At 50.6% G+C, this 285,944-nt stretch overlaps 4 protein-coding genes across 7 annotated transcripts; 1 reads left to right on the forward strand and 3 right to left on the reverse strand.

Moving 5' to 3' along the window:
* Positions 1 to 1,691: 1,691 nt before the first annotated feature.
* On the reverse strand, positions 1,692 to 2,477 carry LOC133080133 (large ribosomal subunit protein uL11m). The gene has a single exon (XM_061175996.1). It carries the CDS (start codon positions 2,426 to 2,428, stop codon positions 1,850 to 1,852), a length of 579 nt encoding a protein of 192 aa, XP_061031979.1. The 5' UTR covers positions 2,429 to 2,477; the 3' UTR covers positions 1,692 to 1,849.
* Positions 2,478 to 24,283: 21,806 nt separating this feature from the next.
* On the forward strand, positions 24,284 to 56,154 carry NOS2 (nitric oxide synthase 2). 2 transcript variants are annotated; one of them, XM_061175121.1, is made up of 26 exons: positions 24,284 to 24,410; positions 27,205 to 27,289; positions 28,077 to 28,199; positions 29,255 to 29,403; positions 32,784 to 32,946; positions 33,706 to 33,797; positions 34,747 to 34,888; positions 34,980 to 35,119; positions 36,442 to 36,616; positions 36,710 to 36,811; positions 39,928 to 40,122; positions 41,191 to 41,273; positions 41,789 to 41,933; positions 42,811 to 42,915; positions 43,865 to 43,914; positions 44,240 to 44,414; positions 45,173 to 45,305; positions 46,188 to 46,266; positions 47,054 to 47,235; positions 49,391 to 49,554; positions 50,520 to 50,727; positions 52,358 to 52,445; positions 52,897 to 53,018; positions 53,335 to 53,483; positions 54,458 to 54,652; positions 55,580 to 56,154. In XM_061175121.1, the coding sequence occupies exons 1-26, from the start codon at positions 24,304 to 24,306 to the stop codon at positions 55,697 to 55,699; spliced, it is 3,471 nt and encodes a 1,156-aa protein (XP_061031104.1). In that variant the 5' UTR covers positions 24,284 to 24,303; the 3' UTR covers positions 55,700 to 56,154. The 2 variants fall into 2 exon arrangements, with proteins under 2 accessions (XP_061031104.1, XP_061031105.1); XM_061175122.1 differs by having other exon boundaries at positions 28,080 to 28,199.
* Positions 56,155 to 57,495: 1,341 nt separating this feature from the next.
* LGALS9 (galectin 9) lies at positions 57,496 to 75,175 on the reverse strand. 3 transcript variants are annotated; one of them, XM_061175123.1, is made up of 11 exons: positions 75,066 to 75,175; positions 68,757 to 68,848; positions 65,900 to 66,101; positions 64,950 to 65,060; positions 63,518 to 63,613; positions 61,858 to 61,893; positions 61,258 to 61,308; positions 60,572 to 60,613; positions 60,017 to 60,105; positions 59,757 to 59,919; positions 57,496 to 57,965 (listed from the first exon to the last, which is right to left on the reverse strand). In XM_061175123.1, the coding sequence occupies exons 1-11, from the start codon at positions 75,102 to 75,104 to the stop codon at positions 57,819 to 57,821; spliced, it is 1,068 nt and encodes a 355-aa protein (XP_061031106.1). In that variant the 5' UTR covers positions 75,105 to 75,175; the 3' UTR covers positions 57,496 to 57,818. The 3 variants fall into 3 exon arrangements, with proteins under 3 accessions (XP_061031106.1, XP_061031107.1, XP_061031108.1); XM_061175124.1 differs by lacking the exon at positions 63,518 to 63,613; XM_061175125.1 differs by lacking the exons at positions 59,757 to 59,919; positions 63,518 to 63,613 and having other exon boundaries at positions 57,887 to 57,965.
* Positions 75,176 to 92,265: 17,090 nt separating this feature from the next.
* Positions 92,266 to 240,362, reverse strand: KSR1 (kinase suppressor of ras 1). Its single transcript, XM_061176849.1, has 19 exons — positions 239,993 to 240,362; positions 157,274 to 157,414; positions 133,574 to 133,721; positions 128,985 to 129,444; positions 126,756 to 126,760; positions 124,146 to 124,206; positions 120,634 to 120,717; positions 118,970 to 119,031; positions 118,769 to 118,875; positions 116,901 to 117,069; positions 111,998 to 112,049; positions 111,120 to 111,168; positions 109,944 to 110,323; positions 107,550 to 107,646; positions 104,197 to 104,330; positions 103,314 to 103,445; positions 101,927 to 102,062; positions 100,411 to 100,544; positions 92,266 to 95,608 (listed from the first exon to the last, which is right to left on the reverse strand). Exons 1-19 carry the CDS (start codon positions 240,221 to 240,223, stop codon positions 95,530 to 95,532), a joined length of 2,661 nt encoding a protein of 886 aa, XP_061032832.1. The 5' UTR covers positions 240,224 to 240,362; the 3' UTR covers positions 92,266 to 95,529.
* Between the last annotated feature and the right edge of the window lie 45,582 nt (positions 240,363 to 285,944).

Consider the following 285,944-nt stretch of genomic DNA (forward strand, 5'->3'; position numbering starts at 1 on the left):
CTGAGCCTTAAAGTACAGAACCTTAAACTCCTTCTTGCTGTGAGGCTCTGAGTAATCATTACTTATCTCTTAACTTTGGCACAACAGATAAAACCCATTTGCCATCCTTGGTCTCGGGATCTGGATTGCCCTTCCGTGAGGTTTGCCTGTAGACGTGCAGTTGGGCTTGAATCAGCACTGCTCAGATGCTTCCCGCCACAAGCACCCCTCCCGCCCTCCCGCGCCACTGCCCTTCAAGGGCCGAAATAGAAAGCTCAGGGATCCTCCCATTACGTGCTGTGCCCTGTGCAGACAATTTATGTGCATCCCGTCATCCTGCAGTCATCCCACAAGCTGGGCTTTATTATTTCCATTTCACAGAAGAGGAAACTGAGGCCCAGAGGGGTTACAGAGCTAGCCCCATCCAGAAACATGGGCCTAGGGAAGTCCAGGCCACTTGCATGCTTTAAGCCACCCAGGACTGAGGCAGATTTGGTGTCTGGAACCACAGTTGGGGGCAGGCTGCAGATTGCTGGGTCTCCACTCAGTGCAGGCCCCCAGCGAGTGGAGAAAAGGCTCTCCCACCAAATTCAGATCTCGGAGCTCAGGGACTGACATCTACTTCTACATGTCCATCCATCCATCCATTGGCTAGTCACTCATTCATTCTTTGAAAGTCCGTTGACTGGGAAACCTTCAAGATGGTGGAGGAGTAAGACGTGGAGATCACCTTCCTCCCCACAAATACATCAAAAATACATCTACATGTGGAACAACTCCTACAGAACACCTACTGAACGCTGGCAGAAGACCTCAGACCTCCCAAAAGGCAAGTAACTCCCCACGTACCCGGGTAGGGTAAAAGAAAAAAGAAAAAACAGACAAAAGAATAGGAATGGGCCCTGCACCTCTGGGAGGGAGCTGTGAAGGAGGAAAAGTTTCCACACACTAGGAAGCCCCTTCACTGGCGGAGACAGGGGGTGGGTGGGGGGAATGCTTCGGAGCCACGGAGGAGAGCCCAGCAACAGGGGTGCAGAGGGCAAAGCGGTGAGATTCCCACACAGAGGATTGGTGCCAACCAGCACTCACCAGCCTGAGAGGCTTGTCTGCTCACCCGCCAGGGCGGGTGGGGGCTGGGAGTTGAGGCGGGGGCTGGGAGCTGAGGCTCGGGCTTCAGAGGTTGGATCTCAGGGAGAGGACTGGGGTTGACTGCGTGAACACAGCCTGAAGGGACTACTGCGCCACGGCTAGCTGGGATGGAGTCCGGGAAAAGGTCTGGACCTGCCCTAGAGGCAAGAGACCATTGTTTCGGGGTGCATGAGGAGACGGGATTCCTTCCCTGTCTGCCCACAGAAGGCAGAGCACTGCCTAAACGAGCTCCAGAGACAGGCGCGAGCCGCGGCTATCAGCGCGGACAACAGAGACAGGCATGAAATTCTAACATTGCTGCTGCAGCCACCGAGAATCCCGTGTGCAAGCATGGGTCACTATCCACACCCCCCGGGAGCCTGTGCAGCCCACCACTGCCAGGGTCCTGTGATCCAGGGACAACTTCCCGAGGGGGAACACACAGCGTGCCTCAGGCTGTTGCAATGTCACACCAACCTCTCCCGCCACAGGTTCGCCCTGCATTACCCCTCCCTCCCCCTGGCCGGAGTGAGCCAGAGCCCCCTAATCAGCCACTGCTTTTTTTTTTTTTTTGACAAAAGATGTTTATTCACGTTTGATCCTTTGATATAACCACATGTGCAAAAATACATAATTTAAAGTCAGAAAAATATAATCGGGTTGATGTGACCTCCCTTCCTCCCCTCTGGCCCAGCCTTCCCAACTGGCCCCCTTCAAAATCCTGGAGGGTGGGGGACAGGGGTCACTTCTTGGCAGCTTCTGCCTGGGCTGCCAAATCTGCCTCTTTCTGAGCAGCCAGGAACAGGGCTCGCTCCTTCTGGAAAGCTGCCAGCTCTTCTGAACTGAGGTCCTTCACCACACGAATGCCCAGGGAACGGGCAGAGCCAATGATAGAGCGGACAACAGAGGACAGGGGCACATCCTGCAGGGCGAAGGCGTCATCCTGAGCTTTGACACGGGCGATCTCATACACGTGCTTCAGTGTCACTAGGCCTGCCACCTCTTTCCCTGTGTGCCGGGCCCCCTTCTCAATCCCAGCAGCTGCCTTCAGGAAGTAGGAAACAGTGGGTTGGCCAATTTTGATTTCAAATGTCCTGTCAGGCTTCACAAAAATCTTGGTAGGCAGAGGAATGCCTTCTTTGATGTCCTTGGTCTTCTCGTTGAACTCCTTACAGAACTGGTTGATGGAAACGCCTCGCTGACCCAGGACGGGGCCTAGTGGGGGCCCGGGCATGGCCTGGCCTGCCCGCACGATGGTCCGGATCACGCCGCCGGCCTCGGGCTTCCTGAGGGCCCGAGTGGCCCGGCTTAGCTTCGACATGAGGCGGAGTTCCCAGCCTTAGTTCATCTCAAGTCCACAGCAAGAGCTAAGGCTCCGCGCGCCGCCACCTTGGGTTAAAGGTCCCAGCCACTGCTTTAACCCCGTCCTGTCTGGGTGGGAACAGAAGCCTGAGGGCGACCTACATGCACAGGCGGGGCCAAATCCAAAGCTGAACCCTGGGAGCTGTGTGAACAAAGAAGAGAAAGGGAAATCTCTCCCAGCAGCCTCAGGAGCAGCGGATTAAATCTCCACAATCACCTTGATGTACCCTGCATCTGTGGAATACCTGAATAGACAACGAATCATCCCAAAATTGAGGCGGTGGACTTTGGGAGCGACCGTAGACTTGGGGTTTGCTGTCTGTGACTGATTTGTTTCTGATTTTTATGTTTATCTTAGTATAGTTTTCAGCGCTTGTTATCATTGGTGGATTTGTTTATTGGTTTGGTTGCTCTCTTCTTTTTAAAAAAATTATTATTTTTTTATTTTTTATTTTAATAATTTTTAAATTTATTATTTTTAAATTTATTTTTCTTTCTTTCTTTCTCCCTTTTCTTCTGAACCATGTGGCTGACAGGGTCTTGGTGCTCCGGCCTGGTGTCAGGCCTGAGCCTCTGAGGTAGGAGAGCTGAGTTCAGGACATTGGACCACCAGAGACCTTCCAGCTCCATGTAATATCAATTGGCGAGACCTCTCCCAGAGATCTCCATCTCAATGCTAAGACCCATTTCCACCCAACGGCCAGCAAACTCCAGTGCTGGACACCCCATGCCAAACAACTAGCAAGACAGGAACACAACCCCACCCATTAGCAGAGAGGCTGCCTAAAATCATACTAAGTTCACAGACACCCCAAAACACACCACGGGATGCAGTCCTGCCCACAAGAAAGACAAGATCCAGCCCCACACCAGAACACAGGCACCAGTCCCCTCCACCAGGAAGCCTACACAACCCACTGAACCAACCTCACCCACTGGGGGCAGACACAAAAAACAATGGGACCTATGAACCTGCAGCCTGTGAAAAAGAGACCCCAAACACAGTAAGTTAAACAAAATGAGAAGACAGAGAAATATGCAGCAGATGAAGGAGCAATGTAAAAACCCACCAGACCTAACAAATGAAGAGGAAATAGGCAGTCTACCTGAAAAAGAATTCAGAGTAATGATAGTAAAGATGATCCAAAATCTTGGAAATAGAATGGAGAAAATACAAGAAACGTTTAACAAGGACCTAGAAGAACTAAAGAGCAAACAAACAATGATGAACAACACAATAAATGAAATTTAAAATTCCTAGAAGAAATCAATAGCAGAATAACTGAGGCAGAAGAACGGATAAGTGACCTGGAAGATAAAATAGTGGAAATAACTACCGCAGAGCAGAATAAAGAAAAAAGAATGAAAAAAATTGAGGACAGTCTCAGAGACCTCTGGGACAACATTAAACACACCAACATTCGAATTATAGGGGTCCCAGAATAAGAAGAGAAAAAGAAAGGGTCTGAGAAAATATTTGAAGAGATTATAGTTGAAAACTTCCCTAACATGGGAAAGGAAATAGTCAATCAAGTCCAGGACGCACAGAGAGTCCCATACAGGATAAATCCAAGGAGAAACACACCAAGACACATATTAATCAAACTATCAAAAATTAAATACAAAGAAAAAATATTAAAAGCAGCAAGGGAAAAGCAACAAATAACATACAAGGGAATCCCCATAAGATTAACAGCTGACCTTTTTTTGTCTTAAGGATTTTTTTAAAATTAAATAACTTGTTTATTTATTTTTGGCTGCATTGGATCTTCGTTGCTGTGTGTGGGCTTTCTCTAGCTGCGACAAGCGGGAGCTACTCTTTGTTGTGGTGTGCGGGCTTCTCATTGCAGTGGTTTCTCTTGTTGTGGAGCACAGGCTCCAGGCATGCAGGTTTCAGTAGTTGTGGCACATAGGCTCAGTGGTTGTGGCTCGCAGACTCTAGAGTACAGGCTCAGTAGTTGTGGCACACAGGCTTCGTTACTCCGCAGCACGTGGGATCTTCCCAGACCAGGGCTCAAACCCATGTCCCCTGCAATGGCAGGCAGATTCCTAACCACTGCACCACCAGGGAAGTCCCTAACAGCTGATCTTTCAGCAGAAACTCTGCAAGCCAGAAGGGAATGGCAGGACATATTTAAAGTGATGAAAGGGAAAAACCTACAACCAAGATTACTGTACCCAGCAAGGAGCTCATTCAGGTTTGACGGAGAAATTAAAACCTTTACAGACAAGCAAAAGCTAAGAGAATTCAGCACCACCAAACCAGCTCTACAACAAATGCTAAAGGAACTTCTCTAGGCAGGAAACACAAGATAAGGAAAAGACCTACCTTAACAAACCCAAAACAATTAAGAAAATGGTAATAGGAACATACATATCGATAATTACCTTAAATGTAAATGGATTAAATGCTCCAACCAAAAGACATAGACTGGCTGAATGGATACAAAAACAAGACCCGTATATATGGTGTCTACAAGAGACCCACTTCAGATCTAGGGACACAGACAGACTGAAAGTGAGGGGATGGAAAAAGATATTCCATGCAAATGGAAATCAAAAGAAACCTGGAGTAGCAATTCTCATATCAGAAAAAATAGACTTTAAAATAAAGACTATTACAAGAGACAAAGAAGGACACTACATAATGATCAAGGGATCAAACCAAGAAGAAGATATAACAATTGTAAATATTTATGCACCCAACATAGGAGCACCTCAATACATAAGGCAAATGCTAACAGCCATAAAAGGGGAAATCAACAGTAACACAATAATAGTAGAGGACTTTAACACCCCACTTTCACCAATGGACAGATCATCCAAAATGAAAATAAATAAGGAAACACAAGCTTTAAATGACACATTAAACAAGATGGACTTAGTTGATATTTATAGGACATTCCATCCAAAAACAACAGAATACACTTTCTTCTCAAGTGCTCATGGAACATTCTCCAGGATAGACCATATCTTGGGTCACAAATCAAGCCTTGGTAAATTTAAGAAAATTGAAATCATATCAAGTATCTTTTCTGACCACAATGCTATGAGACTAGATATCAATTACAGGAAAAAAACTGTAAAAAATACAAACACATGGAGGCTAAACAATACGCTACTAAATAACCAAGAGATCACTGAAGAAATCAAAGAGGAAATCAAAAAATACCTAGAAACAAATGACAATGAAAACACGATGACCCAAAACCTATGAGATGCAGCAAACACAGTTCTAAGAGGGAAGTTTATAACAGTACAGTCCTACCTCAAGAAACAAGAAACATCTCAAATAAACAACCTAACCTTACACCTAAAACAATTAGAGAAAGAAGAACAAAAAACCCCCAAAGTTAGCAGAAGGAAGGAAATCATAAAGATCAGATCAGAAATAAATGAAAAAGAAATGAAGGAAACAATAGCAAAGATCAATAAAACTAAAAGCTGGTTCTTTGAGAAGATAAACAAAATTGATAAACCATTAGCCAGACTCATCAAGAAAAAATGGGAGAAGACTCAAATCAACAGAATTAGAAATGAAAAAGGAGAAGTAACCACTGACACTGCAGAAATACAAAGGATCATGAGAGACTACTACAAGCAACTATATGCCAATAAAATGGACAACCTGGAAGAAATGGACCGATTCTTAGAGAAGCACAACCTTCTGAGACTGAACCAGGAAGAAATAGAAGATATAAACAGACCAATCACAAGCACTGAAATTGAGACTGTGATTAAAAATCTTCCAACACACAAAAGCCCAGGACCAGATGGCTTCACAGGTGAATTCTATTAAACATTTAGAGAAGAGATAACTCCTATCCTTCTCAAACTCTTCCAAAATATAGCAGAGGGAGGAACGCTCCCAAACTCATTCTACGAGGCCACCATCACCCTGATACCAAAACCAGACAAAGATGTTACAAGAAAAGAAAACTACAGGCCTATATCACTGATGAACATAGATGCAAAAATCCTCAACAAAATACTAGCAGACGGAATCCAACAGCACATTAAAAGGATCATACACCGTGATCAAGTGGGGTTTATCCCAGGAATGCAAGGATTCTTCAATATATGCAAATCAACAATATGATACACCATATTAACAAACTGAAGGATAAAAGCCATATGATAATCTCAATAGATGCAGAAAAATCTTTTGACAATATTCAACACCGATTTATGATAAAAACTCTCCAGAAAGTAGGCATAGAGGGAACCTACCTCAACATAATGAAAGCCATATATGACAAACCCACAGCCAACATTGTCCTCAATGGTAAAAAACTGAAACCATTTCCTTTAAGATCAGGAACAAGACAAGGTTGCCCACTCTCACTGCTATTATTCAACATAGTTTTGGAAGTTTTAGCCACAGCAATCAGAAAAGAAAAAGAGATAAAAGGAATCCAAATCAGAAAAGAAGGAGTAAAACTGTCACTGTTTGCAGATGACATGATACTATACCTAGGGAATCCTAAAGATGCTACCAGAAAACTACTAGAGCTAATCAATGAATTTTGTAAAGTAGCAGAATACAAAATTAATGCACAGAAATCTCTTGCATTCCTATACTAATGATGAAAAATCTGAAAGAGAAATTAAGGAAACACTTGCATTTAACATTGCAACAAAAAGAATAAAATACCTAGGAATAAACCTACCTAAGAAGACAAAAGACCTTTTCTATGCAGAAAACTATAAGACACTGATGAAAGATATTAAAGACGATACAAACAGATGGAGAGATATACCATGTTCTTGGATTGGAAGAATCAACATTGTGAAAACAACTATACTACCCAAAGCAATCTATAGATTCAATGCAATCCCTATCAAACTACCAATGGCATTTTTCATAGAACTAGAACTAAAAATTTCACAATTTGTGTGGAAACACAAAAGACCCCGAATAGCCAAAGCAATCTTGAGAAAGAAAAACAGAGCTGGAGGAATCAGGCTCCCTGACTTCAGACTATACTACAAAGCGACAGTAATCAAGACAGTATGGTACTGGCACAAAAATAGAAATATAGATCAATGGAACAGGATAGAAAGCCCAGAAATAAACCCACGCACATGGTCACCTTATCGTTGATAAAGGAGGCAAGAATATACAATGGAGAAAAGACAGCCTCTTCAATAAGTGGTGCTGGGAAAACTGGACAGCTACATGTAAAAGAATGAAATAAAACACTCCCTAACACCATATACAAAAATAAACTCAAAATGGATTAAAGACCTAAACGTAAGGCCAGACACTATAAAACTCTTAGAGGAAAACATAGGCAGAACACACTATGACATAAATCACAGCGAGATCCTTTTTGACCCACCTCCTAGAGGAATGGAAATAAAAACAAAAATAAAGAAATGGGACCTAATGAAACTTAAAAGCTTTTGCACAGCAAAGGAAACCATAAACAATATGAAAAGACAACCCTCAGAATGGGAGAAAATATTTGCAAATGAAGTAACTGACAAAGGATTAATCTCCAAAATATACAAGCAGCTCATGCAGCTCAATATCAAAAAAACAAACAACCCAATCCAAAAATGGGCAGAAGACCTAAACAGACATTTCTCCAAAGAACATATACAGATTGCCAACAAACACATGAAAGGATGCTCAGTATCACTAATCATTAGAGAAATACAAATCAAAACTACAATGAGGTATCACCTCACACCAGTCAGAATGGCCATCATCAAAAAATCTACAAACAATAAATGCTGGAGAGGGTGTGGAGAAAAGGGTACCCTCTTGCACTGTTGGTGGGAATGTAAATTGATACAGCCACTATGGAAAACAGTATGGAGGTTCCTTAAACTAAAAATAGAACTACCATATGACCCAGCAATCCCACTACTGGGCATATACCCTGAGAAAACCATAATTCAAAAAGAGTCATGTACCACAATGTTCATTGCAGCTCTATTTACAATAGCCAGGACATGGAAGCAACCTAAGTGTCCATCAACAGATGAATGGATAAAGAAGATGTGGCACATCTATACAATGGAATATTATTCAGCCATAAAGAGAAACAAAATTGAGTTATTTGTAGTGAGGTGGATGGACCTAGAGTCTGTCATACAGAGTGAAATAAGTCAGAAAGAGAAAAACAAATACCGTATGCTAACACATATATATGGAATCTAAAAAAAAAAAAAAAGTGGTTCTGAAGAACCTAGGGGCAGGACAGGAATAAAGACGCAAACGTAGAGAATGAAGTTGAGGACGTGGGGAGGGGGAAGGGTATGCTGGGACGAAGTGAGAGAGTAGCATTGACATATATACACTACCAAGCGTAAAATAGATATCTAGTGGGTAGCAGCTGCATCGCACAGGGAGATCAGCTCGTTGCTTTGTGACCACCTAGAGGGGTGGGATAGGGAGGGTGGGAGGGAGATGCAAAAGGGAGGGGATATGGGGATATATGTATACTTATAGCTGATTCACTTTGTTATACAGCAGAAACTAATACAACTTTGTAAAGCAATTATACTCTAATAAAGATGTTAAAAACAAAAAAAAGTCCATTGACTACTGCATACCCATTAGGAAGCTACTGTATAATGAAAAAGACAGGCAATAGCAAGGGTTGACAAGGATGTAGAGAAATCGGAACCCTCATGCACTGCTGGGTGGAATGTAAAATGGAACAGCCACTTTGGAAAATATTAGGGCAGTTCCTCAAAAAGTTAAACATAAAGTTATCCTATGACCCAGCAATTCACTCCTGTTTATAAGAATTGAAAGAATTGAAAATATCTTTCCATACAAAACCTGTACTCAGATGTTCATAGCAGCATTATTCATAATATCCAAATGGTGAAGGCAAGTCAGATGCCCAGCAACTGATGAATGGATAAGCAAAATGTGCTATGTCCATACAATAGAATATTATTCGGTCATAAAAAGGAATGAAGTACTAATACATGCTACCACATGAAAAAACCTTGAAAACATGCTAAGTGAAAGAAGCCAGACACAAAGGCCACATATTTCATGATTCCATGTATATAAAATATTTGTATAAAATATATAGAATAGGCAAGTCCATAGGGACAAAGGGCAGATTAGCAGTTTCCTAGGGCTAGGGGGAGGAGGAAATGGGGAGTGACTGCTAATGGGTGTGGGGTTTCTTTTGGGAGGAATGGAAATGTTCTGGAATTAGATTCTGGTGATGGTTGCACAGCCTTGTGAATATAAAACCCACTGAATTGTACACTTTTCAAGGGTGGATTTTATGGTATGTGAATTTTATCTCAATTAAAAATTTTATTGAGCATCTACTATTTGCCAGACAGTGCTGGTGCTACAGAGATGTGTGAGGTGTGGCCTTGGCCTTGGGGAGCTTGCATCTAGTAAAGGAGACAGAAGAGTGAGCCCACAATGAAAAGAGTAGGATCAGTGTTGAGCTGGAGGGGAACCCAGGGAAGCCTGGGGATAAAGGGTCAGGGGAACATTTTAGAGATGACAGTATCATGAAGTGGAACAGAGTCTGAGAGGGATTAGAGGGTTGGGGACGGGGAGCTGCTGGGAAGGATATTCCAAGCAGAGAGAACAATGTGTGCAAAAGATGTGGCTTGCTGGGGAGCTCCCAGAGAAGGGGAGAACCTTGAGGTTGGGACCAGGATGAGGCAGGAGAGGCAGAGGTGTCAGATGCCAAAGGCCAGGTTTCCCTCCTACAGTAGCGTGGGAGGAATGTTCCCCAGGCAAGAGGAAATAAAGCATCAACCTCCTCTGAGGGCACTCCTCCAGGTCTGATTTACATACACAGCAAACAAACTGCCTGTGCCCCTGCCGCGCCTGTAATTAATTCCCACAAGGAAAATACAAAGAAGGGTAAACAAGAAAGCAACTATCACCCTTATTTCCACCACTGTTAATATTTTAATATTTTTTCTCACAGTTTTTTATGACTTTATTTTACATGATGGGGATTATTCTGCACTATAATGTGATGTTTTTACTGATACATAAACATTATTCCTTGTCTTTAAAAAAATTCTTAAAATACTTCATTTCTTTGACTGTGTAACGGTCCACCATAACCCTGGAGCCTAAAGCTGGACCAGCATGCCTTTCTCGAATGATGATCATTAGGGTTGTTTCTGAGTCTTATACACAATGATGCCCCGAACATCTTTGTGGCCAGAGCCTGGAGTCACACGTGATGGTTATTGCTGCATGCTTTTTTGGCGGGCACTCTGGTCGACAAGGTGACTCTCCCAAGAGCACCAGAGACAAGACATGCATGAGCTGGAGAGACTCAGAAAGTCCAGATATCAGAGCTGAAAAGGCTCCAGAGAAACTTAATTGAGAAAACAGAGGTCCAAAGGGCTCACATGGCCCAACCAAAGATGCACAGCTATTTAAGGAAGGATCCAAGAAGGTGTGCTTAGCTTGTGGGAAGGCACTTAGAACTTCTCTTTGGATCAGCATCCAACATCCTCAGAGGCTGAAGTTGAGGAGAAGTGACCAGACACTTCTCTTCCTCCTCCATTTGGCCTAACCCTAACCCACTTGTAGCAGTGTAGCCGGTGCTCTGCCCACATCCTACGTTGCAGTGCACCCTGGGAACTCCAACTGCCAGCATCTGCATCTCTGGGCCTGAGAGCTTTTCCAGAGCGAAGGATGGCTACCCTGCCCACAGTAGGCCTTGGGGAGTTAACTCACTACCCTGCTCCCAGGAGCAGCCTCAAACAGTGATACTCTAGAACTGCTGGGCAAACAGCCAGCAGCCCCGCCCCTCAGGTGAGGTCTGGGTTCTACACTGTTTCCTAGGTTTCTCTGTGGGGTTGAATTCCAGTTGCCTGTTGTGGTAACTGGCTTAATAGCGCACATGTCATGGCTTCCTGCCCTTCCTCACTGCCCTACTGATGTCTCCTGCACGGTCCCAAGACACTACTTGCCCCAGAATCCTTGACCTTTGAAGTGCCACACCTCAGGACTTACCCCGATGCCATGCCAAGTATTAATCCTCAACCAAGGAAGTAGTGTGGAAGGGCGGAAAAGGGAGGATTTCTGGGAAGCATTGACAAGAAATTAGGCCCTTAAAGAAAATTCCTGGCTGGCCTGACCCCGAGAGCTGGTCAGGTCCTCACACACTGTGCCCGCCCTGCCAGTGAAGTGCCAGGCCTGCGCCAGCCAGTGTGAATCATGTTCCAGGGACTCAGCCATCAAAGCCATCTATATCCTGGTCCACCGTAGGTCTGTGCACCTCAGGTGACAACTGGGGCATTTCCAGCAAAAGTCCCCCTGCTCTGTCACCTCCAAGTCATTCAAGGTGGGACAAACCCAACTGACCTCAGCTACTGAGTTGCTGGAAGTTGTGTGACTCATGCCCTCCAGTGGTTAGTCAACAAATGACATGGGGCTAAGGGACAGGGGTCCTGTGTGAGATGTAGGGTATCAGAACTGGAGGATCCTTAGAAATCCCCTTCCCAATGCCTTCCTGTGACAGGTGAGGGGCATGAAGCCTAGATAGGGCAAGTGACATCACAGGTCACACACAGGCACAAGTGTAGAGAAAGAGCCAAACTCGCGTGTCTTCTAGTGTACACTCCTTGTAGTTATTTGCATCCTACTTTCATAATTTTTGTCACACCTGCATACCACCTACATTATTATTTGCTTATTTTCCCCTTAAATTGACTCTTCTTTAACTTAAATAAATGTAATTCTAAAATCAATTTTTATCATTTCCCACAAGTGGAACATCAGTAAATGGCCACAGACAGTAACCACATTAATAAGTACTTCAATTATTAAAATTAAAAAATGTTATTCCCGGTACCGCCCCCAAATCCCCTCTGGATTGACCACACTTTGGGAACCCTGTCATTTGACTGAAAAGAGACCCCAGGTCACGCATATATGGACCTTTAGCATCGTCAGCAAGGGCATCGACTGAGCGCCTACAGTGTGCAGAGCACTGAGGTTATACGCGGGGGGAGAGCAACCACGTCACCATTTCAAAGGCAGGGGGTGGTACCAGGGAACCTGGAGAAGGAGGAGGAGAAGGGCCTGCTGGGTATAAGGGAGGTCAGGGGCCTGCTGGCCTAGAAGAAGCAGTCCAGCACGAAGTGCTGTGAGACCTGGAAGTGAGCTACTCTTGGCCTCGGTTTCCCCGTCTGCCAGGACAGGAACTCCTAGTATCCACTGAGTGCCTGGCACTTTGAAGACAGGATCTCATTTTATCCTCAGGAAAATCCTACAGAGAAGCTCTTACTGGTCTCTTTTTGCAGCTAAAGGAACTGAGGTTGCGGGTGGGGTTAAGGGATCTGGCCAAGGTCATCTGGCTGAGCTGGGACTGGGACACAGCCCACAGCCCCATTGTGACCTCACAGACCCATGTGTACAGGGGGTGAAGATAAGCCTGATTGTCGCAAGCCTTGCAAATCAACCGTTGCAGTGCTTGCCCGAGCCTGCCCGGCCCAGCTGAAGGTGGGGCGCTGCTCCTAAATCCTCCAGGCCACCCTGAGGGCAGGCAGCACACGCCAGGTGCCAAGGATGCTGAGCTGGAGCTTCCTGGACGAGAAAGGGAGTTCCCTGGATCCAGAGGGATCCAGAGGGCATCTCCACTGTGGAGAACGGACATTTAGCATCAATGGAAGTTTAGGCTTTTCCCCTGGCCTAAGATGCCCTCCTCTGTCCCTTCACCCCACCTAGTCCTTCTGTCCTTCAAGTGACCCCCTCGCCTGAAGAATTTTAGCCTCCTTGAGCCCCTATCCCTGAAGGCCTGGTGCCCTCGGCATCTAAGCAGCACAGCCGAGCACTTTGTAGAGTACTGGAGTCAGCACAAAGCCCCTCAGGGTAGAGCTCCCTGGCTTCGGAGCTGGGAGGAGGCAAGTCTGCATTTCTGGCTGTCCAGTTTTGATCCATGGGTCCTTGGGCCGGTGGGCCACCTCTCTGAGCCTCAGTGCCCTGCTGCAAAATGGGAACAATGACACTTTCATTGCAGGGTTGTCAAGAGGTTGGGTACAGTGCCGTGCACAAATCCTCCATGCAATTGATGTTTGAGCACCTACTGTGTACCAAGGTAATACAGCAATAAATGTGACAGAGCTCTCCTGTCCTTATGGAATTCAGGGTACGCTGTAGGGTGGCCCTCCTTCCTTTATCCTGGGAGTGAGGAGAATGAGGGCTGTGTCTTGAGGATCACCCCTTTGCCCACCAGCATGCTGAATCCTGCCTAACAGGCACCCCATAAACACATGGCACAGGGAGAACCCACTTTTGGGGTCTGACAGTTCTGGGTGCAAATTACAGATTACAGTAACTCCCTCAAAGAGCTGGTGAGAGGATTCTAGGGGGGCTTCTGTGAAGCAGAGGCACATGGCAGGGACTCCTCCTTCCTGGGGGCTCTGTGCCAGCCTTGTATTGCTGGCGGGGTTGGGGGGAAGAACATTCAACCCCAGGTGATCCTCAGCTCTTACCTTGGCCTGTTTCCCACCTCCTTCCTGCTACTTTTTCGCCTTGCTCCCGGGGTGTGCTCGCCTACAGCAAAACGGGCACGCGCACAGGGGCACACAAGGTGGGGGGTCATCTGGAACCCAGTGCTGACCCCGGGCCAAGCCTCAGCCCTGCCCCTTATGAGCTGAGTGACAAGGAGCTGGTTTCTCAACCTTTCTGTGTCTCGTTTCCTTACTCGTGAAATCGACATAAGAATAGTACCATCGCAGAGGGCTGCTGGAGGATGGGCTGAGATGAGGACTGGAAAAGCTCGGGCCAGCTATAGTTATGAGCAAGTGCTCCATCCACAGTAGTTGCAATTATTCTTATCACGGAGAATTATTATTACAGGAGGGTGGGGAAAAAACATTTCAAGAAAGGCAGTGGGATATGGTGCAGGACCCTTGCTCCCCCAGGGCTGTGTCCTGGCTCTGTCCCTCACAGGGGGTGGCAGGATGGAGGGGGTAGAAAGGGGGACTCCAGGGTTTTAGCCTCACCACCACCTGCCTGTGTGATCTTGGACAAGTCATTTAACTTCGCGCTGAACCTCAATTTCCCACCTATAAAATGGGGCTAGTAATAATATTCACCTCACAGCCTGTTGTGTGGATTAAACAGTCGAGGTATACAAGCACCTTGCTTAGTAGGCGTTCTCCCTGATCATTGTTTCTGTAGAAAGAGCTTCAAAGTTGCTAATTCCCACTGGCCAACTGGACTGAACCATCTCTACAACATGGTGTAGAGACAGATCAACTTTATTTGATGGAAAATCAGTCCCAGGATGATGAGGCTGAGAAATTCCAGGGCTGGTTGCTATCGGCGTGGTGCCCATGATGCGCTGGAAAGGTAGGGGGGAGGATATTTCTCCACAGCAGCCTTGGAACCTCCATCTGCACCCTCCTGGGGGCCCACGTGTCCTCTGACTGCCCTTCAAGGTGCTCTTTGATTTCTCCTTTGCAGTATTCACCTGCCACATCCATCATCAACAGAGGCCCAGGAATGTGGCCTGTTGGGTAAGCTGGGCCAAAGGTGAGGCAGACCCAGAAAGCACAGGACAAGCAGAGGTGGAAATCCCTGACAACCTCCAGGATGGGGACCAGCCCTAGATCCTGCAGACTAGAGCTCTGGGGTGAGCATCACTGTTTGTGCCAGATCAGAGACTGCCTGCTGTGTGACTGTGGGTAATCTCTTAACCTCTCTGTGTGTCACCATCCTTACTGCTATTTTTACTCCCCTCTTTGCTATTTGCTAATTAAGAGAGTATTGGGATAGTGGTGATGGTTACACACAACATTGTGAATATAATAAAAACCACTGCAGTGTACACTTTAAAATAGTTAAAATGGTGAATTTTATGTTATATCCATTTTATCCTAATAAGAAAATAAATAAATGAGTGTAATGTTACAGAGAGAAAGAGAATTGGGAATTTAAAAGCAAATGTTTGTAGTAGAGTGCTGACCTGTGTGAAGAAGGGAACTTTGGAAGTCAGGTCATGTCACCTGCTTGCTCTTTGTCAAAAAGTAAATTTTTCCTCTCTGACCCATAGCAGGGACCAAAATTCTTGCGTGGCTGCCTTTTTGCTCCATAGCTCAAAGCATGTTCTTGTATCGCATTTACTCACTTTATCTTGGCCACTGTTTCTTCTTTTTTTTTTTGAATTTTATTTTATTTTATTTTTATACAGCAGGTTCTTATTAGTTATCTATTTTATACATATTAGTGTATATATGTCAATCTCAATCTCCCAATTCATCCCACCACCACCGCCCCCGACCCCGCTCTCCCCCCTTGGTGTCCATTATGTGAAAAGTCAGGCCCAGAGATGAGAGGTGACTTTTCTGAGGTCACACAGCAGCTCAGTATTAGAGCTGTCACTGGAACCCAGGACCTCTCAGGCTAAATTGCAGCCACATCGTCCAAGCCTGTTACTCAGGTTGGACAGTCACTGCTGACCCAAACCCTGCCATGAGCCAAGAACATCATGCTTGGTAGATGCTGGATTAGAGGTGAGATGGCAGCCTTGAAGCTCAGGCTAGTAACCTGAGCAGAATGAAGAGGAACAGGAAAAGGAAACAAATGGTTTCGGAGCCCTAACTCTGGGCCAGCTACTCTGAGGGCCCTTGACTGGCACCACTCATGATTCATTCATGATTCATTCAGCTTATGCTTCTCCAGTGCCCACTCTGTGCCGGTCAGTAGGTGTTGGGGATATTGGGTGATGGGGACAGCACGGTCCCTTACTCCCAAGGGCTTGTGATTTAGTAGGGAGACAGTCAGGAGATCTGGGTTCCTGCCTGGCTCTGCCACAGATTCACCTGAGACTCCAGATGCCTTGGTTTCCATACCTGTCCAGAGAGGGAGGAATCAAAGAAGACAGTGGACACACAGGCAGCTGGCTGGTTATAAGCATGACACACTTCAGGGGGTCATGTAAAGGGAGGCCCCTTGCAGAGGTAAGCTGACAACAAGATAATGAGTACATAGGGACACTCTCCGGGGACTGCATTTGGAAGCGGTCCTCTTCATCAGGGTGGGAGCATCTAAGAGAGTGAGCCAGGGCACCATCCTCAAATGAAGGGCAAGACACGTCCTGGGATTCCACTGCCCATGCATCCAAAGCCCAACTGTCATATGTCTGACTGATTAAATAACTGAATAACTGCATTTTCTGAAGCAAAACCAACCAGGTGTTCTGAGGCCAAGCAGATGGGATTCTAGAGGAGTCCATGAATGCCAAGTAGTAGTACCCATCTCACAGGATTGGTGGAGGAGTTAAAGGAGTTAATACATGTATTTGCTGCAGGTATAGTCAGAATATGTGGAAGCAGTTACAGGGAATAGGGTTAGGGTGAGGCAAACTCCTAGTCATCCCTCAAAACCCTGCCCTGGTATCCTCTCCCCTGTGAACCTTCCCTGAGCAATGCAGTTTCAGCTTCTTCAGGATGCCACCCCTCCAACACTGCATGTACCACTCGATACAATAATTATCCATTCTTTTCTCTAAGCTTTGTACTTCCTGAACCCAGGGACTCTGCATCTCTCCTCAAGCAGTATTAGTTTCCCTGAACTGAACTGGCTAAAACCTAAATGAAGAATGGCTTTGATATATTGCAACTCATCGCAGTCTACTCCTATTTTTCATTCATTCATTCACTCACTCAACAGAGATCTTTGAGCTCCTCTTTATGTCTTTATTCAGTTTTTTCTATCTTAGGCAAATTCAATTGATTATAATTCTGCATTTAATTTGGAAAATGAGGGAAGGAAATGAATGGATTGTGACAGCGATATGTTAGGATGGTGAGATCAAGGGTGGGTTTTTTCCCCTGCATTTTCGACTCTTACCTAACATAGTTGTTATTTTACTTTTATAATGGAACAATTCATCCCATATAGGAATACTGTATTCGAGGCGCTATAATAAATGGAATTATAAGAAAGGATAAAGAAGTTAAAATGCAATTTCTGTTATAAGAAAGGATTTTTATTCCCCTGTAGAAAATAACTCTACCTGCCATGCTCCCCTAGTTTACTCAGAGCCGAAGTGTGAGACATTAGTGACACCAACATCTGAGAGGTCTCTCTGTGCCAAGGGCTCTCCTTCCCTTCCACAAACCTCAAGCTGAATGATTCAGGGACCTGTTGGGAACACTACATGACCCAGCATCACTGGCCTTCTGTAACCTGGGCATTTTCCAGTGTGTTCCATATTGTCAATATTTCTCAGCTTCCTGGACTTCTGCCATGAACTGGAAAATTGAGAGTCTGCACAGAAATCAACCAGAGCACTCCCTACTGAGGAAAAAAAAAAATCCCCCAGAATCTGAAAGTGAGGCAACATGGTTTAGCTAAATAAAACCTGACTCCACGATGACTCCTTTATTGGACCCACCATCCTGCTGGTGAGCCACTGCCTTGGACCCTGGACCAGGAAGTGGTGCATTTACTGAGGATGCACCACACGGAGTGATGTAACAGCAGAATCAAGTCACTCATAGGTCAGGATTCCCAGTCATAAATTAGCTAATTGTACACCCAGCTGGGAACACTCCCTTTGGAAACAAAAAAAAAGAGACTTTTATGCAAAAACGGCTCCCTGGATGCCATGGGTTGGGTATAAATACTTCCTAGCTGCGGTATAATCATAACTTGGCAGCGAGTTGAAGACTGAGGCTCTCTGGCCCCAGGGAATTCAGCATTGCTGGTTTAAAACCTCTCAGCCACCGTTAGTGAGGGAACTGGGCAGTTATAGACGGTTCCGAAGTTCTCAAGGTGACGGTCCCCCCAAGTTTGCTTGTCAGTACCCTGCAGAGGCAGCACAGCCAGCTGCAAGGTGAGTTGTCTTCATTTCTGGGGAAGCTGCTGTTTTGAGAGGGTTTTGCTTCTTCCTGTTTGGGAAGGCTCAGAAAACTGTGGGACTTTTCTGCCTACAGAGATAAATTGGTAGAAAATCTAAGAAACGCCAATATGAGGTTTGGCCATTTGAACAGGGCATCTTGTTCAGATTTTTTTTTTCTGCAAAATTTGCTGTAGTTGCTACATTTCAAGGCAAAACTTTTTGGAGAGTGGGGAGTAATCTACTGAGAATTCTATTTTTATATCGATGATACTGTCCAGTCCTTATAACATGCACCTTTTCCCTCCCAAATAAATTTTGTTAAGATAACTGTTATTAAGCCCCTTTTATGGAAGAAGAAATGCGTCTTTTAAATAACTTGACCCAGGTCATGTAACTAGTAAAGCTAGGATTTGAACCCAGATTTGGGAGGCCCTAAGATTCTTACATGGGCCACATCATCACCACACTGCCTCCCAACACAAAGCCTTTTTCCATGGAGGAGGCATGCTGGGGACAAGCCCAGACCAGTCCTGGGCCTCCACTTACATCTTCTTTTTTGGTCTTTTTTTTTTTTAAAAGGAGATGATCTCAAATATTGAGAATTAAGGGCATTTTTCCCCACAAATAATTATGCCTCCCCCATAATAAAAAAGGAGCAGATGACAGCATTGACAACAACTGCAAAATCTGAAAAGATTTAAGGCAGCTATGACTTGAATGCTTTCCCCAGTGACAGGTGCTGATTAGATCCTGCAGGGATAGGCAGAGGTGCCCATACGTCAATGATATCTGCAGGCTCCTCCCCGCCTTGCCTCGGGTCAGCAATGAAGTTTTCCCAGTCAGGTCCCATTCAGGAGGCTCACAGGGTTTGTACTTTGTCCTCATTAAGGTACGTGTTTTTCCTTTAGGTAGTTATGTGGCTCTGTAGAATTAAAGTCCATAGGATCCCCACATGCCACACCAAAATAGGAGCAGAGGTTTCAAAGCCCTGATGAAGTGGCTGCTCAAGACTTACATTAGCCTCTGTACTGATTCTGCAGTAAACTAACCACATTGAAAAGGCCCAGTTCTGTAAACTCTTCCTCAACCTCCCATCTCGGTCTCCTTCTCCTTCCTCAGCCCACAGAGAAGAACCTCTGAGTTTAAATCCAGAGAAGAGACGTGCTTTGCAAAACCGCAGAGATGGCCTGTCCCTGGCAGTTTCTATTCAAGGCCAAATCCTATAAGTTTGACTTGACTGAGGAAATAGACATCAACAACAATGTGGAGAAAGCCCGCCAGCCTCTCTCCAGGTAAGCCTTTCCCTGCTGCCACCTCCTGCTGGTCTCCTCTGGGTTTCCATTCCCTGCTCTGCCAACTCAGAATTCCTCTCTGCTCCTGGCTTCTCACCGGAGGTCTGTTCTCGCCGGATGCTTCTTGGATGTCCCTATTGGAATTGGATGCAGCCACTGTTTATTGGGCACCTCATTGCACCTGACACTATGTGAAGAAGGAAGGGCCATGGCACAGTCCTGTGGGGAGAATATAGGAAGGGGATATGGAATACCTGACTTGAGAATGGAAGGCAGTAGAGCCCAGTGGTTAGGACTGGGGTGGCATCCTGGCCAATGTCCCTTTTTTTTTTTTTTTAAAGATTTTTTTTTTTGATGTGGACCATTTTTTTTTTTAAGTCTTTATTGAATTTGTTTATTGCTTCTGTTTTACGTTTTGGTTTTTTTGGCCGTGAGGCATGTGGGATCTTAACTCCCCAACCAGGGATCAAACCTGCACACTGGACCATCAGGAGAGTCCCTCAACGTCCCCTCTGATTCACCAGTGCACATGCCTCACTGGTGGTTAGATATTCTGAATATCAACCTGGTGAAGGGTGCCAGGAAGTTAGAAAAACTGTACCCAAGCCCTGTGCTGGGCCTCACTCGTTGGCTCTGAGCTGTCTCTCACTGGCTCTGTGACCTAGGGCAGGTGAACCTCTCTGAGCCTCAGATGTTCTCATCTGCGGTCTGGGGAACCAATGCGACCCATCTTGTAGCATTTTGAGGATGAAATGAGTGGGCATGTAGAGCAATTAGCAGTGTGCCCATACAGAGCAGGTGCTCAATAAACGCAAGGTTTATTGTAACCAAACACTCACTTTGGGCCAGGGCCATCTAGGGCACTTCACAGGTTTTGCTGCTCAGCTGACCTTCACTGGGGCTCTGTGAAGTACAAGTTATTGTCTCATTTTACAGTTAAGGAAACAGAAGCTTTAAGTAAGAGTGGTGTGACTTCCCCCAAAGTCACCTGACTGGTAATTACAGAGTTGGAATATCTTCCACCCCCTTGCACTTTGTAGGAGAACCAAGCCTTCGGTAGAACCGAGAGAATTACTTGGCCAGCCTGCCAATCAGTGGACAGGCTTCCAGAGCTAGGAGAGCTCATGGCCTCGGTCTCGAGGTTGAGGCTTACTCCAGCGGAAAGACAAGTCCACCTGTGATAACACCACAAGAAGAATCAAACCAAAGTCCCAGGCCACACAGGGCAGCCACACAGCCTCCCAGCCCCACGGCCCCAGAGGAGCCTTTCCCCTGGACTACAGTGGGCAGGGCACCCCTTGCAGGCGGGCAGCTGGGCAACCCAGAAAAGCAGCGCACGTAAGCGCGTGGGCTTGGGGATAAGCAGGAGGCTTTACTACATAATAGCCCTGTGACCTTTGGCAAGTCCCCTGGCCTCGAGACTCAATTTCCTCATCTGTAAGAAGGGGATAGGAATACCTATTTCCTGGGGTTGTGGTAGGAGATTATATGAGTTTTCAGATGTAAACAACTGAGCCGCGTGCCTGGCAGGGAGTCAGTGCTCCGTAAATGGCATTTGTTGCAGTCATCAGTGTTGTTACTGCTATTGGCAACATCAAACAGAGCGGCCTCTAGGAGCTTCACAGGAGTGAGCGGCTCGGTGTGGACTTGGAAGTGTGGGTAGAATGTGGGGAGGTGAAGAGAAGTAGCGAAGACGTTCCAGGAAGGGGGCAGGGTGGGCAAAGTCTCAGAGACAGAAGCAAGCATGACTGTGCTGGGGCCTGGGGTGGGGCTTGGGTGCTGGGATAGGAGAGGCCAGGCCGGAGCACGGGGGCTTGAATGCAGAGCAGGGGATTTGGATTTTCTCTGCTTGGCCACGGGGAGCCATTGTAGATTCTTGAGCAAGATTGTCCAGGTATAGCGTGTGGGTTGAACTAGAGGAGAGAACGTTTGAAACCAGGCAGTCTGGGCTGTGGTGGCCATGGTGGCCAAGAGACCAAGAGATGAGAACGCAGGGTTGGATGGCCTCTAGATGCCCTCCCGGCACTGCAGACTCAAATGCTGCAGACTGACAGCAGTTTCATCACTCCTCCTGGGGTCTCTGGAGGGCCTGAACCCCAGGAATCTGCTTTGACTCTTCTTGGTCATCCCTTCCTTCTCTTCACCTCATGACTGCAGCCCCGGCCGACTGGCCTCCCCCAGCTGCGGCCCCCATGCTGGTTCTGACCTCTCTCACCCCAACTTGACTTCTAGCAGGTCATGCTCCTGCTCTAGAGTCTGCAGTGGCTCCCCATTGCCTGTCACCACACTGAGGCTTGACTGCAGGGTTCTGTATGATCACCCTTCTCAGACAGAAGGTCCATCCCACCTGCCCAGCCCAGCCTTCCTCTGTTTCCCAGTGCCTGTACATGGCCCATTCCTCCTTTGATTCATCCAGACCCAATCCATCCCCTATCTTTCAAGATCATCCTGAATCCCTCTCCTCCCTTAACCCTTACAGGGTGGCCTACAGCCTTCAGCCTTGAATTCTAGACCCTCTACTAGCACTGTCTTGTGTTTTGGGACCATTCAGGACACCTGAGCTGTAGGTTCACCTGAGGCAAACTAGCTGACTTACCCCAAATTTTTAAGCTGGGCTGGGCTGGCAGAAGTGCTCAAATCAGATATTCGAGGTGACTGAGAGAAAATATCACACATCAATTTATTTAACAGTCCTCCCAACAATCAGTGAGGAAGGAACTTTTGTTATCCTCCTACTGTAGCAATGAGGATGTTGAAGGCTAGAAAGTTTAAGTAATTTTTGAGATCTCACAGTTAGCAAATGACAGAGCCAGGAGTCAAACCCAGGCAGCCTGACTGATGACCACTACACTGGCTGCCCTGCTTTTAGTCCTAGGCATGTTCCAGCCCATTAACAATGATTTGCTGAGGGCCACTCCTCTGGCACTGTGCTGGGGGTCATGGGGCTGTCGGTGAAGCCCTTCTGTTTATCAATTAAGTAAATAATACATTGATTCACTTATTCATTGCATAAACAGCAGCTAAAAAGAACAGATAATGTTTATAAAGTTCTTATTACTGTGTCAGTAATGAGGCAGGAACTGTTATTAGCCTTATTTTACAAGGTTGAGTGACTTACTCGAGGTCGACATCTGGAAAGTGGTAGAGCTGAGGTTTGAACCAAGTCTAAACTCATAACCTCTCCACTCTGTGGACTCTCTCTGAGGGCCTGCTGTGTGCTGGGCTGAGAAAGGCACAGAGAAAAGAGACCCAGGTCCCGCTGTCAGGGAGGGAATGGGGAAACGATACCTTCCTCACTAGTTTGGGGAGGAATACACAGAAATCGGGATGTTAAAGAGCCTTATAAATTGGGGTGAGGGTGGGGTGGGACAGAGAGGTAGACAGGAGGTTACAGGAGAATTCGGGGGCACTGGGATCTATTCTGGGGATACTGGAGGGGGCCTGGCCTGGCTGTAGTGTGTGTAGGGGGGGGAGCGGGGGGGGAGAGGGCTTTAGCAAGGAGGTAGGCCCAGCTGGACTGCACCCACAGTGGGATGGGGGGGGAGGATGTTACTGGAAGAGGAAGCAGCAGCAAAAAGGGGATTTTATCCTGAAAGCAGAGGGAGCCAATTAATATGTTTTGATCTTGAAAAGTAGTTTTAAAATCCGTTCAGGTGTAATAAGACCAAGAACTTTATATGGGAGTAATGGTTCCATATTTTGTGTAAACAAATGATTAGGAAGTGAACATGGGGCATGTGTCTGTGTTTTAGAGACAAAGGCAAATGTTGGGAACAGCTAGGTGAAGGTAAATGGAATTTGGGACAAAGTCAAGCTGGGTTGCAGTTGGCTCAGAATAAATATGTACCCTCTTTCATTCCACGTTAATTTGGGTTTAGGATTAAATATGCTGGAGGATGTGCAGGAGGGCTCCTTGTACTCTGGGGTCAGGGCTGCTGCCCTGTCCCCGTCTGGACCCTGGGAGTTATCCTGCTTCCAGTGTAAGAAGCAATGTACAGATGGAGCAAGGTCAGTGGCCCTGTGCCTTCCAAGTAATAAGGACCAGGAGCCTGAAGGGACCTGAGGGGGCTCCTGGTCCAACTGCCCAGCCACCCGGTCTCCCACTGAAAGTCACCCCCCCCCCCCCAGCTGCGATCTTCTCTGGGGCTTCTTTCCTGGAATTGCACTGAACATGCAGGAAAGAAATAGCACTTCCTAGGGCATCCCTGTAAGGTGAGAGAGCTTGGGCTGTGGCCCTGGGGCTGCTGTGTGGTCTTAAGCAAGATCCTTGACTTCTCTGGACCTCTGTCTGGCTTCCTTCTCGGTCAAGTGGGGATAACAATATCGAAGTGCCTTCTTGACTGGATTTAGTAAGGGATAGATGAAACGACAGGAAAGCTTGCTTCGTAAACTATAAAGCACTGTACAGTGGGAGTTATTATTATGATCATTATTGTTTTTTCATGGGGAATAACAAACCCAAGGCCGGCCATACCTGCCCCTGGGTCTCAGCCCAGAGAAAGTCCAGTGGCATCCAGAAGGCAGACTTCCCTGCGGACGCCAGCTGGAGCGGAGGCGCGGGACGCGGCGGCCGCCTGCGGAGCGGACGCTCTGGCCCGGGTCCAGGCTCGGGGTGAAGCCGCTTCTCCGGCTCGCTCCGCCCCGGGGAGGGGGCTGCTTGGTCCGGCGGCGATAAAGGGGCCGCGCGGCAAGGCGCAGGGCGCCCTCCGAGCTGCGCCCACGCCGGGGCCATGCGCGAGGGGCTGGGCGCGGCGTGCGAGGCTGCCCGGCCCCGACTCTGCCGGCTCCTTCGCAGGATCCTCCGGCCGCAGCCAGCCTGCGGCCCCCGCCGAGCCAGGTACTGCGCCCGGCCGGGATCCGCCCTGGGAGGGAGGCGGGCGGCACCGCGCGGGGCCCCGGCTCGAACCCCGGCGCGCACTGCCCCTCTCTGAGCCTCGGGTTTCCGGGGAAAATATGAGGATTGGAATGTTCGCTCTGTAGGATTCCGATGAGGATTTATTTAAAGGGTTTTCCTGGTTTAGAACGCTTAAGGGGTTGCAACTCAGTAGCCACAAAGACCCAGAGAAGCCCCACAGGCACCCCTAAGAGGCGTCTGTACGGGCTGGAGTAGGAACTGTGGATGTTTCAGCACTTGGGAGCTTTCTGGATTTTTCAGCCCTGGGGCTGCAACACCCTTTAGGATAGGTAGGGTTAAGAGAGCAAAGAGGTTCTTGTTTTACAAATAAGATCCATTTTCCAGAGCGCCTCCCTGCCCCCGACCCTTGGTGTATGGAGAGGTGGGAGCATGTGCAGGAGCGGGAACAGCGGGGAATCAGTCCCCAGACGAGCCGCGGACTGCAGCGCTGACCTCAGCGTCCTCTCCCTCAAGCGCTTGTGGACAGTGCTGGGTCTGAGCAAGAGCCACGCTCCAGCTCTCCTTTTGATGGCAGGTCCTTAAGGGTCCCTGTTGCCGTGAAGGACCAAGCAGGACCAAGCACAACTGTGGGTTTAGCCAAATTGCACGTGTCTGGATGGATGATGCAATAATTTGGCAATAAGTATCCAGAACCTTAATATGCTCACCGGGCTTCTGGGCACCCTATCTTCCAGCAGCTAACCCAAAGAAATCACTAGGGAAGCGAGGACCGTGTGCATAGCTTTCTATTCATTTTTTTCAAATTTAAAAATATTTCCCAATTATGAAAGGAATTCACGGTCACTGAAAAAAAGTTGGAAAATGCAGACAAGGATAAAGAAAATTCAAATCATCTGTGATCTTATCAATTAATGCTAGTCACTGTTAATATCTGCTAGCATTTCCCCCAGGTGTTTTTCTATGCTTTTGTACACACACACACACACACACACACACACACACACACACGCACGGAGCCGGCATCAGACCACGTATACGGTTTGAGGCATTATTTATAATAGTGGAGAAACTGGACACAATCTAAATATCCAGCCCTAAGCGGTGGGGCCAGGCTCACTATGGTCCGTCTGTAGAGTGGATTTTTAGGTAGCTTTTTAATATCTGGGAGCAGTAGTTATGCTAAGTGAACAAAGACATTGTTTCTCAATCTAAAAGTTACTGTGGACTGGTAAACTTCTCAAATTCTCCAGTTCTATGGCCGGAAGTCAATGAGAGGAAACATGAATAGGAATGGTGGGGCTTGGGGGTGAGGGGTGATGGTAAAAGCTTGAGAAGGGCAGTAGAGCATTGCCTCCCTGAGGACCCCAGCCTCAAAGCATCTTCCCCTTTAGGCAGCCCCATGATGACTGCTCAGCCATGGCTTACCTGTTCTGAATGTCCAGATGACCCTATATTGGCTTTTTTCTGGTGGGGCACACCAGAGCAGACCAGTTGGGTGATGATGGCCAGTCCCATGGAGGGTGCTTTACAGGGCCACTGGATCACTTGATTCAGATAGAAGTTGCTTTCTGATACATAGTTACTTTCTCTTAAAGGGACACTATCTCTTTATAGTTATAAATCATATAATGCAACTATATAATGTATGTAGTTAATTATATAATGCGAATATAAATGGTCATTACTTTTTCCAATAACAAAAGCAACACACACTCATTTGTTATTTTCCGACATCACAGGTGTGTGTAAGGTGGAAAATGAGCGACCTTTGTAGTACTCTCTAACCGCCTTTCCCTTTGGATGTGTATACACCCCAGAAAATACTGCAAAGAACATGGGACACAAGAAGCTTTCTTACTGAGATGCCCCAGGAGGAGGCACGTGTGGGGTGTGACTCTTGGATGGATGCTCACGTGTCTTCCGTTCTCCGTAGCATTTACTGGGAGAGCGAACCTGAAATCCCAAACCAGAACCAATGGTTTCTGAATGACTTCAGACTCTTAGGGCTTCTTCTTCTTCAAAGGATAGGCTGGATTCGTTTAAATCTGTTGTTGTGAAGCAAATAGACCAATATATTTTTAAAAAGCGTTCTTCTCTTCCAGAAATACTGAGATATTTAGGCATGACGTGAAGTCTCAGACTTGCTTTAAAATGAGAGTGCGGGCTGGGAGAGTAACGTTGAAATAAAATTGACGGTGGGATGATAATTGTTCAATTGGGTTGAATCTGGGTGAAAGGCTCATGGGGGTTTATTACACTCTTCTCTCTAATTGTGTATGTTTAACATTTTCCATAATAAAAATTTAGAATAAATAGATAAACCAAGATAAATCAAGTGCTTTAAATAAAAAAGCGTTAAGTCCCAAAGAGGGAGTGGCTGGTGGACAGTACTGCTGGCCTGCGAGGACAGGGTTGAAGGAGCCATCCTCTGCCAGCTCAGCCCTATACCATGTTTGTACTCGGCTTTGGAAGGGGGCATCTTCGCAGAGCTTCTGTGGGTCACCCTTTGGGCCGTTCACTTTGGTTCGGCTCCCCTCGTGACTTTTTGGCTTTGTAGGGGGCAGGCAAGGGAAGAAGAGGAGGAGGGAGGGTGGTGATGGTGCAGAGACTGGATGGGCCAGCTGCCTCCCTCACCACGTTGACTGGAAACGCTGACGTTCACTCCCACCCTCTAGACCTCACCCCCCCTCCCTCAATGAGGGGCTGGCAGAGGGAACTCTGAGATCCCTCTCTGCCTTCAGATACTCTGTCTCATGATAGCTGTTTCCTTTTGCAGTCCAGTGACACAGGATGACCCCAAATGTCACAGCCTCGGCAAGCACCGGAATGAGTCTTCCCAGCCCCTCACGGGGACAGCAAAGGTCAGTGAGTCACTCGGGTGTGGGAAGCCCCTTCCCCGCTCTCCCAGGCACAGCAGCCTGGTGGAAGCTGGGGTCTGGGGCAGGGAGTAGAGATCCGGGGACACAGGTGGGGACGAGGAAGAGCTTTGGGAGAGCGGGATGAACCATGGTGATTGGGAGCGGTGGCCCCCCAGGTGCGCTGGCACCTGGGTGACTTGCCTGTGTGGGCTGGCAGGCCTGGGGGAGGGCAGACCACTCATGGAGCCAGAGTAAGATGCTCAGAAATAATCCCGAACTCAGCAGCTGAGCCTCGAGCCCCAGCCCCAGCCCCAGCCCCAGGCCCTAGCCCACTGGTTCCACCTTCCCTAAGTGCTTTGGCCCTTAGTGTTCCAGAGAGGTGGGCAGAGAACTGGCTTTCATATTCTTAAATGCCTTCATGGAAGGCAGTGATACGTTCTCCCTGTCCTGATTTCTGTTCTCAGGAGTAGTGGCTGTGACAGTAATCTCTGTCACTTCTAACCTTAGTCCCTCCTGTTGCGGTTCCCCCGAGGGAGCATTTGGCAGGCTCTTGGATGAGGAGAGAAGCCTGGCCAGTGGCCCAGGCACCTGGAGCTCTTAGCAGGCGCTGGCCCAGGTGGCCAGGCTGCCGGAAAGGGAGGAGGGACGTGGCCCGACACCGGGACCTGTGTACCCACCCACAGCTCCTCACCCACCCAGAGCCCAAGCAGGGCCTAGGGCCTGGGAGAGACCCATGGAGTCCTGGGGTTGGAGGCATTTGGAAATCCCTGTTTTTTTTGCTCCCTCTTAGCAGTCTCCAGAATCCCTGGTCAAGCCGGCTGCACCCCCATCAGCCTGCCCACGGCATGTGAGGATCAAAAACTGGGGCAGCGGGATGACTTTCCAAGACACACTTCACTACAAGGCCAAAAGGGTGAGAAGTCTGGGGCTTCTGGGAGAACCACTTTTGTCCCAAGTCAGCGAAGCCATCAAGGCCCTTAATGGATCAAACAGATGTCCCCTTGGGCAAACCAGACAGGCATCAGCTTGGGCAAAGGGTACTGGGAACAGAGACGCTTGTTTCTCACAAATTACAGTAGGAAGTATATGATGCTAACTCCCTGTTAACTCCCCAATGGATGATGGATAATCCAGAAGGTGAGATAAACAATTACAGGAACAAATTAATTCTTTCTCAGAGAGACAGATTTCAGCATTGTATCCGGGAGAATTTTCTAACAGAACTGTCCAAAGCTGGACTGAACTATCCAGTCCAGTCCCGTAGTGAGCTCCCTATCACTAGAAGGATTCAAGTGCTATTTGATAGGGAGGTTGGAAAGGGGTTCAAGCATCCAGTGAGTAGTTGGACTAAGTGTCCTTTAAAGCTCCTTATTATCTTCTAAGTTTCTTATTCTAACTTTAGAATGTATTCTGTGATTGTAAAGTGGGAAAGAATTGAAAATTTCAAGGCCATGAAAGCAGGGTCATTTCCCACACCTTCCAGAAATGACCACTGTTAACCTTTGGGTGTATTTTCTTTCAGTATTTTTTCTGTGCCATCCCCTGACTTTGGGATTTGCACCTTCTCAATTCATTTTGGCTGAACAGCAATAGTTTGTCCCCAGGAGTCATATCAGCCTCTTTAAATGAGAAGGTAGTTGAGATCTTCCCAGGGATCAAGCTGCTGACTTTGCTCTGGGTCTGGGGCTGGCTGGGGGGCAGGGCCAGAGACTGAGCCCAGGGTGGTGGGAGCAGCCCCAGCCCATAGCCACTGGGGTTCAGCCAGTAGAGGAGAGGAGATATGAGTCGGGGGAAGGCCTGGTAGACCCCAAGGAGGAGATGCCACAGAGGTGGAGAGGGGTGGCAGGGAGCTGGAGCAGCCAGAGTGGAAGGAGGTGGCCAGGGCAGCTGGCCCTGGAGGAGGATGGCCATCAACGCCTGCGCTGAGGGGCCAGGCAGCCAGCCTCACCGCCACCTCTCTCTTTCCAGGATCTCGCTTGCAAGTCCAGGTCTTGCCTGGGAGCCATCATGAACCCCAAAAGTTTGACCATAGGACCCAGGGACAAGCCTACCCTCCCAGACGAGCTTCTACCTCAAGCTATTGAATTTGTCAACCAGTATTACGGCTCCTTCAAAGAGTAAGTCTTGCTTCCTGCAGCATCGCTGCCTCCCCATCCCCTGAGCTCTCCTGTCTCCTGCCCTTTCCCTCGGACCCAAGACCCCTTTCCTTCCCAGGTTTGCAATGGACCGAGGGCTAAAACATAGTTTTTCAGGGAAAAGACCCTGGATAGGTTCTCAAAACCATAAGACAAAGAGGCATGGCAGTAATGGTTGAAAGTGCGGGTCGGGTAACTAAACGTTTGAGTTTGAATCCTGTTCCACCAGTAACTGGTCCTGTATCCTTGGGAAATCTATTTACCCTCTGTGTGCCTCAACTTCCTCACAGGTCAAAGCAGGGTCATGATAAAACCTGGCTCATAAGATTGTTGCGAGGATTAAATAAGTTTGGAACAGCGTCCTGGCCCAAAGTAATGAGTTGATATACAAAACCTTTTACTATGAAATGTTTGAGATAGAAAGAACCTCAGAGACCACCTAGCCAAGCCCTCTACCTCCAAGTGTGAGCCGGGAAGCCCAGCGACAGCTAGAGTTCAGTCCCAGCTAGAATTCAGGCCACCTGACTTGGAGAGATCTCTTTGCACTGTACTCTGTGGGGATCTATATTGCTGAGTTTCATAAAATACATGGCTATTAATTTAGGTCCTTTTATATCTTTAAAATAAAAATGCACAAAGGGATTGTAAGACAGAATGGCCAAGGGAATGGATTTGCTGTTTTATGGGCTGGGAGGGGAGTCTGGCTTTTATGGTGCAGCCCCACGTGGCACTGCACGAAGTGAGCCACAGAAGTAACCTGGGACACCCCCTCCCCATGGCAGAAAGAGTGGCTCCTGGTGATGCCACGTCCCCTCTGCTCTGACCTGCAGTGTCTGAGCTGGAAGGGGCCTTGAGTCTATGAAGGAGACCCTTAACTTCTGGGGCTGTGATCCTCTACCCTGGCTGCACAGTGGTCGCTGTTAAGGACTTTGCAAAATACTGGTGCCAGGGTCCCCTGGGTTGGGGGCATCAGCTTCTCGGGAAGTGTGGAGGGAGCGGATACCCATGTTCTTTAAAAGCTCCCAAGACAATTCTAATGTACGACGGGACTGAGAACCCTGTCAGGGGTTTGCTGCTCTGTGTGCTGTATAAATAGAACCTCTGCAGAAGTGCTTTGTCACTAGGAGGTCCAAGGTCCTTAGGCTTTCAACTCGGTTGTTGACTTACGAGCTTTTCAGGGTCCAGGAATTTTCTTGATGGGCTTCACTGGACCACTATATTGAAGCTGACATTTACTGAGCGCTAGGTATGTTCTGGGCTCTGCCTTATGTAAGGCTCACCATGACTCTATGGGACTGGTACCATTATTATCTTCCCCACACTGTACAGACAAGGAAACCAAAGCCTGTGGAGGAGATGTAACTTGCTCAAAGTCACACGTTCTGAAGTCCCAGAGCTGGGATTTGAGCCCAAGCAGTTTGGGGCAGAGCCCCTGCTTTAAACCTCAATGTTCTAGCATCCAGCTCTTTGACTTTGAAGGTTCTGACTCCCTGCTGGACCTGGGGGTTCCTGCTGCTGTTTGGAAGGCAACTGGGTGGGTGTTAGCCCCAGGAAGCTACGGGGCTGCTCTTGCTGGCTGTTCAAAACCCATTTACTTTTCACAGAGGGAAAAAGTTCCACTTTTCGCAGTCACAAATCCATGGCTTGGACCCCCCCAAGAGGTCCTGGGGGTGTGAGTGACAGATGGCAGCCCATCCCCACAATGACACTAGCAGCCAAAGGCACGGACAGCTGGGCCGGTTCCGTCTTTCGTGAGTGAAGGATTGTATAGTTAGAAATTGTAACTTGCTGAATGCTCTATCCAAAGCCAGTTCACCGATGCCAAAAGCCACTCCCTCTTTTCAGAACTAATAGGCATCATAACATTTTAGTGCCTCAGAAATGTGACTATTTGAAAACAGTGGTAAAATGTAAAACGCTAAAGGAATTGGGTGAGAACGTAAAATAATCTTTTCTTACATAGTCCCATGTTAACACTACCAAGTATGTTGGAAGCATCTGTGTTCTGGTGGTCGCTACTGTTTTCATGCTCAGATGCAGAGCAGGGAATGCTGCTAGAAGCTTTGTTTGGGGAAGGAGGGCTGCCGATGGTGGGGCAGCCTCAACCTCACCCAGCAGGTCTTTATGCCAGGAGTGTCCTTGAAGATAAATAGCACCGAGTGTTTTGTCTTTGAGCTTTCTTTCTTTAATCAGGGAAGAGTTGTCAAGACACTCTTCATCCACAGAAAGGCCATTTTGTCTTGAGTTGTCCACTCTCCTTAATCAGGAGTTCATTCCTTAAATAGTTTTGTTTGTTGCAAATTGAAATGTCTTTGGTGCTGATTGGAAATCTCAAGGTTGCTCTGTGTGTGTGTGTGTGTGTGTGTGTGTGTGTGTGTTTCAAAACCTTCCTGGCTGTGGGACATTTTTGAAGCCTGGGAGGGGAGAGGAGAAGCCAGTTTGGAAATCTCACATGGGACAGCTGGCCGAGCGGCGCGGGGGTTGAGAAAGCTCGCTGTAGAGAGCCTGTGACGTTGGACCACACCATGGAGGGCTCCTCCTTGAGCGGCCCTGGGGCCCCGCAGGCTGAGTCCTGAGAGCAGGTCCCCGTCTGGGCCTGACCAGGGAAGCGTGGGCAGGCCCTGCATATCTCTGGGCTTGCAATCCCTCCCACCCAGGGTGGAAGGTAGAAGGTTAAAAGCCTGAGCTTGGCATCAGGGAACCTGAGTCTGAGTCCTGAGTTTGTCCTTTACCACACTTCTGTTCCCGGGCCAGTACTTAACCTTCTGGATACACCGACTATAAAAAAAGACACAAAAATGCCTCCCTCACAGACTCAGAGGGACCCTGACTGTGGGTGGCTTCGCCCAGTACCTGGCTCACAATGACTATTCAGTACACAGGATCTGCTGTTGGGGGGACTGATTCATCTCTTAACCAAGGGAAGGTGGACGGGTGCTCCCCTGGCTGAGGGGCAAGATGGGGCTGCGGCTTGCTGGACGCTCCTCCAAGTGTCTGAGAAGCACTGCACTCCGTGCTGAGATGAATATGATTCGAGAAAAAGCTCCTGGAAACGACAAGGGTGCTGGTGGGACCAGGACCCGCTAGGTAACGTGCAGGAGCCAGTGTGAAAATAAAAACGTGGCTTCCTGTTCACAGATGATTAAGAATTCAAGACAGCAGAGCATTAAACCCAGCATGAAGGCCTTCTGAGCTCAGGGCCCCGGTCACATGCCCACGAAGCTGGCTCTGGAGGGGACGGTCTCCCTGAGCGACATCTTGCCCTCCTGGTGTCCTAGTTCAGTTCCTGCTTCTGTGGATTGAATCATCTCCATTTAAGGCCATCTCATTGTTGATCTTCCTGATGTCTTCCCGTCCCCCAGGGCAAAAATAGAGGAACATCTGGCCAGGGTGGAAGCGGTAACAAAGGAGATAGAAACAACAGGAACCTACCAGCTGACGGGAGATGAGCTCATCTTCGCCACCAAGCAGGCCTGGCGCAACGCCCCCCGCTGCATCGGGAGGATCCAGTGGTCCAGCCTGCAGGTGGACTCCCTTAGACAGAGCAAGAGAGGAAGCTGGGAGCCCAGCGGGCCCTGAGCAGTGGCTGCCAGCAGCCCGCCGAGCTGTGCCCGGGGCTCCCTGCGTCCTCTCTCCCTGGCCCTGAGCTTGAGATGGGGGCTCACGGCCACCCACCCCCACCGCCCCAGAGTCTAGAATCCGATCTCAGCACCAGGATTTCTAGCCGATCTCTCTCTCTTGCGTTGAATTTTGGAGACTAAACGCCAACGTGAAACCAAACGACCTTGCTCTCATTATTGCTGAGGCCCTGGTTGTTTGCCTCGACTGAATTCTTGGCTTTTAGAAAACATTTCCTTTATCCTAGCCTCCTAAGCTGTCTTTACGTTTTATTGCTGGATAATAGTGAAAGTACTTGGACAGATAAAGAGATAAGAAATGCCAACGGAACCAGCTCTGGCTGTAATAAAATGTTCTGGAGGCCGTGTGTAACATGTATAAAGCAACTAGGCTGTGGGAATCCTGACTCACGGTGCTTGAGAATCAGGTTTTCTTGGGGGTTGGGTTTTGATAGGGTCTTCCAAGTGAGGGTGCCTGGGCTCCCCTAGGAGGGCAGAGGAAGGATGAAGGGGCAGAGAGGAGGATGCCCTCCTCGGCGAGGCATTCGGGTCATGGGGTTTGGGGCCACTCCCTCAGTCCCCGTGACTTAGCTTTTAAGATCAGCTCCAAGGCCTCTGTCCTCACGGTCCTTGACAGGCATGGTGTGGGTGGGCTGTGTGCGTGCAGGTCTTCGACGCGCGGAGCTGTTCCACGGCCCAGGAGATGTTCGAGCACATCTGCAGACACCTGCGTTATGCCACCAACAGCGGCAACATCAGGTGGGTGTGCTTTTCCCCAGGCTACGAGGCTACGCTGGGGCCCGCCCTGCCCCCAAGTCTTAGCCAAGAGATGCAGATGAGTTTAGGGGAGGCATCTGGGCTCCAGGAGAGACCAGGGAGAAAGAAAGGAGAAAGATTCGGCTTCTTCAGGGAGCCCTCGCAGTGAGCCGGCCTCCGTGAGCTTAGTGCCTCGTCAGTGGCCCATTTCCTTGGTTTCTTTCTGACTTGTAGCCATTTGGAGGTGATGGGGGGATCCTTAAGAAGCAACTTCTCCACTCTTCGAGGTTAAGGCTCCCCACTTTGTAGAGGAGATGAGAAGTTGGTTTTGCAGCCAATGTGGTGATTTTCTTAGAGGTGGGGGAGCGGCTGCCCATCAGTGCCACCCCTGCCTTACCTTCCCCTTCCCCTAGCCAAGGAGGTCAAGGTCAACTCATTCGGTCATTCATTCATTTTTCTGTTCAGCAAACACTCAGTGCCCACCTGATGAGGACCCAACACAGGGCTAGGCATGGGGGTGGAAAGTGACTAGGACCCTAAGACGAGGCTCCAGCCCACTATGAACCTATGCCTTGCACTAGACAAGTGTCCAGCTAACTCAATGGCAAAGAGAACTATGGCGCAGCTAGGGAAAGGGTTGGAGCAGCTAACCGCGCCCGAGGGGTGGGGAGGGTTCCCTGGAGGGGGTGGTCCCTGGGCCGGTCTGGAAGGAAGGGTAGGAGCTGGAGGGAGAAGAAGGAAGGAGAGGGTATGTCAGGAAGTGGACGGGTTACACAGAGGCCAGCGAGAGCTTGGCATGTCTCAGAGCTGCAGGGGTTTGGTTCAGTTAGCTCGGGTGCAGAGGGCTGGGGAGTGGGAAGATAGGAGGGGGCAGGGGACCTGTTGGGGATGGCTGGGAGCGCCCACCGAAGCTGGGTGGTAAACAGCACTGTCTGTCTTCACCTTGGGGAAGGATGGCCATCACCGTGTTCCCCCAGCGGAGCGACGGGAAACATGACTTCCGGGTCTGGAACGCCCAGCTCATCCAGTACGCCGGCTACCAGATGCCTGATGGCACCATCAGAGGGGACCCTGCCAGCGTGGAGTTCACCCAGGTACTAGATCCGGCTTTGGTGGGTGAGAGTGGAGCCCAGAGGGTTCAAGGGACTTGGATCTCCAGACTCACTTGGCCTGTCTTGTTTTCAGCTGTGCATCGACCTGGGCTGGAAGCCCAAGTACGGCCGCTTCGATGTGGTGCCTCTGGTCCTGCAGGCTGATGGCCACGACCCTGAGCTCTTCGAAATCCCTCCCGACCTTGTGTTTGAGGTGCCCATGGAACATCCCAAGTAAGCAGGCTGTGGGGGATGGGGGTGTGAGTTCACATGCATGCCCCCTCCTTTCCTAAGTGAGACCTCAGTCCTCAGGACCCTCCCTGCACCTCCCCCAAAGCCCGGCCAGCAGCAGGTGATACCCGGAAGGGCCGACTTTCAAGGCCTGCCTTGTCGCCCTTGTGCAGCAACTCTGCACTTGCATGTCGGGCCTCAGACTTATAATGAGATGCTGATGGTGACAGGAAAGCAATGGCTTAGACAGACCAGGCTCTAGCAGCTTGGGAAGAAGTGACCTCAGGAAAGGAATCCTTGAAAGGCTCTGAGATTCTCACACTGTGCAGCCCAGGCCTCTTTGACCTTCCTGCCAACTCTCTTAGCCGTCCCTCTCAGCCGTCCCTCTCCTGACTGATGACAGTACTTCAAGAGCTCATCTGGTTCAGCCCCTCCTCCAGGCAGCTCTAATAATTACAAAAATACCTGCATACATTGACACTCACTATGTAGCAGGCATTAGGCTGGGCTCTTCTTTTTGTCCCTTGAATATACTGAACTTACTCCTACCTCAGGGCCTTTGCACTTGCTCTTCCCTCTGCCTGACGTGCCCTTTCTTCAGAATTTTGCAGACTTCATTTCTTCTTGTCAATGAGGTATTTCCTGAATGTTACCTGTTCTGAGAAGCCTCTTCTGAGCACCCAGTCTAGAGTAAGCACCCTCACCCTCCAACTGACGCATCACCTTGTCTTTATTTTCCTATTTATTTATTTGTTTACCTATTTATAGTCTGTAAGGTCCTTGAGAATTAGGGATTTGTCTTTCTTGTTCGGCAATATATCCCCAACACGTAGCGGGGTGCCTGGCTCATAGTAAGTGCTCAATTATAAATATTTCTGGAATGAATGAATATACTAATAAAGGATACTATTATTTTCACAATAATCCCATGAGTTTGATGCTCTTATCTCTATTTTGTTGGTGGGGATGCTAGGGCTCAAAGAGGCTAAATAATATCCCAAGTTACGCAGCTAGTAATCAGTAAGGCAGAACTTGAACCCAGGCTTTCTGACACTGGAATCCTTAAGTGCCTTGTTATGTTGGGTCCTCAGCATTTAGCACAGGGCTTGTCATATACTTGATGCTTAATATGTTTGCGTGAATGAATGTATAATTAGCGAATGACACGTGGTGCGTCAATTCACCTCTCCAGGTGGGATGAACTTAGAGATCAGCACTTGGAAAGGAGTTTTCTTGGTGCACTCTTTCTCTGAAGCTTTTTTTGGGGGGGGTGAGTGTGGGCCAAAGTGAAGGCCCCATTGCCACCAGCTCTGCCTCCCTACCAGGTATGAGTGGTTCCGGGAGCTGGAGCTGAAGTGGTATGCCCTGCCGGCCGTAGCCAACATGCTGCTCGAGGTGGGTGGCCTTGAGTTCCCCGGGTGCCCCTTCAACGGTTGGTATATGGGCACGGAGATCGGAGTCCGGGACTTCTGTGACATCCAGCGCTACAACATCCTGGAGGTAACGAAGACCGTCTAGCTGGGCTGGCTGGAGGTGCGGGCCTGCAGCTGGGATCCAAGAGACTGACTCACCCCCATTTCTCTGCCTTTGCAGGAAGTGGGCAGGAGGATGGGCCTGGAAACACACAAGTTGGCCTCCCTCTGGAAAGACCGGGCTGTCATTGAGATCAATGTCGCTGTGCTCCACAGTTTCCAGGCACGTCTGGTGTTTGCGGGTCTGAAGGCTTTCTGGTTAGAAGGTCATCTGGTCCAGCCGCCCATGTCATGCTTGAATTTCCCCTTACGGCATTGCTCATTTATTCACGCATCAAACAATGTTGAACACCCTGTTTGTGCCAGGCACAGTGCTAGGTGCTGGGGATAGAGAGACAAGCCCTCTCAAGTCTGCTAGTGTAAACTTGAATGCTTCTAGCAACAGGCAACTCCTTACCTCCCAAGGCTGGTCAGTTCCTGCGCTTGACCACTGAATCCTGTCCTCTCTCAATTTTCAAGGACTTTACTCCTGAAAATCCTCCCCGCCCTCTGCCCTGGAACATTGATACCTCCTTATCCACTGGATCATTCCCATCAATGATCAGTAAGCTGTAATGATTCCCATCTCAAAGAGATAAATGGCTAGCTAACCAAATACTCCCCCTACCCAGCTACTACCTTGTTTCTCTGCTTCCCTTTTATGGCAAAACCATTGAAAGACCTCATTACACGTCCTCATCCCCCAGCCACTCCAGTCAGGCTTTTATCCTCCGCAGCTCTGCCAGTCACACTGGAATTCTGGCTGTTGTTCAAACTCACCAAGATGGTTCCCACCTAAGGGCCTTTGCACTTGCTTTTTCCTCTGCCCAGAACACTCTTGCCACAAATCATCCCGTGACCGGCTCCTTCCCTTCATCCAGGTCTCAACTGTCACCTCTTCAGAGTAGCCCTCCCTGATGACACCATAAACAATGGCATCCTTACCCACCTCCATCCTGTCTTTCTTATTCCTTTAACCTTTTCTTTCTTTTCCTCCATAATCCTTATTAGCTCCTGACATTATGGAGTCCATCTACTTCTTTCTTTGTTTCCCCCATTAGAATGTAAGCTCCATGGGGCAGAGACCTTGTCTCTCTTGTTCACTGCTCTACCCCTGGAGCCTAGAAGAGTGTCTGGCACGTGGCAGATGCTAAAAAAATATATGTATTGGATGAATGAACGAGAGGCCACGTCCACCTGAGCGGTTGTTGCCCTTGCTTCCCTATCTGGGCAGCAGCAGCCACCAAACACAGCAGGTTGGCTCCTGTGTGGGACTGAGCCCTCGGGTCCACCTGCTGCTCTCACTCATATAAACACTCCCCTTCCTTTGGGGAAGGAGCCATGGACGTGTGAAGCTATTACTTTAGAAGCTGGGACCATGTCCACAAAGTTGGCAGATGCCCTGGAGGCCAGACCGCAGGGCGGAGAGCCATGCATTCATTCAGCAAAGTTTTATTGTGCATTTTCCATGTGTCAGGCCCTAGGCCAGGCCAAGAGTATGAGTGGTGAACAAAATAGACAGAAACCCTGGTCTTGTGGAATGTAGTGGGAGCTGACATTAAACACCCAATAAATACATATTATCACACACTGTTCCCCAGAGCTCATCACGCTATAGGCATGTCAAGCTTGTGCCTGATTTGGGGGAGTGGGGAGGGGCACGGGTCAGCTCCGAGACAGGACAGGAAGAGCCCCCTGGGGCTGACCCAACTCGGGAAGACCCCACTGGCTGTGGATCACACATCCTGACTCCTGCAGGCTCCCAGCATCAGCTCTGATATTGGCAGGATGCGGATATGTCCCAGGAAACTGCTGATCTCAACTGTCTCCTGACCATTGCTGACCACGTCCCTCCACTGTTTGAGAGTCTCCAGGACTTCCTCATGACCCTCCTTCAGGGTCAGCTTCAAAGACTTGGCCTCATTTCCTCATCTGTAAAACGGAGATAATAATGGTACCTCCCTCACTAGGTTACTGTAAGAATTAAATGAAAATGAATGCAAAATATTTAGCTGCACTGCCTGACCCATAGTCATCACTCAAAAAACATTAGTTTTGTTGTTTTTATTATTTATTACTGTTACAACCATTCTCACAGCTCTCATCATCAGCTCCTGAGCCTAAAACTGGTCTGGCACCCAGTAGTTGCGGTGTGTGTATGTATAAAATTTTAGAAGGCATGGCTGGTCCTACTGGAGCCTACTGGCTCCTCTCCTGCCTACCGGCCTTGACTCATGCAGTGTCCTCCTCCAGGACTGCCCGTCTGCTGCCTAACTGGTACCCATCTCTCAAAACTCACTTCCTCTTAGAAACTGTCTCTAAAATCCCCCATCTCTCCTCTGGGCCCCTGTATGAGCTAAGCCCTCCCTCGGCCCTCCGTCAGCACCTGCACTCACCTCCATCGTAGCTTCTATCAGACCATGTGAAATGGCTGATGTCTTTCTGCCTCCCCCAGTTAGAGTATGATCCAATACAGAGAAGGGGCCACGTCTTTCACCTCTGTATGCAATACCTGGTAGATAGAAATAATAATAGCAGCTAACATTCATTGAGCACGTTTTATGCTTTACTTGTATTATTTTATTGCATTCTTTCAACAACGTCATGATGTAGGAACTATTACCATCCCCATTTTACAGATGAGGAAACTGAGGTTAAGGAACTAATAGCTCAAAGTAACATGGCTAATAAGAGGCCAAGGTTTGAACCACTCCATGAAACCAATGTCTCTTGGCTACATGAGTTGCTGCAGACGATGTGGCTGCCCTTGTTGGATCATTCCAGGAAGGCTCAGACCCCTTGGCTTCTAATTTTAGGATGTGGGACATTGTGGTGATTTGTCTTCCATGCACTGTGGTTCCCCCCATTGCTTCAGTCCTCTTCCAAAGAACCTAGTTCCTCCTTGGCTGAGACAGCCACATCCTTGGGGAGGTGACTCCTGGAACTCTCTACCAACAAGTGACAAAAAGCCACTGTGGTTTGATTCATCAGCATCCAGAGAGCCATTTGTGGGAGTTCAGGGAGACTTGTGGGCCTGAGAAGCTGGACACCACCCCCAGAGGGCCGAGCGGGGGCAGCATGTGGCCTGTGGGCTGACCATGGCTATGGTGACTGCTTGGGTTCCTCAGAGGCTCTGGAAGTACTTTGCATTTGGGTATTTATTTTCAGCAGCGAGAAGGGGGCCAGAGGGGATTGCGCTCCCATTTTACAGATTGCCAGGCCCTTCCGTAGTCCATCTGGGAGCCCTGCAGCCAACCGACCACTCTCCTCAGCTCCCCTTCTTGCCTCCTTCTGATTTAGAAGCATAATGTGACCATCACGGACCACCACTCAGCTGCAGAGTCCTTCATGAAGTACATGCAGCAGGAGTACCGGTCCCGAGGGGGCTGCCCAGCTGACTGGATTTGGCTGGTCCCCCCAATTTCTGGAAGCATCACCCCCGTGTTCCACCAGGAGATGTTAAATTATGTCCTGTCCCCTTTCTACTACTACCAGGTAAGAGAGGGGCCTTCCTCTCCTTTCTGTCTTGGGAGCTCAGGGGTGGAGAGAGTGTGTGTGTCTGCACGTGTGTGCATGCGTGTACACATGCGTGCGTGTGTGTGTTTGCATGTGCCTGTGCACATGTGTGCTTACTAGTGCAGGACATACAAGGAAGGATCGGGGACACAGAGGCATATTTTTAATGCTTTTCAGGCTTCACTCAAGGATGCTTTTGTCCATTTCTACAGAAGTGAGACTGAAGGAAACACCTTTTATGGTACCTTTAGTAGCCCGTTGCTCTGATGGAGTTTAAGCTCCTGAGGGTGACCACCACTGTGCCCGCCTGCACGGGAGGGCTATAGACAGTCACATGGCATAATGGTGAAGAGCTTGGCTCCCAGGTCAGATACATCTGGGGGCGATTCTCCCACTTCCTAGCTGTATGATCTTGGGTGGGTCATTTCACCCATCTAAGCCCTGACTTTCTCATCTCTAAAAGGAGGGTCATCAACTCCGCGATGGAGGAGGTTGTGTGGATCACGTGAGCTGGTGCACGTAACAGCTCAGCCCAGTGTCCAGCCCAGAGTGCACTCAGGAACCGTTACCCAGTGAAATGATTTCATTTTTTGTCAAAAGCTCTTTGGTTAGATTTGGGGAAGAGCTTCCTTACTCTAAAAGTGATAAGTAGTGTGACTGACTGCCTGGGATAGTTTGTGCCTGTGGTCATAGCACCTTCGTCTACTCTCAGAGATATCCCAGGGCAGACTATGCATTATATACAATCTGTGTAGCCTTCCTAGTGATCAGACACCAAAAGAAAAGAGATGTGCAGCCTCTTCCTTCCAGGGGGACACTAATGAGTGACAATCAACTGATCGTGTGCAGGTTCTGCGCTGGACATGAGCTACAGCTTGGAGGGAGACAGACAGATGCAGCCCTTCCCTGTGGGGCTTTCAGTGAAAGGGTGGGGACAGGGCCTGCTCATCCCCCCAACTCACGAAGGGCATGAAGGGCCTTCTGTCTCTCCAAGCCTAAGCCAAGCCAGGGCCCACCTTGCCCACATACCTGCCCTCTTCTCTGAAGGTGGAGGCCTGGAAAACCCACGTCTGGCAGGACGAGAGGCGGAGACCCCGGAGAAGAGAGATTCGATTCAAAGTCTTGGTCAAGTAAGTGGAAGCAGCCAGTGTGGACATCTGAACCTCAGCCCTTCCTTCTAGGCCTTGAAGGGCAGGGAACAATGAGAAAGGGTTTGGAGGGACTTCCCTGGCGGTCCAGTGGTTAGGACTCTGCGCTTCCACTGCAGGGGGCACGGGTTCGATCCCCCGTTGGGGAACTAAGATCCCGCATGCTGCACAGTGTGGCCAAATAAATTAATTAATTAATTAAAAGGTATATTAAAACTATAAAAAAGAGAGAGAGAAAGGGTTTGGCTCCCAGAAATCCAGACACCAATTCCCAGGGTCACCTGCCACCTCTGTCCCAGCTTTCTCTCTCCTCCATTTTCCCAAAGGGGCTGAGTGGTGGGTTGAGTGGGGGAGGGGAGGAGAAGGGCGGTGAATCAGGGTTGATAGCTGGTGAGAAACCTGGGTTCTTGTTCCTCGATCTGCTGCACTTTAAATGCTGGGCCCCCATCTTCCTCTGGAAGGCTGACTCAGCACACAGAGTATGTCTGTCCCCACAGAGCCGTGCTCTTTGCCTCAGTGCTGATGCGTGAGAGAATGGCATCCCGGGTCAGAGCCACGATCCTCTTTGCAACAGAGACGGGAAGATCAGAAACGCTGGCCCAGGACCTAGGGGCCTTGTTCAGCTGCGCCTTCAACCCTAAGGTAGCCGACTCAGCCTATGCATGGAGAAGTCTGGGGCAAGTTAAAATGATTGCTCTGCTCCTGGATGTCCCCGAGCCTTGGGCATGCTGATGTACATTGAAAATCTGTGATAGGAGGAGAGAGGTGTGTCCAGGGATTCCCAAACTTACCTAGTAAATAAGCTTTTCATAGTGTTCCAGGGAACACAGTTTGAGAAACACATTCTTAATGATGCTAAGTCTCAATATACATGAGCTGTTCTAGATGGATTTTATTCACCTTTACAGAACACCTCCTATACAGGGTGCAGTGCTAAATGTGAAGGGGGCAGAGGATGAATAAGACGCAGAGAAATAAAACAAAACTCCCAAGGGTGACTAATTCCTTCCACCAGTGTTGGATTTGATCCTCCATCACTGAAGGCCTCCTGGGTCAGGTAGGCCTGGGTAGAACCACGAGGCCGTGACACATTTCACCTGAGATTAGCTTCAGGCAAAGCATTTGAGTCCCCGAGGTGCCAGAGGAGTTGTCATTTTTGTAACCTGCCCATCCCGTTTTTGTGGAAAATATGTCCACACGCTCAGAATTCAAGGTAGTGATGGAAGCGGTGAGACGTGCTCTGATTTGGGACACGCGGTATTTTGGAGGCAAACCCTCCAGGGCTTGCTGATGTGTTAGCATGGGAAAATCAAAGAATCGAGGATGCAGTGTTCAAATAGGTTCAGTAGACAGGGATTTGTTAAGTACTCATCTCCTCTGTGCCAGGCACCAGGGGACCGAGATGACGAAGGGGACTCCTGGCCTGAGTAGGGTGAGGGAAGCGCTGGGTGTCTGGGGAGGGCGTGGAGGGCGCCAGCCTGGGAAACAAGGGCTGATGTCCACCCTGGGTGCCGTGCAGGTTCTCTGCATGGACGAATACAAGCTGAGCCATCTGGAGGAGGAAGAGCTGCTGCTGGTGGTGACCAGCACGTTTGGGAACGGAGACTCCCCCAGCAACGGAGAGGTGGGTGGCCCGAGTCCCAGGGGTCTGGGGTCTGGTAGAGCCTAAGAGGACCAAGGAAAGGATCTGGGGACTCAGCATGTCCTAAGGAGGGCATTTGGAGTGAGAGCTCAGATCACTCTGGGTCGCCCTAACGTCAGCCATTGGCCTGCCTCCTTCTGGATTTCCTCTGTATGCGTGAACTGCCTTTCCTGTGACGTGCTTAGTATATTTCAGTAAATTGACCTGCCTTTTTAAATTCAAAAATTCATGTCTAAAGGAAACTTTATATCGCTCTCACAAATGGAAAGCCAGCAAAAATTGGTCCCAGGTAAATCCAATGAAAGCCAAGCAGTTATTGAATTTTAGCTGGATACTGTTGCCTAACCATGGCTTGCTTTGTTTTTTAAAAAGAGTAATAAGCAAGTATGAGAGAAGTGTTAAGTCTCCATTAGCAGCAGTCTGAGATTTTCTCCCTAGTGTTCAGGACAAAAGAATGAAATAATTGAAACAGGAATAACTATAAAAAATTACAGAAAAAAAGAATACTTTCTTATCATGTGATTTGACACTATTTTCCACCTAAAGTTATCTTGAGTTCCTGGGAAATCAGGGTTATTTCAGAGAATACGGGACCAGTTGTCACTCTGACAAGAAGAGAGGCTCATGTCCCATCAGGAGTCCCTCTGGAGATGCCCTGCTACAAGGCAGGCCCCCCTCAGCCAGGGCTGGATGGGCTGGGGGTTGGGCTGTCCTCGCCCCCCACCAAAGGTCAGGCCCACATGAGTTGCTAAGGCTGAACTTGTCCCTGAGTCCCAGCCAGGCGGCCCCACCTAAACCAACTTCCCTGCAAGGATCTTGAATTTTCTCCTGCCAGATATGTCCAATTTTTAAATGAGCCACCAGAAGAAAGGGAAAAGCGGTGCTTTTATTAATCCTGTCCTGAGAACTCTGTGGTTCTCTCTCTTTCTAGAAACTGAAGAAGTCCCTCTTCATGCTGAAAGAACTCACCAACAAATTCAGGTAAATCTCTTCCCCACTCCCAGAATCTGAGTTCCAGGGATGGAGCTGGGTGTGTATAAGTGGGAACTTCCTGGGATGTCCAGGCCAAGAGACAGCCTGTCCTCAGAGGTGTTGTGGGTCAAAGCAGGGACACCGAGTCCCGCTCGCACTTCTGCAGGCCAGGCATGGGGTTGGTCGTGGGAGTTGGAGACGAGGCTCGGGAGCCAGGGAGGGCAGGAAGGGGGTGTGCACTGGCGGTCCTTGCCCAGCTGGTGCGGGAGGGTCGGAGGCTGGCCTGTGGGCGGGCTCAGCTCACCCAGGCTCCGTGCGTGTCCTCCTCGGGCAGGTATGCCGTGTTTGGCCTCGGCTCCAGCATGTACCCTCAGTTCTGCGCCTTTGCTCATGACATCGACCAGAGGTTGTCCCAGCTGGGGGCTTCTCAGCTCGCCCCAACAGGGGAAGGGGACGAGCTCAGCGGGCAGGAGGAGGCCTTCCGTGGCTGGGCCGTGCAAACCTTCAAGGTCAGTTCACAGCCGGAGCTGCCCCACAGCACCGGGAGGGAGGCTGCGGTGCACTCGTGCCCAGGACACCTGTGCTGGGCATCCTGGGTGGCATGACCTCTGCTGGGTCCTATAGGCGTGGTCCCGGGTGTGGGCCGGGGTCGCAGGCCTGAGGGCTCAAGTCATTGCTGCTTTCCCACAGTCCCCAGAAGAGCTCCACTTGACACCTCCCTGCCCTCGGGAAGCTGTGGTTTAAGATCTTTCCCCCTCTGATTATCCAGGTCACCTCCTGACATCCTTGTCTTGTTTCAGTGTCCCAGCCACAGAGAACTTGGGGACAGGGATATCTCAGTAGGTCTTTATCACCTGTGGCTTGACCCCACTGACTGAGAGAACTCATTGAAGCAAAGCATTTCACCCAGCAGTGGGGCTTATGAGCACCACCTTGAGTGGGTCTGACATGGTTCCCAAGCCCACGTCTCCTCCACACGATTCCCCATCAGGAAAATGAGAGTAATCACACCTGTGTCATAGTGTGGGCATGCGGATAAAACGAGATGCTGTCATTATTAATATTCATAATAATAGCAATAGCTACTATGTGCTAGGACCAGCCATTTTTTGGGTTCTCATAACAGCCCAACCAGATAAGTGTGCTTAGTAATTACACAAAGCTCTCAGCTCAGTTGCAAGGACTTAAAAAATGGTAGCCCCAGCAGTGGTGATGCCGCTGATGACAGGGATGATTATTGACACCAGTCGGCTCCATCTTTGTCCAGGCAGCCTGTGAGACGTTCGATGTCCGAGGCAAACACCACATTCAGATCCCCAAGCTCTACACTGCCAGTGTGACCTGGGACATGCACCACTACAGGCTCGTGCAAGACTCACAGCCTTTGGACCTCAACAAAGGTACCTGCTTCCCTGCACCACACGGAGCTTGTTTGCCCTTCCTGCCGGGGTGGGTGTCTCTGAGTCCTGAGCCTAGGGTCAAGGAGACCACTAAGACCCTCTGAACAGAGGCAGCTAGTCTAGGGCTACCAGGCATCTCTCTCTTGTTGGGTCCAAGAGCCTGCTGGGATGCAAGACTTGAGGGCGTGCTTCGTCTCTGAGAGAGGCGGTTTAGGAGGAAACCCTGGGAGGGCAGTGAAGAGAGAAGGACGCTCCTATGTGCCAGGCACTGTGCTGGACTCTTTGCCCACCTGCTCTAAGTGATCCCTTACACTCATCCTGCGAGAAAGGCACAGACAGAGAAACTGAAGTTCAGGGAGGTGCAGCAAGTTGCTAGCAGATGGCCAAGTTGGGATCTGGGCCCCAGCCTTCCCGCTCTAATGGCAGCCAGGTATTATGAAGAACATTTTTCAGAGGCAATTCCAGGCTACAGTCTGGGAACTCTGAACGGCCCCTCTGGATGCTGTGCTTCTGTGCTTCCTCTTTTCCTATACCAGGACTACAGAGGTCCTACACGTTTCCTCATGTTTAGGATATCCCCAGCTTCAACTATGCTCTCCTGTGGATCCCAAGCCATGGGATGTCCTAGAAATTCCCGTATTGGGGCATTTACATTGCATTTCCCACTACCTAGCAGCGGCACAAGCATCCTCTGTCAGACCAAGGGTCTTTATTTGTGATTCAGAAACACAGTGGGGAAAAAAGGAAGGGAAGGAAAACCCCAGCACCACCACAGGGAGACACCCCAGGGTAACGTCTGGGTGTAATTGACTCAGCACGTGGAGGCTGCCCCACCGACACTTAAGAGCCACGTTGCCACTTCACTGTCTCTCTGTCCCGCAGCCCTCAGCAGTATGCACGCCAAGCACGTGTTCGCCATGAGGCTGAAATCGCGGCAGAATCTACAGAGTCCAAAATCCAGGTAGGGCAAAGGCGATGGCTTCTTGGGTGATGTTCCACAGATTTTATTTTAATCCAGGAAAGACCAGAGCAAGTCAGTCTTAGAAAGGAGAGGAGGGAAGTGTCCACTGGCATTAGCTACGATGCCATTGGTAGGAGCAGCTTGATTGTTAACCCCTGTGGCCACCAGCACCTTTACATTGGGTCTCCATTAACCATGGGCCAGTTTTCCAGCTTGGGAACAAGACACCTGCTTCACTTTCTGTCCTTTGTGACTTAACTATTTCACCAAAAGGGGAGGGCAAGAAAAACTCAAACTATTTGGCTTTCTTAAGAACTTTCAGGAAAAGTTTTGGCAGGGAAGGACCTTTCCCCGCCGGGTCAGCCAGCAGTGTGGATTCTCTGTAGGTTTTGTTTTTCTGTGCTGTCCTTACGTTCATTAGCAAAAGTGGGCTGTGTTCTAATAAGAACCAGATTTGCGGTAGACACTAGGAAAGGTTTGTCTCAATGCCCACATACCTCCCAGTGCGATGCTTTCTTTAGGCGGAGTCTGTGGTCACGCTCTCGAGGGCTTGGGAGGGCTGCATGGGAGAATTGCTGTCCACCCTCTCCCCACGGAGAAGCCACAGGCCGGGTCAGCCCCGGGCCCTCTTGAGCACCCCAGCCTCGGGATGCCGGCAACCCGTGTTCATGGAACCGGGCAGGAAAATGAAAGGAGGGCACGTTTCCTGGGGAAACTGCCCCACCCATCAGGGAGTGCTGGAGGAAATCCTGGTGGCGTAACCAGAGGCTTCTTTTTCCTTCTGCAGCCGTACCACCCTCCTGGTGGAACTGTCCTGTGAGGGCAGCCAAGGTCCAAGCTACCTGCCGGGAGAGCACCTCGGAGTTTTCCCAGGCAACCAGCCAGCTCTGGTCCAAGGCATCCTGGAGCGAGTGGTGGATGGCCCTGCCCCCCACCAACCCATGCGCCTGGAGACCCTCTGCGAGAACGGTGAGCCCTCTGCACAAAAGCCTCAGCTGAGGCCGCCCCAGCATCCTCCCACCAAGCCCCAGCCCCACTGATGGGCTGGGCCCGGACCTGCGCTGCAAACGGGCAGCTAACTCTGTCCATCCTGCTGAGTGGTGGGCCCCTGAAGCCCACGCCAGAGCAGCCTTGTAAATAGTCCTCGACCGGCCGCCGGGCCAACAAGAAGGGCTGCTTCTTTGGGACTATCTGCCCAACACCAGAGGCTGGGCTATCTTTCCCCTTCATTCTTTGCTTACCCGGCCACTTTTGTTGGTTGACTGATTCATTTTTCCATCAAAATTTTAACTACTCACATCTATATACCAGGCAGGCCCTGGGTTACAAAAATGAATGAGACTCCGTGTCTGCCCTCAGAAAGCTCACTACCTAGTACAGGATGCAGATATGCAAAAATAGTCATAATTATTATTATTATAATAATAACAGTAGCAGCCACCATTTTGGGGGTAGTTACTTGATGCCAGCATTTTATCAATACATGCATTGTCTCTTTAGTCCCACAACAGACACACATGTGCAGCTTGCTTGGTGACATGATAGAGAAATGTGGAAACTATAAAAATGGTGCGCTTTGAAGATTCAGGTCCCTGATCCATCACTTACTAGCAATGTGACCTTGGGCATAGGAGTTAACCTCCCGAGGCTTTGTTTCTTTGTCTCTAAAATAGAGATAATAGAGCCTTCCTCGCAGGGCTGTGGTGAAGAACAGATGAGTAGATAACGTGTACAACCTTCACCACAATTCCTGGCACCAAACAAATGCAGGAATGGAGGAATATCCATTTCCCATGGGCTAATCGACATTTGTCCAGAAGGTCAGAGGAAGGTAGTTTAATACACCCTGAAAGTCTCTTCGGATCCCAAATTTTATGTTTTGGAATTTATACTGCATTTTCATGGCATTCTAATTTCATACTGCTTCCCCACCGAGGGTCTCATTTATCCCCACCTTCTGTGGGCAGTGGGCAGGGCCAGGCCATGGGTGACCAGGAGAGCATGGCTCTTCCTGGCCATCCTCACTGGAGAGACGAGGCTATCCTGGGGAGGGTTCAGAGTCCCCGTTGTGTGCTAAGGTGAGACTCTCAGCCTATGTGGTGAGCACAGCGCTGGGTGGCAGGCACTAGGAGAGGAAAACTAATGCAATCAGTAATCACGGGCCTTCCAGCCCTTTGGACAAGCTCCCTGGCCTTAGCTTCCTCAGCAATCATGATATCTCCAAAAAATGTGTCCCCCTAAAGAGAGTGGCCAAAATAGGACAGCAGGAGTCTGAGAAGCAAAGTCTGGCGTTGTTCCCCACTGTCCAGGAGAACGTGAGAGACCCTGAAACTCGGGGATAAGGGGACAGAGACATCCTTGTGACTGTAGGAAGACAGACGTGGTTCCTCAGGCCTTGGGTCTAGATGAAATAATGTAATACTAATATTTTAACCTAATACGTGTACTGTTTCATTCAGTCCTCATGCAAACTCAGCAGGACGGGTTTTATTATCACGTCCATTTCACAGAGACAGAACCCAAGTTCAGAGGGTTCAGTCAGCCTACTAGTAAGTGGGGAGCCAGAGTTTGAACCCATGTCTACTGGCTCCAGTGTCCATGCTGTGGCCGCCCTGCATACTGCCTCTTGGCACTCCTTGAGACTCGCCACCTCGCTCTGGGCTGAGTGCTGCTCACCCAGCACCTCTTGGTCTAACACCCCTGGAGACTGAAGTTATGGGCTTTTCTCTAAATGAAGAACTGGCCTCTGGGGTGTACATCAGTCTTTGGTGAATTTAGTCATGGTGAGTCTGTAGTTCACCTGTGTGTGTCCTGCTAAAGTTCAGGTCTGGGCCAGAGAGGGACTGGACTCTGGTACATAGTTAGTTTTGCAGGATTGTGTCAACTTGGGTGCCCTTTGGAGGGCTGCTGACCAGCCTTTCCTGGCAGCCCTATCTCTGGGCACCATCTTCCTGCACTTGAGTTGGGCACGTGAACCCTTTTGCTGTTCCTGGAACCAGAACTTCAGTGTCTTCTCTCCCCTGCAGCTGGAAGGTGGAGGGTGTCTGTCCCAGATGCCTCATCACTCTTTGGGAAACCTAAATGGGGCCTTTTTTCCATCCTGACTCCTTTCTTCCCTATCCAGGCAGCTACTGGGTCAGGGACAAGCGGCTGCCCACCTGCTCACTCAGCCAGGCTCTCACCTATTTCCTGGACATCACCACCCCGCCAACCCAGCTGCTGCTCCAAAAGCTGGCCCAGCTGGCCACGGACGAGGCTGAGAGGCAGAGGCTGGAGACCCTGTGCCAGGTGAAGGTCGGGGCTGGTGGGTGAGGCAGGAGCAGGGTCCCAGAGTCGGGGGCATCCTGAGCCTAGAGCTGGTCTTTAACCTCCAAGGGGAATCCACCGCAGCTTCCCAAAGTGCGATTTGTCAAAGGCTGGGAGGAAGTCAGGCACCCTCTCCTGTCCCATCTCTAGGACATAGTTGTGTCAAGTGAACTGAATTTTTTTGAATGTCTGCAGCATGCAACCAAAGTGCACTTCCTCAGAAATGAGCTAGAAAAGGAGAGCCACTCTGTCTTTTATTCCCCACACCTGGAACAAGCCTGGAATTTAGGAAGTGTTGGAGGATGGATGGTGTGGATGAATGGATAATGGACATAGTAACAGATGGGTAGTTGAGTTAATAAATGAATGAGAGAATGCATTAACTCACCTGCAACTTTCTAGACCCAAGTCTTTGCAAAAGGCACTGAATTTCATTATTACCGTCACCATTATCGCTAATTATCTTGATTCCAGCCACCTCCACTGCCATTATCCTGTGGCTGCACTGCACTAACCTGGCACACATTTTCTCACTTAATTCTCACAACATCCCCATGAGGTAGGTTGTGAGAATTAAGTGAGAAAATAAGTAATGAGGACAAGATCCCACAGATAGTAAGGGCATTCGGTCAAGATTTGAACCCAGGTCTGTATGATTCTGAAGCCCTTCCCCAAATTAGATTAGAATAAAGATTTGACACCTGCCCACAAGTTGCTGACAGTAAAGTTCTAAGCAGACAAGTTAGAGAAATGCTACTCATTGGCCTGAGCTCCTCCAGGACAGGAACTTTTTCCTCTCTAGCTCGGTATTCTCAGCACCGTGGACAGCACCTGGTTCTTTGAAGTGTTTGCTGTGGGAGTGAATGAATGAATACTGGATTGTGACAGCCTCTTCCCTCTGTGTGGGGCAAACGCCCTGAGACACTCATATTGCCCTTGGCTTTCAGCCGTCTGATTACAACATGTGGAAGTTCACCAATAGCCCCACCTTCCTGGAGGTGCTGGAGGAGTTCCCGTCCCTGCGGGTGCCCGCCAGCTTCCTGCTCTCCCAGCTGCCTGTCCTGAAGCCCCGGTACTACTCCATCAGCTCCTCCAGGGACCACACACCCACGGAGATCCACCTCACTGTGGCCGTGCTCACATACCGCACCCGAGGTAAGGCTGGGGCAGAGGCTGTGGAGCGGCCCAAGTCTGCTACTTACGGGGCAGCTGTTCAACATCTCTGAGCTTTGGTCTCCTCATCATTAAACACCCACCTTCCAGAGTTGTTAACAGCGATAGGAGGAGTGTGGGAGAGACTACCATGAACCAGGCACTGAGCTAACGTCTTTGTGTATGTGTGATCGGTAACCATGTGAGACGGGAGCTGTGTGCATTTCACTGGCGAGGAAACTGAGGCACAAAGAGGTTAAGCCACAGGTTCAAAGTCACCCTGGTAGCAGGTAGAGAACTGAGATGCAAACCCAGGTAGTCTGACTGCTGAGTCCAAGTTCTTAACCACCATACTCCTCTCTACTGTCCAACTCCTGTTGGGACAATTTAATGAGATCAGATGTGGGAAGTACCCAGTACTTAGTGGGAGCCCAGCGATTCTTAGTCTTCCTGATAGTCCAGCCTGAATACAGGGGTGATTCTGCCTTGATTGTTCAGTCATTCACTCACTCATTCAGCGATGATTTATTTCATACCTCTTTATGCCTGGCACCACGGTGGGTGTGGAAATACAGCACACATAGACCCTGCCCTCATGGAGCTTCCCATCTAGAGGGAACAATGAAGAGAGACTCATAGAAATAGACAGTTGTCATTGTGTAGGTGCTAAGAAGGAAAGTGCAGGGTGCTGTGAGGGCAGAGGATGGGGGATGGACTAACATACACGGGGAAGTCCCAAACCTTGTCCAGCTGGGCTTGGCTCCTCCACTGGATGAAACATGCCCCTGCCCTCTCTCCGTAACTGAGCATTGCCTGGGTTGGCAAAGCTGGGGAGCTGGCTCACACCTCAGAGCCCTTCGTGCTCTGAGAAGCACAATCACACAGTTCCTGAAAACTGGGCAGAGACTCTCTTTGCTAGAGGACATCTGCAGAGGCCACGTCTCAATCCTCAGACCAGGAGAGGAGAAGTGGGCACATCCTCTGAGAGCAAGGTTCCATCCAGAGGAGAACCAGCGGGACTTCTCGAGTTGGTTGAAGGTCCCCTTAAATGCTGGGCCATTGGGAAGGGAACCTGGGGTTTCCACAAGCCCAGGAGGGGCCACTGGGGGAGACAGAGATGGAAGAGCAGACCGGAAGGCTCAGCAGCTTGTCCGTCACCCAGGGTTCCTACCAGCAAGGGCTGTACTCCTGAAGACACTGCGAGGAAGTGACTGTGGTCACCCTGAGGGGCCACTTTGTGCTACTGTCATCGGAGCTAAGTGATGGGCTGGGAGGGTCCCTGGAGAAACGCTTGGAAGGAGCATCAGAGTAGGAGTTAGGGAAGCTGAGCTGTGACCTGATTCTACTGCTACCCGAGTGACCTTGTACAAGTCACCGTCCCTCTCTGAGACTCAGTTTCTGCAGTGGCACAAGGAGAGCCTTGCACACTCTCTGAGTCCCTTTCAGCTTTTGCCAACTCTGGGCGAATAGAGGGTGGAACTCAGAACCAGGAGAAAAACATTCCCTTGAGTAAAGCCTGCAGAGTGCCTGAGCGGGCAGTTCAGGGAGGTGCGTCAGTGTGGGAGGAGCCACTGAGAAGGTTCACGCAGGGGTGGGAGGGACGATGCTATTCAAGTGTGCGCTGTCCTTGCAGACGGCCAAGGTCCCCTGCACCACGGCGTCTGCAGCACATGGCTCAGCAACCTGAAGCCCCAAGACCTGGTGCCCTGCTTTGTGCGAAGGTAAGCACCCCTTCCACTGTGTCCATCACGGGACCGCTGGCCCCGGGGAGTACTGGGTTGAAAGGGAGGAATCTGGGGTTTAGATGCCACCCTGGGCCCCTTGGCCCTTAAAGAAGGCACTAGGGTCACACTGGGCCTCTCCGTTCTAACCCCCTGTGGTAGAGCATGGCCAAGTCTCTAGCAGGGACAGAGGTGGCAGCGGTGTTGGGGCCCAGAGGACAATGAGGCTCAGCCTTTTTCAGAGGGACCCCAGGGCAAGGTGATGGTGCGCCTGGACCGGGGACATGAAACAGCCCGCAGGATGTGGGAAATCAACTTTGAGCTCGCTGTCTTCTCCACCCTGCAACACTACCGCCCCCGGCCACATCCCCAGCTCCCCAGCCCCTGTCCTGCGTGTGCATCCGACCCAGGGTGTCTGAGGACGGGGCCTCTTTCCTTCTGTCCCCTTCAGTGCCAGCGGCTTCCAGCTCCCCGAGGACCCCTCCCACCCTTGCATCCTCATCGGGCCTGGCACGGGCATCGCCCCCTTCCGCAGTTTCTGGCAGCAGCGGCTGCATGATGCCGAGCACAAAGGTACAGCTGGAGGATTTTTGAGGGTGCAGAGGGGGTACCAGGTGGTGCCCAGCACCTGCCTGGGAGTAGAACTGAAGCTGTAGCCACCCCGCAGATGTTTCCTGGCCCCTCTCCCAAGTTTGCCTCAGCCTGTATGGACAAAGGATGTGAATGCCCTGGGCCTCAGTTTCCTCATCTGTAAAGTGGGGACAGTACTAGATAGCACGTGGGTATGAAATGGGATTCTAGTTGGGTGCACAGCTCGGCAGGCCTTGAAGCAGGTCCCGCCCGCCCTCTGGTGGCCACCCTGGTAACTGCAGCCTGCTGGGTCTTGCAGGTCTCCAGAGTGGCCGCATGACCCTGCTGTTTGGGTGCCGCCGCCCAGATGAGGACCACCTCTACCGGGAGGAGATGTTGGAGATGACCCGGAAGGGGGTGCTGCATGAGGTGCACACAGCCTATTCTCGCCTGCCTGACCAGCCCAAGGTAAATGCTGCAGCTGCCCGTGCAGTGGGTGGAGCCTTAAAAGCACAGACTATGGTGGGTGCCTGGCTCCCCACAAGCCCCTCACTTCTCTGAGCCTTCACCTCCTCAGCTCTAAAATGGAGGCGATTATACAGTCACCAGAGTGGCGCTGTGAAGCGATTATGTTCACTCTTCCAGGAGAAGAGACGGGCCCTGAGACGTTCAGTGCTAAGTCAGAGTCACATGTGGGTCAACCCCCAGTGCCCAGCCTGCTGAAGGTCCTCCCCCGGCATGTACAGCTGTCGGGGGGAGAGGTGGTCCAGGTCGGCTTCACGCTCAAGCACAGCAAGGCTGGGGGGCAGCCGCTGCTCCCGGCACGGCCCGCTGACTGGCTCTGCTGTGCCGGGGAGTACTTTGCCCCATGAGCCTGGGGAGTCGGAAAAGACTGTTGGCTCAGCCTTTGTGAACTGATCCCATTGGGCTCCTCCCAGACCTGGTACTCCGTGCCCAGTGCCAGGGTCACTGGGCATCTTGTGTGGAGCAAGAGCAGAGAGTCCCCACTTGACTCCAGGACTTCTGTGTAGCTGGGGAGCCCTGCTCTGAATTACAGGGGGATCTCAAGGACAGAGATTCCATTTTCTGGGGTGTAGGCAGGTGGGCCTCAGAGCTCCGGGCAGGGTAAGTGGCTTGATTGATGCCTCTTTGAAGCACGGTGAATTCAGAGCAAATCAGGGAGCCCCACTAGAGAGTCAGCTCCTCCAGGGCATGGCTGTGGCCAGTGTTCGCCTCTCCAGCCCCAGCCCAGGCCTGGGCCGGGCAGGGCACCAGTGCACCTCCTCATCCCGAGCCTGGTCCCCGTGCAGGGCCCTGGCCAGGAGGGTGCTCACCCCGCCGCCCCTCGTACCTCCTCCTCACCTCCCCGTGGCCAGCAGGCCTGACCGCAGCCTTCGCCCCCATCAGTGGGGGCCTGGACCCACCACCTCCTCTGGTTTCAGGTCTACGTTCAAGACATTCTGCGGCAGCAGCTGGCGGACGAGGTGCTCCGCGTGCTCCACGAGGATCAAGGCCACCTCTATGTCTGCGGGGACGTGCGCATGGCCCGGGATGTGGCCCGCACCCTGAAGCAGCTGGTGGCCACCGCGCTGAGCCTAACTGAGGAGCAGGTGGAGGACTACTTCTTCCAGCTTAAGGTAGGGCCGCTGGTGTGTGGGCTCGGGCCGCAGGTCAAGGACACGGGCCAGGGAGCCAGGGCCAGGGGAGTCAGGCTCAGAACGGTCTGGGCTCAGAGGAATCCTAGAGGTGGCGGGAGGTCAGGGCTGGTCGGGCTGTTAGAAGGCCTAACTGTACATCCTGGTCTGGTTGCTCAGTTAAACAAAGGCAAACATGTTGATTTTTTTTTTTTAAAGCAGATATTCATTTTTAATTTTTATTTATTTATTTATTTATTTTTGGCTGTGTTGGGTCTTCGTTTCTGTGCGAGGGCTTTCTCCAGTTGCGGCAAGCGAGGGCCACTCTTCATCGCGGTGCGCGGGCCTCTCACTATCGCGGCCTCTCTTGTTGCGGAGCACAGGCTCCAGACCCGCAAGCTTAGTAGTTGTGGCTCACGGGCTTAGTTGCTCTGCGGCCTGTGGGATCTTCCCAGACCAGGGCTCGAACCCGTGTCCCCTGCATTGGCAGGCAGATTCTCAACCACTGCGCCACCAGGGAAGCCCCCATGTTGATTTTTCTACAAGACTCTCAGGGCCCCTGACAGGCTGCTGTGCATCGTGGCACTTCAAGACTGGGAGAAAGTACACGGCATTTCCCAACCATATTTATCTCAGAGCCCACATTTCCTGGAGCACCTTGTAGGACAAGCACTGGACAGGCTTTAGCGTCCATCATAAAGCTTGGGGAGATGCTTTGGTGGTCCACGCCAGAGCAGGTGTTCATGAGAGTTACATAGTCTGAGATTCAAGAATAATCTAAGCGTGACAGTTGAGAAGGAAAATGGCTCATGAGTGTAGCTGTGATGGGGAAGCAGGGGGACCCCTGGGGCTTGTCCCAGCTTGGACCTGATGAGTGAGAGGTGGCTACGCCAACAGACCTGACACCTTGGTCTCTGTTTTCCCTTAAAGAGCCAGAAGCGCTATCATGAAGATATCTTTGGTGCTGTATTTCCCTATGAGGTGAAAAAGGATGGGGCAGCGGGGCTGCCCAGCAATACCAGAGCTCCAAGCGCCCACAGGAGAAGTTAAAGCTGCCACCGTAGAATTTAAGGATGGCGCCAACTCTCGATTTTCTGAGGTCACAGAACTGGGCATATTGGAGGGAGATTATATCCCCAAGCCTCACATCTTATTTCCCCATATCCTTCCCTCTCAAACCCTTTACTTGACCTGCTACCCAGTAGCAGCCTGGACTGAGTGAGCCCCTTCCCGGGGTGATGGAGAGATGGGCCTCCCCGGTCCCTTGGAGACTAAATCTGCAGTGCCAGGCCTGGCCAGTGGGTGAGAAGGATGGAACTTCCTTGATTGCATCACTTGGGTGACCACCAGGAGGCGCTGTCACGTCACTCTGTATTTAGCTGCCCGTGTACAGTTATTTATGCCTCTGTATGTAAAAAAAACAAACCGCAGTCTGCCTCTTGAGCCTTCCTTGTATGACTCCTTGATGGAGATATTTATACGAAATGCATTTTATTTTAACCACATTGTATGTGTGTGTGGGTGTTTTGTAGGGAAAGCAGCCTTAAGCTCTACAGAGTTGGGGTCTGGGGGGTGCCAGAGCCTGGACAAAAATCCCCCACAAAGGGACATATCAGCGTGGCCCCATTGCTCCTCTGAAATGCCCACCGGGTATGGGGACAGCACACGGAGTTCTGTGCACATCTGAAGACCCGTGATGGGGGTGAGGAAGCACAGGCCGGCCTGCGGGCATGAGCTGCATCTCACACAGGAGGCGTCTCACATGGGGCGTGGCAGGGGTGCAAGGCTGCCAAGTCTTTAGCGAAGGCCTAGACCACAGCCCGGTCTTTGGCAGTCGCCGCCTTTTGCTCTGGGGCTGCCTGTTTCGTGAAAGTGTGGCCAGTAATGATTTGGGCCCTGGGTGACAGCACAGGTGAGGCTGGGCTGCACGTCAATGACTTGGCAGTGAGGGAAGGACACACATCTTTCACGGGGAAGGCTTCTCAAGGGACTGAGCCCGGTGAGAACAAGGAAAGAACTCAGCCAGGGGCTAAGTGAGGGTTTGGCAAAATCTGGCTCCCAGCTTGGGTTGGGCCTCTGTTTCACTGGCTCCCCGGCCCATTCCTCCCCTCCACCACTCCTGCTCGGGTGGGGTAGTGGGGAGAAAGGGGCATGCGACCTCAGTGTCCCAGCGACGCATCTGCACAACAGTCCCCTAGACCAGTGCCTCTCACACTCCGGCACGCAGCAGACCACCTGGGATCTTGTTACGTCGCAGACGCTGAGGAGGTCCGAGGCAGGGCCCGGGATTCACGCTCCCAGGTGCTGCCGGCACTGCTGGTCTGAGGATGCCCTGAGCCCCACCCTGGTTCCCGAGGACAGGATTCTTGGAGCTAGCAGGATGCGCTGGCATCATGGGGACACAGAGGCGGTCCCCATGCCCTGGCTCAGTGACTGGCAGAACCTCGCACACTGAATCTCTTTCTCCCACGCACACCCTGACCCCCGACACCAGGGGACCCACAGCAGAAGCACACAAACAGGCCTCTCTTCCGAGTCGGCTTCTCGGGAGCCCAGCCCAGCCCTTGGCCCATCTCAGAAGCATGGGGACATTTCCTGGGTTCACCTCCGTCACCAAGCTTCCTGCGTCAGCGATGCCTGTCCAAGAGGCCTGAGCTTTCTCCCACACCCTTGTGGGGTTTGTGGAGGACCCACAGAGAGCAGGCCCGGATGTCAGGAACCACCCCCTGATCAAAGTGAGCCCGTGCTCTCTCCTCCCTCTTCCCTCAGCCTGGACCTCCCCGATTCCAGAGACTCCAGAAGGTCTCCAAACTCAGTTAATAAACCACGATCATCCCAGGCACACGTGCCGACAAGCATTGTTCTTTCTTTATTCGAAGGACACTGGGAAAGGGGAGAACCCCCTGCTGAGAAGGCTCCTGCCCGTTGGTGGGGACCAGTGGGGCGTCATCAGCGTAGCTTTCTGGGAGGAGGAGAAGTTAAAGACTGGAGGAAGGGGAGGGGCCGAGGATACCACCTCCCGCGTGGAGTGACAGCTGGCGGCTTGGGACGAGGTGGACGTGGCCAGAAGCAGAGCCAGCCAAGGACGTGGTCTCTCCAGCAAAGCCCCAGATGCGGTGCAGGTGGGGGTGATGAGCAGAGCCAGACGGCAGCCCAAGGCAGGGCTGGCCTATGTCTGCACGTAGGTCAGCTGGATGTCGCCCCCCACCTCCAGGCTGTTGATGGCGGGCAGGTTCTTCAGGCGGTGGTAGTATTCACACAGGTGCTGGCCATCCACAGCCAACTTGAGGCAGGAGCCTTCACACATGATCCACACCTGGATGAGAGGCCTCAGCATCTGTACCCCGCCTAGACTGTCCTCAAAGCCGAAGGCAGCCTCACGTCTCCCTCCCTCCTTCCCACCTTCCCCAAACGTTAGTTAAGCAAGACCCACAGCTGCATTCGAGCCACACCGAAGTATTCACTCTTCCCCGAACATGCCTCATGCTCTCCTTCCCTGTGAGTTTACATATTCTGTTGCTCCCCCCAGAATGCCCTTCCCCCTGTGCTCCCCGCTCTGCACACCTTGTCTGCGTGGATCACTGCTACTCCCCCTTCAGGACTCACCCTCCTGCAGCCAGCCTTCCTGGCCTTTCCCCACCTCCTGAGCCCCTCCTAGCCAAGTCAGGCGCCCCCTCAGGCTGTGTCCCCCACCCCTATCCTCACCCTCTAGCTGGACCCTGAGCCTCTAGGGACACAAATGCTGGCCTGTGTCATCCATGCCCCTAGGACCCGGCACACAGGAGTGCTCGGCGCCTGCACTCCTGCTGCGGCAGCCTCCTAACTTGTCTCTTCCACCCCGACATTCTCCCAGAGGCAGTGGCAGCACAGCTGTTAAAATACCGTCGTCCCCATCACATAGCTAACACCAGCAGCAGAGCCACTGCGCACCGGGCACTGTCCTAAGCGTGTCACAAACTCGATTTCATTTCCTTCTTCCATCTCTGTGAGATCAATATTACTAGCAGTCCCATATTTTAGATAAGGGAACTGAGGCACAGAGCTGTTAAGTCACTTGCTCAAGGTCACACAGCTATCAAAGTATATTGCTCTCTGGCTTGAAACACACCAACACCCTGGACTAAGAGCCACAATCCATGACCCACAAGGCCCTACGTCGGTCATTTTCAACCCTGGGTGAGGAGTATTAGGGCATATTTAAAAATACGGGTGTCCAGGCTCATCCTCTCCTGGGCCTGGGGTGGAGCCAGGCATTGCTTTTTCTTTTTCAAGCTCTCAGGTGATTTGAGTATGTAGTCAGGGTCGAGAACCCAGCTCTGTGTCATCCAGGCCTCCAGCAGTGCCACCCGCCACCTCCCCATCCTCACTCTCCCAGAAGCCCCGGCCCTCCTGCTTCCTAGACAGGCCACGACCATGACCCTCTGCCTCGGCAATGATATCAGCTCCCTCTGCTGCCCCTTAGATTTTTTGCAAGGTGGGCTCCTCCTACCACTGAGGTCCCGCCTGTGCTGGGGCCTCTTTCAAGGTCTGCCCCCGCCTAAGGAAGCATGGCCCCTGCCCGGGGCTCACTTATTTCTTATTCTACTTTGCCCTCTGCATAGTACCCGTTGCTATTCTGCAGCGATCTGTCCATACATTTGTTTCCTTGTTCCTCCCCCACCTTGATTGTAAACTCCATGGGGGCAGGACCTGGACCGTCTGTTTCCTAATTGTCCCCCCAGTACCTGGGGTACTTGCTGCTCAAAGTGGGCCTGGATGAAATAGCTGATAAATGACTGTTGAATGAATGAGTGAGTGAGTGAATGAATGACACCTCATTCTTGAGTTCGATTGGGCACTGATGGGCTGTGTGACCTTAGCAAGTAGCCTGCACGTGGGAGTGAGTCTCCTCATCTGTAACAGCAGGTAGTACCTGCCACCTGCCTTATGTGGGACAAAACAGTAAAATGATAATAGCAGTAATTTGGTGAACACTTTTCTTCTGGGCCCAGTCCTCACCCCAGAGGCATCAGCTCCTGCCTCGATCAAGGTGCCCCCAGATGACCTCCACCCGCTGCCCCACCTGCCCCTTGAGAGCCCCTCCCAGCTCGGGGCTGCAGCATCTCACCGAGAAGCTCTGGCCTCGGCAGAAGGGCATCTGTCGGGACAGGCTTCGCTCCTCAGACCCCCAGCGGCTGTTGATTTGCGTGTTGCGGACCACGGCATCCTCGTCAAAGCGGGGGTTCAGGTGGAAGGCGATGTCTCTCCCGGAGCACAGGTTGATGTAGAACCTGGGGATGGGCCGCTCCCATGGACTCTCTGCCCCGAGCCGGGGGAATGGCCAGAATGACCTTGGGGTGTCTCTTCTCCCCAGGAACCCTGGCTTACCTCTGAGCATTGGACAGGACGGTACCCGACACCGTGATTCTCTTGGAGGGGTACAGCCCACCGGGGATAGAGGTGAAGAAAGGTATTGGCTGTGGGGAGGAGGGGGCAGGTCAGACAGCAGCAGCCAGAGCAGCCGCCGCTGCAAGAGAAACTTCATGTCAACTTCTGTGCATTTGGACTGTCAGTCGACAATTTAACTGTGCCTGTATCTTCAAGAAAGAACTCCATGGTATCTTTACTTGGCTCAGTAAATGGCAAAGGAAAACTTTCCCGCATTCCTCAAATTAATGGGCATTTACTATCATGAAAAGAGCTTTGGTTGGACGCAAAGGATGTTTGGGCTGAGAAGGGAAGACCGTATAATATGCTCATGGAGAAGGGACGATTTTCAAGGTGAAAGCCCCTTTCCTAAGTCTTCTAAGTTACCTGGAAGTTTCCAGAACTTCAGTTTACTAAAGGACTGCTTTTCATTTTGTAAGCTGCCCTCCCCCTCCCCCTACCCCAACCCTGCACAACACAAAGCAGACCTCCACCCCTCCCAGGGAAACCACTTACGTAGGTTGGGTTGGGATATGCCATGGGTGGGATCATGGGATTCTGTTGGAAAGAGATCGGGAAATTCAGTACGGGAGTGCACGCATGCGCGCACGCACACACACGCACGCCCGCGCACGTTCTAGAGGGGATGCTCCAGTGGGAGACTGAGGTCGTGGGGCTTCAGGCCTTGGATTCTCCCCGTCACCTTCCTTCCCATGTCAGCCTTGGCAGGACTCCTGCCGCGTTCCTGGATCCCATCATGGTCACCTGCCCCTCAACCCCTCCAGGGGCAGCCCCACTGACTCCAGGCCCCCCGTGTGCTTTGCACTGGCAGGAGGAAGAGGAGAAGCAGCCTAAGCCTGTGATCAGCAGTGACATCCTGGGGGCTTGTCCTCAGGATGGAGGGTCTCATATCCAGATACTGGGACCACTGCACTCCCCTCTCAGGGACAGAAGGACCAGTTTTCCTGTTGGTCCCTAGGGGACCTATTTCTTGGGTCATTGGGTAAATCCAGCCTGATCCAGAATCTCTACTGTCCCACGGAGAGGTTTACGTGCGTTTCTCCTAAGCAGAGGGCCCAGCCCCAAATGTCCCCACCTTCCTTGCTAAACTGCTTTCTTCCTGACTCTGGGCCTAGAGAATTCACTCCTTGGGAAAGGGGCACGTGGTGGGGCTGTGAGCTGACCAGAGCGTTCAGACTTACAGGGAACGTCTGTCCAGGGGTGCTCTGCACGGTGTGGATGATGGTCTGAGTCTGGAAGAAAGAAACCCCATTTTTACCGGCTCTCACCGGTGTGAAGATGGCCACCTGCCACCAGAGGGCACCACTTAACACCCTCCTCTTAGGTGAGGTCATCTTGAGCTTGTAACCAGCCCAATCATCCTGACCAGACGCCCCAAAACTGGCAGGTAGAGGTGTTTCTTCTCTGGAGAAGAAACATGGTTGCATTTGTGGCCTGCATCTTTCTTCTCAGGGGAATGTCTCTAGCACAGCCTCGCTTTGCAGAAGGAAGAAGTGAACGTGGGGCCTTGGTGTCCTGTGGCTGCCCACAGAGTGGCAGGGCCTTAAGCAAACCAGCGGCCACTGGGGCTCCTTCCCGATTCATCAGGGCCAGCCACCCCTCCCCCCCACCCCGAACTCCCTCGCACCATCACCACCCCAGCCAGGCAGATGGCCCAAGGGTCTGGCCTTGGCGGCCCTACCCTCCAATGGGAGAGGCTCCATGCTTGGCTCCGCCTCCTCCTTTTAACCCACAGGAAAAGCCGAAGTGAAGAGATTCCGAAGAGAGAGCAAGACACTTACAATGGGAGCCGAGCTGGCCGGCCAGATCCCTGGAGGCTGAAGGGGATGAGAAACCAAAATGGTGGTTAACACTGGTGCCACACGAGAGTAACATGGCGGCAGAAGCTGTGGTAAGAAAGGCCTCCTCACACGCGGCCTCCCTCCTGAGCCTTCTGGGCGCCCAGCTTCTCACCCACCATCCCGTGTACACTATGCTTATGCAATGGGGTTGGGGTGGAGGAGGGGGAACATTCCCATTGGCTCCTTCAGAAGGAGAGGTGGATATGTCTGATACAGACCGTTTAGCTTCCCTTAGCTCCCAGAGGCAAAGCCATTACTCCCGGTGCCATATTTCACCCATAAGGTGAAAACTTACATTGGCTGAAGGCCTGCTGTGTGCCAGGCTCTGGCTTCAAGACTTTACAGTGAGGGAGGCATCCTTGCCTCCTATTTCGCTGGTGAGGCAACTAGTCTCAGAAAGATTAGGCAACTTGCCCAAGCTCACCCAGGTAACAAGAGATAAAATCCAAATGGTACCCAGTTCTGCTGATTGTATCCGCCACACCCTGTCCTCCCCAGGCCAGGGCCAAAGGCGGGCTGCCCTACAAAGGCTCCCTGCAGCTCCATCAGTCCTGTGTCCGCATGGCAGAAGGCAGGTGCCCCAGCTGCACCGTGCCGGGCCCAGGAAGGCTGGGCAGAGAGACAGCCCTCCTCCCAGTCCCCACTGCTCAGGTGGCCAAAGAAAGGGCCAGGCCCTGCTCCCCTTCCTGTCCGGGACCCTGCCCTCACCCGGCAGACTGTTCCTCTTGCAAACCTATTCCACATTCATTAACTGAGTCCCTACCGCACGCCAGGCACTGTGCAAAATGCTAGGGATACACAAATAAACCACCTACAATCCCAACCCACAAAGGGCCTGGTGGATGTAGGGAAGGAGGGAGGAGAGTGATGAGGAGACACACATAAACACAGTTATAGCAGGACGTGGTGACTGGTGTAGCACAGACATGTCCAAAGTCTGTGGTGACTCAGGAGGGCATCCAGTGATCTACTCCAGGGACGATGCTCCAGAGGAGTGACACTTAAGCAGAACTGTGAAGGGCCATTTGGGATTGGCTGGGGGTGGGTGGCAAAGGGTGCTTTCAGCACTGGGATAGCATGTGCAGAGAGCACGGTGGCCTGAGAGAGCCCCAAGTGAGCAGCGGAGGCTGCGTGAGCTTCCTGGGTGAGGGATGAGGCCGGGAGGGAGGCTGGGGCAAGACTGGGGAGGATTCTGCAGGTCCTGCTATCTGGACTTTATCTAGAGGGACTTGGGGCCTTTAGGACTTTAAAGCAGGGGGAGGACGTGATCAGATTTGTGCATAGGAAGGTCACTGTGGTGGGTGAGTGGGGCGTGGGGAACTAGGCCGTGGTCGGGGTGTTGAGGGGGCAGATGGCCTGGACCACGGCAATGGCTTTGGGAAGAGAGGCACTGGTGCCCTGGAGAGATAATGAGAGGAAGGCAGAGCCAAGGACACCCCCAGGTCCCCAGCTCTGGGCCCGGGGTTGTGGATGGCGGCAGGGAATCTTTGGGCATGACAGGGCCTGGAGACCCTGGCTGGCCTGCTGGCTGGACCAGCGTCTCGGATGCTCTGTCCTTCCTGCTGACAGCTCAGCCGCCCCAGGCCTCCACTGAACTCACTTTCGGTTTGCGCCCCTTGGGCTTGGGTGGGAAACAGGCAGCCTGGGAGCACTGCACCGTGGAGAAGGCGGGCTGGATGAGAGCTGCGCCAGTGTTCTGTTAAAACAAAAGGTGCCATGGGGTGAAGAGAAGCATTAACGGAGCCAAGGAAGAGGGGAAAAGCAGGGGCCAGGCAAGAGGGAGACAGACAGGCAAGCAGGGGGAGCCGGGTGTCCAGGACGGGCAGAGGGAAGCTTAGGCTCCAGGGAGTGATGGCAGGCTGGCCGTCTCTCTCTCCACCTCCATCTCTCTCTCCTCTCTCCCCAACCCCACAGGGGGAGGTCGGGAGGGAAGGAGTATGAGAGATGAGGACCAAAGAGAAAGGGCCTCATATTTGTCAAGGGCCTGCTGTGTGCCTTCCCATCTCAGGGTACACACTCAAATACCAAAGTGGTGCCGACAGCTCCCAGCCAGCGGCCTGGGGCCCTGCAGAATGTGGGCCCAGCATACCCCAATCTTTCCAGTTTTCACAAAAAGCCAGAAATCCAGATTACCATGTGCTATCACCCGACCTTTTTTTTTTTCCTGAACTGTGGTGAAATGCACATAAAATTGACCATCTTAACTATTTTTAAGTGGAAGATCCCACATGCCGTGGAGCAACTAAGCCCATGCGCCACAACTACTGAGCCTGTGCTCTAGAGCCTGCATGCCACAACTACTGAAGCCCACGTGCCACAACTACTGAAGCCCACATGCCACAACTACTGAAGCCCGCGTGCCTAGAACCCATGCTCTAGAGCCCCGCTCAATGCAATTAGAGAAGGCCCACGCGCAGCAACAAAGACCCAACGCAGCCATTAATTAATTAATTAATTAATTAATTAATTAAAACAAAACAAAAAACTTCTGCTGACCTTTTAGATGCTGGTAACACATTCAAAAATTTTAAAACACAGAGAGAGTCAAATAGACCCAAGTGTGGCCCATGCAGGCTATTCTGTGACCTCTGATGTGTATCGCCTCATTGAACTCACACAAGGACCCATGGGGTGTCAGAGACCCTGCTCCTCCCACAGGTGAGGAAACTGAGGCTGGGAGAGGCGAAGTCACTTGTCTAAGATCCCCCAGCCGATGAGAATGGCAGAGCTGGAGATTTGAGCTGCATTCAGTTTGATTCCCAAGCCTCGGGTCTTTCTAGAACCACACGGCCTCCTAACCAGGGTGGGAATGACAGAGATGAGTGGCCTAGGAGCCCGGGAGACTGAAGCAGGTGTCCTAGACAGAGACAGCGACACAAGAAGGACAGGACGGGGGAGCCAGAGGTGTGTCCCCAGAGCCACCTGGAAAGGAGACTGGCTGGCACTTTTGGGCCCACGCAGCAGGGCCTGGGCACAATGGACCGGGCCCTGCACCCAGCCCCTGGGGGCGGGTGCCGGGTGGACAGTCTGACCTGAAAGCTGATGTAGGACAGCTGCACGGCGCCCGTGACGCAGATGGCGTTGACGCGTTGGAAGGGCACGCGGTGTGCGTACTGCGTGAAGAGGTTCTTATTCACCATCACCTGCCGAGATGAGTGCATGTTGCAGGAGGGGGTCCCTGGCCAGGTGGGAACTCACCCAAGCTTCTGGGACCCCTGCTTCTAGAAGTTTAGACCTGTGTCTAGTTTTCACATCCATCCCCTGTAGGTCGGGGGCATCAGCCTTCAGAGCTGTGCCAGTTACAGGAACATGCTTGTGATCCAAAGTGCATCCGGACACAATCCCTACGTGGCTCTGGTTGTTGGCTTTTTAGTACTTACGGTTGTTTGCTTATTGCAGTAGGTTTGTCTTTCTAATCTTAGGTCACCTGGGGTGTTACTGAAATATGCATACAAAGGTTCGTGGAGAGCAGAGGAGAGGTGATGTCAGGTTGCATGGTGAGGGGTTGGGAACATCCATGTTCACACAGAGGGGCACAGACACAGATGAACTCACCCCCCCCCTCCTGTCTCCCCAAGCCCAGAGACACTGCTCTGCTTGCAAAAGCAGTTTGCAATGCCCTGCAAAACTAAGCCATTAATAACACCTGGATAAAGGCTGCAACAATGTAACAAAAACAAATGTTACCAGGGACCTGGAGTGGAAGAAGGGCAGAGGAACGGAAATAATTTGGACTTTAAAGACCCAGGAGGCCAAAAAGCACCATGGTGACTTATCTAGTGCTTATTTCCGGAGTAAAAGAAGCAACAGGTGCACTTGTAGATGCAGGTGAAGGTGTGTAAGGAGACTGCATCCTTACAAGGAAATGGTCCTCTTCTCTGTACAAAGGTGTTGCTCACATGACTATTTAAATGCTATTCACTGCGCCTGATCAGGCTGGGGGACAGACAGCTGAAGGGAAGAGAGGAGAGTTCCTGCTCACCTTGAACTCCGAGCTCTGTACCAGGAAGCAGAGCTCAAAGGGACACCCCCTCTGGAAGGGCATTTGCATCTTCCTTTCCTCAGGCCCCCAGCTTCCTTTCTGCTTCGTGTTGCAGACCACATACCCGCCTTCTTCAAACCGAGGGTTGAAGTGGAAGGCAATGTCATTGTCATTGTAGCCGCTCTGAAAGTTCACAGCAAACCTAGGCCAAGGGAAATCAGACAGGGCTCTCGGTATCCTGGTTTACTGCCAAGGGTGGGAACAGGAGGGTCTCATGCCTTTGACTGACATCCATCTGGGATCCTGCCTACAACCTGCGTGGCTGGTTTGTACCCATCCTTAGTTGTTGCCATCTTTTTTGCTCACCTAATTTGCACTTAGTATGTTTTTGTGCAGTTACCACATTTTGCCCTTACAGTGTGATTTTCTAAAAATAAGTAGAAAATGGGTAAAGAAATTTGTATCCAAGATGGAAGTTGAGAAATGTGCCTAGGAGTGAGAACCTTTTGTGCCAAGTGGTCGCTCGTTGGAGGCCGGCCCACGTCTGCTCAGTTGAGAGAGAAGAGGACAAACGGAAAGAACACGTGACATTGATGGGACGCCTACAGAGATGGTGTCTAAAGGGGAGGCATAGAATAAACACTAGCCCTCCGGGCGTGGGGACCTCAGTGTGCGCGTCTGTCCCCCTGTAGAGGTTGGCGTGTGTCCACCTGACCTGAGTGAGGTCAGCAGGCCTGGACCCAGACCCCAGCTCTGCACTGTTTGTCATTTGCAATGACCCCGCACCTCGCTACCCTCAAGCTGCCGCATCCGGGAAAGGGGGTGACTGCCTTCCTTCGAGGATGATTAACAAGGCGGCCAGGGGAAGCCCCCAAGCAAGCAACTCTTTGTTCCCATCTCTCCTCGGAGGAAGCCCCTCGCCATCCCAACTTCCTTTGGGTACAGCCTTGACTGTAAGGTGAGGACAGAAACGAAAGAATCTTCCGAGGGACCTGGCTCACAAAGTGGGCGCAATAAACGTTTGTTCTGCCTCTTGCCAGATGGAGCTCGCTCGTGTCCCCAAACCAAGTTCCAGTCTGAGGTTCTGAGGGTCCGCCTTCCCTGAATTCAGCACCAGTGTGGTTTGCAGCCTGCCTCTCGGGGTCACTTTGGTCTCCCCAACAAACACACAGCAGTCAGAGAGCACGCCTCGCTCCCATGTCATGCTCCACAGAGCCAGGCACTGCCCTGCACCCAAGGGTGGCCCTCGATGGACAGCCCCTACCTGCAGAGCCCCGCCACTTTTTTTTTTTTTTTTTGGCCGCACAGCAGCTTGCAGGATCTTAGTTCCCCAACCAGGGATCAAGCCTGTGCCCCCTGCAGTGGAAGTGTGGAGTTCTGACCACTGGACCGCCAGGGCAGCCCCCAGAGCCCGTTCTCTTTCTCGGTTAAGGGGGGTGTGTTCTGGACGCCGTCCTCAACATCGGAGCTCTCTGTGAACCCTCAGCCAGCGGGGCCTGCGGGAAACTGGCATGGCCCTGAGCCCAGCCGCCCTCCCTCTGGGAATACCGAAGGGAAAGGAAGCTCCAAGTGACTCTGGAATGAGAAAATCTAAGTCTCTATTCCTCTTAAAGTGGAGAATAGTGTTTCTGAAATACCTCTGGGTGTAGTTTTCCCTTTGCGGTCCTCCAGCTTCATTCCTGTGTTCCTTTGAAAATTCCTGCCCCAGGGAAGGGAGAGAGCAAAAGCTCCCATCGGAAGGGGGACCCTCGGAGGTAGGGAGAGATTCTATTAGACAGGGTGGGAGTAGAAAGCCCTCCTGCGCTGGGAGAAAGGGTAGGCAGAGGAAGGGGGAGAGAGAAAGCAATGGAAGTTCAGAGCCGAGGTCTGGGACTCCCATGCTGGCAGAGTTTTGGGGGATCTGGGTGCCTCACTTCCCTCCGAGTCCCCTGGGGGCACTCAGGGCTCTCAAAGTCCCATGGTCAGTGTGTCCGTGTCCACCTGGAGGGGAAGCAATGGCAGAGGAAGTCATCTAGAATCTAGATGCAGGGGTAGGGCTGGGCCTGGGAGGGGCCTGAAGGAATCCAGAAGGTCCCCGGGCCCCATGCAAAGTGATGAGAGGAAACGTAGGGGCAGAAGCCAGCTGGGATTGGGACAGAGAGGCTTCTGAGAGAGGACCACGTGTCCAGAGGGGCCTCCGTGGGCACTGTGGACCTCAGGGTGCAGCCCACGTGGACCCCACCGAAACTGGGCACGGGTCCCAGGCCTCCGAGCCACCCGGACCTCAGCAGAGGTCCGCCAGGGCTGCGTGAGCATCCGAGGACCCTCCTGCCTCTGAGAATATGTGCAGGCTCTTCTCCTGGGAAGGCCCCTTGGGATCTAGGAGGAGCGCTGGAAACAGCGCTGAGATATTTATTTTTTGAATTGACTTAGCATTTTCCGGGAAAGAGCTTGAAACTGAAAGAGACCAAATTACAACTCTGATGGCAAGTTTAACTATTTCCACGTCAGACCAAGGGAGGGCTCCGAAGTAGATGAGGGCAGCTACAGGAAATGAAGGAAGGTGATGTTTCTGCAACTCTGGGTCACAGCATACAGTGTTCAGTCCTGGAACTTCTGCCTCTAGGCTGGCCTGCTTCCCTCCTTAGACTGGGAGCTCCCATTATCCCCTCCCCCGTCTTTGGGGAGTCTGGTTAATGGTGCCCTGGGTGCTACTGGCAGATGGCAGGAGTGCCGTGCATTGTTGGCAGGGGCCGGGCCCTTCTCATCCCCTGAGCCAGGTGCGGGCAGCTCGGAGGATGCTGGGTGGACCAACCTGAGCTGAGAGCGCCCTGGCTTGCTCAGGGGCGAGGCTGAGAGAAACAACGATTCCAGGTACCTGTTTCCGTTGGAATATATAACGGTCCCATTGATGGTGATCTGAAGTCCGTCCTGGAGACCCCCTTGGATTATCCCAGTGAACGGAATGGCCTGCGGGGAGGAGACGGTGGTCAGTGGGCCGGCCTGCTTCTCTCCATCCCCTTCAGCACTTGCTGGGGGCTGGCCTGGGTGTCAGGCACTGGGCTAGGGGCCAGGTGCAGCTGTGAACAGGACAGAGAGAGGCTCTGCCCCACGGGCCTTCCAGGCCTGCAGCGAGGAAGTTACACAGACATTCTGAGGTTGTGAGAAGGAGATCCCCCCGGCTCTGAGAGGATGTGTCAGGGACAGTGTGACAGCTGCCAAGAGGAAGAAGTGGCATGTCCACAGCCCTGAGATGGGAAGGAACCAGGGGAGTGAGGAGGGGGCTGCTGGACCCCAGGCCAGGTTCCTAGCAAAGTCCCCTGGCTGGGGACTCAGGGGGCCCAAGGGACCAAAGAGACCCACCAACCTGTTCTCGAGGATAAACCCTCTGCTCACCTGAGCAGGCCAAGAAGAAGGCATCCTCCCCTCTCCTGCCCATCCCACCCCGAGAACAACGGTGACCATGACCTTTGCCCTCCACCGCCTCAGAAAGTGCCTCTTCCCAGGTGTTCTCTGCAACCGCGGGGCAGCCCCCTCTTCTACTCCTGCTCCTGGGCTCCCATTCCTTCCCCTAGGCCCTTGGCATCCTCCAAAGTCCTAATGTGACATCTCCACCCCTCCTGGGCCCCATCACTTTGTCACGTTCTCTTTCCTGAGCCTCTTTAAAGGATCCATGGTTACGGTGAGGGATGCCTCATTTTAGAGCCAGGCATACTCCAGATTTAAATCCTAATTTGGTTGCTTGTTACCTTAGCAGCCTTGGGAAGTTTATTTAACTTCTCTTTGCCTCAATTTCCTCATCTGTGAAACAGGGATAAATCCCACCTTCTGAGTGAGATTGATGATTGAGTGACAAAAAGTCTGTGGAAGAGACTGGTACATGGTAGGTTATCTCTCTACTGCCCCTCTGCTTTCTTCCACCTTGGTCTCTCTAATCAAAATTCCTAAATTGCTTATGTCTCAACTTTCAAAGCTTCGTTCCTGAATGCCTTTTATCTAATGTGGTTCTACAAACTGCCTTAAACACAATTCTATCTCCTAGTCAATTTTCACATTTTTCAAGTTGTTCAAGTCTTTTCTACCTTCTCCTTTAAGTCATTTCCTTACAAAAATTAAATGTGTGGGAAGAGATATGGGGACATATGTATAAGTATAACGGATTCACTTTGTTATAAAGCAGAAACTAACACACCATTGTAAAGCAATTATACTCCAATAAAGATGTTAAAAAAAAAAAATTAAATGAGTACAGGAGCCAGGCAGGTGATGTGTATAGGTGAGCTGGCCAGGTGGGTACAATAGGGATTGGTAGGGACTGAGGCAAAGTAGACATCATCTTCCTTATCTAAAGAGGCAGTGTCCACTCAGCTGTAACCAGTGATTACCATCCAGGTCCAGTGTTGGCAGAGCTTCCAAGTCTTTAGGAGAAGACCAAAATCTGGAATTTTTTTCTGTAAAACTTTGTAATTTCTGGGGGAAAAATCCTTTTAAAAGGATTGTAGAAGAGTTCCTTTGTTATAGAGACATATAATGAAATATTTGCAATGAAATGATATATCTAGATTTGCTTCAAAATCATCCAGGAGTGGAAAGGGAAGTAGGGTTGGGTAGAGATGAAGCAAGACAGGTCGTGAGTTGAAACTGAATGACGGGTATGTGTTGTTTATGATACTATTCTCTCTAAATTTTAAAATTTTCTTTAGCAACGAGTTAAAATAAACACTCTGCAGGCAAACAAAAAACACCCACCAGCCCAGTTCAGTCCTAGCCTATGTCCTTGAGCTGTACAGCCACTCAGAATCCAGAGAAACCCCTCCTAACTCATGTGCACAGCTCGCCCTGGGAGATAACCTGTAATGCCAGGATCCCATTCAGACAGACTCTTCTCTCCATGGACCTTTGGGAAAGGTGTCTTTTGTGGCACCTCAGGTTAGGTCTGAACTCTGTCATTAAATACTTTGGTGACCTTAAGCACATCATGGCTTCTCTACATCTCTGAGATCTTTCTGTTGTTTCTGTCCGTGCCGGTGATTTTGAAGAAGTAGAATCAGCCTGACACAGTTATAGACCAGCAGGCCGTACTTCCTGGAAAAAGAATCCCCTCATTTGTTTGTTGAAACCTGAAATTCTCTTAAGAGCCTTTCACACCATCACGACAGACAGGGCTTAAAATGCATACTCCTGGCAAGTATGGGCCCTTCCCTTAAGCATATTCACACTAAGGTATAAAGAACTGAAAGCAGAGTGTATTGGGATGGGGTCATCAGGGCACAGAAGGAAGGCAGGATGGAGGAAGCCATGTGTAGATAATGGGGGCAGGCAGTACAGGTTAATCTTAAGGAAGGATTTCCCCAAAAAAAGTTTTGTGAGATTTTGTTGTCTTAAATGGTGCCCTCAAATTCTGAAACACAAGATTATTTCAAATTGAGTATAATCCTAAAGGCAAGATTATCCACTGCCGCACTATAATTGCAAAAAATTGGAAAGAGTCCAAAAGTCCACCAAGAAGAAAATGGTGAAATTAATTATGTTATTTCCATACAATGGATTCTATGGAGGCTTAACAAGAAGAGAAGAGGAAGAAGGGGACTCTTTGAGAACTGATACACAATGATGCCACATGTATTATTTTTAAAATGGGTTGGGGAGGCTATATACATATATTTACTTACCATGAATAAAACATTTCTGGAAGGATTCAAAGCAACTGCTAACACTGGTTGACTCCAAGGAGGGTATGGTAGACTGAATGATTACCACCCTCCCCTCTGCCCCACCAAAAATGTCTACATTCTAATCCCTGGAAGTTGTGAATATGTTGCTTTACACGGCAAAAGGGATTTTGCATATGTGATTAGGTTGAGGATCTTGAGATGTAGAGGCTATCCTGGATTATCCAGGTGGGCCCAGTGTAGTCACAGGGTCCTCAAAGAGGGAGGCAGAAGAGGAGAATTGGTAGTAGGAGATGTGACAACAGAAGCAAGAAGCTGCTGGCTTTAAAGGAGGAGGAAGGGACCACAAGCCAACGCAAGCAGGCAGCCTCTGGAAGCTGGAAAAGGCAAGGAAACGTTCTCGGACATCCCTGGTGGCGCAGTGGTTAAGAATCCGCCTGCCAATTCAGGGGACACGGGTTCCATCCCTGGTCTGGGAAGATCCCACATGCTGCGGAGCAACTAAGCCCGTGCGCCGCAATTACTGAGCCCACGTGCCACAACTACTGAAGCCTGCGTGCTCTAGGGCCTGTGCTCCACAACAAGAGAAGCCACCGCAATGAGAAGCCCGTGCACCGAGAAGCCCATGCACTGCAACGAAGAGTAGCCCCCGGCTCGCAGCAACAAAGACCCAATGCAGCCAAAAAAATAAAAAATAAAAAATAAAATGGAACAACCACTAAAAGAAAAAAAAAAGAAAATATTTGAGATTCAACAGTTGCAGAAAAAAAAATAAAAAGGAAACATTCTCCCCTGAAGCCTCCAGAAGGAAATAGCCTTGCTGACACTTTGATTTTAGAGTTCTGACCTCCAGAACTGTAAGAGAATAAATTTGTATTGTTTTAAGCCTGGCTGGCCAAGGACCCCTCCGTGCATGTATGTGTGTATGTGTGTGTGTGTGACCTTAGCAGGAAATAGCAGCACCTGCTTTTGCTTTGTATGACTTAGGAGGATGGATTTTTATGCTGGATTTATGGTCCCACAGCTTGGGTTCGCCTCCCAGCTCCTTGTGCTGGCAGCTCTGATGTTGAACAAGTCATTTGACCTGCCTGCACCCCAATTCCCTCCTTGGAACAGTGAGACAATAGCATTGCCAGCCTGGCAGTGTGCTTAAGACGATTAGGTGAAAGGCTAAGTGGAAAGCCCTTGGCTGGAAGGCCTTGACAATGGCAGCTGTCTGCATAAGGATGACTTAAACTTTCTGCTGGGTCAGAACTTGCTCTCAGCTCTGGGCTGTGCCTGGAGGCTGAGGATTTTTTCCTCCTCTTCCTATCCAGTCTGGAAAGCAGAGTCAGGCCCTACAGGCCAGAGGGTGGGCAGCCCCCTTCTGCAGGCCCAGTGTCACAGAGGCCACCCAGCCACAGCTGGCACAGGGGGCTCACCCAGAGGGGGCAGTTTTTAGCCAAAGGGCACTGCTGCCCTTCTGGTGGCCAACCTTCCCCGTCTGTGTTATCTTGTTATCCTCACAACAACCCTGGTCATTATTAGTGCCACATTTACAGATGAGGAAACAGGCACAGGAAGGCTGCATAACTTGCCCAAAGCCACACAGCCAGGCAGAGATAGAGCCGGGTTTGAACCCCAGCACCCATGCTTTTAACAACCACACGGTCTGCTTCTCACGATGAAGCCCAGAACACCCTCGCTCCTGGCTTACCGAGTGCTCCCCTGGTCCAAACAGCGAGTCCTGTCCTGACTGTGACACCAGCTGCCCTCCTGGCCCTCTGGGGGCTGGGCCAGATGAGGCCGGCGGGGCGTGGGCGAGGAATTGGGGGGGGGCTCCAGAGGCAGGTCCTGGAGGCGTGGCCTCCTCAGCAGACAGGCCAGGCAGATGGCCTTCCCACTGCACTTTGGAGGAAGTGAGGTCCCAGGTACTCAGGTCAATGGGTGGCCTGGGAGAGGGTGGCTACGTGGGCTGGACGGTGCTGCGGGTGCCTGTGAGGGCTGCACGCAGCCTCTTTCTGGTCTGGACTTCCAAGCCCCTGTTTTGACTCTCTGCTGCCATAGAAGGAGTTTCCTTCTGATTTGAAATCTTTGCCTTTTGAATCCAAGGATTAAAAAGTAAAAACACGTCACCAGAATAATAAAACGTCAGGGCCTGGAGGGGGCTCTGGGTCGCCCATCTGATGGAGCAAGAGACCCAGGTGACACGTTCTGACCCCGAGGCCGCAGTGGAGGCACCCACCGGGCGGCCCAGCTTCCTCCAGCCCCACCCTGGGAGCCCTCACGAGGTGGACGGAGGGGCACTGGACACTGCCCAGAGCAAACAGGCCACGCCGGGGCCCCTGCAGAGGTGGGTTTGGCCTGTTTGCCCCCCAGCAGCTCCCCAGCACCTATTTCCGCCCACCCCCGCTCCCACGTAGGGCTCCGTCAGCCCACCTGCAGGCCTCTTGGGAAGCGGAGGCCGGGAGAGGCTCCTACTGCAGGGCCCGGCCCAGGACACAGTGACCACAGAAACCTCCTGGGCCTGGGCTGCCGCCTGCCGGCCCACGTCCTCCCCCGGTGCTCTCTCTGGGGCACCTCCTTCCTCTGGGGCGGGGGGGAAATCAAGACACCTCCCTCCTCGGCCACTTACCATCTGGGGACATTTGACAAATGGCCTCCACCTCTCTGAGCCTCAGTTTTCCATGTATGGCATGGGGATGATAAGGGTTTAAAAAGGCCGCCTGCTACAGGGGCTCCCCAGAGAAGGCAAAAAGGCACAGAAGGCAGCCCTTTGCACCCCACCATGCAGGGGCAGCCCCGCTCCCCCGCTAACTCCTGAGATGGTCCCTCTCAGACACCCTTGACCCGCGCTGCCTTGTTCACTCACCCCTCAGGGAGCAGACACCTCCTTGGGAGCCCTTCCCTGCTGCCCCCAGACTCGTAACAATTCTAAACACTTCCAGAGCGCCCACAGTGGGCCAGACACCATTCAAGCTCTCCTGACGTGCTGCCTCACTTAATCCTTACCCCCCCCTCGGCAGTGACTTAAGGATTATCCCCATTATACAGATGCAGAAACGGAGGCCCAGAGAGGTAAAGTAACTTGCTTGAGGTCACCCAGCTAGTAAATGGCTGATCCCAGAGAGGCCATCTTCAAAGTAAATGCCCTTCACTGCCGTGCTGGGTTGTTAATCTCCCCAGAAGCCCTGTTTACTTCTCCCTTCAAGCAAAAAAAAGCCATCACTTTTCTAGTTGTTACTTAGGCCCTTCTTTCCCCCACTGAGCACCTAGAACAGGAGAGGCACCCGGAAGAGCTCAGTAAACGATTGTCAGATGCACAAATCCTGGTGATGCTCACCCCCTCCAGCCCTGAATGGCACCAGGGAGACGGGCGCAGAGCAGAAGTTGTGTCAGGGCTGCCCCAGCTGGCCTTTCTGCCCTTGTGGTGTTCTCTTTGGGATGCCTCCCCCCCTCCACCTGCAAGAGCTGCTTCCTCAGAGCCCCACAGCTGTTTCCCCCTGGCTGAGGCTACCCACAGCCCCGGAACTCACTGGGCTCAGGTAGGGAGGCTGGGCGCCGCCGAAGGCCATCTCTCCACCGCCTCCGTGGCCGCTGCCACTTTGCACACTGACAGGGCAGTCCTCTGCACTGGGGAGGACTTAACAAAGAAATAGAAACCAAAGCAATTTGGCAGTTATTCAATGGGGGAGGAGCCAGGAGCAAGAGGAAATGGGTTTAGAGAAAGGGAGAGAGGTAGGTTGCCGAGGGAGGATGGTGGAGGATGATACTTGGGAGAGGGAAGTGGGTGCTCCTCACCCAGTGCCTTTTCCCTCCACTCTCCTCCTGCGCTCCACCCGTGACCAAATAGTTCACAGACGTTCATGTAGGCTCAGAGATCCTGACCACATTCACACTGCAGCAAGCTACTAGACGACACTGCCTGTGAGCATGTGGCTGTGTCATGAGTGTCCAGACAACAACGGCGCTGCCTGTGCACGGGTTGGCGGTGGAGCTGGGAAGGCCTGGTTATACCCATTTTCCAGACAGGGAAACTGAGGCTCAGAGAGTCTTAAGGGTCATGCCCAAGGTCACACAGCTCACTAGTGGCATCCTGAGCCATATGAGGTTACTTAGGTTCTCAAAAAGGTATTCTTCCCCTTTAAAATTCTATTCCTCATATAAAAATATAATCATGTAGGGACTTCCCTGATGGTCCAGTGGGTAAGACTCCACGCTCCCAATGCAGGGGACCTGGGTTCAATCCCTGGTCAGGCAACTAGATCCTGCATGCATGCCACAGCTAAGAGTTCGCATGCTGCAACTAAAAGATCCTGTGTACCGCAACTAAGAAACGGTGCAGCCAATAAATAAATAAATAAATCTTTAAAAAATAATCATAATCACGTAGAAAGAAATGTTTTGCAAATAGAAAACCTCATAATGGAGTTACCTTATTCTTGTGTATAATGATGCCCTGGGAGCTTCTGATCCCTCCTCTCTATGAATTTCACTCTTCTCTTCTCTCCCTTGATTCTGGGCTTTAGAATGGGGAGTGGAGAAGTCTTGGACATAACAGAACATTCCAAGTGACATGGAGGTGGGGGCAACATATTGAATAAACTGTCTTTAATTGGCTCCAGCACCTTATTAAAGGAAATGATTGACTGAAACAGAGACTCAGGATCAGCTGGGTCAGGGAGGGGGGCAGGGAGGAAAGACATAGTGACAATAGACTTACCTGAAGTCAAGCAGGTCCTCACCATGTGCTAGAGACAGGGCCCCGCGGTCAAGCCTGGATGAGCAGCTAAGGGTCCTACAGGCACCACGTGGGTAGCAGGTGCCCCGGGGCCGTGCATGTGTCTGCACCTCTCTCCCTTCTTGTGCTTGCCTGAGTGCCCCAGAATTTGCAAAGACTGACTTCTTTGAGATGTTCTCATAGACTGAGGCCACATGCCTCCTCTGTCTACCCTCCATCCCCACTAGATGCCTGGATCAACCAGAATTCGACCGGATTTAAGGGACAGATGGCACAGTTGGAGCAGAAAGGAGGAAAAGAAGGGGAAATTCTTTGCAATTCTCTTTGACACCAGGGACATGGGGACCGTTTCCTCATTGACTGGGATACGGAGCAACTGGAACTCTCATTCATTGCAGGTGGGAGTGTAAAATACTACAGCGTTGGAAACTTGGCAGATCATACATAGTAAAGTCAAACATCTATCCCTCCTGTGTCCCAGCTTTTCTGCTCCTAGATATTTACCCAAGAGATGTGAGAATATATGCAAGTGTGCACAACAGCTTTACTCATCATAACCCCGCACTGGAAAAAACACAAATGTTCACCAGCAGGAGAAAGGAAAAATGAATGGTGATATGCCTACAATGGACCAGACCTTGGCGATAAAAAGGGACCACAGATACAGGCAAGGTCATCAATGAACCTCACATTTGAGCAGAGGAGCCAGACACAAGTGAGCACAGGCTGGGAGCATTCTGATTACATAAAATCCAACAACAGGTCAGAATAGTGATGACCCGTGGGGGGCACCAACTGGGAGGGTCCTGAAGGAGTCTTCTGGGTGCTGGAAACGTCCTGGATCTTGATCTGGATGGTGGTCAAACAGCTGTTTACAATGTAAAAACTCATCCAGCAGACTAGGATCTGTGTGTTTATGTGAATAAAGTACTGTTTTTTTTAAAAAAAAAACCCAAGGGACTTCCCTGATGGTCCAGTGGTTAACACTCTCTGCTCCCAATGCAGGGTACCTGGGTTCGATCCCTGGTCAGGGAACTAGATCCTACATACTGCAACTAAGAGCCCGCATGCCGCAACTAGAGGTCCCGAGTGCCACAGTGAAGATCCCACATGCCGCAACTAAGACCTGCTCGGCCAATTAATTAATTAATTAATTAATTAATTAATCAGAAAATAAAAATAACCCCTCCCAAACTCCCAGAGCCCAGGGAGACACAGGGACAGCTAGAGTTCCAGCAAACACACACTTTGGCATCGCCACGCGCCTTGGAAGTAAGCCACAGTGAATCCAGCCCAAAGAGGAGAGCCCAGGGCCCTCTGCTCCTGCCCTGCAGGGAGAGGCAACAGCCAAACCCTAAGGCCAATGCGTTTTCAGATGAATGGAGACAGTAGGGAGGTGTCTTCAAGACCCAGTGCCTGGCACTGTTGACCTCAGCAGCCTGGCATCACTGTGCCGTCACCGCAACCCGTTCCCAGCGCCTGGCTCTGGTGTTAAGGTCTTAAGTGTCAAAGTCCCAGACACTTGTCTGAGACTCTCTATTCTCTGAACTGTAGACCATAGGATCTGTTCAAAATGAGTGGGCTACCTCACACTATCAAAAAACCAGAAAACGACAAGTGTTGATGAGGATGTGGAGAAAGGAGCCCTTTTGCGCTGTTGGTGGGAAAGTAAAATGGTGAGGCTGCGATGGGAAACGTAGTGTACATGCCTGATCCTAAGTGCCTGGCGTTAAGCTTCTGATTGCCAAAGCATCCATTTCAAACACCCATCTTTTTTAAAAATTAATTAACTAATTTATTTATTTATTTATTTATTTTTGGCTGCCCTGGGTCTTCGTTGCTGCGCGCAGGCTTTCTCTAGTTGTGGCGAGCGGGGGCTACTCTTCATTGCAGTGCGCGGGCTTCTCATTGCGGTGACTTCTCTTGTGGAGCACGGGCTCTAGGTGTGCGGGCTTCAGTAGTTGTGGCACGCGGGCTTCAGTAGTTGTGGCTCACGGGCTCTAGAGCGCAGGCTCAGTAGTTGTGGCACACGGGCTTAGTTGCTCCGCGGCATGTAGGATCTTCCCAGACCAGGGATCGAACCCGTGTCCCCTGCATTGGCAGGCGGATTCTTAACCACTACGCTGCCAGGGAAGCCCTCAAACACCCATCTTGAATAAACACATCGCCAGCTGTATGACAGCTTCTAGGTAAGCACCCAGGCCGGCCGCACCCATGAAGTTCTCCTTCGTAGAAAGCCTTGGGGAACCTAGATAACTGTGTGAGTGACCCCACATTTCTCTTCCTGCCCCCTAGTTCCTGCCTAACCACCCCACCCTTGGACCACAATAAAGGTGGACCCCCAGGTCTCCACTATCACCCACTCCTCCCCATTGGCTGATCTCGCTGTGTGGCCCTCAGGACCTGAGAGTAATAATCCTTGTTTTTTCAAAGCTCCCTGATAGTTGTTGCTGAGCTGGGTCTTGCAGTCGCAACAAGAAGCAGAAGGGCATGTGCAGCCACAGCATTGGCTCCAGCTGGGGAAAGGCCTGTGGGGCTCCCATGAGAGGTAAAGGCCCACGTGTGTGCCCCCAGGTGTTCCCAAACAGCATCACTACGTCAGCTGAGACCGACACCGCAAAACAGTATGGAGGTTCCTTCAAAAACTAAACATAGAATTACCGTATGATCCAGCAATTCCACTTCTGGGTATATATCCTAAAGAATTGAAAGCAGGGACTTGAAGAGATATTTGTACACCCGTGGTCGTGGTATTATTTACAATAGCCAAGAGATAGAAGCAACCCAAGTGTCCATCGATGCACGACTAGGTAAACAATATGTGGTCTCTACATACAATGCAATATTATTCAGCCTTAAAGTGGAAGGAAATTCTGACACAGGTTACAGCATGGATGTTGAGGAAGGAAGAAATTTTCCTCTACCCTTCTAGGTTCTTCTGGCTGGTCTAAGAATTAAATTGAGATGAGACAGACTAACAGGAGAAAAATCTAACAAAAGTTTAACAACACGTATACATGGGGAGACCCAGGAGAACTAACTCACCATAATGGTCAAAGCCCTCACCTTAAATACCACCTTCAGCTAAAGACAGAAGAGGATGTTGAGGGTGACTGTTTGGTAAATAAATGCTTGCTGGGCGCAGAGTGGACTCTGTTCTCCAGGCCCTGCCGGGTTTCCCTCACCCCACCTAGTCCGCGTTCTTCTGCAGATATCACTGGTCACGGCTCTTTTCCGGGAACAGGCCCTTTTTCTACAAACTTTGCGGCAGCTGAGGGGCGGTAACAAAAACTTCGCGTCTTATGTTTCTTAAAAAGAATCAGCCTAAATGAATCCTCATGCCAAAGTGACACATTTGGGGGGGCAAATATTGCTCCTCAGCACTCTCTAAGCTTCAGTGTTTCCTCATCTGTGAGATGTAGCTGATAAGAGAACTTATTTTACATGGTTGTTGTGAGCACTGAATGAGCTAAGGCTTGTAAGGCACTTAGTCAATGCCTGGCGCACAATGAACGCTCCATAGATTCCATCTGTGTCCTCGCGTATCTGACCTGCGTGTGGTGAGGCCCTGAGAGAATTCAGAGAGGAGGTGGCCCTTGTGCTGGGTTGTGAAGGGTCGGTGGTATCCCTTCCATGGGTGGCAGGGGTAAGGAATAGAAGAACTTGCAGCCCCACGGAATGCAGCACACTCAAAGTCACTGTTTGGTTACACTCCCTCCTTGGGGAAGCCATGTGAGCAAACATTTAGCACCAGATGTGCAAAGGATCAGTGTTGTATCAGCTGATTAACCAAACACACAGCTGCTTTTGCTTTCAGTCTTTGTGTGACTAGCCTGGGACCAGCCTTACTTCCCAATTTCCTTTAAACAAACTTATAAACATTTATTTAAAAAGCAAACTTTATGTTATGATCATAAATGAAAACCATTACCACTTCCATAAATAAAAACTACTGGTGGCCGAAATGGGTGACGGTGGTCATGTGAATTTTGTGGGGGGCACCATATTCGAAACGTAGCAGTTGACAAATACCCCAAACATCACAAAATCCAGGAAAATAATATTTTTATTAATTAATATCCTGGCACTATAATACTTTCTGACTTTTGGGCCGCATACTCTCATACTCTGCTTCTTCATGCGATGAAGATTTGACATGTTTTCTACAGAGAATGTAGAAAGATCATTCTGTCTTTCCAATGACCTGCTCTTCTCCACTTTGGGTCCCAGGCAACGTGGGACAAATTCCTTTGTGACACACCTCAGACCCTGCATCTTTGTACTGGACCCAGGTGAGTTGGCACAATGGGCAAGAGTGTTCCAGAAGCCACTTCTAAGCTGGGACAGCTGGGAGAAACTGGATTATTCATGGAATAATTTTATTTGCACCTTTGTAGACATTAGATTCTAGTGCTGTTAACTGTCTTTGAGGTTTTGTCATATACCTGTAAACTGGACTGGGTCCTGAATTCTTCTAGTTTCTTCAAACATCTGGCTATGACTCAACAAATTAACATTCCCAGTGGTCTTCCACCATCTGATTTGGAATCACTAAGAGCAAAGACTGCCCTTAAATCTCCTAGGAAGGGACTGTACCAGGTCCTCCCAACTATGCCGATGGCAGTCAAGCCCCAGGGACTTGAACCTTGGATATACCTCTCACAGCTGAAGAAGACCCACCTAACACCCAGTCCTGTACAAGGGCTGGAGACCTCCAAATCAAACTGATGAGGAAGAGAAGTCGCTGACATTCAGGAAGACTGCTTCTGCCCGAGATGATGGATCAAGACTTCATACTTTAACTAAACATGAAACCCTTTCTCCTTCTTTTCCTTTCCTTTCTTCTGGCATTGACCTGGAAAGATAATGCCCTCATCTGTATCCCCCAAGCCACTGCTAAGGAAGGTAATCTTTCAATTGAATTTATCACCAAAGTTTCCAATCTATCTATAACTATCTAGATCAGATTTGCCTTCACTAAGAGCTTGTCTATGTGCAGTAAAGCCAATCTACTGACACCGGGGTTGTGGTGAAAGAAAGTGTTTACTGCAGGGCACCAAGCAAGGAGACCAGGCAGCTGGTGCTTAAAAAACCCAAACTCCCCAATGGCTTTCAGGGAAAGGTTTTTAAAGACAGGATAAGGGAGAGGGTTGCAGGGTGTGTGATCAGCTCATGGACATCTTCTGATAGGCTGGTGGTGAGGTAATTGGGAGTCAACATCATCAACCTTCTGGTTCCAACCAGTCTGGGGTCTACGTGCTTGTGGGCAGCATACAGTTAACTTCTTCCACCTCGTGCAGGTTTCAATATCTGCAAAACAGCTCAAAGGCTATGGCTCAGAATATTATCTATAGCCCTTGAGGAGGAATTAAAAGTCCTTGACTGTGTTTAATGGCTAAACTATTATTATTTTGTCTTGCTTGACTGTTTTCCTTTGTTTCTGCCTTTTCTCATTTCTCTGATTAAATTTATTCCTTGGAACTTGGGGAAGGCCCAGGAGGCTAAAGTTTTACTACAGACATGGGGTGGTTGCAGCTGTCCCCGGAAGCCCCCCTAGGGTTCTGTTCAGTTACAAATGTCATTAGGATTAAGCAAAGACGTCATGCCCTCTGGATACCACACCAAGGGTCAACAAAGCCGTGGGGACTATAGATCAGTAGCTGAGAGTGATGATAATGTCTTAAATTCTGATTTCATCTCTTGGTTAGGCTGAGAGTTTGCTCAAAAGTGGTGAATAGTTAAAGAGAAAACCACAGGCTCAAAATGGCATCACTTTTGCTAAAGCCCATGATACCAAACCTAGATGTAATACCTGACCTACCTGTAGTTTTGACCTTCCCCAGGAATGTAGTCTTAATCAGCCAGTCTGGAATTTTCTGGTCAGTACCCAGGACATAATCTGTCTCCTGGGCCCTCTCCATCCTGGGAGGAGGAAGCAGTCCGCATGAGTGACCCTTGCCCTGCTCCCAAAAGAAGGTGACTGGGTGTGAAACAGTCTTTTCTTAGCTTTTGTTAATAGCTCCCTTGCCCCACACTCCTTCTGCCTATAAAAACCTTCCTTTTATTTATTTATTTATTTATTTATTTTAACAACCCATCGGTTTCTTTCTATTTACAACAGAGGATGCTGCCTGATTCATGAATCATTGAATAAAGCCAATTAGATCTTCAATTTTACTCAGTGGAATTTCGGTTTTCTAACAGCTGTCATTTTCATCTTGGCAGCTTGCAGTTCCCTGTCTCCCTTCTTCTCCACAAACCAGCCTATAGCACCTGCCAGCACTTGCCAGGATACCCCAGGGAAGTCCTCTCTCTGGTGCCCAACTCTGGAACCATCCACTCCTGCAGAGGCCATGCACCTGCTTGAATGGAGTAGCATTTAAAGACGCAGTTTCAGGGCACAGAGATAATTAGGAGATTTCAGATATGAAACAGTGGGCTGAAGACACAGCCATTGTTTGCCAAATCCTCCTTCCCCCTACTGCTTTCGAGTCAGCGTGGAAGCTTCGATGAGCGATGAACAGGAGGACAGAGGGACTCCCACCAGGATCTCAAGTTGCCCTGGTTAATCTTCGACTTCCCCCACCTTCACTCAGGCCCTGGGTAAACAGATTTCCATTGCCTCTGGTTAGCACTTCCTCAAAAGATAAAAATGGCCTATCAAGAAAGGAAAAAAGTCCCGCAGCCAGATGTCATATCAAAAATCATTAGGGAAAATATCCTGAATGTCACAGTTATAAACAAGCCACCCCCCACCCCAAGTCCCCATAACTGGGGAACCTGGAGGTCACAAAACCACGGACACAGAAGCAGAAAGCACAGACTACAGTGAGAAGGTAATGATTCACCTTAGTTCATCCCACTGCAGCTTAAGGGAAAACGTACAAATCTTTGCAAACGCTACATCTGTCCACAGTAACCCCTAAACATTTTAAGTCCCACAAAATGGTTAGATTCAGCAATACATTTTCTTCTCATCTGAGTTAAATTTACCAAATCCAGCCTTCATCCGCGTGGAGGAACGTGTCCTGTGAGAATGGAATCAAAGCGCGATTTGCATGTCCAGTGTTGATGATTCAATTTCCTAGTTCCCACCCTTGCTCATTCATTTCTAGAGCAAACACGTCTTGAAGGTGTGCAGCCAGGCAATGCTTACAAACTCACTAGCCTCTGCCATGCAAATAATCCTGGCACTGGGGCACAGACCGCCACTGACCTTCGCAGCTGAACAATCCAGCTCTGTTTGGGGCGGGGACATGCCCCTCTTCCTCACGTTTGCTCCTCGTGGTCAGTTTCTTCTCCACCTGCCTGGGTGGTGATGACAGCTTCCCTGGCCTGAGTTTCACCTCCTACCTGGCAAGTGAGCAATGCAGCAGACACACCCAGATAAACCACTCCTTCCCTGTGAGATATTCTAAATCTTGCAGGTGGAAACCTTTAACAAATTCGAAAGATAAATTGATAACAAGCCTTTTGCGTCTTTGTTGCTGGTGAAAACTTTGGAAACCTGCGTTCTGGCTCTACCTGGGGGCAGCTTCTCATGGCAGTGTCACCTGAGCTGGCTGCACCTCCCGCTGAAACTGTTCAGGACTCTGTGGGGCCCTCCTGGGTACAAAAGCCCCTCTGTGACCCCTGTTTCTTTCTTTCTTTCTTTTTTTTAAATTTTTTTATTTTCTAAACAACCACTTGATTTTATTTACATCATAAAAACTGATCCCGTTTCTTGTTTGTAAAAAAAGACTTTAGTCTCCTAGGCTTTCCCTTGGTTCCAAAGAGCCGACTCAACAGTTACTAAGTAGGGAAGTGAGGGAATGCAGAAACAAAGGAAAAGCAATCAAAAAACAATAGTTCATGGAATTCCCTGGCAATCCAATGGTTAGGACTCCGCACTTCCATTGCAGGGGGCATGGGTTTGATCCCTAGTCTGGGAAATAAGATCCTGCAAGCTGCGTGGCACGGCCAAAAGAAACAATAGTTCTGTTAGGGGAGCCACTGACTGAAACTACCCACCCTGGCCAGGCACCACAGTAACCATTTGCGTGAGTTATCTTGAGACAGGAAGTCCTGATAAGGAGCTCGAAACTAAAAAGCCACCACCAACAGGAAGAATTTGGTCAATGTCAAAAGGAGAGACCAGACGCCAGTCCATATAGCCTACCAACCTCCCAGAATCCTCCTGCCTGGAATCCATCTTGGCTGAGCAATGCACTTGCCACCAGGAAGGACCCTGAGTCAGAAGGATTGGCCAGAGACGACCCGGAAACTAATCTCATCACCATAAAACCCGAAACTGCGAACCACGTGGCAGAGCAATCCTCCCGGCTTCCCTTACCCTGCTGCTCTCCGCCAGGGCTCCCCTTCCCAATAAAGTCTCTTGCTTTGTCAGCGCGTGTATCTCCTCGGAAAATTCATTTCCAAGTGTTAGACAAGAGCCCACTCTTAGGCCCTGGAAGGGGTCCCCCTTCCTGCAACAGTTCAGCAATAATACAGCATCCTAGTTCCTCCTCAAGGGATATACATAACAATCTGATACCATCTTTGAGTTGTTCTGCAGGAATTAAGACCCCTACCCAGGAGGGGGATGGTAACATGCTCAGACCCCAGACTGGTTGGAACCGGAAGGTTGATGAATGAGATTCCTGGAACACTACCATTACCTCACCACCAACCAATCAGGAGAAAGTCATGCCCCCTGCAGCCCTCACCCCCAATGTTGCCTTTAAAAACTCTTCCTTAAAAGCCACCCGGGAGGTTGGGGGTTTTGAGCACAAGCCACCTGTTCTCCTTGCTTGGTCCTGCAATAAACCTTTTTCTGTTCCAAACTCTGATGTTTCTGTTTGTTCGGCCTCACTGAGCATCGTCGGGCACACGGAGGCTGACCACGGCATCCTGTCTCTGCTTAAGGTGGGCAGTCCTCACTGGGCTGGGGGTGGGGGTGGGGAAGCAGGGGACCAGGCCTTAGACCCTGTCCTTTGCCTTTGCCCTTTACCCTGTAGCCTCTTTCTCCCCACCCAACCCAGCCTCACTCATCCTCTCTCCTCTGTCCTTCCTCCCAGCCCCTCTGCCTCTCACAAGTCTCTCCCTGTTCCCCCACACAGCCCTCCACTACTGCCAGGAGAACAAGTGTGTCTCTCCTCTCCCACCCTGGCTGTGCTCTTGGTAATCATGGTAACCATGGTAACCACTGGATTACCTTCCCCTTCCCCCTTTGTGCTCATGGCTCGGCATAAGAGAGTCAGGGTCTTAACACCTCCCAGCTCTACCCCAAAACAGGCCTTAGGTAGCATTTTGGATAAAATAACCCAGAAATTTACTTGAAAAGAAGACAGTATCCAGGAATTCCCTGGCGGTCCAGTGGTTGGGACTCCGTGCTTTCACTACTGAGGGTGTGGGTTCAATCCCTGGTTGGGGAACTAGGATCCCATAAGCAGCACGGTGTGGCCAAAAAAAAAAAAAAAGAAGAAGAAGACAGTATCCAAGGACCCAGGCTGAGCATGACCCAGCAGGTTCAAGGCTGTCATGGGGGCCATGGCGTCTGGCTGGCCCTCCTGCCCCAGTCCTGGCCTGGCCTGGCTTATTTGTGTCCAACTCTGCGTTTTCCCCCCGAGATGCTAGAGGTACTGACGGGGTTCAGGGCAGGCAGCCACTTTGGCATATGGATTATTTTGAGCTGAAGATAATCAAGGCCTAAAAAGACTCAGGAAGACCTTTTCACCTCCTGCTCAACTGCCTAAAAGAATTTAGACAGAAAGCCTGGTCCAGGAAGAGAGCTCTCAGCAGAGAGAACTGCAGAGGATGGGCTGGGTGTGGGAAGCTGGGGAGCTGGGTGGGGTCCCATTGTCTCTGCGGGGCATGGTAAACGTTCTTCCCATCTTCCAGTGAATTCCCTTTGATGCCCCAGACCCCTACCCGCTTCTCCCACCTCAGGATGCATATAAGCCCCAACTGACCAACTGTCTTTGAGCCTCTTGTGTCTAAGTGAGGCTCCCATACATACGAGATTAAACTTTTCTCCTGTTAATTTGTCTTACATTGATTTAATTATTAGACCAGCCAAAAGAACCTAGAAGGGTAAAGATATTCCTCCCCTACACTACCAAAGTCTGTCCCCTGCCCTCCTGCCATTTTAGCATCTGTGTCCCTGGGAGTATAAAAGAACAAAGAGAAGGTGGAGGTGTATCTCCAGCCTGACTTAACAGAAGTTTATATTAAAATGAACAAAGCAAAACAAAATCAACCAAAATCCCTCTCTTGCACTCAGACCAGGATCAGGGTCACAAACACTTAAAACGCATTGCTGGGCTCCACCCCCGAAGTTCCTGACGCTGTATAGTTGGTTGAGGGCAGAGAATTTCTCTTTCAAACAAGTTCCCAAGGGATGCTATGCTGCTGGTCCTGAGACCCCACTTGGAGGACCACTGGCCTTCAGAAAAGGGCTGATATTCTGCCAGTTCGCACCTCTGGACTTCCCGGTCATTTTCGACCAGCGTCGCCTCTGATTGGTGGGTGTCTACATATTTTGAATATCTCATTTGCCTACAGGGACCAGGGAAGTAATGGGTATACCTGGGCTGGATGAAATGCCTGGGCCCCTCAGTCTAGCATGTCACCTTCTCACTTTTGATAGGTATAGGAAATGTGTCCCTGTCCTCTTTGCTCTAGGCAATAAAACACCGGCCCCAGCAATCGGCAGGAGCAGGAACTAAGCAGGACAGAGGCTGTCCAGCCCCGTGGGGGGCAGCTGTGCTCAGCCGCAGCTGATGGCTGCCTCTGGGAAGACCAGCCCAGTATTGCCCAAAGAAGCCAGAACTTCAGATTTTTCTGTGAATGTTTCCTGCTTTTAAATGCTAGCCGCAGCTGATGGCTGCCTCTGGGAAGACCAGCCCAGTATTGCCCAAAGAAGCCAGAACTTCAGATTTTTCTGTGAATGTTTCCTGCTTTTAAATGCTAGCCGCAGCTGATGGCTGCCTCTGGGAAGACCAGCCCAGTATTGCCCAAAGAAGCCAGAACTTCAGATTTTTCTGTGAATGTTTCCTGCTTTTAAATGCTAGCCGCAGCTGATGGCTGCCTCTGGGAAGACCAGCCCAGTATTGCCCAAAGAAGCCAGAACTTCAGATTTTTCTGTGAATGTTTCCTGCTTTTAAATGCTAGCCGCAGCTGATGGCTGCCTCTGGGAAGACCAGCCCAGTATTGCCCAAAGAAGCCAGAACTTCAGATTTTTCTGTGAATGTTTCCTGCTTTTAAATGCTAGCCGCAGCTGATGGCTGCCTCTGGGAAGACCAGCCCAGTATTGCCCAAAGAAGCCAGAACTTCAGATTTTTCTGTGAATGTTTCCTGTTTTTAAATGCTAGCAACTGATTTAGAAACATATTTCTTAAACTCTGCAGGTCAAGCAAAATACACCTGCAGGTGGAGTCCTCTGAGTTGTGAGAAGTGAAGGCTGAATGTCCTAACACCTTCCAAGTTCAGTCCCCTCATCTGGAAACAGAGAGGACAATTCTCAAGTTATGGGGCTCTTGAATGGATAGGATGAGATAGTGTGCATCAAAGTGCCACGTAAATTGAAAAGCGCCATGTAAATGCTGGTTGACACTGTCCCCTTTGCCATGTTTCCCAGAGACTTTGGGCAGGTTGCAGAGCAGGGGAGGGAGAGGGCATGGGGGGAGGGAGCTTTACTAGGTAGGGGGGAAGGGAAGGCCTCCGGGAGCACCCCCGCGCCCCCATATCCTCTGTGCCTCAGGGCTTCTGCCCCCCATGGGTCTCCTGTCCCTCACCCCTCCTACCTCCTGGGATGACTCCTTGGAACCCAGGCAAGGTTTGGGTCTCTTGAGAATGTCCATGAATAGTTAAAATTGGTGAAGCCACTGTACCTAGAGTATGCTCGGGCTCCAGAAACTTTATGAAGAAAACTCATGAAGCCCGAGGGCAGAGTCCAACCATGTGGAGCAGCCGGGATGGAAACACCAGCTGCCCGGCCTCAGCCTTCCTGGGCCTGGGTATAGTGGGTATATGTGCACCGAAGAGAGAGAAGGCGGCCTAGAGGCACGGGGAGGAAACCAGGTTAATGGGAACAGCAGTTAAGTAGATGATCTCAATGAAAAGTGGTTCTCAGAGGGGACTAGTTACATAAACCATGGGCTATGTGTGCTGTGGGCTATCATGCAGCTATTAAAAGACTAAGTTAGATCTACATGCGTGAACTGGGAGGGCTGCCCCTGATCTATTCACAGATAAGTTTCAGGGAAAAATATATTTATGTGACACTGTGTATCACATGAGATTTATGTATTGGGTTGGCCAAAGAGTTCGTTCAGTTTTTTCCGTAAGATGGCTCTAGTAGCGCTTAGTTGTCTTTAACTTCATTCAAAACAATTTTGTTAGATTGTGTGTGACAGCTGGTGAATTTTTGTGCAGCCATTTTAATATTGAAGATGGAAGAAAAAAAGCAACATTTTTGGCATATACGCTTTATTATTTCAAGAAAGGTAAAAACGCAACTGAAACACACAGAAAAGATTTGTGCCGTGTATGGAGAAGGGGCTGTGACTGATCGAACGTGTCAAAAGTGGTTTGCGAAGTTTCGTGCTGGAGATTTCTCGCTGGATGATGCTCCACAGTCGGGTAGATCAGTTGAAGTTGATAGCGATCAAATTGAGACATTAATTGAGAACAATCAATGTTATACCACTCGGGAGATAGCCGACATACTCAGAATATCCAAATCAAGCGTTGAAAATCATTTGCACCAGCTTGGTTATGTTCATCGCTTTGATGTTTGGGTTCCAAGTAAGTTAAGCGAAAAAAACCTTCTTGACCGCATTTCCGCATGCGAGTCTCTACTTAAACGTAATGAAAACGTTGTTTTTAAAACAAGTTGTGATGGGCAGTGAAAAGTGGATACTGTACAATAATGTGGAATGGAAGAGATCGTGGGGCGAGCGAAATGAACTACCACCAACCACACCAAAGCCCGGACTTTATCCAAAGAAGGTCATGTTGTGTATATGGTGGAATTGGAAGGGAGTCCTGTATTACGAGCTCCTTCTGGAAAACCAAACGATTAATTCCAACAAGTACTGCTCCCAGTTAGACCAGCTGAAAGCGGCACTCGACGAAAAGTGTCCGGAATTAGTCAACAGAAAACACAAAATCTTCCATCAGGATAACGCGAGACCAAATGTTTCTTTAATGACCAGGCAAAAACTGTTACAGCTTGGCTGGGAAGTTCTGATTCATTCATCGTATTCACCAGACGTGGCACCTTCGGATTTCCATTTATTTAGGTCTTTACAAAATTCCCTTAATGGAAAAAATTTCAATTCCCTGGAAGACTGTAAAAGGCACATGGAATAGTTCTTTGCTCAAAAAGATAAAAAGTTTTGGGAAGATGGAATCATGAGGTGGCCTGAAAAATGGCAGAAGGTAGTGGAACAAAAGGGTGAATATGTTGTTCAATAAAGTTCTTGGTGAAAATGAAAAATGTGTCTTTTATTTTTACTTAAAAACCAAAGGAACTTTTTGGCCAACCCAATATATATATACGTCATATATATCATGTATGTGATGTCATTGTTTAATAAAACCACCACAAGCCCCAAACCATGTTTATATGCAGCAGAGAGGAAGAAAAGACTCCAAGTTTAACACTGCTCATCTCAGGACAGGGATTAGAACGAGGTGTTGGGGGGTGGGGGGAGGCAGTAGGGAATGAAGGTTTAATATTTTTCCTGTCATTTCAGTAATGTTTGACATTGCAATGGGTCTGAGTGACTTTTCTAATATAAAGACATCTAACAAATACACATTTTTTTTAAGATTCCAGGTATTAATCAGGTAAGTCTGGGTTTGAATCCTGCCCCTGCCACTTACTAACTTGCGCATGTGATATAACCTCTATGGGCCTGTCCCTTCAACTATAAAATGGGTTAATAAGAGTACCTACCTCCTAGAGTTATTATGAGGATTAAATCAGATACGTGTCTTATAAGCACAATGTCCAGTACTTGCTTGCAATGTCTCAGTACTTGCTTGCAATTACTTTTACCAAAGAATATAATTTTAGTGTAACCCAACTACAACAGACCCCAAAATGTACTGTGGCTCAACCCCAGTCGTTTTCTTCTTGCTTACATTCCAGCCCCGGGCAGGTATGGCAGGTGGCAGGTGGCCTCTTCCATAGTCATGCAAACACCCAGACTGCTGGGATGCTGCCATCCACTAACACGTGGCTTCCCAAGTTGCCCCGGGAGGTCTCCGCTCTGCCAACCAAGAGGGAAAGAGGATGAGAGGTGCTTGTGGGGGGTTTTATGGGCCAGGCACTCACTTTCCATTGGGTAGGATTCAGTCCCACGTTCCCACCCAACTGCAAGGGACGCTGGGAAGTGGGTCCACCTGTTTCCAAGAACAGAAGCTGGAAGAAAAGACACATAGGCTTCAGTGAGAGCCAGCAGCCCCAGGCTCTATCTCCTGGCTTCCCTCTGCCCGTTCAGATCTCACCTGGATGCCCTCTAGGCACAACCCGGCTGCCCGTCCACAGGCTCACCTTCTCTGTGAATGACTCCATCACCCGCAAAGGCAGACATCTGGGATATTACCCTAAAAGCTCACCTCTCCCACTCATCTGATCAACGTTCTGTTCGTTCTCTCTCCTGCCTCTATCCATCCTATAGACCTAAAACATAAATCTGATTACGGCCCTCCCCTGCTCAAGAATTTTCAATAGCTCCCTAGGGCTGCCATGTTAAAGCCTAAACTCCTTGGCTCGGCATTTACAGGATCCTCTCCAGATTCCTTCTACTCCCCAGGTTCCATTTCACAACGAACAGCCAAAATACTGCTCATTTCCCAAGCACACCCTGTATTCCCAGACCTCTAAGCCTTTGCTCGAAGTAAAATGGTCTCCTCTTGCTTATATGCACCAGGCATGTTACCCTTCACGTCAGCTCCAAGGTCACCTCCTCCATGAAGCCTGCCAGGCAGACTGAGGGACCCCTTCCTTGAGCCCCTCACTGGCTGGAGGCAAGGTCTCTACGTTTTATCTGCGTCCCAGCACTTTGCACCATCTTTTGAACACAGTAGGTGCTCAATAAATGTCTGGCCAGTAAGTTCCCCAACTTCTTATGAGAAGGAAGTTCTGGAGTCAAGCCATGGCCCAAGTCCTGGACTAGCCCCCCACCAGCTGTGTCAACTTGGGGAAATATCTTAACTTCTCTGCGCCTCACCCTCCTCAGCTGAAACATCGCAACAGTTCCTACCCCATGGTGCTGCTGTGAGGACAGGATTAAGGTCAGATGATGTGTAGAAAGCGCCTCGCTGGCTCAGGGGATGTTGGTCCCCCTTCGTCTCCGTCTGTTTTGCTTACCCTGACCTCCTGCTTACCTGTCTCTCTTTATAACTGGCAAGGAGAGGCTCCTAGAAATAAGATTTAGATAAATGACCACTCCCCACCCCCCAAGGCTTCCATAATGCAAAGGCCCTTCGAGCAGAGGAGACAGCGACTGGTCTGAGTGTGCTCATGGGCTGTCACTGTTGGGGGCTGGATGACCTTCCTCCGTGCGACATGGGCTTTGATGCTCTTCTGTCTCCATTCCTCCGTTTAGAGATATCTGCCTTTGAGGTGCAGGCACAACTTCTCTCCTTGGAAGGCGCTCCCAGAGGGGGTCTGAACACCCTGCCCTCTCCCCTCCTGCTCTCTCAGGCCATCCATCTGAGCGGTTCCCTGCACACACACACCCCACCCCACACAGTCATCTGGAACCGACCCAAGCAGACACAAGCCCCAGATACCTCGGTACAAGTATTTTTTTTTAATTAATTAATTTATTTATTTTTGGCCGTGTTGGGTCTTTGTTGCTGCGCGCGGGCTTTCTCTAGTTGCGGCGAGCGGGGGCTACTCTTCGTTGCGGTGCGCGGCCTTCTCATCGCAGTGGCTTCTCTTGTTGCGGACACGGGCTCTAGGCGCGTGGGCTTCAGTAGTTGTGGCTCGTGGGCTCTAGGCGTGCAGGCTCAGTAGTTGTGGCGCATGGGCTTAACTGCTCCGCAGCACGTGGGATCTTCCTGGACCAGGGCTCGAACCCGTATCTCCTAGATGGGCAGGCGGATTCTTAACTACTGCGCCACCAGGGAAGCCCCACCTTGGTACAGTTTTATTCGTAGACTCCAGACACCCAGGCTGGGCCTGGCACAGTGTTCTTGCCAGTGGCAAAAAAACTGATAGCGCACGTCCGTTAATACTAACCGTTTTAATTTAAATTAATAGCATTTCTGGAAGGCAAATGCAGTTGATAGAAAATATAAAAACTTTTACTGTACAAATTTTACATCACATTCAAAAAAGCAAGTATGTGCCTCGTGGCCACAGAAGATGCTGGGTTTGCACACACGGATGAAATCCTGGCTGACCAGGCAGCATCGCACAAGCTCTCAAACCAGCTTCACATTTGTCTCCACCTGGCACCCAGATCAACACAGGCCACCACCACCAGGAGCTTACAGGGCATGCCACGCCCCTCGGCGATCACAGAAAGAAATGCCATGAGAAGGCAGAGGGATTCCAGGCCCTGCACACATCTTCAATTTGGTGACATGGAGCGGTCAGCTACACGCCACTCACAACTGGTGGGGAACTCAGGGTTCAGGACCTCGAGTTGCATGGAGACGCAGGGGTTGTGGCTCTCGTGTTTAAAGGCAGCAGGGACAGATCCCAGGGTTTTGGAGGTGAGGTTGGGAAGTGGCGGGGGGGGGGAGCTGAAGGGTTGAAGCTTGGGCTCCACTCTCAGACCCCGTGGGGACCTCCACAGCCCCCGAGCTCTCGCCCAGGAGGCCTCCCAGCTTTCTCCATCCCTTTCACAGTTGGCTGTGAGGGCTGAATTCACAGTATCTGCTGTCCTTCATGTGTTTCCAAGGCAGACAGGCATGGGGGGGAGCACACGGAAGGGCGGCATGTCTTCCTAACCTCAATTCACAGTCACTTAAGTAGAGACAGGGAGAGGGGGGGCCACCTGGGGGGGTCCTCAGGTGCTTCTCTTAACTGACAGGCAGCGCAGAGGCTCAGGCCGAGCGTGGGAAGGCATCCCGGGGCCCGGGAGAAGAAGGGGGTGGCCCCAGTCCCACCCTCAGGGGTCCTGGCAGATCATGAATCCCCTAAGGGCAGGCACTGTGACTGCTCCCATCCCGGCCCCCCGCACTTGCACACAGTAGGTGCTCCATGAAAGCTTTCTAAACTGACCCAAGGGTGTGAGAGCCCCGAGGAAAAAAACAAAACCCAGACTGACTTTCTGTGGGCCGTGAGGTGAGCCTGACTTGCTTAGCTGCCATCCCACCCCTCGGTCCACCTGCACGTCCAAGGGTTCAGAGGGGAAAGGTGAGAGGCATGAACTGTGACCTCCGGGAAGGCGCCAATGTCGGGGTGGGGGGAGGAGCCTGACAACCAGAGGCGGAGTCACACCCCACATGGCTTTGGGTGGGGAGATCACAGGAGCGGCTGACCCAGAGGCCAGAGGAATGATGGGGAGACGCGAAGAGTCCCACAGAGGAGAAAAGACCCACAGAGCTGAGCCCAGTTGGTTTACAGCCCCTTTGTCTTCCCCCCCACACCCTGAGCGGGAAGGGCTGAGGTGCTGATGGCCGTGGAGGCCCGGGTACCCTGTACGGCTGCCGGGCTGTGCCCTCTCGGCAGGGCTGCCGAGGGGTGCCTGGCCCAGAGCCAGGAAGGCAGCCCCGCAGCCTCCAGGCAAAGCGGCCCATCTCGTATGATGTTTCACCAGACTCCAGGCTGGGAGCCTGGCTCAACGGGTCTACATAAACGGGGTAGGAGGGTCACGTGCCTCCCCATCTCGGCGGCTCTGAGCGTGGACGCAGGTTCTGGGTCTGAAGACAACCTCCTCTCCACTTGCGTCGCCCTTGATCATTTCTGGCTTTGGAGCTGGATACGATGACGTAACCTTCACTGAAGGGCTTCTTTGCCATTTGGAACTTTTCTCTTTAGGTGTCAGCTTCTAATGAGGACAGGCAGGACACTGTCATATCCTGGACTTTCCCAAACCCGGCCCCTCCTCTGGTTCAAAGGGACACAAGTAGGAGGCCTGACTTGGCGCTGGGGAAGACTCTGAAGGTCGGGAGCTTGCTAGCTGGGTCTCAGTGAAAGCGGGGAGGGGCACGTGGCTCCCACCTTGGCTAAGGTGGGCAGTGAACACGGGCAGTGGAGGAGTCAGCAGTGGGCTCAGGGGTTTCAGCAGGACTGAGGGCTGGACAAGGTGGGCAGTTCCGGAAGCTTGGCAAGACTGATGATGGGCCAGGGCACCCTGTGGCTAGGAGGGTGGGCTCAGGGACCTGCTGAGGACCTTGCCACTTCTCCCTCCCCCTACTTTCCCTGTTCTCATGGATCAAGCCTTCATGGTGTACGCAGCTGCTGGGCTAGGCCTTAGCTCTGGGGTCAAATGTCAGTCAGGGACTGGGATGTATCTAAACAGCCGAAGCCCTTAGTCCCTTCTTCTGGTGCCTCCCCTGCGGGCTTCACGAAAGAAACATCTTCACTGGAAGATGGAACACTGGAAACCCTGGCTGGGAACCACTGGATCAGTCCAGATGTTATTTGGATTTTATGTCTCTGCTTTTTCCAGCAGGTATGGACTGGATTACAAGGGTCAAAGGTGAACTCAAGCTCTCTGTGAACTCCCGACTCATAATCCAGCTCAGCTCCTGGTCAGGGTGTCCTCTGCAAGAGGAGGAAGGGACAGCAGCCCTTCGGTAGGACGAGGGGAGATGGGATTTAGGGCCAACGCAGAGGCCGGGTCAAACCTTGTGGTCCCCCCACCGTCCTGCCTGGGGAACAGCCACAAACACGATGCTTTTCTTCCTCTGAACCAGTGTGGGTGCCTCACTCCTACAGGGTCCTCCAGAGGGGACGGCCACTTCTGCCCTCGGTGCCAGTGACCTCTGCACAGACGGTTTTTATTATCACCTATTGTACGACGAGTCCAACTCTGCAGAAACATACATGTAAACATTTGCCGTCTGTCGGGACAGGTCTGGTTGTTGGTGACGTCATTTTAAGAAACAGCAGGCGCGGCTCCATCTCTGGGACCCAAGTGTTTTTATGGAAGAACAGTCTAAACCGAGGACTCGTGCTCCTGGTTCGCAGCACTTAGGAGGATGGCTGGCGTTTTGAAGAGTGTTGTTTTTTTGTTGTGGTGGTTGTTTGGATGTTTTAGAAACCCATTTAAGAAAGAAATACAATGTCAGAAAAACGGCAGAGCTGGCTACATCTTTGGATTACTGGACTCCAGGACGCCCAAGCCAAACCTTTCAAACCGGGGTACAACTTTGTTGCTGTTAATACTGCAAAGAGGAACAAAAACAAGAGTTATAGCCCCACTGGTCTTGACCAGAATTTGGGCAGCATTAGTTAATGAGTGGGCCAGTTCCAGAAGCTCAGCAGAGGACCCAGCCCCACCAAGAAGTGGGAATGATGATACAGGCCAACGGCCTTGGCAGAGCTGCTCCTGGTCCCACCTGGCCGGGGGCTAAGCCTCGGCTGCACTCCCTCCTGGAGGGCAGGGGCCTGTTCGTCTTGGAACCCCCAGCACCCCGCACGCCCAGTAACCGCTGTGGGCTCATTCTCACTGGCAGCCGGGAAAGCTCTTACTCCGAGTGAAACTGGGAGGGAAGAGAAACCCAGCCGCCAGTACTAAGAGTGGCATTGCAGTCTCCTTCCAGAAACAGTCCCCAAATGCTGGGGTGCGTCAGAGCCATCTGGGAAGCAGGCTGAGATGCGGGTTCTCAGCATCTGCCTCCAGACACCCGGATTCAGGTCTTGGGGAGACCCAGGAATCTGCGTTTGGTAAGCAGTGGAGGACCTGTGGGTGACCTGTCAGCCACACTCTTGCCGAACGCTGGCTCGGGGTCTGGTACTTTCCGTCTGCACTGGGCAGATGGAAGGGGAGTAATGCTGCAGGGGGGAGAGGGCAGAAATGTTTTCACTAGTGAAACTGTTTGGAGACAGGTCCCACCCCCTTGCTTCAGGACAGCTTTCCCCGGTGTGTGGCCGAGGACACAGCCCTTCCGAGCTGGTGTCTTTCACGGCAACAGAGCCTGTGATGTCACAACCCTAGCCCTCCAGAGGGGACCACCCAGCAGCTCTGAAATCATTCCACTCCGTGTTGGACAAGATCCCCGCGGGTTAAAAGCCAAGCAAAACCCCGACCCCTGTCCTGCGGACACACCCAACAGGGGGCCGGTGTGCTGGGGGACCAGGGAGAGGGGGCATCTCTCTCACTGAGCTGTTAGTAGGGAGACAGGGCCACCCCACAGAAGAAGTGCTAGAGAGAGATGAAGTTGTGTCCAGGAAGGCGGTTCTGGGGGTGCTGTTAGGGGGACCCTCCATAGAGAGCAGTTACTCAGGCACACGCAGGCCATGGAGCGGGGCGAGGACCAGTTTTAACAAACAAAGCAAAAGAAGAAGTCTCAGCAGAGAAGGCCAGAGTGGCAGCGACCGCATCCCCTGGGTTAGTGCCCGCATTGCTGTTTGAGCTCGAGTAGAAGTCACGGTGCCGAGCGTGGATTAGGAGGAAGAAAGCCCCGGTACATGCAAGGCAGCCAGGCCTACAACCTACAGAAGGAAAGAGAAGAGGGGAGAGCAGTGTCAGAACCCTCCCCGAGCCCTCGGGGAGGGGGCAGGGGAGCGGCCGAGGCCTGGCCAGGGCACAGGGCAGGGACCCCTCTTTCCCTGCAGACAGAGAAAGGGACATCCCCACTCCATTCCAGGCTTTGGCAGCAGAGCAAGCTTGGAAGGGAGCCTGGCACAAAGACCCCCCCCCCCAAGCTCGCCCCTGGGACATGGTCACAGAATTCTGTACAGAGATCGACCAGCAGGCCCACTGTCCCTCAGCCCCTGACCATCAAAATCGACGTCTTGGAGTTTACAATTTCTGCTCCCTGCATTCTCTTCTTTAAAGTCTGGCCAGAGGGGATCCTGGGGACTCAGACCAGTGATCTGAGTTCTCTCCCCACCATGGATAAGCCATCGTCTGCCAGTGTGTGGACAGAGGCCCTGCCACATGCTGTGGGTCTGCTCTTAGCCCAGTGAGAGAAACATGAGCTTGCAGGGCCCTTGCCGGTGGCCATGTGAGCTGCCAGAGTTTCACTTTCGTTTATGGGAATACAACATGCCAAGAAGGGGAAGCTGGATGCAGAGACAGAACAGGAGGCAGGATGTGCAAAGGGTTAACCGCAAACAGGCAGAGAATCAGGGAAACAGCAGAAGACACACTATTCCTCCAGGACTGGACAGTTGTTCTTAAAGTCAGGGTGACCGTAACGTCCTTTCCCGTAGTAGCGGCTCCGCCAGCGCCTGGGAGCACCCGCAACCATTTTGTCAGGTGTGGGAGGAGCACGGTCCGGCAGGTGATGGAGGTGGGCACCCAGTGTGGATGGGTGGAGGAAGGGCCACAGGAATCAGGGTGGCGGGAGAGGGGGAGACGACAGGACAGGCCAGCAGATCCGCCACCACCCCCCCCCCGAAAATAAAAAAAAAAAAGCAACAAGACCGATGGAAAAGAAAAGAGAAAATGAGAATTAGAGGCTTGAGTGTGTAGAAGTAAAAATCATGAACAGGAAGCTTTGATACAGACTCACTGAGGTATGCTGGCATTCCTTCCTAGAAGGGGCTAAAACTGATCACTTTGGGCAGGAAACAACCCCCATTTCTGACTCAGTGTCCCACATGTGGAATGGGAAGGTGGGGCTCTGGGGCCTTTCGGGAATCCGGAATCATCTTCTCCTGAATACCCGCACCACTCCTCAGCCCCTACTCCACGCCCCGTCCCCAGTGCAGCCTTCGCTTTTGTGGAGGAGAAAACCAGGGCCTGGTGTGCTAAACGAGTTGCCCAAGGTCTGACAAACCAGATCCTTGAACTTCTTGAGAGTCCAGGAGATGCCCGGGCTCCCACCCAAAACCCAGCTCCCATGACCCCTCTCTTCTGGAGACCCTTCCTCAAGCTCCCCGGTGGGCAGTGTGCCCACAGAAGCTGAGTTTCTGCCTGGCACTCAGCATATTGTCATCATCCCCTCCTTCATCCCCATCACCCATCAAATATTCATTGAGCAATTACTACATCCTGGGAGTGTGCTTAGAGCTGAGAATACAGAGGTGATAAGGCAGCGTCCTGCTCCGAGGGCTTACAGTGTACGTCTGCTTGTCTTTATCCTAATTAAACTATCAACTCCGTGCTGGTGGAGGCCCGGCCCCGGCCTGTCGCCTCAGGTGTGGCACAGCTGTCAGCAACGGTTGGGTAAAACCCACACCTCTGATGGCAACACCTGTTACCCCCTATTTGTATTAGACTCTGACCCATCTTAAGTGCAAAATACTGAATCTAATCTCACATTATAAGGTACAGCATTCCCTCACCCCAAATCGTCATTCCTCGGACTGTCCCTCCAACTGGCCTAAGTTGCCAACTTTGCTGTATTTCTTCAAGTTCTCCTCCTTGCACCCTCTGCTGGGCTGACCCAGCCTGGGCCTCTCCTCACCTGCAGCTCGAAGCCTGGTCTGGTTTACTTTCCAAACGACCTGGCAAACTAGGTGTAAGTCAAATCTGGCTACAAAAAAGGTGTGACCATTTTAGAGCTGTCAAAAAAAATAAAAAACCAAAACAAAGAACGTGTGACAGAGACCATATGACCTACAAGCCTAAAATCTGGCTCTTTCTAGAACAAGAGGAGTGCCACTGCCACCACACACTTGGGCAGGTGTGAGATCCGGGTGTAGCTTCTCCGGGGGCTACGTTGGGTGTAGGGGTTAGACAGGCTCTCGCCCCCTGCCACTGCCCGACTCCCACCAAGAGAAGCCCCACTTTATCTGTTCTATGTCCTGGGCCTGTGGGAGACGACACTTCTAGAAAGTGCCTTACACCTTAAAGTTCAAAGCCATGCATCTTGTCCAGGAGGCCAGCCACGTGTGACCTGCCTCTTGTTTCTGTAGGATCCACAAACTAAGAATGTTTTTTACCTTTCTAAATGATCGGGGGGGGGGAAAGAAATCAAAAGAAGACTATTTCATGACCTGTGAAAATTACATGAAATTCAAGTTTCAGCATCCATAAGTAATGTTTTACTAGAACCAGCCAGCCCGCAAGTTTGTGGGTCTGTGGCTGCTCCTGAACCAAAGAGCAGAGCTGGGTCGTTGTGACAGAGACTGTATGTGGTGGTGTCACCACCACACCGCTGGGCACCCTGCAAATCCCAGTGACAAGGAGCTGTCACTCGAGGTTCCCTCTCGGCCTGCAAAGCTAAACTATTTCCCACGTGGCCCTTGACAAGTTTGCCCACCCTTCCACTCTATAAAGCTGTGGAAGCTGAGGCTGGGAGCAAGGAAGGACTTGCCCAGATTCCCGCAGAGGCAGGGCAGAGGTCTGTTTTTGAGTGTTCTGGAAGAGAGAGCCAGAGGGACAAAGAAAAAAGGGAATGAGGCAGAACTCAGAAGAGAGGAGTGGAGACCACCCCAGCACGGAGGGCTGCAAAGGATTATGTGATTACACAGAAAGGAGACGGGCTCCCAGTGTCAAAGCAGCACATAAACCTGGGCGGTGCCGTCCCTGTGACAGGTGGCTAATCTGGGGGCTAGAAAGCTCTGTGCCATTTTAAGCAACAGCTGCTCGGCTGGTTTTGGTGAAGCTCTGTCTGGCCCCTTCCCAGGCAGAACCTTCTTTTTTTTTTAACCTTTTAACCCAGAAATTTTATTTATTTTTTCAAATTAATTTTTATTGGAGTATAGTTGCTTTACAATGTGGTGTTAGTTTCTACTGTACAGCAAAATGAATCAGCTGTCATGAACCCAGGCTAACGCGGGGCTGTATAGCAGGCAGAACCTTCTTGTCAGGGCCTAGCCTGGGCCCAGCGTCAGCACTGCGCTGATAACAGTGATGTGGAGGTTTCCACAGAGGAGAACGGGAGACACTGGCCTATGAAAGAGTCTCCTAAATAAACGTGATGAGCGGAATGCCGACATCCCTTGGGCGAGGGGACTAGTCACCTCTGGCTAACCAGCTCTGGGGGTTCCCTGGATCAAAGGCTCGGGCAGACAGAGCAGACAGTGCCCTCCAAGACGCCTGGCTGCAGGTTTGGCTCCGAGGGGTACTTACTCGGCGGACTTCCAGAAGTGCCCGGGGTGCGAGAGCCTCCGGTTCAGCTTGGGCAGCTTCTCCAGCATGTCCATCAGCAGCGGGAAGCTGGGCCTCTCCTGCAGGTCGAAGGCCCAGCAGGTGGACAGGATCTCCTGCAAAGCGAGCCGGCATTGGAGGACGTGAGAGCTGGTGGGGAGCGAGCGGGGCGCGGCCGGGGCACTCTGCCCAGGGTCCCTTCCGTGTTCCCGAGCGGCCCCCCGGCTGGTGGTCGCCTCACTCTCCTGCCGACACTGAGGTGACTGGCCATGGCTGGAGCGGGGCCGCGAAATAACTGAATTTGAGAAGAGCTCTCACACTTCCAGTTAAAATGAAGGGCATGGGCCTCCCTCCCCTCCTTCCTTCCTCGACCTCCCTGGAATAACAGTTACAAAGACGAATGAAAGGTCATAGGAAAGAGATCAGAAACGGGGTCACGGATGTTTGGAATGGAAAGCGGAGGCAGCGTGTTGACAGGTGAAATGCAAGATGCTCGGAAGGTGTGCAGGGCTGGCCAGGCTGCAATGGAGGAGGAGCCTGGGGGAGTTACAGGAATGGAGGCTGGGAGGGTCAAGAAGGACTGAGTACAGGGCAGCAGTGAGAGTCGACAGAACAGCTGTCCTGACAGCCCCGAGTCGGGGCAAAGCCCTTCTCGCTTTGGCCTTCTGCCGCCTGCTCTCCGGATCCACGTGTGCACACAGCACACCCCTCGGCCTTTCGATTCAGAAGACGGGCCTGCACGCACGACCAGGCAGAAGGTGCTCATGCAACAGGGCAGATGGTGACCCTGCCGGGAAGCTCACAGCCTACTTAGTGCTTCACCTGGATGAGTGCCGGGTGGTCCCCCCAGACGTTTCCAATGCTATGCTGCCCAGGTACCTACTGGGGCTGCTTATCAACATCCTGGCTGGCATCTGTCTGCTCCAGGCCTATCTGACTCATGAGCACGTGGTAAACACTGACGGCGCTGAGAACACCGCCCCCTGGGCTCGTTCATGTATCACTGTGCCAGGCGGGGGAACTTACAGACTGCAATGCAGAGACACCATTAATGATATTCAGTCATGTGAGGGCAGCGACCGTATTATGATTTGGCATCTTGAAAACAGATTTGCTGTGGAAACCTTGATTTGTTCTCGAACGGTCGAGAACAACATTAAGGAGAAAGATCTGACACGACGAGAACCCTACTGTTTGTACTTTATGCAGTGAAATTTGTTATTATCTTCTTTCTAGTAAGTAACATACAGGCTTTATTAGCTTATCTCATAGTTCAATCAAAACCATTATCTTTATTTCCTTCCTGTCCTTTTTTTTTAAAGATAATTTTTCTTTTTAAAGGTTAGCAGTGGGGTGGTGAAAGAGGCAGCAAAGAGGCCTGCCTGCCACCCATCCGCCTCTGGGTCCCACGTCTCAGGTGAGTGAAGGAAGGGCAGCCAGCCGCCTGCCCTCTACCCCATCTTCCTCCCCCAGTGCAGGGGCTTGGGGGACTACTTACGGTGACTTCCTTCCCCAGGCTGACGGAGGCCAGGACTCGCTTCATTCCCTCTCCGCTTCCAATCTGCCAGATCAGGGCCTCCGCAGCTTGGTTCTTCAAGGGCCAGTCTCTGGCTTGCAGCTCATACCAAACAGTCCTGTGGAGACCACCCACCCACGTGGCCTGAGCTCCCTGGCGGCACGGCTCAGCTCAGCTCAGCTCACACCCCGGAGGTGCCTGCTGCCCTGATGCCGGGAGCCCGGCAGGGGGACCCAGCAGCCCCCTCCTGCCTTCCTCACCCGCCAGGCTTCCGGGAACGCCTCGACTCCTCCCGGGGCCCTGCGCTCCCATTGTGGCAGGAGGTCTCAGACAGCACGGGCTCTGGACAGAGATCCCGGTACAACCGTTCAACCTCCGTCGGGTAGCTGCCCATGGCCAAGGTTGTCTGAGGAGTGACAGGAATGCCCAGCCCTGGGCCTGGCACACGCAGGTGCTCAGGAAATGATAGTTAAAGGTCAGGCCAGGAAGAGACCACCCGCGAGGGAAGGATCCCCCGAGAGATTACGGGATGAGGCCGTCACTCAGACCCTCCAAGTCCCCTCGCGCTTCTCGACTTACCTGGATGGGACCTTCTCCGTTAGACACACCCTGTCCAACCTGGCGGCCACATGGGGCTACTGAGTAACCGAAATGTGGGGAGGGGAACTGAGGTGTAAAACACACACCAGCTTTTGAAAGCTTTGTGGGGTAAAATTTTAATTTCTTATTTTGATTACACGTTGAAATGATAATATTTTGGCTATATTGAGTTAAATATCTATTGAAACTGATTTCACCGGTTTCTTTTTTTTTGGCCGTGCCACACTGCATGCAGGATCTTAGTTCCCTGACCAGGGATCGAACCAGGCCCCCTGCAGTGGAAGCGTGGAGTCCTAACCATTGGACCGCCAGGGAATTCCCTCTTTTTCTTTTTTAATGTGGCTAAGAGAAGACGTTACACATCTGGCTCATATTATGTTTCTATATTTCTATGTTTCTATCGGTCAGCACCCCAGCTCTTTGTGGGGCACAGCTGGCAGGACTCCCTGTTCTCTCAGAGGGACAGTCCTTGATTAGCTCTGGTGAGTGTCCTCATGGGGCAACAGGTGGGAATGACACCCAGAGTTAAGCATTCTATACAATTAGCTAATTTAGTCCTCATTTAACAGCTCTACCAGGGAGGTACTTTATTCTTCCCATTTTACAGGTGGGGAAACAGAAGGTCAAGGACGTGGTCACTGGCCCAAACAAGTGGCTGATCCAGACTCAAAGCACACCTCCCCTTGCCCCCCGTGGCCAGTAGGACCCTCTCTTTGAGCCACACTTGGCCTCAGAGCCCCAGGCGGAGGGATGCCAGGGGCCTCCTCACCCAAATGCATAGACGTCAGCCGCTTTGGAGAAGGGCAGCTGGTCCTCGTCCTTCCCGGGGGTCATCTCCCTCACAATCTCGGGGGCCAGGTAGCACAGCCAGTCATGTGACAGCTTCAGCTGGTTCTCACGCCTGGAGGCCAAGAAGCCAGGGCAAGGACATGGCCTTCAGTCAGCAGCAAAGAGGCCCGCAGGGCAAACATCTGCCCCAGGGCTGGCACACCACCCACCGTGGCCCAGAAAAGCAGCACGCCCATCACACACTTGCCAAGGCACCTGCGCTTTGGGGGAATGTTACAGAGGAGTGATAACCAGGCTTTTCTAGAAAAGCAGGCCAAGAACAGGCATCGGCAGGGAGTTGCACTTAAGGGTGCTGATTCTCTACCCTGGGAGTGTGGAGGGCATCTCCAAGCAGGAGATCAGATCTGCCTGTGGGCCTTACAACCTGGCCTGGGGCTGGCTCTCCAGCCCGGCTTCCGCTCTCCCTCCTGGGGGTCCAGATGCTTGGGAAGGAGCCTTTCTCCCCATCCCCACCCCCACTTCAAGATTTGTGGAACTAGAACCTGACGCTCTTCCTCATAATGGGGACGTGAACCCTGGTCCCCTGCCCGAGTCAGTGAGCATACAGGGAAAATGTGAGTGAGGGGACCCAACCACCACGGGGGCCAGCCTGAGAATTCAGCACTACGAGTGACCTAAGTGTCACCCAAACCTGATTCTGGACCAGAAACACAAGAGCAGGACCAGAGCAGACCTGGCCTTTCCTGCAGGGAGGGCTGCCCCTCCGTAACAGATAGCGAGTGCCCAGACCTCGGCTGGACCTCAGGCCCACCAGCACCGCCCAGTTCCTCCCTAGTCTGTCCAGATGCCCAAGGCCAACTGACCGTCCCTCTCGGACCACGCCCGAGATCCCGAACAGCCCGAAGTCTGTGATGACCACTTTGCCATTGTCGTAGAAGACATTCTTGGATTTGAGATCTTTGTGCACGATGCCCTTGGCGTGGAGATATCCCATTCCCTGGAAGACAGCGAGCCTCACGTCAGGGGCAGAGGGAAGATGAATGACGAATGACTTAGCTCCTACTCTGGGCCGGGCCCTGAGCGGGACGCCTTACCCCACTCCCCTCATTTAATCTTCACAACCCCGTGCAGTGTAACTGTCTTTCTTTCTTTTTTTTTTTTTTTTTTGCGAGGGCTTTCTCTAGCTGTGGCAAGCGGGGGCCACTCTTCATCACGGTTGTCTCCTTTTTACAGAGGAGGAAAGCCAGCCTCAGAGATGGGAAGTCACCTGCCCCAGGCCACACTGTAGTTAAGCAGCATTGCTGAGATCTGGTGCCAGGCCAGTTTGCGCTCCTGCTGTGTCAGCGCGCTGCCCAACATCCACCTTATACTCAGATGAGGTGTGGAAAGGGTGATGGGTGAGGGGCTGGGGGTCAGGAAGTATACAAAGGTTCACTGTGATGCTACTCTCCGTGTTAAGTCATAAAAGACCCGAGTGATCTGGGGTCTCTCTCAGGCTTTGCTGGCCTCTCCCCTCAGGCTGGGCAAGGGCTAGGGTTGGGGAACAGAGAGGAATTCCCATAGAGGGAGCCCCTGAGCTCAGGTGGTCCCACTGCCTGTGCTGTGGTAGAAGTCCTGGACTAAGACTGAAATCCAGCCCAGATTCTAATTCACTGTGGGGCCTTGGACTCGACTTCTAAGCCTCAGTTTCCTCAACCTGCCAAGTGACAGGTCAGGGCTGGGTGATTTCTAACCAACGCTCTATTTGGACTGAACACTGCCAGGTGCATGGGATGTGGGTGACCTGACGCAGGCATGATCTCATCCAAGGCCAAACTCAGGACTCCCAGGTACCCTGATGCTCTGATGCTCTTGGGAATGGGGAGCGGGGAGGGAGAAGGGGGGCGCTGTACAAGATGCATGACTGAAATGGGCATCCCTGCCGGGTCAGAAAGAGGCACATGTAAACCCATCTCCCAATCTCCCACATCAAGGGTGCTTCATACGTGAGAACTCCGCCTGACTTTAAAGGTGTCTTGGGGTGAGGAGGGGAGAGGTAAACAGCAAGCCACATTTAGGAAATAGAGGAATGAGCTGTAAGGCAGAAGCAGACAGAACTCAGCCAAGCCCAGAGCTCAGACCAAGTGGGGCTGCAGCGTGTCAGAGAAGAATGTACACAAGGCAGATGCTCTTCTGCAAGAGATGGGAGGGCTCGGGGTCCACCGTGGCCACTTCCCTCAGGCCTGCTGAGAGCCGTCATCCTGCAACGGAAGCAGGGAGTTCCAGGAAAGAGTGACTTGCTCTTTCCCAAAACGCCATCCTGAATGTAAAACGATCCTTCTTAAAATGTCTGCCCATTTCCCAAACCAAACCAAGGCACAGCCTTCCCCAGTGACCAAAGAGAGCCAAGACCCCATCTTGGGTTGAACAGGGACCAGCTGTGTGACTGAGGATAAGTGCCTGTACCTCTCTGAGTCTTGTTTATAAAATAGGTGTCACAGCCTCAAATGGCCAGAGACAAGATAGAAAGTGCCCGGGTCTGGAACACAAACCCTCCTTCCTTCCCATAATTTCACAATGCCTCTAGAGTGGCCCCCAAGCCCTCTAACCAAAGGTCAAGCCCCTGTTATTATATTTTAAGCCTCAAAATATCAGAGATGAGTACAAAAGGAAGTGGCTTAGAAGTTCCCAGAAGAAGGGGGATGGGGAAAATAAATAAGCCAGCAGAGAAGAAGCTTCCGGCTCTGCAGCTCCAAAACCTTTGAACTTTTCTCTTCTGCCCTGGAATCTTCCAGATGGCTCATTCAACCTAACTCAGCAACCAGACTCCCACAGTGTCCTGACGATAAGGAGAGAGAACAGTTTGGGGGAGGATGGCAGAGTCCGGCAGAGTGTGGAGCAGGGCCCAGCAGGTTTGGGGCCATCAGAGAGTAGGTGTGACGCTCTGCAGCTCCCTCCAACTTCTCTGCAATGAGACAGACTACAAATGAAGGCGTAAGTGTGATATTTGGGTTTTGTGGGCTGCAAAAGTTTAATGCATTAGTTTAGCCACGTGGAAATGTCACGTGGAAATCTTGGTGTTCATAAATGTCACTGAGATTTTTATCTTTTCCTTTCCAACGACACACACACACACACACAATGGATGTAAGGAGGGAGGGAGAAAAAAGAAAAGAAGGCAAGACTAACAACAGGAAAGGGACAAAAACTTGGTGGGAGCTGGTAAGAGAAAGCTTTTCCGCAAAAACAACAACCAGGAAAAAGGAAGCCCTATCCAGCACTAATCTAGTTTTTCTCTGGGCCTGTCTGTTGCTAAATAAAGCAACAAATAAGCTTTTCTTTCATTTTTGTTTAATTACTTTAAAAAGATGAAAGGAGGGGCTTCCCTGGTGGCGCAGTGGTTGAGAGTCCGCCTGCCAATGCAGGGGACACGGGTTCGAGCCCTGGTCCTGGAAGATCCCACATGCCGCGGAGCAACTAAGCTTGTGCGCCACAACTACTGAGCCTGCGCTCTAGAGCCCGTGAGCCACAACTACTGAGCCCACGTGCCACAACTACCGAAGCCCACACTCCTAGAGCCCGTGCTCCGCAACAAGAGAAGCCACCGCAATGAGAAGCCCGTGCACTGCAACGAAGAGTAGCCCCCGCTCGCCGCAACTAGAGAAAGCCCGTGTGCAGCAATGAAGCCCCAACGCAGCCAAAAATTAATTAAGTAAAAAAAAAAAAAAAAAAAAAAAAAAAAAAAGGCTGCCTGAGTTGAGCCTGAAGGCCTGTCCTCATGAAACTTGGATTTGGAAACTTTAAGGCAGAACCCCTGTCCCAAACCTTAATCAATTCTAACAGACTCTCACCAAGCGCTGGCCCTGGACCCAACGTTCTCTCCATGGATTATCCCAGTTCACCTTTGCACCAATCCAATGAGGGAGGCGACACTGGCATCTCCATTTCACAGGGGAGGAAGCCAAGGCTCAGAGAGGCTAATCGACCTGCCCGAAGTCACACAGCTGCTGTGACCAAGATTCAAACTCAAGCCATCTGTCTTTAAAACCCACCGAGTTTCTCCAGGGTGTCCAGCTCCCAGCAGACAAGACAGGGACAGAGGGAAGGAGATGGGGGTCCCACCCTTGAGGTGCCCCACTTAAAGGGAAAGACAGAGCAGCCACCACCACTACCCTGACATGGTCAGACAGACTGGGGGACAGCCAGGAACTCTGGAACCAGCTGGATGCCCCTTCACCTTAATGATCTCCTGGGCGATCTGCCTGGTCTTGTTGATGTCCACAGATGTCTTGGGGTCCCTCACAAACGAGTGCAACGTCCGTCCCTTGCAGAAGCTGTGAGGAGTGGTGGGTCAGGCAGAGATCTGGGGCCTGTGCAGCCCAACCCAAGCCCCTCTGGAGCCGGGGAGAAGCAGGGGCAGGGCTGTGCCCACCGGCCTCGAGAGGGCTCTCTCCGTCCCCTAGACCCTGGGTGCCCGAATCATTGTTCTTAACCAGCCTGATGCCCATTCCTGCTGGGGCCTGGCCTGAGTGGGCAAGAACACCGGTTCCCCGAGGCCTAGGGCCTGCCCACCATAGAACAGGAAACTCAGTTCACCAAGCCTCCTGGCACTTCAGAGCAGTCCACCTTTGTGGAAGTTCGAGGCAGGAACATGCCCACGCAAACTCAGCAGCCAGGGAAGAATCTGGCCTTTTCAGGCTATTACCAGGTAGCATCAGGGCTCCGGGCTCACCGTAATGATTTTCATGATCGTGTTATTTTCTGATCACAGGGATTTTATTACAATGCAGAGTGTGCAGGAGAGGAGGGCTGGCTGTCAGGCATGTCAGAGTGATTATTAGATAAGGGGCTTGTATGTCGTGGTCCCCACCCGTACCGACTCCTAAAACCCGGAGTGAGGAAGGACCCAGACAGAATGTATAGCTTCATTCCCCTGCTCCAGGGAGAAGCTGACTTAAGCTATCTGAGGAAGGGGCTAGTTTTTAGGAATCATCTCCAAGGAGATAAGATTCTTGGACCCTCAAGGTCTGGAATATCGGCTGATGGTTGCTTTTCTGTGTTCCAGTCCCCTCAGCAGATTCTAAAACACGTTAACTTTTTTGTTAATGTTCTTTTATTCTTTTGCTATATGTATTCCCTTTAAGGAGACTCAGATCTCTCATGGGACCGGGTGGATGACAGAGAGATGGGAGGATGAATGATGGACGGCACTGAGGCTGGGATCCCGGGGATGCTGAGCTGGTGTAACCACAGCAAGGCTCCCTGAAGCATCATGGTGTCATGCTTGGGCTGGAATTTTGTCCCCACCCCACCAGGTCCACGTGGTGACCTGATGATCTCACACTGCTCGGGAGTTCTAGTGGGTAGTTACTTGTATCTCTGATATGCAAGCAAGATGGAAATCATTTTTTACTTAGTAAATAAATACAGTTTGTTTGAGGAGAAGGTGTTTTTTCAAAGCACAGGGTCCAACTATAGAGAATGTCATCAGACTATTAATGAGGATTCTTTTGGCTGATGGGATTAAAGTGGTTTTTAGTTTTTTTCTTGACACCACATAGAGTCCAAAGATTCGTCACTAACCTCATATTGCTTTTCCTGATTTTAGAAGTAAAGACCCAACAACAACTTTTTCAATGCCATGGGCAAGAATGTTTCAGTTTCACACCCCTCTGGTGCTCGGGGGGGGAATGGTCACTCATCCACTGATGGTGGGAGGGGAAACTGGTGGACACTTTCTGGAGTAGAAATGGACAACGTACATCAAAACGTGACATACGTGCACTCTGACCCAGCCCCGCACACATACTGCCAGAAGTTCACCAAGATATGGAAACAGAGATGTTCATGATGACAAAGTGTCCAGCAAAAGAGGGCTGGTTAAATAAATTAGGGGAGGACCAGCGATCGGGTTCCAGAGAGAACCCAGAGCCCAGTTGTGGGACTCGACCCAATTCCACTCCACTTTCAGTGACACCATATTGGTAACTTGAAATCAACTGTGGTGAGTGTTTACACCACAGGAATTGACAGATACCAGGTATCAATACTAGAGCTTCCCTCGCCACCACCCAAGAGCTGGTTGTTAAACATCTACCAGCACCCCACTGGAGGTTCTGCTACGTGACGTGGCGGGAACACTATGCAGGTATTAAGAAGATTAGAGCAGACCTCAGACCTGCACTCCAGCGAAGAAGGCAAGGTAACCAGTAGGTTCTTTGGTGTGTATTTTTACAAACACATAAATAGTTACAAATCAAATAGATAAATAGTTTAAAAACATGAGTGTATACAAATTTTTTTATTTTAATGGAAGGCGTGATAAGGAACTGTTTACAGTACCCACCTTTGGGGAGAAGCACCCGGGTGGGGTGGGAAGAGGCTGGTTTTCACTTTATACTTTTCTGGAACATTTGAATTTTCTCTATCCTTAGGTATTGTTTTACTGATTTATTTATTTAATGTCATTGGGGTTATACGATGGAGAAATTACACCTCATTTTTGGTTTTCTTCTCTGTACCTCTCTGAATGAAAACTTCCATGCCCTCCGGGGTGTCCACACAAATAACAGGGCCCCCAGGGAAAGGGGAAGAGGAGGCGGCCACCCCAGGGGGAGTGGGACCGGGTTACCTGGTGATGATGGCCAGGTGCGGCGGGTTCATGCAGGCCCCCATGAAGAGCACCACGTTCTCGTGCCGCGTCTGCCGGTAGTTCATCACCTCCTTTTTGAACAGCTTCAGGTGGTCCTGGTTGTGGCCATCCATCTCCAGCAGGCGGATGGCCACCTCGCCGTGCCAGCGGCCGCGGTGCACCCGGCCCCAGCGGCCCTGCCCGATGGGCTCGCCCAGCTCCACCTGCTCGAAGGGGATGTCCCACTCCTGCAGGTACACGCTGGTCTGGCTGGCCTTGCGAGAGATGGGGCCTCGCCAGGGCCGGCGGGAGCTCGGCAAGTCATCCACCTCGTCCTCGTCGTCTTCGACCTCTGACTTGCCGGCCTCGGGCTCCTCAGCCTGGAAGGAGAGGAGGAGGGGATAGAGGGGGCAGGAGACCGGGGGGCAGGCGGGGAGCAGAGGGGCCTGGGGTCAGGAAGCCTGGGCTCTAGCCGCAGCTCTGCGGGGCTTGCTGTGGATAGTGGGCAGGTCACTTCGCACCACACGGCCTCAATGTCCTAATCCACAGACTACGGCACTTGGCCCTTTTTCCCGCTAATGTTCCAAGACCCACCTATGAGTGACATCTAACCGCTGGGGAAGAGCATCAACATCCCCTGGCATGAAGAACTGGACCGCGTTCACCCTTTCTGGCTATGCTTTTGTTTAAACACACAGTTTCTGACTCTCCTCTGTACAGGAATAAATCAGTCTGCTGTCTGCTCCGGATCTTTAAGCCACTGCACTGTACGGTTGACACTGGTTCAAGGGTCAAGGTAGCAATTCTTGGCCCCAGCTAGAGTCAGAATCACCTGGGGATCTTTGATAAGTCCACACACCCGGCCCCACCCCGGACAGACCAAAGGAGAGTCTCCCGGGCTGGGGCCCAGGCCTCCTGGCTGGGGGTGAAAACCATGGGAATGAAGAGTTTACTTGAGCCTCAAAAAACGGAAAAGCAGAAGGAAGCTTGCTTCGTGGCATCCCTCATTGCTCTCCCTGCCATGTGCACTGCTCGAGTCTGCTGCGGCGGGTGGGCACCTGAGATGGCCCTCCACAGGGCCCGGTGCCCACACGCTCCCCAGACCCCTCCACGTGCTGAGCCGGGGAGAGAGGAGAGAGATGCACCGTCGACGGCTTGCGTGTCGCCATCACTCACCTCCACTTCGTGATCCTCCGACACATCTGCTTTTGGCTGGTTCTCAAGCCTAAGAGTGAAATACCGTTTGTCAAATAGACCCCGAGGCCGGGCCATTCTGCTCCCAGCTGGGCAGGAGACTCCCCATATGAGGTCTGAGAAAGGGGCACCAGGCCTGGATCCTTACTTTGACCCACTTGGCCATGGGAAAGGCAGTCAGGATGCTGTGGAAACGCACAGGAGGCCGAGGACCAGACCCCGTTTCCCTTCTCTGGCCTTGGCCTTCTCCAGACTTAATCTGAGGGTGGTAGGGGCCAACGGGTGGGCAGTGACCATCAAGGCCCTTTCGAATCTGACAACCAGTATGGGGTTCTGAGCACACGCACAGGACTTGGAATTCTACTTGAGAACTGGTTCTGTTGCTCCCTAAGCTGTGTGACTGGATGCAATTTCTTAACCTCTCTGAGCTGGCTTCCTCATCTGTATGTTGAGGATGACACCTACTTTACACCTGGCTGAGAACTATACAAAAATATGTGAGACAAGTACTCAGCATGGCCTGACAGAGAAAGGGCTCCACAAACAGGAGCCATATAATTAGGTTTCTCTAACGCTGAGTGCCCTTTGCCCGGCCTTCCTGGGTCACAAGACCGCTCCTGCCTCACAGACTGCCCCACCCAATGCTGACTGCACCAACAGGAGGCAACTAAAACCCTGTGGCTGAGTTCACTGGATCACAGGGTGAATTAGCCCAAGCAGTGTCCCATCTGGCTGCCCAGGTACATGGCAGGGTCTCGAATGGGAGGGTCAGAGATTTAAAGGTGGAGGTGGGAGGCGGTCAGGGATGTGCGTCCAGCTTTAACAAGTCCGCAGGGAGGAGAACGCGCAGGGCTGCCTACCGGGAACTGTCCGCCTCGGCGAATGGGACTGCCGGAGGAAATGCCGAAATGTCTGGAGGAAACAGAAAACAAATATGAGGCATGAGACCTCCTTCCACTCCCCCGGAAGACACAGTGTTTGCAAAGCCAGCACCCGCAGGGCCGAGCGTGCTCCGCCAGCAGCCCCTCGCTGGGCTGCACACGTGCTCTGGGGCCACTTCCCCGGGGCTTTCCCTAAAACAGAACACGGACACAGTCTCCACGGCCCTCGGTTTTGCCCACGCAGCTCTGCCCTGGGAAGAGACTCCAGTGGGGGAGGAGGCTGAGACTTCTCAGTCACCACCATCGCCCCGTGGCCAAACCGCCCCAGACAAGCAAGTGGTAAAAGCAACAGGGCTGCTCTTTCCCGGATGTGTGGGCCAGACCCTCCTCCTCGGCTCCGAGGCAGGGGCTGGTTTCAACACTCCTTGAGAGTGGGGAGACTCTCGGGCCAGCCGAGGCCAAAGGCCGGACTCGCAGGTGGCTCATTAGTGTCACCTGGTGCCTGGCACAGCCGCCGGGGACTGCTGGTGGGAACCAGGGGCCCCATGCCCTCAGCTTCAGGGTTTGGGTGGCTGGTGGAGCAGCCTCTGGGCAGAGAGAAATGCACGGTCCACACGCCGGGGGCCCCAGGATTGGGCAGCTGGCACTGACCCCGGAGCCTGGGGCTTTCCCAGTTTCAGCACGGAAAGCCCCACGTCCAGGGAACACAGGACAGATGGTCACCCCAGTGTGGAGCCAACATGTTACAGGCCAAATGCCCTACGGCTGCTTCTGCCGCTGGCTTCTTTCTGTTCTCTCTGGTCCCTTCTAATCGCACTCGGGGAGGCTGGCAGCCCCAGGGCTGGGTGGGCCCCTTGTTCCCCTTTTTAGCAAAAGAAGAGACTGGAGGTGGCAGTGGCTTGAACTAATCAGGGCCTCTGCCTGTCCTCTAGGACGAAGAGCCTCCCCATCAGCCAGCAAACCTCCCTCACCTCCCTCTGGGCTTTCTCCAAGGCTACGCCTGTAGCTTTCTCAACATCTCGATCATACTTGGAGAGTCTGATAGAGGTCGTGGGCCTTCCTATCAGGGAAATGCACACATGTACCCAACATCCTGTGTACAATTTCTGGGGAATCCTAGACCCGGAAGCCTCTTCTAAGGCTCTTCCAGACACCACTACACTGTGTCTGCAGACTGTCAAGGGCGATCTGATGTTTCCACCCACCCAACGCTGCTCAAATGTTTCCACCAGAAGATAAACACATGCATGGGGACGGGGGGACATGGGGAGGTGGGGGTCTGAGGAGAAACCGCACCCCAAGTTGGGGGGAGGCAAAATGTCTCTGAAGCTTCATACTTTTCCTTAAACATTAAGAGTGCATTTTGCATTCTGCTCCAAATATGTCCACATTTGTTTTAATAGAACTATATTTCCCTTCTCTCCCCCCTGACGTATCTTCAGAGCAAGATGGACCCTTCTGGAAGAAGAGCCACACGTTTTCCCCATGCTTTCAAGGGTGCTCCCCTGTACATCACCCTAGAGCAGTAGCCAGGGAGGCTCCTGGAGGGGAACCACAGAAAAAATGGGTGTGAAGCCACAGAGCAGCTCAGGGAGCCTGGCCCTGACCCCGGCCAGCCTGCACAGCCTGCAAAACCACTGGGGTGGGCCTGTAAGAACTAACAGATGCTCCCAGTGACTCCCCTAATGGAGCTGGGCTGGGGAACAGGAACGCCTGGAATAACCAAAATACCAAGACTTCAAGACAGACGTGTTTAATCCAGGAAAAAAAAATTAGCTACAGTCTTTGTCTAAAACACACAGAACCTTCATACGGCTGAATTCAGAATTAAAGTTGCAGATTATGTGTACTATTGCTTGTCACCTCCAGCTAGAGAAATAAGTACTAATTGTGTAAACTCCTTAGGGGCAGGAATATGGTCAAATGCAAAGGTTGGCACACAGAAGGTGTACAAAACAATTTCTGTGGAAGGGAATCAATGAGAATGTCTTACTGAAAGTTTTCTTCTTTAACCTTTCTGCACTGGAGGCATTTCCAACAATTGCCAGCAGATAGCGCTGTGTGACAAGGCTCTGGAAGGTGAGGCCCACCGAGTAAGTGAAGGCTGCAGACCTTCCCAAACTGGCGTCCCCTTCTTTAAGATAGGGTAGTAGTTTCCCTGCCATTATATAGAGGAAGATATCTTGTCAGATGCTCATAAGACATCAGCAAAAGATCCTCTCCCCTTATTCTGCAGACTGGGTTTCTGCCACCTCCTAGCTGTGTGACCCTGGACAAGTTGCCTGAAGTGTCTGTGCAAGACGAAGGATTGGATGGGTGCCAAGGGTCCTCCCAGTAAGGCACTGCTCCTGTGAAGGGCCAGCCTCAAGGCCACTCCCTCTGTCCCCTTGCCCAGTCTCAACAGACAGGCAGCTCTCAAAATAGGTGGGTGTGAGACTCAGGTACCTCCAAGGCACCCAGGGAGAGGGCTGGACAGAGGGGGTCACGTCAAGGGGCAGTTAGTGGAACCATGCAAAGGACTCACCTGGGAAGATAAACTGCTGTCTATGATGAATATAGTAGGCAGCTTTAAACAGAAGAGCAGGTAAGTCACACACAGAACAGCAAATGCAGCAGCAGGAGAGGGGACGGAGGCACGGGCTTAGGGGAGAGGGGCTGGTTATAGGGCTGGGGCAGCCCTTCCCCACCTGCCCTGCCCCAGCTTTCATGCAGGAAGGAGGAAAAGAGCTGGGAGAAAGCGGTTATTAGCAGGAGCCCCCAGGAGTAAAGGAACTTGCACCGGAGGGCTGGTGTTTGGAGACCCAGTCCCAGGAAACACCTTGCTGCAGAGCCCTGGCCAATTCCATTCACCTCCCAGGCCCCCTTCTCCTCTGTGAACTGCGCATGAGCCCAGGAGGGCAAAATACAACAGGGAGAAAAACTGAGATTCTGAAAACATTGAACAGTGCTGTGTGCAGAAGGGAAAAATCCCCCAGCCCGCATTCACACCTGGAGGTACCAAGGCTTCAGTCACTCTAAGTCACCATCCAAAACAATAACCTTGCCCCAGGGTTAGCCTCGGAGATACACAGAAATGCTCCCCACAACACAGAGTGGGTGGACGGTAGGAGGAGGTCCCATCCCACCTTAACAGCCGGACCAGCCCAGCCCATGACCAGAGAGAGAGCAGATCCTGGAGAGAGAGGGCTCTGTGCAGGGGACAATGTGAGGCCAGCCTGGGGACATCAGGGAAAGCTGAGAAGCTCTGGCTGACATCACACAAAGGACTTTTTCACTGGCTGTTGTTTTTCAAACAGGCCCTTCCTTTCAGAAAAACCCAAACTAGGACGTTCAGCAAAAGGCCCGGTTTCAGAGCATAACAATGACAGAGCAGAACAGGAGAGGAGGCTAATCACGCGGGGCCATCGCTGGGTCTCCGGGGAGGGAGAGGTGGGCTCGGGACGGCACACTAATGTCGGGAGATGTCCAGCCACATGCGTGTTAAGGTGAAGGGACAGGGAAGAAAGAAGAAAGATTCTTAAAAATCTCACCATCCCCCAAAAGAAGTCCCTGGGACCCTAGGGAGATGGGCCCAGAGAGGCTGCCTGGCCTCCTGCCAGCTGCAAGCAGCCCCAGCCAGGGCTCCCCTGGCACAGGGAGAGCTGTGCCTCTGTCCTCCTCAGCCTGGAGCCCCAGGGGCCAGTGACAGGTGGGGCCTGGCCTGGCACTCCACGGCCTGAAGCTGGCAGTGGGCCTGGCTGGGTCCGGAGCAAACTAGAATATCCCAGCCGCCCTCCTCCCCCGAGCTGCCACCTGAAACACACTGAGGGCCAAGACCAACTGCAAGGAGGCTCCTGGGAGGCCAGGGCCGGAGTTCAGTCCTGAATGGGTGAGTGGGCTTTGCTCTGCTCCTTGGGGAGGTGGGACACCCCAGGCCTGGCTGAGCGGCGGGGTCCCTGTCCCTATAGACCCGGGGCAGCCGGGGCCACGGTCAGAGGTCAGCTCTGCTCTGGCACGCACTCCCTGGTGGACTCCGTGGTCTCATCCATACAAGGGGGATAACCTAACTCCAGCCTCACACGGTCTCTTGTTTTATGGAAAAGGGAACAAAAGCGCCCCTCTAAGCAGCTTGTCCAGATCACAGAGCAGGTAAGCCACAGAGCCCCGGATTCCCTCGCCCCAGCCTTCTGGGCCTGCCCCAGCTTCCCGTGCCGCCTGTCCTGCTTCCTGGGAGCTCAGAAGCCCCGAGTGAGTGAACAACGTCCAGGAGAAGCCACCCCATGCATGGGAGCGCAGCGTTGGGATCAGGTCAAGAACCCAGGCTTGGGACTTCCCTGGTGGTGCAGTGGTTAAGAATCCGCCTGCCAAGGCAGGGGTCACGGGTTCGAGCCCTGGTCCGGGAAGAGCCCACGTGCCGTGGAGCAACTAAGCCCATGCACCACAACTACTGAGCCTGCGCGTCTGGAGCCCATGCTCCACACCAAGAGAAGCCACCACAATGAGAAGCCGGCGCACCGCAACAAAGAGTAGCGCCGCAACTAGAGAAAGCCTGCGCACCGCAACAAAGACCCAACGCAGCCAAAAATAAATAAATTAAATAAATTAAAAAAAGAAAAAAACCCAGGCTTTACATCAGCCTTGGCTTTGATCCCACCTCTGCAGCTTACATGCTGTACAGCTCAGGGCAAGCCACTTGCTCCCTCTGAACCTGTGTCCCCATCTGTAAAATGGGTGCAATCACAGCAAGTTTAAATACGGTGATGCTCTTGAGCTCAGCACAGAGCCTGGCTCCCAGCAAGTGCTCTTAGTGGCGGCAGTGTTTGACCTTGAGCCTGCTGGGATGTGCAGAGAAGGGACATGCAACCCCACCCCTGAGGCCCGAGAAAGCCCCACAGTGTGGTACCTGGGAAGTTGAACCTGCTGTCCCTCTGGCCGGGCGAGGGGTTGGGGGGCGTGGTGGCACTGGGTGGGTTGGACGACGTCGGGAAGGGCGCTGGTGAGGAGGGCGTGGAGGACGTGGTGGAGGACGGGTTGCTGCTGGAGTCCAGGTGGTTCATGGCCAGAGGATGCTCCTGCAGGACCAGAGACACAGGCAGTGGCAGGGACCGCCCAGCCCTGCCTGCTCCCCACCCCTCCCCACCTAAAAAGGAGGAGGTCAGCCAGGGCGTCCTGGCGTTTTATGGGTCTAATATTTGAGGGAAGAACAGGACAGGGAGAGGTGCACCTCAACGTCCATCCCCTGGAGGGCTCCTCTCATCTTTCTTATTTCAGCTCAAACGTCCCTTCCTCCCTGAAGTCCTTCCCCAGTCCTGGCTGGGGCGTGTCCCAGTCCTTTCCTCCCCTTTATCCTCCCATGGCTCCCAGCACTTTTCATCAGGGCACTTGAACTACAGTTTGTCAGCTGCAGGCGTCTTGGGCGGTTTTCTGAAGACTCTCTCTCCACCACGCTGTGTGTGTCCCAGGAGAGCAAGGACCACACCTGCTCGTCATACACCCAGGGCCTGGCTCTGGGCTGGCTACAGAGTAGGGTCTTTTAACGAATTAAATTCAGCCTCCGACAAGCCTCTATTTAGTGGGTGGTAACAGTGGGTGCCTAATAAGTGTTCCCTCCACTCAGCAGGGGGACCTGCCGGCTAGGACATTCAGTGGCGTGGGCCCTAGCAAGGCCAGAGGACCACCTGAGGGAGGGCTACTGGGGGGGGCTGAGTTTACATCACAGGGGGACCCTGGGCCTGACCAGTGTTTCCCAGACCACACACCAATTCCTCAGGGGGTTGGGGAGGGATTCCTGGTCAAAAAAGTTGGGGCCAAGTTGGGTTAAATGCTAAGCTCAACCGGTTTCTCCTGTACAGGCCCTCAAGGCTCTGGGATGCACGGTGGACTCTGGAATCCACCAAAGCCACGCAGTGGGCCTCACCGTCCAGCGACCACCCACACTGCCTATTGCCAAGCTAAAGGGGGGAGGGGGCTGCATCCACTGGCCCTCAGTCTGTCCGCTCACACGTCAAGGCCAGACCCTCCATCCCGGTCAGGCCAGGCCAGCCAGGGCAGGGGGCTAGCTCGAGGCAGGTTGAATCCCAGCCGCGACTCAGCAGCTGTGTGACCTTGGACGAATCACCCCACCCTTCTGAGCCACGCGGTGCACTGTCTATACAGCAGGGGCATCAGCTGCTGCCTCACGGGGTTGTTTATTCGCTCAGCATTCAATACAAACATTTCCTCGCTGCCTGTTGTGTGCCAGCCGCCAAGGCAGGCGCCAGGGGCCCGACGGGGGCACAACCCCACGGGCCTGCCTCTCATTCACGGGGGACCCCGTGCTCAGTCTCCTCATCTGTAAAATGGAGGTGATATCAAATTCCCTGGCGGTCCGGTGGTTAGGACTCTGCGCTTTCACTGTCGAGGGCGCAGGTTCGATCCCTGATCGGGGAACTAAGATCCCGTAAGCCGTAGAAAGGAAAAAAATGGAGGTGATAGCAGCATGTGACTTTTAGAACTATTGTGGGGATCCAATGAGATATCAATGGAAAAAGCTCCCGACTCAGTGTAAGTACTCAGGAAATGGTAGCTCAAAATAGGGGGGGTGGGGTAGGGGCACATAACTAAGATTTGGACACAAATGTGAAATCTACGAAATGGCTAAATATGGGATCCCTAAAGGCCACCCTCTGGCCACACACCCCGGATAGCAGTATCATGCTCCCCTGCTGGACCTCCATATCGAGGGTGCGTCACAGAAAGGAACCCTGGGTGAGGGTTCGCCTAACATCATACCTTTTTCGTCAGTGCTTTGGGGAGGGTTCCGAAATGGGGTTCAGCTGCCCTGTCCACCGGATTGTTGATGTCCGAGGGGACAGATTCTGTCCTCCGAAGCCTGGGTACTGTTTAAAAAGAGGGGCGTTGTAACCATCAGCAGGAAACAGGTTCAAGAAAGATGCACCCCAAATCCAGAAGGGGGAAGGGGAGAACACTCACGTGGAAGGAAGGATATTCTACAGGCGGGGGCTTCTTTTGTACACTTGTTATGACACTTCAACCTGGTAAAGAAGGCAGGGTCAGTGCACGAAAAGCCACACGGGACCCCGGGACACACACAGGGGCTCAGAAGCACCGCCTGGAAGTTTTGTGCAACACTCAACCGTGACTGCCTCAATTCCCACAAATGTCTCAACAAACATTAGCTTAAGCGTGTAGAACATCTGATGTTAACAGTGCTAGCAGCTACTACCTGTTGGGTACGACCATGTTCCTGCTATCACCTGCCCAATCTTCACGTCAAAGCAGGTTTGATTACACCCATTTTAACTTGCTGTGGGTCACACAGTGATTTCTCTTTTCTAAACAAAAGGAGACCCTCTACCTGTGTTCAGAAAGCTTGAGACAAGTCTGAACTTAAAAGAGATGAATTAGAAGGAAAATGTTTCCATTACCAAAGGGTCCCAGGGAAGCCAGGGGCAGCCCCTCCTGCTACATTCCTACACAGGCCACGTGGTCTGAGGACCAGAGTGGCAGGAGTGGAAAGAGCTGGATTCTTGGTTTGGTTCTGCCTGCTGAACCCCCTCTTGGGGTTCTTGTTGATCAAACGGGCTGATGGCTGGGGCTCTACCAACTTCACTGCAATTGCAGGACAGCCTGGGGCTCAGAGGTTATCCTGTGCTCTCCGCATGAAAGGTATTACTTGAAAGGGAGCTGGAGGTCCCCAATTTAAAGCCAAATGGCCAGGAGCCACAAAAGACCTAGACTGGTGAGAAAGGTCTGGCATCTCCTTTGCGTTTTCCTGATGACTCTCCTAACCACAATTTATCCAACTGACACACATGAGACCCATCACCTACAGTCTAGCAGGAGCCCAAATGCTTTAACTATACACACTAGCTCAGATTCTTGGAGCAATCCTGATGGACAGAGAGACCTGGAATCATCTTCCCAGATGTATACATGACAAAAATGAGGCCCAGAAAGGGCAAGCACCTTGCCCCAGGTCACACAGCAACACAGGGGCGAAGTAGACTGGGAGCAGACTCCAGGTCCATCCTCTATAAGGTGAGGGCAGCCAGACAGCAGGGGACAGACTCTGCTCACCCTACTTGTTCACTATCCTTGCCTTTCTTTCCTACCAGAAACCACAATAGTAGGAAAAGAGGTTGAATTTGTATAGAATATACATTCTCCCCTCACTCTCTTCTGTTAAGTATCATGAGCCACTTCTCTGTTTCTACCATTCCCCTGTCCCCATTTCCCCATTCCTTGTGTGCTAACACGTAAGGCTAAACTTCAGAACTCCTTACAGTTTCCAGAACAGTCCTGCCATTCCTCTCTGCCTTTGTACAAGATGCTCTCTTGGCCTGGAATTCTCTTTCCTCCTTAGTCTACCTGGTAAACTTCTATTCATCCTTCAGAGCCCACCTCAAATATTCCCTTCTTCTAAGAGTGCTGTGCCTGATGCTCCCTTAATCTTCCTAGAGAGGGCTGATCACTCCCTGGTGTGCTGAGATTATGAATAGGTTTAGGAACTCTCAAAGGAGTTCCTTTGAACTCCGACTTGACCTAAGGCCAAGAATCAAGTAGCAAGACTATTACTAAACTAAAAGTATGGAGTCTGCTACCCTCTGCCACCCCTGCCACGCCCCACCCATCACCTGCAATGCTTGCACTTCACTCCGAACATCATGCTCTTCTGGCACACGTGGCAGACCTGCGACAGCCAGGACTTGGTGGAGAACCTGCAGGGGGTGGACCCACAGAACTGCTCAGAGGGGCCAGGATGGAGAAGGGTCCACAAAGCCGCAGAGAGACCAGGAGACTTGGTTCCATCCCAGAACCCCGGGCACCCTCTCACGTGCAGGGCAGGGACACCCAGGGGCCACTGCTTCCCCCAGGCATTCAGATTTCTTAATCACAAAGTCTTCACTGCCAAAGCCCCAAAGCTGGTGTGGTCACCGATGCCAGCTCTCTGGCAGGCAATTTGGCAAAAGCAATCAAAATCATAAGTGCGCACACAGAGTGATTCCAGTCCCAGGAATTCATCCAACAGATACTCCCACGGGTGTCAAACGATGTACTGAAAAGGTTACTCACTGCAGCATGTTTGCGGCAGAAAAGATGAGAAACAAGCTGTGTCGTTTAGGTGTACAGGTGACTGACTGCATAAAGTATGATCCATGCACACAACCGAATACCACGCAGCCAGAAAATAAAATAAGAAAGCTCTTTTTGCACAAATAGGGAATGATCATTAAATTATGTTGTCAGTGAAAAAAGTAAGGTACAATGCAACACAACTCCACTTATATGAAGTTCAAGTACAGGAAAAACTAACCTATGATGACAGAAGTGAAAAGTACCTCTGGGTGGTAGCACTACAGACTGGGAAGAGCCAAAGAAAACTTTCTGGGATGTGGATTCTCTGAATCTTCCTCTGGGTGGTATGCGTGGGTGTATACATATGTAAGAATTTATTTGTGTACTTAGCTCTATATAAATTATGCCTCGATTTTAAAAAGAGAAAAAGCAAGGGATAGAACAGTGTGTATAATATATGCAATATTTGTGTGAAAACAAAAAAGGAGGCGGAAGAATATACATATGTCTTTGCTTATATAAAAATATCTCCAGAAGGACACACAAGAAACTGCCAAGATCTGCCTATAGGAGGAACTGGGGACTGGTGACAGCAACTGGGGGGCTTTTGTCACATATGTACCCTTCTAGACCTCTTGAGGTTTGAATTATAAATGTACTTGAATCCAAACTAAATAAATTTTTTAAAAACCACAAAAGATATATTGGAAAGGAGGATGGGGATAGAGTGGGTGGTATCCTCCAGAGAAAAAGTCCAAGGTCCATTCATAGGGTGGGGAGGTCTAAGGGCAGAAAGAACTCACATTTTTGCAGGACTAGATTTTTAAAAGCATTGTATATCATAGTAACAACAGAACAAAAAGCAACAGTATTTGGGGACCAGTTTGTAATGCGTCCATGAACATTAGCTTACTCCTGGGAGTGACCACCCCTGGGAGTTAGGCAGGTCTGGGATTCTTAGTACACAGGCAAGGAAACCAGCTCAGAGAGGTTAGGTGACTTTCCCAAGGTCACACAGTCCCTGTGTGACCCGGGACCCCAGGTCTCTGAACCAGAGCATGGCTCTATAAGAGACCCCTGGGCCAGAAAATGAGGGGAAAAGCGTGGGCTCTGGGGTCCGACCACACTGGCTTTGAATCCTGCCAACTACTGGCTGTGGGATGGGTCAAAGCCTTTGCAGATGAGGCCAACACTCTCCCCTCACAGGGATCTGGGGAGGATCGCTCGCGTGCTGTATAAACGTGCAGAGCCTGGACTGTGGGCGTCAATGTCACTGTTTCTACTCAGCCAAGATGGGAGCTTGTGGGGCAAGGACAAAGACGCCCACCCCCTTGGAACGCTTTTTAAGGAGCCCCGATCCGGCCACCCTGGGATCCACAATCTCCTTCTCTCTGCTCTTTAATCTCCTCTCATGTCAACATGGGGGGAAGGGGAGCAGCTCAGTGGTACGTGAGATGATCTCCACTAGGAAATCCTGCAAGCAGGTTGAAATGAGAGTTGGGGCTCAGCCGGAGAAGGGGCAGGTGCCAGGGAGGTGGATGGGGTGGGGTGAGTGTCATGGAACAGTTTTCTCCCCTCACGATTAGACCAAAAACCTTCAGAGCTTCTTGTCGAGAGAGGCCCGGATCATGAATTTAGAAAAACCAAGAGGGTATGACCGTGATGTCCCATACCCATGCCCGGAACCCAGGCAGGCAGGGCAGCCTGGCCATGCCAGACAAGAGGGGTACTGCTGCCCGGGTGGAAGGCAGCAGCAGCCTGGGAAACACTCGGGGTCCAGCTGGCAAATCCTCTGTGCAACCAGGTGCAGCCAAGGCAAAAATGAAACAAAACTGATCCTGGGGTCCCTCGGAGAAGTCGGCCTCTCTCCGGCTAGAGCCAGAGGTTAAATACCCAGCGCTCCCCAAGGCTGGACGCGTGAGGTTCACATGCACCTCACCCCACTTTATCCTCACGACAGGACTGAGAGCAAGTCCCAACCGCAGAGGGGGAAACTGAGGCTGGGAGGGATTCCTGCCGACGGGCGACCGGGGGGGTGTCCCAACCAGAGAGGGAACAGGAGAGGTCCTGCTCTCTCACGGCTGCGAAGATCGCACTGGACGCCGGGTGTGACAGAGGGAGGCTCTCAGACCTTCACTCAGACAGCTTCCCCTGGTGCCGGAGACTCTCCTCCCTGAGCCTCTGGGCTACAGGCATCCCGGCCCTGCCAAGGCTCTCAACAGAGGTGCCTGGGCACCAGCCACGGGGCTCAAGCAGCGTCTCGGTGGCCGCGTGACCTCGGGCAAACTACTCAAGCCCTACAAGCCGAGTCTGCACCGCTGGGTGAGGATCCGAGGCCGGCCTCCCACACAGGCTGGAGTGCAGCTCACGCTCCGGGGGGAAATGAGTGGGCCCTGTTGTATTCACAGCAACCTTTAATGGGGCGGCCAGAGCACCAGGCATCCCAAGGGACCATCCTGCTGGCCATCGGCAGGGGGGGACAGCGGGGGGCGGAATGGGACGCTGCCCGGAGCTGCTGTTGGCAGCACACGCCAGCCTCACGAGCGCTGAGGCCGAGGCCTCTGGGCTGTCCACGTTATGGGTCCACATCAGCCACGCCAGCTGCGTGAGTGCCAGAGTCACCGGAAGTTGCTGGAATCCAGACTGGCAACCCGAGAACCTTAGGGATGGGGTCTGGGGTTTCAGCAAGTCCCACGGGGCTCTGATGTGTGGCCAGTTATGTCCACGTAACTGAGGTCGTGCTGGACCCAGAGGACGCTCTCGGCTCCTCCTCCCGGGGCCTTTGACCCTGTGTCTCCTGGGACCTGTGTTTTCCCTCCGCAGACAGAGGGGCAGGAAAGGGCCCAGCAAGTCGCAAAGGCTGCTGGTGACAGGCAGGGGCTCCAGGTGGGTGCCGGGCCGTGTCCACAGAGGCATGGACAGACAGACCAGAGGCAAAGAGCCCTGAGAGACGGGGGTCAGGACAGCCCCTCCCCATGCAATGAAGAGCGACCCCCTGGTGGAGGCTCGGCTTATATGGGTCCCAGCCCAGCTCTGTGCCCCCTCCCCACCCCAGCCCAGCTGGGCCTACCTGTGTGTCACCGAGAGCCCGATGTCCCTTCGTACCATCTGTGGGGATCCGTGCGGGAGATCTGCGGGGAAAGGGGCCAGGTCAGGCAGGCTGAGGGGGCCCTGCTGGGGACGGCGTGTGCCTGTGACCTTCTGTCTCAGACATCACAGGCTAGGGCGGTATGGAGACCCACCATGTGGCAGAGGGACAGTTCCCTGAACCTGCATCTAATCAAGACAGAGACGGCCAGGCGAGACCAAGGGGGGCCAGTGTGGTCACCCTCACGCTTGGGCCCCCCCGCAAACAAATGGTACCACTTAGCCTCTGCAGACGGTTCGGAAATGGTCTCTGTGAGGTTTCTAGCATTGGCGGAAGGCAAAGCCAAGGTGAGGACAGCAGCTCCACTCTCCCCCGTCTCTTGCACTTCCTTGTGGATGCACCCACAGGCCACCAATTCTGGTTGCTTCTTGGTAAGCGAGTAGAAGCTGCTTGACCCTTGGCAGAGGGTTTGAGGCTGGTCGGCCATGTGGCATACCTAGCTTTCCAGTCACAAGCACCTTGGGAATTTTGCTCTGAGAGCCACCACTGCCAGAGCCCGGCAGGTAGAGGGAAGACGAGGTGAAGCTTTACCTGCTCCCAGGTGGTCCAGCCCCAGCCGGGCACTCAGTCTGAGCCTCTGGGGAAGTCTCAGGCCACGAGCTTTGCCTGCCTTCCTAGAGGGCACCCTGGCCTCTCTCTCCAATCCTGGCTTCCTCATAAGAACAGGCATCCCTGGTGTTCGTGGTATAATAGGTCAGGCAGTAGAGGAGCAGCTGGAAGCAATCTGTCCATCCACCAGCTTCCCACATGTCTAACCCCATCTCCCCTCCTCCACCAGTGCACCCCCCCCCTCCTCCCGACCCTCCCTTCTGCCCATACTCAACACTGCCTATCTCCTCCTAGAGCAGGGGTTCTTAACTGAGCCCATGGATGGGAACCCTCAGGGGGTCTGGGAACCCTCTGGACTGGTAAGTGGAATGATGTGGGCTTTCCCCTAGAAAGAGAGTCTACACTTTTATCCAATTATCAAATAGATCTGTGATCCAGAAAGGTCAGGAACACAGTGCTCCAGTGATCTGTGGTCATCTCATACCCTCTGAGTCAGCCTTCCACCCCATGCTGGCCTGGCACACAGCTGGTGCTCAATAAGTGATGGTTCACTCAAGGCCAAGTACCACACACCCAGCCACAGGAGAAGGGCGTGATGGAGGTACTGACTTTTCCTCCTACACCAAGGGGAGTCTGATCGGAACCAAAAGGCCTCTGCCACCCCCTGATAGTTGAACCCACAATCTCGCCAGCACATCTGCCATGGGGCTGCCTCTTCCCAACTCCATCCTGGGGGTGGGGGCCACCCTACCCCAGTCAGTAGCCAAGGCCATCAAAGCACATGGGTCTAAAAGGGGTTAGGTTGCCAGTTTAGGAGAAACAGACTATGGGAAAATGAGATTTTAACCATCGATCTCTGAATGCAACCTACGATTGATTTGTAATGTCTGCCACAGGCCTGGGATAGGAAGGAGGTGAGAGGAAGCTGTCCCTGATGGAGATGAAATACTGGTCCTGAAGGCCTCGTCCTGCCTTCCTGGAAAACTGGGGAAGCAGCCTCACTGCTATGGTCCCTGAATTACTATAGCAACTGGGAAGATGGCAGGGCCAGGCTGTCCTAGGGATGCAAGTGCTGGATTCTCCTCCAAGCCTCTGTGAAGGGCCCTGGGAGTTTCTGCCTGTGCCCTGGGGACAGGGAAGTGCCCCCTCCCTCCTTCCTCACCCTGGTGGTCCTGCAGTCAGATCCATTGTGGCAAAGTCACTGCCCCTCCGCATGTCTAAGACCCTGCTGGCAGCCTCATCACTCTGCTTAGCCAGCTCAGGACAGTATAAAAATAAGCTGCTATTTTGCTCAGGCAAAAGCCAGACGTCTCTGCATTTCCACTGAGACCATCAAAAGCAGACCCCAGAGGTCGCTTCCCTCTGCTTTGACTCTGGAGAGGGATGCCCCACAGCACAGCCACGTGCAAGAACCAGCTCTCAACCCAGAGGTAGAAAAGGGACTCAGAGTTTGCCTAGGCATCCTCATCCCCTCCCAAGGGGATATGCGCACCCTCCGATCTCTCAGGGCCTCATTCAGAGCCGACCACGTTCCTGCCTCCAGGGAAGTTCCTCTCCTGAACAGAGGGGTCCCAAGACGTCAGCTAGGCTCTGTGGATGGCTACCGTCCACCTACACTGGACAGACAGTGCCTCTCTCCCGGGAGCGAGGCATCACCATGGCAGCCCAGCCGGTAAACACTCCCTGCCAGAGGTCACCTGGAGGGGGGCAGCAAGGTGCAAGTGGGGCCCCCCCATAGGGCTGTCCACGGACTGTGACGCTCTCAAGGTCTCAGCTTCTCAGGGCAGCTGCTGGCTGGGCTGAGCCGCCTCGTCATCTGAAGGTTCCCTGTCCTAGAGCTATTTTCCTGCCCAGCATCTCTGCTTCTGGACCATGGAAAGGCCAGCAGACCAAGAGAGGGTCGAAGAAATCCACCCTTGATGGGGACAGCGACACAAACAGGACTCCTGGGTGGCAGAGGGGATGAAAATGAATCACTCTTACCAAACCTGCAGGAGACAAAAAAGACAGAAAGTAGGATTATGTCACCGCACTGGCCTGGTGTTCCCCAGAACATCAGCCCTTGGGCGGGGGCAGGCAAGGTACTCGGATGAGGACTTTGAGCCCCTGGGGCATGGGGCCAGGCTGGCTGAGTGACCGGGGAACGTTTCCTCAATGAGAAGGGCTAGAGGTAGCTCCCCCGGCCCCCCACCAGTGGACAATGGAGCTACACCCTGCACTTTAATACATTAGCTTTTCTAAGCCTCGCCAGCCACCTGCATGGTAATTAGAGTTCACTCCATTTCACAGCTGAGGAAACAGGCTCACAGTCTCCCAAGGTCACGTGCCTGTAGGTGTGGGAGCCCTGCCCAGAGCCCTGGGAGGAGTGGTGCTCGGCCCAGGCAGGAGGGGGGCTCAGGCAGCCAGAGAGGAAGTGGCTGGGGCAGGAGGTGAGGAGGACAGTTGTAAGAGCAGAGAGGCAGCCCCCAAGCAGGGCCAGGCCAGGACGTGCCCAGAGCGATGCCTCCCGGGGTCGCTGCTGTCCCAGGGACGAAGAGAGCTGGGAACCCGGCCACTCAGTCCACACTCAGGGCTCATCGAGGGCAGCAGGGGGGCCTGAGCACCCATGTCAGTGCCAGTTTTGGTGGCTTTGTGGGGACCTGACTCAGAATCTCAGGGCCCAAGGCCCAGCTCACCAACGGTAGGCTCTGAGGAAGTGGTGTCATCTGCCCGAGGCTCTGTTCTCCACCCAGAGCTGGGGATGAGACCAGAGCCCTCCTAATGCTCTTTTAAGGAAAAAAAATGAGGAAAGAGATGCACTGGGTTTTGCCCACTGAGATGCCCTCTGATGGACCCACGTCCATGTGCCCACATGGTCATTATCACTGTGCTTCCTGAGAGAAGAAGATCCAGAGGGGGAGGAAGGCTCAGCCCTTTTGGTGGGGGTGGGGGGAGGAGGGAGGATCCAGGCCCCAGCCGGACAGCCTGATCGAGAGTGGCAGGTAGGTCACAGGTAGATTTCTCTCCTTGGGTGACATACACTCAAAACCATCAGAGATGTCCAGGGTCCATCCCATAAGGGACCCAAGATAGCCTGCACTGGGATGGCGGAACAAGCCCACGCAAGACCAAAAAAGACCATGTCAGGAGAGGGGCCAGGTCTCCAACCCTCAGAAGTACAAGAAGGTAAGAGGCACCCAAAGAAAACTCCCTCCTTCCCTTCTGCCCTGTCCACAAGGGTATATTGACAAGGGCGATTTTTGTAATAGCAAAAGGACAAAGACCTAAATGTCCATCAAGAGGGGAGGAATTAGTTAAACTATACACTGGAAAGAGGTAAAAAAAAAGTTAAAAAGATGAGGTAGTTTGAATAATTATAGATATATACAAAACTGATAACCTGGTTGGCTCCTGAAAGGAAAAGGAAAAATGGTAGGGGGTGACTTTATACTCTACAAAGCTCTACGCAAGCTACAAAACTTTTGGATACTGGACTATGTGACTGTTACTACCTATAAAATAAACAGATTAAAAATTTTTTATAAATAAATAAGAGAGTAAGGTATTTCAAGATGTACTGACATGAAGTTCTCAGAAATAAAGGTAAGTTGAAAAAAATAGGGTATAGAACAGAGTACATAGTATTTGATAATCATTAGTGGTTTCAGCATGATATTCTAATTCCCCCTCTGCACACGTGGGAGGATGACATTTCTTGGTGCCATTGTTTGGGTAGGGCCGTAAATGGTGAGTGGAACTTTCAGGAAAGAGCATTTAATTACTCAGTTGTAACATCTAAAGTTCTTTTTTCCTCTGCCACAGTGGGATGTTCTAGACAATGTTCCAGCCTGGAATCTGAAATGAGGCTGACCGTGATAGACAGGCAGCATGACCAAGAAATAAATCTTTGTTATTTTAAGACCCAAAGATCTGGGGGTATTTGTTATTGCAGCGTAACCCAATCTAACCTGGCTGACACATGGTATCATTTTGCGCGTGTGTGTGTGTGTGTGTGTTCAAAAAGAAATCTAGTAGGATTCGGCCCAAACTGATAAGGTAGTCTGGGGAACGGACTGAGAGATGGGAGCATCTTCCACTTTTCATGTTGCAGCTTCTATGTGGGCTGATTTTGTCCGTTTTAAATCGAACCTGTGTTACCTTTACAATGAGATGACCGTAGTCAGAACTTTCAGTAGACGGCAAACTCAGCACCTGCCTGGCAGGAACTCTTACCTCATCGGGGAGACCTCGTCGATGCGGTTCCCCAGCTGAGACTCGTGGGACTTGCTCCGGGTGAGCGTGGGGAAGCTGGGCAGCAGCTGGAAGACCTTGCGGCTGGGCGGGGGCGGCGTCCTGGGCGGCTTCAGCTTGGTGTGCCGTCGGAGCTGGGGCGTGGTCGGCGGAGTGACGAAGCTGGGCAGCGCGCGGGGCGTCAGCCGGCCACTGGTGTGCAGGGAGATACAGGGGTCTGCGAGGCCCTCGCCAGGGCCGGGGTTTGGGGAGTCCGAGGTGGGCAGAGCGGACACGGAGACGGAGCGTGGGCCCTGGGCACCGATGCCCACTCTGCCCAGCAGGGAGCTCCCTGGGGGCCAGGGCAGGCTAGCTGACGAGAGGGTGTCCGCGGGAGGCCCGGAGCCACTTTCCCGTCGGGCGTCCGACGGACTCCAGCCCGAGTCTTCTTTGTGCTCCCCGCCTGCGGGCCAAGAAGTCGAGTCACAGATGGTTGGGGCTGGAGGGATTCACAGGTGAGGTGGCCAGGGCCCAGGAGCACAGTTCCTTAGCGGAGGCTCCAACTGCCAGCCTTCACCTGTTTAAGGCCACTGGTGCACACACACTCTCCTCCACACTATCTGGCTGACTGCAGGGGCACCAGCGTAGATATCACTGTCCCCAGTTTACAGAGAGGAAAATGAGGACCAGAGGGGGAATGCGCAGGGCTCCTGCTGGCAGGTCTGTGGGGAGCGGGCGAGGAAACCCACCCCCAAAGTGGGTGACCTCAGAGAGGGAAGCGGTGACTGACCTCTAAGAGTTAGGGAAGGGAAGCTGGGCTGTGTGAAGGGATAACTCCCCTCCAAGAAAATTCAATCATCGGGAAAAGAGGCTGCACCGACCTTCCGACAGCAAATTGCCCTGGGAATTTGTTAGAAAAGAGATCCAGCTAGAAAGAGATCAACAGCCACTTCCTTTTGAGAGGAGCCTGTGAGTGACTTTTGGCTGTCCTCGTGGTGACTCTCTGCCTGAGGCCCCTGAGGCCTTGAGGCTCTAGGGGTTCCAACTCAATGACACGGCCTGTCCATTCATTCGAGTATATGCCGGGTGTCAAGGCATTAAAAAAAGACACATCCGTGGTGCCTGAGGAGTCCAGTAAGAGTGATGGACACTTAACACGGCGTGCTGTGTGCTGACGCAGAGACGCATGGGGACTGAGAGGGTACAGAGGAGGAGGACCCTAAATAGCTTGGGGGTCAGGGAGCTTCCCAGCGGAGGTAGCAACTGGGCTGGGCCAGCAAGGGAAGAAGTGGAGAAGGTGTACCAGGCAGAGGGAACAGTGCATGCAAAGGCAGGGAGCACACAGCACTTTCCGGCAACGACTCTGAGTCCCACATGATTTGAGAGGTCAGGACAAGCCAGGGAGAGGCAAGAGATGAAGTTAGAGGGTCAGCCCACCTGGGGCCAGCTCCGGAGGGGCCTTGTATGTCTTGCCAAGGGCTTGAGGTTTGACCTTACAGGAAATGGGGAGATAGTAAAGGGGTAGGGGCAGGAAGAAAGGACCCCCGTCTACAGACACTCTGTTGTGGGGAAGAAGACACCTCCCTCCTCATATTTATCAATGACTGAAAAGTACAGGAGGGCAGATTTTGACTCAAGGCAAAATGAACTTTCACCCTGTAATCCTTCTACTTTGCGAGTTGTACGCTGTCTTCCTAAATCTGCCCAGCATGGTGAGGTTGCTGAGATTCAGAGAGGCTGTGTACACTGCCAAGGTCACACAGTTAAATAAGCAGTGGATGGGAACCGAGCTCTCGATCTCAACCACAGCACTGGGCCTCCTCCCCCAAGGCTACCGATGCTGAACAACCTGTAACGGCACAGCCTTCGGAGGGGTAATGAGCTCTCTATCATCAGAGGTGGTCAAGCCTAGCCCACAGAGCCATCTATTAGAGATGGTGGAGAGGGATTATCCTTTGCAATTCTTAGGGTTTGTCCATTCCATCCCCTCCTCAAACGCCCTTCCTCCTACCTCACTGCATGGTGACTTTCTATTCATGGATCAACTTGGAGAATGAGTTAGTCTGTGTATTCCTTTATGCTTGCTCCTTTAGAACTGTGGCCAAGACCTACACTTTAATTTATAAACTGGCCTATAGGAGGCACTGAACACACTCTTGTTGAGGGGATGAAAGAATGAGTTCCATGGATCCATGGGCAAGTCTGCCACCAAAGGAAACAAGCCCTCAATTCTTCAAATTGTCTATTTAATCACCATTGCTTTGAGCCAGCTCAGGGATGGCAAATGGCTCTTGTTGTGCATGCCAACACCAGTCAACTGGCAGTGGCTGCTTGAGAATGACTCTGGAGTCACTAAGTAGGAAGAGCTCAGGGATTGATTAGTGATGGCTGCCATGGATGAAGGACGGAGAGTATCAGCAAGCACGATCTTCTCCTGTTCACCAGCCACTGGCATAAAGAAACATCCTTCATCACCTTTCTTAAGACCAGAGACATCCCCATTTTCCATGACCCCACAGGCCTAATACTGAAAAGAGCATCTAATATGCACCAGGCTCTAGACTAAGTACTTATCCTTAACTCATTTAATCCTCACAACAATTCTATGAGAGGAAGTGTTGTTGTTATGTCCATTTTACTCATAAGGAGAATGAGGCACAGCGAGGTTAAGTAACTGGCCAGGGTCCCGTGGGTTCTAAGTGGCTGAGCAGAGTGCTAGGCCCAGGCAGTCGAATTCCACAGTCTATCTTTACTGCAGCCAGACTGCTCTCACCTGGCCCTGCCGGGTGCCATGAAGACTCTGACTGCATGACCTGAGAGACAGGGTGATCACAGGTACCCACCCAGCCCCCAGCAGGTACACTCGAAGTGCAGCCACTGCTGGGCAGACCCATCTGCCTGCCTGTGTCCTGGACTGGGGGGTGGCAGGTCCCTCTTGGGGATGTAGGGGTATCACAAGCCAAGATGGAATGAGAAAGAAGCACCTGGAATAGACTCTCTGCCCAGGACCTCCTCGGGGACATAGTGGAAAAAGCACCCTCTGAGGAAGAAAACTGGGTGCAAAGCCCAGCTCTGCCACGTGTCAGGTGCGGGACCCCAGACAACTCATCCAGGGCCTCCAGTGCTCAGATGCTTTAGCTACAAAAGGAGCTCACCACCACCTCTTAAAAGGATGTTGCCACATGTGTGTCAAGTGCCCGGCACATAAGAAGTGCTTCGTAAATTAATGATCTTCCTATCTTGGCACCCAGGATGGACAGACAGCAGCCTTAACACACGGGGGTCACCACCACCCAATGGCTGGCTCCTCTACAACTGTTTACAATGCAGTCATAGAGCGGGAGGGCTGACAAGATCCCCCAGATTCCCAGCTTGGGTGGCAAGTACTTTTTTTTCTTTTTTTTTTCTGACTGTTGTCTGAAGGTGACTGACAGCAATGGCTAAATTAATCCATCAGAAATATCTTTTCTCTTGACATAAAGAAAAAAGACAGTGAAATGTGCACAGGTGGCAAAGGCTGAGGCTCAAATCACAGTTCTGCCACCCACCGCTGTGTGTCCTTGGTTAAGCCCCTTACCCTCTCTGGGCTCAGTCTCCTTCTCTGTAAAATGTGGGGACAAGACTGCTAACCATGTCCCTGTCCTGTTTATTCCATGGCACTTGCCAGAGGCCAGATGTGTTGAGGTTTTCCAAACTGAGTGAAGCTCTGGGCTCTGTGTTCAGAGGAAGACTTGGTACAATGGGGCCAGGGAAGAAATTAAGCACAGTCCTCTCTGGGAAAAAAAAATCAAGTAGAATATAAACCTCAGCGCCTTCCTTAAGCTTCAGGCAGCCAGAGATAAGACAAGTGGCTCAGCGCATTAAAAAATGGAGCAAATTCCATTCATTAGGCTCATTTTAAAGGCTTATCTGGGTGGTATTGGGAGCGTTAAGTAAGGGCATTTGAAGCTGTTTCCAGGGCAAGATTTAGAAAGCCTGCAAATAATTCCCGAGGAACATTATTCATAATGCCAGGATTATACACTTCGCCTGAGGCAGCCATGTCCACACTCACAGCTGAAACGAGGTACAGTTTCTCTCCTCAGGCTTGGTTCAGGCTGAGCCCACACCAGCGTGTGCCTTCTGAGCACACAGCCCAGCCGGCTGGCCGGCGGGGATGGAGAGGGGAGGGGGAGGGGAGGGAGAGGGCAGGGAGAGGGTAGGGAGGGGGCTGGACTGCAGGAAACTGCATTAGAGTCACAGAGCCCGACAGAGGTGCTCCACAGGGAGCAAATCACGCAGCCCTGCCCAGCAGACCAGCCCAGGGTTCCTAACAATGGCTAAAGCTTCATACTGGCCAGCCCAGTTGGGATCTGGGAGCCTTCTGTCTCAGGGAGAGCCCTCTGCCTCAGGTCAGGTCCATCACACGCTTTCTGAGCATGGACCCTGGCCGTTCCAAGCTGGCCCAGAAACCCTGATCACATTGGCCCCACCCCGTCATCCATCCCAGCAAAAGCCCTGGCACCCAGGGAACCAGGCCAAGCCTGGGAGAGAAGTCCAGTGTCCAGGCCAAGGGAGAGGGAGAGGGAGACAATGGGGCTGGTCCTACCTACCCAGGCCTGTCACCTTCCGCAGGCAGGTGAGGGCGTACTGCAGGCGGCCACACTCCTCGGCACTGGCCCCGCAGCGCCGCAGCGTCTCCTTCACCTTAGCCTCGTTCATGTCCAGCAGGGCATCCAGCGTGAGCTCGCAGAGGATCTCCTGAGGAAGCACAGGACAGGTGGAGAGCCGGGTGAGCAGGCATCCTCCTCCCAGCCGGGGCCAGCCTCCCGCTGAGTGGCAGGGGCCAGCTGCTGGCGGGCTGGCCTCTGACCCGGAGCCACCACTTGTCTGAGGACACCAGCAGTCAACCCTGGCCCCCGCCCCCAGCGCTCTGAGACAGCAGCTGAAGCAGAGATGCCAAAACTTGGGGTTGGGGGGAAAGGAAGAAAAATACCAGAAAAGTTCCGATGAGAGCGCGTTCCCTTCTCGTCTCTTTTATTTATTCTTCTACACAGGAGAATGATGAATCACCACGACTTTTTAGAATGACAAGTACTTCAGATAAAGATAGCCCTTTACAATTTTGCTGTCTCTGAATCAGACAAAATAGGTTTCAAATAAAACTGGCTTATGGAGAGAAGGATTACAAAGAATTAACCCTCGCCAAGCACTGTGTAGGTCCTTACTACCCGGCTTTATCTGATTCTCAGTCGGACCCTTCCAAGGTTTCAAGGTAGCGGACATTAAGTGAGATGCCCGAAGCATGGAAAGGACTGGTGCAGACTCTGAGGATGGAGGCGCCACACAGAAGGAACGAGGTGGCCTCAAGGAGACAGAGTGGCCCCTGGCTGACCAGCAAGAAGGGAACCTCAGGCCTGAGGCCACAAGGAAGTGGATTCTGTCAAAGACCTGAACGCACTTGGATGTGACTTCTTCCCAAAGCTTCCAGGTAAGAGGCCAGCCTGGCTGACACCCCGACTTTGGCCGGGCAGGATGCTAAGCAGGGAAGCTGGCCGAGCCCGTGGGGACCTCTCCATCCAGTCTTCCTCCTGCAGGATTGTGAGCTAACATATGATGGATGGTTTAAGCAGCTAAGTTCGTGGTAATTTGTTACACAGCAAAGAAAATGAATACAGAGAGCGAATCTGAGTCAAGGCCTAACTCCAAAGCGTATGCTCTTTCCACACATCAAGGAGTGGGGAAACCCCTCCGGCTCTGATTACTCTGAGCCTCATGTGATACGGAGCCTGGAGCTCAGAACAATGGGACACGTCCCTGGCCTCAAGTGGCTTGTGGAGTGACTGACATGAAAATAAGTTATTGCAATGCAATAAGATATGGCCCAGCAGAGGGAAAGCTCAAAGAGCTACGGGACCAGTGGTGAGCTTGTGGGGGCGGGGTGGGGGGGGCGGGTGTTGTCCCCTTTCTAGAGTTTCCAGATTTTCTGTAACAGGGAAGGCCAAACATCCCACATCAAATGATTCATATAAGCTTGAAGTTTTTGATCTAAGCTGATTTTCACTGATTTTATTAGCAAGCTGTGCCTAATTTTACGAGAGCAATGTTACGGTCAGTCAATCCATGGTGCTATAAATCTTAAACTCAAGTGTCAAAACTGAACCTGATGAAGGTACCGGCTATGAGTCATTAGGGCAATGGTTTGGGGGCTTTGTGACGCCTGGGGGGTGGGGCCACATCTGAGGCCTGGCATGTGGCCCCTGGTGTCTGGCCGTGTCCCCTCTCCCCACCTTTGTGTCTTGTATGTATATTCTTCAATCTCCAGGGTTGTGGGAAAGAATCTCATGGCTGTTTAGAATGACTCACACCAAAAATTAGAAATAAACAGATACCCCAAAGCACCAAGAAGCTCATCATTGGTTTGGACAAACCCCTGGTTGTCAGAAATCCTTCCAGACGATAAAATGAGAACGGGAAACCATTGATAAGAACAGCACAGAGAGCAAGCTGATTAGATAATGGTCCCACGGCAGAAGCTTTTGTTCAATCAATGTGTCTTCCTCTATTGTCTTCAATAACACTCTTCACTGAAATGCAATTTTGACATCTTTTGCCCTCATTTCACTATGAAAAGCTATTTGGCAATATTGTCAGGGGAGAGCAAATGGAAGTGATGTTGACCTTCACAAAACAACCTTCCACCTTTCCCTGGGGTGCCCTCAGTTCTCACCCACACTTGTGCATTTCCCCAAGGCTGTGATGACTCAGCAGTTCTCCGGAAAGTGGAGATTCTAGTATCTGCTTGATTTGGGGGTGGAGGTGGATTGATGTCGACAAAGACAAGCCTAGGAACCCAATCCCCAATCTAACTACAATGCAAATTCAGATTTTTTTTTCTTTTATATTCCTCTCCTCCCTGCCCACACCAAGTTTCAGTTTCTCAAGCATAATAACTACATTTATTATTACAAACTATTTGCTAGTGCTTTACAATACGTTCAGGGCTTTGTATACTGTCTCCACTCAAAATTCAGCAAGGAGATGCTGTTAAGCCCATTTTATTGAGGCTCAGTGACCTCACGCAGTGCAACTTAATAAATGGCGAGGCCACAACTGAAACCCCGGTGTGCTGGGTCCCAAAGCTCCTCCAACTGTTCCCCACTGTCGCTCGTGAACTTGGGCAAAGCCTTGGGATGCAGCAGCTATCTTGGGGAAAATGATTTTTTTCAAAGTGAATTAAAGGAATTAATTTCTACCTGCTTTCTGGAAAAACTATATATATATACATATACATATACTGTAAAATGGAAGTCCTTTGTCTTTAGCAAGCAAAGAGAAAGAATATGTTCAAATCCATTCCCTTTTTTAAAAAAAAGGAAAAAAAAGGTATTTCCTTACAGCTTCGAATGAGCTGGCAAATTTCTCTCACTCCCCTGAGACTTCAGGGATCAGTCCACCCCATGGGAATAAGGCAGCAGGGACTGCTTTCCCTCCCCTCCTGTGAACTCCACCAGACCTCACACGTGGATGGATTCTCCCCCTCCCAGTCACAGGCACAGCCAAGTCGGACTTAGGAAGTTATTTCAGACCACAGTAATTCAGGTACAATTGTTCTGGATAATCTCTAAACCTAAAGCAAGTTAGGGGGACTTCCCTGGTCCCTGGTGGTCCAGAGGTAAAGAATCCACCTTCCAATGCAGGGTACGCGGGTTCGATCCCTGGTCGGGGAACTAAGATCCCACATGCCTTGGGGCAACTAAGCCCGTGCGCCACAACTACTGAGCCCGAGCGCCTCAACGAGAGAGCCCAGGTGCCGCAAACTACAGAGCCCATGCGCCCTGGAGCCCACGGGCCACAACTAGAGAAGAGAAAACCTGCATGCCACAACTAGAGAGAAGCCCATGCACCCACAACGAGCGCTGCAATAAAGATCCCACATGCCGCAAAGAAGATCTGATGCAGCCAAATAAATAAATATTTTTTTAAAAAAGAAAGCAAATTAGGGAATGAGCCCCACCGCCTGCTGATGGTGAACTCACGGGCCTGTCGACAACCCAGCAGGCGAAGCCGCCTTGAAATGCTCTCAGGTCTGAGAGGCCCCAAGGCTGTGGGAGGGCCTCCACCTGCCTGGAGTCACACGAAGATGCCAAGTTGTCCCAAAGCCAGGCGTCCAAACCCTGGAATTCTGGAGATGGGACCAAGGCTGAGCGTCCACACTGCTTCAAGGAGAATTATTGCCCACCCCACCCCAGCTTCTGTCTAAAGAAGAAAATGTGAACTGGAAACCAGGAAGGGAAGACATGGCTGCCCAGCCTGCTACGGGAGATGCTCTGGGTCCACCCAGCCTCGGGTCAGCATATGAGCGTGGAGGCAGGCAGCGGGGCCACAGGACAGGGCACACTGGCTCCCCGCCTCTGCCCGTTCCCTCGAGCCACAACTTACGTCTCCGGCAGGTGACATTATGTTACTCTTTCTGATAATAATTAGAGGGCAGGACCAGTGGAGCGTGGAGATGACTCCCAATCTGTGATCACAAAACTACTGCTTCTGTTCTCTGCAGCAAAAGGTGGGGACGGGCTGGGCCAAACACGCTGCGCCCTTCCCCACCCACCCCAGCTGCTGACGGCAACTGGTGTCACACGCCAGGCTGGGTATCAAATGGTGTCCCAGGACTTACCAGCAGCCACGGGGCTGCCTGGAGTCTATACTTAGCAACCTGTGCTGGCTGACACTGAAGGCCGTCCCCCTAGCTGTGGCCGGTCAGGCGGGCCGTGGAAATACCACGGGCTTCACAGCCTGTGTGTGGACCGCGTGCCACAAGAACCTGTGGTAGCTCAGGACGGAACTCGGGTGAAGGCCTGGGCTGAAGGAAGACAGAGACGCAAGCCCACACTTGGTGTCTCCATCTAGCATTCTGTCTAGTCCTAGAGCACAGCACGGATCAGTCACGGCAGTAACTGTCTCAATCAGTGCGGCCAGCACGCAAGGTCCATCGGCCGAACCTGGATTTCTGGTGCATGAGCAGAGGTGTCCGCCAGCTTCCCTGGCTGGGGCGTAATTCAAGGGCCAGGATCCTTCCCCACAGATGCTTGCCTGGGAACTGGTCCCACCAGAGAGGTCAGAGGTGGACCCCCAGAACCGTGTGGATGGTGACATGGGACCCTGTACACCCCTCTGTGGCCAGAGCTCAGTGGGAGGGCTAGGACAGAAGAGGCAGAATAGCTAGGGGTTCCTATGGCAGCCCAGGCCGGGAGCCCCCATGCCTCCAGTTGGCAAAGGAGAACCTGACGGAGGTTCCTTCCTGCCTTCTCTGTCTAAAGAAGAAAATGTGAACTGGAAACCAGGAAGGGAAGACATGGCTGCCCAGCCTGCTACGGGAGATGCTCTGGGTCCACCCAGCCTCGGGTCAGCATGTGAGCGTGGAGGCGGGCAGCGGGGCCACAGGACAGGGCACACTGGCTCCCCGCCTCTGCCCGTTCCCTCGAGCCACAACTTAAGTCTCCGGCAGGTGACATTATGTTATTCTTTCTGATAATAATTAGAGGGCAGGACCAGTGGAGCACCACCGCTGGCACTGAGGGAGAGGGACGGGTGAGACTTGGATAATAATAGTTGGATATTCTGGGAGGCACAGGAGGGGCTAAGGCAGTAGGGGCCTGGGTCAGGCGCCTCCTGGGGTTTCCATGGAGATCAGCGGACAGCTTGGGGATACTGGCTTTGTCTGTGGACCAGTTCTGGACCTAGTCACTATCCCAGCCCTAGAAAATGAGAAAAAGCCCCTCCTGGGAGAAGTCAGCCCCTTCCGGGAGGGCTTCTCTCTACCACCTCCCAGCTAGCTGACCAGTACAGCAAAAGAAGGATCAGATTTGGTCCTTGGAACCCTCTTGACCTTGGGCCAGTTCCTGCCCCTTCTCTGGGCTTCAGTTTCATCATTTATAAAATGAGTGGGTTTGGCTAGATCAGATCAGTGGCTCTTGACCCTGGTGGCACCCTGGAATTACCTGGGAGGCTTTAAAAAATGATCCTGATGCCCAGGCCCTGCCTCTGACCAATCAAATCAAAATTTCTGGGGGTGAGGACCATGCGGGCAAAAAGGCTGCAGGGCCTTAAGTCTGGCTAAAGTAGCCCATGGCAGAAAGGGTCAGAAGGCAGACCTGTCCTCTCATGAGGCCCACACCCCTTCAACCCAACCCTAGCCTAGCTCAAGCTCATAGATGTCCCAGGAGATATGCTCTCCTGTACACTGGTGCCTCCCTCCCTCCTAGGCAGGGTAGGGGCTCACAGAGCGGGGAACCTGGTGGACCCTTCAGGGAGTGGCTGTCTCTGGCCTACGCATTAGTACGTCTGGGCTTAAAAGCCTCAGAAAGAGGTGCGGAGGTGGAGGGATGCAGGAGAAGGGGATCAAGAAAGGGTGAGTGATGAGCATTTATTACTCATCTCCTGGGTACCAGGCACTCTGTTAGATGAACTGTAGAGGTCAGCACATGCAGTCCTCATAACAGCCTGAGATGGATGATAAGGCTCAGAGAGGGTGGGTAACTTGCTCAAGGCCACACAGCCTGATTGATGAGGCTGAGGCATGGCCACCTCTGCCTCTTCACAGCCAGCTGGCTCTGCCTGCACTGGTGCCCACTTCTTTGCTCTATAAAGTGAGATCTTTTTCCCAGGCCAGAGTCTACCTGGCATCATAGGTCACATCTGGCTTTCCAGACTCCACGCTGTGCCCTACTCCTATGCCCAGCTGGGGTGCGCTCCAGCTGTGGGGTTAAAAGCAGCTGCAGGAGGCCTCCCAGTGGGTCTTCTCTCTACATTCCTTTTCAATCCCCTCAGCGGGCCTGCCAGGCCCCCTCAGCCCCCCTCCTGCCCTCTGGAGGAGGCGGGTGCTCTCCAACTCTGCCTGGGACCAGGTCTCCAGCTTCTGGCGGCATCTGCTCTCACCACAGCCACCACCATCACCCCAGGGGGCTGGGCCCACCCTCCGGGAAAGCCTGTCTTGTGGCTGCCTCCCAGGTCCCATTCTTCCTCCCATAAATCCCGAGGTACCTAGTGCAGAAATTGGCACACTTTTTCTGAACAGGCCAGAGAGTGAGTATTTTCAGCTTTGCAGGCCATATGGTCTCTGTCACAACGACTCAATTCTGCCATCAGGGCACCAAAACAGCCATAGACAATATAGAAACAAATGGTTGTGGCTATGTGCCAATAAAACCGTTAAGTATGCACGCAGAACCTTGAATTTCATGTAATTTTCACATGTCACGAAATAGCCTTGTTTTGCTTTGTTTTGTTTTTCCTACCAGTTGAAAATGTGAAAACCATTTTTTAGTTCGAAAGGCTGTGTAAAAACCAGTGGTGGGCTGGATTTGGCCCACAGGCTGTAATTTAGCAACCCCTGACCTCGTGGGTCATTCAGCCACTCAACAAACACACGTTAACTATGTTGGGCTCCATCCCCTGGTGGCCCTGGGTCTCACTGCTCCTTCCTTCCTGCCTCCCCCCGTGCTGACGTGTCTTCTCCCCATCCAATCCCAGCACACAATCAGCAGAAGGGGAACACAGTGGAGAGGCAAGGCAGGCCCATATCTGCCATCTAGGCAGCCTATGTTTTGTCACCTTTCTCTGTGTCATCAACACACATTTCCAAAACTGCTCCTCCTGGATGCTGTTTGAAAATGGCCAGATGACCAGGATTAGAGAAACACACACACCAGACACACACACACACCCCCTAGGTGTGGAGCTGTGTGCTTCCCCCAATACACGCTACTCCCAAAATGGACAGAGGAGATGGGTGGGCTTCTGTAGCAGGGGGTTCTCTACCCCCAGGATGCTTGCTCACTGTGGGAAAGAACCCACTAGACTCTCCACTAGACTCCACAGTAAAACTCAAACCAAAAATGGAATACTCTAAAACAAACAAACAAGAGAACATTCAAACGTAAGACTGGGGTCCGGGTAGGAAGGGGGAGGGTTTGACGGCAGCCAAAGAGCTACACTAGCCCTTGGGTGACACTTGGCTTCTAGGGAACAGGCAGGTGGGGAGTCCCTCCCCGTACGAGCAGGGCAGTGCGGAGGGGCCAGAGCGGGGGAAGCTGGAGGGGTCAGGGGCCTGTCACCACCTCAGCCCTGCTCCAGGGCAGCAGCTTCCCCAGACCTGCAGGCCCTCGTGGCGTCCCTTGTTGATACAGTAGACGGACTGAGCAGGGTGGCAGTGGGCCGGCAGCTGGGTGAAGAGGAGGGCCTCTGGAGGGCGGTGGTGAGCGTGCAATGGGCCATCCCAGCGGGGACACTTTTGAGACGGGAAGCGGGAGAGCTGTGAGGAACTGCCCAGGACGACAGCCCTGGCGAACTGGGATGCCCAGTGATCCTCTGCAGAGGGTGCAGGGAGCAGGGTCTGGTTTGAAATGCACCTCCCCAGCTCTCCTGGGGGTAAAGGCACCGACAGAAATAAACAGGGGCTCTCAGGTGTGACCACGTCTGCGGCCGGCTTTGTTGCTGTCTCCCGCTTCCAGTTCTCCCCTGGACAAACATACCAGTCAAGTGAGGATTCCCAGAAAGTCTACTCTGTCTCCTCCGCATCTGCAGCATGAGAGCTCTGAGTGCAGCCAGTCAGGGTGCCCTGCCCGGCCCCACGGCAGAGCACCCAGACTGGCAAACGGGCCTCAGGGCACAGCGACTTCGCTCAGGGCCCTGGCACATGCCTGGCCCCAGCGGTGGTCTGGTGGGCCCTCCTGCAGGGCCAGGAGACAAATCACAGACCCCTCCACCAGAGGGGCACGTCCCAGTGTTCAGCACACTGTCTGTCCTTTGGGGCTGTTTATCAGTCTGTCTGTCCAGGGCGGGGAGGGGGGATGAGCCAGGCTGCGGGACATGAGCCCAGAGCTGGACACCTGAGAGGCAGGCTACTTGGCTGAGGACTGGGGCCCATTGTTTCAGAGCTGTCCCACAATGGCTAAGCGGGAGACTGAGATCTCTCGGGAGACCCTGGAGGGAGGCAGCCCCTCTCTGTAGTTTTCCAGAAACCCTGTAAACAACTCCTGCCCCATAGCAGCAATGGAGCCAGGACTCAAGCCAAGGAGGCCATCGCCAGAGCCACCAGGGGCTGAGGGTATGAAGGGGCCAATGGGTATTCATGAGGCTGGTGAAGAAAGAAGGAGAAAAACCCTTTCTCTGCCAAGGTCAATGGCAGAATTCAAAGGACCCTTAGAGACATTCTAGTCCAACACTCATTTTACAAAGGAGGAAACCGAGGCCCAGAGAGGGGAGGGGACCTGCCTGGGTCACCCAGAGCAAAAGCACCAGGACCAAGACCCTGGTGACCTTGACCAACACCGGGGACCAACACCAGGATGTACCGACCCCTGGGAGAGTCGCCATTTTCCACAGTGGGCATTCCTTACCCAGATGTAAAGGTGTCATTCCTTTACAGGTTTTCTGAGCTGCTCTAAGAGGTGAGCCAAAGAGAAGACTTCCCTGAGGTCTGCCCTGAGGATCTTTTGCAAAGGTGCTGGCCTAAGGGACACCATGCCATGTGCTCACCTCATGGGTCCAGAGCCCTCTGGAATCTGGAAGCAGTGGGGTCCTGGGCTCATGGCCTCACCTGGAGCCTGGCAAGTCCCTAATGTCTTGGTGACTCAAAAGATGGTGGGTGGGCAGAAATCCTTGGCTCCATGTTCTTGCCCACCCCGACCCATGCCCACTTCAGTGACACATCTTTCTTATTTTTGTAAAGAAGAAGCAAATCGCACATCACCAGCTACACCCAAACACCCAGGTTCTGAGCTGGGCGTTAAGACCCACCCGGGGCTGTGGCACATTGATTCTCACTCAGCTTCTTGACATGCTTCCTCTTTTCACAGCCAATCTAATCATAAATTAACAACTCCTGGTACTACGGCCATTTGTGAAGTGGCCTGGGCACAACTGCTTAGTTGCTAAGGGAATTGAGGTTCAGAGAGATTAGGTTACTCACCTAAGACACAGCAAGTGAGCGATGGAGGCTAGATTGGACCCTGGTCCATGTACCTCCAAAGCTAGCACTCATAGCCTCTTTAGGGCTTGGCCCCCCTTATCTGGTTGACCAGAAGCACTGAGACAGGGCTGGGCCTGCCCATACAACGCTGGTTTCTTAAGCTCCTGGCAGAAGAAGTAGGCTCAAAACAAGTGTGTGCCCTGTTCAGACCAAAAGCACGAACGGGCCCAAAACCATTCACTAGAAGGGGAAGATCTATTTCAGTAAGATTCCGACGGGTCCCCACCAGCCACCTAACTGCAAAAAAGAAAGGGAATGAAATAATGAAGTGGAAGGCATGTGCTACCCCAATATGCTGATTTCTCCAGATGTGTTCTATAGACAGCAAAGCAAGGACCCAGAGCCCAGCCAAACACACTCCTTCCAGGCTCTCATGCAAAGGCCACCTGATCCCAGCCCCCAGTGCCTACCTCGCAACCCTCCAGCCCGCGCTGGCCCAGGCTTTGTGCTTCGCGCAGCACCACGGGTGGGGGGGTCCCTGTGCTCCTTGTAGCCTTGGCCATCACCCAGCTCCACAGGCAATGCATGACGAGGGGACCGAGCCCAGGGTCCCTGGCTGCCCCGGTCCCTGGTGCAGTGTCCCAGGGAAGGAGGTAGGGAGAGGAGTTTCTGTTTTCATGACTGTAGTGAACAGTCACTGCAGCCAAAAATAGTCTGTGCCGGGGAGCTGGGGAGTCAGCACATACCTCCCGGAGCAGGTGCTGGGTGTAAGACACGGAGGCTCCAGCAGGCCTCGCTGCAGGGGGCCGGGTGTGGGGCAGGGGGCCAGGCACCCAGGGTATCTGGGATACCAGGCTGCAGACAGAGAGGTGTTCCCTGCCTCACTGCCCCCCTCCAAAGCGTCTGACCTGAGTCAACGAGGAGCGCGATCATCTCCCTCCTCCCGGTGAATCATCTGGGGAAACCCCACCCCCGCATAAACTCCAACTGCTTCCAACGCCCCTGCTGCTCTCACAGATTTGGGGCTGGGTGGTTTAGACACCCAAAGGAAGAGCCGTACAAACTACCAGCTATCAAAACACATAGAAGGGACTTCACTGGCTGCACAGTGGTTGGGAATCTGCCTGCCAATGCAGGGGACACGGGTTCGGGCCCTGGTCCGGGAAGATCCCACATGCCGCGGAGCAACTAAGCCCGTGCGCCACAACTACTGAGCCCGCGAGCCACAACTACTGAAGCCCGCGAGCCACAACTACTGAGCCCGCGTGCCTAGAGCCCGTGCTCCGCAATAAGAGAAGCCACTGCAATGAGAGGCCCACGCACCACAACGAAGAGCAGCCCCCGCTCTCTGCGACTAGAGAAAGCCCGCGTGCAGCAACAAAGACCCAACGCAGCCAAAAATAAAATAAATAAATTTAAAAATATATACTTAAAAAACAAAAACTCATAGAACTGTATACCAGAAACAGTGAACTTGACTATGTGTAGTTGGAGAAAAGAAATGTACAAAGTTATATGGCTGGCTAGCAGTGGCCGGTGGGGTTGTGTGGAGGGGTGTTATTTTCTTTTTTGAGCTTTTCTACATTTTCAAATTTTCCTACAATGAACACTTGTAATTAGCTTTAGAAAATGTTACTTTCAATGAAATTTTTAAAAAGATGCTCAGGCATCACAGAGGGAATATACAACATGGTCCCATCCATGCGAATTTAAAGTGTGTGTGTTGTGACCCCAACTTTGGAGCCAGACTTCCTGGGTATGAATCCTGGCTCCCCCACTTACCATCTAGGTGACCTCGGGTAAGTGACACTGTCAGTTTCTCTATCTCTATCCTATACTGGGGATAAAAGCATTGCCTCCTGCTGCAGACTAAACACTTGTGTTCTCCCCAAAATTAGTACGTTGAAACCTAATCCTAATGTAATGATATTAGTGGGGACTTTGGGATGTCATGAGTGTGGAGCCGTTAGGATGGGATTAGTGCCCTGATTATAAAAGAGACACCAGAGAGCTGCTCAGTCCCTTCCGCCATGTTAAGAGACAGCAGAAAGACGGTCATCTATGAACCAGGAAGTGGATCTTCACCAGACACTGAATCTGCTGGCACCTTGATCTTGGACTTCTTTCTCAGTTGCCAGAATGGTGAGAAATAAATTTCTGTTGTTTTTAAGCTACCTAGCCCATTCTACGGTATTTCTGTTACAGCAGCCAGAATGGAATGGAGTAAGACATCTCCCCAGAAGGTTATCGGGAGGACTGAACGAGATGCTCCACGTAAAGCTCACAGCTCAGTCCCAGGCACATTGGGAACACTCACTAAAGAATCACAGCATAAATTCACGAATAAATGACATTTAAAAAAGAAGAAAAAGAAAAGAAAAATCAACCAACAAAGGCCAACTGGAAGGAAATGCACCACAATGTTTCCATCATTTCCTCTTAGTAGTAAGATTATGAGGTAAACCATCAATAAACAGTAGTATTGTTTTCTTTAATTTCTATACTTTTCACATTTTGAAAAGGAACATACATATAAATTACTGGATATTAAGGAAAAAAAAAAAAAAAAACACCCTGAAAAGCCAAGAAGCAATCATTACCTCTGTGCAGGATTACAGATGACCTATTTTCTTTGCTTTTCTATACTTTCTAAAATAAATATTTATTACATCATAGTGAAGAAAACAAGAAGTGTTATTAAAAACAAAAACTGAAGAATAGACTCACCTATTATATCCTAGAAACATGATCTCTGCAGAACCCCTGCCAGGGTCTGGGCCTTTGACGAACCACCTCTGAGCCTGAGGCCCTTTGCCTCCTACACAGACAGAGGAGTTCTGCTCACTGTTGGGAAAGGCGGGCACAATGGTCACCGCAAGGTCCCCCCCAGGGGAAAGCAAGGTGACCCATCCCCATGGAGAGCCCCTGGTGAGGGTGGGGGATGGGGAGCTACAGTAGCAACAGTTATTGTTATCTAAGAGAGTGAGAGTGTGTGTCTGTGCGTCCTTCTTCTGTCAGCGGGGCTCTCTTTCCTCCAAGACCCAATTCCCAAGTGTAGGTGGCCCTGACCCTTCAGGCTCGCCACCTTTCTGCCAAAGGGCTGAACCTATGACCTAGTTTGGGCCAACTGGAGTTCTCTGTCTTGTTAGCTCTGTGATTGGTTCTGATATGAGCACATGACCAAAGCCAAGCCAATCAGAGCCTTCTTTGGGATTTTTCAGCTACAGTTCTAGGGTAAGAAGCTCTCAATAGGAAACACCACTACTATGCTGAAAGAAAGTGAAGCTTAGCTGCTTGTGCCCTTCATGACTGCCATGTGGAGTGGGCCTGTCCGAGAAGTGAGCTCTAATAGCATCATCTGAGCCCCTGCATCCACACTTCCCTGGACTTTTATTACCTAAGCTGATAAAAGCCTGTTTTCTTTAAGCCGGTTTATATTGGAACTTGCTACAGAAGAGTTCTAACTAGAAGTAGGAGAACATAATAGCTTTTACTTAGTAAGTGCTTACTAAGTGCCCTGGTACCATGTCATCCTCTACCTATTTATCCACCCATCCATCCATCCATCCAATCAATAGACAGCTACTGAATAGCAAGGGTGGGCCAGGCATCTTACTCAGCACAGGGGATACAGCAGTGAACAAAAAATATAGTCTCTTTCCTTAGGGAGCTTATATCCTATTAGGAAACAATAAAAAACAAATTCAAAAGTAACTAAAATACGTAATTGAGATTTGTGAATAAGTGCTAAAAGGAAACAGCATACTGAGACAAAGTGGTGGGTATGGCTGGGGGGCGGCGGCGGGGGCGGGGGGGCATCTAATTTTAGACAGGATGGCTTCTCTGGAAAGCTGACTCTTAAGCTCCTGTCAGAGGACGAGAAGGTGCTAGCCATGAGAGTATAGAGATTTCCAGGCAGAGGAAACAGAACACACAAAGGCCCTGGGCTATGACAGGAAACAATCTGACCTGTCCTAACATGAGGGGAAGAGTGAGGAGGGGCAGGAGGCGACACAGAAGGAGGCAGATACCGAATACTCCAGAGCCTTGAAGGTAATGGTGAGGAGTCTGGATTGTATGTTGAGTGCAACAAGACACCAGTGAAGGACTGTACTCAGGAAAGTGAGGTGGTTGGACTGGGGTTTTAAGAAGAATCACTCTTGGCTCATGAACAATGAAATGGAGGGAAGGGCAAGAGTGATACAAAGAGTGATGTAGGTACTACTGCACAAGTCCATGCAGTAGCTAGGACTAGGGAGGTGGCAGCGGTGAAAAAAAACATAGATGGATTGGGGATATATATTTGGAAATAGAGCTGGTGGGATTTGCTAGTCAACTGAATGTCGAGGTGGAGGAAGCAGAAGGAATCAGAAATGACTCCTCAGTTTCTAGCTAGAGCAGCTGACAGATGAGTTAACAGGCTAAGAGAGGTAAGGGACTTATCCAAGGTCACATCATTGGCAAGTGGCAGAGTTAAGCTTATGTCTGCCTCCCAACAGCAGGGTCTGGGCTGTCTAATTCCAGAGGTCACCCTCTTAAGCGATCTTGCTTTCTAATCTTGCTGCCTGCCCAAAGGCATATAGCTGGAAGCAAGGACCACTGAAATTTTATACGCTGATTTTTTTTAAAAAAAGAAGAGTAATGAGAGAAGAGACTTTTTGCTTTAAGATAATTAAAACAGTGTGGTGTTGACACAAGAATTTCCCAATATCTAGCTGGGCAGATCTGTTCTAGAGCAATTTTGCCTTTGAGGCAGTCCCTGGAGAAGGTGGACAGCTGACAGCCCAGGAGCTAGTGGCCCCAGAGGAGGCTACAGGCACACAGTCTTGCTCAAGTCCAGCCCGTTGCCAGTGGAAACCAGAGGCAGCTCAGGAACCCCAGGCTACAGCAGGCCATCGGCAGTCCCCAAAATCCTCCCCAGAGACCCTTGCAATTCAACCTTCACTAGCTCAGATGAGAGAGTTCCTGAGACCTAAGAGACCAAAACTCTTTGGATAATCTTATTTAGATTCAGTCATTCAACAAGAACACCTATTACATGCCAGGCACTGGCGCTAGAGCAGTGAACAAGACAGCCAGGTCCCTGCCCACATGGGACTTTCGGTCTCGTCAGTTTTTGCTAGGCTTGGCAGCCCAGAAATTGAAAGGATCGAGGAGATGGGCCACCGTTCAAAAATGCCAACCAGTGCGGGCTAAGCAGAGCAGTCATCTCATGATTTTTCAGATTTCTAGGAACAAGGCGCACCTCCTCACTCAAAGCTTAAAAGAGGGCACTTTGGTTCACGATCAGAAAAATAAATCACTTCATCAATGGGAGAGAGTGATGTCTGCAAGTCCTGTAAGGACAGGAACTCACAGGCAATGCCTAGAGCAGCACCTGGCACACAACAGGAGGTAAGTGCACGTTCACTGGGCGAACACATGATTGGACAAATAGGAGAAAACGTGAGCACGCCCTCAGCTCTGTGTCGTCGTCCTGTCCCCCCCCCCCGCCCGTCCACACCCCCCCCACCACGTTTCATCCTTTCCTCCCTCGGACCCGTCAGTCTGCTTTGCCCCGTGGTTACTTGGAGACGTGTACATCCCACCACCCTGTAAGCCCTCCGGGGCAGACTGCACTCTGCTCATCAATGAATCCCCTGTGGTAATTAATCTGGGTACCTGGCACAAGGTAAGTGATCACTGGATGTAGAATAAATGGATGGAAAGGAAAGAAAGAAGGAAGGGATTGAGGAAAGGAGGAAGGATAGAGGGAGGGAGGAAGAGAAAGGAAAAATGGGGGAGGGGAGAAAGGCAGGAGAAAAGAAAAGAAAGAAAAAGATTGAGAGAGAGGGAGAGGGTGGGGGAGCAGGAGGGGGAGGGGAGAGGGAGGAAGATTGGAAGAAATAAAGATCAATTCAATTACACAACTACATACAATAGCCCCAGGCTGAGCTATTCTGGGTAAGACGTCAGATGACAAAATCTGTCAGGGGAAGGAAGCCTGGATTTGGAGTCACAAGAACGTTGAGTTTGAATCCTGACCTGCCTATCGGCTTGCTGTGTGATGCTAACATGTCACTCAACATCTCTGAGCCTCGGTTTGCTCAGCTATAAAGAGGGGATCATAGTGTTTCTCCCGCGGCCCCCACCCCCCACCCAAGGTATAAGGATTAAAGAGGATGGTATCTATAAAATGCTGCCTTGTAGTTTGCCCTCTTCCTCCCATATCCCGACTTTAGGTCTTCTCCCGACTGGTTGGGTGATGCCCACATGGCAGTCTACCACCCAGGCCTCTACCTCCCAGCCGCACTGGGCTGGTACTGAGATCAGCGCCCAAGATCTCAATTCCTCAGTATGGCGGCAGCCCCAGGCCAGTGGGGCTGATTGTTGGCCTGAATCCCTGCATGTGGCTGGGTGAGGGTGTGTGCTGCATTCCGAGGAGGCTCCCAGATGCCAAAGAGCCAGGCTGTCAGCATGGCAGGGCCTCTGGCTCCCAAAGAGAGAGGGTGGGGACGGGAAGAGGGATGTGAGGAGACGCTAGGCGCGAGGGTGGCAGGATTCATGTCTATTAAAGCTGAACCCGGGAACCAAATACCTGTTCACTCTTCTGGTCTAATCTTACACAGCCTCCGGCTCCACAAGGCCTACATCCCGGGGCCCACAGAGCCAGAGCCACTCCCAGCCAATGGGAAACCAAGATGGTGGCAGAGGTCAGGCAGCTTTCTTCCCCATCCCCAAGAGAAAGCCTGACTTTACACATGGGAATGCACGGACAGAGGAAAGGGGAAAGAGAAACCTGCCTAGTCGGGGCCACCACAAAAACCCCTTACCGGACCCGCCTGCATCTTCAGTTCAAAACACGCCACCAGCGAGACCTTATTCGGGGACCCTGCGGCCCGTGGAATCCAGCCTCCGCATCACCCAGTCTCCCTGCTAGTACTGATCCCAGCCAGCGCTTGCCACTTCCTTTAACAACTACCAACAGGGAAATTGCTGAAGAAAAAAAAATGGCTCCATGCCAGCAGGCTCTGAAATCATTTCCCCAGCTGCAGCCAGAACATGAAGCTGTGATTTTTAGTTTTTAACCTATAGATGGGGAAGGGGGTGGAAATAGTCACAGCGTGTGACTCTAGATGCCCCGGGAAGGGGCCCTGCCTCTAAACTCAGTCTCCTGCTCACTCCCTCGTCCCGAAGGCCCCCCAACCCTCCAGACCTGCTCCCCACTCCTCACCAGCCAGGGGCACTGTCTCACCTTCCACCCACCCACCCCACCCCAGCCCCGATGAATCCAGCCTTCTCACTAGGAGGAGTTCTACTTTCCTTCAAACAATCCTAATGTTCTCTGTCTTCCTCTCTCATGCACACACTCTTCCATGATCTCCCAGAGAAAACCCCAACCCCTACGCTCCACTCATGGAGAGATCCACGAACCAACCCTGTTTCCTCACCGATCTCCTCCCAGACCAGCCCTTTGCAAACGCTTCCTGTGAGGACGGCACCAGCTTTCTGAGACCCAGACCCCGGGGTCTTTGCAGTTACTCTTCCCTCCCTCCGTCTAGTGTGTTCTTCCCCTTCCCACCAGGCTAGCCCCCCGCTAGCACCCACGGTGAGTTTGCCCGCTTGCTTCCACAGACCCCAGGCTGGCTTCCGTCCGGGCACTCGGTGCCAGCTGTTGATCGTGCATCTCCCCCCAGCCTGAGAGCTCCTGGCACTGGGGAGAGCGTGTTTAGCATCCCGGCTCTCAGCACACGGCCCCACCAGCACGGGCTCCAGACCTGTGCTGCCCAATCACAGCAACTGCCAAATGGCTATTTAAATTAAAATTCAGTATGATAGAAACAAATTTTAATTTCACTTTCTCCGTCGCACTACACATATTTCAAGTGTCCCCCGCCGGGCCACACGTGGCTGGTGGCTACCACACTGCAAAGGGCAGAAGAGAATGTTTCTAGCATCACAGAAAGTTCTATTGGACAGTGTCAGTCTAGACAAAGGACTGATGGTTGGGTGAATAGAGGAAGGCATCTCCAGAGCTGTCCGTCTCCAGCATCCACAGAGGAGGGAGAAGAGGAGTTAGTGGTCACACAGGTCAGAGTGCCTGCAGCAGGCTCTGGAGCCACAGAGGGCTGAGATGTGTCCCTGGTGGGAAGAGGAGGAAGAGTGCAGAGTCCCTTTGTCCACACCAGAAACCCAGAAGTGCCACGCCACCCTGCGGCCACTTCCACGTCCGTCCCCTCTCTTCATCCAGCAGGAGGGCATTCTTTCCAGGAAACTGTATGGCCACAAACTGGTGACCACAATCTAAGGACAAAGCTGAAATACTATTTAGATAACCCTAGAGGCCCAGATCCTGGGAAGGCGATTTTGAAAAGGAAGGAGGAGGTTATACATGGATACATGGCTACACACACGTATGATGCAGGTATTTTCCTAGGGGATAAATTAGAGCCCCAGTCACGAAGCCATGAAGCCTCAAGATCAGCAGAGAACTCAAAGAGGCTGAAGAGACAAGTCCCATCACACAAAGACCATCCCCAGAGGCCTCGGGGAGCAGCCCTGGGGCAAATCATCTTGGGGGTATTGACTGCACCAATGCACCCCCATAGCTCAGCACAAGGAAGTTGCCAGATTTCATGGATTTTGATCCCTTCCCCAAAAAGCCAGACAGAAAAAGGACAGGTAGAGACCCCGTTTTCAAGTCTGGCACCCCCAGCCTCCATCCCACTGTGACTTTCGCTCATTCCTCAGTCACTTTTCACCAGCAAATATCTGCCAGAGCTTCCCATATGCCAGGTGCCATGCTGCTGGGCACCTGGTTTCTTCTGGGCATGAGCTGATGCCTTCTGTGTGGGCCTCTATGTGCACAGGTGGGCACCCCTCCAACACAGCCATTCCTAAGATACCACAGAGAAATGCAACCTCTTCCTACTCTATTGCTGAAGAAGAATGAGGTGGGTTTGCATGGACTAACACAGAGATGAGATTCAGACTAAAAACCCACAGGATGGTGCATATTCTATGATCCCCATTTCAGCATCTAAAAAAAAAAAAGGAAATTTGGATGTGAATAAAAACAATGTGGTACCCTGGATTGGAACCTAGAACAGGAAGAGGACAGTAATGGAAAAACTGGTGAAATCCAAATAGAGTCTGGAGTTTAATTAGTCGTCATGTACCAATGCCATGTTCTGAGTTTCCACGAATGCACCCTGGTAACGTATGATGTTAATGATGGGGGAAGCTGGGTAAGGGGTACATACGGGAACTCTGCACTCTCTCTGCAACTTTTCCGTAAATCTAAAACTATTCCAAAAGAAAACATTTATTTAAGAAAATAAACAATGATTTCAATGACATTCGGAAGTCAAAGGATTCTGTCTCTGAGGTCAACTTTGGAAAGGCATGGGGCTTTCGTGCTGTTTGGAACTTTGGTTTCTGAAATTTGCACCTATTCTAGAACCAATTCTGGCTGAAAGCACACAGGATGCATCAAGGCCTGGCAGGGTGGGGTGGGTGCCAGAGTCCACACAACTGCCCGGGTTAAGAAACAGAACAAGACAGGCCAACGCCCCAGGGCTGGCCTTGAGGCCAGGTCCGGAGCTACTCTAACTCTGCCCCCGCCCCCCCATGGCAAGGAGAAACTCTAAGGAGCACAGCGAGTGAAGGCAGCTCCTCCCCGGTCCGAAGGGGCTGGGATTTCTAAAGGAAACAGCCTTCTTTCCAACCTTCAGGACACTCTGGCCCATAGCCCAAGAACTGACATGAGATCTGGGGGGAAGAAAAAGACTAATCTTGAGAAGAAGGGTCTGGGGAGTCTGGGGGAAGATGGAGTGACACCCAGCCAGTGTTTCCTTGTGGTTCTTAAAACCCAGGCAGCCTGGCCTGCCCTCCTCCTGCTCCCCAGCCCCTCTGGCCTCATTTCCTCCAGCCCACTGGTGATGGTGATGATGGCGGTGAGGATGCCAGTGGTGGTTAGGATGCCCATGTGTGGTCCTTGGGACCAGCAGGAGGTGCGAGGCGGACACTGGGCCCGGCTCCAGTTGGTCCCATGTGCTGCCTTCTGTCTTAAGCCCTCGGCCAACTCCCACTGCCTCTTGATTCAGAAAACTGCCCCCCAGCCAGCCCCTGTTTCCATCTACTCCCCCGATGGCTATTTACAGCTGCCTGGTGTACAAGCCTCCAACAGTCTCTGTTGGGTCTGACTCTCACTCAGGAATAATGGCAGCTGAGGATGAGGTGAGGAAACTGCCTTCATTTTCCCTCTTCCACCCCAGCAAACACCACAGTGCCTTGAAGTGCTTGACCCTCACAACTGCCTCAGCGAACACATGGCACATGGGTTACTCCCCCATTTTACAGAGAAGGAAACTGAGGCTTAGGGAGGTTAAGGGTTTGGCCAGGTTCCCAGAGCCAGGCCAAGAACCCAGGCATTTCTAAGAGGCAGGAGAGAGACGTGGCAGAGAGAGAGCACTCAGTGCATACACAGCACTTGTACTACACGCCAGGTGTGCTCTCTATATGTCAGCTTTGAGGCAAAATGAGCAGGAGACCCTCAGGGGTCCCAGGAGCCCCTTAGTCATGGTGCAGACCCATAATCAGACTACAGAGGCCTCCCAGCAAGAGACTGGTCAGGCCTTTGGAAGCACAACCCCTTAACAAATGAAAGGTGGTCCGTATGTCAGAAGGGCTCCCTGGGGCTCTGGCCTTCCTGGAGAAGGCCCCCTCCCCTGGGAGCACCAACTCTCCCAGGGGTCTTTCCAGAGGCTGACTCACGGGCATCCGGGCATGACTGGGAAGATGGATCTTTGGGGCTATAGTCCCAACGGTGGCCTATCTTACAGGCTTGAAAAGCCAGACCCTGGAATAACTTGTGTCACCACCCACTCAGGACCAAACCCTTGACTCAGGGGACATCCACCATGTCATGATGAGATCCACCCTTCCTCCCTTCTTCTCAAACAGTCATCACATCGGGCCCAATACTCAAAGGGGATTCTGTGACCAACAACCAGAGCAGGCAGGTCCCTGTCTCACGGAGCTTGTACTCCAGCGGGAGAGGAGACGGACCACGAGCAACAAATAAGTTACACAAACTCCAGAAAGTGATTGGTGTCCTTGAGAACATCGGCCAAGGTGCATTGGTAGAAAATGAAAGATAGGAGTGACCTTTAGGTCACATCATCAGGGAAGACTGCTTGGAGGAAGTGACAATGACCTGACACTAGAATGATGTCCACGGGCTGAGCCTAGGAAAGAGCACTCCAGCGAGCGGGAGAGTGGGTGCAAAGGTCAAACCAGAGGGAGCGAAGGGGAGGGTGAGCGAGATGAGGCCAGAGAGAGGCGGGCAGAGGTCAAAGTGTGTGAGGCATCTGGTGTTTATTCGGAAAGAAGTGGGAAGCACTGGAAAGTGACGTGATCCAATTTACGTTTCTTCGCGGGCACTCTGGCTGCTGTGTGGAAAATGCAATGAAGCAGGTGAATGATAAAGCAGGGAGACAGTTCCAGGGCTGCTGCAGGAGTCTGGGCGAGAGAGGATGGGGGCCTGGACCATGGTGGCAGGGGAAGGGAGACATGGAGGGAGGTGGACGGGTCTGCAGTATGTCTTGGGGCAAGAGTCACTGAGCAATTGGAGACACTCGTGCCGTCTCACCCTGAGCCCGCCATCCCCACACAGCTCTCTGCTCAGACTCTGCCCCAGTGCTCCACGCCAGGTAGCATCCTGGCTCCCAAATACACCTGGCTCTTGGGCTCTCTTACCTGCCTGACCACTGAGCACAAAGGAGCTCACCCCTCATTTACCACCCAGCTCTGACTATCACGCATGACTTTGTGATTCAAACACCACCTGACTCAGGATCTGCTTTACCTCTGGGCCCGGCTGGGAGACCCCTGTACCGGCTGCCACCAGAGTGCTCCCCAGAGGCCAAAAAAGCCTCTGTAGCCAGCCTTCGTGGTACTGGCTTCTGCCCTGGGCACAGCTGGCTCCTGTCTCAAAGACTGACATGGGTGGGGCTGGGTCTCCTGCACACTTCACATCTCTGGAGATCTGAGGAAAACCCCTTGAGGAGCAAAGCCATCTGCCAGAGATGTCTCAGGCCCAAGAAAGGAAGTTAGAAGGCACAGTTCGGAGTCCAGCAGGCCCAGGTCTGAACCTCAAGTGTGTTCCTGTTACTAGCTCTGGGACCCTCATAGAGCCCCTCGGCCACTCTGAACCCGGTGGTCCTCACAGCCAAGTAGGGATAACATTGATGAGATGCTGGGCAAGTCACTGCCCTCGTGGGGCTCCAGTATCTCCAGCTTAAGCTACAGACATGAGTGTGAGGGGAAACGGCTTCATCCTGAGATTTTAGGGAGGGGTGGGGAGCCCCTAGAGAAATTTTAGGGGTTGGCCTGGGGAGCTGGAGGGACCATTCAGTTCTTCCTAGTCTCCAAGCCCATGATTTTAAATCTGTCACCATGGATTAACCATTATATGTTTGGATCTCCTTCCTGTATGGCAGAAAACTGTTAGGCAGGTGGGGATGGGTGGGTGGGGAGACAGATGGAGAGATGTAGAGAGGTGAAGTTCATTATACATATTATGTGTTATTATACATATACATTATACATATTATGTGTTACACGTACGCGGAACTGTTAATAATGCCCAAGGTACCTCCAGCTCACAAAACAGTTTCCCTCAACCTTCACATGGACCAACTCTTTTCTGCCAGTTTCTTAAAAGCCGGCATATGCCACAAATATGAGGGCCACTGGGGCCGGGGCCAGGGCCGGGAGCATGTAAGGTGCTGAGAGTGCCCCTGTGGGTCCCCCCCAATTCATTCCCATCTTCTTCCACCCCCTTCTCCAAACCTTTTATGCTCATGTCATCTCCTGTCCTGGAATCTATCCTAGGGAAAATTCTTAAATACACAAATAGCTTCCCAAATAATAATAACCACCATGTTATATATAATAGTCAACAACTGGAATTAATCTCTGCCTGGTAAACTACAGCACATACACTTCAACATTATGCATCCACTTAAAAAAAGGCTGGGGGTTACTAAGTGCGAAAATACGGGAAAAACAGGCTGGTTAGCAGGTCAAATGATAAGAGCAAAATATAAAATTGTTTATTCAGGATGGTTTAAACCAGTGTTGCCCTAGAGAAATATAATGCAAGCCACACACTTAAATTTTAATTTTTGAGCAGCCACATTTTAAAAAGTAAATATCTATGAAATTAATTTTAATCACATTTTACTTAGCTTAATATATCCAAAATAGTGTCATCTCAATAGATTAAAATTTTAAAGTTGCTAATATTTCCTTTTCTTTTTTCCGCATCAAGTCTACATTCAGCACATCTTTGAATTTATATCTTTGAAATCATAACACATCTCAGCGTGGACTTGCCACATTCCAAGTCACAATATTAGCTACCTTACTAGAGAGCACAGGTCTAACCCACTAGAGATTTTTTAAAGACTTAACTATTAGGGTAAAAAAAAAAGACTAGAAGGAGAAATCAAAATCTTAATGATCACAGATTTTTCTCTGAGTAGTGGGAATATGTATGTGATTTTTCCCCTCCCTTTTCTGTTTTCCAAAGTGTAAATGAATAAAGTATAAAATGGATTCATATTACTTTTAAAACAATAGCAAGAGTCCATCTTTTTAATTTTAGAAGAGAAATAAAGGATTTAAAAGACCTGGCTGGGTGAATCACACCTGCCAAGCATTGATTTATTGATGTCCCGTGAGAGCTGTCCTGGACCCCTGACCCTCTCCATGCAAACTGGTTGATTAGTTAGTGGGTAGGTGGGTGGGTAGGTTGGATGGATGGCAAGAGAGAACAAAGGAAGGAAAATAATATATTACTGCAGTTACAGGAGAAAACTAAACTCAGACCCTTGCTTCCAAATTCCAAAGCTATCATTTACTAGCTGTACGATTTTAAACAAGTTATTTGACCCTTCTGTGCTTTAATCTTCTCAAGTATAAAATGGCAATAATGACAGTAACTCCTTCACAGGGTTTTGTGAGAATGAAGTGAGATTCTCTTCACAGAGTGTTTAACACAGTGTCTGTTGCACAGCCGACGTTTCCAGAAATGTCGGCTGCTGTCCTCACGGCGAACCTATGAGTGGTGTGGTCAGGCTGTCTGGCTCGTTAAGCGATGGCACCCAGGACACATACTAGAGCCACATGTACCCTGAGTCCCTCCTGTTGCTGCCATCCCCCCACATCCCTTTCCTGAGAATAGAGCACTAGCCACAGTGGAGCTGGTCCTCGGGTTTGTGCGTGGTCCCTTTGCTTGACTGCCCCCCCCATGCCCCACCCCCAGACCCCAATCCCCACAGCCCGGCCCACGTACCTGTACCACCTCTGGCCTCACGTTAAAGGTGCACAGCCAGTCGCTGAAGCGAGGGTAGCTGTTGAGCTCCGGGGTCCTCTCGCTGGGAGCCACGCTCAGCTTGCACTGCCGCTGCTTGCAGATGTACCGGACCAGCTTTGCCTGCGGGAAGTCCAGAAAAAGAAAAGTGGGTTCATTCGGGGCACGTGTACATGGCAGCCCCAAGCATGATATGGGGAGCTCTGGCAAACACGAGCCGTGTGATAAGGACAGGGGCCTGCCAGGTGCCCCCTCTGCTGCCATTCCAACAGGGTGAAGCAGGAAACCCTAGAGAACCACCCCTTACCCCACCCAAGGCTGGCTGGCACGGCCTCCCCCCTCGGGATCACGCTCTTCAGAGAGTAATTGTCGAGACTGGGCAGAAGACAGAACCAGGTTAAATGGAAGAAGGGCTTCCTGCTTGGGGCAAGGGGAGGAGGAGGGGCGCGTCAGTGATTGACGATGTGGAAGACATGGGGGTTTGGGGAGGATGAGTAACCTTCCACTTAGGCTGCTTCCAGCCTAGAATCAGATTGCCTGGGCTGGGATCCGGGGGCTCAGACACACCCTAGCCCTGTGACCTTGGACAAGCTACTTAACACCCCACCCCCAGGAAAGTCTCAGTTTCCTTCTCTAGAAAATGGGGGTAATAATAGAACCTCCCTCTCTGGGGGGGGGGCAGAGAAGAAATGAAGCACTCAGTGTGTGCCTGGCACACAGCACACACACCGTGAGTGCTGGCCAGGCCTGTGGGCTGTGGCATGGCTGGCAAAGGTCCCTGACTTGGGTCCACCAAGACCCATCCCTGAAATGTATGCAAATTTCAGACATGTGAATCTGTGCATTTTCCAGGAAAGCGTGTCCACAGCTTTCAAAAGACTCTCAGAAGGCTAAAACTTCAAAAAAATAAGGGTAAATTAAAGTCAGACTAGTATTCTCTTTGACAAACGCTGGGCCCCGACCAACCGGGTGCTGACGGATGCAGAGGGGCAAGACCTGCAGCGCGGGCGCAGCGGGGGCTGATTAAGAAGGAGGAGTGGACTTGAACAGATGGAAATGAGCACACAACCCAAAGAGGACCAGGCTCCGCTGAGACCCAGTGACCCAGGCACCCGTTGAGAGCTTCCCCCAAAGGCAGGCACCACCTTCAAAGTCTTGGACAAAGGAACCCTGCCATTGGAGCCACCTCCCAGGACCTGCTGCCCCTTTCAGGGTTTTTGCCCTTGTTAACTCATTCTTTTTTCTTTCATCCGTAAATATCTCAGTATATTTTCTCTATAGAGTAAGGATTCTTTTTGTTAGCACAGTTGCAATGCTAAAAAATAATTACTGATACTTAATAATTTAAAATTTCAAATATTTAGAAAGCCTCGCAATTTCCAAACAGGAGCTTTTGACCATTTTTGGACCATGGACCCCTTTGGCAGTCTGGGGAGGTCCCTGATCCCTTTCTAAGAATAATGCTTTTAAATCCATAAAACAGAACTCTTAGGATTACAAATGAAATCAATTATATTTAAATATACTTATCAAAATATTACTTAAAATTGTGATAGAGTACTATAAGCTTCTTTATTAAAGCATCAAGCAATATCTAGCAACGGGTCTCATACCTTTGAAGTTGTGACAAGTATAAACTGCTTTTTCAGATAGCCCCACAACTGTCATGTGATATGAAAACAGCTGTGATTTCTACTGGTGACCAAGCTGCACATATTTGCTAAGATGGCTGTGCCTTGTTGCCTCCATTCAAATTGAACAACATACTAAATTTCAGATAAGGTTAATGAAAAAAAAAGAAGGTACAATTCTTTTCCCCTCCAAATTCATGGACCCCCTGAATTCTATCCACAGACCCCAGGTAAAGAACCCTTATGGCTAGAGGGATATGAGGTGTGAAATGAGACCCATAATGACAACAAAACCATTGTTTCTACATCAGTCTTTCTGAATTTTCCCCCAGAAATGTATCTGGTCCCAGGCTCACAATCTGCTAGACTCAGGGGCACGGGCCCTCTCCTGCAGCCCTGAGCTCTGTTAAGTCCTGCTATCTAGAGAGCTCAGCGGCAAGTGGGGACAATTGCTAGAGAGGAAACACTAAGTCAGAACAAAAATAATGCCACTCATTGTACAGTTTTGATGTTTAGTGAAACCTAGACAAAGGCAAACCCAATGGCATTCTTGCACCACATACCCTTCAGGTACCCAGAGCAGACACTGCTGATTGAACATTCTCTGCTGAGGCTGTCTACCTCTGAGCAGACATTGCTAATGGAACGCTCTCTGCTGAGGCTGGCAACTCCGGGTTGCCACACAAGAAGTGTACTATGTGCTGTCCTATTATGGAACCTAGGCCCCTGGGAGCATCTTTAGAGCATGAAGCCAACAAATGTGAAGACACAAGTGCTGTTTTCATTCTACGGGGCTAAGTAGAGGCACTCATTTCCCACTCTGACCCATCTCTCCCAATGTGACCAGAGGCCAATTCCATGTTCAGGGCTTCAACTTTCTTTTCCAGGCTCATCTCCACTCCACCCAACCTGGGTGCTCCAGGGATTCCACAAATACCTTCTGCATTTCCCTACTCCCAGGCCTCTGCTCAAACTGTTTTGGCAGGAAATCCTTCCCTCCTCCAGCCACAATGTCCTTGGCCTGGGCAAGACCTCCCGGGCTAATTAGAATCCCTCATCTCCCCTTCCGAGCGCACTGTCTACACCTCTCTGGTAGCGCCTATCACAGAGGGGTTCATGTTCGAGCTTCTGACTGGGTCTCCCCCAACAGATGTGAGCTCCCAGGGCAGTGGACACAGCACAGGCTTCAGAGTTGAACAGAATCTGGGTTCAAATCTAGTTTCTGCCATTTAACAGCCGTGTGACCTCGGGGAAGTGCATTAACATCTCTGAGTCTCGGTTCTCTCATCTGTACAACAGCAAGGATGATACCAGCTTGTAGTTGGTTGGGAGGATTGAATTATAGTATGGAAACCACCCCCAAAGACTAGGTTAGTCCCCCATTATTCTATATCAGGGCAGGGACCGTGCCCACCTCATTTGACTGTCCCCACACGCCTATTACTGCATCTGGCACGTAACATGTGCTCAAAGATACCTGAGGAAGGAAGGAGGGAAGAAAACACAGGGGCCTTATCCCCACGTTGAAAGGTTTCTCACAGCCAGGGCTTCCTTCCACTCCAAACTGCTCTCAAACCACAGCATCAAATTGCTGACCAAAGACAAGGCGATAAATCAATTAACTGTGCGAAGTCAAAACCATTCTTTTCTGCATGAACCAAAGAGCTCAGGCTGCTGGCACTAACATCAGCAGCAAAGAGAGCCGACCGTCACCAGCCCGAGTGTTTCAAGGGCTGCACCCCTAGGAGCCAATTAATAACCCATCCATTCTGCTAAGACTTTGGCCATCCCAGGTCAACATCAAGATCAGCCAACCTGGCCTTGACAACGAGCTAGTATCTGGGGGCTTTATCGCATTCAGCCCCGCCAACATGTCTCACCCTTTTCAGACTCAAGGCCCGCAGCCCTTGGCCCTCTACCAGGAAGGCTCATCCCAATGACCTCTCAGCCTCCACAACTCAGCTTAGATATCCATTCTTCCAGGAAGACTTCACCAAGCCCTTCAGCCCTGTTCTTCACAGCCCCAGCCCTTCTCCTCCATCAGATCACACAGCGCAGTTCTAGTATTTTACTTGTCTGCTTCCTTCTTTAGACAGGAAACTCCCTGAAGCCAGGGGTCTGGTCTGTGTTCTTGAACACCTGATCACCACTAGACCCCCGGGAGCCAGCACAGCACCTGGCATGTGGTCTGCTATTGTAAAACCTTAGTTGAACGAATGGACAAATGAACACACAGTACATTTTGGAGCCCCGACAGGCACACATGTTTATTAAAATGACAGTGGAAAACAAATGCCAATCAGGCAAGTGATGGCTCAGGAGCTTGAGAGTCTCAAAAACCAGGGGGAGTTCCCCCAAAGAGGAGTGAGAGGTTTCTTTTTTTAAAGGCTGTTAGAGATCCCCACTAGGCAGCCCAGAGGGGGCCCCTAGGTAGGACCACGCAGAATTTAAAGGGATTCCTCACTGCACGCAGTTGACAACCCATAAGCCTGGCCACCTGTGCGGGGACCAGGAAAGGGGATGAGTCGGGGTACACTGCGACCCAGCTGCCCGCGGGACCGGTGTCCTAGAGCTCGTAAAGAAGAAACGACGCCTGCAGATTTGGGTTCCGCTTAAGGAGGTGCCCGGCATGCAGCAGCTCCCACCCGAGCAAAAATAAGGCTGCTCTCACTTTTTAGAAAGTTGGTTGCAGTCGCAGAAACACCCAGGGGCTACTTTCCCAGACAAGCCGTAGCAGGGCCTGCCGGCCCAGCACCAGGGGCCTCCGTGAGGGCTTTTCATGGGTAGCGTCATTTTCTCTTAACCACAAAACCGCAAGATATAAATTCTTCAGAAAGAAGAGCACCTGGGGGTTTCAGCGATGGGACCAGCAGCAAGAGGGAAAGAGTCATCAGCACTCTGGCCACAGGCGAGGACCTGGGGCTGGAACGAAAGTCTTCCTCCACCCCTGATACTCTTTTGCTTCATGGGTGTGCGTCCCGTCCCTGCCCTGACACTCAGCCTGATTTAAAGAAGGAGCAGAAGAGCATCATGTCAGCCTGCAAATGGTCGGTGGGTATCACCGAGACACGGTACACAGCAGGCACTCACTAAGTGTGCAAGGCTGAAAGATCTAGGCTCTGGTCCCAGCTCCGACATTTATGGTCAAGGCTCGTGGGGAAATCCCCCTTAGCTCAGCTTCAATCTCACTATAAAAAGGGTAACATTTTATGGAGGTTGGGGTCCAAATATATATGCAAGTGCTTGGAACAACACCGACAAAAATACAGGCCCGGTACATTACCCTTGGTTACACCAAGCACATTCAAGACTCAGTGTAGCTCTGAGGAAAAACTCCAGCTCTCGGGACAGAGGGACCTGGCCTCAAAGCCCCTCTCCACCACCCTCCCTCAGCAGGTGAACACAGATTTAACCTGTCAGCCTCAGTTTCCCCACCTATAAAATGGGGTTGATCTCCCACCAAGGGCTATTGTGAAGACTTACATGAGAAAATATGGATGTAAAATGTTCAGAAAATGCCCGGCACAAGGAAACACGTGCTCAGTGGAAGCCTGGGTGGGTGGAGTCCTCATCCAGCTAAGTCTTCAGGTTCTCTTACAACCTCCTTGGGTGATAGGGAGAACGCAGGTGAGGTCATGCCCATTTCAGAGATGGGGCTAAAGAAGACCCAGATGCTGGCGATGGCCTTCAGGACAACGCTGGTGATACTCACAGAGCCGGGATGTTTATTTTAAGGTCTGAGGGCCAAGATCCCACTCCCAGGTTGACACCAAGAAACCTGAGCCCCCCTTCTCCTTGGAGCGCTCACACCTCCACCATTAGCACCAGACGATGTGGCCGGAGTGGAGCTGTGTCGACTCTGGGGATGCCGCCTGCCCAGACAAGCACCTGTACCCCAGCCTGGCACCCTGATCAACTTCAAATATCATCTGCCAGCCCTGGCTGCGCTGGCGTGACTCCCAAACAGGCCTCCCAAACGGAGGCTGCCCTGAGCATCCCTTCCGTGGAGATGAGGCCAGTCAGACACCCCTGAAGAGCAGACAGCAGTCAGATCTCCCGAAGCACATGCCACTGAAAGAGAAAAACTTCCCCGGGAAAAGGAAGCAGCTCCCAGAGCTGTAAGGGCGCAGGAACATGAGAGGCCTTACGCGACGGCTGTGTGCGTGGATGATTTCTCACCCAGGGTTTTGTACCTTTGCAGAAAACACGTCTTTCCAGACAACTGGTTTTACAAGCAAAGTCAGCTGTACCCTAAAACACAGGGCCTGGGATGGGGAGGTCTCTTCTATGGGTGATCTGTGATCCAGGCTATAGAAGTGACCAGATGCCAAGACGGTTGTCACCCTAACCCCGCTGGCTGCTGCAGGACCCTGAGCAGATCACTGCCTTCTCAGGGTTCCAGGACTTCCCATCTCAAGCAGGGCAGGCGGGTCAGAGGTGACAGATGGTGAAATATAAATGGGCAATGAATCCCAGGCACAGGCGGAGATGGACACCAGACTCCCAGGTACAGCAGTGGGCTCTCTCAATTATGGAAATCACATCAACACTTCATTATCAACCCTGGTAGTGATGATAATCTCTTCTATTTATGTAATACCTTATCCCCTTCTCTCCCTGGATTCTCAATGAAAATTCCAGGAGGTAAGCACTGCAGGACAAGAGTGGTGTCCCAACCTTCACACAACCCCAAAGCTCCTAAGCATATCATTTTTCCCACAAAATAGTTCTGTATAACCAAAAAAGTCACAGATCTTTCCAGACTCTTGATGGGAGAAAAGAACTATGTCGAGATGTGGGTGCTGGGCAGCCTGCCTGCCTCACTCACTGGCTGAGGGACACCCGCCCGCCCAGCCTACAAACAGCAGCAGGCAGTTCTGAGTCCAGCCTCAGCACGATGACACGTGCAGCTTGTCACTCAGGGTCACTCACCAATAGTCAAACCACACGTGCTAATGAACCCATGAGACTTAAAGGTGTATTTTATTATTCTCATCTTACAGGTGAGGAAACCGAGGCTCTGAGAACTCTGTAACTTTTTTGAATCATGAAGGGACTCAGACCTCAACCCAATGCCCTGTTTCTATAGTCCACACCATCTCCCCAAATAACGACTCCCTGGCCCCGCTGCTCATCTAAGCTGTCCTGACCGGCACGAGCAGGATGGCAGTGGGCAGGGTCTGCCTCTCCTGTGGCCCCAAGCCCCAGATCCAGCCATGTCCAGACTGTTCCAGGCAGTGAGTCCTCTGAATAAAAGTCACAGACTGCCCTACACTTTCCAAAGGTATCCAGCCATCATGGTCCTGTTGTGCAAGTATCCACCCTTTGGGCTACACCCAATCCCTGGCTCCAAACCAGCTCTGAATTCCTTAAAACTAGCCACCACCCTGACTGCTATCAGGGGCCGCCCCTTTCGAGGAGACCCCAGCATGCTTTGCAGAATGAGGAGATGCACCTGGATGGGCCCTCCACACGTCCACCCTCTTCCCCTCGGCTCACTCAGCCCTCCAGGCAGCAGGCACAGTTTCTGGACCAGCTTCCAGCTCACCTACACCTATGGGACCCTGATCCCTCTTCCCAGGTGGGCCACACTATATATTCTTAAGAGGATGTCCACAGCAGTCCTTGCGAGGGCCAGGTCCCTGTCTAACCCATCCCAAACTTCAGGAAGTCGCCAAAGCTCCCGGGACTTACTCCAGTCTTCCCTGTACGGTCCCTGAAGCTGCTCCTCCTTCCCCGGCACCGGCCAGCTCTGCCCAGGCCTCGGGCTGTTCCCCTTACTTCTCTTACCTCCTCCCCAAAGCTGGAGTGAGCTTCTGGGGACCTCCTGCCAACCCAGCCAGCTAAGCAGTCTGGTCTGGCTGCCACGGCCAACGTGTTGCAAAATGATTTGTGAGATTGTAAGGAGGCCTCTGGAGGTCATGACACAGCTCATGGCTCCCCGCACAGGCCAGGCCAGGCGCTCAGCTCCAAGAGTGTCAGCGGCAGCCCTCCGCCCTGGCACCGCCGAGCCTCGCAGAGGTCTTGAGGGTACCCAGTGGGGCTGCCATTAGTGGGCAAGGGGCAGAGCGAGCGAGCATGCCAGGGGAAGTGGGGGGAGCAGAGGAGAAAGTGACCTCAATTCCCAAGCCGGGCATTTCGCAACCAGCCATCCTTCACGCCCTCTGTCCCGCGCCCATGCCCTCCCGGGGAAGCCGCCACACGCGTGCATTTGTGCAGAGACAATCTCCCCGCCAAGCCTCCCACCGCAACCCTGCCCTGACGTTAAACTCAGTCGGGGAACTTCAAACACAAACAAACAAGTCCGCCCCAGACCACAAGTGGAGCCATTCCCAAGGAGGCTGGGGGTGAGAGGGCCACAGCTGGGAACTCAGGGCCTCCCACCCCCTTCGTCGGCTCCACTGGGGCTGCAGACTCTGGAGCCTGACAACCAGCTGCAGATGGGAGCTTCAAACCCAGGCCGAGACAAAACAGGATCAGACTTTGGCCTCACTGGTGGGTGTCAGTACCAGGGGCCAGCACAGCAGTGGGTGCAGGAGACCCTGCCCAGAGGCACTGACGAGTTTGTTAATTTCCTCTGTGCAGCTAGCATCCCCATTAGATAGCATCCCCCATTCTAATTGCTCTGGGGCTAACTATGAGTAGGCAGGAAAGGAGGGACTGATGTGGCCTAGAAGCACTCAACAGGCTTCTGGGGAAAGATGGAGCTTGAGCCCGGCCAGGGTGGACAGCCAAGGACCCAAGTTTCCTCGGCAACACCTGCCATCCCGTCTCATGCTCCACTGAGGTCTTGAGACTCAGCAGGAAAGGTTTTCAAGAGGAAGGCATTCCCCTGACCTAAATATCCTAAGACAGGCGGGACCTGAGAAGCCAAGGGTGGGCCAAATGAATGTGCTCTTCAGAAAGCAACCTTGGCTTTCAAAAGCCAGTCAAGGAACCATCTCAGGGCTGCCTTTGCAGGTTTGCTTCCTGCCTCAGTTCAACCCTATGAGCCCCCAGTACCCCCATGGGTTTTTTAGAACTAGCGGTCCTTAGGGGCTGTGGGGACAAATCACTAGAAAGCCAGATACCCGCTTTAAACCCTTAACTGCCCTGGGCCTGAAGCAATGGCACGAGGGAAGGAAGGAGAGCCTCTGTGCATCATCCACTCATTCAACAAGTCGTTGGGAAAGTTGTTCCCATCGCCTGGCAATGAGAGGCACTGTGACATGGCCATAAGCAACCTAGTGCATAAGTTTGAGGAACACACACGAGTGGGGGTGATAGATGTGTCCACAGAGAGATCTGACAGGACCGAGGGAGGTAACGAAGGGGAACAAGTATGCCCACCCTCTGAGCATCCCTGATGGCCCCAACACTCGGCGTGTCTGCTGGGAAACCAGGGAGAGAGGAGGTGTCAGGAGCCACAGGGGTGGTGTCCCCCACAAACTAGACCCTTAATCGACACAGCCTTTGTCCCAGTTCAAACACTTACTCCACGTGCCTGTCTGAAGTTCACCAGCCCACAGAGCATGGCTTAGCTCTTAACCCCTCAATTATAAGACGTACTCCCAGAGAATTCCGGACACTGCACACCATAGGGGGCCTGGGTGTGAATTACCAAGCAGAGGCCTGGAAAAAAGGCAGAGGCTGCACCTAATGACAAAGGTAGGTTTCTGCCTATGGGCCTACTCCCTTACCTACCCTGAAGACCTGGTGCCTGGAAGCCACTAGAAGGGAGGGATGGGGGAAGGTGAGACACTTCAAACTCTGAAAGCACCTGCTATGAGTAGGAGGTCGTGCCATATACTGGGGAGACAGGTCTTCTTTTCCAGGAACATGACTGTTTGCCTAGCAACTGAGACCATCACGGAAAAGGATAGAGGACTACGCAGGGGGTAAGGGGCAGGACAGGTGAGCTCCTCGAATACCAGGGGTGGACTAATGTGATGGCGAACTCCCCCGGCATGACGGGTGCTGCGTTAGGCGCTGCTCGTTACCTATCTGATACCCATGCCTGACTTCTTCCGCACTCACAGGCCCACTCTGTTTGGGGCAGCACTGTGCCCGGTGATGAACTGGTCTGAGTCAGCGGTTCTCAACCCTCACTTTACATCCATGTAATCAACCTAGGATGGGGTCCCAGCACGGCTCTTGTGATGATCTGGGCCCCACTTCCAGCTTCCTTTGAAATTAGCTACGTATAACAGTTCTGGTCAACGAGACACGAGGGCGTGTCTGCTGGAAATGCTGGCAAAGTGTTTGCTTTCCTCACAAGTGGGACGGTCTCCGGGGCTTCCCATAGCCCCCCCTCCTGCTTTGAAGATTAGAACTGCCAAGAGTTATCCAGAGAACCACACAGACACCACTGTTCAGCTGATAAACACATGAGCCACCTTACTCCAAACTTCTCATAGTAGGAGAGACAAAAGGGCCTGTTTGTGGAAGTCACACCTTCTGTTACTTGCCACCGAAAGCAGTCCTTTCTGCTAACGTTTATTAAGGCCGCACTGTCTCAAACCTCCTTCTAAACCTTCTAAGGCTTCCTGTCTGCTTCCAGAAAATCTACAAAAAGAAAAAGAAGGTATCTCGCCATTCTTCTTGGGACCATGTGCCATCCAAAAGCATTCCTCCAAAAGTCTTTCCAACGCTTCCCTGGTGGTGCAGTGGTTGAGAATCTGCCTGCCAATGCAGGGGACACGGGTTCGAGCCCTGGTCCGGGAAGATCCCACATGCCACGGAGCAACTAAGCCCGTGCGCCACAACTACTGAGCCTGCACTCTAGAGCCCACAAGCCACAACTACTGAAGCCCGCGTGCCACAACTACTGAAGCCCGTGTGCCTAGAGCCCGTGCTCTGCAACAAGAGAAGCCACCCAATGAGAAGCCCACACACCGCAACGAAGAGTAGCCCCCACTCGCCGCAACTAGAGAAAAGCCCGCGCGCAGCAACAAAGACCTAACGCAGCCAAAATTAAAAATAAATAAATAAATTTATAAAATTTTAAAAAAGTCTTTCCAAATTTTAAAGAGCAGCTACATTTTTATGAAGTCCAATTTATCAATTTTTTTTCTTTTTTGGTTTGTACTTTTTACTTCCTAGCTAAAAAATATCCTTACCAAGCCCACTTTCACAAAGATGTTCTTCTATGTTCTAGAAGTTTTATCCCTTCTTTTTTTTTTTTTGGTTTAGGCCTATGAACGACTTTGAGGTAATTTTTGTATTCCAGGACCGTTTTCACCACAACTGTCTACCGGTGTTTTTAATTGGATATTCCTATGTGCGAGGCACTGTACCATGCACCTCATGGGTCCTGTCTCATCTAATAGCCACATTAATCCTCTGGTACTATTATTAATCTCATTTTACAAATGAGAAAACTGAGGCTTAGACAGTTACATATACTTGAAAAAGGAACCTAGTGTACTATACCCCCAGATGTGATACCTTATCGTACCTTCACATCCATTACACAGGACCTGAAGTAACGATGGACATTTAGCCTGACGGGAGAGGCAGAGAGATCAGGAATCCTTGTTCTAATCACCTGCCTGAGGTAGTGGATGCTGAGTGCCTGGGAATACAACCCCCAGCTGCACCTCCCGCCCCTAGAAGATACAAGACGATCCAATTTCCAGGGGTGCACACAGTGGGGGTGGGGTGAAGCAGGATGTGCAGCGTCTTGCATTTGCAGAGAAAAAGAATGGCTGGAGGAGTCCCTGCTCCTGGCCGGGCGTGGTGAGAGCTGTTCCTCCCCGTTTGACAGTCACAGGATCACTTGAGGCCAGGAGGCAAGTGCAGACCACCACAGTGGATTAAAGGTGGCCAAGAAGTTCCTGTTCCTCCCCTCTAAGATCTGCGTCCTCTCCCCTTGAATCTGGGCAGGACTGTGGTGCTTTGACGGACAGAACAGAGGACGGGTCTCCTGCAGCCCTGACCACTCTGATGGAGAGACCCTGTGGAGAGGCCCCAAGCCTGCATGGAGAGGGAGGGTGTGCCGGCAGAGCCCAGCCAACCTCACCAAGGTCCGGGTGTGCGGGCGGGGCTTCCTCGGGCCCTCCAGACCAGGACAGCCACTGGGTGCTGCCACAGAGGTTTGTGGGATCCCAAGGGGACTGGGTCTGTGGGGTGGGGCAGCATCAAAGAGGAAATAATCCCTGAGATGAGTTCAACAGGTTAGGGTGGAGCATGGGGTGTGGCACACGGACAGAGGGTAAGGGGCAGGGATGGCACTCAGGCGGGGGACATAGCATGAGCAAGGGCCAGAGTCACAAGAGAACCTTTTAAAAAGACAGATCTATATAGCAAGTAGCTAGAGACTAGAAGGGATGGGGAAGAGTGGGAGGGCAAAGTCAGCCAGGGGGCAGGGCCAGCTCATGCAGGTCCCAGAAGATTCTGGAAGGTCCTGGAAGGCCACACTAAGGCATCTGCAATCAATCTTGCAGGCGTGGGGAGGAATGCAAAGGAAGAAACGTAGTCAGATTTGGATTTTTGAATGATCATTCTGGAAACCATGTAGAGGACAGACTGAAGTGGGTGTGGAGAAACCAGAGACAGGAAAGTCAATTTAGGAGCCAATGCAACGCAGCAAATGAGAACAGAAGGTAATTTAGTCAGTGGCAGTGTGGGTGGAAAGGAAGGAGCAGATTCTAGAGATGTTTTATTAGCATTTTTACTATAAAGACAAGACTTCCCTGCTTGCTTGTCTGGGGAATTTCTGGCATACCAGCACCCTGGAATGCAGGAAGCCTGAGAGCTGAGTTTCTCCAGCAAATGAGTCAACATGTGTTTGACTTAGTTGAACTTGGTGCTTCATGGGGGAGGGGCCAGCTACCTGTCAGAAGCCTTCGGGCCCAAAGGTCCGACTTGGAAAAGGCACCTCAGCCCAGGTGTCTCCCGGCTTGAGCTCTACCCCTCCCCACCTCCCAGGCAGAGGGGTGCCCTGCACCTGCCAGCAGCAAAAGTCACTGCCCCAGCTGCTCCAGCTCCAGCTCCTCCCAAAGCCCCCAGAAGGGGGTCAGATAGAAAGAGGCAGCACTTGCCAGAGCGGCCAGGCCCAGGAGGAGCTTCTCCAGCCAGCCCCCTCCGGCCCGCATGCAGAGCAGGAAGCTGCCACCCCTTAAAGGAGAGCAGGCCCAGATGTTCCTGCCAGAGAAAGAGCGAGCTCTCCCCTGTCTTCCCTGGAAAGATCACGGGGATGGAGAGTCAGATAGACTGAAGTTCAAACCTCACCCCCACCTCCTACCAGCTAAGGGACTGTGGGCCATTGACAATATCTCTGAGCCTTTATTTCCTCTATTGTAAATGAGGGGGAAGATCGGCCTCCAAAGATCACTGTCAAGACAAAACGATAAGACATGCTCAGCAGCTGGTGTGCCGCAGGCACCCAGCAAATATCTGTTCCCATCTCCTTTCTCTGGGGCCTTAATCGTGCGTAAGGCCGTGGCTTTGACGGCTGACAGGGAGCCCGGGACAGGGGGTTGGGGGAGACCTCAAAAAGCGAGTGTCCAAAGGCAGGGGTCGATTACTGATCTGTTGACGTGTCTGCTGGCTTCCCACGGAACAGGGCTAAGAACCGACTGTAGAAACAAACAGCTCTGAGCAAGAGGGCGGGTCAGCACTACCCCCGCTTTTACAACCCATTCTGTACTATCAAGGTCTAAGCAACACCTCTGACACTGAATTACCAAGCTGAGTTTCAGGTGAGACCAGGATGCCCCACCAGTGACATGACTGTCCGTTCTAGCTTGAAGGGCACCAATGAGATGACCTGGTAGCTTATGGGTACTTGTGCGGATGCCTCACACCTGGTCACAGCACGTCACAGTTTACAGACATCATCCCATCCGACCCTCCCCACAGCCCCATGAGGACCATCCTCACCTCCATTTACAGAGATGAGAAACCAAGGCTCAGAGGTGAAGTGACGTGCCTCAGGCCACAGGATGTTTACTGTGTTAAGGCACCAGCTTCACACCCCAGCTTTTTGAGTCCAATTGTCAGTGCTCTCACCCCTCCCCCAACCCCCCCAGAGCGGACAAAATTATTTTAAGTTAATAGATTAAAACCAAGCACTCCTGAAACACTGAATCCCACTGGGGCCACTCCCAGCTGGGACCCCTCAGATGCCTCTCAGGAAAGGAAGGCTGGGAGGCGCTTGGCAAGGGCATTCACGCCTCTTTTCACCAGGCATCTGCCAAGGCCATTCGACTACCCACAGCCTTCTCTGTTATAAAATCTTCCCAGCACTCTTCTTAAGAGACCATTTTATCTGGGCAGAGGAAGATAAGGAAATGTGGGGTTTAGATGACATAAGAAAGAAATCAGACCTGGAACCCGGGAATGGAATTGCAGTGGGGTTGAGGTGACGGCAGCTCTGGGACCACCCTCTCCAGCACACAAAGGCCCAAAGATACAGGATCTCTGCCCCTAAGCCCTGTGCAGTCCCCTCAGCTGTAACTGGGCTGACATCACCGACACTATCATTGGCGGAGAGTGAGAAAGGGCTCAGATAGCAGAATGTCACTGCTTAGCTATCCCAGGAATGCCGGCCAGAGGCGGTAGGGAGAGGGATGGTCAGACCTGGGTTCAAATCCCAGCTCTACTGCTGTCCAGTTGCCTTAAGTTCCTCAGCCATTCTATGCTTTAGTTTCCTTATCTGTAAAATGGGGGAATAACGGTACTACCTTCATGGGTGAGAGATGTAAAGCACTTAGCACGAGGCCTGGTAGATTGTTAATACTCATGGTCAGCCATTTTTATCACAAAATGTGTCTTGTTATCTTTGAAAGTAGTTAAGTTCTGACTTGTTGATTCCTTTAAGATTCTTGCTCGTGTTCCCGAGTGAGTCCATTTACATGGCAAATCCCAAGCTACACTCACGTGTTCCCCAAAAAGAGGCAAATGCAGACGAGGTCAGGTGAGGCTGGGACACCCTCACCCCAGCGGCTGGCCTTCCTGATCCTTGTTCTATTCCTGAGAGGTCAAGAGCAGGTAACACACAAGCGGGCCTGGGTGACAGAAACCCCAGTGAGCAGACCGAACAGCAGAGTGAAGCAAACCAGGACAACTATTGAGATGCATGCAACCTGAGGCAGCAAGCCCAGGAGGACCTGGAAGGGGCAGGCATGGCAGCCACCAGGCTTGGCACGCGGGCTGTCATGGGAGCTGTCCTCCAGGCCAGGGGCAGGGGTGACACAGATCAAAGACACACACACATGCATACCTGCCACCCTGGACGAGCTACGGCTGAACAAAGAGGGGTCCCATTTCAAAATAAACAGAGCAGGTGGGCTGCCAACAGCCCAAGAAATCAACTGACCACAACTTATTGAAGAAATCAGATAATAATAGCTAACACTGACAAGGTGTTTATCATGTGCCAGGCATTGCTTTAAGTGCTTTAGATATACATTAAGCCACTTAATCCTCATAAAAACATTGGTGAGATATAGGATGGATAAACAACAAGGTCCTACTGTGTAGCACAGGGAACTATATTCAATATCTTGTGATAAACCATCATGGAAAAGAATATGAAGAAGAGTATATATGTGTGTGTAACTGAACCACTTTGCTGTACAGCAGACATTAACACAACATTGGAAATCAACTATACTTCAATACATTAACAACAACAAAAAACCGACGAGAGAGGCCCTAACACTGTCCCCATCTTACAGAGGGGTAAACTGAGGACAAGGAGCAGTCCCAAGTCACACAGTCAGGAGGTGGCAAAGCGAGGATGTGAACCCAGGTACTTCAGCTGCTGGGTCCACACCCTGCCCCCTGGCTACGTTACCTCCACGAGTGACTAAGGTGTTTGGGGCACCTACTGTGAGCCAGGCCAATGCCGACCATCCTGGTAGGAGGATTCTCATTTACACAAGGACCCAGATGCTCAGGGAGCCAACCCAAAGTCACCGAGCTGGTCATGCCAGAGCCAACTTAAACCCGGGAGGGGGGCCCAATGCCGCATGCTGGGCTTGACTTTACAGTAGAACACCCCAGCCCAAACCCACAGTTCAGACAAGGACCCTTCCCACTGTGCAGAGAGACACATCACTGACACACCGCACACCAACCCAGGCGAGGCTCTGCCACCTGGCCAGCAGGCCTGGGGAACCAGCAGAACCCAGGAGAGAATCCAACAGCCTCAACCCCCTTCCTCAGCACACAGCTCCCTCCTCAGGGGCCCGGCCCACCATATCCTACTCCTTCCTACCTGTGCACAGAAAGAACCAGAGCAAGAGCCTACTGCTGGGTCCCTGATCGCAGGAGCTCTGCGTATCTGGCCTTCTGATGTAACCACTCAAGGCAGAGAGGTACACACAGACTCTTGCCTAAGGCCCGGTTTTGTTCACACACAGAACTGGGGGGCAAGGGGTGAGCCCTGAGGGCCAGGGTGTGCTGAAGCCCGACAGAGCAGAGGCAGCGGCAGCCACAACGCCAGGCAGGACGGCACACGGCTCACGTTCCCGAGGAGGATGGTTCTCCCATGGCCCGTTTCCAGGTGACCCAGATATTCTCATTCCCCGTCCAGATGGAGCAGAGCTCACCTGCACAGAGAAAAATCTGGGAAAATCCTAAAGGGCTCTGGATCTTCTGCCCACCAGTCTTTGCAGCCAGCCCCGGCTGAGAAGCAAGCAGGAGGGGCTACTGGCAGGACCAGACCCTTCTTGAGATACCGCAAATCCTTTTAAACCACAAAATCCAAGAATGTTCCACGATGAGGAGGGCCTTCAAGATCATCTCACACATACAGATGGATACCTGAGCAAAAAAACTGAGGTCCAGGTAGGGGCAGTGACTTGGCGAAAGTCACATAGAAAGTTAGAAGGCAGTGCCAGGACAGAACCCAGGCCCCCGGGCTCCCGTCCAGGGCTCTTGCCCGCTTACTGGACAATAGAAGGCCTGGGTTCAACCTGCTGTATGAGCAAGCTTGGCTGGGCCTCCAGTTCTCTATCTTTATTTAGCAAATCAGGGACTATTTAAAGAAATTTATACATGCTAACTCATTTCACGGGAGGAGGGAGATGTTATTACTATCCCCACGTGGGGATGAAAGTAATACACAGAGATAAAGTAACTGTCAGGGGCAGGATGTGAACCCGGGCAGTGTTACTCCGCGTCCAGGCCCTGGACCGTTGGCCCATGCCACCTTTGCGACTGCAGCCCCTTGCAGGGACAGTTGGCTTTAGGACAGTTGCTTTTCAGAGGAGCAGGGCCCCAAAGATGACTCCAGGACGGTTCCCATCCCGGCAGCCCCCCTGGACTGGCCCAGGGAATGCAGGGAGCAGATCTGCCACGCAGGATGCAAGTCTGGGACCAGCCCGAGAACGGACCCAGTTGTTTACTATTAACTCCTAGGGGGCCTGGAGAGCGGGGACCAGAACTTACAGTCAAGGAGAGCAGCTTGGCCAGGCCTGAGGCCAGTGGCTCCTCGAAAGGTTCAGCCTCCTCTCCCCTGCACCCTCTGCAACCCCGGGCCTAGGAGGAGAGGAAGGGCTGCCGTGCAGCGCCCAGGCCCTGACCCCCACTGGGCATGACTCGGCACTCTTGTGCGGTCTCCCCGAGGCTCAAGCACTTGAGTTTTCTTCCTGAAAAAGGAAGCCATTTCTCAATTAGGTTGCTACACACGGATACTGAGAAACACAAACCAAGAGGCAAACGGGGCACTAGCCCCAAAGGGAGGAGACTAAGGGGGAGGGGCTGGTATAGGTCAGCGAGCCTGGGGGCACCCTAAAGAAACATGAGGAGACACTGTGGCTGATCTTGTCCATCCCTGTTCACAAGAGTGACACGAGGGGAACAACCCAAAGACCTAACAACAGAAGCATGGCTGAGTAGGTTATGGTAAAACCACTTAAAGTATTACAAAACCATCCAACAAGTTTACAAGAAACATGGGAAGTTTTTTGTGTTATTCTATTGAGTGACAAAGGCAGGACAAAAAGAACTGCATGATAGATGTAGGGGGAAAAAACACAAACAAAACATTTTTGCCTAGAAAACGCATCTAAAAGAAACGTCAACCGCCAAATGAGTTGAGTGTGAGTGGGGAGGCTACAGGGAATCATTTTCTCCTACTTTTCTGTTTTCCAAATGTTCTTTATAATTACCAGGTACTGATTTTATAAGGCGATTGATAATAATAATACATTTTAAATTGTCAAAAGAGGAAAATGGAGGGGGCGGGTGGTGATTCTCTTCCAGCAAAAAGAAAAAGTCTGGGTAGGTAGCCAACGTTGATGTCTTATCTGAAACAGAACCCTGCTCAGGGCTGCCACACCCAGCCTTCCCACAAAGGCTGGCATGGCTGGTTACTCCACCTGCCCTGATGGGTCTCAGATGGAGCAAAACCTCACTGATTCCAAAGGGAAAGAGGAGGAAGGGAAGAAAACAATTTGATGAGATGGCATTAAATTCATTTCACCGAAATTTTTAATTTAATTTTTAAGAACAGTGTGTGCAGGACATGGAAGCAACTGAAATGTCCATCAACAGAGGAATGGATAAAGACGATGTGTACATATATACAATGGAATATTACTCAACCATAAAAAAGAACAAAATAATGCCATATGCAGCAACATGGATGGACCTAGAGATTGTCATATTGAGTGAAGTAAGTCAGACACAGAAAGACAAATATCATATAATATCACTTATACGTAGACTCTAAAAAAAAAAAAAGGGTACAAATGAACTTACTTACAAAACAGAAGTAGAGTCACAAACATAGAAAACAAACTTATGGTCACCAGGGCATGGTGGGGGGAGGGATAAACTGGGAGATTGGGATTGACATATACACACTACTCTATATAAAATAGATAACTAATAAGAACCTGCTGTATAGCACGGGGAACTCTACTCAGTACTCTGTAATGGCCTATATGGAAAAGAATCTAAAAAAAAGAGTGGATATATGTATATGTACAGTATAACTGATTCACTTTGCTGTACACCTGAAACTAACACAACATTGTAAATCAACTATACTCCAATAAAAATTAAAAAAAAAAACAAACAGTGTGTGTCCATCCATCCATTTAAGAATATTGAGTACCCACTGGTTATCCAGCACTACGCCAAGCCCTACAGGTAATGCAGCAATGAGTAAGACCCATTTCCCACTCTAAAGACTAGATTCTAATAGGGGCCAAAGATACCAAGTTACAATGCAAAGGGGTATCTGACAAGTTGTTCTAAGATACCAGCTGCTGTGAGAATTTGGGAGTGAGAAAATAAAAATAATTCCGAGCTTCAGAGAAATGACAGGTAGCAGGCAAGGGTTCATGGCCAAAGTGGGCTTTGAATTGGATCTTGGAGAATGAGTGGGAGTCCAGAAAAGGGTCAGGAAGATAAGCCAAGGAAATATATACGCTTATCTCAAAAGAAAGTTACAGATGCAGGCAATCATAACAAACCTCTCCACCTTAATAATAAGCAAGGAAGTACAAAATGAAAACAAACGGGGTTTTGGCGATGCTGGCAGAGTGACTCCAAAAGGCCCCTGGCTGGGCTGCAGTGGGAGCTCTGAGCGGTACAGCCTTCCTGGAGGGCAGCTGAGAAATACGACACTGCAGCAGCAGCTTTGCAAACAGGCATACATGCGTTGAGCCAGCAAGGCCACTTCTAGGAATTTATCCTAAAGAAACAAGCTTGAGCAGAAGACTATTCAGGGAAGTGTAACTTAAAATAGCCAACCATGGGGAAGTGGGTAACTAAATTCTGATATGTTTATATAGCAAAAAAACTACGCAGCCACTAAAATAAAAAATCCCATTTTCAAAGAACATCTAAGGACACAGGCAATGTCCATGATATAGCAAGTTAACAACTCAAGAAAACCTATTTTCAGTATAATACCCCAATTTATCTTTTTTTAATTTTAAAGCGTTATTTTTCTTTTTTCAGCTTTACTGTTTTTCTTTTTTTGCGGGGCGGGGGGGTGGTTGGCTGTACCCCCGCGGCACGTGGAACTTCCCCAACCAGGGATCAAACCCGTGCCCCCTACATTGGAAGCGTAGAGTCCTAACCACTGGACCACCAAGGAAGTCGCTTTTTCAGCTTTACTGAGGTCAATTTACATTTTGTAGCAAAATAAGTATATCAAAACTTTAACACTGGAAACATAGGCTCTTACTCTGATGTTTTTACTTTTTTGTGTTTGCTACAAAGAACATGTGACATTTTTATAATGTTATTCCAAATGAAAGAATAACATTATATGTTAGGTGGGATTTCAGTGGGAGGAGAAGGGGGCATCACAGACTTAGAAAATAGCAGAAGTCAAAAGTAAAGAAATACAGGTCTGTCTGTGGAGGAAAAAGAGCTGAACTTTAGAGATAGAGCTCGGTTTAAATCCTGGATCCATTATTTTCTAGTTGTGTGACTTTCAACAAAGAACCCCCTCTGAGCTTCAGTCTCCTTCAAAGACGAACTGAGTTAACTGTTTTTGTTGTTGTTTGTTTGTTTTTCTTTTGGGCCATGCTGTGCGGCATGCAGAATCTTAGTTCCCCAACCAGGGATTGAACCCGGTACCCCCTGCATTGGGAGCACGGAGTCTTAACCACTGGACAGCCAGGGAAGTCCCAAGATGAACTGAGTTAACTTATACAAAGCACCTACTTAATACCCTGGCCAGGGGCCCCCATCAACTCTCTCTCAGAAGTTTATAAATTTACAGCCCTTTCTACCAACTAGGAAACAAAATCCATTTTGGACGCACACAGGTGAGATAGGAATGCTCATTTATAAGATACGCCATCTATGCAATAAGAGCATTTGGGGAATACAAACAAGTGTTATATTAAAGCCAGTGTATAATGCATCCCAATTTCAGAAATAGTAAACTATGAAAAAATATCTGTCCTAAAATCAAGAAAATATGAAAATTTCTCTCTTCTAAAGATGGTGATGACCAGGATGAAGACTTTGGTCATAGCTAAAGCATTAATGTTGTTCTCATGCTGCTTAAATGTTCTGATTTGTGTCCAAAATGAGGAAATGGACAAGAAAGTCAGATTCCAGTTCCAAAGCAGACCTGTGTGCAGCAGGTGTAAGGACCCCACCTTCCACAGAAACAGTTCTGGATTGGAGAGCACCACTCTCATTCTCTCTGGAACCCGTCTATATTTCTCCAGTTCAACAATGAAGGAGAGAATTTAGGCAAAATTCTCTTGTCAGCCTACTTGGGGTATCCCCGGCCCCGAATACCCCAACTTCTTTCAGATGAAGAAGGCACCAGAATGCCAAGGTCAGCTGCCTGGAAAAGCTTAAGATTTGGAAAGAATCCTTTGGAAAGAAATGTAAGCTCGGTGAACAAACTATAAACAATCCAGAGCCCCAACCCCTCCCAAATGCCAGGCTTTGGCAAACTCAACAAGATACACCTTCAGAGAAAGAGACCCAGGAGGCTCAGCTCACTTCCCAATCATGTATAATCACAGCAGCTAATCCTTACACAGTGGTTACCACGTGCCAGGCACAGTTCCAAGCACCTTACATGCAGTAACTCATTTATCCTCACAACGGAAGAAGAGACATGCATACAGAGGTTAAGTAACTCGCAGCAGGTGTATAGGAAGCCATAGGAAGGAGGTTAAAACCCCAAACTTTGAATGGCCTCAACTCCCTTGCACGTTCAGTTTTCTTCAGTAGTAGCTATAGAAGCAGAGGAAGATGAATTACCCAGGATCGGGAGGTCAGGGTCAGGGCCAGAGGTCAGGGCCAGAACTAGCCCATATAGGGCCTTTGTGCAAGTTGGAAGAGGGTGCCCCATCCTCTGGAGAGATACAGCACAGCCCTGCGCAGGGTACATGCCCGGCAGATGGGGATCGTCTGGATTTCAGCATCCTCTCATCTTCTTGTGCAGTGCACAACCTGCGTGACTCTATGTTGCCTCATCAAAAGTCATGCAGCTAGTGAGAGGCAGAGCTGAGATTTGAACCCAGCTCCCCTGCTCCCAAGTAACAAGTGGGTATTGTTTGATATTAAATAAAGGGCCTGCCAATCAGTGCAAAACAAGATATTCAGAAGCACAGATTTGGGTGACTGAGAGCACCCAATTCTGTGTGTCTTGGATGATCAGCTGGTCAACAATGGTGGGAAAATGCTACGACATTTACAACTTTACGGGCCAAGGCTTTTTAGCTTTTTCAACTTTGCTAATGGGAATATTCCTACAATGTGTCCCATGCTTCTCTGCTGTTTAGGACGGAGTGCCCCAAATATAATTTAACCTCGAGTGAACTCCACACTATCACCCCTACTCCCTACCCAGGGACCCTCCAGCCTCCTGCCTTTTCCTGAGACCCAGCCTTTGCCTCCCAATCCTGGGTAATTCATCTTCCTCTGCTTCTATAGCTCGTACTGAAGAAAACTGAACGTGCAAGGGAGTTGAGGCCATTCAAAGTTTGGGGTTTTAACCTCCTTCCTATGGCTTAGAATTCCTGTTCTTGCTCCTGCCTAACTGCTTGCTCTTTGGGTCTCACTGGTTTCACGTGCTACAAGCTGCTATGCAGAGACAGTGGAGGGCTCCGGCCTGAACTCCCTCAACCTGCTTCTCCTCCCCCTTGGAACTCATCACCTCCCATGGTCACCTCCTTCCCCCTGAAGAAGGCAGTTGTGGGTTTGGGGATGGGGGTCTTGTTGTCCTTCAGCCCCCAAACTTCATTCAAGTCTTTCTGGCCTTAAGAAAACACTTCCCGGGCTTCCCTGGTGGCACAGTGGTTGAGAATCTGCCTGCTAATGCAGGGGACACGGGTTCGAGCCCTGGTCTGGGAGGATCCCACATGCCGCGGAGCAACTAGGCCCGTGAGCCACAACTACTGAGCCTGCGCGTCTGGAGCCTGTGCTCCGCAACAAGAGAGGCCGCGACAGTGAGAGGCCCGCGCACCACGATGAAGAGTGGCCACCGCTCGCCGCAACTAGAGAAAGCCCTCGCACAGAAACGAAGACCCAACACAGCCAAAAATAAATAAATAAATAAATAAATAAATAAACAAACAAACAAAAAACAAATGTTCAAGTACAATAAAAAAAAAAAAAAAAGAAAAGAAAACACTTCGTTTCAGGCCCAAAGGCCTTGAAACATTCTCTCACCCCTCCATCTGGCTCGGTGTCCCCACTGCACTGAAACTGCTCGTGCAGAAGCCCTCAGACTCAGCCTTCTTATTTTCATGCTCACCCTGCTCGACCTCACGAGGGCATCTGGCACAGGGAGGCCTTCCTCTTCCCAGACACCTGCCTCTGGCTTCCCAGGTGTCCTTCTACCTCTGATGGCTCAACAGCCTCCTTCCCAGGACTCCCACCGCCACCTACACACTGATGCCTCCCGAACCAGAAACTCCTGAACCAGAGGCAGGTCTGAGCCAACCTCATTCCCTCTTGCCTTCCATCATCTAGTTGCCTCTCACTTCCCATTCTCCATTCTTCCTAACAGAATGTTGAGGTTTAGTTGGCCCATTTGCATCCTCCTTCACAGCTAGGTGTAGGTGTATGACTAATGTCTGGCCAATGACATGTAGATGAAAGAGTCATGTGGTAATTTCAAAAAGAATATTTAAAGAACACATCCTTCCTCCAGCCCTTCAATCCAACCTACTGCCTGGAAAGTTGACATGACAGCTGGAGTTCTAGCAGCTATCTTGGATCATGAGGACAAGGAGTGGCTGAGGGGTAGGCTGGAAGGAGTCTGACTTCCTTATGACTTTATGGATCCACAACACCATCCCCGGGCTACCTACCTCCAGACTTCTTTTGTATATAAGAAAAACTTGTTTGAGTCATGATTATTTTACTTTGCTGATGTTGTTGTGAATGAAGCTGAACTTAATTTTAACTAATATTCCCTCCAAAGCAGTCTTGGTCAATAATATCCACATTCATATCTGCTTATTTGTCAATTTTCCCCACTAGATTATAAGCAACTAAATGACAGGAACGTGTCTCTCACTTTTTAAATAAAATATTTCAAACACCCAAAAAACTAGAGTGCAACATAATATACATTCACTACCAGATTTAACAAATGTTAACATTTTATCACATTTGCTTCAGACATTTTTAGTCAGAAATGAAACATTATAAATGAGGTTAAAATTCCCCTTACACTCCCTCCTAGAGCCTTTTAACTTCTTCTCCTGCCCTTACAGGCAGCCACTATGGTGAAGCTGGTGGGTATTCTTCCTGTTTAGGATTTTATAGTTTTGGTACATCGTTTTGATTGTTTTAACTTACAGAAATGGTTATGATGACTACACATATTCTGTAACTTGACTTTCCACCAATCCTTCTCTTAAATGTAACCAGGCTGACTCATGTTAGATTTAACCTCTGAATTGCTATACATTATGTAAATACACCATCATTTGTTGATATATTTCCCTCCTGATAGACCTTGAGGAGGCTCCCAGCTTTTCATAATAAAAACTGCTAAAGTATACATCCCTATCTTTTTCTTCTTGAGCATCTGTGTGATAGTTTTTCTAATGCAGACACTAGAAGTAAAATTTCTGGTTGTAGGACATGGGCATCCTTAACTTTACCATATAGTCAACTTTCTTTTGAGAGTAGCTGTACCAATTCATGCTCCCCCTGGCCCTGTGTGAGACTGGGGTCTTTCCCCCCAGCCATGCCATATTTATCCCTGAACCACTGATTCCTACCTTGCACGACAGTGGCAGGAAACACTTTCATTCCCATTCTCATTCATAACGATCCCCCCACCCCTCCCCCTCGCCCTCGCCCGCCTGCGTCCTAATACTCTCAGTGAGTTACAGCAGAAACACAGGAAGACCCTCAGCCTGAGCTCCTCTTCCCAAAAGGCTGCCTGGCTACTATGAGAGGATGGGTCACCCTGCAAAAAGGATCTAGCTGGGCAGCCAACATTCAGAGTGGGTGCATACATTACTCTCCCTGTATCACATCTCCCCGCAAGATGAAATCAGACTCTTCCCTCCTGCAGCATTTGGTGTAGGGGGAGTCCTCCGCATCCACCTCCCCGCTAAAACCATTTCATATCAAGCCCACTCGCTCAAGCCTTCCCCAAATACCAACATGAAGACAGAAGACAACAATTTAGAGGTGCCTGGCCCACTCTGAGCCCTCCCTCTTTTCCCCAGAGTTCTCCAGCTGCTGGAAGGAAACCTCTCATCTCTCGGGTGGTGGCTTGTATCTCCTGATAAAGGAAAGTTCCAGGCAGAGAGAGGGGCCAACTTGTTTATTTCCAAACACAAGCCAGATTCCAGCTGTGACATACACACTGGATCTGCCCACTGCGAAAGGGACCTGGGCGGGAGGGCCGGCGGGGAGGGAGAACTGGGGTTGCACAGGACAAGCCGTGGCTGTTTATGTTTAGGTAAGTCGGGATCAAGTACACAGCCCCCGCCCCCTCCCAGTCTTGTTTTTCCCAACTCTGCCTGGCCGTGCATTTTTTATCTGGACTTGCCTCAAACGCAGAAAGCAGTTGCCTCGACTCACTTAACCCAGGGGCTCACGAAGGGCAACAGAAGGCTCCTAGGTGGTAATCCACCCTCCTGCTCCACAAATACCTACTGAGCACCTGTTCTGTCCATTCACTGGTTTAGAATGATGGCTATCACGCAGAGCCTGCCCCAGGAAGCTCACAGTCCAGCAAATAAATAATTGTGATGTCATGTGAAAAGATGGCGATAGTATATACTGTCGTCCCTCGGTACCTGCGGAGGATTGGTTCCAGGACACCCTCCACCCCCAGATACCAAAATCCGAGGATGCTCAAGTCCCTTATATAAAATGATGTGGTTCAGTCGGATGCTGAACCCGTGGACACGGAAGGCTGACTGCAGCGTGCGAGATAAAAGAAGTACGGAGAAGGGGAAGATAAAACGCAAGCTGGGAAATTCTGGCAAGCCTTCCTGGAAGGGGTGACGTTAAGTTGGTCTCCCAACCAGCTTGGGTGATGAGCAGATATCTTATTATCAGTTATCATAATCCCAATCACTGCCTTCCTTTCCCATAACCATGAACATGAGCAGTAACCACAGAGCAGTCAGTGTTTGAGGAAAGCCCCGAGTTCCACAACAGAAGACCTGGTTCTAACCCAATCTGCCTCAACCGGAGCTGTCTTTGCCAACTCATCATCCTTCTTGTGGGTGATGAGTGACTCCGAACAGTCTGTTCATTTCTCATGTTCTAAGCCGAAGCTCTCAACCCTCTCTGTGGGTTCCCTCACCAGAAGGAAAAATAGGAACAGATGCTCAGGACCCACCCCAGAGATATTAAGTCAACTGGCCTGGGGTTGCGTCCCCAACATCCATAAGTTTTAAAAGCATCCTAGGTGATTCAAATGTGCAGACAGGATTAAGAACCACTGTGGTCAACGCTGTTCTGGTGGTGGTGCTTGGGGGCCGGGTATCCCATTTCACAGTATGACCCAGAACTTGCCCAAGTCAGGGAGCAGACAGAGGCCACACAGCCCCTAAGTGCCTGTTCTCTTCTCACAGGGATGTAATGATTTAAGGCAGAATTCTCTAAGAGTCCAGTTAGGAAGACAGGCAAATGGGGAATCCACTATTTCCAAAGCTCTCCCTCTCTCTACCTGCTCTCAGCCAGCTAAGGATGTCCCCTCCCGGGGGCGGGTTAGGAGAAACGGGTCGCCTTCCCAGGGCGCGGGTGGCATCCCCTCCCGTCCACTGAACAGGGGGTCACCTCCCCCTCAGGGAGCCCCTGGTGGAAAACAGCAGGAGCTGGAGACAGCCCAGAGCCTGGGAAACTTGGGCCAGCACAGCACAGCCTCCTGCCTGTGAGTCAGCCACAGAGAGGCTGCTTTCAGACAAAGGGGCACGAGAACAAAGCTTCACTGTGCACGTTCTGATGGAAAAGCCAGCCGAGACAGGGAGACTTGGGGGCCAACGGAGGTGGCATTAGCATTTTACTTATTTATTTATTTACCTTAATTTTATCTAACAAACACTTAGTATGTGCCAGGCACAGCCCAAAGCCCTTCCAAATATTAACCTATTTAGTTTCTGATCACACTGTTGGCCACAGATTCAGAGGTTCAAGCTTTCCAAACGCAATGTCCAGGGAAGGGGGAAAAATCTAATTCTCCCTCCTCCACAGGTACACGAACCATCCAAGGATAATATTTACCTCCTGCATTCTGCCACTGCCCGGCCTGCGACGAGATACAGATACCACTTGGATCCAGGACTGTGTCCCAGGGTGTGACCTAAATTCCTCTGCTGCCATAATGCAGGGCCATCTTCCGTAGGAATGGAAATTTTGTCGTGGCAAGGTGGAAAGGACTGGGGAGTCAAACTCCACTTGCTGTGTGAACTCGGGCAAGTATTGTAACTTCTCGGAACCTGGCTTCCGTGTCTGTACTGTGGGAACAGTGCCGCCGACCTCAGAGGAGGTGTGAGGGTGAAATGGATTAACTGCATATGACAAGCTCGGCAAAGGGCCTAACATCAGCTGAGGGTTCTTCCCTTCTCCCACCTGCAAAGCACCATCGCCATCATCACTGGACCTCATTCCCTTTATCTCACGGCAGCCCTGTGAAGCTGAGTTACTATCCCCATTTCCAGATGGGGAAACTGAGGCTGCCCTGGAGAAAGAACTTCTCCCGAGGCGGTGGAGCCCAGATTCAAAGCCTGTACCACAGAGGTTCCTGTGGCCCTTGCGCTGAGTCCCTCCCCTCTGTCCGCATCCCCTACCCAGGCCTAGGGTTTAAACAATCCTAAAGCTCAGTAGCACTCCTGCTTTTTTGTTCAGTGTGGTTTGGTTTGAACCATGTCAAAAATTCCCCCACAACCTGGCCGCTCCCACTGCGGGACCCACGGGGCAGGAACCTCAGTCCCTGCCTGGGTCAGGTGTCCAAAGCAGGGCTGTGCGGAGAAGGGAGGTCTCACTCTGGGGACAGCTGGAGTCATGTGACTTTCCGTGTGGCCCAGACTATCACCATCCCATTTACTCATTCTTGGCATCACACCTGCCTGGGCCAGGAAGTCAGAGAGGAAATCGTGCTGACACCACAGAGGCGCCAAACGCTTGGGGTTAAAAGAGCCTCAGTTTCCTCGGCTGTAAGATGGGCGTGGGGAGGACGGGGGCTGAACGAAACAACCTTGAAGGGGTTTCCTGTCTTCCTGCTTCTGGGAGCCCTAAGGGAGTGGTTCATTCAACCCGAGCGTTGCCTCACGCTTGAGCCACAGGGCAGGCCTGGACCCGCGTTTGGCGAGTGGGAAACCAGGGCACGGAGGAGGGCACAGGCTCCGCATTCCCACAGCTGAAGGGTGGGGGGATACTGGGGATTGTTAAGGGGTGGGGGGCTGTCCAGGTAAGTTATGATTTTGATCAAACAAAAACCTCATGTCCAAGTCATCAGGACTGCCCTCTGCAGCGGAACCCCGGCCGGTTTCCACTTGCTGACCATCACAAGCTACTATTGGGGGGAGGCCTCTAGTCGGCCATTACTCTCACCACCCCCATCCCCACCCCCAGCAGCAGCTTGCAGGTCCCAGAAGCGAGACCTGCAGCCCAAGGCTTCAGGGTCAAGTAAGCCTGGGGGAAATGCCAGTCCCGCCACTTCTAGGCAACGTGACCCTGAACAAACCACCCCACACCTGAGCCCCGATGTCCTGGCTCTAAAATGCTATGCAGGGTGAATGATACATGTGTCCCACCACAGTCCCCAGCCAGGGCTGTTTCCAAGGAATGGCAGCTCCCTCAAAGGGCTGCACAGCTGAGGGATGCGGAAACTCCCCGGCACTGCTAAGACTATGCTTTTTGGGGGGAAAGGAGGTCCCAATACACTTTTCCTCCCCCTTGAGCATCACACCTTTGAGTTTGCCCCACTCCTGATGACAGAATTCTTGCCCCACCTCCATTCTCCCGCAGAACTTAGCCCAGAACGTCAACTGTTCACCTAGACGTCCACCTCTCCCCACACACTATGGGGGCCCAACAAGGGCGGGCTCTGGGTGCCCAGCACAAGGCCTAGTAGAGACCAGGCGCTTGGGTGATGGATGGATGGGTGCGCGGGTGGATTGCAAACACCAGAATTACTAGACACGGCTTCTCTGATGTTCTGATGCTTCCCAGAGAAAGTACAGAAAGAAAACCTTCAGGTGCTTTCAAAACAAGTACCTTCGGCCTTTTCTTTTCACTTTAAGAATATTAAAAGTTCACGCCAAATTTCACAAGTGGAACTTCCCCACCCAGCATTAAATGGCTTGAGAAATGAAAAGGTGTAGCTATTGCTTCATCTTGCTGCTGACTTAATCCAGCCAAGCTGTTTCACACCACCAGGGCCTTGCTCCCAAGGCTCCCTCACCTGGAATGCCCCTCCCCCTACATAGCCTCTGTGGCTCCATATCCAGCCCACCCTCCCACCCCTAAGCAAGACCAACCTCCTCCCCATCCTTGAGAGCATCCCTAACAACTGATTTTCTAAGTCTTCCCCCAGAGACAAGTCTGATTCTGAGACTGGACGTTCCTCGAGGGCCCCGGGCCCTGTCTTGTTTACTTCTCTTTTTTTTTAAATAAATTTATTTATTTATTTTTGGCTGTGTTGGGTTTTCGTTGCTGCGCACGGGCTTTCTATAGTTGCGGCGAGCAGGGGCTACTCTTCGTTGCAGTGCACAGGTTTCTCACTGCGGTGGCTTCTCTTGTTGCAGAGCACTGGCTCTAGGCACGCGGGCTTCAGTAGCTGTGGCACACGGGCTCAGTAGTTGCGGCTCGCGGGCTCTAGAGCGCAGGCTCAGTAGTTGTGGCACACGGGCTTAGTTGCTGCGCGGCATGTGGGATCTTCCCGGACCAGGGCTCGAACCCGTGTCCCCTGCATTGGCAGGCGGATTCTTAACCACTGCACCACCAGGGAAGCCCCCCACCTTTTTAAAATGTCCCTCTCTCTCTGTCTACACACACATATGGGCACACACACACACACACACACACACACATAAATGTGTAAGAGTGATTTAAAATGTTTCTTTTATGTTTCTCAAATTTTCCACAATGAACACATAGTAGCTTTATAATCAGATATAAAAAATAACTATTGGAAGGAAGGAAGGAAGAAAAAGAAAGAAACTTCACTCTGCACTGTCGTGGAAAGGGAACAACAGAAAGACACATCAAGATGTCTGTTCTTGGTTCCCCGTGTTGTCCAAACAATAGACTTATCTCTGTCATCAGGTAAATATGGCTCAGACTGGTGTCCTTCCAAACACTTTCCCAGGTGGCCCAACCCCATACTGAACATAACCCAGCTATGATGATGATGACAATATTAACAATACTACTTTTTATTGAGCATTTACTGTGTGTTAGGCACTAGTCCATTTTTTAACTCATTCTAATTGACTCGTACAATGACTCCAAGGCAGTTATTATTATCCTCCTTTTACAGATGAGGAAATAGACACAGAGAGGTTAGGTAACTTATCCAAAGTCACACAGCCACCTTTCCTTGATTTTCTCCTTTGGTTTCTGCCTGGATGTGACAGGTCTCTTAGTTAGATAAAACCAGGTTTTATAGATGTTGTGCTTGTAAAATGGGGCTTTACATTCCCAGGGACAGGTGAGGCAAGGAGGGAGTTACTTTGAGTAGTGATGGGAAAATTAGCATTAAGTCAGCCACATAAAACCACCTGTCCAATATCACCTTGATTGGAGGATATGATTGGAAATGCCCCTTTGTTGTTGTTGTTGTTTTAAGTATAAGAATTAATTCTCAGGACTTCCCTGGTGGTCCAGTGGTAAAGAACCTGCCTTCCAATGCAGAGGACTTGGGTTCGATCCCTGGTCGGGGAACTAAGATCCCACATGCTGCAGGACAACTAAGCCCATGCGCCACAACTACTGAGCTCGCACGCCTCAACTAGAGCCCGCGTGCTGCAAACTACAGAGCCCACGTACCCTGGAGCCCGCGCGCCACAACTAGAGAGAAGCCCGAGCGCCACAACGAAGAGCCCGTGCCGCAATGAAAGATCCCGCATGCCTCAACGAAGACCCCGCGTGCTTCAACTAGGACCCGACGCAGCCAAAAAAAAAATAAAAAACGAAAATAAATAAATAAATAAAAATTAATTATCTTATCTGGTAGGCCAGAAGAGATCAAATGCCTCTGAGCTGATAAAATAGACTCCATAGCCTACCTAACCTAGAGTCCTTCATGCTCTCACCCAGAGCTGCCTCCTTCCATCCCTGGGTACTTCTATCATGTTTGGTTACCTGGTTTAACCAGGTGTGTATTCACAGAATATAGAAAGCAGAAAATGTAAAGGTGAGAACCATGGTATCTAGAGGTAAATGCACAGAGACCACAAGACATGATAGCAATAACAGAAGAAATGAAAAAAAACTACAAAGCAGACCCAAGATTTAAAAAGCATAATTTTCTGGGACCATTATATGAGGGGCAAAGCAGCCTGTCAAACCACACCTCAACAGAGGTGCTTAGACTCCCAGCCACACGGGGAAAAAATGTCATTAGACTGTTTTGAAGAAAATGTGTGTGCCTTCTTGAACCATTTAAAATGATGAAAATACACTTTGGTGCTCACAGGAATAAGTTTGCAACCAAGGAAAGTTTTACTTTATGTGAAACTTGTTTCCTACGGCATCTATGAAATTGTGGCACCTGCTGTTAGCTGCCTGCCCATGTCCATTCTCCCCGTTCTTCCTGAACTGTGGGGATCCCTGATTTTGTTCAGAGTAACAATGTGCTCAGCTCCCAGACACCCTTGCAACCAGCGGTTGCCACGAGACCCAGTTCTAGTCAATGAAATGTAAGGGGAAGCCTATTGCTTGGTACTTCCAGGAAGTTAGTTTCCCTCATTAAAATGGGTAAAAGTCAGCTTCCCGTTCCCTTTCTTCCTGCCTGGAATGCAGATGTGACGTCTAGAAATACAACAGCCATTTTGAGACCATGAGGGAAAATGTCACGTGCTGAGGATGATAGAGCAAAAGGATGTAAGGAGTCAACGTGGAGCCCTAGGACTGCCTGCCTCTGGATTTCTTGGGTCATGAGAAAAATAATTCCCTTCCTTGTTCAACCCAGTGTTATTTAGATTTTCTAAACATGGAGCCAAGTGAACCCTAAGTGACACATTAATATCAGATTATAATCCCAGGTTGATAATATGACTCCTAATACCTTACTGTGTTCCTCCAAGAAGCCCAAAAAGTGTTTTTGTGTCATTGGGGTGCCCCAATAAAACACAGGCTGGCTGACCATTACTTACTAAGAGCTTGCCGAGCTGCTGCAAGTGGCAAATGGCCATTAATTGGTATTGTGTCTTTGCTAAGCTGACTTGCTTTTGCAACTTGGAATTTTGTTAGGAAACAAAAAGCGCTTTATGGCAAAGGGGTTAGTGCCACAATGGGACCTTTCTGCTTTGATTATGAAAAAACATTAAGAGCTTAGCTGCACTGCAAGCAGCAGCCAGGAGACTCGGCTGAGGCCTCAGCCTCCCTGACTGTTCTCCACTCAGTATGCTGGAAGGGCGCCCAAGCCACTCAGGAGGAAGCGTGGCCTGCAGACACCAAAGCTTACAGGGCTGGGCATTCAGGTCCACCTGGAGGACTGTGATGGACAGGCTGTGCCCACAACACTGCCTGCATGCCCCCCTGACCAGGCTGCTACACGCCACTCGCACAGGCCACATGTGGAGTTACCCAGGTGCAGCACACACGAGCTTTAGTGCCCTGATCCTACAACGCCTGGAAAGGTGATGTGGCCCCAGTAGAAGCCCAGAGGCAATCCAAGGGGTACAGAGGCAGGACAGTGAACAAAGCTTCCCATACTGCTGAGCTCAGCCAACCCTCCCCATACACTGACAAGGCCGATGGGCGGACAGAACGAGATGCTGTGATTCCACCACCAGAAAGCATGTAGACGCGCACACGTGCGCACACACAGGCTTACCAAGAGACACGTCCAACAGTGACCACAGAAGCATTTCTGGGTGACATTGCCAAACGGTAAAGAAGTCAATGTGCATCAATAAAATGGATACAAAAATTGTGCAAATCATTCAATGGAGTGATACATAGCAATGGACACGAATAAATGACAGCTATATGCAAAAATGCATGAATTTCACAAACATAGTGCTGCGCAAAAGAAGCCAGGAACCAAAGACTGCATAATGATTCTCCTTATTGAAAGTTCAAAAAACAGGCAAAACTAAATCACAGTGCTTAGGGGTATGTTTTAGTGCTCAGGTCGTTATGTTAAGAAGCAAGAAAGTGACTACTATAAAAGTCAGGCCCAACAGGCACATGAAAAGATACTCAACATCGCTATTTATTAGAGAAATGCAAATCAAAACTACAGTGAGGTACCACCTCACACCAGTCAGAATGGCCATCATCTGAAAGTCTACAAATAACAAATGCTGGAGAGGGTGTGCAGAAAAGGGAACCCCCCTACACTGTTGGTGGGAGTGTAAACTGATGCAGCCACTATGGAAAACAGTATGGAGGTTCCTTAAAAAACTAAAAATAGAGTTACCATATGATCCAGCAATCCCATTCCTGGGCATATATCCAGAAAAGACGAAAACTCTAATTCGAAAATATACATGCAGGGGACTTCCCTGGTGATCCAGTGGTTAAGAATCTGCCTTCCAATGTAGGGGACGCGGGTTCTATCCCTAGTCGGGGAACTAAGATCCCACATGCCACAGGGCAACTAAGCCCACGCGCTGCAACTACTGAGCCCGCATTCTGGAGCCTGCCCACCACAACTAGAAAGAAGCCCGTGTGCCACAACGAAGAGCCCGCATGCCACAAAGAAGATCCTGCGTGCTGAAACTAAGACCCAACACAGCCAAATAAATAAATTTTTAACAAAAAAAAAAAGAAAATATACATGCAGCCCTATGTTCATAGCAGCACTATTTACAGTAGGCAAGACACAGAAGCAACCTAAATGTCCATCGACAGATGAATGGATAAAGAAGATGTGGCATATATATATATATATATATGAATATTATTCAGCCATAAAAAAGAATAAAAATGCCATTTGCAGCAACATGGATGGACCTAGAGATTATAATACTAAGTGAAGTAAATCAGAGAAAGACCAATATCATATGATCGCACTTACATGTGGAATCTAAAATATGATACAAATTGTTATTTACAAAACAGAAATAGACTCACAGACATAGAAAACAAACTTACGGTTACCAACGGGGAAGGGGGGGATAAATTAGGAGTTTTGGATTAACAGTTACACACTACTATATATAAAATAGATTAACAACAAGGACCTACTGTATAGCACAGGGAACTCTACTCAATATCTTGTAATAATCTATAATGGAAAAGAAACTGAAAAAGAATATATATGTATAAATGGATCACTTTGCTGTACAGTAAAAATTAATGCAACATTGTAAATCAACTATACTTCAATAAAATGTTGTTAGTTTTGAAAAAAAAAAAAAAGTCAGGCCAGTGTGACAGTTGGTAGTAAAGGAAGGGGGTAGGGTCAGGAGGCTTCTAGGACACTGGTAGGGTTTCCTTTCTTGATTTGGACAGTGGTTACAAGGGTGTTCACCTCGTGATAATTCATCAAGCTGTGCATTTATGTTTTGTGTACTTTTCTGAATCTGTGTTATACTGTGCAATGGAAACAGTTTAAAAAGTGAAAAGGAATGATGTCTAGATAACAAACCCAGTCTTCTCTTCAGAGACGGAGGGGTGCCCCTATCAGTGCTGTGACAAAGATACAGCGTTTCATCCTTCCCTGGATGTCTCCAGCATATTCATCTCTATCTCCCCAAACGAGAGCTGTAAGCTCCTTGGAGGAAGGAAACAGTTTGGGACACACATTTACTCCACAGATTAGCGATGGCTATCTAAACAAGGAAGTACTAGAAAAGTCACTATGGGAGGAGGAGATGGACATTTGGCTGGGTCATCAGAGCAAAGGCTAGAGCCCAGTCTGTGGTCAGCACCTCAACAAGGAGACTGGGGTCCAGGGTCTGGCTCACTCCCAGCCCTGAGAGGGGGCCCAAGCTAACTGAATACACACAAGATTGTTATACCCTGCATAAAGCCACTTTATTGTTTTATAGTAAGAAATTGCCACCTCGGGTTCTACTATCCTAGAAAGTCTGCATAAATCAGTGTATTCTCCCCTTGGGTGAGCAGGCTTACACACTTAAGCAAATGTCTCCTAGGTGAATTGTCCTCACCTAGCACCTAGCTTGAGAACTGCCATATTTAGTGGCATCGAGGGGAAAAAAAGGGTTCGGGGGGAAGGATGCTTGCAGCTAAGCAGCACAGCGATGGAACGCACAGAAGTCTAAAGGCCGGGGTGCCCTCTCCCCTGGGCAACCTTGTTGGGCACTGCCAAGGTTGACTCAGGACCCCTCCCCTTTCTTAAGCTTCCATGGATGACCAAGCCATCTTTAAATCATACATTCTCTCTACTGAGATACCTCAACCGAGCCACAGCCAAGCCCTGCTGGCCCAGGGACTACTCCCCACCCCGCCCTGGGGTCCTGCTGGAGACTTAGCCCAGCTCTCCACAGGCCCCTGATGAGTGGACTCTGAGAGCTCCAGGGGGCAGGCTGTTGACTTTCCTTCCTGAGTTCTAGTCTCCAAGGTGCCTCCTGACACCTCCACCCATTGATGGGCGTTAAGCTTCTTCCCAGCAGAGTACAGGCAGCCTGCAGTCCCCCGCAAACCCTCCACTGCCCCCCACTCCCCACCCCACCCCCTTCCCGCAGCAAAGCCACTCCCACGTGCTTACCTGCCAGCACCCCAGAGTCCTCAAAGCACTCAGACTGGGAGGGAAATAAAAGCAGAGACCCTTCCTGGGGCTGAGTCGTCATGATGGCATCTACCCTCAATAGTACCTACCCTAAAGTATCTGCCCTAAAGATGGTCTATTGATGACAAGTTTCCAGCCCCAGCCAGCCGTCCCCGCACCACGCTTCTTGTCTACCTCTTCACAGCCAACCATCCTGCACCAGCAAGATGTACTAAAATCTCTATCCCTCCTTTCTCACTCTTTTTCTAAGAAAGAAACCAACAGCAAAGAAGCTGATGGCAAGGTTTTTGGCTTCTTTTAAGAGCTTCTAGATTATTCTTCCAAGGGCTGTGTGTACACAGGTATGATCACCCCCAGCTTCTGAGACCCTGTCTTCTAAGATGGGACAATGGCAGTCCTGCCCACTGTCAGGACAGCTGTGAATATCAGGGACGTGAAGGCGCTCCGTCATTTATTAAGATGCCATGTTGTTACTGGGACAGAACAGCTGTCAATACAGAGATAACACTGGTCCAGGAGTGTGCCGGGGAGGCACTGCGGGATGCTCAAAGGATTAAAACTCATCTGCTGCAAAGAAATGAGCCAGGCAGAAAACAGTATTTGTACACTTTAAAAAGAAGCTAAGCAAGCATTCTCTCGACAGCCTTCAGCTAAGCAGATCACAGCACTGCTCAAGCATTTGGGAGAATGGAGAGGCTACGGAGCATCCACCGTGCACACGCCAGGCACACAGAGTCACATTCAAACCCTCTTCAACAACCCCCTATTACCAGAACACTGAGGCCCGAGGGGAGGTCATGTTAAGCTAAGGCCACTCAGCTATTCAGTGTTAGGGCTCAGATTTACTCTAGGCTCCCATGTTCTTTCTTTCCAATTCCATTTTGTCTGGCAGATGTCCATGAAACTATACAAAATGACCCCTCACATGGCTCTCGCATTCTTCACCATGCCCTCTTACATGTTCTCACTTAATCCTTACAACTCTCTGGGGTGTGTTTCATCACCACCAACATTCCCATTTTACAGATGAGGAAAGTGAGGCTCAGGGAGGTGAAGTGACTTGTACAAGGTCACTGAGATCAAGGAGGGCAACCTCTCCCACCTTCACAGGCTACTCAGGGGTGGTCTTCCCAGACTGTTGGTTCTGCCACGATTCACGGCCCTCAGAAGGAAGGACAGCAAGTCCATGGAAAGAGGAAAAACCACAAAGGTTATCTCTGGTCAGGGTGGAGCAGGCAGTGAGGAGGTGGCCCAGGTGGACTTTTGTGGAGACAGACTGCCCAATTCCCTGGCTGCCAGGAGGAAGACGGGGGAGGTGCTGGCCTCCTCAGGCCCCCAAGCTCAGATTATATGATGACCCCTACTCCCGGCCCCTGGACCAGGGGGGTGGAGGCCAAGGCTGGGGTTTCCCCCTTCTCCCCAAGACACACCTAATAGAGGGCTCTGGCCTCTTAAACCAATATTTATTCAGTGTTTAAAAGGTACTTGACTAGGAAGCAGGGCTGTACCCAAGGGCCTGGAACACAGAAACCTGGGCCTTCCCCCTTCGCTCTGCAGAAGATGTGTTGGGGCCTCAGGTCTGGCTGCCCAGCCTCTGGGAACCTGGGTTGTCTGATGGGTCTGTTCAAAGTTCAGGCCCAAACTCAGTTAACACAGGAGAGATGGGCCCAGTGGACACAAGCACACATGTCTCTCCCAGGATGGGCACCCTGAATTGAAAGTCTACCCCTGCCCTTCCTGCACCTCCTGTGAGGAAGCATCTGCCCCTTTGTCTTCGTCATGAAACTGAGGGTCAGAGGAAACAGAGGGACCAAGTCCAGAGAGCAGTGGTGTGGGGCCAAGAGCAAGACACTGAGTCACTATAAGCTCTGGCACTTAGCAAACAGCAGGACTCTGGCCCAGTGTTACTACTTAGGTCCTCAGTGATCCTCATCTGCAAAATGGGCACCATGGCACCTCCCAGCAGGTGGGAGGATTCAGTGGGATGGCAGAGTGCCCAGCACAGGGCTTGGCACATCACAGGCAACCAGTCAATGGTAGTCATTATTCTAACTGCCCAGAACCAGGATTCCAACCAGGGCTCATGACGTCATGTCCAGTATGACACCCTAGAGCCCATGTCCACACCTCCCAAGGTCCACCCTAAGCCAGCCACTCAGCCCCACTGAGAAGTTCCCTCAGTGACCTGACTTCCTGCGCCCAAGACCCCAGAGGTGTTACCAGGGTGGCTGCCACAGTGGACTCTCTACCCCAGGGCACTTGCTCCTTCTCACCCACCTGGCAGGTCCAGGAGCAGGAGGCACTGGGCACATGGGAGACTAGGTGGGTGCCTAGGTGGGTGCCCAGGTGGGTTTCACTTCTGCCCTCTCTAAGCCAAGTCAGCCTTTCGTCGGGCAGGACGGCAGCTGCCAGTCTACACTCTAGAACAGTACTGTCCAACCAAAGTACAACGCGAGTCCCTACGGAATTTTATACTTTCTAGTAGCCACATGAAAAAAGAGAAAGATGGCATCAATTTTAACGATACAGTATTTTATTGAACCAAACATACCCAACACATCACTTCAACACATAAAATATAAAACACACAAAATCAATATTAAAAATGAATGAGCTGCTGTCAGATCTTTTGTTTGCGCTGTCTTCTAAGTCTGCCACGTATTTTTAGTTAGAACACATGCCAATTTGGACTAAGCCCCATTTTTAGGGTTCAACAGTCATGTGTGGCTAACGGCTGCCATATTGGAAAGAGCAGAGTGAACGTTTCCATTATCGCAGAAAGTTCTACTGGACAGTGCAGCTGTCCTCCTTCATTAAATCCTGGGAGTTGCAGGCCCTCAGGGCTGGGGAGTGGCCTGGGTGGGGCTCCTTTTTCTGAATTACCAAGGGGGCTGATTTCTCGGACAGCTGGGGGCTGACAGGAAATACCTGTTTGTCTGCCTATGAAAAAGTTTTCCCCTCCTTCTTCCTCGGGCTTGGGGGTTTCCATGACACCTGCAGAACCCAAAACACCATCCCCCAGGGAGCTGAACCAACACCCAGACCCACAGAAGAGAAAGATCCAGCCTAGAGGTTGCGGGGCATGGAGGGGAGACAGCTGATAAAGGCTGACCCTCAGCAGGGCTCTGGGCCGCGTCTTAGCTGAACAAACACCAAGTTACTGACTACAAAGGGGGAGGTCTGACTCCAGGGGCTCCCAGCTGCCAGCCCCCAACATTGCTGCCTCCAGAGGGGACAAATCCGGCTCTAACTAGACAACCAAACGTCAGGCAGCCATTAAAACTCTAAACATGCACAGCTTTTCTAACAAAAAAGATGCTTTGTTAAACCACCACACAAAGCTAGAACTTTTACCTATACTGCTTCTTTCCATGACTGTGGCAAAGTCCGTTGGGTTAGCATTACTCCCCTGCTACAGGACAGAGAAAGCACGGCTCCCCAGAGTCAAATTAACTTGCCCGAGATGGCCCAGTCAGCAAGGGCCAAGGCCACGCTAGCCAAAGCCCACCAGACCCCAGGCCCCAAATGTATTACTATTCTACTGCCTCCCGGTGTGTTTTATTTTGGGGGGTGCGGGGTGTAACATCATCAAAAAGTGTCTCTGCTCTTTAAGTCCATTAACTATTACTAGATGCATATCTGCTACAGACAAGGACAGGAGGAGACTTGGAGATATGAAAACAGTTCAAATTAGGTCAGGGGCAGTAAGGCAATTATTTGTTTTAACATTATTATGCTGTTTGTGCAATGCAGCATTTTTTCTTTTAAAGGCAGCTATCTTCTGGGAAAGAGGAAAAAATGAGAGAAGTACCAAGAAAACCATGCAGGTGGCTGTCCTGGTCACCCCCAGGTCTGGAGTCCCACACCCCCGTGGTAGGTGGGGCTGAGGCTTGAACTACATTTGCATGGTGCTTCCAGTAAGACTGTAAACACAATTGTTTACATCAAAGAACTGGGCGGAGGCATGGTTGACAACACCAATACCTGGCACAAAAATGTTGACAGCTAGCACGTTTATGGTGTCCTGGCCCTGTTGGGAGCATTTTGCACATATACTAAACAGACTTGCTCATCCAAAACCCGCAACAACCCAGCTGAGCTAGGTGCAGTGATCACCCAGTTATACTGATAAGGCAACTGAGTCTCAGGGAAACGAATAACTTGCTCAAGACGACACAGCTAGGGAGTGGCAAGGCTGGGATTCAAGCCCAGGCAGTCTGGCTCCAAGCAGGACTCTCAGCCTCTATGCTGTATTGACTCTCTTATAACAATAATAATAACCCCCTGGCTGCCTGAATCTGCGTGAATCACACAGCTGAGGTGGAGACTGCTGGCACCTTCGCAGATTAAGATCCAATCCCTCCCGGATTAATGAGGGCAGTGGAAGGGGGAGGGGACGGACTTACAGGAAACACACCCGTGCGCCTGCAGGCACTGTGGGAAAAGCAGTCTTGCCAGGCAAGGGGGCTGCGCTGTGGAAGCCGCACGAGTTAGGATCGACCTGTGTGGCCGGGAGCACCCAGAGTGGAGAGGCTAGGTCTGCCGCAGGCAGGACAGACCCCTCCGGCCAGCACCCAGAGCAACCACAAACGGACACTCCCACCGACAAGTGTCAGCGCAGCCCGCAGGGGCTGTCAGAGCTGTCCCAAGGCTCCTGTCCCATCCCCCTCCAGGCTCGAGTGCCTGGCAGATCTGAATTGAGTGGCAAGAGACTAATCTGTCATTCCCCCCTTTCTCACTGTAAGGGCATTTCACTGGCTTGACAGGGCAGAACCCTCCAGTACGACAACCTCCACAAAAGGCAGATCGGGTGAGCTCTCCCGACGATGCCCCTTTTGTGGACGGGAACGCTGAGGTGTCTGGGAGCGGGAGTCCAGCTGACTTTGTTTTGCGCTGCTGGGAAGGGCTCTGGCTCTGCGCCAGGATAAGCCGGCTCCTGGCACTAAATGATCATTCCCCAAGCCTCTGAGGGAGACGAGCACAACTCCTGAGCCTTCAGAGCAATTCCTGGAGGTGACACCCCCTCCCCGGGCACGTGCTGCGCAGGTAAGGCGATAGCCGCCCAGGCAATGCCGGGGAGACCAGAAGCCTTCTCCAGGATCAGCTAAAGGAGGACACCCCACCCTAAAGTATTCCTTCTTCATGGTGACCCCAGGATTGGGGTGCTTCCTGCATATCTGAAACCCAGAGAAAAGTGAGAAACGCCCAGCTCTTCCCTCCTCTCTACTCAGGCCCCATTCTACTTGGTACCCGCCCCAGAAAGCAGGCTCTGTGTCCCCGCCGGCCACTTCAGGTCATCTCTTCCCCCAGAGCTCTCAGAGCCCTCCAAGTTGTGCCCCATCATGGCACTGCTCACTTCCTACCCTATCCACCCCCCCACCCAACCCAACTCACTCAAAAAATCACTGTGCTAGATGCTTCACGAGGCCCTAGGCAAGTATAGATGGACTTTGTCCTCCAAGCATTCAGAGACCAGTAACTGATTGAAAACCACTCACTGAGTTGGGTGAGCACAGCTTCATAGAGCCGCAGTCTGGGTAGGGTTTCTTGATCCCAGTAGGAGACTCAGATGATTGGGTAAGTCACTTAACCTCTTTAGACATCAAAGAGGTCTAGATGGGCCAGACAGATCTTCTAAACTCCCTTCCATTCCTTCTATGAAGCAATCAATCTGCCAGCATCTCTAAATCTCCCACAGGGCTGAACACAATATCTTCACTAGAGTAAGCAATCCATAAACACCTGATGCTTGAGTAGCCAGCATCAGTATCCAGATAGAAACAAAAACACATACCACCTGCCCGATTCAAATCCTAACTTCTCCTTATTTTTGTTCTATTTAGAATACATCAGTCAGGATCAGATAGGCTATGCCACGGTAATAAAACAACCCCCAAATCTCAGTGGTTTAAATAACAAAGATCATTTCTCATTCATCCTGCACGTCCATGTGAGTCGACCAGGAGCTCTCCCCTGGGCCTCCTGACTCCAGGACACAGGCTGATGGAGCCTCTGCAAGCTGGGAGCATTGATGGCTGCCATCGTAAGGCGGAAGAAATGTGGCAAACGGCACCTGAGCTCTTGAAGGTTTCAACATCAAAGTACCATCGTATTTCCTGCTGACAGTTCTTTGGCCAACGCAAGTCACATCTCCACCTAAGAGAAGGTAGGAAAGTGCAACCCTCCCACATGATCAGTGGGAAAACCAGAAAGAGGCGGTGAACTGCACCAATGACCACAAGCAGGGTTTGGAGTTTGAGCAGGAGTTAATGATCTCAAACTGGGTGAAAGAATGAATACTGTTTCTTATTCTCTTTTTTCTTTTTTTTTGGCCGCGCCACATGGCATGTGGGATCTTAGTTCCCAAACCAGGGATGGAACCCGCACCCCCTGCAGTGGAAGCATGGAGTCTTAACCACTAGACCGCCAGGGAAGTCCCTCTTATTCTCTTTAGATCAGAATTTCTTAACCTCCCACTAATGACACTGGAGATGAATAATTCTTTGTTGTGGGAGGCTGTCCTGTGCATTATAGGATGCTTAGCAGCATCCCTGGCCTCCACCCGTGAGATGCCGATACCAAACCCTTACCCAAACCGACAACCAAAAATGTCTCCAGATATTGCCAAATGTCCCCTAGAAGGCAAGTGGCCCCCAGTTGAAAACCTCTGCTTCAGACTTACAAGAAGCATACTCTCTCTTCAAGAGAAAATAACATCCTCTTCTCATAAGATATACTACTCGGAACTAACTTAAGAGACAGGTTTCTTGTTTGCTAGGAATAATCATTGTACTCACCTCAAAGGGTCATTGTGAGGATTAAACCAGCAAGTGCTCGTAAAGCCCTCAGCACGGGGCCTGGCACATGGGAAGGGTAAGCTGGCAGCGATGTTGCCTATGAGTGGAAGAGGCTCGCTGTGTTACCATCACCACCAGCGCTGCTGCTAGCGTCGCCGCCCAAGAGAAGACACGGGAACACCCAGGCATAGATTTCTTCCCAAGAAAGCAGGGAGTCACTCAGTCACTCGGCCCAAGGTCATTCCTGCCTCCCCGGTGGCAGGAGTCCAAGACTAGGCTGGGAGGCTGCTGCAGAATTCCTGCCATTTGTACTCCAGCCCCCAACGCCTAAAGTCAAACAACATCTGTGTCATGATTATGCCAGACGGTGTAGGTAGAATGTGCTGACGCTCAAGTGTGGGCAAGCACTGAGAGATGATAAATGAGGGTCCTCCTGGAGAAGGGCTACGGCCAGCGACACGGTCACCTGCGGGCTACAGTGACCAACTGTGAGGCTGCACACAGCTCGAGCCACCCCCCTCTGCCCCCCGTCCCCCCACCAGCATCCCCAACCTGGCCCCCACGAGAGTCAGGTAGCCTTTTCACCCCAGGCTGGAGGGTGGGGTGGGGGGGGGAGGGGAGGAGAGGATGGAGCTGATTTTAAGCGAAAGGAAAAGAAGGGAACATGGAGGAGAAATGGCAGATTTGAAGACGTTAAGTTTGCACGAATGCCTTACTTGGATCACAGGCTCTCAGAATTGGCAGAGGGGCCCTTCGTAGTCACTGAGGCCACCATCCTCCATCCTGACAGATGGCCACCTGTCTCTTGGGATCACTTCCAAGGACCAGCCCAAGGATGGTCCCATCCACACTGGAAGTCTCTGATGAGCACCAGGGTCTCTCTCCTCGGCACTGGTTAGGGGCATGAGCTCCTAACAGCAGACCTGGCCTGGGATTCCAGCTCTGCCATTTCCTCCTATGTGGCTTTAACCAGCTCCTCAGCCTTGGCCACCCTCAGGGCCCTTGCCTACAGCTGTGCAGTCTGAGCCCTGCACTAAAGGTACCAGACCAGGAGGCAGGCTGGTGGGAGGAAACCAGCCCACATATCCTCACCAAACCAGGCATCCTGGCCTGGTCCACCTGAGGGACACCTTTTAGTAATCTGCATGAAATTAGCATGGAAATGCCATAGGGGCCAACCTGATACTCAGTTCCTCCACTTAGAGATGGGGATAATAATCCCCTAATCTCCATAGAGTTATTATGCGGATTAATGACAATGATGCAAAGTGTTTTGCAGTGCCTGGCATATAGAAAGTGCTCAGTGATCATTGCATGAAAATTACAATAACTCCCAATGATGATGATGATGTACTTTATAGCCTTGGTCAATGCCCTGCCTCCAAAGCAACCAGAACAAACCTAAATGCTGCCTTGTGGGGCTGCGATGAGGATTAAATGAGATAATGTACAAGAGTTGCTTAGCATAATAGGAATGGCTCTGCAAACATCAGCAATGATTATTATAGACTTGCACAGCCTTTGGTCTGAATTCTGCATCTTGGAGCTCACACAAGTTGTAATCTTAGCACAATGCCTGGCACATAGGAAGGACTCAAAAAAACGTCAGCGACTATTATTACATAACATGTATACCCTCTGGTTTGAATTCTGCATCCTGGAGGTTCATTAAGTGTGATCTCTCAGTAAGGTCGTGTCAGGGATTCAGAGTTAAGCCACGTGAAGAGGCTGGTGCCAAGACCTGGCAGGGTCAGAACCACGACCCAGCAGCCCCCTTTCCCCTCCTCCTTGCAGAAGGACAATCTAGGCCTTTTCTTCCCGTTTCTCATACCTCCATAACCCTAATCATCCGGTCTGTCAACATCCTTCCAAAATGTAGCCCCCAATTTTTCCTAACTTTTCAGTTGTTACAATGTTACTACTAGAACTTTACAATATTCTTTTTAAAACAATTTCTAACTTGGAACCAAATAAATTAAAGTGTGGTACCCAAAATAGAACATGAATGTCAGATGAGGCCTAGCTGGTCCAGGTGGATGGAGCTTCGATGATGTCTGAACATCAAACCTTGATTGGCGTGGCCCAAGCCCCCACCTTTGCTTTGCTGGCAGGCAGGCACTCCTCGCCTCTGGAGCACAATGGCAACTGAAATCCGTCTTGTTCACACTGTCAAACCTAGACTGTTCCATGTGTACTTGCACAGCCGTCACTTACTGGCTGGGTGGCCTTGGGAATGTCACTTAACCTCTCCAGCCTCAACTCTCATCATCTCCAAGATCACCAGGGCCACTTCTGACTCTCATGCTAAAGGGCAGGCTTCAAGGGTACCATTTCTAGGAGCCTTCTGACACAGTGCAAAGCTTTACACCCACAGCACTACAGGAAACCTCCTTCAGGCAGGTCAGCCTACTGACCCTATACAGTCGTCCCTCAGTATCCACGGGGGATTGGCTCCAGAACCCACTGTGGGTACCAAAATCCATGGATGCTCAAGTCCCAGACTCAGCCCTCTGAATCCGCAGCTTCCACATCTATGGATTCAACCAACCGGGGATGGAAAACACAGTACACCATCTGTGGTTGGTTGAATCCATGGACATGGAACCCACATCTATGGAAGGCCCAGTGTACTCCTTATAAGCTGGATGGTCACCAATGCTGGCTCATTGCTCCCTGCCTTGGGCCTTTAGGAATCATGCCTTTATCCAAGTGCTGCAAAGATGCAGAATGTGCCTTCCTCCAGACTGACCCAGATCCACCAGCAAGATGAGGACAGAGGTGGTACAGACACGACAGATGACTTCAGCCTCTTCCATCTCCACCAACCCTCCCAGACTACCCTCAAATAACAGGTAACTTAAATGAACTGGATGCTTGTCACACTCTCAAATCCCCCTTGCCCCCCCTTCCAAGGAGAAAGTCTCACCAGACCCCTTCTACATCAAATTTCAGGGGCCCCCTCTGCTTTGAGCGGTGGCTGATGAATTGACTCTGAAGCCATACATACAGCTGTATCCCCTCCAGTTCCTATTTCCGCATATCTCCACGAGGATTTTCACTGATGCATTAGACGCCAGCAGCCCATGAAGAAGACATCACCAGTGCTTGGCCAAATGCTTTGTCGAGAGGCCTCAGGCGCTCCCCGACCTGGCAGTCGGCTACCTACCAGAACAGGAAAGGCCAGCCTGGCATGTCTTGTTCTGAAAAAAAAAAGTGTCTATCACCTTGACCCAGACTGGGCTCTATACCTGCTCACAAAACAGCTGCTTAGTCATGCTTTTGGAAAGTTTCTTGGAAATGGAGCCCAAGCTCACCAGACTATGGTTTCTAGAATTCACTTTTTCCTAACTTCTTAAAAGCAGGGACAATCTCCCCAACCCCCAACCCAGTCTTCAGGAGCCTGGCTCTCCCTTTAAAGCTCCTTAAATTGACCAACAATGATGGATGACCAGGTCCCCAAGTGCCCAGGATGAGACGGGGTAGCCTCATTGAAAGCAGCCGGGAAAAAAAAAAAAGAGGGGTGTCTTCCCTGGCTGTCCAGAGGCTGGGACCCTGGGCTTCCACTGCAGGGGGCACGGGTTCACAGTTCAATCCCTGGTCCAGGAATTAAGATCCCACGGGCCGCAAGGTGTGGCCAAAAGAAAAAAAAAAGAAAGCAGCCGGTGCTCTCTGGCCGTCTCCACTCCAATCTCTGCCTCAGTTCTCTTACTCCTGTTTGGGGCACCCTTGCTGCCCAGGGACCTAACAGAACAGAGAGGCCACGTGAGCTGGCACCCTGCTCCCCTCCACCCCCGGGGCTCCCCGCTGCATTGCCTTGGCCGAGCTGCAGCTTACCGTGCCCTTGCTCTTCTTGCTCTGAACAAATCCTCAAGAGCCCTTTCAATGCCTGTCCCATTTTTTGAAGCTGTTAGCCCCCCTGACCCAGTTCTAACAGGTTGATGTGCGTTCCCTCTCACCCGGGGTTACTGGCCTCCTATCTCCATTTTTTCGCAGAAGTCCTCCAAAACCTGAACTCAGACCTGTGGGTTTTCTCTGCAGACACACTAATTTCTGTAAAGGCCTCATGCAGCCCTTTGCTTCCTCATCATGAGCATTCCCAGGTGTGGTTAAAAAGTGGCCCCCAGGACTTTCCTGGTGGCGCAGTAGTTAAGAATCTGCCTGCCAATGCAGGGGACACGGGTTCAAGCCCTGGTCCAGGAAGATCCCACATGCCGTGGAGCAACAAAGCCCGTGAGCCACAACTGCTGAAGCCCACGTACCACAACTACGGAAGCCCACGTGCCTAGAGCCCATGCTCCGCAGCAAGAGAAGCCACTGCAGTGAGAAGCCCGCGCACCGCAACAAAGACCCAACGCAGCCAAAAATAAATTAATTAATTACAAAAAACAACAAAAAAGTTGCCCCCAAAGTCTCTACTGAGGCCAGTGGGACTCCACCAGTCCACACAGCAGAAGCACCTGGGAAGCATTTAAAAAATCCTAATGCCAGGCCCCAGCCCCACAGATTCTGGTTGGGCTTCTCTGGGGTGGGGTCCAGGCCTCAAATCTTCAAGAGCTCTCCAGGTGACTCTCACAGGCAGCCAGAGCTGGGACCCGCAGCCTGTGACCGGACCACAAGCTCAGACACTGGTGTGTATTGGGATTACTTGGGGCACACAGAGACCCCGCTGGGTGGGTAGGGCAGGTCTGGAGCCTTTGTCTCCCACCAAGGTCTCCAAGTGACACTGGTAATGACTAAAATTTGAGAACCACCAGACTGTCTGGAAAACTGGACATCAGACACAGTTTAAAAATGGGGTTTGGCCAACCGGGCTTTTTCCTTGGAAACTCCTGGGCTGCTTCCCTGTGGTTAAAAATCACCCAGACAGAACTGTCACACCAAGCTGCGTGTAAGTAGAGCCTGCCGGTCAGGAGGCATCTTTGAGGGCAAAGTAATACTACTGCTGAAGGGAAAAACAGCACATACACATACACACACACACTCCCCTTTTCTTGCAGCAAAACCTGTACAAACTTGTCTGCCCATCCCTGAAAGAAACTGCCACCCTGACAGTCTTGTGTGTATGCATGCGTTGACTGTGCCTGACTTTCCAGAAAGGTGCACTTCCCTCTTGGTCACTGAGTTTCCTCCTGGCATAAATGCTGCTATAGTCAAGCAGGGTTTCTCAAATGTTGTTCATTTTTGGCATATACCACCAGTGCTATTATTTATTTGATTTTCTTTTATTAAATCTATTCACTTTTTAAAAAATTACTGCCCCCCTAGAAAATACCAGATCAGTCAGTATCTGATGCTTCCTGCTTACAGAAAAATGAAAACACACCTGGGCTTTTAAAACTTTCTGAACAGAAGCTGAAATTCAGGGCAGGCCTGGGTGGCCGCGTCCAGCATTCTCAACCTTTAGAAGATGACCCGGCGTGCCTGTGGCTACCAGCACACTCACCAGCCCCATTGACAGCTACGCTCCCGACCTCCACCCTGCTAGCCCCTCAGTATTCCTCTAAGACATTTTTCATCTTCACTCAGTGGGAAAGGCTATCAAAAGTAAAAGGTACCCAAGTTTGGCTGGGGGTTGGGAATGCTGAGGGCCACTGACTCATCTGAAATAGCATGAAGGGCTTAATCATTAATCTCAGGTCCCCCAAGCCTCACGTGCTGGTTACCATGGCACCCACAAGGTCTCAACCTGAATTCCTGCTCTCGGGCCCTGTCAGCCAGAGGCCCAGCTGGGCAGCACCCAAACCATGCCGGGGCCCTCCCCTCCATCCAGGGGGACAAGGAAGGAGGACCAGGAAATCTGGCTGTGACAGATTTAAATCCAGCAGAATCAGCCACAAGCCTCGACAAAACAGAGAAAGAAGGCATCAGGTTTTCTTATTTTGGGAGAAATTGGGGTTTCATTAACCAGAAGTATCTCTTATATGTATCCTTCTCCCCCCACATCTTATTAAACAGAATTGGAGACAAACAAAAGCATCATGGCTGTCTCTTTCCAGTCTTATCTGGGTGGTTAGAGATGAGGCATCCCCTTGGACAAACCTAAAACACCACCCTTGGGCCTCAGTCTCTGGCTCAGGATAAGACTTGCTCATGCTACAGTTCCTAAAGGAGAGACAGGCCCACCCTGAGAGCAAAATGCAAAGCCTGACCACTGGCCCATGAGGTTCCCGTAAGCCAGAGCCTGCGGCTCCTCACAGGACAGCGGGCAGAGCCCAGAAGGCTCCAGAAACATTTACTATCTGCCCACATAAGACCCAACCATAAATTAGCCTTACAGGCAACGGTATCCCATTCCAAAAAGGACACATTTTTCCAAATTCTTCCCTCTGGGCTTCCAGGGGCAACACAGGGAAACAAAATTTCACCAACCATAACGGGCGAATATGAGCCCACCTGAAAAAATAAGATGATTCTAGGGACTTCCCTGGCGGTCCAGTGGTTAAGACTCCACGTTTCCAATGCAAGGGGTGCCGATTCAATCCCTGGTAGGGGAACTAAGATCCCACATGCCGTGCGGTGCGGCCAAAAAAAGTATAAAAAATAAATAAATAAATAAATAAATAAGATGATTCTAGGCTTTGAAGAGAATGTCTGTGCCTGATCAGTGTCAGACAGCTCCAAGAAAACCGAACTGACTGCAGCCCTGCCATCAACTCAGGTTCCACGGGGATTGCATGATCGACGAAGCAATGAACCCTCTGTGAGAACTGGCCCTGTTATTCTGAAGTCACACTGATTAAAATACCCACTTGGCAGTCATGTGTTACCTGGTGGAGGCAGTCTTACTGGACAGCATTGTTCATAGGATTTCAGAGCTAGAAGGGTCGTTAGAAATAATCACCAAGGGACTTCCCTGGTGGCGCAGTGGTTAAGAATCCGCCTGCCAATGCAGGGGACACGGGTTCGAGCCCTGGTCCCTAAAGATCCCACATGCCGCGGAGCAACTAAGCCCGTGTGCCACAACTAGTGAGCCTGTGCTCTAGAGCCCGTAAGCCACAACTACTGAAGCCCGCGCACCTAGAGCCCGTGCTCCGCAACAAGAGAAGCCACCGTGATGAGAAGCCCGCGCGCCGCAACGAAGAGTAGCCCCCGCTCGCCACAACTAGAGAAAGCCCGTGCGCAGCAACGAAGACCCAACGCAGCCAAACATTAAATACATTTATTAATAAAAAAAAAAAGAAAGAATCACCAAGCCGCCCTCTCATTGCCCATCTCTACCCTTGAGGGCAGAGAAGGGGGCTGTGTCCCAGGGAGACCAAGGAACCAGGCCTAAGTCATCATCCAGGTAGACACGAGGCCCCACGTCCTTGAACTCCTGGTCCAGGCTGACTGCTGCACCTCACCCACTCTGTGTGAGGGGCTCCCTGGCCTCCTGAGTTAGATACACAGACACATATAGACTGTTTTTCTACCAACAAGACACTGGATAAGGCCAGGGGAGTAAGAGACCTGGGCGGGGGCAGGTCGGCGGGGGTAAGTAAGAGGATCGGCCCCTGATTACACCCCATCCCCTCCGCCTCTAAGCTGCGCATTCTTTTCAAAAGGCCAGAAGCTTCTGCTCTGCTGAGACCAAGCTCCCAGCAGACACCTTCTCCAAAACCAAGCTCAGCTTTTCCAACTTCTTTCCCTGCCCCACAGATAAAGGAAACAACTAGGCCTCCCCCACTTGGAGACAACTCACAACTGCGCCACTCACTCCCCGCCGGCCACCCGCTTACCCGCGGCGCCCTCCTCGGTCCCGCTCTGCCCTCCTCGGTCCCGCTCTGCCCGGAGCTCCTTCCCTCTGTCCCTCCTGCTGCCGTGTCTGGGCAGGATCACCTGGGGCACCTGCTCATGGGCTGGGCCCAGGGACACTGCCAGGGCCGCCTCCCGGGAGCAGGGAGCCACCCAGCAGGCCACACTGAGTCAGCAGCCAGGGTCCAAAATTGGCTTCCTGGATGACTTGGAAGGGACACCGCCCACTGGTGCGCGCAGGGCAGTCTCCACAACGAGGCCATCGACCCCGAGAGGGAACAGCTCCATCAGGATGTTATCCATTTAGCTTTTAAACAGCACACAAATGCCAGAAATCTCCTTCCCGCTCTTGATTGTTTTTAAATGTAAATCAAAAGCACTCCGGAATCTAATCTATTGGTCCCTGAACAGGTCTCTAAGAAAACATTAACCCTGTAGAGTCGAGGCCGGCTGGACACGTGGCAATCCCAGGTCCAGTTAAGGCCGCTGACCAGGCACAGCGACCCCAGGCAGGTGAAACCCATCCCTCTCACTCTTTTTTTTAACACTTGGGATAGATGCATTCTGTTAACCTCACTCAGAGGCGGGCGTCCAAATTACTGCCACCTGCCTTTGCCTTCTCTTCCTCCCTTCCCACAGGCCCACGTACCTGGACAGCCAGGCAAATGTGCTGTCTACATCCCTCATCCCCACCAGCCCACCACCCCAGGAGTGATTCTCTATACTCCCCACATAACCCCCGTGGCAATTTCACTCTCAAAATTTAGGTCTTTGTTTGAGGGCCTTAAAAAAAAATCCCTACTTGTTCGGGGTAGCTCTTTGTACCCCACCACACAGTCAGACAGAGGAGGGGGAAAAGGAGCGTGGCTTCCACTCCACAGAGACCCATGAGCGCTTCCGGGCCGCTGCTCCAAACCCTGGCAGACATCAAAGGCTGAGACTGACGGCAGCCGCCTCGAATGGTGGGGACAAAACCAAACCTCCCCAAGAACCCCAAGTTTCGCCTCGGCCAGGCAACAGAAGAGGCGATGAGTGCCCCCGTCCGTGGTACCCAGAATGGGACCCTCAGGTGCCCCAAATTAAAGGGCGAAAATTCAACAGGCAACAATCTTGGCTGAAGCAGGGGCTGCTTTGCTTTTTGACTGTCCCAGCAGCAGGCAAAAGTCTTCAACCCTGCTACTGAATACACCCAGTGCAACTTACAATGCTCTGGAGATCCCATTATTTCCTATTCAGTGCCCCTCCCTCACCACTGTACCCCATAATTACAGAGAGTTGAGGGTTGGGATTTTTTATGATGCTGCTTTTTAAGTGCATGACAACACAGAAGGAAGGGTTATTTAAATCTGAGTTAGAGGGGGAAAAAAATCAGCATTGTGAACAGGGCAAATTAAGAACACATTTCTCTGGGGTTTAGGGAATTCAAGGTCACTTGCAAATAAACAAGACAAAACTGAATCATCTGGCCCATGTGGGACACGGGCTCCACCACCGCAGGGTCTGACAAGCCAGAAGCACTGCGTGGAGCTGATCGTTAACGTCTGTGATTAGAAAGTCTACCACCGGGCTTCCCTGGTGGCGCAGTGGTTGGGAATCTGCCTGCCAATGCAGGGGACATGGGTTCGAGCCCTGGTCTGGGAAGATCCCACATGCCGCGGAGCGACTAGGCCCGTGAGCCACAATTGCTGAGCCTGCGCGTCTGGAGCCTGTGCTCCGCAACAAGAGAGGCCGTGATAGTGAGAGGCCCGCGCACCACGAAGAGGAGTGGCCCCCGCTTGCCACAACTAGAGAAAGCCCTCGCACAGAAACGAAGACCCAACGCAGCCATACATACATACATACATACATACATACATACATAAATAAATAACAAAAGAAAATCTACCACCTTAAGGGACTCAAGGGCATGACTTCCCGTCTGACAGTCCAAGAGCTTTTTCTTGATCCCCTAATGCACCCCCTGTTCTGAAAAGCACACGTAATGGTTAAGGACGAGGACTCTAAGATCTGAAAGATATGGCTCCATTCCCAGCCTCACCATTTTACTGACTGTGTGACCTTGGGTACATCAGTTAACTTCCCAGAGCGTCGATTTGTTTATTTATAAAATGGGGATAATATTCCCTATTACTTCACAGGGTTTCACGAAGATTAAAGGCGATCAGAGTCGTCATGTGCATTGCACACAGTAGATGCCCAATGGGAGCCATAATCAGAGTGATGGAGGAACACACGTTGCTTTGGGAAAGGTTAGTGAGGCCAATGCTTTCTATGAAGTGGCATCTATAAAGCAAGACAATGCCCACCCCCACCCCCCACGGAATATATTTTGCAGCTAAGAGAAAAAGCAGGGTTGAGAATGCCAAGTACTAAGTGTATAATACCATTTAATGAGCACCCACCACGTGCCAGGAATTTAACCATATTTTCACAAATCCCTATCATCCTGCAAGGCAAGTACTGTTAGCTCTATTTTTCAGTTGGGGAACTTAGGCTCAAAACGTGTCCCACCTCCTCCCGATTCCAGGCCAGTCTCAGTGCAGACGTGGCCGCTCAGGATCCGCCTGGCAGATCCACTAAAGCGCGGTGCCTCAACTTCAGGGCCTTTTGTCCAGCTCATGACACTCTCCCTGCAAAGGACATGTACAGCACATTACTCGCTGAATGTTCTAGAGCTATGAGAGATCATAGGAGTGTTAGAAATTCAGCCCAAGGGAGAAGTGGCTTGTCCAAGGTTACGTGATGGGTCAGAGGAAGGGCCAGTGTTCCGCTTCAGGTCCAGTGACTCTGAAGAAGGAGCTGGCCAATGGATGCCAGATGGTCCCTAGGGTAGTAAGCCGGCACCAAGAACAAGCAGGCGTAGCTCTGAACAGATCTCAGAGCAATGCAAAGGTGAGCTAAACTGACCCCTCCCTCCTCAGACTAACAGGAAAGCAAAGCGTGTCTGCCGTGTGCTGGGCCGGCTGTCTTCAGCTTGGTTCACCTCTGAACCACGGCCTCAAGATTATCAGTGTTTAAAATTACCTTCCTAGATGCTTCATGAAATTCTCTTTTGAGGCCACCCCCTCCTTGCTATTGCACGCGAGGAGTCTCTCCTCTCCTCCCAACTACCACGCATCTGCTTGTCTGTACCATCTGTCTCCAGCAAAGGAGTTTCATCAGGTGGCTGACCCCCGTGAATAATTGAAGGTGATCCCCTAGCCTGGGCGAGGCCTACTGAGAGAAGGGTGGCTTGTTAAATTAGGCATGGTGGGGAGGCACTGCCAGCAGCTTCACAACTGCTTCCTCAACAGATGGCGAGCAGAGTGCATCAGGAACGCAGCCCACAGAGCCAGCCTGCCAAGGGGAAAAACAAGCAGGAGCCAGGGGCCCCCGTTCAGCAGGCCAGCTTTCGTAGCATCAGAGCCCGCACCTGCAGCCCAGCTCCTCCTGCAAAGACCTGTGTGATGCTGGGCAAACCCACCACCTAGCATGGCGCTGTTTTCTTACCTCCAAGGTGACCTCTTTTTAATTCTGAGGAAGGCACCAACTACAAAGCAAACTTACCCAAAGTACTAGTCTTCTGGGGGACCAGGAAGAGCTCCATAAAGTAAGAAATACCAGCCTCCCCTTCATCCCCTGAATGTCAGGTTCACAGTTTGGTGGGTACCCTTCCCAGTTGACTCCTATACCAGTGAATGATGGGGTTCTCGTGCACCTGTGTGTATCTACAGCTAGAGGTATAAATACATACACACATGCTTTTAAAAAATAGGAATACACCAGATATATCATCTGCATCTGATGTTTTTTACACTTAATATGTCATGAAACTCTTTCCGAGACAGTCTATTTTACAGTTATATAGGATTTCATAATTGATTCACTCTTTCCCTTACTACTAGACTTAGGCGTCTCTAAACTTTTACTTGTAATCACAGTGCTACTTTGAACAGCCTTGTGCATATACCTGTATGTGTACAGGCCATGGGTTCTATAGGTGTCAGATTCCCAGGACTTGGATTGCTGAATCCTGAGGAATTTTCAGTTTTAATAAGTACTGTCAAAGTACCATCCAAAAAGGTAGTACCAATGTGCACAACCTGATTATGTCCAAGAGTTGCAAGCCGCTCCCTGGATCACAGGGAAGAGGCTCAGGGGCCCAGAAGAAAGACCCCGGGGCCTCTGCTGCCCACCTTCCACCACCCCCATCCCACCCGTTCAACCACTACCACTCCGTTCCATTTTCTTTATAAATTGGCTTTCCACAGAAGATTTCACTAGGGAGAGAAAGGAGGATTGCTTTGCCTGAAATGTTTGAAAACCACCTAAAAGATATTCATAATTGCTAACACTGATGCAGCATTTACTATGTGCTGAATGCTTTACAAGGAAAACCTCATTTAATGCTTCAACAGCCCCATTTTATGGATGCGGAAACTGAGGCATAGAAAAGATTTTTATAAGGTCCCTCCAGTGTGCTGACAAGAGGTGGAGCCTGGACAGACCTAGGTGACCGGATTCTGGAATCCACACACCTGATCAGCACTTTTACTACCTTCCAGAGAGGGGACTGAACACACAGACGCACACGGACCCACAAATACAAATGTGCTTCCAGAACTAGGCCTATTGGCCTCTTTGAACCAACTTTATTTGAGAAGCTTCTGGGTCGTCACCTTTCTGCCCAGGGAACGGTGTCACTGAGAAGGTGCCTGCACCTCCTTTTCTCCCTGAGGACACTGCCGCCTCCCAGCCCCTCGCACCCCAAACCCAAAGGCCATCATCATCCATATTCCTGACTCTTTGGGGCCTCCTCCTGGGCAGGTCTGCCCTCCCTGTTTCACGGCCGCACACCCTAAGAAGGAGGAAGTAAAGAGACCAGGGGCAGAAGATCCGCTCAACAGAAGAGAGAAGCAGCAGAAAGGAGCCAAGGCCTGCTACTCCCGATTCAGTGACCTCTGACCTTAGCATCTACTACCCCTCAACTTCTACGCTGTGGCCCGTCCACATTCAGAACTGGGAGAGAAAGGAAAGAACAGCCAGAACGTTTGCACGTGTGGCTGGCAGCACGCGCTCACTTACCAGGAATTTTGGTCCAAAGGGGGAGGTGTGGGGATGCAGAAAAAGGAAAAAGAGCAAAAAGGGAGAGAGAAATGGGAAAGAAGAAAGGAGGGAGAGGCAGATGGAGCAGGAAAGGGCAAAGGATCGCCTCAAAAACACAAGTGGCCTGGCCCTGAACCCCCAAACCAGCTCCCCTGCTTCATTCCCATCTGCAGAATGATGGAGAAAAGCAGAAGCACAGACCCTGGCCCCTCGCAGCGACTTTGCCTAATCAAAAGAAAAGGAACTTTTCTGCTTGGGGAGAAGCCTGCAGATGAGTTCTCATCAGCACACTTCTCCAGCGCCCGTGGCAGCCGCCAGCGGGGGATCCCGTGCTCTCCCAGAGACCCGGCCCCGAGGGGCTTCCAGGAAAGCGTGGCAGCAGACAGGCAACGCTGGCTCCTAGAAGGCGCAGGGAGAGGGGCACAGGCCATCCAGGTGTGAGGAGACCAGAGCCATCCATGCAGAGCTTCCCTGCTTTGAGTATTTCCATGTTGTTTTGTAAACGAGTGACAGGTCAGGGAGGCTGATGCAATTGGACCTCTTACAGCATATTTTGATTAATGTCAGTTCCTGGAAGCCGGAAGAATTATTGCAGCATTGTTGGTAATGGCAAAAGATTGGAAACACCCTGAATATCCATCAAGAGGGATTGTTAAACAAATAAAATAAAATAATGGCACATCCATATAGAAGGAATGTTATACAGCTATTAAAAAGAAGAAGATAGGGACTTCCCTGGTGGTCCAGCAATACCCCAGATAAAATAAGTAAAAAAAAAAAAAAAAAAAAAAAGGTACAGAAGAACATAAATAGCACGCTCATTTGAGTAAATGGGATGAGGAACACAGTAAATGGAATGATTCCCACCTAAGGCACTGGGAATGCTCTATTTCTCAACCTGAGTGGTGGGTACACAGGTGTTCGTTCATTCTTGAGACCGTACATACATTGTGTACATGTTTTTGGATGTATGCTGTTTCAAAACTAAAAATTTTAAAGGTGGAAACATGTGTGTACACTTATGGGTGCATATGCACAGAAAATCTCTAAAAACTTCAAAGTGAATGCCTCTGAGAAGGGAAACTGGGGGTGAGGGAGCCAGTGGGGTAGGGCACAAGGGAGGTTTACTTTGACTCTCTATCCTTTTATAACTTTGCAGTATCTTTTACCACAGGCATGAATTGCCTATCAAAAAAAAAAAAAACCCATACCGGTCACTGGCAATTCTCCAGGGTGTTTCAGCATCACAGATCGGGAAAGTACCCAAGGGGCCAGTTTCCCCATTTTACAGCTGAAGAAGCTGCAACTCAGAAGCTCAGAGCTCCGGTCCACGGTCACACAGCATGGGAGTGGCAGACTCAGGAAGCCAAGCCAAGTCTCCAGGTGCAGGTCAGTGTTCTCCACCCCTGCTCTCTCAGCCAGGGGCTCCCAGGCTGCTCCAACCCAAGGACCACCTGCCTGGCCTGGTCACACCCTCCTGCGGCCCCTTCCCCACCTCAGTCACAGACAGGGCAGGGAGGATCAGGGGAGGGGCCCAGGATGGGAGCGATGGACACAGTCAAGGTTGGAGCCTCCAGCTCTGGAGCCTCCCGACCCCGTGTCCCCTAGGCCGCTGCCTGCAGCCTGTGGGCACACAGACGGGCAGGCTTCAAGGCTCCCATCTCCCGTCCTGACACTCCAGGCACTGTCAGCTGCATGGCCTCCCCTGTGTCTTCAGCAGTCAACCTCCTGGAAAACCACCCCCCAGCAAAGCCGCTGGGGGAGTTCCACATTCTGGCCACTTTGCAGTCATAACCGCATCTGGGGGGAAAAAGCACTTACCCTGATGTCTTCACGCCAGCAGCCAGGCACCAGACCGACCAGCTCAACAGCCTTAGATCCCAGACCCAAGCCAGCGGTGGACACCAGGAGCCAAACCAGATGCCGGTTGTAAAAATACCACCCTTGTCAGTGTGTTTACATTGAAGGAAATCTTAAGGGCTGTGCGGAAGAATCATAAAACCTCAGAGCCAGGGGGAGTTAAGAAAACTGGATCCTAAAATCCACCATGCCTGCTTCACTTATTGAAGGCCAGAAACAACTCCAACCAAACTTTAATACTTCCTTATTTAACAAATGCTAACAAACCTGAGTTCACATATTCTGTTCCACAAATAGTACCCCACCGCGAGCCAGGCACGCTGGGAGCACGGAAGGTAATTAGAACAGCTAACAACCCGAGAACGTTTACTCTATAGCTTAATGTACATACCCGCATGCTGCTAAACTCTTTGCACACAGGACCTCATTTAGCCCTCATAGAGGTTCTGTGGGAGAGTCTGTTGTTAGCCCATTTTACTGAGGAGGAAGTCAAGGCTTTGGGGGGGAGTAACTTGTCCAAGGTCTCAGAGCTAGCAAATGGCAAACTGAGGTCTGGAGGCTCCAAAGCCCATTCACCACGCACTGAGTGAGACACAGCCCTGTCCACAGGAGCGACCCCTAGAGCAGGTGGGGATGGGGTAGGGATGGGGGTATCTGGGCTTTTCCTCTAAATCTCCTCTTCCTGTAAGGGGGCAATCAAGCCTGTTACTTCCTGCTCCCTCCCCACCTCAGAAGGGGGAGAATCTCCCCAGGAGCTCCAAATAAATCAAGAGCCCAGGATCCACCCAAGAAGTTTCCCTCTCTGCTTCAGCTCCAGACCAAGGGCCCCAGTGACCCACATGCTGACACCAAGCCAGGGTGACAGCCTGGGCCAGGAGGATTCACGCAAGAAGGGACTCGGCACACTCACCCCCATTGATGGAGAGCCAGCTCCTCAAGGGCCCAGAGGAGCCGTGGACCCTCTCCCCCCTCACCTTGCTGTGGAGGCCAAGCCAGCCCTTCCAGCAGGCAGGGGCGGTGCTATGGGGCTAGGAAAGTGGGCTGGCCATGGAAAGCAGGTTCTAATCTAGGCTCTGCCACTAGCCCTCTTTGGGAAATTCTCTATCCTCTCTGGGATGTCTGCACATCTGTCAAAGTGGGGTAAACCCCTAAATCCCACAGGGAGGGGAGTATTATTAAAGGGACTTTGTCACATAAGCTTCTTGAAAAATCTTGAGAACACGAGACACAGTTTACACATGCAAGGAACCACTCCCAGTACAGCAGGAGAAACAACTACACCGTCTGGCATACATTAGGTGCTCAATAAATGTTTACCAAATAAATGAGAGGTATCAGTATTGTTATTATCACCCTCTGGAATCTGTGAACAGGATAGAACCCTCAGGGGCGGGGGAGGGGCGGCGGCTCCCCACAAAGGCCTCCAACACTGGGACCGACCAGGACCATCAGAAGGTCCAAACCTCCCTGCACTGTCTGCTTCCCATACCCAAAGACTACCTTCTCTCCGTGAAGTAAAGTCCGCCCCATCTGCACCAGGCACTGGGGATGCAGGAGAGACACAATCCCTGACCCTCCCTCCGCCAACCAAGGAGTTCTCAATCTAGAATTCCAGGCCAGAGGCCCCCAGAGGGGGCTGCATGAAGGAAATAGAACTTTCTGTATCTCATCCTTTCAATTGTCTATTTTTGTAGATGTATTATTGTAATAGACATGCTATAATAGCACAGAGTATATGTATATAGTTTGTACGTGAAAATACCTATGTTGGGAACCCATGATCAATATTTCTTTCCTGGTACGTATGCCAGAGCAAGTCTGGAGACCAGAGATCCAGCCAGGAAATGGGCCATGCCAATACAGCAAGGAAAGGGCAGGAGAGAAGTTTCCAGCATTCCTAGGGCAGGGGGCCACGAAGCAACAAAGACAGGGGAAGTCTCGAAAAGGAGCTGCTCAGGGCCCAGCACATTCCCTGTTGGGGAAGATAGGACAGGAAAGAGGAAACAGATGAGAGGGGCCATCAGAGACAAGGGGAATTCCGGGCATTCCAGGGAGAAGAGGCTGAAAGGCATGAAACAGTGAGGCACTCAGGGAGATCCCAGGTCAGTGTGCACTACGATTCCAGGGGTGGGGACAGGGAACAGACAGGAGGCTCAAGAGGTAGGCAATGCCATGCTGAAGAGGTGGGACTGGGTCCTGCAGGAAGGAGGAGTGGCCCCCAACCAAATGCTAAGGAAGCAACAGTCCTCCTTTTGTCCGTCTGCTTATCAAGAGAAGGCCACTTGATTTGGTAACGTTTTGAGATCTATGCAGCAGGAAAGGTTGGTGCTTGGACAGCCCCAGGCAAAGAGCTGCCAAAGATTCTGGCCTCAGCAGAACCACAGATCTGCTCCGGGCACAGGTGGACTCCCTTCAGGTCCAGACCCACAAGCCCTTGGAGGGGGAGCCAGGCAGCTTGTCCCAGCCTCTGGAAGCAGCCACTGTCAACAGGCCCAGGAGGTAGATGTGGGTGGAGGCGCACAGGGAGAGGTGAGCAGATTCCCCGGCCCCCACCCATGTCTGCAGCCTTCAGTTTTCACTGGGGACCCCGAGAATCTAAGCCACTTGCTCTAAACGGGGCAAGAGGGCAAGGAGATACCAGACTACAATCCTGAGAGGCAATGCCAGCCAGGAGTGCTTGGGAGGAGCATCCTACTTCCTTCTCCACAACCTACTCACTGTAAAATCGGGGCTCTGAGGTAGGGTTTCTCGAGAAGCAGACTCGGAAATGGAGGTCTGCCTGCAGGGAGGCAGGCCGGGGCAGTTGGGCTCTGTATGACTCGGCTGCAACAGAGGCCCCAGCCAGACCCGTGGGGAACTCGGGAACTCTGGAGCTGAACCATCGGAATTGTCCCAGATGGAGGCAAGGGGCCAGCCTCTGTAGCCCATCTTTGGATGGGCGGTGGTACCTTGAGAGAGGAAGCTCCCTTCGGCTGAAGGCAATACCTGGGGAGGAACCGGACTATACGCCATCAGCAGCCATCACTCATGACCACTGGGATGCGGGAGTGAGCTCTGCGGGGGGGTTGGGCAACACAGCCTTTTTGATGCATCTCAACCTTCGAAAATGGTTCCCTTAAAAAGAATTTCACCTAAACCAGATCATTCCAATGATTTCAGAATGAAATGATACGTAAACTCACAGGGGAAAAGCACTTGTCTGTTATTTTTATGTCACTCATAACTGAGCTGATAGGATCTAACGTTCTCTTTCCTGGTTTTAGATTATTTTTAAGAACACATCATTTCACTTCAAAGAACCCATCAACGAGCTGCTCTGTGAACTTTTCCATTTATCCCTCATCATTCTCAAGCTCCTAGTTCACACATTTGAAAAAAAAAAATCTATTTCTTGATCTGTAGGCTCAAGCCACATCATCTGAGCAGATATTTGTATTAAGTTGGGGACAAGGTCTGGGTAACCAAATGGTTAAAACTTTACAGTGGGCGTAAAAATAAAACATGAGAAATTTTTGTCACATTTTTGTACATGAAAATCCAACTAAAATATTTTTATATTTGTAACATGATTTCCCCTCCCCCATACATGAGAAATGCATGTTTACTGAAAAAAAAAAAAAATGGGAAAGAAAAGCACCAGGAAGAAATTAGGTTAATTATTATCCCACTATTCAGAGGGAAGCCACCCACCATTAACAAGCATGTGCACAGCCTTCTCTTTCCTTCACGTATTTCATTCTTAATAATTAATTTGAGTCATATTGTTTAGTAACCTGTTTTTTTCTGTTAATGGTATATTGTGAACGCTTTTTCAAGCAGTAATTCCTCACAGCAACTTTTCGGTGTTATTAAAGGCCAACAGATCTAACTAAATGTACTCTGGTTTCACTTACACAATATCCCGAGGTTGTATGTTTAGGATGATGGATGTTTAAGTTATTTGCAATTCTTCATCAGTATATATAATGTTGCAATTAACATCCTTGGGGCCAAATTCTTTTAAAATCCTCATTGGTCCTTAACCCCAAATCCCTGTGCCTACACTCACAGAACTTTACTGAACTTGCATCTGAGGAACCTAAATAACAGGTTCCTTGTGCCTGCAGCCTAGAGCAACCAGCCCAGAAGGAAGTGCCCAGCCCCCTCTCGGCCTCAGCAACCCAGAGAGATAGATGAGCCTTCTCTTTGCTGGTGTATGGCAGCAGGACCTGCTCCTGCAAACCCAGGAGGGGCTGAGGGGCCACACCACCCCAGGCCAGTGTCTCCCCGCCTGCTACCCACATGTACCCTGAGGCACCTGCGTACACAAATGAATCCTGGCTTTCCCCAGGTTTCCTTGGCATCCCATCTGACTTTTGACCTGCTTTATAGCCAAGTAGCATTAACGCAGTTCTGACTCAAAAACTTAGTTTTATAGATTACAGATTTCCCAAGCTTCTGTTATCTTTTCAGCCTTGGGAGATAGTCTTTACCCCCACATCAGAGTAGTTCTTCTTTATCATCATCACCATCAGTGATATTTACACTTTCAACTACACAGTTGACCCGTATTGTCACATTGAACCCTCAAAACCATTCTGAGAGAAATTACTGATCCCATTTGACAGATGAGAAAACTGAGGTTCAACATAAGGAATTCAATCAATGCACACAGGTAGCACTCAGGATGCAAACCAAATCAGCTCTGGCGATAAAATCTACAGTTTGGATGAAGCAGGAGACTGAAGGTAAACCCTCACATGGGTGAGTTAGGGTGGGACGGGGTACACCAGCCTTGCAAATGCTCATGGCCTCAGTACATCATGCTGCCGGTTACCAAGGAGCCAGGCAGGAGGATGGTGGCTCCACAGGCCCCAACCACGTGGACAGCAAAGCATGAGGCTGATCCAAGATTGAGGGGCCCCAGGACATAAGTAGTATCATGTACACCAAATGCAGCGTGCTTTCATTGGCTAACATAAGCTGCATATGTGCTATGAACTTACATTATGATCTCTATTAGTTTGGTCCATGAGACATAGCATTAGAGTTGAAAGGGATCTCAGAGGAAATCAGCCAGTCCAAGTCCCTCAGTCGCACACATGAAGAAACTGAGTCTCAAGGATGCTAGATCACAAAGCCAGTAATGGCAGACCCAGGTCTCCAGCCTCCCAGCTCAGTGGTCCAAGAAGTAACTCACAGCAGCACATTGAACACAAAATGTGTGAGAATTCCATTAAAGACCTCAAAAGAAAATATCTAGTTTAAGAAAAAAACCTACTTGGATTTTAAACAAAACTGAGTGTCTAGTCTACAGGACTTTGGTCAAGGATTCAGTCCAATATCTCTGGTATATTTGACCAAAATAAAACAAAACAAAAAAGCCAAGAGATATAATGTCCGCAACAACAGCTAAAGAGGTGATGAAAACTGTTTCAAAGCTTGTTTTGTTTTGTAAATCGACATCAGAGGATTAATACAAATGTAATCACAGAAGCCTGGGGCACACCCAGCATTAACCTGGTAGACACAAAAGAAGAACACACACACACACACACACACACACACACACACACACACACTAAGAGATGATTCGAGTCCTTGACTGGTGGTACAACAACTCCAATTTTCCAAAACTGGAAAATTTCTCAAGGGATCCTACTGGGCTCTGACGGCCAAACTGCACTAGGCTTTGGCAGTTTTCTTTATAACTTACTTTGTTCTTGCTTTCATTCATTTGAATACTATGATTCCAGTCTACTTTATTTAGGTATTAGGATACATCAGTGAATAAAGCAGATAAAAATCCCTACTCTTCTGGAACTTTCGTTCTAGACAGGGGAGACGGCAATCAACAGGTAAAACCACACAGTGTGTGTGGATGGGGAAAATGAAATTGGGCAGGGGACAGACAGATGGGAGGGTGGTCAGAGAAGACCTCGCTCACTGGGGGGGGGGGGGGGGTGGGGGGAAGCGTGCCCTATGGGCAACTGAGGAAGAGCATTCCAAGAGGGACAAAGGCTGCAGGGCAACGCTGGGTGTGCCTGGCGTGTTCAAGGAACACAAAGGAGGCCAATGGGGCTGGGGCAGAGAGAGCGATGGGAAGAAGGATAGAAACCAGGACCTTGACTTTGGCTTTTACACCAAGTTGAATGGGACAGTCTCTGGAGGGTTCTCAGCAGAGGGCTGACAAGAGCTGACTTAAACATCTTTTAAAGGAATCTTTTATAATTAAATCTTTCCCTGAACTTCCAACCAAGGTCTTATTTATGTTGAGACCTACCCACACACAGGTGCACACGTGTGCATGCACACACACACACACACACACACGCACACCAAGGAAGGCAAAGAGGCTCCCAGTCTCTGGATGCCTCTCCACGACACCCTCCAAGCCTGCCTGCACGGTCAGTGTCCTATAGAGAATGTCACCTGACCCTGATGCTCCCAGCGGCACAGCTCACCCCAAACGCCGGCAGTTACCCCACACATCAGGCGGCTGGCTGCGCCGTGTGGCTGCCCCTCCGTCAGACAGTGACCCTCACACCCCGACTGCGCGGGGCTCTCACCGCACCTGTGCTTGCAGAGGCCTCGGAAACCAGGGTTGCCATTCTCTCCTGGGCTTGCAGCTCACGTCTCCCTGAAGCCCTTCTTCCTTCCGAGCGGAACCCAGCAGGAGAAGCCCCAGCAGAGGCCTGGGGCGACCCCCTTTGCAGGGAAGCCTGAGGACAGGGCGTTTGTGAGGGAAAGGAGGGGGTCTGAACAGGGAAAGCCGGGTGAGGACCAGCGCGGCTCAGAGCAGCCATCTCTGTCACCGGCACTCAGAGAGACCCGTTCCGACCTCACCACACCTGCCTCAGTAGGGGCGGAGACAGAGCACAGAGAGGTGGGTGGATCGGGGAGAGAGAAACCAGCCATCCACTCATCCTGTCCCCATGGATCCAGGCTCTGGGGAACTCAGGCCAGTGTGAGAGGGGCCCTTGCCCTCCAGGATGGGGGAGGGACGTCTGCTGAGCGCCTGCGGTACCCCGCGTCTTACGGCATTGACCTCACTCTCGTCACCCTGGGAATGACCCCATAACGTTCTCATCTCCCACGTTAGGAAATGGCTCCCTGAAGGCGAGGGGACCCGTCCAGGGTCACAGAGTGACAACACAGCTGGGACTCGGGTCTGGCTCTCCCAAGACTCTCCCGCCCCCCCATGCACCTAATCTCCCTGGAGAGATAACCCCCATCCACGCTACCAGCAGAACCCCATGACGGGGCGGAGAAGGGCGGGGAGGTTGGTGGCCTTCGGTCTGGACCCTGAAGCCACAGAGAAGGGTAAGAACCCAAACCCCCAGCTGGGGGGCTCTCCTTACTCTCATGCATGACAATAACATAAAAGCAGGCAACAACTGATGGCTCGCTTTTATCAAGCGCTTACTGTGGGCAAAGCTCCGCTCCATGCACTTTACGTGACGATTCATTTAATCCTCGCAGCAGCCCTCACAGGGTCTTCTGATTGTCCCCACGGAACGGGTGGGGACACTGACACCCAGAAAAGCAAAATAACTTGCCCACAGTTAGAAATAGTCCATGGCACAGGCATGATTCAAACCCAGGCTGTCTGACCCCAGAGGCCATATTCCCATCTCCTGCACTAGACGGCCTTTTCCATTGATTCACATTATTTCTCTAGGAATGTTGTGAGGTTAACTTAGCGCCGATCACAATACACCCTCATTAATTCCTCAGCACTTACTCTGTGCCAAGCACTGTATGAGGCCCCGAAGCTTCTGGAAAAAGAGGTCACGCAGTCTTTGTCCTTAAAGAGACAGGAAATCCTTCCTTTAAAGCAAAAGCGCGCTAGTCACCCTTCTTGCAGAACCGGAGGCTGTTCCAGAGCATTTGGTGTGGCAAGCGGAGGGGCTGCCTAGCAGAGAGGCGAGGGCATTCCGGGAGGGATGGGCGGGGAGGGGGAGGGGGAGGCAGAGGGGTGTCCTGGTGGCATTTCTTTTTATATATAAATTTATTTATTTATTTATCTTTGGCTGTGTTGGGTCTTCGTTGCTGCGCGTGCGCTTTCTCTGGTTGCGGCGAGCAGGGGCTACTCTTCGTTGCGGTGCGCGGGCTTCTCATTGCGGTGGCTTCTCTTGTTGCAGAGCACGGGCTCTAGGCACGCGGGCTTCAGTAGTTGTGGCGCACAGGCTTAGCTGATCCGCGGTATGTGGGATCTTCCCGGACCAGGGACTGAACCCGTGTCCTCTGCACTGGCAGGCGGATTCTTTAACCACTGCACTGGTGGCATTTTTCACTGCGTAGTCAGATTTGGCACTTCTCCCCGGATGAGTGTGCGGTGACACAGAAAACGCCAAGGCCTGGGCTCTGTAACCAGCTAGACCTCTGAACCCATGGGTGTGACCTCAGGAGGCTCACCCACCTCTACTCACCTCTCTGGGCCTCAGTTCCCCCCCATGCAGCGGAGGTGAGACCTACACCAACCCTGGGGGCCCTGCAAGGACTGGTGGATACGGCATTCTCGGTGCTGTCTGAGAGCCCAGAACAGACAGCGCTCAGTAAATGTTTGCTCCGGTCACAAATGTCCCCCTCACCACCACCATGATCCTCCAGACACCCAGAGGACTTTTCTCAGCGTGCGGGCAGTGAGGTCGTCAGTGGTTGTCAACATCGCCACACAGGTCTCTCTGAGCCAACCACCGGCTTCCTGGGCAGCATCACAGGCCGTGTTTGCGCTGTGAGTGTGTGGCACCCAGAAGATAAGCCCACAGCAGGGGTTCTCCTTTCTGGGATGGTCCCTCACCCAGAGGGCCTCGCAGCCAGTACTGGGTGCTCCCTCGAAGGCTGGATCGTGACTTGGGATCAAGTCAGGCAGCCAAGATGCGGGGAGCCCTCCGGGTACCAGGCAGGCTCTGCTCACACAAGGACTGCTTGCTAGAAATAGCACTTCCCTCAGGAGGCATGGAGGCTCTGGAAACTTCTCTATTTCTCAGCCAACTCCAACACTAGCTGCACAAAGGCCCTGGGGGAGAAGCTACAGGACCGAGTCTCATTTTTATTCCAGAAGGTGTGAGTTTTGCATCACAGCACGTGGCTAGCTTTTGATCCTGACCACTGAGAAGGGAGGGGGACAAGCCATCAGACTGTGACCTCGGGGACAGGGGTCTCTGGTCAAGTCCACCAGTATCTGAGCACCAGCTCAGTGCCTCCAGTGTGGCAGGCACTCGTGGTTGAGAACCTGCCTGCCAATGCAGGGGACATGGGTTCGAGCCCTGGTCCGGGAAGATCCCACATGCCGTGGAGCAACTAAGCCCGTGAGCCACAACTGCTGAGCCTGCACTCTAGAGCCCGCGAGCCACAGCTACTGAGCCCCCGCGCCTAGAGCCCGTGCTCCGCAACAAGAGAAGCCACCGCAATGAGAAGCTCGCGCACCGCAACGAAGAGTAGCCCCCGCTCGCTGCAACTAGAGAAACCCCGCGCACAGCAACGAAGACCCAACACGGCCAAAAATAAAATAAAATAAAATAAATAAATAAATATTTTAAAAAAGAAAGAAAATAATAACGATAATAATGGAATTTTTCCAAAAACAGTTCCACACACACACAACTCTTTTCTAGTTTTTTCCATCTGCAGACATAGTTTCACATATTTACATAACTACAAAGGCTGCATTTGTAGTTCTGCACTCTTTATGTTTTCACTTAACGTAATATAAATATGGTCATGTTTCTACCCAGTCTTCATAATTAATGGCTGTGTGTACAACAACCCATCGTGTGCTGCATACCACGGTATGTTTAACCATCCCCTCGCCTCTGGACATCTACCTTATTTTCATTTTTTTCTGTATTACAGATACTGCAAATACACCTTGTTTTCTTTTTTTTTTTTTTCTGTATTACAGACAATGCAAATACCCTCATAAATGTTGCTGTTCTCTTCTACTGAATGATTGCCTTAAGAAAGCTCACTTGAAGGATGGACTGACTCCAGGAGTAGCTGTCGTCCTGGAGTTACAAGTGAGCAAGGTAATACCAGGAGGTACAGGCGTGATCCACCACCATAGCTGCCCAGCAAATGCTGTGAAATGAATGAAAGCAGCTCGCCTGAGTGATGATGTCCTTAATGGGTGGCAGGGCCACAGGGGGCCCCAGCCAGGGCCCTGCCACCCGCCCATGTGGTCAGAAGCAGTGCACCTTCAGTAAGTCAGCGACAGGGCTTTTGGTAGCAGGTGAGTGAGTAGCAACCCCCGAACGCCATTTTTTAATAAGAAATGAGGGTTGAGTTTCAAAATCCCTTTGGATTCTACTGGATGGAGGCTGGGCCCATTGAGGAGCCCACATGTAGCCCTGGTACCTTTCACAACCTTCTGTTCTCATCACCCTTTCCCCGTTGCTCCTAGATGCCTGGCTCAAGGTCACCTGAGGGCTGCACCGCTTAGGTGTCTCACCCAGGGCACCTCTCGGCCTCACCCAGCCCCAGCACCGCAGGCAACTCCCTCCACCTCTGCACTTTTTGGACCTCAGTTCCCAAAACTCTTCCCCAAATACATCCCCAGGGAGTCCCTCTCACCCTGCTGAGATCTTTACTCAAACATTACCTTTTCTGCAAAGCCATCCTGACCCCTCATTTAAAATCAAACCACTCCTCGCCTTGGTCCTCTTCCTGCTTTCATTTTTTTCCATAGCACATTCACCATTTAACAAACAATATATTTCACTCATTGACTTATTGTCTGAATGTCTCCTCCTAACACCAAAACCCAAGTTCCACAGAGCTGACATTTTTGTCAATTTTGTTCAGTTACTTCCCCGTTTAGAAGAGTAGCCACCCCACACTGGGTGTCCAACTCAGAGTGGATGCTAATTAAATACGTGTTGAAAAAACAAAAACAGTAATATAATATATAAAAAGATTTTTACTCTGTGCCAGGCATTGTGCCTTACATGGCTCATCTCACTTACCATGAGCAATTCTATTATAATCTCCATTTTACAGATGAGAAAACTGTTGCTCAGACAGGTCAAGCAATTTGCCCAAAGACACACAAGCTTAGCCAGGAAGGGAGCAGAGTTTGAATCAAGCACCAGAACCTGTCCCCTCACCTACTACTACCGGGTGCTGCTCAGCCACCTGGCCTTTCCTCCAAATAGAAGCAGCCCATGAACCGGCAGAGCTTTCTAGAATAAGGCCAAGCGCCCATCCTGTGATCAAAATGGGGAAGAGAAGACAGGAGCGGCGAGCCCAGACAGTGGACCCCAGTAGGCCGCTTCGGCTCCATTTCCCCAGGGGAACAGCGTGTCTGACTGCCTCATCTGGCAGCCACAGGGTGACAGGGGCCAGTTTGCTGTGACAAGTGGGATTGGGACTTTGACGAGACGGATGCTAAGAAAACAAATCCTGCCAGGCCAGGAAACTGCTTAAACCAAACAGGGCCAGAGAGGAAGTTTAGTTTTAGCTGTTAGATGCCCGAGACAAGGTCTGGTCATTTAAGGCCACCTAAGCCTTTTTCTGAGAATAGTCAGAAGCCCCCTCCAGCTCAGGGGCCACAAAAGGTGGGGGAGGGTACAAATGAGCTGGTGCCAATGAGCCAGTTTTCATTAATCACATGGCAACTCACAGCCCACATGGCAGTCTGCACACAGGTATTGCGAGTAACGATGTCTTTAGCTTTTGGTTTCTTTTCTTTTCTTTTTTTTTTTTTAGAACTACTTCCTAAAACTCTCAAAATTGTCAAAGATGCAGCTGCAAGAGTGGCCCAGCGCTCTGTCTCAAATGCTCACCTCTCCTCATAAACCACCAGGCCAACCACAACAGAAAAGGTTTCCAGTCCCCCAAAAAGACAAGTTTCCATTCACTGATGGATTCTTCCTTGCTCTGTTCAGTCCCCTCGGCCAGGATGAGTCACGGCCACCAGGGGGAATCTCCCCAGGGACTCGTCACTTTCTTTCTCCTAAGATTCGCCAACATTTAAAAGACAACCGTGCCTGCATGTCCTGTCCCTCAGGCCCCAGTGCTGCCCAGTGCTAACAACTACGTTATCCTTTCTAACCAGAGTGCTTCAAAACAGAAGCCAAGTTCTCTGAGATGGAATCGGGGAAGAGCCTTCGCTCTGAACCTGCCACCCCCTCCTCCCCACCCAGGATGCTTTTCTCTCCATCCTCCTCCTCAACCAGGAGCGTCCACCTCTGCAAATGGTCACCTGCTAATCTGGACTCTGACGCTGTGGTCATCTCGTCCTCTTTACAACTTTGAGGTAATCCCGTCCAAATGGCATGCACATGGAGAGATTTTCAGACCCTTTTCCACATAGCATTATTTCTTCCAAAATGCTGAGCGTTACCAAAGCTGACCTCTCTCTGCTCCAGACAAGACCCAAGGTCAAGCAGGTTTCTGAGGGGATGCAATGAAATGAACGCAAGTGTCAAATCAGACGATTCTAGATCTGAACCCCAGCTCCACAGATTACTGTGACCTTGGGCCTTACTTCCCCAGCCAGAGTGGGCTAATGAGGTTGCCGTTACCGAGCAGCCAACTGAGAAATCTCCTATAAAAATTGGGCGAGTCTATCTCAGATTCGCCGTGACTGGGAGAGGAGGGCGTGGGGAGCCCGAGTTATTATATTCCTAGGATCCAGCCTTCCCTCCCCATCTGACCACAAGTTCGCATGCAAGGAGCCCAAGGAGCAGGCTGAGCCTGGTTCAAGTTGGCCCCAATTCAATGGCATCAGAGCACCTCTCCTCACGAGTCACCTCCAAACAAAATGGCAGCCAACGTCTTCCACCAGGTCCATTTCCTGGAACTGCCACAAGGTCACAGCTCACGAGGTGTATAGGCTGTCCCAAAGTTTGGGAACCCCCTCTCTTTGCCCCACCCTAAGAGAAGAAAATGATGACAAGCACAAAGTCCCCAAGTCTACATTTCCAACCAGAGACACAAATCAGTCCCCCCCTTCAGGGAAGATTGGGGCAGGGCAGAGCAGCATGGCAAACAGGGGCTTTCCCACATCTATTTCGCAGGCTCAGTTTCCCATAAGGGGTGCCTAGATACTCATACCTGCTATCGGCAGCCCCACTTCTGAGCTGGCAACCTCAGTTCTTGGGGCCCCTTCCCTGGCAGGCTGAGACTGCCAGACCTAACAGCAGACAACTGAGTTTCAGTTGCCACGGGGAAGGCTGGCAGCGCAGAGCACAGCTTGGTTCAAATCAAGAAATATTTCCCGAGTCCCCGCACATCTCAGGATGCAGAGATGAGCCCGCCGGGCGGCACGGTGGGCCTCCATTCACACCTCACCGGCGCCTTCCATGAGTTCACTCATCTACAAACGCCCCCGCTGAGCTGACTTTCTCATTCACTCTCATATCCCACAATAGTTCCTGGCACATAACTGGGGGGTGCAACAACTATTTGTTGAATTAGTGCATTAATTCTTGAGGCCCAACTTGAGGGACAAAGCCCCAGGCAACCTCCCTGAGGCCATGGCAGACCACAGCCCTCACGGACCACCACTTCCCACTGTGTTCCAGGCATACTGGCCTCCTTTCTGGTTCTCGAACACAACAAGTTCATTTCTGCCTCAGGGCTCTTGTACATGCTGGTCCCTCTGCCTGGAATACTCTTCATCCGGGTTTTCACAAGGCTACTACTGCCCTCTCATCCTTTAAGACTCAGCTCAAACCTTCTCTCGGAAGGAAGCTTTCCTGACGACCCAATCTAAAGCAGCAGCCTTCTCCCCACCCCATCGCTAACCCACTTGCAGTGTTCTTTTGCTCAGGCCACTTTTCTCTATTGGCTGGTTTTTTATCTTTCTCTTTCCATTAAAGGAACCGCTCTGTCTTCTTCACTGCTCTTTTCCCAGTACTTAAAACCAGGCACACAGTACATGCTCAATAAACAGTCAATAAATGAATGGGCAGAAGATAGAAATAAATAGCAAATTCAAGATGGGGAATGATTTGCACACTTTAAATGTCTTACAATTTTATTTGGCAATTATAACTCAATAAAGATTTTTTTTAAAAAAAGGAAGATGGGAAATGATTTAACAAGGCCCCCCAAAAAAGGCCAGGTAGGAGAGGAAAGGCACAGAGACCAAAAAGGATTACAAAGAAAAAAATGAGCTAGTCAACCAGGAGTACAAATTTTAAGAGAGCTATCATTCAAAAAACAGAAAATGGAGGATAGTTTTGCAACTCCCATCACAAAAAATATCCATGCTCGGGCTTCCCTGGTGGCGCAGTGGTTGAGAATCTGCCTGCCAATGCAGGGGACACGGGTTCGAGCCCTGGTCTGGGAAGATCCCACATGCCGCGGAGCAACTAGGCCCGTGAGCCACAACTACTGAGCCTGCGCGTCTGGAGCCTGTGCTCCGCAACGGGAGAGGCCGCGACAGTGAGAGGCCCGCGCACCGCGATGAAGAGTGGCCCCCACTTGCCGCAACTAGAGAAAGCCCTCACACAGAAACGAAGACCCAACACAGCCATAAATAAATAAATAAATAAATCCCATTAAAAAAAAAAAAAAAAATATCCATGCTCTTTGACCCGGTAATTCCATTCCTGGGAATTATCCCAAGGAAATGAATTCAGAATAGGAACAAAAATAAAGAGGTGCCTGTACAAAGATGATTCCAGTCACATTGTTTATAACAGCAGAAATCTGGAAACAACCGAAATGTCCAATAACAGGGGAAATGTTTTGGCAAATTACAGCATACCCACTGGATGAGATATCATGCAGTGATTAAAAGGGCCAAAAGGAAGATAGCAGAGAAACATGGACAAGTGTTCTAGAATAATACTAAGTGAGAGGAGGTTAAAAAAAGTACTGAATCCCTTCTAAGTACCATCCAGCACACTTTCTGTATCTCAGTAACTCCTGCAAGAGTCTAAAATAAACCTATTCTTATCCCCTTTTAACGAACAAGAAAACTGAGGTTCAGAGAGCTAAGGAACTTGCCCCAGGTCACAGAGCTAGCAAGGAATAGAGTCAGGAGGTGACTGTGACCTTCTCCCCCCAGAACCCAGGTACACCCTGAAGTCCTGATGCAGCCCTCAATGTCCTACTAAGTGCCCAAGACCATCCTTTCCCATAATGACATCATGACTGTGTTTGAGAGGCCGAACTCAAAGATCTGAAGCAGCTGGCCAAAAGCAACATGCTGAGAAACACTTGGGAGAATACAGCCCAAACAAAACAAAATGAAACAAACAGAAAGCAACAAAGAAAACCGTGCCTGCTGGGGGCAAGAGACCACAGAAGAAAGAAATGTTAAGAGTGGCGGGCAAGACCAGGCTTCAGGAGGGCTGAGCAGAACCGTGAGAAGAACCGTGAAGGGCAAGGAAGCCCCTTCGTGGGTACTCGACCTCATTTTTAGGCCAGAATCACAGAGATGAGGGTTTGCCAGGAGCTCCTTGGAGACAGGGTCTGCCTGTGCTCGCCGACTCTCCTCCCAGGGCGCACACACAGTGGCGCTCGGTAAATGTTAGCTGAAATACACTCATCTCATGACGTGTGGATAAAGCAACGAGGAAAAGTAGAAGAGGAGGCGCTTCCCTGGTGGTGCAGTGGTTAAGAATCCGCCTGCCAATGCAGGGGACGCGGGTTCGAGCCCTGGTCTGGGAAGATCCCACATGCCGCGGAGCAACTAAGCCAGTGCGCCACAACTACTGAGCCTGCACTCTAGAGCCCGTGAGCCACAACTACTGAGCCTGCATGCCACAACTACTGAAGCCCACGCACCTAGAGCCCGTGCTCTGCAGCAAAGAGTAGCTCCCACTCGCCACAACTAGAGAAAGCCCGCTCGCAGCAACGAAGACCCAACGCAGCCAAAAATAAACAATTATAAATAAATTTATATTAAAAAAAGAAAGAAAGAAAAGTAGAAGAGGAGATACTAGAATATGGAGAAGAGTGGCCTGGAAGTCAGGACTGTCGCAGTGTGACTCTGTAGGGTCGGTCTCAGGCGGGGCTGTGGGAATAAGCAAGGCCGTGGACATTCCCTGACTCTGCCACGTGAAAACAGCTTTCGGTGCAGCGGGAGCGTCAGCTTACAGAACCAGATGACCTTCCTGTAATGTGTGGGCTGCCAGAAGCCACAGTAAGCTTCAGGGGAAATTTTTTTTTTTAGTTTTTAATTTTTTTAATTTATTTTTATTTATTTTTGTCTGCGTTGGGTCTTCGTTGCTGTGCACGGGCTTTCTCTCTAGTTGTGGCGAGCGGGGGCTACTCTTCGTTGCAGTGCGCGGGCTTCCCACTGCGGTGGCTTCTCTTGTTGCAGAGCACGGGCTCTAGGTACACGGGCTTCAGTAGTTGTGGCTCGTGGGTTCTAGAGCACAGGCTTAGTAGTTGTGGCTCAACAATGTACATGTTTGAACGTTTCCATAATAAAGTTTTTTTTAAAGATGAAAACTCAAGACGCAGGCATTTCACCTAAGAATCACCAAGGGTCTGACCCAGGCTTTGGGGCTTGCCCTCTGGAGCCAGACAAAAGCCACGGGTCTTTAAAAAAAATTATTCTGTGCAAACAGATTTTCTAGGTGGATGAGGAGTTTGTAAATGCAAGTCAGGCTGTGCCAGCGGGTAATTAAAATGGTCTGGGCTCAAGTCACAGCTTAGTCTCTCCTTGGCTGTATGACTCTGGGCAAGTCAACCTCTCTGCACCCTCAGTTTCTTCACCTGTAAAATGGGAATTAACAGTAGAACCTTCCTCACAAGGTCGTTGCAAGGAGTAAATGTCACATAAAACTCCTAAGAAGGGGGCCAGGCATGGAGTAAGCTCTCGGGAAATGTCAGGTATTGCGACACATCTACTTAATAACATGTATAGATATTCATTTTGAAAACCACACATCCATTTGATCAGTTACCTGGGGAAAATGAAAAGGGGTGGACCCAGCCCCTATTTCTGAGCCCTCGGGCAGCAGTGTGGGAGCCGTGTGTCTGTCTAGTGCACCCGGAGTGGTCCCAGCCAGCCCAGGCCTCCACTGGCCAAGGAGCTAGAGAGAGCTCCTCCTTTCAAAAGCCAGCACCAGAAACAGGAAGCTGCTTCCTTTCCTTTCCATTCTGAACCAGTATTTCCTTTTTTGTTTCAAAAAGCATTCCTCGTCTGCAGCCCAGCCCTTCCCCTGCCCTCCGCAGCCCCAGGCTCAAACACACCCACAGACATTTGCATTTCTCCTGGATTGTTTGCTGCCCACCATGGGGTCAGGAGGTTCCTGGCAGACCCTGAGTGAGTGTGCCCTTGGCACCGGGCTAACTGGCCAGTGGGGCCAGGAAGAGGTAGGACGCGAGGACCCCAGACATATAAACCTCTCTGGGTACGTCTTCCTCATCTTGTTGGGAGGATTAAGTGAAATCTGTCTCTAAGTGGGTAGTGTGGTACCCAGAACACAATCTGTTTCCCTTTGGAAAGTACCTCCCTTGACAAAAGGCAACTTTGCACAGCTAGATAAGCGTATGGGGTCACTAGCCTCTCCTCAACCTACCCGATTTTAACTGGAACCTCAAATGGAACCTCAGTATCATAAAAACAACAGTAGTTGAAACTACACCTACCATTTCTTGTCTCTTCCCCGTTCATGTTTTCCCAACTATGTTCAGAGGAGAGAAGATACCCTGGACAAGTAAGTTTGGGAATCCTTGCTACAGGACTTCTCAGAGCCTTTAAAACACTAATCTTCATCTTCAGGAATCACCAGGAGGGAAATAGCTGATGCGGCTACTTGAAGCTTTCTTTCACAAGAGCATCTCACAGAATACAGTAAAAGAAAGGCTGCATTAAGCCCTTTCAAGGGTCCCAGACTGGGAGGGGGGGATCGTGCCCCATGCATGAGAACACTCAGGTCACTTTTTAAATACGACCTGTAACTTTCTTTTTCTGGCCAGCAAAACTCTGTGTACCATGAATGAAGCTGGTTCTGCTAATCCATAACAAAACCCAACCCAAATGAATTGGCTCAATTGGGACTCAATACCTCCAGGTGCCTTGTCAAAGAAAAGCTCCACCACTCTATAAGCAGCTTATCTCATCAGCTTTGCAGAAAGCAAAACCCTCATGATCAATATATTGCAGATTCATGTCTACAGTTTATGCTGTATGAAAAGTTATTTTTCCTAACCATGGCTGGTCTATTCCACATAATGCATTATGTTTTCTCCCTTGGCCCTGTTTTAAATTTTAAGCACAACTCTTAATTCATTCTTGCAATTATTCTAAAGGTGGAAAAATGAAAGGGGGGAGAAAAATGGCAAGCAAACAGGATGACCTCAGCTCCATTATTTTCAAAGGCAATACGCCCAGTTAAAACACACAGTTGCCCACCAAGGCCAGGATGACAGAGAAATACAGATATATATAAATATATAGGTTTTGTATAGGTTTTGTATGGCGGCAGTTTGAATTAAAACTTCTTCAATGCAGATGAGAAACAATCGTTAACTGGGAATAAATGACAAAGCATTTTTGATCCCAACATCTGTCCCCAGGGTATGGTTCTGCATCCCCACCTGGGGTCTGGAACAGGGGAGAATGTCATATGGACACAAAGGCACTGGATTAAAAGGCTGTATCTTCTGGAAGCAAAATGGTAAACACTGTATAATGTATCATGGTATTGAATGTAAAATCTGCACAAATTTAGGACATAAACCCAACCCTTATAGGAGAAAATGTTCACCCACCCAAGTCCCAGAGGATCTTTCACTGGAAGGATGAGAAGCCCTTGAAAGTACGGTCAGGTCAGGTTCAAAGACTCGGACAGGCCACCTGGGCTGTGCCAGCCCACTGGGCAGGCTGGCTTTCAAAAAAGGCCCCACCCACTGGACACCCCAGACTGCTCCCCAAGAATCTCTCCAGTCCCCAGGGTCCCTAAGACACTGAGATGGGGCTGGGAAAACAAATCCATTTGCTTCCTCCTGCAGGAAATGCCTTGAGGCTGAGGACCCCCTCCCCCGCCCCCAACATAGGAGGGTGGGATAGCAGGCTGCTGTTTTGCCGTTGGTCAAGGTGGTATAATGTCTCACTCCAGGGCGTGAGCTCTCAGGTCTGACTCCCCACTCAGTGCTCCTTTATAAGCACCTGTCTCTCCTCCACTCTTTGTTTTGTTCAGGTTAATAACCTAATATGTGTTCCTGGCAAGTCACTTCCCCTTTGGGCGCTGTTTCCTCACCTGCAGATGAGAGGGCTGGACCAGATGAGAATTCCAAGACCTTAGTAGCCCACTTACCTTAGGAACCCATGACTCAATTAAATCAACCCCAAAGCCAAGGCACCCCAAATAGCGCTCTGATCAATATTTGTGGCTGGTGATGAAACCGAGCTTACAGTTCACTGAGATGCCTTTCATGACCCTCAAGTGATGAAAACTTCACCATATGGCTGTGCACTGCCCAGAGGTGACCAGTCCCTGGACACAGAGCCCTGACATCCAGCCCCCGCTTTGCTGCACGGGAGCAAGGAAAGATCCCTTTTCTAAATGGTCAGTCCAGGGCCCCCCCTTGTTACGGGTAACCACAAAACTAGAATCCATAATCCTTGACCCAGAACCCAGAACCTCAGCCACAGGGCCCAAGTCCTGTCTCCTGTTCACACTCCTCGCCCTCAAGGTGGACACAGATCCAATGGCAAAGGGGTAAACGCATGAAGGCTGCCATTTTGTAAATCCTGGCACTCCTGCTGGGGAGCGGGGTGGGGGAAACATATCAGGCCCTAAAGATTTCAAAGAATAGGGCTGCTGTTAAATGTGTTAATACACTTTGACCCAGCAAATTCCACTTCTAGGAATGCACTCATGCACTCACTGCAGCAAGGTTTATAACAGCAAGACATGGAAACAGGCTGAATGGCTGACAAGTGGGGACAGGTTCAATGAATTTATGATATGACCACACGATGCAGCCACGACCAGTGATGGTGCCTATCTGTGGGTACTGGTGCAGACAGAAGACATTTACAAGGCAATGAGCACGGTGAGCTCCACGAATACATTCGTGTACTTTTTTTTTTTTTTTTTTTAATTTGGCTGTGCTGGGTCTTAGCTGCAGCATGCATGTGGGATCTAGTTCCCTGACCAGGGATGGAACCTGGTTCCCCTGCATTGGGAGCATGCAGTCTTATCCACTAGACCACCAGGGAAGTCCCCATCCGTCTACATTTGTATGCAAATGCAGAGGATAAAAACACTAGAAGAATTTATATAGCCAAATGTTAACAAGAATTAACTCTGGGAGGTGGCATTATGGGTGGTTTTTATTCTTTTATTCAACTGAATTTTCTTTTTAATAGTGAGCACATATCATTATGTGTATTTTAAAATATTTTAATACAACTGGAAAGTTAAAGAATGTAGTGCTTACCAGAGGAATTACGCATAGAGGATAAGGCAGGTATCCATTAAAACAATTATGAGTAAGATGATCTCTAGGCAGCTTCTCATTTCTCAGAATGAGACCAACCCAGAGCGATTGCATCACAGTTCGCTGACAGGGACGCATCTTTGAGGACGTGCTGCCCTGCACTTTAGGGAAGCGGCCCCCAGCCCGAGCTCAGAGGCTGCACCGCCTGGCGTGGCCACCAGAAGGCCCGGTCACCTGGAACTGAGCCACCAAGTGGCCCTGGGCCAGCCCTTTTTGTTACCGGCCACTTCCTTGGGCTCAGCCGTCACAACCCTGACCAGAAACCGTCCCCTCCACTATGGTTTCTAGAAGCTGTTGCGAAGTTCAGAACATGAGTACCGAAGACCAGTCAACCCAGGTTCCACCACCTACTAACTCAGTCTCTCAGTCCCTCTGAGCCGCAACGTCCTTATCTGCAGAATGGGGAGAAAACCTCACAGGGTCCATGTGAGCCTTAAATGGGGAACATATGCCAAAAGCCCAGCACAGAACAGGTGACCGAGAGGGTTTCTCGTTCCACGTCTGCCCTCACTGCGCTCGAAGGGCCTTCCCATGACCCCGAATGCACCTCTACGCAGCTTTCCCTTTGAACTGAATGTAGAAAAAGATTCCAATCAGCCTATTCTGAAAGGATGTCCTTTTTAAAAAGCATAGCTGAGAGAGACTTGGCCACAGGCATTGTTACTTCCCACCACCAGCACAACCACTGCAGACACGGCCACCAAGGACCAGGGCCTTTGCAGTCCCTCTCGGGACCACAGCGGCCAGGCAGGTCCAGAACACTTGCGGTGGGGAATGCGGCTTTCCTGGATTTTGAGCTAACCTGGCAGGGAAGGAGGCATTCCCATCATTGTCCCCAGGCAGCAAACCAGAGGCCTCCTGGCACTCAGGCTAACCTGGGTTGCAGATCTGATAAGGCCTCCCTCCAGCGCCCCGCAGGCCTCCCCAGTCTTGGGAACTACAGGTCCCTCTTCAGACTGCCTCCGAGGATCGCCGGTGGCAAGTTTCACCAGGAAAAAAATTGCCAAGGCGAAAGCAGACACCAAGGGAAACAGTGCCCCAGCTCTGGCTCCCTCCGGGGACAGGTGGAGTGAAAGCCTTCAGCAGGAGGTTAAAACTACTGGGTAGAGCAAAAGCAGAGAAAAGCCCCACTCTGAGGCAGGGGCTGGGTGGGGAGAGGGAACCCAGGCTTCACTCTCATTTCTGCCAGGGGCGTGTGACGTAGGACAAGTCGCCACCAAGACTCTGGGAATATTTCCCAGAAAAGCAGGAGTTGGACTGGACAACCGTCCGGTCATATTCCCAATTCCAAACCGCTCTCAGCAGGCCATGGTACTGGAGTCACTACTGTTCGCCTGCCTGCCTCCCCCATTAGACTGAAAGCATCCTACCTGCCTCAGAATCCTTGCCAGGGGGATGGCAGTGGGCAGCTCATCAGGCAAATCAGTAATAACTGCAGGTTTGTTGAGTGAATGCACGTCCATGCACGCCCCAAGTACTTGCTCTGTGAGGACCCACGGCACCCCTCTCCTTTCCCAGCACTTCCACCATCCAGGTGCTCCGAGGGGCAGGGGCGGGGACCACAGGCAGAGCTCAGGCCCTCCACACCACAGGGTTCTGACCTCTGCCACAGCAGAGCTGAGCGAAGGTCAAGGCCCTTTGGGGACCCCTTTCTCTAGGTCAGCTTGCTTAGGAGGGACTTTTCTCCATAAGAGCACCAGATGGGAAGACTCGGTGTGGCAAGGCCTGTCTCTGGAAAGTACCAGGAGGCTGGCAGGATAAGGCAAAGTCACAGTGCCCACAAAACGTGCATCTTCGTGAGGCACCACTATCTCCCCACTGCCTGGCACAGACTCAGCCCAAAGAGGATGCACAAATGAGGGAATGAACTGGCATGGGGCTCCAGGCCCAGCTGTGAGGCCAGCCGGGTATCCCTGTGTGAGCACATCTGGGGAACGAGAACATTCCACCTTGCCTCGGTGGAGTTCTCAGGGCCTGATGGAGATAGGGCAGCAGGTTCTGCTGGGATGGAGTGGCCTCCCAACTTCTGTTTACATATTCAGACTCTGGGTTCAGATTTTATCCCCCTCCGCTTCTCATGTCGAGAGAAAAAAATACACGTGTGATGAAGGTTGGCGGATTTCCAGGAAACCTTCGGAGACTGAGAATGGTCCAGCACACTGACTGGCAGGTAGGAGGCAGACATTAAACCCTGGCTCCTTCCACTCTTTTGGATCCAAGCTGGACCACTGCGTGGAGGAAGGAAGGGCAGCCGGACACGCTGACCCCCCAGACATCATCCGACCTACGATCAGGCACCAGCAGTGGGGCCGGAGGTCAGGGACTTCCCGAGGCACCTCATTGAATGCTTACTCAATGAGGGCCAGGGTGGGCTGGGGTTCCTCAGATTCTGTAAGTCTGGCGTGCTTGCGTAAGCCAAGCCCTCTGGTCAGCCCCTTCTTCAAAAGCCAGGAATCCAATGTTGCAAGTCCTGTCTCTGGGGGCCCTGGCCTGGAATGTGAGAGGAGCCTGCAGAACAGGAAAGAAAGCTAGAATGGATATCACCACTACCCTGCCTGACCTCAGCACAGGCTGCTGGGATTGCTTCCTGGCCTGTCTCACCCACCTCTAGGAAATAAGAGCAAGTTGTCAAAGTGCCTTCCCCTAAATGTGGCCTGTGGCATGAATGCATTGGACCCTCACTAGGAAAGTTCACGGGCAGAATCTCTTGGTAGAAAGCATGCGGACTTACAGACTCACGACAAGGTTGCAGGCTTAAGTAGTCTCATGCCCATTTTACAGATGGGGAAGCCTGAGATTCAGAAGTCATGGGACTTGACCAAGGTCAGACAGATAGAACCAGGACCAGATTTCCAAGCCATGGGCTTTCCGCCTGCCACACTGCCCCAAAGGTCAGGATTCTTTGAGTAATAAACTTTCCCCCTATTTTATCAGTCTGGTAAATCTGGATTTTAGAACAATTCTTAATCATGGATATTCTTACACAGAGGTGTGTATAACAAACATTTGATTCAACCCAACTGAGGCCCCTTCACTAAACCACAGTATTTAGAGCCACGAGAGCCCGCAGAGACCCACTCCAACCCCCCTGTTCAAGTAAGGAGGCTGAGGCCTAGGGAACTAGATCCTGGGGTATAAAGTCCCATTCCCCCAAACAGCCCAGGTCCTGCCTTTTCAGGGAGTAGGGTGGACCTGAACCTACAGCATAGTGGAGACGACAGGGAGCTGGGTACTTGTTCCTGTTCCCACTGCAAATCCCCTTTGGACCTTTGGATGGGTTTCTGGCTGCCAGAGCCGATCATCCAATAAACACTCAGAAGGGAGGCCACCAAATAAACCAGGTCAGAGACCTAAATAAGGGGATGCTCTGGAGTGTCCTGATGCCACACCTTGGTAAAAATGAGAGACTTTGGAAGGCAGGGTACGGAGTAGGCAAGGCGCCATTTCCAGAGAAAGAGCCACACTTTTTCTCCTGGGTCCAATCTGCAAACCAAGAGCACTTCAGAGCGACATGGGGACAATCCAAGAGAGGCCAACAGAGAACGTTCTCTCATCCCAACAACATAGCAGTCCAACAAGACACATGCTGCCGGACAACGAACCCTCCTCCCAGAACGAAGCCACACAGGCCCCCTATTGTGTCAGTTTAAAAACTGAACTTTGCTGGGCAAACACACCGGCTATGTTCAAGAAACCAGTTTCTCTAGCCACTTGGAAAACAGCAGCATGCATGCAGGAGGGACTGGGGTGGGGGTGGGGGTTGCTGGTTGGTTTGTTTTTGAAGTAAAACCCTGGTCGAAACTGCTATAGCGACTGTAACAAAAATAATAATAGCCAGCACTGATTAGATGCTTCCCATGTCCCTGGTTTTGTAGCTTTTAAGAAAATAAAACTGAAGGACAGAAGTCACTCCCAAGGGGACTTCCCTGATGGTGCAGTGGCTAAGAATCCACCTGCCAATGCAGGGGACATGGGCTCGAGACCTGGTCCAGGAAGATCCCACATCCCACATCCCACATCCCGCAGAGTAACTAAGCCCGTGTGTCAGAACTACTGAGCCTGCGCTCTAGAGCCCATGAGTCACAACTACTGAAGCCCGTGCGCCTAGAGCCCGTGCTCCCCGACAAGAGAAGCTACTGCAATGCACAGCCCGAAGAGTAGCCCCCGCTCGCCACAACTAGAGAAAGCCCGCGTGCAGCAACGAGGACCCAACACAGCCAAAAGTAAATAAATTAATAAAACATAAGTCACTCCCGAGCATTTTGGATCAAACAGGGATTCAGGCGTGTGGTGTGCACAGAGGACTGGGTCTTGTAATAACTGCCACAAATCATCCGCTGGCCCTATGATGGCTAGCAGAGGCGATCAGCAATAAGAGGGTGTGGAGGGTTTAGGATGAGGAGTTAAGGTTCTAATAAAACAAAACATCTCCAGATCTGCAGCAGGCCAGATGTGACAGTGCAAGGTGGAAAGAGGCAGAGCAGCTACTAAGTGGTGCCTGTAATTTCACAGTCTTCCCAGTCTCTGGACAAAAGCAAGTTGGGAATGCACTAGTTTCCCTCTATTATGTATGGGGGAGGGGGAGACTCCCCCTTCTGAGAACCCAACAACCCTTTTGGCTGATTCTTTCAAATCCTTTTAATACTGCACTTCCCAGCTATAATTTGAGACAGTAGGGCCCGCATATCTTATTTCTTCTTTACGCTGGAGGCTGTCTCCACCAGAAAACCCCTTAAATAGTGTCATCTTCCCATCAAAGCCTTTGGTCCTCAGCACAATTGTTCCTAAACCAAAGTCCAAAGGGGGGGGGGCGAGGGGGTGTCGGTGGGTAGAGCAGTGAAACGCTGTGGCAGTGCGAAAGAGAAGCACCCAACGTCTGAAAGGCAAAAATGCAGTTTCATCAAACACTGATAAGCGGCAGACAAGAACCTGGAGGAGAGCAAAGGAAGAGACAAGACAAAGTCTGGGGCGTGAGGGGAAGGCAGAGAACGACGGGCCTGCGCTCACACTTCAGGGGGACCTCCTCCCGCCCAGTCACCCCGGTCCACAGCTGCTGGGCTCAGTCACCCAGGGAAAAGTCCAGCACGTGACTCAGTGGGAGAATGAGTCCTGCAGCCGGGCGAGCTGGAAATGGGGTGGGGGTGGAGGGGGGGCGGCAGGGCATGTCCGTACGCCGCCCATCCCGCCGGCGGGCTCCTCCAGCCTCCCTCCCAGGTCCCACTACGCCCCTCCCCCCAAATCCCGCCCAAGGTGAGGGGCTGGTCCCGGGTCCTCCGGCCGACGCAAAGGAGGTGACCGGGCTCAAGGATGCAACAGGGGAAGGAGTGACCTGGTGCAGCGAGGGAGGCGCTGGGGCGCTTCCCGGGCTGCCGACCCCTGCCTCCTCAGACCCAGCGCGGGCCCCCGTTTCTCCGGCGCCGCGGCCCCTTACCTCCAGGGTCCGGATCTCCTGCTGGGTGAGGTCGTTGGACACGGCGCACTTGGTGCGCAGCCCGCGCAGGCTGCCGATGGAGATGTCGATGAGCTTCTGGAGCTGCCCGCACTGCTGCAGCGCTCGGCTGGCCGCGGCCCCGGCGCCCCCATCCGCGGCCGCCGCGTCCCCCCCGCCGCCGCCCTCCTTCTTCTCCCCCATCGCCGCCGCGCGCAGCGCCGCTCTATTCATGCCTCGGCATCGGGGCCGCGGGGTGGCCGAGGCGGGGAGCCCGGGGGCGCGGGCGCCTCGGAAGGGAAGCCCTGAGCCGGGAGGGCTGGCCGAGGAGCGCCCCTCGACGCTGCCGGAGCCAGGACGCGAGCCCGCCGGCCGCCGAGCCCGCCACTCCCTCCCGCCCAGCCGCGGCGGCAAAGCGAAAGCCGCGGCGACCCGACGGCTGAGGCGCCCGGAGCCTTTAAGTGGCAGCAGGGGCCGGGTCAGAGCAGCTGGGCATGCTGGGACTTGTAGTCAGCGCCGCGCACCTGCCGCCGCCCGCGCCCTCGGGGTCCCAGCCGGCGCCCGCGCCCCTAGGTCCCGGCCTTCCCTTCCGCTGTGGGCACAGGCCGTGCGGGAGCGCCCCGCCTCTGCGCCCCGGGAGTGGCTGCTTCGCGCCAGCTCCTCCCCCGGCGCCCGAAGCCTGGGGAGCCTCATCTCCTCGCCCACCCCCGCCTCCTCCCCATCCCTCCTCCCGCCTGGGGACTTCCCGCGACCCCCCGGATGGGGCGAGGTAGAAGCCGGCGGCCCTTTGGACGGGAGGAAGGTTCGCATCCTGCAATTCCTCGACCGCAGCGGAACCCTGGAAGACGGAGACAGTGGAGGTTTCAGAATTTCTGTGTGGGTTTAGGGGCCGCCATCTAGTGGGAAGGGGCCTAAGGTACTTGTCCTGTAGGTGGTTCGCAAAGTACTGGACTCCCGATTGTCTACGCCAGAGGAAAAGCTCGGGCTTGGAAAGACGTAGGGCTTTCTTCTAGATGCTATTTACCCACCAATATAAGGGTCCCATCCCTCCGCCACCTCAACCCAGCATGCCAGCCCAGACGCTTGGGGTGACACCTTGATTTGTCGTGTGTTTGGGAGCGCTCTAGAGCAAACCGACGGTCCGGGTTCAAACAGTCTCTACCACTGCCTAGCTGTGACTTTAGGCAAAGTTGGCTCACCTCTGAGTGTCTGAGTTTCCCCATCAGTCAAAATGGGGTGATAACAGTACCTATCTGATAGGGTTCATGTGAAGAATGAGTTAATGTGTGTACAGCACCTAGATTGATTACTGCCACGTGTAGGCACTAGATAAAATGTTAGCAATTGTTACTGTTCAACCTCGGATCTCCTAAGCATGCCTCCACACCTGAGCAGTGGGCATGGGCGAAATACCCACCCCATCCCTCACCCTCCCCTCCCACCTCCGACCATTTCCCCTGAGCTCAATTATCTGCCTAAACTGAATAGACAAGACTCTGATCAAAGGTCCCACACATCCATACTTCCAACATCTGCCAACCAGAAGAAACCTCTCTCCTAAGCTCCTTGGCTGCAGAAGCGGCTGGCTAATTTATCTTGGTATCCTCTTCACAGAGCCAAATACAGAGCATGGCACACAGCAGGGGCTCCATAAAGCTGTGCAATCCAATTCATGAGTTCTTAAGACAGGTCCTATGCCCTGAAAGAGAAACTGTGTAACAGTGGCTCTCAAACTTGAGAGTGGATCAAAATCTCCTGGAGGGCTTGTTAACCCACAGAATGATGAACCCCACTCACAGAGGTTCCCTCCCACTCAGTAGGTTGAGGATGAGGCTGGGGAATTTGCATTCTAACAGGTTCTCAGGTGATGCTGATGCTGCTGGTCTGGGGGCTGAACTTTGAGAATCTTTGGCACAGAGAAAGGTCACAGAACAGGAGAACTATCTCAAGGGACGATCCATAACCAGGCTGCAGCCTGCTTGGTTCAGAACCTCTGTTTGTTCAGCAGCCAGAGCTGCCAGGCTTGAGTGACTGGCTCACTCTAACTCAATTCACAAGAGATTTCCTGATAAATGCCTACTATGCGGTTACAGCAAGCTTGTAAATGGGGCCTGGTCAACACATTTTTCTGCAGGGCCACTCTACGTGGAAGCCATATCCTGCGAAGGGCCACTGCCAGCCTGTGGCATCCACACCTACCCATGCCGTTATGGCAATGGTGTCAGGGCTGGAGACTGGACAAGCCCCAGATCCCTGGCTACTCTCCCGCCAGGCCATGCAGCCGGTCCCTCTTCTGTGGACACAGTCTTCCTTCTGGTTGGTGGAGAGCATTCAGTAAGCCACAGCTTGCCTTCCCACTTCATCTCAGACGCACTCCAGCCTTCTCAACTGGGTTTGGGTGTCCTGTCGGCCACCCGTTCACAGAACTGCCTCTTAGAGATGCGGAAAGCAAGGATTTTAAAATAATCCCTTCGTTCATCCTTTTAACATTCCATAAGTATTCATTAAGTGTCTACTTATGTGGCAGGCCCTGTTTTGGGCTCTGGGAAACAGTAGTGAACAAAACAAAGATCCTTACCCTCCGGGAATTTATATTCTGGTGTGAGAAGACAGAAAATAAATAAAGAGAATGCACCGTGGGTTAGGGGGTAACAGGTGCTGTGCACAGCATAAAGCCTGCAAGGGGACAGGGAGTGTGACGTTTCAGAGCTGTTTTAGAGACTGGGGTTCTCAGCGTGGTCTCTGAATCACTGTATGACCTTGGGCAAGTCTCCTAACTCATAGCCCTGGTCCTCATTTGCAAGATGGAGATTATATGTTGTGAGGATGAACAGAGATAGTTATGCAAATGATGGTCACAAAGTAAGGGTTCCACATATTTATTTTTATTTATTCAATAAATAAATTCATAATAAATTCCTTCCCCACCTTCCAGAGTGAGTCTCCTCTAGTGAGATGAATTCATCTATCAGGTGATGATTCTTAGGTTTGGCTTCAGCTCTTGAGACTTTTTCTGTGACACCCTCAGTACAGAAAGTTCGCCTCTTCCTTCCTCCCTCCCCTCTGCTTCAGGCACCTCTGTTAGCATCACTCTAAGTTTCCCCAGCTTGGACTCCCCTACCTGCATCTCAACACCCCAGCAGCCATACAAGCACATTCATGAATAGACCCACAAACATGAAAAACCAAGTTTTTATTCACGTGAAACAAATGTGAGAATGAAGACAGGTAACTAACAAGTTAACAGGTAACTAACAATACAAATATATTGCCAAAATAAATTCACAGAATGATAAGTGCTATGAAGGGGGAAAAAAGCAAATAGTGATAGCAAATTCCCAGGGGATGAGGTGCTTCATTAGATGAAGTGGTCAAAGAAGTACTGTCTAACTGATCATTGAACTAAGATATAAATAAAGAAAAGGAGCCAGCCATCTGGAGCTCTTGGAAAGGGGCATTCTAGGCAATGGGAACACCACGTGCAAAGGCCCTGAGGCAGGAGCAAGTTGGCACACTCCAGGAACAGAATGAAGGCCAGCTGGTGTTGCTACAGCATGATGCAAGAGAAAAACAGGGGTTGGAGATGACGTGGGAATGCTGGGCAGAGGCCAGATAAATTAGGACGTGGACAGGAAGTTTGGATTTTTCTCTAAATCTTTGTTAGTCCTAATGTGGTCCAAGATTACTGCATCACCCGGGAGCTTGTTAGAAATGCAGTCTCAAGCCCCACCCCATATCAACTGAATCACAACCTGGATTTTAGCAAGATCTCCACGTAACTTGAATGTATTTTAAATTTTTGGAGGCATAGCTCTCTAAGTACATGGAAAGAAAACCACATTCCTTGCGAAGTGTTTTAAAAGATTCCTCTGGGGAGTTCCCTGGTGGCCTAGTGATTGGGATTCCGGGATTTCCCTGCTGTGGCCCGGGTTTAATCCCTGGTTGGGGAACTAAGATCCCGCAAGCCCGCAGCGCAGCCAAAAGAAATAAAAGATTCCTCTGGCCACCACAAGGAGAGTGGATATGGTAAAGAGGCAGGGTCAGAAGCAGAGATGCTAGATTTGAGACTGCTGCAGCGGCCCAGGTGAGGTGCAGGGGGAGGAGGGGGGATGAAGGACACGTTTTGGAGACAGAGTCAACAGCACGAGCTGATGGGCTGAATGTGGAAGGAGGAAAGAAATCATTTCGGCCATCCTGGCCATCCTCCACTCCTCCAAAGATACTCCGGGGCACTGAAGGGTGGGAGGAGCCCTACCCTTCAGTCAGGTGCGGCCACACCCTCACGTGCCACGCCCACTCCCCCTTCCCACCTCTACCCACAACTCAGGACTCAGGCAGTATTGTCTTAGAACCTAGAACAGTGCAGGGGGAACTTCGGATTCCTGGATTTCACCTTCAGTTAAATTGTCCAGGACATTTGTGGAGTTGCCCGGGAGAGATGAGCTCTGTTATTACATACTCCTGTGCTCTTATTCATTCGTTCATTCAGCAAATATTTACTGAGCCCCCAGTATGTGTTCAGCACTGTTCCAGACTCTGGGAATAGAGCAATAAACAGTACATCCCTTTATCGTTTATAAAAGGACTTTAATTTGAGCTCATAGTAGCCTGTGTTGTCTTCCTGAGGCCCGTCCCATGTTGCTCCCCATGGGCCGCTGATGACCTCAGAGCAAAGTATGAATTCCTGAAAGAAGGCCTATGAGGTCCTTTATTCCCAGGCCCTACAGACCTCTCCAAGCCCATCTGCTACCCAAGGCTTTTTTGAGTCAATGTCCCCCAACTTAAGAATCTGATGAAAATAAAATTGTCTCTCCAGAAAAGAGTAATACAAGGGGACTTCCCTGGTGGTCCAGTGGTAAAGAATCCACCTTCCAATGCAGGGGACGTGGGTTCGATCCCTGGTGAGGGAACTAAGATCCCACATTGCCGCGGGGCAACTAAGCCTGCATGCCGCAACTACAGAGCCCATGCACCACAACTAGAGAGAAGCCAGCGTGCCACAACGAAAGATCCAGCATGCCACAACAAAGATCCCTTGCAACTAAGACCCGAAGCAGCCAAAAATATAAATAAATAAATAAATAAATAAATTTTTTTAAAAAAAGAGTAACACATGTCTACTCACAATTGTGATACAACTTCAGGAGGTTTGTGGGTCCCCCTAAGCGTAGCCTTGAACCCCTGGGCTGCAGACGAGGTTAGGAACCCTGCTCAACTGCTGATACTTGCTGCCTTTACTCAACAATCTTGGGTCACACCTCTCCCCAGATACATTTCTGTTCATCATGTAGATCTAGCTCACATGCCCCGCCACCCCTCTCCCGCAATAGGAGCAATCTTTCTAACTTCTGTATTCCCACCGAACTTTGCACCTTCACATATCTTTGGTTCTTTTTCTGCCTGTTTCCCTGACTGGATAGTGAGCCTTCTTGGGCTCAAATAGACTCTATATGACCTTGGGCGAGTTCTTCATCTCCCTGAGCTTTTATTTCCTCTTCTGCAGAAATGAGGATAATAATCTCTCCCTCCAGGGTGGCTGAGAGGGGTAGACAAAATAAAGCAGATAGGCCTGGCACACAGTGGTGCTTAATATGTGTTTGAATAAACAAAGGATGGATTGCATTTTCCAGGTGAAGAAACCAGGGCCTCTCTTCAGGGATACTGACCCCTGTGGCCTGAGGTGCTCATTCTAGGATACATCACCACCACCTGCGCCGTGTGGTCAGAACCAGCTCTGGGTCAGGTCACAGGAAGGAGCCAAGCTGACAAATGGCCTTCTCAGCCCTGAAACTGAAGACACCCAAGTTGTCATGGGCTTTTCAGGCCACCTGGCAGGAGAGGGCTGTTCTGGGAGACGCAGGGAGGAACCAGTCCAGGGAAGGCCCCGAGGTGATGTGGGTGCCCTCCTGGCTCCCAGTTACCTTGTCCAAGTCATTTATCCTCCTCCGCTTCCAATCCTTGTCCTTCTGAAGCCATCAGGGTCCACCGTGTGCTCCCCCACCCTGTGGTTTCTTGTACCAAAATCTCCCCATCACTTCAGGTCTTCTGTTGTGGGCCCCAGCTTCCTCTCCGCCGCTGTGCTTCAGTATAACCCCCATCCACTTCCATGATCACCTTTTCCACTATCACGTGCTCATGGCCTTCCTTCCCTCCTCACCCCACGCAGATTCCACACTCCACCACGACTATTGCTCTCCAGCGAACCCCCTCCATAAACTGCCCTTCCCTTCCCACCACACGCACCTGGCCAAGTCCCAGCCCTCGTAAAACCCCACGCTCCACTTTCTCCAGGCCTGTGCCAGAGCAGCTGACGGGTGCTGGGGAAAAGCACGCAGCAGCTGACGGCTGCACTTTAAATTCATGGCCACAAACCTCAAATTGGCACTCTTCATGCCTGGCAAGCCTACCAACCTTTCCTAGAAAGTTCATTTTCCTGTTCTCAGAGATGGCTATTCCATGCTTTCCTCTGTCTCCACAAACCACCCTGCACTCCTCAGTGGATGTACTTGGTTCATCCTTCCTTGAGAAGCTAGAAGCCATCAGACCAAATCTACCAGCCCTTCTGCCCTGTGCCTCTGCTCCCTGCCTCTCCTCCTGTAACCAGTCTAAGGCCAACCACCTTCTGCTTGGACTCTGGATCCATCCCCTCCGGCAGGCCTGTGGCCTCCACTCCAGGAAGTATCCTGCTTTTCTCTGCGTCAGCATCTTCTCCCTTTCTGCCCTGTTATTCTCTTTTGTACACAAATATGTTCTAGTCGCTTACTTCATGAAAGACAGAGTGGGAGAGGGAGGGAGAGAGAGGTAGGGAAGAAAGGAGGGAAGGAAGGAAGGGAGGGAGGGAGGGAGGGAGGGAGGTGGGAGGAGGGAGGGAGGAAGAGAAGGAGGCAGGGAGGGAAAGCACACCTCTGCTTCAGTTAGGGTTCTAGTAGGGAAACAGAATTCACGTAGATGATTCAACCGACCTCAAAGAAAGGGCTACTTACAAAGTTAAGGGAAGAAACAAGGATATTGGGTACCCAGAGACAAGCCAAGCTCGGTAGGGGTGGTAACTCCTAGCTCAGAAAGGACCAAGGGAAGAAATAGTGTTCTGAGAGCCATGGGGGAGGGGCAGCCCAGAAGGACCTGCAGGCACAGGGGACACAACTCCTGCCCAGAGACCAGGTGCGGAAGCAGCGAGGGGGTTGGGGGAAGGAGCAGAACACAGACCTCCCTTTCTTCCAGCCTTCGGCTCTCCTGCCTTTGCCTCCCCTGGGCTGACCCCACCCGGGCACATTCTAACAGGAGAGCCCAGGTGATGCAGTACAGAAGGGTCGCCCTCCCAGAACCCAGAGCAGAACATAGGCAGAGAAGGGATCTTGGATGGGAGCTTGGCCAGCACACCCTCCCTTGACCCCAAACGCCCTTCCAGCTTCTGCCCCATTTCTCTGCCGACCTTCACAGCAAAACAAAAGAGTTGTCTTCACTTCACATGCTTTCTCCAACTCCCTAGTCCAGCTTTTGTCTCCATTGTTCAGCCTGACAAACTTTCCACTGAAATTCCTCTTCTCAAGGTCACCAGTGGCCTCCACGTTCCCAAATCTGAGAGACAGCCTCTCTGGCACAGCTGCCACACCCTCCTTGTTGAAACCGTTCTCTTGGCTTCCTGGCCCCTGCTGCTTCTGGTTTTCCTCCTCCCCTCAGGCTGCTCTTTCTTGGTCTTGCTTGCGGTCCCCTCATCCTCTACATTGGCTCGATCCAGAGCCCAGCCCTGGGCCTTTCCCTCTTCTCATGTGGACCGTCACCTTTGTGTCTGCTCTCTGGTTGACCAGAAGCACAGGGCCTTCTCATCCTTCAGCTCTCAGCTCAGGTGCCGCCTCCCCAGAGAGGCTTTCTTTCCTTGACCAAACTCTCCAGAGCAGCCACTCCCTGCCCTGTCACTGTGTCATGCTGCCCCGTTTGCTTCTTTCATCAACTTTATCACCATTGGTCAACCTGGTTGGTTTAGGGATTTGTCTCCTTGTTTATATAGGCACTTGTTATCCAGAAGCCTTGTCCATTCCTATATCCCTAGGACTTGCTGCATGGTATATAGTAGTAAAACAGGAGGGAAGGGGGCAGGGCACAACATTTAAAAGAATGACATAGCCATAGGACATGAAAAAAACTGGTTAGAACTAACTAGATCCAAGATGGCAGAAGACTCAACTTCCAGTAGACCTTGAGCCTCATTTTATGCTCATTGTAATACACTAACATACTAAATGACACACCTACCAGTGCCATGAGAGTTCTGAGGCTAACCATAAAAGGCCAAAAGTGGGCAGTGGCCCAATTCCTGGAAATCCCTGCCCCTTCCCTGAAATAGTTGGAATAATCCTCCCACTCATTAGCCTATGAGATTACCCAGCCCATAAAAATTAACCACCCCACATTTCAGAGCCTCTCGCCTTCTGATATGGCCCACACTCTGTCTATGGAGTGTGTTTCTGTCTAAATGAATCCACTCCTTACCTATCTCTTTGTCTGTCACTGAATTCTTTCTGTGATGAGACATCAAGAATCTGAGCTTCATTAAGTCCTGAGATCAGGTGTGTGGTCTCAGTTAAAAGACCATGGGTTCAAGTCCCAGTCTGGGTTCTGGCCGGGTTCAAGTCCCAGCCCGTGGGTTCAAGTCCCAGTCTGAGTTGCACAGTTTCGGCAGGCGCTAAATAAATCGTTATTGAATGAATGGTCAGGAACCTTGCAAATGTCACAGAGCAAGGTAAAGTCAATAATTTAAGAACACTGTTTTGCTTTTGCAAGACTGAATTTCTTGATAGGCACTTAAATATTCTACTGGGTCATTTGAAAGAAACCTCCTTTCCTATTAAATTTAAACACACATATATCACATATAGTGTAAAAGTAACCTGAGCAGAGAATCTGGCCATAGGGATTTGGAAGTAAATGAAGTCCCATGTTAATGTCAGGTAATTTTGTTAAGTGAAGCTCAGAATGAGGTCATCTCTCTGCCCCCTCCTGTTCTAGCCTCCAGGAGGCTAGCACAAGGAATGGTCAAGGGCCAGCGCTGTGAAGTGAGGCAGACCGGGTTTAAATTCCATTTCTAACCCTCATTCACAATGTGACCTCAATCAAGTCACTTTGTCTCTCTGAGGCTCAAGGTTTTCCTGAGTAAACTGCCCGGGTAGGGCTGTCAAAGGGATTAAGGGGACAATGCATAGAAAGCCTTTAACCTCTGAGCCTGGCACATGACACTGTTTAGTATCAATAATTTCCAGAGCTATGATATGATTTTTTGATTCCAGAAGCTTCCCAATGATCACAGCCTGCAAAAGGGAGTGATGAACATAGTTAGGGAGTTGAGTTGAGGTTGAGCTGTTTCTGGAAGGTTGTTTGGAAAGGGGTGGGAACTGCCTAGAAATTTAAGATATTGTACTATCCTTTCCAGGGTCAAAGCATTGAAAAAGATGATGGTGCCCATTCCCACAAACATGAATCAAAATCAAAATCAAAACCATAAAACACAAAATCTGGATGTATGCTAAAATGAAAACAGCCTCTTTCTAGATTTTCTGATTGCATAATTCTAGATAAATTCATTGAAGCCAAACTCTTTCTTTTTCCAGCGTCCCTGCTGTGTTGCCTGCTTCCAGGTAACCAAGCACACATCTGATTCCAGGTTCAAAAATTCCTAGGATCTGAGGACCAAGAGCTACTTCCCCCACCTCTAATATAATTAATGGTAATGAGAATGCATTGCATCTCTATTGTCCCATCATTCTTGAACTCTTCAGAGTTCTTTGACCTATGTTAGTTTGCTTGAACTGCACATTTCCCAGATGTGGTTAGTAGCTCCATGGGTTTAAAACCAGAGAAATTAGGTGACTGTCAGGGGTCACCCACACATTCACAGAATAACCAGAAATGTAGCCTCAGTCCCTGGACCTATCAAATCACAAGCCAAATGACCTTCAAATTACCCTTTGCCCAGAGGCCAACCAACTCACCACTCAGGACTCGGGTGCCACCTCCTCCTGGAAGCACTCCCTCACCTCCTGACTGGCCCAGCTCACTTCTTCCAAGCTGCTAAAGTTCTCAGAACTTACCCCTGGCATCTTAAGACATCCCTGCCTTGAAGCTCTTCATTTCCTCATCTGCCTCCTGCACTGGACTGGCCTCACAGCCCAGTGCTCCCAAGGTGTGTGATTCTTTGTTGAATTAAATGAGCCAATTTAATTAATAGACAGATCTTTCTCAAGCTGGATTTAATATCCCGGGAGGACTTGCTTTACCGGAAGTAGAGACAACACTGACCTAGTCCCAGGCAGAAGGCAAAGACTTGAAAACGTTCCCTTGTGCCACCTCCATCCCATAAGCACCCCCCCACCCTGATAACCGTGGGCCCTGAAATGGCACCATTTGAGAAGAGTTTATTGTCTTTTTCTACTGACATGCTTTTTTTTAATATAAATTTATTTATTTATTTTATGGCTGTGTTGGGTCTTCGTTGCTGCTCGTGGGCTTTCTCTAGTTGCGGCGAGCAGGGGCTGTTCTTTGTTGCAGTGCGCGGGCTTCTCATTGCGGAGGCTTCTCTTGTTGTGGAGCACGGGCTCTAGGCACGTGGGCTCAGTAGTTATGGCTCACGGGCTCTAGAGCGCAGGTTCAGTAGTTGTGGTGCACGGGCTTAGTTGCTCCGCAGCATGTGGGATCTTCCCGGACCAGGGCTTGAACCCATGTCCCTGGCATTGGCAGGCAGATTCTTAACCACTGCACCACCAGGGAAGTCCTCTACTGACATTCTTATTCCCCTAGATGGTACTCGAGTGAAGCAGGTGAGGGGGTGAGTGCCTAAAAGGGGAGGGGGCTACTGAAAGATACTAGTCCTTACACTTATGTACAGATCTGCAGCTATTAGTCCCATTTTATGGAGGCTGAAATGGAGCACACCTGCCTCTCTTGCCTTTGCCCTGGACCTCTGAGAGGGCTTCAGGGCTCAGGAGCATAAAATGAGGTCACATTTCTATTGAACAGCACAGTTACAAGGACTTGAAATGCTCACCCTCCTTAATCACAGGCTTCAGCCAGGCCCTGTCCCTGGGGGTGTCCAGGCCTCCCCTTTGGGGGCCAAGCCTGTTGCACAAGCCCGCTGGCTTGGGGATGGGCCTCGGCTAGTCCTAGGTGCCAGGTGCCTGGACCGCCTGGGGTAGTAGGGCTCCAGCCCTCCCCGAGATGCTCTCATCTCACAGCTAAGACCAGAAGGCAGGTTTAGCAATTTTTGAGAAGGGTCAGAGAAAAGGTGCTTATTTTTAGCTAAGATATACTTGCCCTGTCTTGAGCACTTTTACTGCGTCGTCCTAGAGCCTCACCCACCCCAGGAAGGAAGGGTAACTAACTACTAATGCCTAGTGATACAAGGAAACTGAAGTTGAGGATGATGACTGAGCCTCCCTGGCTACTCCTTTTGGGTCTCTTTGCTGGGCTTCCCTCATGGTCCAATCTCCAACTGCAGAGGCCCGAGGCAGGCCTTGGTCCTACCCTCCTCTCTGGGCTCATCCAGGAGCTGACCTTGCCCTGACCTCCAAGTTCCACCTGCCTCTCTGCATATCCATGTGGATTTCTACCAGACAAATGCAAACTCAGTGTGTCCAAAACAGAGCTCCTGATTCCCCAAGCTCATATTAGACCATGCTACACCCCCATATCAGACCATGGCAATATCACCCTGCCATTTGCTCAGCCAAAATCATTGGAATCGTTCTTGATTCCTCTCTTTCTTTTCTCCACATCCAATGCAATCCTGTCAGCTACACTTAAAGACATATATATATATATATATATCTCCCCTGCTAGCCATTCAGTTCTGTGAAGGTGGGGTTGTGTCTATCTTGTTCACCAGCAGACCCCCAGCATCTAGCGCAGAGCCGGGGGCACAGCATGCACTAAAGGAGTATTGGTTGAAAGAGAAAGTGAGAAAGAGAGAGAGAGAAAGAGAGGAAGGAAGGAAGAGGAAAGTTCCATCCCTAAGAAACGCAGCATTCTTAGTAATAGAAAGATGATAGAACATGAAACTCAATTAATTAAATCAGACACATACGTAGAGGTTCTGTGTATGTTCATAGGTTCACATACGTCAAGGTTCTATTTGTTCTGTGACAGCGTAAAACCGGCACATTTTTCATCAAGATGGAAACAACAAACAAACACAAAACCACGTGCATCGTGTCCTGGTAAGAACTTCTGCCACTTGATCACAGTGAGGCCCTCTGTGAATTCAGTCCACGCGGGAGGAGAGGGTGGGCCCCTAAGTACAGACAGACCTGGTCTGAGTTCAGGAGTTGGGACCCAGGAGCCAAGCTGGAGGTCAGGAACCAAAGGCAAGGAGATCAGACGTAGATTAACTATCTCGTCTGCACCAAGTGCAGGACTTGCTGGTTGGCTTGTTTAATACTCACAGTAAGTCTGTGAAGTAGGAACTGTTATCCCCATTTTATAGATGAGGAAATTGAGGAATGTGATTCATGTCACACAGTTCCATACCCACAGTTTGGGGTACACAACTACAGTTTGTTTTTTGTTTGTTTGTTCTTGGTTTGGTTTTGTTTTTGGCCGCACTGCGCGGCTTGCGGAATATTAGTTCCCCGAGCAGGGATGGAACCCAGGCCCTGGCAGTGAAAGCGCCGAGTCCTAACCGCTGAACCACCAGGGAATTTCTCACAAATGCAGTTTGTACCCAAATCCACCTGACCTCAACAACCACGCTCTTTTCTCCCTGTAGCTTCTCTGAAAAGAGGCAGAGGCACCACCAGCAGCTGTGGGTACAGAACTGAGGCTTTGAAAGTCAAGGCATCGATGGGCCGTATCTGCTGGTCTTGCCTGTCCGACAGCCCTCCTCCTTTCTGGCAACACGCCACTCTTTCCGGGAGGAAATTCATTCTTTGAGGTTCTGGGGAGCTGACCCTGCCCTTTGCTCACCCCAGCTCGCAAAGGTAGACACACACCCCATTAGAATACCCAACCCTACCTGCACAGCTAATGCTTCCGAACCAGGCATGTGATCAGGCAGGACCAATCAGAGGCCGTTCCTGGAGTTTTGTGCTGAATCTTCTGGGAAAGGTGGTCTTTCCCACAGAGGTGTTAAGTGAGTAGGAAACAGAATTGGGGCTGCCATGGAACATCTTTCTTGCTACATGAAGGTCAGCTGGGGACTGTAAAAGGGCAGCAGAAAAGACAGAGAGTGCCCTAAGACCTTGTTTGAGCCTTGCCTGCCCTGCCCTTGGGCTTCTCAGATACACAAATTAATCAATTCTCTTTTTCACTAAAGCTGGAGAAAAGTAGGCACACCAGGATGGAGAAGATGAGAGGGTAGACCAGGAACTCAGCAAGGCCTGGAACTATCCAAGCAGGACGGAAAGGGACAGGGAGGGGAGGGGAAACAGAGTCTTCCAAATCAATTTGGTGCCATCCCTGACACCCACCCAGCAGCCTGCCATGTGACTTTGTAGCCGGGGTGTACTTCTCTGATCTCAGGCCTGCCATCTGCAGAGGGATGTACTAATTTGCAAAACCACACCAGAGATGGCTTGTTCCTGGGAAACTGCAGAGAAATGGGAAATTTTCCAGTGAAATAAATGTAAAGATATCTTTCCCGGTCCGGAGAGGGAGGAGGAACCACACATTTTCTAAGTCCCTAGTGCGTGTCAGACACAGCCAGGAGGTACCTTATCTGCTTACTTGTAAGTTACTAAACTGAAGGTGGGGACACAGTGCTTGATACTCAATGCATGTCACTCTCTCAAAAGGGAAATATTTTTGGAATGAATGAAACACTTATACCAATTACTCCTCATAAGAGTCCAAGGAGAAGAGAGTTAGAGACAAGGAAACTGACCCTCCAAGAGGGTCAGAAACTCCCTCAAAGCCACAGAGTTGGTAAGTGGCCAAAGCGGAATTCAATGCCCATCTTTCAGGCCTGAGAACTTGCATTCTTGCCATTACCCTAGCCAGAGAGAAAATATCACCTCTATAGGACATGCCCATGCAGGGCCTCCAGGAACTAGAACAGAGCAGTTGGAAAGAACAGGTTGAATTATATGACTTCCATAAGTAGGATTGAAAGCATTAGATGATGAAGCCTGTGTAATTGCTAAGACGGAGGAAAAAGCCACACGGAGTGTAGGGGGCACGGCGGCACCCAGTCAGGGCCAAGGAGGACTCTGGGAGGAGGTGGAGGGAAGCCAGTGTTGAAACACAAAGTGATAGCAGGGAGAGTCTTGGAATGAAGGGTTTATCTGAAACCGCTGGCCTTGAGGATGGAGTTCTTGCTTGGGGAAGGAGAGAGAAGCTGAGAGATGGCTGTGGTCAGGAGTACCCGAGACTGCCAGAGGAGTGAGCGTCTCCGCCTAAGGCAGAGGAAGCAAAGCAAGAGGGACAGCAAGAGAGACTCAGGGTAGACAAGAGGAAGCTTCCTTCAGGGCAAGAGTGAGGGAGCCCTGGGCTGGCTGGATGAAAAGACTTAAGACAGGAAAGGCTGCTGGTTCAACATAAAAGCTCGAAGCTCTGGGGCCAGCCAGCCTGAGTTGGAATCCCAACTCAGCCGGTCACTAACTGTGTGACCCTGCGTTACTTCCTTCTGAGCCTCCATTGGCATCTGAGAAGCAGTACAATCCTTTACCAAGCCTGGCACAGAGGTGGGTATAACAGGAAAATGACAAATAGAAGAACTTAAACCTTACACCCTGGGGTTTGCCCCAGAGAGGAGACAGTCTCTCCTACTCCTCTGCCTTCCCCCCAAGGGGGCTGGGCTTGTGGACAACTTTCCACGTGCAGAGATCCCTAGAGGGGAAAGGAGGGGAAGGGGACCCGAAGCCCAGTGCTTTACCCTTGAGCCTTGTCTAAAACATTTATCTGAGACTTTTGAAACTTTTTCTTAAGGGAAAAGAAATATAAACTTCAAAGTTTCCTTGTTCTCTGTGTTGGGGAAGGAAATGTCTTAAATTAGACTTTGGGGCACCAGCCCCTCTTGTTTTTGGAAGAAACACTTCTATGGGCCTTGGCTGACCAGGGGTTACACCAGATCTTATTCTGGAGCGAATGTGCACAGATGGGGGCTTCCCTAAATGTTTGCTGTTTAAGCCACCCAATCATGGTCTTTTTGTTAGAGCAGCCCAGATGGACTAAGACGTATGGCAGTGTGCAAAGAGCTTGCTGATTCTTCAGTACCATCTCAAGAGGGTTGGTTGAGTCAATTAAGCCCAAAGGAATGTCCAAAATAATTTTATATTAGATTTTATTTGATACAACAAAATCCCTGCGTTGGACCTGAAAGGCTCTTGGTGCCATAAGAAACTGGGGTTATTTGGGGGTAAACGTCAATGGGGAATACACCATATGCATTTCTTGTTGCTTGTTTGCAAGTTCCTCAGGATGAAAGACTGTGGCCATGCAGTGGTCTGATTTCTTTGCAGCAAGTGGTTGGGAAGGGCTGGAGCACAGTGGAAATGTGCTGCAGTTGAGGGGACAGTGGAAAAGAGAATCTTAACTCCCCCACTTATGAGTGGAGAAATCCTGGGAAACATACTTAACCTCTTGGAACCTCAGCTTCCTCATCTGTAAAATTAGGAGGAATCTTTCTCGTAAGGTGGTAGGGCAAACGAGACAAAGGAATGAATGAATGAATGAGATAACATACACAATCCCCTAGGATGAAGATAACTGCTGCGTAGTCAATGCTCAACTAGCACTGGGTCCTCCCGCCCACCTTGTTTCCAGATCACAGGTTGCAATGCTGCAGAGGATACTCTAGCCTTGTAGGAGGAGGGGTTGGCCCACAGACCCAGTCATCTGCATTGCACCTCTGAGATTTCATATTCCCGGCCTCCGCAAATCACAGGAGAGAGACATAGAGAGGATGGGCAGTTAGCCTTCCTGCTAAGGGCCCCAAAGAACCAGCCAGCTTCCAAGCAAGCCTGGCTCAGCTCTGTGGGACTTTCTCAGCCACTGCTCCGGTGTTTCCTATCATCCAGCTCCAAGTTTGTCTTCCCCTTCACCTCTGCCCTCATGGCTCTGGCCATGGGAAGGCAAACACAGCTTGGACAATGAGGGAAGCTAAAGGCTGGACAAAATTACAGATGGGCAATTGATATTTTTTCTGATGTTTCTGTTCTCCAACTAGGGATTTGTTTCTTTCACTGTCATCATTTTATCTTCCAAGCCGGGGCTTTACAGGAAGCTGGATAATCAACTTTGGGAGACAGAGTGTATGACAAGCATAACTTACCCAGGACAATTTACGTGTGAGACTCCATCAAATAGATTTCCATGTTCTACAAATTAATATCCATAGGGGAAAAAAACTTTCCCCCTACCTCACATCACATACAGAAATTAATTCAAGACGGATCACATACCGACATGTAAAAGATAAAACTGTAAAGCTTCTGGAAGAAAACATAGGAGAATATCTTCTTGACCTTGGGATTTCTTTAGGCAGGACACTAAAGGATTAAGTATTTTAAAAAATTGGTAAACTTGTCATGATCAAAATTAAAAACACCAAAAGACACACTTAGGGAAGTAAAAAAGCACACCACAGACTGGGAGAAAATATTCACAACAGATAAATCTGACACAGGACTCATATTTAGAACATATAAAGAACTCTTACTAAATCAATTTTTTAAAAAAGATAAATACAAGAGTTAAACAGATATTTCTCGAAAGAAAACATACGAATGTCCAGTAAGCAAATAAAAAGGGTGCTGGCATCTTTCATCATTAGGGAACTGAAATTAAAACCATGATGAGTTACCACTTCATATCCTTGAGAATGACTCAAAGTAAAAAGACCAACAATTCCAGGTGTTGGGAAATGGACTATTACTCAACCATAAAAAGGAATGACTTACAGATACTTGTGACAACATGGATGAATCTCCCAAACATTTTATGCTGAGTAAAAGAAGCCTCACGCAAGAGCACACTCTGTATGAATCCACTCCATTTATATGAAGTTCAGGAACCGGGAAAATTTATCTCTTAGTGATAGAAATCAGAACAACGGTTGCCTCTGGGGAGTAGGCTATTCACTGAAAAAAGGGCACCAGGGAACTTTCTGGGGTGATGGAAATGTTCTTACCTTGATTTGCATGATGGTTACATTGGATGGTACTTTAAGAATCTACAGTTTTTTACTGTATGAAAAATATACCTCTTCAATAATATACAAAAGTTTGAAAAGTTTGAAAGACTCCTAAGACAGATAAATGGAGAGATGCATCTGTTATGCACAGTGTTTAACTATTTGCAGTACAATTGACCCTTGAACAACACAGGTTTGAACTGCATGGGTCCACTTATATGAGGATTTTTTTCCAATAAAAATAGTACCTGTATTTTCATTTTACAGATCTTTTTTTTAAAGCCTTTTTTCTTTTATTATTATTTTTTAATAAATTTATTTATTTATGGCTGCGTTGGGTCTTCGTTGCTGCAGGCTGGCTTCCTCTAGTTGTGGCGAGCAGGGGCTACTCTTCGTTGCTGTGCAGGGGCTTCTCATTGTGGTGGCTTCTCTCGTTGTGGGGCACGGGCTCTAGGCTTGTAGGCTTCAGTAGTTGCGGCACGCAAGCTCAGTAGTTGTGGCTCATGGGCTCTAGAGCGCAGGCTCAGTAATTGTGGCACACGGGCTTAGTTGCTCCGCAGCATGTGGGATCTTCCTGGACCAGGGATCGAACCCATGACCCCTGCATTGGCAGGCGGATTCTTAACCACTGCGCCACCAGGGAAGTCCCCATTTTACAGATCTTTAAGTTAACTAAATGTAGGGAAAAGTTTGCGTTTGATTAGAGATCACAATAGGTGGAATCAAAAGAACTAGAGTTTGAGACCTGAAAATATCCAAACTGCTTCGGCTTCTCACCTTTGAGTGAGTCATTTATCAATCCCTTTGTTTTTGAGACAGAGATAGCAGCACGAGGATTTTTCAGGTGCGTGCAGCAGCAGGGAGAGGGGTATTGGCGCCCCTAATCCCTGCGTGGTTCAAGGGTCAACTGTGCATTTCCGTATCCATGGTCCTAGTATTCGAAGTCCTGACTGGGGTCTCTATTTTCTCACCAATTTTCCCCCATAACGTTCACCCCCGAATTGCTCTGTTCCAGCCCCACTGACCATTGGTTCCTCAAAGAGGCCAGGCACATCCCCATCTCAGGGCCTTCTCACTTGCTGGTCTCTCTGTCTGGGATTCTCTCCTCCCAGAGTCCAGCTTGCTCCTTCACTTCCTCACTTCTCTGCTCAAATATTCCCCTGTCAGGGAACACCACACACATCCTCCTTTCTCTCTTTCCCCTCTGCTTCATTTTTCTTCATTACCCTTATCACCCCCTGACATTGTACACATTTACTTGCTTATTGTCTATCTCCGCTGCTAGAATATCAGCTCCACGAGGCGGGGGCTTTGTCTTGCTCACTGCTGTATCCTCAGGACCTGGAATAAAGTGCTCACTTCACATCTGTTGAGTATTTGGTCTCAGCGGGCACTTATAGCAATCCTGGGAGATTTTTTTAAAGATTGTAAAGTTTAAAAAAGGATAATAATTGAAAGCAGAAGGCCTGACACACAGTAGATTGTCAATACGTGTGAGATCTTTTACCTCTCAAATTCTTCTCTAGGGTGTATAGGCAAGGATTCATCATCTTCCCTATTTTTAAAAAAAATTTTATTTATTTATTTATTTTTGACTGCGTTGGGTCTTCATTGCTGTGTGCAGGCTTTCTCTAGTTGCGGAGAGCGGGGGCTACTCTTCGTTGCAGTGCGCGGGCTTCTCATTGCAGTGGCTTCTCTTGTTGCGGAGCACAGGCTCAGTAGTTGTGGTGCACAGGCTTGGTTGCTCCGCGGCATGTGGGATCTTCCCGGACCAGGGCTCGAACCTGTGTCCCCTGCATTGGCAGGCGGATTATTAACCACTGCACCACCAGGGAAGCCCCTTCCCCATTTTTTAAGTTAGGAAAATCAAGTTCTGAATGGTTTAGTGACTTCCCGAGGTCACTGCAAATGGCAGCTCTCAGTTTGGAGTCTAGGCCTTAATGCAGACAGCAGCCATCAGTTAAGTGGCCAGATTACACAATGGAAGGCAGAGGTATTAGCACATGGACTAATTTGCTGCCCACTAATGGATACTAGCTAGGTAACTCTCCCCCTCCTCCAGTTTCACACCCTGGAGACTTTGGCAGGATACATGTAACTCTCTATTAACTTCTTGGGGGAGGAGGGAGGCCTGGTGGTGCTGTAGATAAGCGAAAGGTCACAGGCATTTGACACCTGAATATATCACTTAATCACTTATTTTCTTTTGACAGCAGGCTTACCTTCCCAATTACGTAAGATCTCAGTTACATTCACATGAATTTTCAGGTCAAGGCCATGTAGTCCATGTTTGCAGAACATTTGAGTTTAGGGCAGTGGGATTAAGGGACACGAAAGAGCTCAGTTGATTTAAGGCAGCCAACAGGAGAATAAGTGTGTGCCATCAAGTCTAAAGTACACGCTCTCCAGAACAGAAAACAGCAAATCACTGTGAATGGAATAAATGAAAGTTAACAGACCAACATTACTTGGCCCTGTAAGTGCTAATATTGGACCCATCTCAGTGTCTGATTTAGCTGGTAGCACATCCCATCTAGCCTCTCACTTCCTTTTATTACCCTCTTAATTCGGAATCACTCGCCTTGGCCCTTCTGACCTACTCCCCAAGTTCACTGGTGACTTCACTGCCCACCAGATCGAATGCTCCAGACCTTTCTCCTCCAACAGTGCGGTTTCTTCAAACCGAGCCTGACCCAGGTTCTGGGGATTTCACTCCCGGTGCTGATCTCGAGAGGGCGTCTAATATTTAATAACGGAAACCCCAAAGCTAGGGAGGACTCTGCAGTGCAAGCACAGGACGGTCATCTTTTCCTAAATCTGAGATGTGTGATTTTTAGCAAGAGTCACGAACCCCTTTGGGAATCTGATAAAACCTGTGAGCCATTTCCCCAGGGAAAAGCGCATTCACCCAAGAATTCAGGGAGTCCTGTGCTCCGTGAAGCCCATCCACAGGAACTGGGTTAGGTACATCTGCTTGAAGTATAAAAGCATCTATTTTTCAGAGCCTGTGTTATATTCCTTGAAACATTCCAATGATCTGCTGCTTTGCAACCTTAGGATGATCGGGGGTGTTTCCCCCCACTTAATTACAGAGGAGTTTGTGTTGGGGGAAGGCAGATCTAGTGGTAAATGAAGCTAAGGACTTGCCTGGGAGAATGAAGATGAAAGGAATAGCTCATGTCTCGTGTTTTGCCAGAAGGAAAAGGAACAGGTCGTCCTCATGCTCAAGCCTTGTTCTAAACTTAGCCAGCTCCCGTGGTTCCAAGTTGGCAAAATGAGCTCCCACCGTCCTAATAAACACGCTATGGTGCAGTGACTCAAGAGATAGCAGCCGGGTGCGGGATTCGGCTGCTTCTAGCCAGCCAGACAAGGGACATGGTGGGCTAGACCCCCAACACAGCAAGGATGTCCAATGTAGGGAGGAGGACGGCCTGGGCACTGGGCTGCCCTAAAGAGCCAAAGAGGCTTGCCAGTGGCAGAACCCAACTTATCAATGCACAGAAGAGCAAATGAAGGCCTGGGGGTCTAGGCAGTGAAGGGGAGGACCCGGTGAGGTCACACAGTGAGAGAGGGAGCCATCCTGGGGGAGTCATCTGATAGGACTTCACACCCATCAGGGCACTGAACAAGGGAGACAGTGGTGCCACATGGGTACATCTAAGGAGGATGGCATTCCTAGATGCCAAGGGTATTCTGCTCCCTGTGACCTTACACATCTAAGCATCAATAGAAGGTGGATTCTAGAAGGTAGACAGGTAATGCTCCTCTGCCCTGCCTGGCCCTGCTGTGGCCAGGCTGCCCTGGTTAGGCTGTGCTGGAGGCCTGTGCTAAGCTCAAAGTGCTGCACTCCTGGGGAGGGTGGGCAGTTAGAAGGGGGTGGGTGGACTTGGGGTTCGCCACTGGATGGGAACACAGAGACAAATGGGCATGGTCACGCTCTCCAAAGAGTTGGTGGGCTGTCCAGGAGGTTAGACTCCCTCTGCAGAGGCTGGGACACCTGGCAGGAATGCCAGCCACAGGCTCAGTGGGGTGGGGAGGGACCTCCTGGGGCCAGGTGGGCGCTGAGGGTTCCTTGCGGAGGTCAGGAGGAGTGTTCACCTGAGCAGCATGTAGAAGTTACAGCTGGGAAGGGAAGCCGCCAAGGCATCATACAGCATCACCTGAGAGGTGATAGGAGGCTGGGACAGGTGGCCCAGACCAGGGAGGTAAGGGACAGGCTACGGGCTGGAACGGAGCAGGACATTTGTCCTGAACAAGCAGGAATGGGCAAGTTTGCCCTGAGTGGGAAGTGGCCTCCTGGCACCAAGGGAGGTCTGAGGGCCCAATGACCTTTCACAGCTACTGAACAATGAAACGGGAGGTAGTGAGCTCCCTAGCACTGGAAGGCTTCAAGCAGGTCCTCTTGGTCGGGGGAGGAGAGAGCAGATTCAAGCGTCAGAGTCCCTTCCAACCTTAACAGTCTTCGGCTTGGATTCCCCCAGAAGACTTGTTGAGAGAGAAGAGCAGAAATTCATTTCTTCTTTTCCAAAGTGGGAAAGTTCAGACCCAGACTGAACACTGCACCCAAGGTCACACAGGAAGGCAGCAGAATTGGGAACAAAACCCACATCTGCTTCTTCCCAAGCCCCAGACTTTCCCATCTGGTTTCCCAAATGGTGTCCCAGCCTGCGCTATTTTGGGCTGGCTTCCCCACGGGGACAGAGGTCGCCTATGGGACAGCATGGCCCTGCCTACCGGCTCCCAGGTGAGGCTGGTAAACGAGCACCGAAGGGCCAGTCCTCTCTGCCCAGGTCCCAAAGGGGGATCAACCCTGGCTCTGTCCCTGCACCCTCAGGAGGGAATGAAAGGATGCAGGGCACTTATTCTGACTCTGGCTCTCTTCACAAAGAAAACCATGTTGACTTCCTTTGGGGAAGTTCCAAGATCCGCAGGTGAGGACTTCCCTGGTGGCGCAGTGGTTAAGAATCCGCCTGCCAATGCAGGGGACACAGGTTCCATCCCTGATCTGAGATCCCACTTGCCGTGGAGCAACTAAGCCCTGAGCCACAACTACTGAGCCTGCGCTCTAGAGCCCACGAGCCACAACTACTGAGCCCACGCGCCTAGAGTCTGTGCTCTGCAACAAGAGAAGCCACCGCAATGAGAAGCCCGTGCACCGCAACGAAGAGTAGCCCCCGCTCACCACAACTAGAGAAAGCCCGCGCTGAGCAACAAAGAACCAACGCAGCCAAAAAAAAAAAAAAAAAAAAGATCCGCAGGTGAACCTTGTCCTCCAGGCCACCAGGGGGACCCAGCTGGCCTGACTTAGATCTTTTTTTCCCAAGTAAGTTCCTTAGAACACCAGTCCTTCAAAAAGCTCCTTGAGGAAAGGCTTTTTTGTTTTTTGTGTTTTGGAACAGCTTTATTAAGATATAATTCATATACCATACAATTCACACATTTAAACTGTACAATTCAATGATTTTTAGTATATCCAAAGTTGTGCAACCATTGCCACAATCCATTTTTGAACATTTTCATCACTTCTAAAAGAAACTCCACCCTGCGACTATCACCCTCTAATTCCCCATGTTCCAAAGCCCCAGGCATCCACTGTTCTACTTTCTGTTCCTATAGGTTTTCCTATTCTGGGAATTTTACATAAACAGAGTCATATAATATGTGGTATTTTGTGTTTGGCTTCTCTAACCTGGCATAATATTTGCAGAGTCCAGCATGTTGTAGCATGTGTTGGTACTTCATTCCTTTTTACACCTGAATAATATTCCATTGTATGGGTATCCCACATTTTGATGATATATTCATCAGCTGGAGGACATTTGAGTTATTCCCACCTTTTGGCTAATATGATTGAGGAAAGGTCTGGTGTTCAAACAAATTAGAGAGTGATGTCAGCTCTATGTCCCTCTTCGATATTCACAGTGTCCCTTAGCATATTAAAGGCTCTGAGAAGTCCTGCAATAAAGGCAACTGTTCATCTTTACTTGACCTGGTGTAACCAGACTTTCATCACAGTCCTTCACACAGAGAAATCCCAGGGATTGATGTGTCAAGGTATATACTTGGGAAGACAGAGACCAGACTGAAGAGAAGCTGCCAACCTGGAATCTCAACTGAAAGGAAGTGGGCGATAGAAAGCATTCCCGCTCCTCCTGCTACTGCCACTGGAGGGGCTGTTCTCTGAGCTGAAATGCCATGAATCCTGAGATATCCAGCAAACTGGGAGACCTTGCCAGGCCAGTCCATTCATTTGCTCCTTTGGTCATTAAACATGCACAGTTTGAGCAACTATGGGGCTAGAGCAGAGGCTTTCAAGCATTTCTGACTATGGGTGAGGGGTCTGGGGAGCAGTGGGGGGCAGAGAAAGGACCGAGAGCATCTCATGTTTCTGCCTTAGCAACCAGGTGGACAACGGCGCCTTCAGAAAGCAGTCAGGATTGGGGAGGAAGAGGATGAGTTCAAGCTGTGACATCCTGAATCTGAGGGGCTGTGGGCCATCCTCAGAAAATGTGGGGAGATTGGAGTTTTCCTTGGTCCAGGGCTCAGAAGAGAGATGTTGGGCTGAATGCTGAGTCTTAGGGGCCTTGTTAAGGCTTGGGAGTGAATGAGAGACTTGGGGAGGGTGGGAAGTGCTGGGAAAGAAAGGTGAGAACACAGTCTTGGAGAACACTAGTATTTTTTTTTCTAGCATCTTTATTGGAGTATAATTGCTTTACGGTGGTGTGTTAGTTTCTGCTTTATAACAAAGTGAATCAGCTATACATATATATATATATCCCCATATCCCCTCCCTCTTGCATCTCCCTCCCACCCTCCCCATCCCACTCCTCTAGGTGGTCACAAAGTGGAGAATACTAGTATTTAAGAGTGAGTACTTGGGGGGAATTCCCTGGCGGTCCAGTGGTTAGGACTCGGAGCTTTCATTGCCGGGGCCCAGGTTCAATCCCTGGTTGGGGAATTAAGATCCCGCAAGCCCCGAGGTGTGGCAAAAAGAAAAAAAAAAAGGGTGAGTACTTGGGAAGGGATGGAGAGAATGCAGCCAGCGAGATCCGAGATCTGAGGAAGACAGGAGGGTGGGGAGTTACAATAGTGATGACGTGGTCAGAAAGGCCAACCACCACAGAGGTCACAGGGGATGAAACCAGAGACAGGGGACAGGAGAGAAGGGTCAAGAACTCTATGGCAAGAGGTGAAAGGGCAAATGATGAGGATGTGAAGCCAGGGTGTGTAGACACCCTTTGGAAAAGCATGACTGAGAGAGGGGAGAGGGAGGGGTCCATTCCCTAGGAAACGGGAGCCGGAGCGGGCGTTGGGCAGCAGAGCAGGTAAGGCGGCCTGGCTTCGGCCTCTCAGCACAAGCTTCCCTCGCAAACCTTCTTGCTACTTGGAGCAGAAACAGCCTCTTTTTGGCAACCGTTTTGCCCTTACTCATGCTTGGATTAACAGCAAATTCTAATTTCCTGGCCGACTCATTTCCCACCCTTCAGGGAGCCTGGCAGGAGGCCCCGACTCTTTCCCTGCCCCTCTACTTCCAAGCAAGAGTGAGGCTAGGGGAGCTGCTGACCATTCATCAAGGTCTCCCCCGATCCCCCGTTCTGGGGGGATGAGTCGAAGCTAAGACCCGGAGAAGGGTCTCTGGTTTGCCCAAAGCCACAAAGCTGTCCCCACACCACTGCACAGACCCTCAGTGGCAGACGCCCCGGAAGGCTTGGGTGGGAAGGGGGTGCCCAGCCAGTCTGGAGGCCCCAGGGAACACCTCCCCACTCAGCAGGAACGCTGATCCCTCCAGCTGAAAGCGCCTCGAGAAAAGGGAGAGATAATGAAACAACTCTCCCGTGACTGGTTGGCCGGTTGCCCTTGATTGCTTGAGTGGGGAGGGGCGGGCCCAGCCCTGGGCCTCCTGCCAGGCTCCCTGAAGGGTGGGAATGGAGTCTGGAAATCAGAATCCCCCGTTACCCCAGGCATGAGTAAGGACACAGGGGTTGCCAAAAAGAGGCTGCTTCTGCTAGGAGTAGCAAGAAGTTTTGTGAGGGAAACTGACACCAAGAGCCCAGAGCCAGACCCCGTTACCCACTCTGCTGCTGTCTGGCTCTGTGACCTTGAACCTGCTTAACCTCTCAGGGCTTGGAAATGCCACCCATCACCTCTGGCAGACACATGTTCCTTTGCTCATTCATTCATTCATTCATCCAAAAAGCATTTCTCAGCATCTGTTCCCTTGGAAAGGGACGTGTCATGCGGAGAGCTAAGGATTTGGAGTCAGAGACCCAAATTCAAATCTCCACCTGCCACTTACCAGCCACGTGACTTTGGGCAAGTCGTTTAATCTCTGTGTGCCTCAGTTTCCTCATTTGCAAACTGGGGGTAAGACTATCTACCTCATAAGGTAGTTGTAAGAATTCAGTTAAACTAGACAGACAACAGTCTTTAATAAATGCTGAACACAGCAGCTGTACTTAGACAACAGTGGCAGCCTGGTGATGCTGCTGGCTATGGTAGTATAAATACTCTGTAAAGCCTAAGCCAGATCCTGAAGCATAAAAGATGCTCAAGAGATTGTAGTTTCTGTTATTGTGTTACTGTTGACATTAACAATCATAACACAATAATATCATTGTATGTACAGTGCTTAACGTACTTCCTGATGTGGCAGCTACTCCAGAAGTGGTTGTTATTAATGCATTCATTTCGGCGATGGCATCATGATATGCCAGTGCCCAACACCTAGCAGGTACTCAATGTGTGTGAGTTTCCTTCTCATCAGCAGGGACCTTGGGGCATTCTCACCCTGGTGAAGCGTCCGTGGTCATCTAGGATGGAGTTAAGCACCTTTGGGTACCCAGAGCAGGGTGCACCTGAATCCCAGGGTCCTGTGGAGGCCTACATCCTAGGGCCACTCAGGACCCAGATCTCTCTCACAGCTGTTGCTGGAGGACACAGATCTTTCCAGCAAACCTCAAGTCTGCTTCCAGACCAGCCACTGTCCCCCACCCCCACTCCATGTTTCCCAGCCCAGGAGTGAGCTGGACTCCGCTCTCCCTGCCCAACATTTATATTCCCAGCTATTTATAACCCAGGCTTAGAGCAGCCATGGCTGGGGCTGAATGGGTAGTGAGAAATCTGGCTTCCCATCACGTGCACAGCCCCAGAGGCCCCTGGCACCCATCAGAGCATTTCATTTTCCAAGCCAACTCTTTAGCTTTCTTTCTCCTTCCCTGGCTCTGGTCCAGCATCTCTGTAACTTGGGTGATTTGGTTCAAGAAGAGGTCATTTCAGCCCTCCCTGTAACTCTGCTTTGGAGTCACCTGGGCCAGGGGGTCCTGGCCTGTTTGTGGCCTGAAGGCGCTGTGCTTCCCTTTCAAAGCCTCCCTAGCACCAAGGAGGAAGGCGGCCCTGACTGCCTGCTGGGAAGTGGAGGAGAAGATGAGAAGCAACGTCTAATAGCTTGGGGGGTTGGGATAGGAGGAGGGCACCGTGCTGTCTACAGTGCCAGGGAGCAGGGTTGGGGCACCAGAAGCCCCTGCAATGTGGTGAAGGGGCAGGAGCACAGGTGCTGGAATCCCAGATCTGCTACTTCCTAGCTGTGTGCCCTTGGACAAGTTACTCAACCTCTCTGAATCTCCATTTCTTACCCTGTGAAATATAAAGATAGTCCCACGACAGAGTCACTATCAGGACTGAGAAAATCTTTGAGGAGCTCCCACAGCACAGCGTCTGGCATGCAGTTGCCAGGTATGTCTTCCTTTTACCTCCCCTCAAACGCAGATTCCCTGGACCAATGAAGGCTAGAAGAGCTGAATCCATTGCACCTCATGGTTTCTAAGGTTTGCAACTGAAAAGGGCATCAGCTTGAGGAAGAGAGCCTTGGCCTCAGCTTCCGCTGACTGGGGTCTCCCCACCTAAACTGCCTGATTTGAAGCTGGCCTGTTGGTTGAGGGCAGCAGCCGCTCTAGCTTGAGCCTGAGTGACCACAGACACTCGGGCCTGGGAGGGAGGAGGGATGGAAGGGGGAGAGGGTGTCTGCATGAGGAACTCTGGAGGCTCGTGGGAGAAAAACGCGACCTCAGCTGAGAGTTGGGGCTCAGGCCTTATCCAAGAGCCTCTGGGTGGCTTTGTGACAACATCAAGACCCGGCATCGTGAAGGCGGATAGGTTCTCCCTACAGGGCTGATGCAGGAGGGGAGAGACATGGTGGCCCGAGAGGCTAACGTGAGGCTCACATGGGAAGAAATCCCCAAAATCCCTGAGGGGCAGGGCTCACAGAGCTGGAGGGCCTGCCATCACCCTAGGCTCCAGCCCCAGAACCCTGCTCACGGCCCTTATAGCGCCCCCTGGTGGCTGGGGAGAGATGCTTGGCCCAGGCTGAGAGCTAAAGTAGGTTAATATCCCATGACGCTCAAAGAACAGATGGACTCTGCGTGTGCATGCGTGCACGTGTGTGTGTAAGTTGGGACTGGGGAGACTGGATTTAAAATTTACTCCAGATCACCCTGAGTCTCCTCAGGGACCGCACAAGCCTGCGAGCTCTGGGAGGGAAGGACCACCTCTAGCTTGCTCAGTGTGGTCTCCCCAGGGCCCAGTGCACAGCCTAGGACTCAAGAATGATGAATGGGTGAGTAAATGATGTGAGAGAGTGGTTTTCAGGAAAAGCTGCCAGGACTTCCCTGGTGGCAAAGAATCCGCCTGCCAGTGCAAGGGACACGGGTTCGAGCCCTGGTCTGGGAAGATCCCACATGCCGTGGAGCAACTAAGCCCGTGCGACAAAACTACTGAGCCTGCACTCTAGAGCCCGCGAGCCACAGCTACTGAAGCCCTCGCGCCTAGAGCCCATGCTCCGTGACAAGAGAAGCCACCGCAGTGAGAAGCCCGCGCACCGCAACGAAGAGTAGCCCTCGCTCGCTGCAACTAGAGAAAGCCCACGCGCAGCAACGAAGACCCAACGCAGCCAAAAATAAATAAATAAATGTATTTTAAAAAAAAAAAAAAAAAAGGAAGAGCCTGCCAGGTGTGGGCAGAGGAACAAGACCAAGAAGGCCTTGGTCTTTGGTCCCCATCCCTCCCCACACCCAGCCGAGCCACAGCTCAGGATGGTCGAGGCAGCTGGTGGAGGGCAGGAGCATCCCAGCTCTATACGGACGTGCTGGGTGGCGCCTCAGGCTCCTCATTTAACCTCTCCGAGCCTCGTGATCCACATTTACAAAAAAGAGACCCCAAATAGCTGTCTGGGCAGAGGTTTTTTGAAAATTAAGTAAATTTGATGGATAAAACAGCATAGCGTGTTCAGGGCTCCGTGCACGGGCATTGCCCTGGCAAAGCAGGGATGGGTGGGCAGAGCCTCCCCCCACCACCCAGCACCCTGCCCTGCTCTCTCTTCCTGTTGCAATGCAGTGCCAGCTCCCCAGGAGGGGCTGGCAACCGCTGCCCCGGCTGCTGCCTGCTGGCCTGTGTCCAGGCCCAAACCAGCCCCAGGTACAACTGCTTGCTTTCTTCCTGCCCCCATTCCCTTCCCACTCACCAGCCCCCACTCCCCCATCCGTGCCTTTCCTTCTTCCTGCAGCAATTTCCCCGCCTCTCTTTGTGTCCCTTCTAGACATGGCTCCAGCCCCCTCGCTGGAAAAGACTACAACGGAAACTTCTTCCTCAGATTCTCCTATTGTGACAGTGCTCTCAGCCCCCTCCTCTTGGGCCCCTGGACTCCAAGAAGCCCTCCCACCCATGCACCCACCCCCTGCTCATGAGGCTCAGCCTGAGAGGGGAGTGGGCACCTCACCAGAGTGGACACATCACTGATTTAGGGAGTGGAACTCAGGGAGCTGTCCTGACCTCCCAGCTCTGCTACGATCTCAGGTGGCGGTGAAATCTTCCTGGGTTTGGGTGTCTTTTCCCACAACATGGACCCAATCATCCCACTCCAGGCTCCTGTGCCACTGAGGCTGAGGTGACAGAAGCCCTGCCCGACCAGGGAGGTCAGCAGCATCCTCTCAGGGGCCCAGGCCCTTATAGCACCATCTCTTGGGAAAACACCTCCTGTAGCATCCCACTGTGGCCACCACTACCTCAGAGTAGGAGAAAACTCTAGCGAGTCTCACAGATGAGTGCTCACTGGCTCTCAGGCACTGAGCTTTGACCTTTATATGAAGTATCTCATTTAACCTTCACTACAACCTTTTGAGGTCAATATTATTGTTTCCCCCCATTTTACAGCTGAGGACACTGAAGGGATTGCCCAAGGTCGCATGAAAGTCAGTGGTGGGATTGGAAGACAGCTCTAACTTCAAAGCTGACACACTTTGATCACAATTCTTTCTCTGGACAGAAAATGTACAAACCCAGAAACAAAAACAAAAAACCCCAAACCCATATAAATAAAATCCCCTTCTTAACTGGAATCGATTTTATGCAAAGGAAAAGTCAGAGACTCTGGAAAGCCCCACCATTGTCACCTGAACATTAAGAAGTTCTGGGATTCGGTTGGCAAATAACGGGTGGAAAACAGATCCGTATGATAAAAAGTGCATACAGGGACTGGAGCGGGTTAGCCCAGGGTCTGAATGCTGATTCTTCAATTTGCTGGCTGGGTGGCCATGAGCTGGGGATGATACCTCTCTATGATTTGGTTTTGGGGTTTTCTCTTCCAGTGTAACCAAATGAGATCTTACTGAACTGACCCTCCCACAGATAACAACTGTTGACAAAACACACACACACACACACACACACACTCAAGGCATTGGAGAGTGAAAAAATCAAGTAGACTCTGGAAAAAGGGAACAACAAGGGAGAAGTTAACCATTTTTTATGGCTTTGAACTTGAGAGAAGACCATAGCCAGCACAGTACAGATAGAAAATCTGCAGTCTTTCTGGCTTGAAGAACCAAAGGACAAATTTCATATCAACCACAGGTACCAGAAAGTGAAGGCGGCAGCCTTAGCCAAAGAGGGAGAGCCTTAGGTCCTGTGCATAAACTTGGTTCAAACCCGCAGTTGATCCCTGAACCACACATGCATGGAAGTGACTTCAGCTGAGGGGGGGAAAAAAACTGAACTGAGATTTGGGCTGCCATCCAAAGAGCAGAGTTTGAAGTTAATTGCCTAATAAAACAAAATATCAACACATTTTGAGGATATAACAGAATCCAGAGCCCCTACAATGAAACATACACAATGTCCAAGATACAATCCTGTTCCTTTATAGTTATGTTCTCAGACCACAGTGGAATTAAACTAGAAATCAAAAACAGGAAGATAGCTGGAAAATCCCAAAGTATTTGGAGATTAAACAACATACTTCTAAACAACACATAGGTCAAAGAGGAAGCCTTAGGAGAAATTTTAAAATATTTTGAGCTATATGAAAATGAAAGTACAAAATGCCAAAATTTATTGGACGCAGCAAAAGCAGTGCTTTAAGGGAAATTTATAGCATTGAATACATGTAGTACAAAAAGAAAAGATCTAAAATCAATAATCTAAGTTTCTACTATAAGAAACATTCCCATGACCTGTGGAAGAAACTAGAAGATGTTAAAGCATGAAGAGTTTAAACAAGAAAACAATTCCATTTAAAATTGCATCAAAAAGAATAAAATACCTAGGAATAAAGTTAACCAAGGAGGTGAAAGACCTATACTCTGAAAACTATAAAACATTAATGAAGGAAATTGAAGATGATTCAAAGAAATGGAAAGATATCCAGTGCTCTTGGATTGGAAGAATTAATATTGTTAAAATGTCCATACTACCTAAAGCAATCTACAGATTTAATGCAATCCCGATTAAGTTTTATATATATATGTGTGTGTATATATATATATATACATATACACATATATATATAATATATGTATGTATATATATAATGGGATATTACTCAGCCATAAAAAAGAGTGAAATTCTGCCATTTGCAACGATGTGGAGGGACCTAAACGTATAATGCTTTGTGAAATGTCAGACAGAGAAAGGCAAATACTCCATGTTATCACTTATATGTAGAATCTAAAAAACAAAACAGGGAATTCCCTGGTGGTCCAGTGGTTAGCACTTTGCACTCTCACTGCCGTGGGCCCAGGTTCAATCCCTGGTGGAGGAACTAAGATCCCACAAGCCACTGCAGTGTGGCCAAAACTAAATAAATAAATAAAATAAAATAAAAAACAAAACAAACAAATGGATATAACAAAACAGACACAAACTCATTGACATGGAGAACAAACTAGTAGTTACCAGTGGGGGGAGGGTTGGGGGAAGCGGCAAGAGAGGGAAGGGGATTAGGAGCTACAAACTACTGTGTATAAAATAAATAAGTGAGAAGGACGTATTGTACAGCCCAGGGAAATATAACCATTATTTTGTAATAACTTTAGATGGAGTATAATCTATAAAAATACTGAATCACTACGTTGTACACCTGAAACTAATATAATACTGTAAATCAACTATACTTCAATAAAAAATAAAATCAAATAAAATTCCCCTGTAAATTAAAAAAAAAAACAAAACATGAAGAGTTTTACAAGAAAAAGAAAACTTCAGGGCTAGAAAGGGCCTCAAACAGTGACTTTTTATGATGTCTCCACCATTTAATAGGTAAGAAAGCTGAGGTTAATAGCTAAAGAAAATGGGCTTTGAAGTCGGGCAGCTCAGGGTTAAATCCTGGCTGTGTCGTAGCAGAGGGTCACTCTGGGTGATGCGCGGCTTTCTCACTGATGGTCGGTCCTTTGGCCTCTTCATCATCTCCTCTAGTCATGGGGAGCTCATTACCTCTCCCAGCAGCCCCTGCCACTACTGGGCCAATCTCCTTGATAGAAGGTTCTTCCCTGACTCAGTCCTGCTCTTCCTCAGTTTCACTTCTCCCCTGAGGGTCTTGTCACACAGAACAGATGAGTGCCTTGTCCTCATGACAGCCTTCAAATGTTTAAAGACTGTATTCACCCTCCCCTCCCCTCCCCACCCCTGTCTTCTCTTCTCCCAACCAAGAGCTCTAGCAAGCTCCTAAACTTTACTGACAATCACTATGTAGAAGTCCAGGCTCAGAGACGTGAAGTAACCTTCCCAAGTTCACACAGCTAAGACGTAAACAACCATTTCTCTGAACCCATGATTGTCTAGGTCTCTCTGTGGTTCTAAGCTACCAGTACCTTTTTGTTAACTCTCTCTCTACCCCATATTAGTTTCCTGTGGCTGCCATAACAAATTACCACAAACTGTGTGGCTTAAAACCACAGAAATTTATTCTCTCATAGCTCCAGAGGCTAGACGTCCAAAATCAAGGTGTTGGCAGGGCCCTGCTCTCTCTGAAGTCCCTGGTAGAGGGTCCTTCTAGCCTCTTCCTAGCTTCTGGTGGTTGTCAGCAACCCTCGGCGTTCCTTGGCTTGTAGATGCATCACTCCAATCCCTGCCTCCGTCTTCACATGGCCTCCTCCCTATGTGTCTGTGTTTTCGCATTGTTCTTGCCTCTGTGTATGTCTCTGCACTCAAATCCCTTCTTCTCATAAGGATACCAGTCACTGGATTTAAGATCCAATCTAATCCAGTGTAACCTCATCTTAATTTGATTATATCAGCAAAGATCTTACTTCCAAATAAAGTCACATTCACAGGTACCGGGGGTTAGGACTTGGACATATCTTTTGGGGGGACACTATTCAACCCCTCTACCACCAAATGTGGTAGAAAGCAATTCAGCAGAGGAAGCTGAACAGAAATTGCCGTGCCTGGGGAGTAGGCTGTCCAGGCTCAGGGGGTGATGGAGGGCTGGACAGGGCCCCATGGAGAAGGCCCAACTGTCCCGGGCTCAGAGACGGGAGCCTGCTTTGTGCTCGGTCACCAGACTGTCTTGTGCTTTTCCTGGCTGCTCCGTCTGTCTGTCCTCCAGCTGGTAGGAGGGCTGGCGATGCAGGCAGAAGAGGAAGCCCAGGAGGGGAGGCCAGCAGCTCCTGGGCCTGTCCGGATCATTTGCAAGGAACCCTGTGCAGGTCACAGCGTTGCTCTGCAAGACACTCTGGGTTGTAGCTGCTGCCGAATTGACCTCATCGGTAAAGCAGCAGCTCAGTCTAGAGCCAAAGGATCCTTGGCAAGAGCTGGGAGGACTGGGAGGGAGAGGAATCTTTCTTTTTCTTTCTTTTTTTTCTTTTTTGGTATCAGATTTTATCTTTTTTAATTTAATTTTTATTTTATATTGAGGTATAGTTGATTTACAATGTGTTAGTTTCAGGTATACAGCAAAGTGGTTCAGTTATACATATATATATATATCTATTCTTTTTCAGATTCTTTTCCCATATAGGTTATTACAGAATATTGAATAGAAATCCCTGTGCTATACAGTAGGTCTTTGTTGTTGATTATCTATTTTATATATAGTAGTGTGTATATGTTAATCCCAAATTCCTAATTTATCCCTCCTGAGGAATTTTTCTTAAAAGAAAAGAGATAGAGGAAGACTCCCAAGGCAAAGAATGCAGTGTTTTCCTTTTACAGAGTCATTGACCAAATCCCAGTTCATAAGAAGGACAGACCTACACCTTATGATTTAAAAGAAGGGCCTCTGGGGACTTCCTTGTTGGCCCAGTGGTTAAGAATCCACCTTCCAATGCAGGGGACACAGGTTTGAGCCCTGGTCAGGGAACTAAGATCCCACATGTCGCGGGGCAACTAAGCCCAAACACCACAACTAGAGAGCCTGCGCACGGTAACTAAGACCTGACGCAGCCAAAAATAAATAAATAAATAAATAAATACTTTTTTTAAAAAAAAGCTAAAAAAAAACCAAAGAAGGGCCTTTGAGTAGGGACTGCATGGTCCTTCCTGTGTGTAAGGCTGTCCCCGGGGCAAGGTGGCTTTGTGCAAGGAGCCACTTGAAGCCAGGCAGACCAGGATTCAAGCCTTAACTCTGCCAGGTACCAGCAGTGTGACCTGGCGTGTCAGTTACCTCTCTGTGTACCTTATGCCCCTACATCTGAAACAGAGTGGCTTGAAAACCTTTTTTGTCTGCCTCTCTGGCTTCTGTGCCCCCATCTTAGAGCAACACCCCTTGATTTTCACTTAGAAGGTCCACCCCTCCCCTGCTCTCGTCCATGAGGTTAGGAAAGGCACCACACCTCATTTTAGTGGTACATTTGGATGGGTTTGGAGCTTTTGGTAAGAGCCTCAACCATTGGGACGTCACCCTCCTCTGGTTAGAGTGACGGGCTCAAGGACATACCAGTGACCTGAGCTGATTTTTGGGGTGGGTGGCTGGGCTTTTGCAGGAGCTCCCAGAAAGAGGTTTCTGCTCTCCCACTGGCCTTAAAGCTCTAGGGATCTGAACCTGCAGCCAGATGGTGACTGTGAGAGGACCCACAGGGATGCTGGGGTGACAACATGGTGCCAACCTCAAGGTGAGAAGAAACAAGAGCCAGGGCCGTGTGGTCCAGGAGGCATTGCTGAATCTAGATCCAGCCATGCCTGAAGCCAGATATGCCCCCCTTAACCTTTCAGTCACGTAACCCAGTATGTTCCCTCTTTTGCTCAAGCCTTGAGTTGGGTCCCATGTCACTTGGAACAAAAACATCCTAATCAACTTAGATTAATAATATTCATTTCAGCAGGTTACTATAGGATTCAACAGAATTAGATCCTCAGATTATGAGCTTTTTGAGGATAAGCTCTGTCATATCCATATGTGTGTTCCTAGTAGCTGACCCATAGCAGATGCTCAGATGTTTGTGGGATGAATAAATGTGCTTAAATGTCCCTAAAAGCTTATAAGATTCTTAATAAATGTTAGTTAATATTATTATCCCAGCAAAGTTAATTTCATCATCTTTTCTTGTTCTTATTGCCCTACGTCTATGGCAATATGAAAAATGGCCATATTCTCTGCCAAGAATTAATTGGCTCCTCCAAATAATTAAATAATTAAGTTAGCAATATCTGTTGATGGCCTAGTATGTTCCAGGGTTGGCCAGTAAAAGTCCGGTGATGAACAAAAATGACACATAGAAACTGGTCTCGTGAAGTCCCAGCAGCTATAAATTGTGTATGACAAGGTTACCATAGAGATAAATTTAAGTGCCCGGGGGACACAGAGCAGGGGCAGCTAACCCTGACTTGGAGGATTAGACAAGGCTTCTCAGAGGAAGTGTTGCTGGGGGCTGAAGGCTGAGGAGGGGTTACTATGGTAACTGGGGTGGGGTGGGAGAGTGCTCAGGGGAGAGGAACCAGCAGTGCAGAAGCGAGGAGGTATTAGAGGAACTCGGGTCAGCCTGGTTTGAGAGGGATGAGCCCGGGCTGTATGGCATTGATGAGGCTGGAAGGATGGAGGAGGGGCTCCCACAAACCATACTCAAGACTTTGGATATAGTCTTAGGGCAGAAGGAAGGCACTGAAGGGGTAAGAGGCGGGGTGGAGCGTGTTCAGACTTGCAGTGTTGGAACACTCTGCTTGGCTGAAGTGTAAAGGATGGTGTTAAAGACCAGATGCTGGGAATTCCCTGTCTGTCCAGTGGTTAGGACTCCACACTTCCACCGCAGGGGCACGGGTTCCATCCCTGGTCGGGGAACTAAGGTCCCTCATGCTGCACGCGGCATGGTCAAAAAAAAAAAAAAAGACCAAATGTTTGTGTCCCCCCTCCCCCCAGTTCATATATTGAAATCCTAACCCCCAATGTGATGGTATCAGGAGGTGGGGTCTTTGGCAGGTGATTAGTTCACGAGGGCAGAGCCCTCATCAAAGGGATTAGTGCCCTTATAGAACAGATCCCAGAGAGCTCCCTCGCCCCTTCTACCATGTGAGGACACAGAATATGGTCGTCCATGAACCAGGAAGCAGACCCTTACCAGGCACTGAATCTGCCAACGCCTTGGTTCTGGACTTCCCAGACTCCAGAACGGTGAGAAATGAATTTCTGTTGTTTACAAGACACCCAGTCTCTGGTATTTTGTTACAGCAGCCGGAATGGACTGAGACGGATGGGTTGTCCGGGCAGTACACCCAAGGTGGTGCAGTGATCCGAGGGAGATGCTGGTGGCCTGAACCCAGGGAGAAGCAAAGGGTGGAGAGAAGTGGGCTGATTCCACGGTTGTTTGGAAGTGATGGAGAGGATGTTGGGAAAGAGGGAAAGGGAAGACTCAAAAGGCAGTTGGGAGAACCACGTGGCTGTTTCCTGAGAAAGATCTGGACACGAGAAACAAGGATGGCCATTCATGATTGCCGATTCCTTCCACTGCCAAGGAGAGCTCTGGCTCAGCCCATATCCATCCTGGGCTTTAGGGATAAGCAGGGGAACTGCTGTGGCCCCAGCTAGGTTTCCATGGAAAGAGCTGAGGTTGGGAGGGAGGGGACTGGCAGCCGCTGTCACACATGCAGGAACAAAAAGAGAGATGTAGAGAGCCACGTTCAGGAGGACAGAGATAGAGAGAGATAGCTAGGGAAACAAGCTTTTAAAAGTTCTGCTGCGGGCTTCCCTGGTGGCGCAGTGGTTGAGAGTCTGCCTGCCAATGCAGGGGACACGGGTTCGAGCCCTGGTCTGGGAAGATCCCACATGCCACGGAGCAACTAGGCCCGTGAGCCACAACCACTGAGCCTGCGCGTCTGGAGCCTGTGCTCCGCAACAGGAGAGGCCGCGCACCGCGATGAAGAGTGGCCCCCACTTGCCGCAACTAGAGAAAGCCCTCGCACAGAAACGAAGACCCAACACAGCCATAAATAAATAAATAAATAAATAAATGAGTGAATGAATGAATGAATAAATAAATAATGAAAAAAAAAAAAAAAAAAAAAAGTTCTGCTGCATTATCACAGTAATTCCCTGTATTGGTTTCCCAGGGGCTGCCATAACAAATTGCCACAAGTCTGATGGCTCAAAACAATGGAAATTTATCCTCTCATAGTGTTAGAGGCAAGAAGACAAATCAAGGTGTTGCTGGGGTTATGTTCCCTCCGAAGTCTCTAGGGGAGAATCCTTCCTTGCTCCTTCCAGTTTCTGGTGGCCCCAGATGTTCCTGGGCTGCATCACTCCAATCTCTGCCTCCATCTTCATGGCCTTCTCTTCTCTCTACCTATCTCTCCTCTGTGTGTCTCTTATTAGGATACTTGTCTTGGATTTAGGGCCCACCTGGATAATCCAGGATGATCTCATCTTTAGATGCTTAATTACATCTGCAAAGACCCTTTTTCCAAATCAGGTCACATTCACAGGTTCCAGGGGTTAGGATGTGGACATATCATACGGGAGGGCCACCATTTAACCCACTACTTTCTCTTTTAGTCTTTTCTCAAGGAGCAACAATGAAGGTTTCAAATCACTTTTTTATTATTTTTTGTATCAGCTTTATTGAGGTATAATTCACATAACATACAATTCAACACATTTAAAGTGTACAATTCAATGGTTTTTAGTACATTCACAGAATTGTTCAACGGTCACCACAATTTAAGAACATATTCACCATCCCCCAAATGATTTATTTCCCTTTAGTTGTCACCCTCCATCTCCCCATCTCCTACAGCCCTAGGAAACCACTATTCTATTTTCTGTCTCTAGGATTTGCCTATTCTGGACATTTCATATAAATGGAATCATATGTGTTCTTTTGTGACTGGTTACTTTCACTTAAGCATAATGTTTGCAAGATTCATCCATGTAGTGGCATGTTTCAGTATTTCATATAGGCAAATAATTTTCCATTGTATGGATAGACCGTATTTTGCTTATCCATTCATCATGGACATCCTTGCAACGATGGGCATTGCTCATCCATTCAATGATAGACATTTGAGTTGTTTCTACCTTTTGGCTATTATGAATAATGCTGCAATGAATAGTCATGTACAAGTTGCTGTATGGACATATGTTTATATTTCTCTTGGGTATATACTTAGGAGTGGAATTGCTGGATCAAATGGGAACGCTGTGTTCAACTTTTCGATGAACTGCCACATTGATTCCCAAAATGTCTGCACCATTTTACATTCCCACTAGAAGTATATGAGGGTTCCGATTTCTCCATATCCTCACTAACACTTGTTATTATCTGTCTTTTCCATTACAGTCATCCTAGTGGCTGTGAAGTGGTACCTCATTGTAGTTTTGATTTGCATTTCCCTGATGACTAATGCAGTTGAGCATCTTTTTATGTTCTTCTTGGCCATTTGTATAGTGTCCTTGGAAAAATGTTTCTTTCGGTCCATTTCCCATTTTTTAACTGGGTTACTTATCTTTTTATTATTGAGTTCTAAATGTTCTTCATGTATTCTAGATACAAGCCCCTTATCAGATAAATGATTTGCAAATATTTTCCTCCCATTCTATGGGTTGTCTTTCACTCTCTCGATAGTATCCATTGAAACACAAAAGCTTTTAACCTTAATGAAGTCCAGTTTATCTACTTTTTCCTTTGGTCTCTTGTGCTTTGGGTGTCATGTCTAACCATTGCCAAATCCAAGGTCATGATTTACCCCATGTTTTCTTCTAGGAGTGTTATAGTTTTGGCTCTTATATTTAATTATTTTTATGCTTACTCAGTGTTTTAAATATAACACCTAAGAAGGATCCACAGGTGGCCAACCAAGTAAGCTGCGGCCATGCTTACTGGGGAAGGACCCATGCAGGATTTGAAGAAAAGTTTCCTTGTGCCTTTCCTCTGCCTTCCCATCCTCATCCCTGGTGGTCCACACTCTATGGGGTGATGTCATCTGAGGATGGAGTCCTCCTCATGGAAGAGAGTCCTGGAACACAGCTGAGAAGCCTGGTATAGATCTGCAGGGGTAGACACGAGCTATAGATCAAAACTGCAGGACGAGCGTGGAGGACCGGAGAAGCTCATTCTCCAGAATCCATCCCAAACTGAGAGAGCTGGAGCAGACTGCCAGTGAGATTGAGCCTGTGGTCAAAATGAAATAACCCACCCACCAGAATATCTGGACAAAGAAAGACAGGCAATGCCAAGCATTGGTGAGAATGTAGAGCAACTGAGACTCTCACACCTTGCTGGTGGTAGTGACTTTTGTCACCACCACTTCGGAAAATGGCAAGTCTCTACTACGATAGAGCATACACCTTGCCTATGACCCAGCTACTCAACACCTAGGTAGATACCCAACATGAAGGTGCACACATGCTCCCCAAGACATGTACAAGAATGCTCATGAAAGCACTAGTCTGAATAGCCCCCAACTGGAAACAACCCAAATGCCCATCAACAGCAGAAGGAATAAATTATGGCATATTTGTGCCACAAAATATTATATAGCAATAAGGATAACTAAACCACAACATGAATAAATCTCATAAATACAGTACTAAGTAAAAGAAACCAGACTCAAAAAACTATATAATATATTATCATATTTATATAAAATACAAGGCAGGAAAATTAATGGTGAAAAAAGCCAGAATAATGGTGACCCTTGGCGGGGAGCAGTGCCTAGAAGAGGGCATAAGGAAGGCTGTTTACCTTCTCTTTCTTGATCTGGGTACTACTGACACGGGTGTGTTCACTTTGAAAATTTGCCTAACTGTACGCTGATTATTTGCATTTTGGGGCATGTAGGTTATATCATGAAATTTACAACAAAACCAATGAAAAACTAGAACAAGCAGAAACTGGGTATAATGCTATGTTCAGGGATGGGGTGAGATGAATGTCAATTACAGCCGGTCCAGGCCCAGATCCTCATATGTGAGGACTGACACACTCCCAGCAGAGGGGGCGGACGTTGACAGCAGTGGGACCCTGCCAGGCAAATGTGTGGAAGGAAAAGGGCAAATTAACTAATAGACCTCTTCCTTTTTTCTTTCTCTCCCTCCTTCCTTCCTTCATTTATTAATTCACTCTTTTATTACAATCTCAGGACCCATTTATTGAGTAACCACATCAGCTACACCCTAGGTACACAAGCTAAGTAATATACAGCCCTTGTCATCACAAAGCTCACAGTCTGATGCGGGAAGCAGATCCATAAAGAAATCAGTACAATCTAGAGGGAAAGGGGTCCTGATAGGCATCTGTCCAGGCAACAGCATGGCCAGATCAGGCTGACTGGGGACCAGGGAAGGGCAGGGGGACAGTTAGGGAAGGTTTCTCAAAGGAGGTGATACAGAACCAGGGGCCTTAAGCAGGCTACAGAGAGAGGATGCTCCTGGCAGAGGAAAGAGCCAGCCTGGCTCCCCTCCTGTTACACCGAAGTGGACATGAGTAGGAGGTGAGTGTGAAAAATTGGGGGGCAGGTCAAGAACCATAGAGAAGGGGCCTGGGGATAACTCCATGGTAGTAGATGATACAGGCTACTGTGTTCTTAACCGCTGGCTGGATAGGAACCTGAAATGATCCTGGTAGCAAGAGGCTGAGATGAGTTTCCAAGAAGTCATCTTCTTGCATTCGCACCTGTGAAGCACACAGATGGCCTACTCAGGGGTCCACGAAAACAAAGCAAAGATGCTCATCTGGCTGGGTGTGAGGCCGTAGGGTGTGGTGGGGTCTGTGGACCTTGACTCTTCCAAACTATCCACAAGCATTCAGATTCTGTTGTTTTCAAAATGAGGTGTAGGACGAACGGAACAATCAGGTCTCTGAGTCCCATCCAGTGTGTGGCTGCCAATTTGCAGCCTCTGGACAAACTTATTTCCAAGGTGCCTCCGGATTTAAAGAGTGATTTCAGTAATTTCGTGTGTGGGTGATGCAGTCACACAAGGTAAAGCGTCCTCTGAATTCCTTCGTCTCCTGACAGAGTCTCTCAGTAGACAGGGCCACCCTGGGAGCCTTTGTGCATCTTTCCCTGACTGTCAGGGGCAGAACTCAGAGGGATAGGTTGGTTGGTTTGTTTTTAATATTTATTTACGTATTTTGTTGCACCGGGTCTTAGTTGCAGCAGGTGGGCTCCTTAGTTGCAGCTCGCCAGCTCCTTAGTTGTGGCATGCGAACTCTTTGTGCACGTGGGATCTAGTTCCCTGACCAGGGATCGAACCCGGGCCCCCTGCATTGGGAGTGCGGCGTCTTATCCACTGTGCCACCAGGGAAGTCCCCAGAGGGACTGGTTTTTAACTGTGGAAAAATACTGGCAGTCATAACAGATCTTGATCCAGGTTCTGGAAAATCCCAGAGGCCAAGAGCCTTGGATGCACAGTTGTCCCATGACCAGGGCAGGAAGAATTGTGGAATTTGTGGGACAAGTCATCTTCCTCTCTGGGAAGACCTATTTTGTGCCAATTATTGGGCTGGTCCCTAAGACCATGTCATCTTTATAACAATGTCTTAGGCTGTTTATTATGATTATCCTCATTTAACTGAGGGGCAGAGAGGTTCACTGACCTGCCCAAGGTCTCACCATGGCAAGCAGCAGAGTCATTGCAGCTAGAACTCCAAACAGCCCCGAGCCCACTCTAAGACAACCACATCCGTGAGGATGAGCCTGTGTCTAGTCCAAGGCTCAGAGAGGGGAGGTGACTCATTTAATGCCACACAGCTGGTAAGGTAGTACATTATTATCATGCTCCATTTATTCTTTCAAAAATTTTTCTTGAGGATCTGCTATTCATTCAACAAGTACTTTCTGAGCACCTGCCTGACACTGCTCTAGGCTCTGGGGACACCACAGGGAACACAACAGACAATAATCCCAGCCCTGGCTGAGCTTACATTCCGGAGGGGAAACAGTGAACAAATCCTGAAGTAAGTCAGGTGAGAGATGGGGAATACAGTGGAAGAAAGTAAATCAGGGAAGATAGGCAGGGTGTGTAGGAGGTGTGAGGGTTGCTGGGTTTAATAGGACTCGCTTATTAAGCCAGGGCTCACGTCCTCACTTCCTTGGGTTTTATCTCAAAGGTCACCTTCTCAGTGGGGCCTTCCCTCACCTGCTTTTCATCTCACCTGGTGTGTGGAGACAGACGCTACAGAACAGGAGCAAGGGGGCCAGTCAGGAGGCCTCACACTGACCCAGGCAAGAGAAGACCGGACTCACCCACTCACCGCAACTAGAGAAAGCCCACGCACAGCAACGAAGACTCAGCGCAGCCAAAAATAAATAAAATTAAAAAAAAAAAAAAAAGACGGGGCTCAGTCAGGGTGGCAGCAGCAGAGGTGCAGAGAAGTAGGTGGATCCCAGACATATTTTGAAAGTAGAGCTAACAGGATTTGCTGATGGATTGGACATGGCAAATGAGACAGAGCAATGATGATATCAAAGTTTTGGGCCGAGGGACTTCCCTGGTGGCGCAGTGGTTAAGAATCCGCCTGCCAATCCAGGGGACACGGGTTCGATCCCTGGTCTGGGAGGATCCCACGTGCCGCGGAGCAACTAAGCCTGTGCGCCACAACTACTGAGCCTGCGCTCTAGAGCCCGCAAGCCACAACTACTGAAGGCCACACGCTCTAGGGCCTGTGTGCACATGCTCCGCAACAAGAGAAGCCACCGCAATGAAAAGCCTGCGCACCGCAACGAAGAGTAGCCCCCGCTCACCGCAACTAGAAAAAGTTTGAGAGGAGATGGTTTGGGGGAAAGTCAGAAGTTCAGTGTTGGGCATGTTAGTTTGAGATACCTCCTGGATTTCCGAGTGGAGATGCTGAGGCAGCATGGTGCTGGGGACTATGGGGAGGAGTCAGGACATGGGAGGATGTCCATGAACTTAAAGCGCTCTCCAGATAGTTGGGAAGGCCGGACACTCTGGTGAACCTCCCCGGGGCCTCTTGATTCCAGCAACACCCTGACATCAGGTCACTCTGATGTCCCTCATGGTGGCCTCCAAGATGGCCCCAGTGGTCCCCACTTCCTGGTATTCACGCTCTTACACATTCTCCTCCCACATAGAATAGGGCTGAACTGTAACAAATAAGAGATGGCAGAAATGATGGCTTGTGATGACCAAGACTAGGTCATAAAAGAAATCATGGTTTCTGCTTTGCTTTCTCTTGGGTCCCTTGCTCTGGGGAAGTAAGCTGACATGTCAGGAGGACACTCAAGCATGCCTATGGAGAGGTCCATATGGCAAGGAACTGAGGCCTCCTGCCAACAGCCATGAGAATGACCCATCTTAGAAGCGGGTCCTCCAGTCCCACTTCAGTTGACTTCAGTTGACTGCAGGCCTGGCTGATAGCTTGACTGTAACCTCATGAGGGATCCTGAGACAGAACCACCCAGATAAGGTGCTGCCAGATTCCTGACCCACAGAAACTGTGTAAGATAATGACCTTAGATTGTTTTAACCTGCTAGGTTTTGGGGTAATTTGTTACATAGCAATAAATACCTAATACCAAAAAAAATTTTTTTTAATGCCCAGAAGGGCAAGGCAGGCACTTTTGTAACTTACCCAAGTTATTACTTATCTGCTGGCTGACCCTGATGAGCGAGGCAGCTGCCCAGCCTGCCACTGCCCAGCTGTCCCAAGACCATCCTGTGGCTTCTGAGACTCCTGGGTCAGGTTTGTGCTTAGCATCTCCACAAAGAGTGTCAGCTTCTTCTGTAGGAAACCTCCATCATCAAGGTCAGAGGCAAGAAGAACTAGCACGGGTCTCAGTCCATCCTCTCAGGTTCCAGCTTATCCTCACCCTCCCCCACTTTACATCTGTCTTCTCTTCCCAAATGCCTGCCCTATGGACATAAAGCTCCATCATCAGACCCGAAGAGAGCAGCTTTACAGAGACTGTTGACGCCATTAGTTCTGTAATGTCAAAGGCCGTAACAAATCCCTTTACAGAGCTAAAGGTGGTTCTGCTACTCTGACGCAGCCCTTCAAGCCTCCGAGGGCACAGAGGCAGAATTCAGATTTGGGGAAGGTGAGTGCACGGGCCCAAGTGGGCCTTGTTCATATTCTTGTCCTGGTATCTGGTCTGAGCTCCACCCAGAAGCAGCACCAGACCTCTCTCCCCCATCCTCCCGCAGAGTGTCAGAATGCCAGAGTCCAGTGGCAATGGGTTTGGAGTCCTCAGACCTGGGTCTAGAATCCCTACTTGACAGTTACTGGCTAAATGACTTTGAGTCACTTTACCCATTTAACCTGTTTCCTCAGCTGTAAAATGGGTATTTAATGCTGACTTAATGGGATTATCGACATTAGATAAGCTGGGTTGACCATCCTTTAAATAGTGGTGATTATTATGATTTGACCTCATGGCTCAAGGCCGGCTGGTTGGGGCTTGGACAGGGAAAACCCAGCACTTTTCATGTCCCTCCAGTTCCTTTTGGTGATATCAAGTGCCTAATCTTTATCCTTACCACCCCTCCTGGGGCTGTTGGGGGAACACAAATAAGAGTTTATGTGAGTAAATGTCTTAAAAGATGCTATCACAAAGGAGGGGTCTCCAATTATGGCAGTTGGATGAGTGGTTTGAGCCGGAAGAACCTCTCTTTCAGTATTTGCAACTTCTTTGTGAGTAAGAACCATCTTTTACAGTCCTCAAACCTTGAATTTCACTGGCTCGGCCAGAGGAATTTGGGGTCAGAACTGGGAGGGGAGGAGGTTGGTGGACAAATTTTCAGAAGAAGTCTGGGAGGTATAGAAGGGAGGCGCTTGATCTAGCTGCTATCTCTATATCTATTTATGCACATATCTATTTATATATGTCTGTTTTAATCTATCTACATTTCTAGCGTTTTTTTGTTTTTGTTTTTTTTTTAATTTATTTTTGGCTGTGTTGGGTCTTCGTTTCTGTGCGAGGGCTTTCTCTAGTTGCGACAAGCGGGGGCCACTCTTCATCGCGGTGCGCGGGCCTCTCACTATCGCGGCCTCTCTTGTTGCGGAGCACAGGCTCCAGACGCGCAGGCTCAGTAGTTGTGGCTCACGGGCCTAGTTGCTCCGTGGCGTGTGGGATCTTCCCAGACCAGGGCTCGAACCCGTGTCCCCTGCATTGGCAGGCAGGTTCTCAACCACTGCGCCACCAGGGAAGCCCCATTTCTAGCTATTTAGTAAACATTTATACAGCACTTAACTATGTGCCAGACAGCACTCTAAGCACTTTATGCAAATACTGATTACCATTTATTAAGCACCTAGTATATAAGTGTGAGCACCTGGCACATGCGTTCCCGTTCAACTCTCCCAGCAACCCTGCAAAGGAGCTGTTATTGCCCTCATTCTGAGGTTAGCAAACAAAGCAAGCAAATGGGGAAGCTAGGATTCTGAGTTTTGTGAGATGCCAAAACCCACATCCTCCCACCACTCCTGACATGTTAGAAATCCAGGCAGGGTGGAAGCTGCCCGGGTGGAAAGATTCAGCTAGTTTGGAGAACTAAAGCTGAGATGGTTTACAAAGTTCCTCCACATCGAAGAATGTTGACAGGACCTGCTAGCAGGTGTTTGAGAATCCCTTTCCCACTGTCTTCATATTGAAAGGGAATAAACTGGGACTGGAGAAGTCAAGGGAGTTGCCCAGGGACAGTTGTGTTCCAGCCGCATACACTGTTAAAAAGAGTTTTCAGATGGCCAGGGGAAAAGTGAAAGGCTTTTTATTAAAGTCATCTGTAGACCCTTTCAACATTCAGCATTCTTTTCAGGAATGTTCTCATCTCTTCCCAAGAGGGCACAGCCTGGCCCCTGAACTAAAGCGAGTCAGAGAGAAGGGATGTTCTTCCAGCTCTTACTCTGCACCAGGCAGTGTACACACATCATCTTGCAACAACTCTAAGTAAATATTTTCATTCTCCTTTTATAGCTGAAGAACTTGAGGTTCAGAGAAGTAAGAGGATTTGCTGAGGAAGTGGTGGAGGTGGGATCTGAACTCAGATCTGTTTGACTCCAGAGCCTGCGAGGCTCCTTCCATTGCCACTCACTGTCTCACCAGAGGGCAGCCAGGCCACCAGGTAGGACGGCAGGGTTAGGTCAGAGCTCTCCCGCCCCTCAGGAGGACGTGCAGACCAGCCAGGAA

The sequence above is a fragment of the Eubalaena glacialis genome, chromosome 19, assembly GCF_028564815.1.
Source record: "Eubalaena glacialis isolate mEubGla1 chromosome 19, mEubGla1.1.hap2.+ XY, whole genome shotgun sequence".
NCBI classification, from domain to species: Eukaryota; Metazoa; Chordata; class Mammalia; order Artiodactyla; family Balaenidae; genus Eubalaena; species Eubalaena glacialis.

Excerpts from the sequence above, each read along its gene's own strand:
- LOC133080133 (XM_061175996.1), bottom strand. The coding sequence starts at position 2,428 with ATGTCGAAGCTAAGCCGGGCCACTCGGGCCCTCAGGAAGCCCGAGGCC.
- NOS2 (XM_061175121.1), top strand. The coding sequence starts at position 24,304 with ATGCGCGAGGGGCTGGGCGCGGCGTGCGAGGCTGCCCGGCCCCGACTC. Across the intron at positions 35,120-36,441 it reads GTGCCCATGGAACATCCCAA|GTATGAGTGGTTCCGGGAGC; the intron begins GTAAGCAGGCTG and ends CCTCCCTACCAG. Across the intron at positions 44,415-45,172 it reads GGGCCGTGCAAACCTTCAAG|GCAGCCTGTGAGACGTTCGA; the intron begins GTCAGTTCACAG and ends ATCTTTGTCCAG.
- LGALS9 (XM_061175123.1), bottom strand. The coding sequence starts at position 75,104 with ATGGCCTTCGGCGGCGCCCAGCCTCCCTACCTGAGCCCA. Across the intron at positions 66,102-68,756 it reads ATATATTCCAACGGAAACAG|GTTTGCTGTGAACTTTCAGA; the intron begins GTACCTGGAATC and ends CCCTTGGCCTAG. Across the intron at positions 59,920-60,016 it reads GTCCTGTCCAATGCTCAGAG|GTTCTACATCAACCTGTGCT; the intron begins GTAAGCCAGGGT and ends GCCCATCCCCAG.
- KSR1 (XM_061176849.1), bottom strand. The coding sequence starts at position 240,223 with ATGAATAGAGCGGCGCTGCGCGCGGCGGCGATGGGGGAGAAGAAGGAG. Across the intron at positions 100,545-101,926 it reads GCCTGGGGAAGGAAGTCACC|GAGATCCTGTCCACCTGCTG; the intron begins GTAAGTAGTCCC and ends CTCGCTTTGCAG. Across the intron at positions 95,609-100,410 it reads CACTTCTGGAAGTCCGCCGA|TATTAACAGCAACAAAGTTG; the intron begins GTAAGTACCCCT and ends TCCTCTTTGCAG.